Genomic DNA, 288,358 nt, shown 5'->3' with positions numbered 1-288,358 from the left:
ATCGCATTCGGCTTTCCAGGAACTTTAACTGGCTCAACTCCCTTTATTAGACCTATTTCTTTACCTGTCAGATCCCACACTTTCTCCAAATCAGGAGGAAGTCCCTTCACTGTGAATTCTGGAAAGAAATGAATCAAGGGGTATTCCTCATTTATGGTCTCACATTCGGTCTCTGGAACTAGGTCATCTTCATCATCACTATTTGTCTGTATCTCAATTCCATCATTTGAACAAGTAATTGAGCACCTGGTTTTATACAGCAAGTCTCTTCCCAGTAGGGATACCAGACTTGAATCACAGACTACAAATTTGTGCAATCCTCTAAAATTGCCAATTTTAACCAGAATTTGTTCTGTAATCGGGTTGGTCAAATACTGATTTGCTACTCCTACAATCTGGACTGTCCTTCCTGAAAGGGGCAAATTCTGAACTTCTGCAGATCTTACTGTAGAGCGTGTAGCTCCTGTGTCAACCAAGAATGAAACCTTCTATCCTATTACCTTTCCCTTCACATATGGGCCTTTCTGATCTACTTCTAGAGAAGCTGCAAGCACACATTCCTCCTCATCCGAACTCTCACTCACCCAATCATTGTTTATTCCAATCTCACTTTGTAACGGGAATTGGTGAACTGTGTTATTACTTTGGTTGGAACTGTGACCTGTTGAGGAAGCATCACCTGCTACTTTTATTTTGGGGCTTGAGGTTTTTGGATTTGCTGCCTAGATACCATTTGAACCTGCTGTTGCATTGGCTGCAACTGTGTCATTTGTACACATGGCATTTACACCTGCTGCATGGGTTGAAATTCTGCATTTGATTCACATTATTCTGAAAATTCGGATTATGACCTCTCATTCTCGGTCCTCTCATATTTTGGAACGAGTTGATGTCACTTGTTTGCTGAACGACACCTTCCTGCACCATCAACGGACACTCCCGCTTCCAATGTCTAACCGCTCCACAAGCATGACAAGGCAATACTCTCTTCATTCTCTGCACATCATTCTGAACCACTACAGTATTTAAATCAGGACTACGGTTTCCATTACCTCCGTGACCTCTACTTCTCATCTGATTTTGAAATACCATATTTCCCTGCTGCGGCTGCAGCTGTGGAAAATTTCCCTGCATCCCTGTTTGTGCCGCTTTAATCTGCATCACCATTTTCCTTCATCTTTCTCTGTTTCAACTCAATCTCATCACTGCGGTACTTTACATACTGCAACACCTCATCAAACGGCTTTGCTTGCCAGCAAATCACATGACTCTCAATCATCTGGCTAATCTCAGGCCTCAGTCCTTCCACAAATCTGAACAGAAAATGGATCATGTCTCTCGGCTCTATTGTCTCTGTACCACTGTAATGCTTAAACGCCTGCAACAATCTCTCATAATTCCCATGTATGGACTCATTTGCTTCCTGAGCTGTCCTGTCTATTCTCTGCCAGTCAATATTTTTAGGCGAAATTCTCGACTGCGGGAATTCAATCACTTTGTAGTAATATTTCATTACTTCAGGAGACGGCGCACCTGTAACCTGATCTCTCTCTGGTTCTTTTGTCGGCCAATCTATACTCCTCTTAGACTCTATCCATAGATCAGCTGGAACTACTATCTCTAAAAGAGTGTTCAAGTCTGCCCACAGGCATTTTGCGAGTTTCACAAACCTGTCTGTGTGCTGGTACCATTCTACTGGCGTCTCTCTCTCTCAATCTGGGATAATTATTTGTAAAGGACAGAATATCACTTCTACTCCAAGGGACATGAACAAAATTCCCTCCTGGAATCTCTCTCATTGGTAAAATTTTCACCGGATCCTTGTCCTGCTGCACATTTGCAGTCAGTTCCGCAGAATACCTTTTCCTCTTATCTCTTTTCTTCGCTCATCTTCCCATTTGTCTAAGGCTCCCCATGTCTGGACACTTTGGAGTAACTCCCTAAAGTGTGCCTTCATCCCCACAGAACTCATGTGTTCCAAGTCTTTAGTGTCAAAATCTATTCTGTAACTCCTTTTCAAATGTTTTGTCTTCTCTATTTCCGTGCCATACTTCTCTGCCAGGTCTGCTAACTTTCGATGCACATTGCTCACTTCCCTCATACTTTTCAGGCACAGATATCTCAACTCTGCTTCTGTGTAAGACTCTAATCTGTTCACACCCTTAGTTCCCTCAATGAGCTTGCCGCTTCCATTCCTAGTCTCGTACAGTTCAAGTACTCCTCTCCCATGGGAGCACTCTGTGGGGTATTCAGCTTGTTCAACCATTCAGTAAATTTGTTGAACAGTCAAACCTTGCACTGAAATGTTATTGGGCTGAACATTAGGCAACGGTTGTACAACTGCATTCGGAGACTGTGGTGTCAGTAACTTCAGGCACTGACTAACGTTTGACCCTATCATAGTATCCGGAGGAACTCTGAATGGACAAAGGTCTCGCAATGATCTTGGTCCGTCAAATGTCTGCCCCACAGGAGAGGCTACTCAGATATTCTCATTAAGTCCTCCCCTCATTGCATTCTGACTCAGGACCCCCTGTACATCTGCACTGTTTTTCCCTTGTGTGAACAAAGGTACAATTGGACCAATAGTAACAAGTACAGATAGAGCATCTGGATTGAGTCTAATATTCAAGTTCTGTGGTTGCGTAGTTCCCATATTCTGGCTCATCAGTACAGACATATCTGTCGGAGTCCATGTTATCGGAGTGTATCTTGTCATTACTTGTGGCTGCATTTGAGGCAGTAAAAGTGGAGTTGGCTCTGTCTGAACCAACGTCGGTTTCAGGAAAACCTGTCCTGTAGATACTATTAGGTTTGTGGCTGTTTCCACAATAGGTACATCAGGGTAAATTCTCTAAACACTCGACTGTGGCACCTGGTTTTGTGCTGCCGGAGTAATAGGTATATTAAGACTACTCTGCATCAGGCTCTGTGTAATATCAGGATTCATCTGCACTGGACTCAATGTTGCGTTAACCTGGGTTGGAGCCGAAGGATCTGCACTGGTGCTCGGACCACTCTTGTGTGCTGCATATGGTGGGGGACGATTTCTCAATAACTTTAAGATAAACTCATCATTGTCTGACTCTTCTTCATATGTCAAAGATCTCCTAGTCTCCCCTGATTTCTGCTCTCCACTCTTGGAAGGGCTCCTACTTGATTTTCTAGTGGCTTTCCTTCCTTCTCTCTTATTGTCTTGTGTAATTGCTGGAAACATCGTAATCCCCTGTAAAGTCTTGGTTTTCCATAATTTCTGACCAACGTCACATCTAGCCTCCGCTAGTGTCTTCTCTGTCTTTCTCATCCTCCTCTCAAATTTCTGTTGCTATCTGGCTACTAACTCCCAAATCGCTAATGCCTCGAACTGTGCTGGCCTCCTCAAATTCTCTAAGCTCCTCAAATTAAATGTTCCATGGGCAGGAAACGCTAAACTCATCTCTTTCTCTGTCACTTTGCACCACTGTTTCAACCAAAGACATGGCGCTACGCCCTTTTCTTCTATTACAATGTAAGCTGATGTAGCTTCTGGTGGTGCAATATTCCCTATACTCATTGTAATGTACATATCTCCCCTTAAAACACTCTTTAAAGTTTTGAAATTGTTCATTTTTGCAACCTTTATGTTATTCTAAATCCAATCAGAAAGTGACTTTTAATCCCAGAATTCTCTTTACCCACCTTCTCAACCAATTGCGCTTCATGGATTGCTGCCAATCCATGCGCGACCCTTCTCATTAACGAACCTATCCCAGCGCGACTCCAATCACGTCACACTCACACGTACTGCGGCTGACAAAGTCTTGCGGCTTGTCCTCCCAAACTCTGATTCACACAAAATTAATGCAATTTATTGTGAGCACTGAACAAAATCAAAACCCAATTTGTCCATTTACTAAGGTAACACAATTGCTTCAGAAATTTTACGGATTTTTCACTGACAGCGTTTTACTCTAACAGCTACTCCTTCTTTCTCAGTTTCCCTGATTCGGAAGCAAAATTTGACCCGCAAATTTCACTCTCAACTGATCAGTGGGTCTGTACTGGTGCACATAGGACTCGCCAGATCTCAGTCGAAATATTCTTTCACTCACTTTGAATCACACTCTGACTGTTGACCACACCCAATCGACCTATTAAACCACACAAATTACAACAAAAAACAAGTATCTCATACACCTTTCAACATACTCCGGAGTTATAGACCACGCAGGGTCCGTATACCAACAACCAAGTGGACAATTTTTTAGCACAAAGGGCCACACACATGTGAAGTTCGACGACTGCCCTACTCTTACACTTTGGAGTCCGCAACCTCCTTCTTCAACTTCATTTGGAGTACGCAAACTCCCTAAACCCTCACAAACATCACTTTACCTGCAATTTGCCGAAGCTGTGCAAGCACAAAACCTACTCCAGTCACACCATCACTAGAATGCAGAGAACATCCTCAAACCATCATGGCAAGCTCAAAGATTCTGGGAAAGTCATTTCAGGTATTTAGGGGCACATTTTCTCTCTGATTTGTATAATTGGAAAAATAAATCCAAATTTTCACCAATTTTACCAAATCTGTGAATTATAGTACTCTGCTACCTCTCTGTCTGGACTGTATAATGGGTTCTTGAGGAGACACACCATCAAGCTGCTACCATCTCTGTTAGCGCGCCTGACCTTGATAAGTAAACTTACAAGGGGACGTGCTAGGTTGATGAATCTTTTGACTACGCTTAAGATGTTCCACCATATAAACCCTGTGCCAATACCAACCAATTACAAATAATCAATCATTAACATTAATAATCAATAGAAGTCAGTAAAAGTCACACACCATCACCTTGCAGTCATGAATAACCACACCTTTCTGTAAAAGTTAGAATTTTATTTCCCTATAGTAACAATGGTAATGTAACATACATTAATCTCAAAATCAATTCATAAACATACAGAAACAATACTGGCTGTCCAAAATGACAAAAGAATCACAATCTAATCAAAGCTTAAGATACTACACATTCCAAACATACAGTGCAAATTAATAGCAAGAATAACTGCACAAATGATATTACATACATTTAGATTCAGCAAAGAAAAAACATCAGCTGTTATTTCATGTAGCGATCGGCATCAGTGAGAAACCGTAACTAACACCAGATTAGAATAGCATGTTTGGACTTCATGCAACACAATTTAGCCAACACAAACTTGGAAAACATCTAACAATGGCTCTATCAAAATAGCAGTTGGTACCTAGAAACAAAAGCAAATTGATGTAGCAAACAACAACAGTGATAGTTTATGTTAGAAATGGGGTCTTTGGTTGGCAGTCAGGTTACCACCTGCACAAGCAAGGACCCTCACTCTAGTCAGGGTAAGTCACACACAATCCAAATTATCCTGTGCCCACTCTCTGGTAGCTTGGCACTGAGCAGTCAGGCTTAACTTAGAAGGCAATGTGTAAAGTATATGTGCAATAAATCATACAATACCACCATATAACAACACAAAAATACACCACATAGTGTTTAGAAAAATATATAATATTTATCTTAATAAATGCAGGTCAAAAACGATTAAAGATGAAATAAGCAAATGTAGGTATCTCACTGAAAGTGACATCAAGTGTCTTTAGAGTTAAAAGATTACTGTAAAAGCAATAAAAAGTGTCTTAAGTTCTCCTAGAAAAAACAAGTGTCTCTTGCAGGGCAAAGTACCTGATTTGCGTTGAAAAATCCTCGCAAGGGACCGCAGAGGAGGAGATGCGTGGAAAACGGTGAATGTGCGTCGTTATTTTCCACGCTGGGAAGACGTTGCGTCGATTTCTGGCGCGCAGACTTGGATCCTCTTCAGGTTGCGGGGTTTTCAGACGCCCCGGGGACAATGAGTGAAATCCTGGGCTTACAGAGCGAAGTCACAGCGGCTGTGTTGATTCCGGTAGGCGATGGGTGGAATTTTCTTCCGCATGGCAGGTGCTGCGTCGATTCCTCTCAGGAAGTCGGGTGGCGCCGTTCTGAGTCGGCTTGTGTTGATCCAGTAGGGCTGTGCGTTGACGTTCCGGTTGCGTCACTGGTGCTGCGTTGATCTTCTGTTTGCGAAGTCGGGCTGCGTCGTTCCGTACTTTCACTGCGAGCAGGCTGTGCGTCATTCTTGGCAGGCGGTGCGTCGAATTTTCGCTGCACGGGGATTTCACCTGCAGGAGAGAAGTCTTTTTGGTCCTGAGACTTCAGGGAACAGGAGGCAAGCTCTATCCAAGCCCTTGGAGAGCACTTCTGCAGCAAGGCAAGAGAGCAGCAAGATAGCAGGGCAACAGCAAGGCAGCAATCCTCTTCAGAAAGCAATCAGGTGAGTCCTTTAGGCAGCCAGCAGTTCTTCTTGTCAGGGTGCAAGTTCTGGTTCAGGTTTCTTCTCCAGGAAGTGTCTGAGGTGGTAGGGCAGAGGCCATGTTTTTATACCCAAATGTGCCTTTGAGGTAGGGGAGACTTCAACAATTGGCTTAAAAGTGCACCAGGTCCCCTTTCAGTTCAATCCTGTCTGCCAGGGTCCCAGTTGGGGATGTGGCAGTCCTTTGTGTGAGAGCAGGCCCTCCAGCCTCCCAGCCCAGGAAGACCCATTCAAAATGCAGATGTATGCAAGTGAGGCTGAGTATCCTGTGTTTGGGGTGTGTCTGAGTGAATGCACAAGGAGCTGTCAACTAAACCCAGACAGACATGGATTGTAAGGCACAGAAATATTTAAGTGCAGAGAAGTGCTCACTTTCTAAAAGTGGCATTTCTAAAATAGTAATATTAAATCCAACTTCACCAGTCAGCAGGATTTTGTATTACCATTCTGGCCATACTAAATATGACCTTCCTACTCCTTTTTGATCAGCAGCTACCACTCAAAACAATGTTTGAGGGCAGCCCCAATGTTAGCCTATGAAGGGAGCAGGCCTCACAGTAGCATAAAAATTAATTTAGGAGTTTTACACTACCAGGACATGTAAACTACACAGGTACATGTCCTGCCTTTTACCCACACAGCACCCTGCCCTAGGGGTTACCTAGGGCACACCTTAGGGGTGACTTATATGTAGAAAAAGGGGTGTTTTAGGCTTGGCCAGTACTTTTAAATGCCAAGTTGAACTGGCAGTGAAACTGCACACACAGGCCTTTCAATGGCAGGCCTGAGACAAGTTTAAGGGGCTACTGAAGTGGGTGGCACAATCAGTGCTGCAGGCCCACTAGTATCTTTTAATCTATAGGCCCGGACACATATAGTGAACTCTACTAGGGACTTATAAGTAAATCAAATAGCCTAATTGGGTGTGATCCAATGTTACCATGTTTAAAGGGAGAAAGAATATGCACTTTTGCACTGGTTAGCAGTGGTAAAGTGCGCACAGTCCAAAAACCAGCAAAAACAGTATCTCAAAAGTGGACGGAGGCAGGCAAAAAGTTAGGGGTGACCACCCTAAGGCTGTCAGGTCTAACAGTATACCTCTCCTTAAATGGATTGGCAAGCTAAGATTGACTTTGTCATCAGAACATCAGTCTGGTCAGCAATGAATCAGGATTCAGCATCAAAGTTCAAAATAAGGCATAGTATAAGTTATTACATTTCCTACGCAAATTCAACACTCAAAATACATGAATATTAATTAGTAAAAATAGTGTTAACAGAAGAAAACATGAAAGAGAAAGAAACCAAAGCTAACTGTAAACATTCCAAACAATCCCCACCTAATACTGAGTTTCCGGTGAAAGATAAACCATACGTTTCCTCCACACTGGATAGAATCCTGAAAACACTGAACACAGTGCATTACGTATCCCAAAGCACCAAAACGAAAACTGATCTTCTACAGATTGAAGTCGCTGGAATCTCTGGAAGTCGCACCTCGCTGCCAAGATGTGGAACACTCTTCCCACCCACCTGCGCCAGACCAAAGACCTCCTTACCATTAGGAAACTTCTCAAGACCTGGCTGTTCGAGCAGTAGCAGCACCCCCCCCCTGACCCCCACTTCAGCACCTTGAGACCCTCACGGGTGAATAGTGCGCTTTACAAATTCCTGATTGATTTATTGAATCTGCAAAGGACTTAATAATAAGAACATCAAATGCTGAAACATGAATCAGCTCAGTGGGAGACTATAATGATACACAATCCAAACATATAGAGGAACTAGAATTTTTATGTCATATCTTTTTTTATAAATATTTTATTTGCATTTTAATCAAACACAACAACACGCCCAATTGGGCCGGGAGGCAGCAATAGCAATGGCATGAAGAATCATTACATAGGTAAGTCATATGTATAACACATCCGTATGACAAACAAACTGGATGCCTTGTCACCCGGGGAGCTATGTCATCATCCCTACCAGCATGGTGGCAGCATAGACAGTACAAAGTGTTCCACTGTCCCTGTCCCCTACCCCTTATATGCCCTGGTATGTCCTCCAGGAACCCCAAATCTTTAGAACTTCTTTTGAACAGCCTCTGGCTTGGTATGTTACTTTTTCTGCCATCATATAGATATCCATCCCTTTCCCCCATTTCCTCAGTGTGGGTGTCTCAGAGCTGCCCCAGTGTTTTGCCATGTTTCTCTTGGCCAACGCTAGACCCAGGTTGCTAAAGAGAAGCTTGGGACGCGGTATGTCCACATCCGTGGGTATGCCTAATAATACATAGTGAGGATCTTCCTGAATCTGTACTTAAAGTATCAAGATACTGGACCAATAAGATTGAATGTGTGGACATGTCCAGAGAGTATGACGGTAGGTGCCCCTGTGTGACACACCTTAGACAATTCGGTGACGGGGCCCTCCCAATTCTATTAAGGCGTGCCCTATCATAGTAGATCCTATGTAGGATTTTGAATTGTATGAGCCTCAGTCAGATTCTTATGGCCACTTCATGCAGGTGCATCAGGGCAGCCTTCCAATCAGTGTCATCCAAGGTTCCCAGTTCCCCTCCCATTTTCCTCTCAACTGTCTTAATGTTCAGGCATGTGGTTGTTCAAAGTTTTATAGGTCCATGAAATTGATTTCTCGTGTATCCATCCTGTTAGATGTCTTCCCTCCAAGGGGGCATAGTAAGGGAGTTCTGTTAAGTCTAGTTTTTCTTCCTCCCAGGCACACGCAAGCTGTGTGTATTGGTATTGTAGTATAAATGAAAGGCTATATTCCTTCTGTATGGTGGCAAACGTCTTGAGTTTCCTATCGTTTATCATGTCTCCCAAACTGGAGATTCCTATAGTGTCCCATGTTCCAAATCCCCAGAGTTTCCCCACTTCTTTCAGGTGGGTTCCCTCCCGTAGGGGGGTTTCCCGCTTGAGTTTTGTGTGCCAGCCCATCTTGTTCCCTGCTTTCCTCCAGACCTCTATTGTCAGTTGCATGGGCAGAAGGAGTTTCTGCATCCCCTTTTCTCTGTAGAGGTAGTGTATGTGTGATTTACTAACATACTGGCTTCTCTCCAAAAAGGTATGTGGGATGCTCCCCCGGTGCATGTTCCCAGTTGTTCATGGCATTAAGATGTGCCACCCAATAAGATTGTCTTATGTTGGGGAGTGCAATCCCGTCATTATAGGGGTTGCGTTGAAGCATTTGCAGGGATACCCTGAGATGTTTCCCGTTCCATATTAGCTTTCAGGCTTACCCCTCTATTCTATTGAAGATTTCGTTGGGTACCCGCACATACGTATTTTGGAGGAAGCATAGCAATTTCGGGTGAGAAATCATTTTGTACATCACTTCTCTGCCTAACAGTGTTAATGGAAATTTCCCCCATCTTTCTACATCTTTACAGAACTCTTCCACGACCTTCAGGACATTCTGCTATACTATGCAACTCCCCTGGTCTAGTGTCATGTATATCCCCAGATACGCGATTCCCTTTTGGTCTATTCTATGTCATAACTTTAACGTGAAAAAACTGAACTTGAAGACCAAATTCAAAGAAGCAATCTGCTTATGTTTGGACTGCCTGAAGGAATAGAGTACTCACATGAGACAGCAGCAGAATTCTTAATTTTGTGGATTCCTGAAGCGTTTTGAATTTCTTTCACCAAGGACTTTGCGATCAAAAAAGTCCACAGAGTCCCATCTTCCAAAACCCAAAAACATGTCAGCCCTGCTACCTATGATCCTGAAACCACTGTGATATCAACACACTCTACAGATCTTAGCCAACATGAGGAAAGATAGAGTGATAAACTGGCAAGACAACAAAATATTAATATCGCAGGACTACGCAAGATAAACTGTCATCCAAGATAAAGGATTCCTAGCCCTACGGAAAAAACCTAGAGAAATGGAGATCCCATACTTATTTGTTGGTCCATCAAAATTCACAATCTCCTTTAAAAGTCAGATGAGAATCTTCACAGATCCAACTGAGTTATTTACATTCTTGGACAATAAATCTGAAACACGATTGGAATCAGGCATTCCCTGGTACCCTCATCGAAATATGGACTGGGGTTAATTCATTTACTCATCTCATTCAACCCACACCTAACCTCTAAGGTCATCCTTTCCAGAGGATAGTCTGGCTTTACCGTGATCACTGTCAGTATGTACCTGCCCATGAGGTCGTCAGTATCGATACTTGCAGAATATCTTCAATGACAGGCCCCTTGGCTTGATACAGAGATTTTGCAATGACCTCCCTACATGTGTCTCTCTAGTGCCCATTCTTAAGTGTCTTGGAATTGCTCAGGTCCTCTTGTAATGATTAACAATGTGAAATACACCTGAGTATCTACCACTCTCACTGGTACAGCAGTGACATCATCCCTCTTCATCCTCATGTAGGCCCTCTATAAGTTACTGAATACCATGTTCCCTAGCTGATGCATATGGGCTACAATTATCGAACAATGAGATATTTGAATGACATTAATGTGTACACTGATTGCTAAAGCATAGGTCTGCCATGTACATACTTGAGGTCATACTTCCTACTGCAGGCTCATGTACAGTTGTGAAGATTATCACCAATTTTACTACATCCGTTCTTTTGGCTTGCAAATGGATACACGGTTGAATATGAGAGTCAGATCACACTCCTAAATATGCTTGAGAACGAAGAATGCATGTCCACACTCTTGTTTGTTCTTCCAGTTTGTTACACACTACATGAGTAGAGTTCCTTGTCTTACAAATAACACTGTTACCTGTAAGACAACACGTTCATAACCATTTATTTGCACAGACTTATTTAGATTATACCAATATATATATATAGACAGATGTGTGGGAAATTAATGGTATATAGAACGTATGTTAATATGTTCATGTCAATCAAGCAATCAATCAATCATGGATTTGTAAAGCGTGGCTACTCACCGTGAGGGTCTCAAGGCGCTGGTGTAGGTGGGGGGGTGCTGAAGATCAGTCGAAGAGCCAGGTCTTCAGGTCCTCCTTGAACTGTGACAGGGTGGGAGATTGCCTTGAGGTGGATGGGGAGGGTGTTCCAGATCTTGGCGGCGATGTGGGAGAAGGATCTTCCTCTGCCTGTGGTTTTATGGATGCGGGGGACGTTGGCGAGAGCCTGGTCGGCGGAGCGGAGTTGTTTGGCAGGAGTGTAGAGGTGGTTGAGGTAGGCTTGTCTGGCATTGTGTAGGGCCTTGTAGGCGGAGGTGTGGCTATGTTGTGGGGCATTCTTGATGAGACGGGCGGAGGCGTTCTGGATGCATTGCAGTCTTTTCTGGGTCTTGGCGGAGGTTCCAGGTAGAGAGCATTGTCGTAGTCGAGGCAGCTGCTAGCAAGGGCCTGGGTGATTGTCCTTCTGACTTCGGTGGGGATCCACATGTATATTTTTTAAAGCATGCACAGGGTGTGGAAGCAACCCGATGAGACTGCGCTCCCATGTTGGTCCATTGAGAGTGATGATTCTAAGATGACTCTGAGGTTGCGGGCGTGGTCGGTGGGGGCGTTTGAGGGCGGTGGGCTACCAGGACTCGTTCCAGGCGGAGGGTGTGGAGCCGAGGACTTCTGTTTTGTCCGAGTTCAGTTTGAGGCAACTATCTTTCATCCAGGTGGCGACTGCTTTCATTCCTTTGTGGAAATTGTTCTTGGCGGTGGTCGGGTTGTTGTTGAGGGAGATTATCAGTTGGGTGTCGTCGTCATAGGAGACGATGTTGAGTGCGTGGCTTCTGATGATGGCGGCCAGTGGGGTCATGTAGAGGTTGAAGAGGGTGGGACTCAGCGAGGGTCAATGGAGGATGCTGCAGCTGATCTTGGTGGCTTCTGAGAGACAGGGGGGAGTCGGACCTTCTGTGTTCTGCCGGTGAGGAACGAGGAAAGCCATTGCAGTGCTGTGTCTCAGATGCCGGCGTCGTGGAGATGGGTGCGTAATGTGTCGTGTGAGACTGTGTCGAAGGCGGCAGAAAGGTCCAGGAGGATGAGGGTGATGGTCTTGCCTTAGTCGAGGAGGATGCGGATGTCGTCTGTGGCGGCGAGGAGGGCGGCCTCGGTGCTATGGTTGCTTCTGAATCCTGACTGAGCAGGGTCCCGGATGTTGTTGGCTTCCAGGAAGGCGGTGAGTTGTTTGTTTACTGCCTTCTCAGTGATGGGCCGGTAGTTCTTGAGGTCTGTTGAGTCAGCAGTGGGTTTCTTCAGTAGAGGTTTGATCTCGGCGTCTTTCCAACTCTCTGGGAAGGTGGCAGTTTCAAAGGAGCAGTTTATGGTATGCCGGAGTTTGGATGCAATGATGTCGCTGGCTTTGTTAAAGATGTGTTGAGGTCAGGGGTCAGTGGGTGCCCCTGAGTGGATGGTTTCCATGATGTTGCGGGTCTCGTTGTCTGTGATGTTGTTCTAGCAGAGGAGGGTGGGGGGGACATGGTGACGCTTCGGTCAAGGGGCTGGTGGTGAGACTCTTGGGGAGGCCCTGGGTGGTGAAGCTGTCGTAAATGTCTGCGATCTTGCGATGGAAGTAGTTGGCCAAGTTTTTGCAGAGTTCTTGCAACGGGGGGATGTTGGTGAACTCTTTGATGGCGGTGAAAAGTTCCTTGCTGTAGTGGGCATTCTTATTGATGCGTTGTTGCAGGGCGAGTTTTTTGGTGGTCCTAATGAGCTGGTGGTGATGTTTGACAGCGTTTTTGAAGGTTTCGTGATTATCGGGGGTCTTGTCGGTGCACCATTTCCTCTCTAGACATCTGCAGACCTGCTTTGATTCTTTGAGTGCGGGGGTGAACCAGTTTGCTTTCTTGGCTGTGCTTCTGTAGTGGGGTGTCTTGAGGGGGGTGAGGGTGTTTGTGCAGTCGGTGATCCATTCGTGGACGTTGTGTGCAGCAGTGTTGACATCGTCATCGGCTTGGGGGGGTATTGCGTTTGGGCTGGCAGTGAGCTGGGCTTCAGTGACCTTGTTCCAATTTCTGCAGGGAAATTGGGGAGCGTTGTGGTGACCAATGGGTTTGTTGAAGGTGAAGTGAATGCAGCGGTGGTCGGTCCATTGGAGTTCGTCAATATGTTAAACTTTTGTAAGAATACTACTGCTTGCTGTAGACCTTCTCTACATGATGGAGTAGCTCCTGATGTTTTAATAATTTTAATAATGTCTATGTTTGAATATTTTCATCCATGGTCATCAAGGCAGAAAGATCAGAACTAAGTCAATACTACTGATCACACAACTGACCAAAACATGACAAATATCAGGCATAGCAACTAAATTTGGGCCCTGCATGCTGGTGGAAGCCCATTTGACTGTCCACCACTACAAGCCCCCCAAATGCACCATGACTCCTACAGACCCCCGATGGTGGGATGGGTGGCAAACTCACCAGATGGTAATCCTAAGGCCCCCCCTAGGGTTCATTATTTTATAGTGTTATCTCGCTTCATTTATGAACCCCTTTTCATTCTCTCTTACCAATCCACAGAAAAACCTGGTTCTATGATGTCAAAATGTCCAGAGGCCCCTTCAACCTCAATCATCACCCGGTAGTCACTACCACCTACAATGACATCGCTGAACATATTCTCCCTGAACACCAAAGGGCTGGATCACCCAGTCAAAAGGACTAAAATATCATACTTGTAAAGACATGATAGAAGACATAGGCCCTCATTCTAACATTGGCGGTAATAACCGCCCACCGCCGTGGTGACTGCCTCCAACATACCCCTGCAGCTGCGACCATCCGGGCTCTGGATTATGAGGACTGCCTGACTTCCGCCACAATAAGGGCGGAAATCTGGCAGTGTTCATACTGGCGTACGGTGGTGACCTGGTGCTGCTAACACCAGCACCGCCCCACCAGTAGAATGCCACCAGCCTTATTTTTAACAGAAATACAGCCTGGCGGTGTTCTGCTGGCGGGGCACTGCTTGTGGTAGCAGTGCCCCTTCCTGTTCCCTGCTGAACGACCTCCTCGCCAGACAAGGTAAGTCGGTGTCTGACAGGGGAGGGGGGTGGGAGGATGGGGGGTGTTGTGTTTGTGTGTCTGAGAGTGTGAGTGCCTGTGTGAATGCATCTGTGTGTTGTGTTGTATGCGTGTGAGTGAATGCATGTAAGAATGGTGAAGTGAGTGCATGTCTGCATGTCAGTGTGTCTGTTTGTAAGAATGTGTGTGAGTATGTCTGGGCGTATGCGTATATGAATGCGTGTATGCCAGTGAATGAGTGAATGTGTGTATGCCAGTGTACGTGAATGGGTGTATGTGTGGTGCGTGTATGCGGGGAGGGGGTGTGGGGTGAGGGGCGCTGTGACTGTAGTGGGGGAGGGGGATGATGGGTGCATGTGCAAGCATTTATGGGGTGAGGGGGTGAATGCGTTTATCGGAGGGGGTGGGGGTGTTTGAATGGGAGGCGGGGTGTTTGGATGGAGGGGGTGAGGGTGTCAGGTGAGTGTTGGGGGTGGGGTGGGGGAGCCACCTACCGGGATTCCCTGTCACCGGTAGGGCCTACCGCCATGGTTTTTGTGGCATTGCTAATGGTGATAGGCCGGCTCATAGTGCTGCCGGCAGTACTCTGTCGGCCGCCGGGTTGGAGATTGACATCTCCGGCTGGCGGCTCATACCGCCATGGCGGTATGAGTGGAGAAATGGTGGGTTGGCTGCAGTCAACCCACCACACTCATAATGTGGTGGTACATGTAAGACAACACGTTTATACCGCCACATTAATCCTGGTGGTCAAAAGAAAACTAGGGTTAAAATGAGGCCATAGTCTTCCTACAAGAAACAAAAATAGGGTTCAAAGAGGCATTGTCTGTGAGGAAGGGATGACTTACAAAAGCAACCTGCTTGGAAGCTTGGAAGTAAAATATGGTGTGCTCACCTTAATCATCTAAAGATCCGGACTATCTGCCGCCTTAGAACATGACCCGAATGATAGGTGGCTGCTTACCTGACTGACCAACAGTGACAGTGAACTCTACACAATGAACATCTATGCTCCTTATGGGGTAGACCAACGATTCTGGCTCACACTGAACAGTAAGCTAGCTGATATGCCAGATGATTCCAGACTTATTGTTTTGGGTCAACTTCACCTCCCAATGGATCCCATTCTAGACCGAAACTCAGCATTCAAATTCGGCCCCCCTAAAGTACATAAACAAATGAGCAACTTATGCAAAGCGCCTGGTCTCAGATGTCTAGAGGATACACAACTCTTATGGAAGTGACTTTACAATCTTCTCCCCACCCGACCCCAGCTCTTCTTGTATTGACTATCTCCTAGTTGATTCCACCCTACTATGCACCTCTGCCAATGTCACAACCCCTCTGATTGTCATATCAGTTCATGCTGCAATACTGATATCTCTCCTGAATCGACCCACCAAAGAAACAAACTCAATTTGGTGTATGAATGCATAAATTCTAGACAAAGACTCAGACCTACAAGAGTTAGGGAAATAGAACTATACCTTGGTGACAACAAGTGTTCTCTCACCTCCCCTGAAACCTTATGGACCACGTTTAATTGCAACATAAAATGGCAAATTATCAAACTAATTTCCCCCAAAAATAGAGACATAAAAGTAACACTACAAAAACTAGCCATCAAAATAAAAATGATAGGAGGTGACTTTTCGACCTTCCAAAGACGATCACCTCTTAAAAGAAATCAAACAACTAAAATATAACTACAGCACCATAATCAGCAAATTAGCTAATTTATGGGTCACTGCACAAAAATCCAAAAGACTTTTTTTTGTGAACACAGCTGGGAAAGCCCTAGCAGTCAAATTCAAAAAGCGTAAAACTTAAAAACCAAATCCTACACATGAAAGCGTCAGACAGCTCACAAAAAACAGAAATTTAGAAATATTAAAAGTGTTCAAAAGGTTCTATGAGGGCCTTTGCAGTCCTCAGATGACCACCAAAAAGGAAGACTGCTTAACGTACCTCCAGAACCTTTTCACAAAATCAATCTCAGAGGGCAACATTGCCTTAATAAACCTCTAGAAACCAAAAAAATTGTGAAGGCAATAAACTCAATCCGTTCTGGTAACATCCCAGGCCCAAATAGTCTCCCTATAATATTTTAAATAAAACTGACAAGAGTTATAATTAAAACCCTAAAAGATATTCTTGACCATTTTGCACTATGGGGCAGGGTTTTGGGATTTGCTGCAGTAGCCATGATTTTAGTGATACCTAAGGAACGCAAGGATTACTCTGATCTGAACAACAACCTCTTCAATATGGAGGCCAAAATATTCATTACAATCCTAGCCAAGAGACTGGAACCTTGCATCTCTAAACTGACTCACGACTTGCAAGAGACAATCTACAAACATTTTGCCACATGGTAGAAAAGGCCCAATGATCTATGCTCCTAGCTGCGGCAATTACCATTGACACAGAAAAGGCCTTTGATAAGGTCTCATGGGCATTCTGACAGTCAGTTTTGGAGACACACGACTTTGGCACACCATTCATAAAAATGGCTATGGCCCTGTGTGCCAACTTGATTGCGAAAATTAGAATCAACAGCACATTATCTGCTCTCTTTGATCTGCACCAACCCACACAACAGGGATGCCCTCTTTCTCTCTTACTCGTCCTCCTTTTCATTAGTCCATTACTGTAAATGATTAATATCTCCCCAAAGATGAAAGGATTCCAGTGTGGGACAACATCAGATAAAACTGTTGAGTACGTAGACGATATTCAAATATTTTCCAATGATATTGGGAAAACCATCCCGGAGATCACTAACACAATCATCTAATTCTCCAAGATACCTGGTAATACCTTAAACGAGGACAAAATGGAGGAGTTCCCCCTCAACCCACACTATTCACTTGGAAGAATTAGGACTTAAATGGCAACCCAAGTTCATCAAATATCTAGGTATCTGGTTTACCAACGATCTAACTGAATCACTAAGATACAATGAAACCCAAACGATAACTAAAGTCAAAGACCTTCTCTCCTCTTGGTCACCTAAACACAAATCTTGGTGGGACAGACTTCAGTCACATAAAATGATGATTACCTCAGTGTAAGGAAATGCCTTCCTTGGCACGGTTACCTCCTGACTTTTTGCCTTTTGTTGATGCCAGTTATGACTGAAAGTGTGCTGGGACCCTGCTAACCAGGCCCCAGCACCAGTGTTCTTTCCCTAAAATGTACCTTTGTTCCCACAATTGGCACAGCCCTGACACATAGATAAGTCCCTTGTAAATGATACCCCTGGAACCAAAGGCCCTGTGGCCAGGGAAGGTCTCTAAGGGTTGCAGCATGTGTCATGCCACCCTGGGGACCCCTCACTCAGCACATGCACACTGCCTCACAGCTTGTGTGTGCTGGTGGGGAGAAAATGACTAAGTCGACATGGCACTCCCCTCAGGGTGCCATGCCCACCTCTCACTGCCTTTGGCATAGGTAAGTCACCCCTCTAGCAGGCCTTACAGCCTTAAGGCAGGGTGCACTATACCACAGGTGAGGGCATAGTTGCATGAGCACTATGCCCCTACAGTGTCTTAGCAAAACCTTAGACATTGTAAGTACAGGGTAGCCATAAAGAGTATATGGTCTGGGAGTCTGTCAATTACGAACTCCACAGTTCCATAATGGCTACACTGAAATCTGGGAAGTTTGGTATCAAACTTCTCAGCACAATAAATGCACACTGATGCCAGTGTGGGATTTATTGTAAAATACACCCAGAGGGCATCTTAGATATGCCTCCTGAATACCCCTCCGACTCCTAGTGCTAAGCTGACCAGTTTCTGCCAGCCTGCCACAACCAGATGAGTTTCTTGCCACATGGGTTGAGTGCCTTTGTCACTCTGTGACCAGGAACAAAGCCTGTACTGGGTGGAGATGCTTCTCACCTCCCCCAGCAGGAACTGTAACACCTGGCGGTGAGCCTCAAAGGCTCATGCCTTTTGTTACAGCACCCCAGGGCATCCCAGCTAGTGTAGATGCCAGCCCCTCTGGCCACTGACCCCACTTTTGGCAGTAAGGCTGGAGAAGATAATGAGGAAAACAAGGAGGAGTCACTCACCAGTCAGGTCAGCCCCTAAGGTGTCATGAGCTGAGGTGACCCCTGCCTTTAGAAATCCTCCATCTTGAGTTTGGAGGATTCCCCCAATAGGAATAGGTATGTGTCCCCCTCCCCTCAGGGAGGAGGCACAAAGAGGGTGTCGCCACCCTCCAGGACAGTAGCCATTGGCTACTGCCCCCAGACCTAAACACACTCCTAAAATGTTGTATTTAGGGGCAACTCTGACCCCAGGAAATCAGATTCCTGCAACCTACAACAAGAAGAAGGACTGCTGACCTGAAAGCCCCGCAGAGACGACAGAGACACCAACTGACTTGGCCCCAGCCCTACCGGCCTGTCTCCAGACTCCAAGAACCTGCACAGCGACGCATCCGACAGGGACCAGTGACCTCTGTGGACTCAGAGGACTGCCCTGAACCCGAAGGACCAAGAAACTCCTGAGAACAGTGGCACTGTTCAAAAACTGCAACAACTTTGCAACTTTAAAGCAACTTTCAAAGAACTCTCTCTTCCCGCCCGGAAGCGTGAGACTTCACACTCTGCACCTGACACCCCTGGCTCGAGTTCAGGAGAACCAACACACAGGGAGGACTACCAGGTGACTACGATGATGTGGGCACCCTGAGTTGACCCCCCCATGCAACCCCACAGCGACACCTGCAGGGAGGATCCAGAGGCCCCCCCCGACCGCAACTGATTGGTAACAAGAAACCCGACGCCTGGACCAAGCACTGCCAGGACCCAGAGAAACCACCCACCAGTGCAGGAGTGACCAGCAGGCGGCACTCATCCTAACCCAGTTGGTGGCTGGCCCGAGAAGCCCCCCTGTGCCCTGTCTGCATCGCCTAAGTGACCCCCGGGTCCCTCCATTGCTTTCAAAAGCAAAACCGCACGCCTACTTTGTCCACTGCACCTGGCCGCCCCTGTGCTGCTGAGGGTGCGCTTTGTGGGCTTGTGTGTGTCCCCCTCAGTGCTCTACACACCCCTCCTGGTCTGCTCCCCGAGGACGCAGGTACTTACCTGTAAGCAGACTAAAACCAAAGCACCCCTGTTGTTCATAGGCACCTATGTATTTTGGGCCCTCCTTTGAACTATGCACCTGACCGGCCCTGTGTTGCTGGTGCAGTGGCTTTGGGGTTTCCTTGAACCCCCAACGGTGGGCTGCCTATGCCCAGGAGACTGAATGTGTAAGTGCTTTACTTACCTGAGAAACTTAACCAAACTTACCTCCCTCTGGAACTGTTGATTTTTGCAGTGTCCACTTTTAAAATAGCTTATTACCATTTTAACCTAAACTGTGTGTACTACTGTTTTAAATCAAAGTTTTATACTTACCTGTGTGAAGTATCTTGCATTTAATATAGTTACCTCAAATCTTGAATCTTGTGGTTCTAAATTAAATTAAGAAAAGATATTTTTCTATATAAAAACTATTGGCCTGGAGGTAAGACTTTGGGGGTCATTATGACCCTGGCGGTCTTTGACCGCTAGGGCCAAAACGACGGGAGCACCGCCAACAGGCTGGTGGTGCCTCCCGGCGTATTTTGACCGCTGCGGTAGCGCCACGGTCGCACCGCCGGGGCCGGCGGTATACCGCCATTTTAGCCCCGGCGGTGATAATCCGCCAGGGCAGCGCTGCAAGCAGCGCTGCCCTGGGGATTATGACTCCCCTACCGCCAGCCTGTTTCTGGCGGTTTGCACCGCCAGGAAGAGGCTGGCGGTAAGGGGACTCAGGGGGACCCCTGCACTGCCCATGCACTTGGCATGGGCAGTGCAGGGGCCCCCAGGCAGAGCCCCGTCACGCATTTCACTGCCCGAATTTCGGGCAGTGAAATGCGCGACGGGTGCTATTGCACCCGCTGCACATCAGCATTGCCGCCGGCTCAATTACGAGCCGGCGGCAATGTTGATGTGACTTTTCCGCTGGGCCAGCGGAAATGTCAAAATAGGGAGCCAGCCATACCGCCAGCAATGGCGGTATTCTGGTGCCCGCAACCTCGGCGGTCTGCCATGCAGACCGCCGAGGTTGTAATGACCCCCTTTGTGTGTTCCTCATTCATTGCCTGTGTGTGTACAACAAATGCTTAACAATACCCTCTGATAAGCCTACTGCTGGACCACACTACCACAAAAATAGAGCATTAGTATTATCTAATTTTGCCACTATCAACCTCGAAGGGGAAACCTTGGACTCTGTGCACACTATCTCTCACTTTGAGATAGTATATACAGAGCCAACTTCCTCCACCCAGTAGTAAATTGTGTCACATCCATGCTCCCCCTGAAGCTATCACCCATTTTCTATAATCCATTGATAAGCTGATGTCAAACTTTCTCTGAAAAGTCACATTTAAAACTCTGAGTAAACTTTGCAACTGGGGGGGTGTAACCTACCAAACTGTAACCTATATCAGTCGGCCTTCTTGGAAACACAGGCAGTTCATTTGTTTTAGCCAGATACAACTGACCACCCCCGCTGGTTAGAAAGAGAACGTGCATTATGCGAGCCACTTCCATTCCTACAATTCTGAAATATAAGTTTACGCAATCTCAGCAAATATTTACTGACACTACAAATGAGCTTAGACTATTTGACAATCAAATGCCAAAATCTATCTCTAACTCATTGCTTTCCTCCATATGGCACAACCCGAAAATAAAAACTGAAACAATCACCAACCTCTGCTCCTCTTGGGCACCCAAAGGCATAAGACTAATTCATGACCTACATGATGAGAACAACAACCTGCGCTCCTTCACAGAACTCCAATCAATATTCAACTTGTCCAATTTAGATGTTTATGCCTTCTTAAAGGTTAAAGTAAAGTTGCCACTGACACGATTACTAAAATCCCCAAGACGTAGTAGCCCTCGGAATACACTGAGATAAAAGAGCACGCTAACAGTAAATGGAATTGAATTAACCTCTGAATGAATAAAACAACAATATAGCAGTTTCTCAGTTCTCTAAAGCTTGCTGCTGCTAAAATACAGGACATCCCCCAGACCTGCCAGGGTTACACCATCAAGTATAACTCATTTTAATTCCGCCAAATAAAAATCCTTCCGCGCGCTCATAGTGATATACAGGGTGGAATAAAACTCCACAAGACGGAATGAATATAAATGACACCGAGATACAGCGGCCTTGAAGTGCATTCCGCATTACCCTAAAGAGGGACAAACGCAAGAGGCTGCCGCGTGTCATATTCCCATCCATCGTTCACCGGCCGCAGCTCTTCTCTCATTAGGAGTACATTTGATGGTTCCTCTCCCCGTCAGTGGCTTCGTGCTGTAAATATGCACGAAACAGCCAGCAGTTTCTCGCGCATTTATGAGTGTTTTATTTCCTTTTTTCAAACACTCACAATTTTAAAATAAAGAATATATCATTGATCTGAATTCTCTGGCACTCGGCACTAGGGCGCAAAAACTGAAGTTTATCAATTCCGATATTATTCCTGTTTTTGACAGAATGTGCGGGAATAGGATGTTCCTCATTATGTCCCTCGAGCATCTTATTAACAGTGGAAGGAAACAGATTCTTCTTTGCTACAAACTTGTTAAAAGGATCAAAAATAAAATCCACTGCATGTCCACTATAAACTTCGCTTGGTTTATAACTGGTATACAGATAATTCTAATAACGTGGCAGGGGTGCTCTCTAGCGGTACATTGCCAGTAGTGCACAGTTTATAATATATGACACCTCATATTTTACTACACAAGTACGTAAAATTCCTTCCACTAAACAGTACATCATTACACAATTAAAAGGGAATACGGATCTTATTTGCTGGTATTCTCAAACTATTCCCAACTTTATTGCTTCATGGGGACAGATTGTCTCTCTGATGTCGAAAATGTTACTCACAGGTCGCCAGTACTTAAGTCGATGTGCATCAGGCCACACCTGTTGCCTTTTTTATTTCCACATGCAACCTAGAAGGTTCCGTGGACCTGGAATTGAGGCTGGGGCTTCTAGAGCAACTCCGGCATGTCTTCTCGATTGTTGTGACTGCATACATGCCAAGATTTCAGAGCAGACCAGTGGGAGATTTTTTAAAAATAGTCAGGAGAATGTATTTTTCTCACTGACGTTTATTGAAGCAGAAGCAGTCTGCCTAAATTGGGTCAATTGGTATGCCTGGTGACAGACAATCAGCATTCTTTTTTAGCAGTTTAATAACATAGCGCAAATGTTCTTTCTCTTTTTGCCGTGTGCAATTACTCCAGGAAACACAGGAAAAAATGAAGTATTGCTGGGGTGTTTAGGTGCATATTCATTGCCAGTGGAGTAAAACTATGGGTTGCAGTCACAAGAGAAATATTTTTGACTAAACAGAAACCTTTATTGACAAGGAAAGTGGTGATAGACCTTGCCATGCAGATTAATGAGTTACACATATTTATGATAGCAATTTTCTCATAAATGCAGGACACTTAAGGGGAGCACTGGAAAGTTACTTTTGAGTTATCCTTGATAATGAGGCTACTGGATTTGGGCAGCAGAATTGCATAGATGTGGGGTACTAAGTACAATTCCGCACCATGTGACGCATGTCGGCCTAATCCGGGTTTTCCAGCTAACTAGCAGCGCCTCATCTCTGTCCAAGAGCAGGGATGATTGTAACAACTGGGTGCATGACGAGAAAGACTTGCTCTGGGGTATCGTGGTCGATCAGATCTAACTCATTTCTCTCAGTTACATTAGTATCATACAGGCAAAGACAACAGAGACAGAATATAGTTCAATAAGGATATATTGAAGTAACTGCATCTTAGATAAAATGGCATGTATTGCAATATCTAGGATGATAAAAAACACTGAAAGCAAAAAGGTCACAAGGAGGGTGAAACACAAAACAGTCCCACCACACTGTCACTAGGAGTGACACTTATTTTTCCTACTTAGGACATGTTTGAACACAGCATATTAAGCCTAACCTGCCCTTTAGGTTTCCCCCCTGGGAAGGCAACATCCCCCATACCCGAGCAAGGAAGCCTGTTGTCTAAAAAGACACCATCCCCCTGGGTTCGGCAGTCCAAGCAAGCAGCTGTAATGAAGACAATCAGCAATCAGCATACAGTCGTGGTCATCTGGCTGGAATCTCCCTCTAACGTGCATGGGACAAAGAAGTTTTTTATAATAAAACCGTTGGCATTCTAAGAAAGGGTCCTCACGCAGGATATTCTGTTTCTGTGAATGTTGGAGAGACAGTGTACCCATTCTGACAGGAGGTTTGAGGAAAGAACAAAGTGAAATGAATGTCCTGCTAAGAACGTAATGCTTTCCTAGGCGAAAGACCAACTAGATAGGGAAAAATAAAACAACACCACAAATGTAGCCAATGCTAGAAAATTAAAGCAGTGCTGAATAAAATGTAACTGGGCTAAAGTAATGTGTCTAAAATATGGCTAAAATAGCTATTCAACAATGGTATTTTGCACAGATCTCACAGGGTCTTCTTTATGCTGTTTTGATTGGCACACAACACTTTTGCTTGGGCTACCGTAATGATGCTAAAGAAAGATCCTAGTCCTTAGAATTGTAAAACCTTTTGGCAAATTGCGGGGCTGTTTTTTAATTGGAACATACTGCACAAGAAGCGCATATTGGTCTGTTGACGTTAAAAAAAGGAAGTCAGGGAGGGATTACCTATTTTTTAATTCAATACCTCTGTTTTGAAGCTGTATGGATGGGAGAAGCAGCTACTGCAGATATATATCAGGGCCCTAAGAAGGCATTGAAAGAAGTTGCAGGGAGTGGTGAAACAAAGGGTTAAGATTAGTGGGGGAATATTGATAGGATAGGCCTATGTCACATCACCAAGCAATAGCCAGAGACTACTTTAAGGAAACCTCTAATCTAGGGACTTCAGAACACAACTGGACTGGAAAGACGCAAGAAGAAGGACAAACCTGTGGCTCCCTGCCTGGGAAAGGACTGAGACCATAGATATTGTTTTTCTTTGTACTCAAGAATTGAAGTACCTCCCAGACTGAGAGGGTGATAAAGGACAAAGAAAGGTGCCTTTTGGGACTTAGGCGTGGCTCTTGTTAAAGTGAGTATTTAAGCCTATCTCCTGTTACTATCTATATCTTGGTATTCCAGAAGATGTCTCTAGCTTCTGGGAGCTTTAGAAGTGACCAGGATGAGGATATCCAACATCCTGAGTAGTTTGGACTTAGAAGATTTTCCATTCTCTGGAGGACTGATACAAAGCACCAACACTACCCAAGAAAGGCACAAGCTCCATAGGTAAGATTTACTGGTGTGTCCAACTCAGAGCTTTTTTGATGCAATACCCAAAGCTTCAGAAGGTATCTGGACTGTTGTGTGGGTAAGCCAATCAGCCTAACCTTGTTGGAGCAATTCAAGCTACAGAAAAGTGACTAAGTCCAAAGGAAGAGAAGTAGAGTGTGTGAGAGTGCAAGCTGACCCAATTGATGTGAGTAACTGGTAGTTAAAATTTTCAAGTTTATCCTGTCTAGAGCCTTTTGCAGCAAAACCCAGGCTTGGCTAAGAAGTCAGATCTGACATAACTGACCCCATGGAACTATACTCATACACCATGTCCTGCCTTGCCCTGTTGGAAGATTTTAGAGTTCAGGAATAAAACGTAAAGATGTTATTTACTAATGATTTCCACTGAGGAGTGTGTTGTGCAAAGTGGCCCAAAGCAGCACGAGACCTTCAGCTGATTTACTTGTGAGGAACCTTTGACTCATGCTAAGTAGAAATGAGCAACAATTTCACCTTAAGTACTTTAGATTGTGTCCAAAAGAGGTCCTGAAGAAGTGAGACTAACCTGTCTGTTTTTATGTCTTCAATTACCAGTTCTCTTTAGATAAACACACATATCCAGCATGTGTGCTTATGTAGAAAAAATGCTTTGTATTTAGGTAGTTGGCTTTGTACAGTGAAAAAAAGTATGTGTGCTTTATCACATTGAGTTTAATACAATGTAAATGTGCACAGGTTATGATGTATTTTTTATAACATATAGAAATTAAAGTCAGTAGAGGCCTTAGGCCTAGTTCCATAAAATGTAAATTATGAAACATTCCACATGCAGAGCCTGTAGTTGAGCTGGTGAGGAATACACACAGAATTGTGTTGTATCTAAAGGGGAAACTGAGTACAAAATTCATTTCTCAGCTGCAGAATTCTGATGCAGAAGTTCCCATAGTATTTGCAAAGTAAATAATTTTCTTTTCAACATGGGGTCACTAGAGCGTGGGTGTCTACTGGAGACCTTGGAGTTGCAGCCATGGGGATATTGAGTTGAGGTAACCCACATTATAATGTGAGATAAGGAAACCGCAGGACGAGCGGTAGATGTGTTAATGCTGCAGGTATTTCCAATGAATATAGGGCTCTGTTGTAAATTCATCTATGGATCACATTGTCACCTCAGGCAGACAAAATCTCTGGTTCCCTATAGGATGGACGGTGCTAGAAATTGAGTCTCCAGTTTGCAGAGGTATGCACCCTGTCCAGGTAGGGAACACAATTCTAGTCAGGGTAAGTCACAGCTCAACCTAAATTATCCTGTACTCACCCTCGGATAGCTTGGCACAGAGCAGGCAGGCTTAACTTAGAAGGCAATGTGTAAAGTGTTCATGCAATAACTACAGTAACAAAGTGAAAACACTACAGAAAGTACAGTTTAGAATAATAGATAATATTTATCTGGATAAAATAAGATCAAAACGAAAAAAAGAAAGTCAAGATATCACTTTTTAAAGGTTTAGATGAGGTTGTATCCTTTTAACACACAGTACCTGGAATACGTCACAAATAATGACGCAGGGGGCCGCAGAGGAGGAGATGCGTTGAAAAGTAAAACAATGCGTTAGTTTTTCCTGTGCAGTTAAGGTTATGTGTTGTTTCTTTTCATGCAGCAAGGTGATGTGTCGATTTCTGGGAGGACTGCCTTGGTTCCGCACTGTGATGCAGGGATATTTTGATGCCCGGGGACAATGCACTGAAAATCTAAATCATGTTGTGAAGAGGCAACAGGTGCTGCAGCAATTTTTCACCTGCGAGACAGGCGCTGGGTCGATTCGCAGGCATTGTTTTGAACATTTCAGGTGTTGCATCGTTTTTTCCGGTGCTATGGATTTTCACCTTCAGATAAGTCTTTGATGGCCCTGAGACTTCAGAACAGAGGCAAGCTCAGTCCAAACCCTTGGAGAGCACTTGGGGAAGGCAGAGTCCTTTCAGCAGAGTCAGGGGCCAGCCGTCAGCAGGGCAGCAAGCAGGAGAACAGTCCTTCCCGAAAAGCAGTCCAGATGAGTCCTTTGGGCAGTACGGCAGTCCCTCTGACAAAGCCCAGTTGTAGGTCCATAAGTGTTTGATTTTAGGGGGGGTCACAGACCCAATATACATACCCTAATGTGCCTTTGAAGTGGAGGAAAACTTTAAAGAGTGATTTTGATGTGCACCAGTTCCCCTTTCAACCCAGTCCTGTCTGCCAGGAGATCTGTGGGGGGTTATCAGTCCTTTGTGTGAGGTCAGGCCACAAGTCTTTGAAGTGTAATGGAGAGCCCTTCCACCCTTCCTGCCCAAGTAGACCAAACAGTATGCAGATGAATGCAGATGCCCTGAATGTCCTGTGTTTATGGCTGCCTGGGTGGAATGAACAAGGGGAGCTGTCAACCAGCATTACCAGACATGGTTTGGAGATAGGCTGTGAGGCACTGAGAGCAGTAAGTGTGCAGAAACACCTACTTTCTAAAAGTGGCATTTCTAAAATAGTAATGTCCAACTTCACCAGTAAGCAGGATTTCTCACTACCATTCCAACCATATCAAACATGACAATGCCAATCCTTTCAGATACGAAATTACCACTCAAAAGCATATAAGGGAATCTCTAATGCTGGCCTATGAGTGGAGCAGGCTTCACAGTAGTGAAAAACGATTTTGGAAGTTTTTCACTGTCAGGGCATGTAAAGCTTACAAGTACATGTCCTGCCTTTTACTTACTTAGCACACTGCCCTGTGGGATGCCCAGGGCTTACCTTAGAGGTGACTTGTATGTCATAAAAGGCCAGTTTAAGGCTTGTCAAGTAGTTTTAAATGCCACGATGAAATGGTAGTGAAACTAAACTCACAGGCCTTGCAATGGCAGGCCTGAGACATGGCTAAGGTGCTACTTATGTGGGTGGAACAATCAGTGCTGCAGCCCACTAGCAGCATTTAATTTATAGGCCCTGGGCACATGTGCTTCACTCTACTAGGGACTTACAAGTAAATTAAATATGCCAATTTGGTATGAGCCAAGGTTACCATGTTAGGGGAGAGAGCAGAAGCACTTTAGCACTGGTCAGCAGTGATAAAGTTCACAGAGACATAAAACCAACAAAAATGATATCAGAAAAAAATGAGGGAGGCAGGCAAAAAGCTGGAGGAAGACCACCCTAAAGCTGTCAGGTCTAACAGATGGGTTAAAGTGGCCAAGAGACAGAGGCTGGGTCAATTCAGAGAAGAAGTTAGTGAAGTTAGGGCAGGATTGTACAAGAGAGTTGGAGTGCTAAGAGAGCTCGGGGCTGACTGAAGGAGAGTAGCTTGTTCCTGAAATCCACAGAGAGAGAGACTTTACCTGAAACTTTTCACACAATTTAGTGGGCCTAGGAAGCTGGTCAAATGAAGAACCTCCATACAATACAGGTTAGGTAATTAACAATCAGACCAAAGTAAGGGAAAAATAATTGCACTGTGTAGGTTTGTAGTGCATGGTTTCTGTGAGGAAGGATTAGAATGAAGTTGGATCCAATAAATTGGTCACAGAATGAAAATAGTTAATGATCTTTAACTTATGTTCTGAAACTATGTACAATTAGAATCTAGTTATAGAAAGCTCATATTACCCAATAACTATGGGACAGATGCCTCAGAAAGTAGCAGGTGTATTACTATGGTGTCAGATAGAGCCAGCAAAGCACACCGGTTGTACTTTATAATCTATGAAAACCCGCTACAGTTTAGCAGGACAACGAGTTACACTGAAACACGGGCTTTCAAAAAAATACTGTAAATATGCTCAAAGTTTCCTTCGAAAGACAGAGTTATGTTAGAGTGGTTCAAAGTTGAAGAAGGCTTTGTGTAGGAGTGAATACCTGACTGGTTCACATTCCTGAGGTGACTTGTAAATGGGGGAGGTTTTGTTCCTGATGACATTGTTCTGTCTATGGCACTTGTATTTCGAAAGGTTTAATATTGCGATGAAAAGAAATGATGACAAACGTTTCCTTGTTCGCTGGCTTGCTTTTCAGCTTCTTGTCGTAAAGGTACAAAATTAAATTGAAGTCATTGCTAATTTTCCGTACAGTCCGTTTGGTTTTGAATACTTTTCATGTGTTTGAAACATTGACTACTGTGCAGTAGTATAATTTAAAGTAGACCAGTTTATTGTGATCGTTGGGCATGCAAAATTTAATTGAGGAGAGTGTTTTGCATTTCTGTTTATTTGTTTATGAATAAACCTGATTCTAATTTGAAACAGTGTTTGGTTTTACTGGGTTGTGTGTTTGGTTCCTATGTTGCACCGAACAAAATGCCCAGCGCTACAATATGTAAGTAAAGATGAGGCAAAAGGGCCGTAAGACTTCGCCGTAGGACACTTCAGGCTACATTAAGAGTACAATATAATTAACCCTCCACCCAGAAAAGTAGTGCTCATATAGAGGGATAGCCCCGGACAGGATAGGTGCACAGAGATAGCTTTAGCAAGGAACATGTGGGATAGCTTGTAAGCGCCCACAGTGCATTAGTCACCATGGCACCTATATTTAGATGCTCGTACTTCAGAAATTATCAAATGTTTTTGGTGTTTCTGGATCAAAGGCCTTCATTTTTTACCAGTCTAGGTGTTTTCCTTTTACATTCTGGGACTTGTATTCCTGTTTTCTAATGGAATAAATAAACTACAAGTCCCAGAATTCCAAGGGAAAACCTGGACTGGAGCGGAAGGAAGGCGGAGGTGGGTTAATGCGAGATTTGGACCTTAACGGATACTGTATGTGCCAGTTTTCAATTTGCAGTGCAATGGGGAATTTGAGTCGAGGGGAAATGGGGAGTGAGTTCTTAAGTTGTACTGAGATCTTATAGGTCTTACAAATTTTATTTGCGTTGCAGTCTTTGCAGTGCTAATGCCCTTCCCCCCAATATGTCAACAATCACTACCATCCATGGAGTAGACATCTACGTTGGTCGTGGCACAATAAGTGGGAGTGACAGAACTCGTTTTGGCCACAGAAACTGCTCCCTCCGGCCCCAGTTGACCTCTCGGCACCCAGCCCGATGGACCGCCGGTTCGCTAGTTAGATTAGCGTCGGACCCAGAGAGCTCCGACCCCCTTTGATTTAAGGACTGCACTGTTAGCGTCACAGCGTCATGTTCACTCCTTAAAGAAGAAATTAGTGAATCTGTGTGCGCTACATTTTTTCTACTAAGCGGGCATTAGAACATATTATTATACTGGGCATAACAGATGGAACAGCGGTCGACGATTCTGCCATTGGAGCTTGACTATTAGCTGCGTTGTGTAAATCGGTGGGGGTAACTGATGGACAACGTGCGTTTGTTTCAGCAGGAATTGCGGGTCTCAAAGTGACATCCAGATGATGAGCTTTCAAGTTAGGGGTACTTTTTTGTTGTTCTGTTGAAAAAATAAGTGATTTTTGGCTTGGGGCCTGGACCCTCGGTCTGTTTTTCCCTTTATTTAATTTGTCCTCAACTTCCTCTATAAAGTTATCAACGGCATCTAAGTACAGTTTTCTGCTGCATGTCTTCTTGCAGATTTTTCCTCTAACCCGGTACCTACTACATTGTCCACAGCCTTCCTTTTGCCCATGGAATATTAATAGTAAAACACAGACTTGAGTACTCACTGTTGCAGCTAGATGCATCTCCTCCGCAACACCTTCAAAAATAACAGAGCCGGCGGGGGGGGCTTGCCCTGCCTCTTCCTCTTCCTCTTCCTGTTGCTGCCGGGCACAAGGATGGATCTGCCCTTGGCCCTGGCATGGTTCACGTATGTTAAGCGCAGAAGGGCCGTGTCGGCGCTTTGTAGCACTAAGGGAGGGTGTCATCTGGTTATTTCCCCTGCTGCTGCAGTACCTGGTGGGACACCTAGTCCCCTACGGCTCCAAACAGTGGTTTCTGCCCCCAGGACAGCAGGGCTGCTTCAGCGCTTTATAGTGCCAATGGAGGGCGTTCGGTGGCTTCTCCCCTGCTGCTGTGGTGTCTGGTGGGCCTTATAGTCTCCTACGACTCCAAACAGGGATTGCAAAGTTAGTAATTCACTAGCTTAATTTAAAAAGAGCTTTACGCTTTGGGGGAAATGCTGACTGGTTTGGGGTCGCACTAATTACAGTGTCCCTCTTTCCCGCAACAATGTATCTGAATTTCACTTGGAAATTAGAGTCAAAGAAGTGGATAAATTCCAGCAGTACCTCTGGATGTCTTCCCGTTGCAGAACCAAGATATGCAGTGTATAGTATTGAGAATGGAGCATGATTGCAATGGCACCAACAACTTGCCAGTGAAATTGCCATGTTGCAACTTGCTAATTGACGGTGTACATGGTTGATTCTTGCCCTTGGGATATCCTAATGGGTAAAGCTTTATTTTACAGATTATGGCCTGATAGAAAAATAGAACAAAATTATTGCAGCCTGATGTGGATTCTGGTAATTACTCTGGGCAAAATATTGATGGTGGAGTTTGTAAGAATTGATTTAAAATGTAACTCTATGTTCCAAAGTATAATGAATGTGGCAGGAAAAGGGGAAAGGATTTTTTGGATGGCCACATCAAGCTGAATTGGGAATTAAACTGGATTCCAACGACAATCCACAGTCTATGTAGGTCAAGAGATGAGCGGTGAATGACTATAAAGCATTCCAAATTAGTTTGCAAACATATTTAGTACATACTTAGGCTGATGATTTTAAACATAACATTGTACTTAGAAGGATGTTACTATGAGACATATAATGTGAAATGTTCTCATGAATTATAAACATAAACTAAAGGGCATGCTTGAAGATTTCTGTAACAAGGCGATTATAGAAGCATCTGAAAGTTCTCATGTTGTGATTTCATTGAAGGCCAGTGGGTTTTAGGATAATGTGTTGATTTGAGGTGTTTGAACTGAACTATCTTGGTGGATAGCTTCCCATTCCCGAACTCGCAAGAACTAATGTTATCAGTGTGTCATACCACAGTATTTTCCACTATTGATCTTACTAATACTTACCATCCAATAGAACTGGAAGATAATTCAAGGTATTTTACAGCGTTCATAACTCTGGAAGCATCTTTTCTGTATAAAAGTATGTCATTTGGAGTAGAATGTTATGGGGGTTCTGTTTGTGGCAGCTACAGCTGGTGGTTTCTCTTGAGACTTCAGACTGGTAACGCTCTGTTGTACCATCTAGATCTATACATAGATGGATTAAACATACCTGGATGTGTTGCCTTTCTATTCATCTTAACAGGTGGCCCAATCCAGCCTTCTCCAGGCCTTGATGGGCACAGACTGGCCCCACTTTGGCCCAGGCTTTGCCTGGGTAGAGGTTAGGAGTGCCTGTGTCCATTCAAGTTGCAGAAATCTCCAGCATTCTATGTAGAGGCTCAGGCGCAAGTAGACAGAGCTTAGTTGGCCCAGGGCAGGCTGATTGTGGTCACCTCAGATTGTCCTTTCAAGTAAAGAATGTGAAACTGTTTCCTGCGCTAGGGGAGTCTTCAACGTCCTTTCTAGAGGTGTGGGTAAGAGTGGGCAGAACTTGTTTGTTCTGAGGGGCACTGGTAATGGCTGATCAAGCAAGGGACTGGAAGACAATATCAGTGTAATGTTTATATGATACACAGCAGGTAATCAGCAATTTATGGCTTAATAACTGCAGCAGGCTAGTCTGGTTTGTAGTGGGTACCAAAGGTGCTTACACCTTATACCAGGTCCAGTTATCCCTTATTAGTGAAATGTAGTCAGTGTCTAGAAGCCAGGCTGTCTAGGGGTGGCTGTAGCTGAGCAGCCAAGGCTGATCTAGGAAACATACAAAGCTCTTGCAATACCACTGTAGTCGCACAGTACTCACACATATGAAAGAAAATACTGTGTTACAAAAATAAAGGTACTTTATTTTTAGTGATACAATGCCAAAAATACCTTAGAGACCATACCTCCTTAGGATATAAGTAATATACACAGTATATACACTACAATGCAGAAATAGCTGTAAAAACAGTTAGAAAACAGTGCAAATAGTGAAAATCACAATAGGTTCCAATGGGCCTAAGGGGAACACAAGCCATATACTAAAATAGTCGAATGCGAAAGTCGGTTTCCCACGTAGGCAAGTGTAGTGTGTAGAGGGGCGCTGGGAGTGTAAGAAAACACCAAATGTAAGTAATAGAACCCACCCTAGAGCCCAGGAAAACAGGAGTAAATCACAGTAAATTTCATAGAACACACAAGAACTCGTGATAGAAGATTATGCAAGAACTAGAAGAGACTACAAGACACCAATGATGGATTCCTGGGCCTAAAGACCTGTGGAAGAAGGGGACCAAGTCCAAGAAGTACTGAAGAGTCCAGGGAAAACAGGATCCCCTGCTAAATTGGATGAAGGTGCACAAGAAGAACCACAGGTGAAGAAGAACAGTCAGTACTGCACCCAAAAAGACAAATGTGGGTTCCTGGTTGGTGCAGATGTTGTCCCACGCCGAATGGAAGATTGCATTCTGGTTTGCATTGCTGGATTCCACCAACAAGCCTTGGCACATGCAAAGCTCGCGGTTAGTGGAAAATGGCGCTGCCCAGGACCAGGAGGGACCTGGTGGCCTCTACATGGGAGGGGACGAAGAGGAGGCTTTCAGCATTTCAGAGAGCCCTCAGAAGTCCAGACAGCGCACACAGGAGTCCCACAGCACAGGGACAAAAAAGGTGCAAATGGAGGCCCACACAGCATGACACAAAGTGATCCCACGCCGCCTGGAGAACCACTCGGGAAGCTGTGCATTGCAGGAAGGAGTGCTGGGGGCTGGAGCTGTGCACAAAGAACTTTGTGGAAGGTTACACACAAGCCTTTGCAACTGCGAAGCCCGTGATGCACGGGGGTAGTGTCTTGCGTGGGGAGGCAAGATCTTACCTCCACCAAAGTTGGACAGCTGGACCTTAGGACTGTCGGGGCAACTTCAGTCCACCACTCGTGTTGCTGGATTCACGCACTTCATCAGGAGAGGGGACCCACGCCACCGATCGTCACTGCAGAGGGATGCCTGCTGAAGCAGGGAAGTGACTGCTTCACTTCAAGGGAGATTCCTTCGTTCTTCTGGTGCAGGCTGAAGACAGGCAGTCCTCGGAGGATGCACGACATGGAGACAGTTGCAGGAGCTGAAGATACAATGTTGGAGAACTCATCTTTGCTTCTTTGTTGCAGTTTGTAGAGTTCCTGGAGGGTCCAGATGCAGTTTCGTCAGTAGAAGGTGAAGTAAGGTATGCAGAGGATTCCTGCTGGAGTCTTGCAATCCGTATCTCAGGAAACACCCAGAGGAGAGATCGTAAATAGCCATGAAAGGGGGATTGGTCAGCTATGCAGGTAAACACCTATCAGGGGAGGGCTCTGACATCACCTGTTAGAACTGGTCACTAAGATGCTCCCAGAGTAGTGCCCCACCACCTTGGAATCCAAGATGGCAAAGCCCAGGGACACTCTGGAGGAGCTCTGGGCACCTCCCCTTGAGTGGTGATGGACAGGGGAGTGGCCACTCCCCTTTCCTTTGTCTTTGAACTGGTGTAGACTGGATTATGCAAGGAGGGCACCTTCTGTGCCCTTCAAAGCATTTCCAGAGGCTCTGGGAGGCAACCCCTCCCATGCCGGTAACACCTATTTCCAAAGGGAGAGGGTGTAACACCTCTCTCCCAAAAGAAATGCTTTGTTCTGCTTTCCTGGGCTTGAGCTGCTCAAGCAACAGGAGGGCAGAAACCTGTCTGTGAGGTGGCAGCAGCTGGGGATGCCTGGAAAACCTCAGAAGGATGGTATTGCAGAACTGGCGGTCCAATGTAGAGTCCCCAGAGTGCATGGAATTGTAAAATCAATATTAGAATCAGTATTGGGGTACAATTCCCAGATGTTAGACACCTTACATGGCCCTATTCAAAGTTACCATTGTGAAGGACATAGGTATTGACCTATGTCCAGTGCACTCATAAAATGGCGTCCCCTCACTCACGAAATCCAGGAAAATAGACCTGGACCATGTGGGGGCACTTCTGCTAGTGCAGGGGTGCCCTCACACACAGGTACTTTGCACCCAGCCTTCAGGGTTGGAAGGCCTGACACAATAGGTGACTTATAAGTGACCTGGTGCTGTGTAAATGGCTGTGAAATGGTGCATGCGCCATTTCACACAGGCTGCAATGGCGGTCCTGTAGAAGCCTTTGCATGGGCTCCCTATTGGTGGCAAAAGTAATTTTGCAGGCCATAGGGATCGCCTGGAACCCCAATGCCCTGGGTAACTAAGTACCATATAATAGGGACTTATAAGGGGGCACCAGTATGCCAATTTGGGATGAAATACTGGGAACCAGTATGTAGTGACAAATTTGAGAGGAGAGAGAGCATAAGCACTGGGGTCCTGGTTAGCAGGATCCCATTGACACAGTCATACACACTGACATCAGACAGAAATTGGGGTAACATCCCAAAAAGAGGGTACTTTCCTACAATGACACACTCACAAACCAACCTCTTAGCAAACATAAAGACGCAGCAGATCCTGACAAATGTTTTGAATCTATTTTTCATCGATTTCCAAACACATTCTAACAACATGAACAGCTGAGTCCTTCTATAACTTCACACCATGGAGCTGGAGGATAGAAATGTGTACTTTTATTAGTCCTTCATTACAGCCTCCAAATGTTCCTGTGTGGTTACAGAAAAAGAGCAGCCTTTAAACCCATGGGAACCTGGGCAATTTGTATTACTACACTAGAAGATCCGTGTTAAACCATATTGTAACAAAAAACGACCGCATGCTCCGTCAACTCGGGCAAAATGACATTGAATAAAATGAAATTTAAAAAATGACTGTGTGCCATGAGCACCTGCACTTGATTGAATCAGTGGGAAAACATCAGGCAAAATCTATGCCCACATGTTCGCCAGTAAATTCAGAATCACCCAGTGTGCCAGACCTCGTCGCTAACGTATTTCACTTACTGTTAGTAATTAACGAACTGAGTCAAAATTCTTCCGTGCTAATGAAAAGCAGCGTACAACACCGCTGCCCGATCAGCGTGCTCCTGTTTTCGTCATGCGACCGCATGCTCCCAGAAGTAAAATATACCAGCCAAGGAGGAGGCCCTTTCATTGGCCAGTGAACATTAAAGGGACCCCATCCGGGATGATGATCTCGGAGGACACATTGGATGCTTGATGTGACAATGAACCGATGCCCGCATGCTTGCCTCAGAAGATAAAATAACTTTTTCATTAGAAATGTCAATCAATGCCTGTGCGGAATATGGGGTAAATGTAAGACATGTGAGCCACCCTGATGTTTGTCTAACGTTTCCACAACATTTTTCACAAAGAAAAGCACATGATGTTAACAATCTACTCATGAAAAAAATGAAAACATTTAAAAAATCAAATGTGTAAACGGCACCCTTTGTAAAGAGACAAAATGTGTGGTTCTAAAGAAAAAAATACAAATATAGTATTTATTTATCCTGATGAGCGCATGTGTACATTCTAAAAAACAAATAAAAAAATAAAAACTGACACTATTGCAAAGACATCAATGTTTTGAAGAAAACACATATATTCTAACTCGTAATTCATCCTTTTTGTTTACATGCTGTCCAGATTTTTAATCCAGTAGATTTCCTTTTGTGAAAACTTTTTTTAATGATTACTATCTGCCCTCACAGGTACAACTTCCAAAACCTTGATTCTTAATTAAGAGGAGTTGTGTCCATCTTCCGGCAAATGTAAGGCTACACTGGATGTCTTAGTTTTATTGCGTATGTTACTCTTGTGCTCAGTGATGCACACTTTAATCTTTCTTTCAGTTTTTCTCACTCATATTTTCCACATAGGCATTTTAAAGAATATACAACATTTTTACTGTTGCAGTCTGCTGAGTGTTTTAGCGAAAGCTAAAACTCTCAGCAGACTGCAACAGTAAAAATCAGAAATGCTATTTTGTCTAAACATGAACGAAGCTCTGTTGGTATAAATGTTTCGCATTTGAAAAATCAATTAATATTAAAAAAAGCAATAAAGGAAATTAAATGTAATCTCGAGGACATATATTTAATGAACAAATTGGAATGGAAGACACCAATGGGTTGGAAGTGAAGGGTGCCTGGGCACTGACAAGAGGAGTGCTCACTGCCACCGTACGAGTTGTTTTGGGCATGGGTGCATCAGGAGGCTTCGCACCCACCTGGGGAGCACAAAGAGATTAAACTGAGTAGATACTTGAAAAGGTACATAGAAGAGCAACTGAGTGAGTGATTGGAACATTGATCGCTAATTACGGCATGTCACAGCCATAATAGAAACTAAACAGGATGCCTGGGATTCTCAAAAGAAATTGATCTGCAGCATCCTTCCTGCATTGTTAAGACATCTCCGGATTATTTTGGAAGAAGGGATGCAGCTTCCTCCATTCTGTTACTGCTACAGCTTGGCACCCGGAGACAATGACAGCGAGGACGCGAAGTGCCACCAGCACCACTGCAGCACCCTCAACCACTACATCAGCCGCCCCAAAGGCAGCGCAGAAGGAGGGAGAGAATATTTCTCAGGCTTCATGGAACAAGATGTCATCAGACTCTACCGTCTTAAGGGGGAGTTCAATGTACGGCTACTCCACCACATTGCTTCTGACATCACAGTAAGAGTGGAAAGTCCCACAACCATACCACCCATGACCAAGCTCCCGGCCATTTCAGATCACTGCAGTACAAGTGGGTGGTTGAAATCTCAACCACCTTTTCTGCCTTCCTCCCTATGGTAGTGGATGCCACTATCCACCTCACTCACCACCGCACCCTGTTCTGCTACATCCAGCAACTACAGCAGGAGACCAAACAAGGATTCTACCAAATCACTGTGTTCCAGCATCTACTGGGTGCAATTGATTGCACACATGATCAAATTGTCCCTCTTGCTGCAATGGAACACATTTTTAGGAACAGGAAACACACACACACACACACACACACTCAATAAACGTGCAGGCCAGTGTGGACCATTGCGGGCAGTGCTTAATTTGTATATAAAAACGTGCTGGTGCCCAAACCCCTGCTCTTAAGCATGCGGCTGATGCAATTAAATGTGCGAACACGGAATACCGAGGCAACGTAATCCTGAAGCCATGTCGGGCCTCTTCATTCCATTTAAAGCCACTCTCTGCTCCTTCAGCTCACTCTTGCGGCTTTCTGCTTTCTCCCATTGTGACACTTTTTCGTTTTTCTCTCCCTCCGTCTTTCCCATATGTGTCTTTTGCTTCCAGTAAAAGCTTGAGGCAGAAAAATAAGCGCCAGCACTCACAAATAAGTGCTGGAGCTCCACACCGCAAACAACAAGCATAAATTAAGCACTGATCAAGGGATATTCACCAACATCCTTGCTAAATATCCGGTCAGCGTGCATGAGCCTACATCTTCCGATACTCAATAATAAACCAACGTTTTCAGAATGGACAATATGTCAATGGCCTACTCGTAGGTAAGCAAGCATATGCAACATGGCACATACAACATACTAAACATGTGGGACAAATAATACATTCACCACACTCCACACATATGGACAGGGAAGCACAGACGACCATAGAACAACACGTATGCAACATGCATCACTCCACACACTCAATGCACATCACCATCACATATGTCCACATGTACAGTCCTTTGTACCACTGGACTGTCAAGTTTAATGATGTTATGGTAGAGCAATGCCCTCTCTGCATTTAAAAGGTGGTGTCAAGCCACTACTTGTGTTCTGACGCTGCATCGAAAATATGGCCCCTTCACACCTATCACTTAGAGTGGAAGTGGTCAGCAATGGGTTTTTCATTGAGCTTGCCACCTTCAAACAACTTGCATATTGGCACTGTCCCACATTCACTACAAACTTGAAACCTGAAGCAGCACCCTCAAATAATGCCACCCTAGGGGTACTATCACCATTGTCCTATCAAGCCAAATACCTGATACCCCCATTGTGTATACCTTTCCCAGGTGTGATGCATAGTGCAACACACAATACATTAGGAAATTGCCATCATTGATTGATCATGTGTAGGAAGGGACACCTTACTGCACTGAAACAATCAAACCCACAAACTGTCATCTTTCAACCATGCAATGAGGGTGCCTCCAGTGGACTTTGGCAGCTGAACTACTGCCAGCACACTGATAGAGGTCAGAAATTCACCATATCAAGGAGACATGGCACATTGTTGGCTTTTACTGGTGATGCAGGGCACTGCAGAAAAGCACCTCATGGCCTGTCCTGTGCCACAGGTGTTTGCTAACTTGTCACATTCATGGCAATACAGCTCAAGCTGCTATGCCACACTTTGCACGATCTCTACATACATACACACATGCATGCTACCCAGGAAACTGCGACAACAGCTTGGATTGTAAGGGAGGTGTACCATGTCCAAGGGTGGGATTCACATGCAATACACAGTGCACATCACCTGTCTCTTGGCACACAACACAGTAAATAGGTACATATGTTCCCAACATGTATCTATTGCAAGTCAAAAGTTATGGACAATGATTTTCAACATCACACAGATACCGTGTGTGCGAACTGTCATTCTAGACAAATTCCACATTCACCATGTCCCTGAGGCACAATCCGTGACTGGAAAGTGTGCCACCACACACCAATACAACCATGAATGCAAACAGAAACATACACAGTGCCAGATGCAAGTCAGAATCTCCACTCCAGTGACAAATACTTTGCCAGGCCAGTTAGAAAAATGCAAGTCTGACACTGTTTCCCATCTTCCTTTGCAGCAGACCAAGGTTATGGCATCTAGCCATGGGTCATGACCCCATATGGAAACCCACATACAGATGCCGAAAAGGCTTACAATGGCTCACATAAAAGGACCAGAAATGTGGTGGAGGGGACATTTGGCATCCTGAAATCCAGGTTTAGGTGCCTAGATCTATCTGGAGGAAGACTGGGTCCTACCACTTGTGTGCAAAATAATAATATTTTGTGCAATTTTGCTCAAAATCTATGTTTGCACCAATGTCCCCTCGGAGGAACGGCTTGAGATCCCTTGTGTGTAAAATAATACTGGTTTATGCAATGTTGTACAACATCTGTGTTTACACCAATGTCCCCTGGGAAAAACAGGTCGACATCCCCAGGTAGGAGGATGAGGACAGTGATGCATAGCTGGGGGGTGGAGGATGGGGAAGAACAATATTCTGCTGCTCGAGCACGCAGAAGGAACAATATTGTGCACAACTTCCTCCAGAATGTACTTTAATCATCACTGAGAACACATTTTTTGATAAATCACTTGAACACAGATTTGTTTTGGAGTATTTCATTTCACCTTCACAAACCTTATCAGCTCACCCACATCTTGGAATGCACGACTAGGCCACAACAGTTGGAAAACAAATAGGAACACACGCAGGAACAACAAACAACTATACACAAAGCACCTCTAAATTAATGTGTGGGTGAAATGTCTGCATAGCCTCTTGTACAAATAGTTTACATTGCAACACTGTATTATACAAGTGTGTCTGGTTGACATTTGACAGCAGCCACACAAAACAAAACAACACATGAAGACTGATGTTCAGATGTATGGCCTAGATAGGACAACTGTAGTCAGTACCAACAACAGTAGGTTAGTGCCTGCTATGTACCAAATCAATGTCTGAATGTCATATTCACAGGTGACAAGTTACAACATACCCCTTAGTGGCACTCACATGTATGACTAATAGAGAGTTAACTACAGAGGACAAAACATCTGAATGTCTTGGTCTGTCGGACTATATCCATTTGGTATATTGCATGCATGTCAAGCACTGTCAAAACAAGTCACAAACCCTTGATAAAGTGTACACGTGAATAAGGACATAGACATGTAAAAAAATGAATGTTCTACACATAGCTGTCGGGAGTATTCACACAATCCAAACACAATTATAGAGCATGCATCAAAGAATGTTGAATGAAGCTGTGTGTGAGTGCTCACATCAGACAAACAAGTGTGGAAGGATAGCTGACACACTCCTCTACTTTACTTTGCCAGCCAATATGTGCGGTGCCTCAGACACTACATAAGTGCTGTGGATGTGTTGAGAGATGTGTAAGGGTCAGTAATCTCATCTTGCAAACAATGGAAATGGTATGGCAAATATGGCTTAGCCTGTAGAAGAAGCAATATCCATTAGCAAAGTTCACATGTATGAATTCTTATGAAGGACGGGACAGTGAGGATAAGGAATATGAGTAACAAGAAAGATCTGCAGAAACTGTGCCAGCAACGTTGACCTAGAAGTCTACATCACACAATCTGGCTTCATTGTGTGTGAATAATCACACAATGTCAAATACTCAATGTCCAAAACAGCATTGTATCTATGTAAGTCCAGACACATTTTCACGTACGTGTGGGACAGTAAATATCCCAGTCACATTGCCATCAACTACAACTGTGCTTGGCCAGCACAAACAAGTGTGAGTGATGAAAGTGGCAACTGATACTATCTGTACCCTTGGTCTGCAGACATGACCCTGTTCCACTATTTACTAATGACCTAGCAATCCCCAAGAGAAACAAATATCAATTAAACATAGTCATGTCAATCCAAAATAAATGATAAGATAAGTCCAACACAACCAAGCTGTAAGTCCCTAGTACATAATAGGGCAAGGTTGACATCAACAACCTGTAAGTCCCTAGTACATAATAGGGCAAAGCCCACATTAACAACCTATAAGTCCCTAGTACATATTAGGGCAAGGCCAACACCAACAAGTCATAAGTCCCTAGTGCATAATAGGCCAAGGCCAACATCAACAACCTGTAAATCCCTAGTACAAAATAGGGCAAGGTTAACACCAACAACCTTTAAGTCCCTAGTACATATTAAGCCAAGGCCAACACCAGCAACCTGTAAGTCCCTAGTACATAATAGGGCAAGTCTGACATCAACAACCTATAAGTCCCCAGTACATAATTGGGCAGGTACTTCAGTTGTGCAGTAGGATTTCTGTACCTGACTGAGCACTGCAGTGCCGTAATGAAACTTGAGGAAGCCACGCCCCCACCAAAATCCCCAGAGGGGGCTGCTTCCACTCTGTACACAGTCAGGGGCCTGCCGCCCATGCACAGGGAGCTGTGCTGAGGAGGCCACCTTGATGTCAGGCCCACACCAGCACCAATGGGGCTGTGGGGGTGTTTACAATGCCACTGATGAGTGGGCTGCTAGCCCTGTCTGACAGCAGCCCTGCCATGCAGATTGTGTGCTAGAAGGGAAGTTTTTGCAAAATGATATGGTGAGGAATTGTGCTGTCAAAGTCTGTGTGCGAACTATTTTGTCACTAAATTAATTTCCACATGTCCTCGTAGGTGGCCCAGGCTTGGTGTGGCCTGTAACTTTGCCCATGTTCAGAGGAAAACATGCAACATACAGCATGGTGTTTGAGAAAAAAAATGATGAACATTTAGATACAGTACACGTGTATCTACATAGGGGAATATGTTAAATACAGATATGAGCAGAGAGTTTTTCTGCAATGGTGCTCAGTTACCCATGGAGGATTCCAAAGTATGTAGAAGTTACATCCCTGAACACGCCACTGTAGTAGGCATTACTGATCACACAGGAAGAACACATTCCATTCATTAGCATTTCACATACATACCAACCATGACACGTCAGTCCTTCATATGCAAATACTTGCATGAATGGGGAACTGTAATTTACATGTGTTGCATTACAAAATGATGTCAGGCCCTTGGTACACACCATAGGTTGTCACACACATGCACTCACATAGTTCTGGTTAAGTGGATAATATACCAGGCAAATTCACCAGCATCCCTAGGTATACAGTTGTCAAGGGTATCATGTGCACGAACCTGTCTCACACATGGGCCAGCTATCAAAAGCTGTGTGGTGAAAAAATAGTGGAAATGTAAGAACTGTGTTCTGTGTAAGACCAACAATGCAAGTTTACCCACATATGTACACTTACAGTACACATTGTACACATGTGAAGACATGCATGTGGGAAATTGTATAATACACATGCAAACTTGCACCAAATATCACTCCCCATGCATCACACAGACCAACATACATAAAGTAACACATTTCACCAATTGCATAAAAAGACAAACCATGCAGTCATTTTCAGCCACTGCGTATTCCAAAAAAGACGCATCACACCTCCGCGTCAAAATTTAAACATTATGCCCTGTCAGCCATCCCTAAAAAAGCATGCAGGGCCATCATGCTTAAAAAAAACCACACATAACATCAAAATGTGAAACATATGTCCAGGAACTGATGCAATTGAACTTCCTTGCTGCACACATGGAAAAGTGAAGTTACTTTCACTTTCCCTTTACAGTCTTTTGTCTGTGCTTGGGAGAGGTTGTGTGGTGATTGTGTGAGGAATGGTCTTTTGTGAGTATTCTGTGCTGTCTGCTGTTTGTGTTGTGTCCCTAAAGCCTTTGTAGTGTTTGTTTGTTATTTTGTGCTGCCATGTACTGTGTATTGTTGGGTGTAGCCATGGGTGGGTGTGTCAATCTGGGGTACAAGTCAGAGGCACGGAAACTGCGGTGGGGCAAGGTGATAACTCAGTTGACATACATCTTTGGTGTGGAGTGCACAAACCACCAGTTGAAGCACTGGTGGGCAGACCTAATTTCTCATGAACAGGACCTCCTGGATCACCAGGAAATAGAAGTTGGTGGAACTATCGGTAACTACACCTTATATAGTTCATTCCTAGTTAGCAATTACATGACTGAACACCATAGGGGTTACTTTACCATGTCATGACAAAGGTCAGGACTGCGAGTAGTGTGTCTGGGACAAGCTGCATCCATGAGAAGGGCAGCAATGGTCCTTCAGTAAAACAAAAGTCATATTGCTGACTTTGTGCCCTGTGCTTAGCCAGAAGATTTTGAAGTGCACCAAACCCAACACACGTGTAATGGTGCAAGGGTACATGGTTACCAGGCACAATTGTCCATGTCCATCTAAGGCCTGGCCACTGTGGTATGCAGGATGGTCACATACATGTGTTGACAAACATGACGCAGGAGTGAAGGTAGTCATGGATGAGTGTGCTCCATGAGTCATGTATGTTTAGAGTGACAGAACAATGTGCTATGCTTGTGAAAAATGTCAGTGGACTGTCCTCTGCAAAAGGTTACCAATGTAGCTTAGACATGTACGTATGGTTCAAGTGCATATCTGTACATGTTAGCCTGGCCTAGCAATGGCTGTCAAATAGAAATGTTGGAGGGCTCACTTGAGTATTCCCTAAAATAACTCTTCTATGTCCCGCCGTAAAACATGTGTGATGTGTAACATTTGTCCATAGTGTACATTGTTCAATATTTATAGTGCTATGTCTCATGTCATGTCTTGTAGGTAGACCCGCCCCCTACACCACTGTTGAGGTTGCAAGGTTTGTGGACCCCGATGCTACCATTAAGTATCATCCTGTTAGTCTAATGTGTAGTGCAAGGGTTGTGTGTGATGTTCTATGTTATGTTCAATGCCATAAAAAATTGCATGTGTGGCAATTTGGACAACATTATTCTTCCTTGGATATTGCCAGTATGCCAGATGTTATGATGAGGATGTGGAGTTCAACAAAGTGATGCAGTTATGGCAAAGTGTGTTGCAAGGGCCTTGTGATTGTAGGAAAAGGTATATCCACGGAGAAAACCCGTGATGATAGCCAAGACATGCCAGAAGTGCTGGGTTGAAAACATGTATGGAGGGTGGCAACATGTTGGTCACAGTAGATGTTACTGTTTTGTGTGCCCCACATAGTACATGGTAACTCAGGCCATGTTAGGATTAAGGAACATATGAATACATCATTAAGGGGCTTATCACTAAGCCCCTTGCACCACCAGTGCTTCACTTTTTCCCTATGAATAGTGAGACACCAGTGGTGTCAGTGGCTTATAAATAAGCACCTCAGATAGTCGGGACAAAGCTCATCATACCACATGTGAACAATGAATTTGATTCACACACACACCAACATGTTGTTTATAACACATACTCCAACATGTTGTTTCTAACACATACTCTATGTTGGATGTGGCAAAATTGTCAACCCATGTCATCCTCATAGATCTTGACATGTGCGTATGACACGAGTCATGTCCATACAACATTGTCATATGACATGACATTACTCAGTACATCTTCATAAAGTTCAGGTCCTGAGAATGTCCAATGATGCAATGCAAATAGCTCCACACAATGAACAGTATCTGCCAGTGCTTTTACTAGATCATTGTGCAGTTAAGATGTGTGGTATGCATGCACTGACATATGAGATGGCGGTGCTGAGTGTTGTTGTGCAACACGCTGACCTGAACTTATTGCCACATATACAGGGATTGGACAGCATAGTGTGACACATTGAGTTGCATTAGGACTCTGCATGTTGTCATGGCACAGACCGTCATGTAGTGAGCTGAGTGGATATTGGATAGTGGATTTATACATCTCTGTATCACACGAGTGAGTAATCCTCCCTACATTCCACGTACAATACATGTCACATGTAGTTTCAATGTAGAAGTTTATCCAGACATATGTCCTTGTCATATCAGGTATATAGGTTTTTTTTTACAAGTCCCTTGCGTGGCCAGTACGTCACTTTTTATATGTAAAAAAAAGTGATGCTCCTGTGGCACAAGGGGCTTGTAGAGTAGCCCCGTAGTTTGTCGAGTCCACATTTAAGTTGCAGTTCTTGTACAGATGAGTGTGGTACATGTCAACGGATCTCAGGTAAATGACATATGCAGAGGGCCATTCATGAGCTACCCACCATGCTGAGTGCGATCAACCATAATCACATACCTGTATAGGATAAGCATAGTCATAGTGAATGTTTACCTGGTAGCTAGGGGATGTAACAAGCTTGTGCACTGGTAGTGTGCAAGATTGGTTAGCGTTGCCACCTTGGATATGAACAATATCTAGATGATAGTTGTGATGCAGATGTGTTTTCACCTTGGCCTTGATGATGGTATTGTGAGTTGTGGTGGCCAACATGTGTGATATGAAGATGCTGTTACTATTGCATGCTTGTTTTTCCTCTGCCCAACGCACAATTTGATGGCATGTTATCTTCATGTTTCATTAGCCACCATGAATTCAGCACAGAAGTGTGCTTTCAAGAAGCGTGCTGAAAGGTATCAGCACATCAGTGCTATTGCAAACAGATACCGGTGGATGGGCTGCCGTTACAACAGTAAGAAAGCATTGGGGTCCTGGCAGGCATTTCTTCATGGAGGCCCTCCAAAACAGCCAGCAACCAGCACCCACACACCAGGAAAGTCAACACAAAAGGCCAGGGGTGGCTCTGCAGGCTCTGCACCCTCTACCTCAAAAGGCCCACTCCAGAACCATCATGCCCCCCCGGCCAGGACCTCACTCATGGCTCCATCATTTGAGCAGGAAATGTGGAAGGATATGGCAGACCTCAAGTTGAGGATGGACAAATAGCAGGAAAAAATTGAGAACATGTACAAAATGCTCTGCTACATTCGAAAGTAAAGAGGCACTGGATTTGGACTCTCCTTGCTTTTGTTACTTCTTTTCCCCTTGCTTTAAATGTTCTTGTTAGTATAGGTATTCGATATTTAGTCTTAGTTTAGTTAGTGTGGGGTAGGTTAGTGTTAGAACATAGTTTTCATTCTTAGGGGGTGGGACTTTGGGTTTTAACTATTCTTGGGTGTTTTTAAGGGGGTGGGTTAGGTTTTGAGTATATGTTTAAAAATAAATAAATAAATGGAAAAAAAATAAAAATAAATATATCTTTATTTAGACTATATATTTACTTAGTCAATGTTTAGCTGTAGTTTCTGTTGTCCTTGTATACTGATGTTTATCATGTGGCATTGCATGTATAGTATAAGTTAAGATTAGATAAGTTAACTGAAGGGAAAGTCATGATAAGATAGTATAGGTTAGGTTAGTGTAGGTGAGTTTGTAGCTTAGGATTTCTTTCTGTACACATTTTTTGGTATTATTAAATCTTGTTGTTTACTACAGTATGGTCTCCATCATGATTTACTATCTGGGTGGTATCATGTCTGCACAGTTCAGGTTAGGCATATGCCTTTGAGTTTGCATCCAGTAGTATTTTACATTTGTTACTGTTAGAAATGGGGTTTTTGGTTGGCAGTCAGGTTGCCCTCTGTCCAAGCAAGAACCCTCACTCTAGTCAGGGTAAGTCACACACAATCCGAAATCAGCCTGTGCTCACCCTCCGGTAGCTTGGCACGAGCAGTCAGGCTTAACTTGGAAGGCAATGTGTAAAGCATTTGTGCAATAAATCATACAACACCATAGCATAACACCACAAAAATACACCACACAGTGTTTAGAAAAATATATAATATTTATCTGGGTATCTTCAGGTCAAAACGATCAAAGTTGCAATAAGAATTTGTAAAGATATCACTGAAAAGTGATATAAAGCGTCTTAAGTCTTTAGAAAGTAAACAGAGTCTCTTTCAAACACAAAGTACCTGGTTTCTGGTGGAAAATCTCCTCAGAGGGCCACAAAGGAAGAGGTGCGTGGAAAAAGGGTGTGTGCGTCGATTTCTCCCCAGCACACACGGACTTGCGTCGTTATTTCCCACGCGGGGAAGTCCGCGTCGTTTTCCGGCGCGCGGACAGTCTCTTTCTGTGGATCGTGGGGATTACCAGATGTCCCGGGTCTGTGCGTGGATTTTCCTGCTTGTTCTCCGGCTGCGCGTCGGTCTGCGGGGCTGTGCGTCGAAATTACGATCTCACGGCAGGCGTCGCGTCGATTTCTCCTCTAGACTTCGATCTGCGGGGCTGCGCGTTGAAATTACGATCTCACGGCAGGCGTCGCGTCGATTTCTCCTCTAGAGGTCGGGCGGCGTTGTCCTTGCGAGGCCGTGCGTCGGATCTTCGATCGTCCCAAGAGCGTCGCGTCGATCAGCGTCGGAGTGCGGCGTTTTTCTCGCCGCGAAACAAGCTGTGCGTCGAAATTTTCGGCGCACGGAGCGTCCAAGTAAAAGAGAGAAGTCTTTTTGGTCCTGAGACTTCAAGGAACAGGAGGCAAGCTCTATCCAAGCCCTTGGAGAGCACTTTCACAGCCAGACAAGAGTTCAGCAAGGCAGCAGGGCAACAGCAAGGCAGCAGTCCTTTGTAGAAAGCAGACAGGTGAGTCCTTCGAGCAGCCAGGCAGTTCTTCTTGGCAGGATGTAGTTTCTGGTTCAGGTTTCTTCTCCAGCAAGTGTCTGATGAGGTAGGGCAGAGGCCCTGTTTTATACTAAGTTGTGCCTTTGAAGTGGGGGTGACTTCAAAGAGTCTCTAAGAAATGCACCAAGCCCCCTTTCAGCTCAATCCTGTCTGCCAGAGTCCCAGTAGGGGGTGTGGCAGTCCTTTGTGTGAGGGCAAGCCCTCCACCCTCCCAGCCCAGGAAGACCCATTCAAAATGCAGATGTATGCAAGTGAGGCTGAGTACCCTGTGTTTGGGGTGTGTCTGAGTGAATGCACAAGGAGCTGTCAACTAAACCTAGCCAGACGTGGATTGAAGGGCACAACAAGATTTTAGTGCAAAGAAATGCTCACTTTCTAAAAGTGGCATTTCTAGAATAGTAATATTAAATCCGACTTCACCAGTCAGCAGGATTTTGTATTACCATTCTGGCCATACTAAATATGACCTTCCTGCTCCTTTCAGATCAGCAGCTGCCACTTCAACAGTGTATGAGGGCAGCCCCAATGTTAACCTATGAAGGGAGCAGGCCTTACAGTAGTGTAAAAACGAATTTAGGAGTTTTACACTACTAGGACATATAACTACCCAGGTACATGTCCTGCCTTTTACCTACACAGCACCCTGCTCTAGGGGTTACCTAGGGCACACATTAGGGATGACTTACATGTAGTAAAAGGGGAGTTCTAGGCTTGGCAAGTACTTTTAAATGCCAAGTCGAAGTGGCAGTGAAACTGCACACACAGGCCTTGCAATGGCAGGCCTGAGACAGGGTTAAGGGGCTACTGAGGTGGGTGGCACAACCAGTGCTGCAGGCCCACTAGTAGCATTTAATCTACCAGCCCTAGGCACATGTAGTGCACTCTACCAGGGACTTACAAGTAAATTAAATAGTCAATCATGGATAAACCAATCAGTAGTACAATTTACACAGAGAGCATATGCACTTTAGCACTGGTTAGCAGTGGTAAAGTGCCCAGAGGTCAAAAGCCAACAACAACAGGTCAGAAAAAATAGGAGGAAGGAGGCAAAAAGTTTGGGGATGTCCCTGTCAAAAAGCCAGGTCCAACAGTTACTACATGTATTCCCAATGGCCAAGTACCTGTCAGGTTGGCAACAGTATTACACCTGCCACTCAAGACATTCTTCAGCACTGTACGTGACACTCTGCTTGTTTTTGGATACACATCCCAAAACAGGTTATCTTACACCACTCATTTCTGTTGGTAAGTAATGAGACTTTCATTGTTTAGAAGTTGTAGTCATTGCATTCCCCCTAAATTGGGAAAGTGATACTGGCGCACTCATGGCTGCTCCTCACAATCTTACACATGTCTAATTTTGTTGGCACATCAATGTTGTACTGGTGCTACTATCTTAGCTTTTCCCAGATATATGTGTAGTATATTATACAAGCCATCGCAAAACTTGCATGCTACCTGTTGCATTACATGCTTGGGATAGTGAGAAATTACTTGCCAGTCTACTTTGCTATCAGTCACCTTAATCGTGTTTCAGTTATTGTGTGCAGCTTGGTGTCTGACACAAAACCACATATTTCCTTTTGTTTAGTGCTTAGTGTATTGGCTTTACACATTGCACACAGTTCAAACAGTTACTGCATCAGACATAAAATCAACACAAATGCAACTTTGGTAACTGTATTTACATGTGCATGTTTTGATTCTGATGATGTACATTGTACACAAGATTGACCCCATGAGAGATGCCAAGCCATTTGATGTCCAGTCAGAGTCTAAGTGGGGGGTATGTCATGAGACGTGTAGGAGAGGAGTGCATCAGTGAGGAGGTGTTCAAATTGCCAATAGGTGGGACTTGTCATCATGACAATCCATGCGTGATAAGTCAACAGTGGGAACGTAACGAGGGGACATTGCCAGTTGCTACAACACCGGCATTTTCTTAAGTGCAGAACTAAGGATATGCTGTCCATTTGCCACAGATTGTAGCTACTTGGTGTTTTTTCTGGTGAATGATGTTCCTTTCACATCTTCATCCTCTGATGTGTGCCGTGCCTCCTGTGCCAAGGGTAGGTCTGTTGTTAAAGTTGAGGGGGCACACCCACATCAGGGGCTAGAGATGTGGTTTCAAAGTTCCCAGCAGCTGTCATCTATGGAAAGATGAAAGGCATCACTGCAGGAAGGAGTAACTGCTGGTTTCCTAACACAGCAGTAATATCACAGTGGTATTCAGCCAGGTTGTCAGTCTGGGAGCCCAGCATCTGCTGCATGAACTCCAGGACAGTTTGGATATCCCCCAGCCTGTTGACATTTACATTAGTGCAACTTTGGGAGGGAGTTTGTTCGACTCTCTGCCTCAGGACACCAGCTATTTCAGCCAAGGACTGCTGGAGTTCACATAGTGGAGAGTGGGTGCCTCGGATGGCAAAAGAGTTTGTCCTTATTCAGACTGAGGCACCTATGGACTCCCTCAAGGCTGCCCGCCATGGTCTCCATCCCCACCCGCACCTGCTGTGTCAGCTCCCCCGGACTCTTATCGCTGTTTTTTGGCAGATAATGTCTTTGTCCTGGGAGTCCAGGACTGTGGGTGAGCTGGCCGGCGGTGTGTGTTGGGTGTTTGGTGGGGCATGTGGAGACCCGCCATGCTGTGTGTCCTCCCTGTGACTGGAGATGGTGTCTGGATGGCACCCAGGATGTCCTGGAGAGTGTCTGCATTGATGGTCTGCAGCTGGTCGTCCAAATAATCAGAGAAATCCAGGACAGACCGCTAAGTAGGAGGGTAGGCATCATCCTCTGCAATGGGATAGAGAAATGTCAATCTTGGACTGTAGTAGCTGTTGTCATAAGTTATCAGGTTCTAGATCCTGGTGCATTAGTAACATGGTGCAGAGCCATACATCAAGGCCCTCCTTTAAGGACCCCCTAGTGGCACACTGTGCCACAAGAGTATCATTTTTAGTTACACTCCTTTGGCACAATCTTCCAGGTCCCAATTCCCAGACTGTTACACCCACTTTGCAAGCCTTCTCATGGCCTGGTAATTATATGTCTCTCTCACACATGACAATGCATATAGTTAGCATACCATGTGTATTGCTAGGCTTGTTCCCTCTCAACACATGTCTAACCCTCACAGCTTCTGATGCCTTCCAAATTTGACACATCTGGGCTTGCTTCTGTTTTGTCCAACAATTCAAGGGTGGTGTAGAAGTGACAAGAGGGTGTCTGAGATCTTTGTATGCCCTGTCAATTTAGTTATTCAATGTGTGTTACATTGTGCATCATGCATAAGGCACAATGTACATGACACTGGTGAATCGATCCTGATGCACCACTTTTCTTGCGCCCCCTTGCCTCACCTAACAACACCACGGTAGCACCAAATTTAAAATATTGTGCACAATGGTTGACATTTTCACCGTAGCCTCATGAGTTGTAGCACTATTATGGTGCTTTACTGCATTAGCATCATAGATTATGGCACTAGTGCAGCAAAACACAGGGAAAAGCATTGATTACAATGGGTGTCACTAAAACATCTGCCTTTGGCAGGCCTTACAATTGACATGAAAAGATGGCACAGTGAAATATTTAGGAATCAACTGCCCCATTGTTTCTGCTCCCCCTTGCGTAGGAACGTCCCCCTTGCATACATCATCTCTGGCACAGGCATATTGTGGTGCAAGGATTTAGAAAGTGGTGCTATACATGCATTGTGCAACGTTGTTCAAATGGCAAAAGGGTAATGATAATGGGGACCTTTAGGCCAGATTGTCATCAATCTAACTGATGATAGTGTTGTGCTAAGGCCTTGTAAATATGGCCCTACTGAGACAGTAAGCCGACTTGTAGCTTATGTTATGCAGTAAGGTGTCCCTTAGTGCACAGCCCCAACCATCCCCACTACACAGGCACCCTTGCAGCATGGTGACATGGTAGCTACTTGTACGGCAGTGCAAATGAAGATGGTGTTCACAGATATGCCCCACATATGGTGTATTATCACATTTGTGGCCATTCTCAATGGTGCTGGGAGGCTTTTCCCAGTACTTGTTGGCCCACCCTGTGCAACAGACCTTGTACATGTTGTCCAATGAGAGATACACATGAGCAGATGGTGCAGTTACCACAGTGAAGGGAGTGATGTGAGGGATGAGAAATGATCTGTGCACATAGGGGGGGGGGGGGTGAGTGCCCATTACATGTGTTTAGCCATTATTGTTCCCCCAAGTAACCCTTTTGCATGCATACAGTGCCCACCATTGCAACTTACCCTGCATTTTTTTGTAGTTCTTGAAATGCTGCACTGTCCTGTCCTGGGACTCCGATGACCAACTCCTCTGGGATGACCACTGCCACCATCTCCTCCAGCTGCTCCTGGGGTGCCGGACTTCCTCCTCTAGTCTGCAGTGCTGCCTTTCGGTTGCTGGCCAGTTTCTCGTTAATTCTGCACTTGAAATCATGCCAGCTCTTCCTACAATTGGTCAAAGTCCTCCTCACCTCTGCCACACTGTTGACTTTATCGACTATTGACTGCCATATGGCCTCCTTCATACCTATTAGCAATTTAGAGGTGACAAAGAGCTGGTGTTGGCGCTCTGTCACCTCTCTAACCAAGACTGTCCATCCTGGCTTGTACAGAGCTAATTGGAATCTCACTGGGGGTCTCACCTGTCCTGCATTCTCCATCTTGGTTCCTTGTGGCTTGTGTTTGGCATTTTCGCTGGCTTTTTTTTAACTCTTTTAATGAAAAATGGAGCTAGCACGATCAGCGTTAGAAACTGTGCCGCAAATCAAGCTAGCACCCATTTTACAGCTTTAGAGTAATTTTTCTTTACAACCTGTCCCGAAGGTTAGCTTCATTTCTTTTTACACTAACCTTTTCTTAGCGCCATTGTAGGCTTTTTTATAAATATGGAGCATGCATAGCACGAAGAAAAGTCATTATGCAGCGTTAAAAATGTTGATGCACAACTGCACTAGTGCTATTGTGGGTCGTTTTTCACAAATGCCCCTTAAGGTCTTAATATATTTTACACAGAGAGGGAGTATGCCCTGGAGCACCACCTGCTATAACACATGTATTCTAATATTTCATGCTATGTTGTAGGAATAGATGGAGAAATATTTGCTTCGCTCCTGCTCCCAATATCTCTACTGTGTGCAATTGTGCAGGAGTTCTGTGCTCAGTTCTGTGGGTGTTCTTTCAAACAGAACACGGCTAGGCCCATTTAACAGATGTCAGCCATCAAAAAGGTCAAAACAAAAAAAGGTCCACCAAAAAATGGGGTGGGGACAGGAACCAGAAAAAATGATGGATTTGTATCAGGCCTCGTCCCTGTTGGCGCCACCTTTTGCTTCTCCTGTCTCTGAGGAACTGACCTGCTGGTGCCTACCGACAAGGAAGGAACACACAATGGGTCAACACAAAGGACAAAGAATCTGCTGACTTGCCAAATTTTCTGGAAACTCTCATAAGAACTGGCAAGTCTCTGTGGCCATCTTTGGTGCAGACTCATAAATACCATACTCAAGCAACAACCAGCTGCCAGTTCTACCGTATTCTCACACTGGCAGCATTGCGTTTGAGCTCCAGAGACCCAAGCACCATGGTGCTTTACTGGCACTTACTTGAGCATCATACTGAAACCGTTGGCACCTGGCCATTGCTCTTGGAAGGTTCGATGCATAATTACAGAAAACCCAAGTACTTATGAAGGAAAAAACACAAACGAAGGACAAAATTACAAAAAGATTCTAAGTCCAGGTAGGAACTGTAGGAAAGTACCATCTTTCTTGGCATGTTACCCCCAATTTTACATGTATGTTTTTGCCTGTCTCACTAGGATCCTGCTAGCCAGGACCACAGTGCCCATAGTTTGTGGCCTAAATGTGTATTGCCTAACTGTGTCACTGAGGCTCTGCTAATCAAAAGCTCAGTGTTCATGCTCTCTCTGCCTTTAAATTTGTCACTATAGGCTAGTGACTACATTTACCAATTTCAATTGGCATACTGGACCCCCCTTATAAGTCCCTGGTATATGGTACCTAGGTACCCAGGGCATTGGGGTTCCAGGAGATCCATATGGGCTGCAGCATTTCTTTTGCCACTCATAGGGAACTTAGACAAACCCTTACACGGGACTGCCACTGCAGCCTGTGTGAAATAGTGCACACACTATTTCACAGCCATTTTCACTGCACTTAAGTAACTTATAAGTCACCTATATGTCTAACCTTCACTTGCTGAAGGTTAGGTGCAAAGTTAGTAAGTGTGAGGGCACCCTTGCACTAGGAAAGGTGCCCCCACATAGTTCAGGACCATTTCCCCGGGCTTTGTGAGTGAGGGGACACCATTACACATGTACACTACATATAGGCCAATACCTATATGTAGCTTCACAATGGTAACTCCGAATATGGCCATGTAACATGTCTAAGATCATGGAATTGTACCCCCATTCCAAATCTGGTATTGGGGAGCCAATTCCATGCATCATGGGGGCTCCAATATGGACCCCTGGTACTGCCAAACCAGCTCTCCGGGGTTTTCTCTCCAGCTACAGTGGCTGCCACCCCACAAACAGGGTTCTGCCCTTCTGGGGTCTGGGCAGCCCAGTCCCAGGAAGGCAGAACAAAGCATTTCCTCTGAGAGCAGGGTAGTACACCCTCTCCCTTTGGAAATAGGCTTCACAGGCTGAGGAGGGGTAGCCTCTCCCAGCCTCTGGAAATGCTTTGAAGGGCACAGATGGTGCCCTTCTTGCATAAGCCAGTCTACACCGGTTTAGGGAACCCCCAGTCCCTGCTCTTGTGCGAAACTGGACAAAGGAAAGGGGAGTGACCACTCCCCTGTCCATCACTACCCCAGAGGTGGTGCCCAGAGCTCCTCCAGTGTGTCTCAGACCTCTGCCATCTTGTTTCCAGAGGTGTGGGGGCACTCTGGAGGCCTCTGGGTTGCCAGTGCCAGCAGGTGACATCAGACACCCCTCCTGATAGGTGCATACCTGACTAGGTAGCCAATCCTCCTCTGAGTGCTATTTAGGGTATTTCCTGTGGGCTTTTCCTCAGATTATGACTTGCAAGAGTGCAGCAGGACTCCTCTGCACTTCTCTCTTCTACGTCTGCCAAGGATCGACCGCTGACTTCTCCAGGACGCCTGTAAAACTGCAACAAAGTAGCCAGAGGACTACCAGCGACATTGTAGTGCCTAATCCTGCCAGCTTTCTCGACTGTTTCCTGGTGGTGCATGCTCTGGGGGCTGCCTGCCTTCACCCTGCACTGGAAGCCACAAAGAAATCTCTAGTGGGTCGACGGAATCTTCCCCCTGCTCCAGCAGGCACCAAACTTAAGCTTCACCGGTACTCTAGGTCCCCTCTCATCCTGACGAGCGTGGCCCCTGGAACACAGGTGGTGGACCCAAGTGACCCAGACTGTCCAGTGGTCCAACTGTCCGAATTTGGAGCAGCATAGTCCTTGTCTCCCCTCCCCAGACAGTAATCCTGTGCACGGTGTGATCTGCAGTTACAAGGGCTTCTGTGCACATTTCCAAGAAATCCTGCATGCACAGCCGAACCTAGGTCCCCAGCACTCCATCCTGCTCAGTTCAGCTCCCTGAGTTGGCGTCCGCTGTCGTCGGACCTCTCTTTGTAGTGCTGAGATGACTGCTGTGTTCAGTCTTCTTGAACCCGTGTTAAAGGACTTCTGCGGGTGCTTCTTTCCTTTCAGTGGGCTCTCTACGTTGCTGAGGGTCCCCTCTGTCTCCTCACCTGGGTGGCGGTATCCTGGTCCTTCCTGGGCCCGGGCAGCACCTTTTTTCTCCAACCGCGACTCTTGCAGATAGCAAGTCTTGTTTGCAAGGTAACAACTCTGCATCTTCCATCATGCTGTGGGACATCTTCTGCACAAAGCATAACTTCCTATCTCCTTTCGTTTTTGCAAAACCTGCATCTTCTTCCAACTGGAGGCAGCCACTCTGCACCTTCATCAGGGGTTTAGTATACTCCTGCCCCCCCGGACACTTTAGAGACTCTTGGACTTGGTCCCCTTCCTTAGCAGGACTTCAGGTCCAGGAATCTGTCTTCAGTGCTTTGCAGTCTGTTGTGGTCCTGTCAAATTCCTTTATCACAACTTTAGTGTGTTTTGGGGGAAATAGTAGTACTTTACTTCTACTTTCCAGGGTCTTAGGGTGGGGTCTCCTTTACACCCTTGGTGTTTTCCCACACTCCCAGTGACCCTCTAAACACTACACTTGCCTAGGGGTGCATTCGTGGTTAGCATTCCACTTTCTTAGTATATGGTTTGTGATGCCCCTAGGCCTATTGCATCCTATTGTGTTTTACAGTGTTTGCACTACTTTCTGACTGTTTTACTTACCTGATTTGGTTAGTTGTGTACATTTTGTGTATGTTACTTACCTCCTAAGGGAATATATCCTCTGAGATATTTTTGGCACATTGTCACTAAAATAAAGTACCTTTATTTTTAGTAACTATGAGTACTGTCTTTCTTATTATATAGTACCCACATGATATAAGTGGTATTGCATGAGATTTGCATGTCACCTAGTTCAGCCTTGGATGCTCTGCTATAGCTAGCTCTATCAGCCTAAACTGCTAGATCACTACTACACTCTACTAATAAGGGATAGCTGTACTGGGAATAAGGTGTAAGTACCATTGGTACCCACTACAAGCCAGGCCAGCCTCCTACATTGGAATAATATAAATGTATGCAACACTTGCAATAAAATAATACTTACTTGATCATAGAAGCCTGTTTAGTGAGTACACAGAAAGTCTTCTAGTAGCACTCAAGGTACCAGGAATCTGCAAGGCAAGGCACACATTTGAGTTAGATAAAGTTCAGTGACTCACTGTGTAAACATTCTCTATAGGAAAAGACAACATAAAGCTTTTTACACTATGTGTGATGTAATACACAAACTACTAATTCTAAGGGAGAGAGGAAGTAAAAACTCTTTTTAAGGTTTCATCAGGACATAATACGCATGGCCACTGGAATTATGCAGTTCTGCGGGTGCTGCTTTTTTTGCATAATTATTGATTTGCCGCGTTTGTCACACAGTCGATCATCTACTGCAAAATGTATAGATTTTTAAAAAAACTATTCTAGCTCAAATGGATCAAAAGTTACTAAATAAGAGGTGACATGTTTGTGTGCAACTGAAAGCCATTCGCAGAGGTTAACTAGTCATCTTTCATTACCTTATTTTTGTATTTGGTTGTTAAACTGGTGCTAATGACATGAAATCTTTGTCTAGACACTATTACCATGTGTAAAAATGACAAAATATTTAAGTAATGCTATCAAAAAATGTGCTGCATTATGCCACATTGTTTGCTTTTTCTTGCAGCATAATTTAGTCAACCATGCCGCATAATTTGGTGCTCCCCTGCCGCTTGATTCCAGCGGTCCTGATTGTAAAGTACAAATGTAATAATAAAGCCTTAGGAAGCTTTCGAAAAGGTCATAATTGTGATTGATTAGCAAGTACTCGGTGTGGTAACAGTAGTTGTGTCTTTAATCCAGGTGATTCAGGGTTATGATTGAACTATCCAAGTCCCATTCACCAGCCTGTCTTCCTAGCCAAGTAAGCTGATCCCACAGATGACTGCTGAGAGCATGTTGTCCATTGTATCTTTACTCTCTTATTCAAGCTCCCTATCCCCTGTCTGACAGATATGGTTTTCAGATGACTTATTGGGAAGGTTGTTAAACAAAGGTTAGGTGGGATTTCATGGTGCTCCGCCAGAAGCCAAGTATAAGGTTAGTGATTTTAAATTCTGACACTGTCTCCTTCTACCTTTTTCCTTCAATATGTCTGATAGCTATACATGTGCCAGTATTAGAACATTATAGGAAAAAGAAATGAAACAGAAGGTAAAGCTTTCAGTGTTCTATACTTGAGTTTTCACAGCAGAAATAGTCATAAATCAATGCTAGCCAATGGTTCACTCAGATATTCCTGTTTCTCCTTTTTTGAAGAGTGGCTGACTCATGACTTAACCTCACAAGAGGTGAAGTGGGGTTTCAGCAACATCCCACTTAAAGTAAAACTCTGCAATAGATGAATGATTTACTAATCAGAAAGTATTATTAATTAAAATGAAGCAGTAATGACAAAATGGGAATCTGCTCAGTAAAGACACCAGGACAGGATCTAACTTCTCCTGCCTCAATGCACTTTATGTTTGCCTCTAAAAACCAGAATGCCTGACAGCCAGACTAATGACTTTATCACCAAATGACAATGTTGTGAATTGGGATTTTCAACATCGCTTGTTGACACATTGATACCCTTTTGGAATTACTAGTGAACAATTGAAGCTAGTAAGTCGAGGTGAATGAACATGTAAAAAGGGCATTTTTGCTCCCTAATGAGTAAAGGCAAATATGTTTAGGGAACTTAAGTTGTTTATGTGTTACTTCTTGGCACCACTGCAGAGAGACACATCCATTACAAGAAAAAAGCTGTAGGTACATGTAGATATCTTTATTAATTTGGTTAAAAAATATGCCTGTGAAAATTTGGATTATTCTGAGTCCTGAGAAGGGCTCTTGGCGAGCTCTCTTGTAAGTGAGTATGACTTCAATAGCTATACGTTTATTGAGAGACCTATTAAAAAGAACCAAAGTATTTCTGAGTGAATTTAAAATGATTAAATTAATTAGTTGTAACCGTTTCCCATAAAGTTCTCAACGTTGGCACAGATTTACACCCCTTTGATTGCTGAATATAACTTCAGGGACTGTTTGGCATGACTGGGTTCTGTAGTTGTTGGCCTTGCTTTGGTATTAATGACTGTGAGAAATTGGGTTTTAGTTAACTGAGGCGTGAGCCCTGGTAAAGCAACAGGCACAAACCCTGGCAGGGTGAACCATAAAAAGTCACTAAATTAAATTATGCCTAACCCTGGGTAGCTTGGCAGAAAAAGCAGTCATGCTTATCTCAGAGGCAAGGTGTGCAGTAGATATGCAGTACATGAACAGTAATATAATGAGAACACAACACAAGAAAACTCCCACAACAATCTAGAAAAAATAGATTTTAATATATTGACACAAAAATGACAAAAAAATCAGTACCTTTGGAGTTATGATTTTTTTAATTGTTTAGTAAAAGCTAGCACCTAAAAGAGCAAGGCGCCAGCCACTGATATGTAGTTGCATGAAACCAGGTCAAGATTGAAAAATAAACCTGATCACAATGGAGTGCAGTTGGATACAAAAAGTGTATTGGGCCCGGCCAGCACTTACCTTCAGACTTAGAAGACATTTTGAGAAAAATGTTCAGAGAAGGTAAAGTACAGCAGGGCAAGGCTGAAGGCAGTGTCTGAGGAGGGAGTGTTGTCATTGGGGAGCCTTGGGTTAAAGCTGTGGTGAAGAAATGACCTATTTCCTCACTTGACTCTTCAGCCAAAATCTTTGGGTCAAAGATTAGAGGCCTAGGCAGAGGATATTAACATTTTATCACAAGTACAGTATAGATTTAGAAGGAGCTTAGGGACTATTGAACAATTCTGCAACTTAAATTGCCTAATGGGGAAGTATACAAAGGCCGGAGCAGGCTACTTGTGCATGTGTTTCACGGACCTAAGCAATGCTTTCGATATGGTGAATCACAATAAACTATAGGAATGTACGGCAGCATTAAGGGCCCCAAAAGACATCAACTCACTTCTTGCCTATATGTACAGCAACCTAACCACAAGAGTAAGGTATGAAACACAGGGTGAATAACCAGATCATTAAAGATTTGCAGAAGAGTATGACAGGGGTGCAGTTTAGCACTCTTCATCTTCTAAATATACATTAATGGAAGATATGAGTGCCTGCAGTCATTTGGTGTTGATTCTCCTAGGGTAGCATCTCGACCAGTACTGATTCTGTTATATGCAAACTGCACTGTTCTTCTGGCTTTAACCCCAGTGAGCCTTCAAGTTGCTATTAATTCTTTTAATGATTTTATGGATAGTATTGATTTAAAGATTAGCCAGGGGAAAACATTTACAATGGCATGTCAAAGTAAAAAAGGAAAAGTATAACTCTTTTTTTTAAAAGGTAACAAGATTGCAAGCACAAAGCAACTAATTTATCGGCCCTGCGTATATGGTATACCATACTACATGGGACATAGAGAGTAAATTAAATATGCCAATCAGATGTAAGCCAATGAAATCATGTTTAGAGGAGTGAGCACAAGCACTTTAGCACTGGTTAGCAGTGGTAAAGTGTGCAAAGTCGTAAGGCCAACATGAAAGAATTCAGCAAATAGATTGAGGGAAAAAGGCAAAATGTTTGGAGATTACCCTGCAGAGAGGGCTAGATCCAACAATGACCTTACTCCACAATGACAGAAAGGACCATATACAATCTTTTTTAGACTATGGCACCATTTGTATACAGAATTGTACCTCTTGAAATTCTATATATCTTAACCACCTGTTCAAAAGCTGAGCAATGGGATGCCAGTTTCATCAGAATTAGCGTGACACCTGTGAGCGGACTATCGCTTAGATAAACTGCATGCCAGGAGCGTGCCCAGTTTACAGGGGTCAGAGATGGTGTTTACCACAAACTCTATGAGGTAATGCATCCCTTGAGACAAGATTCAAACAGCATTTAAAAAATATGGTCAATACAGTCAATAAGGAAGGTATGATTAATAAAAAAGGTAGTTTGATATCAGAGACTTAGAAAATAACATGAATGTTTTTTACATTTTTTTTTTAAAAATTAGGAAAAATTTAACTGCACCAGTAATCTCATTTAAACACTTGATAGTAATTTGCCACAAAGTCTATCAATAATTGGAACAATACTACAATATGCTAAATCGGGATAACTGGCTAAGGGCCTGATTTAGAACTCAGTGGACGGGTTACTCTGTCATAACGATGACGGGTACCCGTCCATCGAAATCTAAATCCCATAGAACATAATGGGATTTAGATTTCAGCGGACAGGGTAGCCATCACCATTGTGATGGAGTAACCCGTCTGCCATGTTCCCAACCAGATGCTAAGTATCAAATGTCCTGCAAATCAATAGAAAAATCGGTAAGCATCCCTAGTAGCGACCCAAAAGATCTGGCTTACCCCCAGTTTTAATGGTTTATATAGCAATTGTCAGCATAGGAAATCATGGGAACTACAAGTGCAGCATTGTATGACCATTAATAAAACATAAAACAAATCAAATTTCATAATTTTATAATGTCACATGACCCTACTATCTTAGCACACACCACTACATGAATATTGATTTACCCCTTATGACCTAATGTCATCTGGTATCAAAACAAACTAGATACATAAATAATAAAAAACAATTGTGAATGAATGCAATACAGTGGGCTAGCATGAAGAGCCGCAGAGAACAGCAGAAGACTTTCTCCAGCGAGGTCTTCAAGAACAATCTATCATTCAAAATACACAGTGCACATCTTGCTGCATGTGGCTTGGGCAGCGAGTAACATAAACACAGAATGAACATCATGATTTAAGAGTCATTTTCACCAAGATTGATATAAGGCCTATCTGGTGCCAAAGCTAGAAAATCACACTACAACACATGATAATAATTTTGATTGAATTGTAAAGCTCATGTTATACATATGTGTCAGTTCAAACACAGAGCAACTAATATTAATTCAAATGTTGAAAACCTCCACACACTGCTATATCCCTGCAAACCCTGAAAAACTATTAAGAAATGCCTGGATTTTGAACACCCAAACTAGACATCCACAGTAAAATGTGTTTCTTCCTTTGTAATAGTCTTTACCTATAGCTGCTTTCACACCCACAGCAGCATCAACAGCTGAAGATACTGCAGTCACCACAGAAAACAACAAGATAGGCCATAGAAGTGAGTATAGCTTCCCCATGTCAGGACCAAAATCAGTGACCATAGCTGTAAACACAGCAGAACCCAGAGCTACCATCACATCAGGGAGAATGACAGCAATGGTATCTGTCACTACACCAGAGACAACAGCTGCAACCACAGCAGTAACCACAGCAGTAACCACAACAATGACCACAGCTTGAACCACAGTGGCTACAACAGCAATTACTGAAACTGCAACCTGAGCAGAAACAACAGTGGCAATAATAGCTTTTACAACAGAAACCTCATCAAAAGCAAGAGAAGTCCCAACAGCAGGAAAACAAATGTTGGAACCACAACCACTACCACAGTTGGCACCATGGCAGCAACAATAGGAGTGACAATAGCTTCTTCCACATTTGTGAACAGCCACCACCAACGCAGCAACGACAGTTGATATTGTTGTGTCAGAAGTAACACATCAAGATGCTTTTTCAGAAGAATTAGGTTATTAGATGACACATACAAACATACACACACACGTTCACTGGTATTCAACAATACTGGGGAATAATTTCTTACAAGCATCCTCAGAGACCATTAACACATCCATCTTGTTCTTTCTTTAAAATAAAATAGGATAAATTCTAGCTAAGGCTGATACTTCCCCTTTCATAATTCTCACAAAGGGATCTCATTGAAAGCAGCTCTTGATTTGCAATGGTTAAAAGAATACAGTGGTGAAGTATTCCAATGTTATTGACTAATTGGGATGGGGTGGTGAATTAATGACTGTAATAGGGAAGACTAGGTCTTAGAGTAATGAAGATGACAATAAGTAATCAGAGGAATAGTGTGGCCTTTGCTAAACCGCCAACAGATTTACACCATTGCTGATGTGAGCTATTCACCTGCTTAGTATATATAAATAGATCTGTGATTTTTTTCAATCATGCACTAATAGGTGCAGGATTGTAATTAATAGTTTTTCGATCTTGGATCTTTGAAAAGTGTTATTAAGTCCATCTGAAAGTAAACATAACAATTAGTTACTACGTTATTTGATGTTTCTTAAAACGAGACACCTTTGCAAATGGTAGGGCATGGCCTGGAAACATAGCTGACAGAACGTGAGCTTCCAGGCTCCCAGTCAGCCAGATTGTAAATCTCTTAAATCCTGCATTATCCTGCTCAATCCTGTTCACCAGAGGCTGCTGTGAATTTATAACACCCTCTACCACACTGGGGTCGATGATAGCTTGAGCCTGCAGAGAAGAAGGAGAGCCCTCGACTGTGGCCTGCCCAGGCCTATAGCAGTGAGGAGTAGAGGGCCAGTGCGGCCGCCGGACAATGGAGATGGTAGCTGACCCTTTGGCCCCCCCTAAGGCCCGAAGAGGCAGAGATGGCCTGCGGCCCTCCTGGAGATGCCTGAGTGACCCCCGGTGGGCGACAGTGAGTAGAGTATTTTTAGAGGCTCCAGCTGCTCCTATTGACAGCCTGAGGTGAGTGCTGTGTTGTGGTACAGAGGACCATGAGGATCCAGAGAGGAGTGTTGGGGTGAGCTGTGTGACCCGGTAGGGTCCCCTGGCATCTTCACACAACCTGTGGTGTTTGCCTGAAGCAGCCCCGCCCCCCCTAGCTGAATACCATTGAGACGCAGTGAGGCCGTGCCCGGTGGATTGTGAAGTGTGATTTCGTCTGCCCGCGGGTGCACAGGAGATCCTGAGTGGAGGATGGGGGTGAGTGAGGTGGCCCCTTGGAGGTGCCCTCGGGGCATGAGTGAGCCCTGAAAGGGTGCACTAGGTTCCTCCTACATATGCAAAGACATTAGGCTCATTGTGCGACTACTTGCAGCAGCTTGCAAAGAGTGCCCGGGTAGGTCTATGGGCGCAAGACCAGCCAAAGACTAGCAGCTACGCAGGAGTGGATAGCGGGGCACAGAGGCCCTAAGTGTGTGTTGATACATCTTCTGCGTGCTCTATGACTTACACCAACTGGGTACTCCGTTGCTCCCCTGATGTGGTGCAAACATTTCAACATCTCCAGCGAGTATATACAGCAGATCTGGGCATAGACGCACAGCAGTATATTCCCTTTCTGGCAAATCTGGGTATGCCAAACCTAAGCTGAGAGGTTGGTGATGCTCTGGACGGCTCTCTAGAATTGAAGAGCACAGGGCAGCACTGTGGGTGCTTCTGCAGTCAAAGGCGCCTGGAAGTGATGGTTTTCCATCTGAGCTTTACTAAGCCTTCTATGAAATTCTTAGACAGAGACTCCTGGAGGTCTTGCTTGAGGTCCTAGACACTGAAATTCTACTGCAGTCCCTCAGCGAAGGGAAAATATGTATTCTCCTCAAACCGGGTGGAGATGAGGCGGATATGGCCGTGTACAGGCCTCTTACTATGATAAATTCGGACATGAAGATCCTTTGTAAGGCACTTACTGCTTGGTTGACAGCACATATGCCTCGCCTCAAGCATGAAGACCAAGGAGGATTATACCGGGACGAAGCACTGGTATGAATTTGAGATGATTGGCCCATGTCCTTCATGAAGTAAAACACCGGGATTAGGCAATGTCGCTGGCATCCATTGATTTGGCAAAGGCGTTTGATAAGGTGGACTGGGGCTACCTGCTAGAAGTCATGCATTTCCTGGATTGCAGTGCTCGGTTGTGCAGGTGGGGGCGTCTGCTCTATATTAAACCTAGAGCCAGGGTACGTGTGGCACATTCTCGATCAGAGGCATGGACTCTCGGTCAAGGAACCCGCTAGGGTTACCCACTCTCTCCACTCGTATTCATGCTTTCGATAGAGCAGTTGGTGAAATAGGTACGTTAAAAATTGCATAAGTGGGGCATACGATCGGGAGATGTTTGTCACATTGCCTCCCTGTATGCTGATGACGCTCTGTTTTATGTATCCTCCCCTGTGCTGCAGTCCCGGCACTGCTCTGACTCTTGGAGGGGTTCAGGAATATATATTGACTTTGGGTCAACCGTGCCAAATCTTTGTTGTTCTCTCTCGCCTCTCTGCCCGGAACTCCATCAAAGCAATAGCCAAAAACAGGTTTGCACTGGGTAACGTCCCAGTTTCGCTACCTGGGGATTACAGTAGTGCACACCCAGAAACTACAACTTAGCCTTAGGTTCTTTTTTGGAACACTTTACACCTATCACTGAAGGGCATCTTGGCCATTAGTAAATTTACTGACCCCTATCTTGGCAAGGACGTTTCGGCTGATAGACTCCATCCTTACAACTCTTCTGTGAGCGGGTGGGCAGAACAAGGTAGCCCTGTTGACTCTGACAAGACAGTATGAGAAAGGACAGCTAGAGGTACAGTGACTCAATTTATACTATTTTACAGCTCAATTGTAGCATGAGGCCCGTTGGCTCGATTCAGATGAAAACTGGGAGAAGTGCTTACTGATTGGCAGAGTGGCTGCTGAACACCTGCCTGAACTATTAATGGAGGGTACGGGTGTTAGACCTGGCATCCCCGGTGTGGTTTCTCCTGTCTTTTTGCCTGTGCTTCCTGTATTTTTGACTGCGTGCTGGACTTTGTTTTTGCTGGTTTTATTACTCTACCTCTGCTGACCAGTGCTAAAGTGCAAGTGCCCTCTGCGTAAATTGTAAATCTAATTGGCTTTAAATGACTGGCATACTTGATTTACTAGTAAGTCCCTAGTAAAGTGCACTAGAGGTGCCCAGGGCCTGTAAATCAAATGCTACTAGTGGGCCTGCAACACTGATTGTGCCACCCACATAAGTAGCCCTGTAAACGTGGCTCAGACCTGCCACTGCAGTGTCTGTGGATGCAGTTTCAAACTTCCAATTCAACCTGGCAAGTGTACCTACTTGCCAGGCCCAAACCTTCTCTTTTACTACATAATAGACACCCTAAGGTAGTCCCTACACAGCCCCATGGGCAGGGTTCAGTGTATTTAAAAGTTAGGACATGTACTGGTGTGTTTTACATGTCCTGATTGTGAAATACTGGCAAATTCGGTTTTTACTACTGCGAGGCCTATCTGCCCCATAGGTTAGCATGGGGACTGCCTTTAAATATCTTTTAAGTGCAGTTTCCCATTGGGAGATGTGGAGTTTGGGGTCTCACAATTTACAAATTCATCTTTTAGTAAAGTTGTTTTTTAGATTGTCAGTTTGAAAATATCACTTTTAGAAAGTGGGCATTTTCTTGCTTAACCATTCTGTGCCTCTGCTTGCCTGCGGTATCCATGTCAGACTGACAGTTGGGCTGTTTGTGAATTCCCTCTAGACAGTGACACAAAGGGAGCTGATGAGCGTCGAGCATATACTAATGAGTCTCCTCAGTTAGAGTGGGGAGGGAGGAGATGACACTTACACCTGAAAGGGCTGTGCCTGTCCTCACTCAATGCAGTCTTCAACCCCCTTGTGTGTGTCTGGTGCCAGGCCTGAGCAAGGCAGGATCTTGTGAACAGCAGATACTTTCCTTTGAAGTTTGCCTACTTCAAAGGCAGAAATCAGTATAAGTAGTGGACCCAAAACTCCAGACTTTTCGATTCCTTCTGAATGAAGAGGAACCTCTGCCAAGGAGAAGAGCTGGAGGAGGAGTACTGCCCCTTTGACTGTAAGTGTGCTGTGCTGTGCTGGGTTGGCCTGAAGCTGCTGCTTCTACCTGAGAGAGGTCAAAGACTCTACTGTGCTGTGTTTTCCTGCCTGTGAAGTGTCTCCAAGAGCTTGCCCCCTGTTCTGAAGTCTCAGGGCCGTCAAAGACTTCCTCTGCTAGCACCTGGACTCTCCTGTTGAGACTCCTACCCTGACAAGTGGGGCCCAATCCAGTCCCTGGGCCCTTGAAAAGAGAAGCTAATGGAACCAAGACTGAAATCCAAGCACAGGAGCTGAAAGGGAGAATAATCGACACAGCACCTGCCTCGCGGCTGAAAAACTGACGCACCACCTGCATTGCGCCTGGAAACAGAACAGAACATTCGCTTGCAGTTGCCAAAACCAACGCAGCACCCACGAAGCATGGATCTTCATTACTGTGCGCCAGGATTTTGCACACATCGTCGCTTGAGTGTCAAAACAACAGTGAACCTGCGCAGACCCCAGGTTGTCTGTCTGGAAATGAATGCATCGCTCTTCTGCAGGAGAGAAAAACAACGCATCACATACCCAACCGGAGAAGAAATGACGCATTACCTCACTTGCGAGTCATGAGTCAACACATTGTTGACTTTTATGATGCACGCTCGCCCGTGCGTCTTTATTTTTGACGCAAACCAGATACTTTGTGTAAAAACTATGCGTCCATTGATTTCTCCATTGAGACTCTTTTTAACTTTAAAAAATCATAACTTTGCTTGTGTATGGTGGATTTTTTTTGTTTTGGTCTTGTTTGATTTAGATTAATATTGGCTACTTTTCTAAACTAGTGTGGTGTCCTGTTTGTAGTGTTTTCACTGTATTACTCTGTGTGATGGTGCAAAGACTTTACACATTGCCTTTGAGATAGGTCTGACTGCTTGTGCCAAGCTTACCAAGGGGGTGAGCAGGGGTTGTCTGAGGAGTGTAACGCCCTTACCCTGACTAGAGTGGGGGGGGTCTCTGCTTGAACAGAGTGCAAACTGACTGCCAACCAGAGACCTCATTTCTAACAGCGGGGCTTCCAATTGATTCCTCCAAATATTCAGACACACGGCTATACTCTGGCACAAGTTTCTTCAGAGCATGCTGAAGTGGGCCACTTTTCATTGAGAACTCTCTATCTGGATTTGGAAACCTGTCTGACAGTTGATGGAGAATATGTCCTTTCAGCAATGGAGTGGCGGTGGGTGTAACCTCCTTGCGGATTTGTACTCATGCGAGACCTTTATATCATCGAGGAGGCCCGACTTACTTTTTCACTTGGGCCCAGCCATTTTTTTACATCACGCACAACTGGCAGACATAGCTAGGGAAGCCTGGCCCTCTTACTTTGTGGCTCCCTAACACACACTCTTGGGGCGCTCTTGATTTGCAGTGTAGGCTGTCAGTTTATCTCACTGTTATATAAGGACGTGTGTTCCAATGCTGTGGGTCCTTCGCTGTGGTCATAGTCAGCCTGGGACACTGATATGGGTAATCCACTTGATGAGGGGGATTGGACCTCAGTTAATGACCTTGCCTTACCCCAAAAGGGTTGCATAATATGTCCTCTTCTCGACCAGACACATGTCCCAGGTGCAGCACTGCTGGGGTGGATTTTTTGCACTTAGCCTGGCAGTGTCTGGAGGTTCAGAACTACTGGACCTGGGTGATAGCAGAGACATCGAGGACTATGTTTACATCTAGAACTCTTACCACAGGGCTGTCTGCTGGGAAATGTAAACCAACATAAGGGTAGGAAGATGCCATACACATTTTTACATTTGACTCCAGTCCTGCCCAGATATAGGATTGCTATAACATGGATGGGACAGAGGGCACCTGATTTTAGACATTGGCGTAGAAATGTATTAGAATGGTCTGTGTCTGAGGAGGCTCATATGAGGCTCAGGAGGTGAGACGATAAAGCAGCAGAGGACCTTACTGTCTGGAAGGATTTGTGTGACGTACTTTTAGATCCAGATACGGTTATGGACTCCTCGGGGGTGGGGTGCTTATGATGTGGAGAGCGGAGCAGTAAAAGAAAATGGGATGGTGAACCCGCAGAAAGAGTCACTGGGTCATAACAGTTGTATATGCCATTTGAGGGGGGATATGTCTGCGGTCGCAGTAAATGTTTATGTCTTGATCGGATGGCAGTTTGTTCCCTCAATCCAGTCGCGCTGCACTGTACAATCACGTTCCTAACTAACACTGCTGAGTTTCTGATAAAATTAAGATTTTAAAAATACGCTTTCCAAATGGTAGTAGTGGATCAGCCAACCGCACATCAAAAAGCAAAGTATATTTTCAGTGTAGTGATGAACTAAAGTAAACTCAATGATACTGTATAGTGAAGTTAACTCAGTGACACTGTCTAGCGTATAATAAGGGTGCTGCGCAGAATGCACTATTGCTACCAAATATGTGAAAACAGAGAGTTTAGAAGGTCACACTCGAATAAGTGATTTAAAGAATCCGCTGTACATCTTGATAAAGAGGTCTTGAAAAAATAATATTTTCTTTCAACACAATAAAATGTATGTGAATAACGATCAATTTTTAATGAGTATTTCACAAAAAAGCAATTGAAAGATATTTCAAACAAGGTGATCAAAAACACATAATAGCTTGAAACAGAAAGCAGGTGGAAACTCGTAACTGAATTGATGAAGATGTGCGGTGAGGCACAAAATGTGCTGCGGTGGACACAGCAAACTATGGTATGGCGTATTTTGTACGGCTGAAGAGATAGCCAACATGTGTTTCGAAAACGACTTTTTCAAGACTGTAAAGTATTGGTAAATGACAACAAAGGCCATCATAAGATAAGATAAAATAAGATGGCTGAAACAGATACAAGATGATACAAATGATTGAAGAACACTCTGAATCTAGTGTGGATTTAAACGTCAGCATAAAAACTAAGTTGAAAGAATTGTAGCTATTTTGTGTTATTGGTCACATTATGCTGAATTACCTTTCAAGTTCTTTTTGTGGAATACTGATTAAAATTGTTTTTTTACATACGGATAATTGTGTTAAAAGGATACATTATTTTTTCAAGACTTCTTTGTGAAGGTGTGTTAAAAGAGACATCACAGGTTGCAAAACGTTTCCAGTTGTTGAATACAGATCGTGTTTTTGAAACGTACACGCTTGATTCTCTGTTGCCTGCAGTTTCCGTGTAAGTGAAATTTTGTTTCCGTCATTTCTATAAAAAAAAAAAAAAACATTTTAAGTACCACAGGGTGGCGCTGTTAAACCACCATTCCCTATTCAATTTTTTTCCAGCCTCTGCACTGGAATCGGAAGCCGGTCAAATGACAAAAATCCCTTCTTCAGCCTTGTCGGAACCAAAGCATTAGATCTAAAAACCACGCAAGCCTTCAATAGCATTAGTTACCCTTCTGTACTGTATCTGCGGCTGCAATGTACTCCGCTCTGGGTATGTCTTCTTTTTACAATGCTTATTTTAAAGTTGAGATAGCATTTTTATTCAAAACATTTACAACTGTGCGAAGTAGGTGCACATTTTTAAGGAATGACAATTGCCGTAAATGGGCCGGTTCACAAACGTTTTTGGGAAGTTGTACTACAGGAGTACTCTGACTTTGATCAGCGTTTGTGCCCAACCCCTTCTCCCCCTGCAGCACCACCTGTTCCTGCTGCCCTGTTTGTGTGAGCCTGCATGGCTTCTGTTTAAGGCCCTCCTCCAACCCCAGGCACCCGCCTGAGCCTCATATCTGGTGGCCTAGTCGTGGCCTCCTGTCTGTATCTGCTGCCCTTGTCTGCCTTTTCTGCCCTTTTTTACTCTTCTCTCTTTTGTCTCTTTTCCGTTCTTTTTTGTTCGTTTCCTGTGCCTGTTCCCTGCTGCCCCTGTGGCCCCACCCACATTCATGCGACACGCTTTCCCACCCTCCTACTGCCCAGCTGACTGACTCCTCCCACACCCTCCCCTTCTTAATGGCGGGCGCCGTTCGGTGAAAGGGCAACTTACATTGACCATGGTTAGCATTTGTGTCACTCCCCTCACGCAGCATTACCTGTTGCTGCTGCCCTGCCTGTGAGGGCCTGGCTGACTCCTAGTTCGGGGCCCTTCTCCACTCGCAGGCACCCGCCAGCCCCTCCTCCCTGGTGGCCTAGCGGTGGCCTCCTGTCTATCTTTGCTGCCTTTCTGCTTCTCTCTGCTTTTTTCTGTCTTTTAAAAAAAAAAAACTTTTGTCTCTTCTCCCTTCTTTTTTGTTCATTTCCCATGACTGTTCCCTGCGGTCTGCCACCACCATGCAACAGACTCTGCCACTCTCCCACCGCCCAGCTGACTGACCCTTCCCACAAACCTCCCCTTCTTAATGGCAGCCGATGTGCAGTGAGGGGGGTGACTTACACTGATCTTGGTCAGCGTTTGTGCCACCCCCGCGCAGCACCACATGTTGCTGCTCCTGCCCTGTGTGTGTGAGCCTGCCTGGTTCCTAGTTTGAGGCCCTCCTCCACCCGCAGTCATCCACCTGTGCCTTATCCCTGGTGGCCTAGTGGTAGCCTTCTGTCTAGCTCTGCTGCCTTTCTGCCTCTCTCTGCTCTTTTCTGCCTTTTTTACTCTTCTTTCTTTGGTCTGTTTTCCCTTCTTTTTTGTTAGTTTCCCATACCTGTTCCCTTCTGCCCCTGTAGCCCCACCCCCTCCTTGAGATGCACTTTCCCACACTCCGGCTGCCCAGCTGACCAATCCCTCCTACCTCCCTCCCCTTCTTAATGGCGCCCACTACGCGGTGAAAGGGACGATTTAAATTGACCTTGGTCAGTGTTTGTGGCACCCCCCCGCGCAGCGCCACCTGTTGCTGCTGCTGCTACCCTGCATGTGTGAGTGTTAGAAATGGGGTTTCTGGCTTGCAGTCAGTTTGCATTCTGTCCAAGCAGTGATCCTCAATCTAGTCAGGGCAATGAAGTTACACACGTAAGATAACCCCGGCTCACCTCCTTGGTAGCTTGGTACAAGCAGTCAGGCTTATCTCAAAGGCAATGTGTAAAGTATTTGTACCAACACACACAGTAATACAGCGAAAACACTACAAAATGGACACCACAACAGTCTAGAAAAATAGATATTTATCTAAATCAAACAAGACCAAAACAACAAAAATCAACATACACAAATCAAGATATGAATTTTCAAAGTAAAAAGAGTCTTACTTCATTGAAAGCAATGGAAACGTTGATTTTACACAAAGTACCTGGTTTGTGTAAAAAAAAAAGCAACACGGGCGAGCATGTGTCGGAAATGTCAGCGATGCGTTGATTCCTTACTCACAAGTGAGGCCTTGTAGTGTTCCTTCTCTGGTCGGGTAGGCGATGTGTCATTTTTCTCCCTCGCAAAAGAGCGATGCGTCAATTTCCAGACAGGACATCTCGGATCCATGCAGGTCCACAATGACTTTGATGCCCAGCGATGATGCTTGTGAAATCTGGTTGCATGGTGTTGGAAAACCACACTGCATGGGGTTTGCATCATTAGCAGCCATAAGCAGGCATTGCATCGTTTCTCCCAGCCGCGATGCAGGTGGAGAGTTGATTTTATCCGCGAAGCAGGTGGTACATCGCTTATCAGCCGCATTGCAGGCGGTGCATCGAAAATGTCCCTGCACTGTGTTCTGTGTGTGGATTTCAGTCCTTGTTCTGCCAACTTCACCTTTCAAGTGCCCAGGGACTGGCTGGGGCACCACTTGACAGGGCAGCAGAGAGTCCAGATGTTGGCAAAGGAAATCTTTTATGGCCCTGAGACTTAAAAACAGGAGGCAAGTTCAATCCAAGCCCTTGGAGATTCGTCAAAAGCAGGAATATACCACAAAGTCCAGTCTTTGTCCTCTTTCAGGCAGAAGCAGCCACTGCAGGCCAACCCAGTAAAGCACAGTCACAGGCAAAGGGGCAGTACCCCTCCTCCAACTCTTCAGATCTTCTCTTTGGCAGAGGTTCCTCTTGATTCCAGAAGTAATCTAAAAATCTGGGGGTTTGGGTCCAGTACTTATACTTGGTCTTGAGTTATTCATTGAGTGTGTGTGGTGCATGATTGGATTTGTGAGTACAACAAATGCTTAGCACACCTCTTGGATTAGCCTAACTGCTTGACCAGCTACATTTTAATGTTGGAGCATTCAGTGGTCTAATTTTCACTTCCAGAAACCAAAGTTTGGTTGCCTGGACCCCCTGCACAGTGTGCCTAGTTTTGCCCACTACATAGTGGGCCAGCTTCCTACAGCCTTAGTGTATTTTTCCACCATTGCTCCTGCCAAAAGTAGGGGTTTGCAGAGGTGGTGGGGAGGAGGGGTGACCATCTGCTGCTAGCAGCAGGCCTGGGGGTTGAGTTTCAAAGGCGGTAAGCCCTTTGAAGCACACCGCCAGGGAAGTGTACATTCCTGAGGGAGAGGGTGTGAGCACCTCCACCCAGGAAGGGCATTGTTCTACAATCCAGAGAGACGGATCTTTCCCCCAAGGCTGTATATTGGACATCTGTCCTGCAGGCTGGATAGTACCAGTCAACAACCATGCCAGTTACGTCAGTTTTTGCAGGGGCCACCTCTAAGGTGACCCCCAGGTACATTTAGGGGTAAATCCAATACTGGTACCAGTTTGAATTTATAATCCTGGGTTGTTTGACACCAAACAACCCCGGGAGTAGAGCGGCCATCATGTAGCTGGGGAACTTGTGTTTGACCAGTGTCCAGTACACGTACTTAAAATGGCTGCTCTGTTCACTCACTATGTCCCAGGTTTGGCAAGGACACAGTGGGGGCATATTGCTCATGCACCTATGCTCTCACATATAGGGGGTCATTCTGACCCTGGCGGTCGGTGGTGAAGCGGCGGTAAGACCGCCAACAGGCTGGCGGTCTTTTTTCATGTATTCTGACCATGGGCGTTACCGCCATGGTCAGCCGCCGCTTCACCGTTCCGACCGCCACGGCGGGAACGACCGCCGGGCTGGAGACCTGGGTCTCCAGCCCGGCGGTCGTCACATACCGCCGGCGGTATTCCAACCCGCCTGACCCCGGCTTACCACCATGGATTTCATGCGGTTGGGGACCGCCATGCGATCCATGGCGGTAAGCACTATCAGTGCCAGGGAATCCCTTCCCTGGCACTGATAGGGGTCTCCCCCACCCCCAACCCCCACCCAACTCCCTCCCCTACCCCCCCACCACCCCTGCCACCCCCAAAAGGTTGCAGAACCCCCGTCCCCCACCCCGATCCCCAACATATACACACACATACACACATACAGGCACGCATTCATGCACATACACACACCCCCCCGCATTCATGCACGCATTCATGCACATACACCCCCCCGCATTCATGCACGCATTCATGCACATACACACACCCCCCGCATTCATGCACGCATTCACACGCCCCCTCAATAAACACACACGCACACCCCCATGCACGCACACAACTCACAACACCCCCCCACCCCCCTTCCCTAGCGGACAAACACCTTACCTGTTCCTGGTGATCCTCCAGGAGGGAACGGGCAGCTCCGCCGACACCGACACGCCAACAGAACACCGCCACAGCGAATCACAGGTCGTGATTCGCTGGGCGGTGTTCTGTTGGCGTGGCGGTGGAGGTGGAGCTACCTCCACTTCCCCGCCTGCCGCCAGTATGGCTGTTGGCGGCTCTTCCTCCGGAAACGGGCGGAGCGCTGCCAACAGTCAGAATGGCCCATGCGGAAGACCGCCAGCACTGGCGGTCTTCCGTACGGCGGTCCCTCGGCGGTCTATTGAAAAGACCGCCGAGGTCGTAATGACCCCCATAGTATGGTGCACCCTGCCTTAGGACTGGAAGGCCTGCTAGAGGGGTGACTTTCCCATAACATATGCAGTGTAGGTTGGACAGGGCACACAGGGAGTGTGCAATGTCGAATTTGTCTTTTTAGGTTTGTCCCAGTACACTCAGCCTTCAATGGCAGATCTGGGTGCAGGGCCCTAGAGGATGACACAATCAGTACTGCTGCCCTCAGGGGTCTACCCTTTCTATCCCATGCTCTGGGTACTGGTGTACTCACTTACTAGGGACTTACAATGATATGTAAGAGTGTATCCAATTGTGCCAAGCATCACAACAGATTTAGGGAAAGAGCTCTGGCCCAGGGAATCTGGTTAGCAGGGGCCCTGTGCACGGCAACTTCTAAGACACATCAACATCAGTCAACAAGTGTGTAGGAAAATACCATCTTGCCTGGCATGTTACCCCCATTTTTACTTGTATGTATGTTTGTTTTTGCCTATGTCACTGGGATCCTGCTAGCCAGGACCCCAGTGCTCATAAAGTGTGCACTGTATGTGTTCCCTGTGTGATGCCTAACTGTATTGCTGAGGCTCTGCTAACCAGAACCTCAGTGTTTATGCTCTCTCTGCTTTTACAATTGTCACTGCAGGTAGTGACTAATTTTACCAATTCTGATTGGCACACTGGAACACCCTTATAATTCCCTAGTATATGGTACCTAGGTACCCAGTGTATTGGGGTTCCAGGAGATCCCTATGGGCTGAAGCTTTTCTTTTGCCACCCATAGGGAGCTCAGGCACTTCTTACACAGGACTGCCACTGCAGCCTGAGTGAAATAACGTCCACGTTATTTCACAGCCATTTTACACTACACTTAAGTAACTTATAAGTCAACTATATGTCTAACCCTCACTTACTGAAGGTTAGGTGCAAAGTTACTTAGTGTGAGGACATCCTGCCACTAGCCAAGGTGCCCCCACATTGTTCAGGGCAAATTCCCCGGACTTTGTGAGTGCAGGAACACCATTACACGCGTGCACTACATATAGGTCAATACCTATATGTAGCATCACAATGGTAACTCCGAACATGGCCATGTAACATGTCTAGGATCATGGAATTGTCCCCCCAATACCATTCTGGTATTGGGGGACAATTCCATGCATCCCCGGGTCCCCAGCATAGAGCCCGGATACTGCCAAACTAACTCTCCGGGGTTTTCTCTGCAGCCACCGCTGCTGCCAACCCTCGGACAGGTTTCTGCCCCCCTGGGTCCTGGGCAGCCCAGTCCCAGGAAGGCAGAACAAAGGAGTTCCTCTGAGATAGGGTGTTACACCCTCTCCCTTCGGACATAGGTGTTAAGGTCCTGAGAGGAGTAGCCTCTCCTGGCCTCTGGAAATGCTTTGAAGGGCACAGATGGTGCCCTCCTTGCATAAGCCAGTCTACACTGGTTCAGGGATCTCCCCAGCCCTGTTCTGGTGTGAAACTGGACAAAGGAAAGGGGAGTGACCTCTCCCCTGACCAGCACCTCCCAAGGGGCGGTGCCCAGAGCTCCTCCAGTGTGTCCCAGACCTCTGCCACTTGGAGGGCACAATGGACATCTCTGAGTGGCCAGTGCCAGCAGGTGATGTCAGAGACCCCTCCTGATAGGTGCTTACCTTTCTCTGTAGCCAATCCTCCTCTGAGGGCTATTTAGGGTCTCTCTTGTGGGTTTCTCTTCAGATAACGAATGCAAGAGCTCACCAGGGTTCCTCTGCACTTCCCTCTTCGACTTCTCCTCTGTCTCCTCCTCCAAGGGGCGACCTCCTGGTCCTTCCTGGGCCCTGGCAGCGCCCAAAACCTTCAGCTGCATCTCTTGCAGCTAGAAAGGCTTGTTTGCAGTCTTTCTGCGAGGAAACAACTCTGCCTCCTCCAGCACGCCGTGGGACATCTTCTGACCAAGAGAGAAGTTCCTGGCACCTTCCGTTGTTGCAGAATCTTTGGCTTCTTCCACCCAGAGGTAGCCCTTTTGCACCTTCATCTGGGGTTTAGTGGGCTCCTGCCCCCCCCGGACACTTGCGTGACTCTTGGACTTGGTCCCCTTCCTTTGCAGGTCCTCAGGTCCAGGAATCCGTCTTCAGTGCTTTGCAGTCGGTTGTTGTCTTTGCAGAATCCCCTATCTCGAATTTACTGTCTTTCTGGGGTAGTAGGGTAACTTTACTCCTACTTTTCAGGGTCCTGGGGTGGGGTATCTTGGACACCCTTAGTGTTTTCTTACACTCCCAGTGACCCTCTACACACTACACTAGGCCTGGGGTCCATTCGTGGTTCGCATTCTACTTTTGGAGTATATGGTTTGTATTGCCCCTAGGCCTATTGTCTCCTATTGCATTCTATTGTGTTCTACAGTGTTTGCACTACTTTTCTAACTGTTTACTTACCTGATTTTGGCTTGTGTGTATATTTTGTGTATATTACTTACCTCCTAAGGGAGTATATCCTCTGAGATACTTTTGGCATATTGTCACTAAAATAAAGTACCTTTATTTTTGGTAACTCTGAGTATTGTGTTTTCTTATGATATAATGCTAAGTGATATAAATGGTATGGTAGGAGCTCTGCAAGTCTCCTAGTTCAGCCTATGCTGCTCTGCTACAGCTACCTCTATCAGCCTGAGCTGCTAGAACACTACTAATCTACTAATAAGGGATAACTGGACCTGGCACAAGGTGTAAGTACCACAACGTACCCACTATAAGCCAGGCCAGCCTCCCACAAAGTGCGGGCTGAAAAGGGACCAGAAGGAAGCCCCCATTGAGAGACTTCAGGGACACTCTAGACCTCCCGCCAGAGTGCCCCCGTTGTCCTGCAAATGACCCTTGAACAAACTTACCTCTTGCATCCTTGCGCACAGCTCCTGGCTCACCAATTCGCTCTGCACCCTGTGCCCTGCACCATTGACCCTGCTGTGCCTTAAGGGTCCCCCACCACTTGCAACCTCAACACTCCAAGGAGACTCCAAAGAACCATCTTTAAACTTACCTGTACAATGCTTTTCCAAGTGGTCCCCCGCAGTGGCCCTCCACCAGCTCCTGCCAGGAGCTGCCGAAAACTCTCCTTCTGGCACAGTGTGCCCACCAATGATCTTGACCAACCTACAAAAATAAGAACTTGGTAAACCAACTGTACAATTTTATATGTATTTTTAAAGGTGGGCTTCCATTGATTCCTATGGTGCTTAAGTATGCACAAAAAGACATTTTTTATTAAACTTCAGAAATTCATATCTCTAAAGGTACTTAACCAATTTTGATCATTGTGGTCTTAAAAATTCCATACAAATCTAAAGTAGTTTTATAAATTGATTTTGAGTTATTCCTTTTAGTGTGTGAGTTGCAAGATTGATGCTCTGCTTAGCACTTCTCCAAGATTGACCTAACTGCTTGACCCCAGGGCTCCTCCTTGAGCCCCACCCTCTTCATCGTCTCATGACCCCGCATGCCGAGATTGTCAGACACCACGGACTCAACATCGTCTCATCCACCCACGACACTCAGCTCATCCTCTATCTCACCGACAATTCATCAACAGCCAAAAATAACTTTCACAACGGAATGAAGGCCGTCGCTGACTGGATGAGAGACAGCTGCCTCAAGCTCAACCTCTACAAGATGGAGATGCTCATCCTGGACCCCATGCCTGGGATGACTTCTGGTGGCTCAGTGCCCTTGGACCTGCTCCATCTCCTACCGACAACGCACACAACCTCTGCATCATTCTCGACTGGTCACTGTTAATGGCCCGCCAAGTCAACACCGTCTCATCCTTGTGCTTCCACACACTCTACCTGCTCTGGAAGATCTTCAAGTGGATAGCCATCAACACAAAAAGGACAGTCGCCCGGGCACTTGTCAGCAGTAATCTTGACTACACCAACGCACTCTATGCTGGAATCAACAAGAAACTCTAAACTAGATTTCAGAGAACACAGAATGCCGCGGCCAGACTTATCCTGGACATCCCCCACCACAGCCACATCTCCGCCCAACTGAGAGACCTACACTGGCTCCCCATCAACAAACAGATCACTTTCACACTCCTGACACACGCATACAAGGCCCTTCGCAACATTGAACCTGCCTACCTCAACCACTGCCTCTCCATCTGCACACTCTTCTGGCAACTCCACTCTGCTCAACTGGCCTTTGCCACAAGCCTGGGATCCAGAAGAACACGGCTGGAGGAAGATCCTTCTCCCACCTTGCTGCCCAGACCTTGAACACAATGCCAGTCCACCTCAGGCAGTCCACCTCGCTGACTCAGTTCAGGAAGGACCTCAAGAGATGGCTCTTTTATGGATCCGCGTCCCCCAGCTAGCGCCTTGAGACCCCCTAGATGATAAGTCACGCTTTATAAATGTTGATCGATTGATTGATTGATTGATTGTTAGCTATTCTCACAGGCTTTGATACATCTGCCTCAAAACATTCTTCCCTATTAGCAAAAGTGAAAAAAGGGCTCCGTTTTTTTTTCTAGTGTGCTAATTATATTTGAATCGTCCCTGAATGCTTCCATTTCAAAAGTTTTAGGCCCCATTCACAAATGTGTGTACAATAGGTGGAGCACACGTTTATGAACTCCTAAGGCACATAAGAGTATGTAGACGATAACTATAGGGGTTAACATGAGTACTACTTTACAGTCTCCAAAATGCCTTTGTGAATAGGTCCGACAAAGTTTGCAGGGTGAACTTGTGACATTTCAGTGGCCTATCAAAATGACCTGAAAGGAGTCTGAAGGGGCAAAAGACTCATAAAGTAGCTGCACTGATATGCTTTGTAGCAAATGGACAAGGTAGTGAAGAATCTGAATTATAAATACACTAAGGATAAAGAATCTAAATTTGTTTACTTGGCTTTGAGAATGTTGTTTGTGTTTATACGTGTGCTGCAGTGTAAGTGGTACATGAGGAGAACAAGTTTATCTGTTGTTGTATTAACCAACTTATGTAGCTTCTTCATAAAAATGTCTGTGCTGGCCTGTACGCATGGGTGGGCAATTGCAGTGCAGAGTATATTAGTAACATTATGTGGCCCATAATTACAAGTGGCCTGCGCCACTGATGCGCCACTGATGCATCACTTTTTGTGATGCACCGGTGGTGCAGGCTGCACACACATATCTACAAGGCCTCCCAAAGCCACTTTGTGTGGCTTTATATGGTAGATATGAAGTAAGAAAACACAGCGTAAGTCGCTGCGTTGCCTTAATTTGCGCCATGGAGGCTTTTCCATGGGTGTTGCGTGGGTGTTCCTACACAACACCCATGGATTTTGAGGCATTCCCAGATTTACAAGATTTTGTAAGCCTGGGAATGCATCAAAAGCCTACGCCTCCCCAGGGTTAGCATAAAAATAGCACAATGGGGAGAAAAAACATTATTTCTCCTAGTTTTTTTCCTCTCATAGAGCAAAGTACATGTGAACATTTTATCCATATACACCTTCTAATCAGTTCATGAATATAGGCATGTAAGAACGTGGCTTATTAGTTGTGAAGGATGTGGGTCCATCACAAGTATTAATTCAGCAACCTTCTGTCTACTGAATATCAATTTCCCTGTTGTAGCACTTGACCGTCTCAGGGTAGCGAAGCAGACTTGTCCAAGGCCTCCTCAGGGCAGATGGTGTAGGACAGCATCTCAGTCCACAGGCACAGAACAAACAACACCTGTTAAATCGTTGAACAGTCATTGATTTTAGTAAGAGTACTTATACACACACTTCTCAATTTCTGTGCATTAATTTACAAACATACATAGTGGCAGGTGAAAATACCTATGGTGAAGCACTGCTAACAGTTCACACGTGATTCCTGAACCCTAAACCACAATGCCCGACAAAAACCAGATACAACACAATATGGTGCCTACTGGCTTTGTCAGGGTGTTTCCACACTATATAAAAACAGAAATATGTCATAATAAACCAATGCAACAACATTAAAACACTACGGATGACATCATCTTATAACGACATTCTTTAGAGCATGTAATTGCTCACTGTTAACTTTGTGATTGCCAATATAGCATTTCTATTATCTTCCGTAATGCATATAGTGATCCACTATTAACTTTGTCATTGTCAATAAAGTATTTGGAGGACTTTAAATAAGACAGTGTAATGATTCAGTGTTAATTTTACCATTGTCAATAAAGAATTTACATGCCCATGGGCCACAATGCCTATCTTTTTCATTAAAATGTTTTATTATCTGGGGATCCTGAGTAGGGCCCTGTTGGGAGCTGCAGGGGAACCCCTCAGCCCCCCTGCTGGCTCTCTGCATGCCCAGCACTGCTCCCGGGTACAGGTGTAGGATCAGCTTCTTTCCCTGCTCCCCACCTGCCTGCAAGCACCTGTGCAAGAATCTTCCTCTCTTCCTGCCTATGGTGTGAGAGGGTCAGAGGTTCGGTGTCAGGTGTATTTTATTCAACTTGAGGCACCTCCAGCTGCACACCATAGCCCTCAAGACAATTCACTCCACACCTCCACTCTCCAAGTTCCTTAACTTCCGCCTATTGAAAGGCACATAATTAATAGCAGAGCAAGGGCCAGTCCTCTAATTGGTGGTTACATCTCTGCTGTACCAGTCCTCAGAAGTTCCGGGGGAACCCTTCTCCATCAGGGTCCTCCAGAAGGCCCATCCCTCTATTGTCAGTCAAAGGCGGGTGTAAGAGGGCCAGCACCAATGGCCTTGGAAAGATAAATCCAGAGAGCCCCATCAAGCCTAAGTCCAGGGTGCTCCAGAGCCCTAAACAGAAGTCTTCTCCTTTTTAGGGCACTGCAAAATTAATCTCCCCTTTTTCTTTTTCTCCATTGTGCAGAGGGGTTCAAGTGGGGGTTCCAGAAGGGAGTCACCTAGGTTGATTTCTGAGATGACACATCATCACTCATCCCCTGTCCTAACGCTGCTGCACAGTATTTGGGGACATTGTAAGATAGCGGCTTGAATTGTCCATTGAACAACCTCTCAGAGAGACAAGAACCACACCACGAACTGTCACAGCTGCTTCCTTGTCCCTTTCTTCCAGAACATCAAAAGGGAATTCCCATGTGATTGGCTCAAGCGGTCTTGCCTTCTCCCCTTTCCCTCCTTGGCATTCCATCCCCACCCTTTCCTTTCCTGGGCACAGGCCCAAGCACTGATTAATGACCCTGTTTTGTGGTATGGTCTTTGATTTTCCAGAAGGCCAGCTGAATAATTAATTTAGCCAAGCGTAGGGATCAAATGGCAGTAATCTAATTAGGAGCTGGCTAAGCGAAATATGACAAATCCTCAAGTGCCAGAGGATGTGTAGCTATGACAAAAGTGGCATTGACACTGCACTCTGGATCCAACAGTGCATCATGTTAGTCCATAGGCCATAGAAAAGCCTTGTTTTGGTGCAGATTTCACCCATAATGTACAATGCAGTAAACCACACACCCTTTTCAGTTAAGTAGTACAATCATACACGATGAATGCTCTCTCACTGGTCTACCCCAGGTTAGCACTAATCCCTGAAGGCTACCTATATGCAGGTATCAGGCTAAGCTGGACACGTGTGCACATGTTCATGTGCAGCCAGCCTAGGGCTTCCTACCCCAGTTGAGCGGCAGTGGACCTTGTTTTAAAAGGTGAACACTTGCTGCCAGCACTACCAATCCATTTTAACAGAGTTTACAGTTGAGTGAGACTCAGTTAGTGATACTCACTCCCAATAAAAATCCAAAACTGCGTAGTCTAAAAGCAAAAAATCAATGGAATTAGATAGATCAGAACTCATTTTCCTTCAAGGTAAATTTAAAGTTTTTTTTTCGGAAAAATTAACTCAACTCACACAAACAAAACCTTATCATTTTTATGAAAAAAACCAATTTTGTGTACTCAAATACCAGTTTTTCATTTTAAGTAATTACATATTTGCATTTTGGAACTCACATATATGTGGGTTGCAGAGTGTATTTACAGCACCACATATATGACAAAGATAAGTATGGCTGCAAGAAGCACCACTGGGCACTGACTGGACTGACATTTAAGAGCACTGCTGTAACATATGGCCAAAAAGCATACCTTTGCCATGTAAGGAAATCTATATTTATATATTAATAGCCACCCCTAAAGTATGCCTGTTAAGCCCAATGACAGGGTGTCTAATATATAAAAAGTGGCACACTATATATTTGAACTAACAGTCCTCACAGTGATTGAAAGGATAAAAGCTATTTCCACAGTGGGGTTTGGACTAGATTTTCCATAGAGAGGCCTAGCTGTGATTAACATACTTATTTCAAACCTCTGCTTGTAAACTTGCTAGAAAAATAATTCAGATACATTTTCTACTTTTTCAAAATCCAATTTAATGATGAAATCAGATTTTAATAATTATAGTGGAAAAGTAAGATTTCAAAATGTACCTTGGGCGGCCTGACCCTGAACTGGCTTGAAACTAGTTCTGCCTCTTATCATACACCAGAGGTCAATACTCATTCCTGGCTGGAGTTAACAATTCTGCCTGGATGAGGACAATGGTTGTTCCACTGCACCTAGGAAAGCAGGACTGTTGTCAAATAATTAGCAGGGTTTAGCCATCTGGGAGGGGTATTCGACAGTTGGTCGAACAAAAGGCAGCCTTACCACTTCTTCCTTGGATTGCTAATCCCAAAGAGGGCTGACAGAATCTGTTTCCATTCATTTGAAGAGTCCTTCTAGACCCTTTGTCTCCCTCCCCAGCCAGAGGTAGAAACACTTTGGATCCTCACAAAGGGAATGTGACCTCATCTGAATAAGGGAGTGGATAGTCTCCTGCCTGGGGTTCTTTTAGAGGAAAAAGGGGTTCAGCTATCTTGAATTTAGAGATTCTGAAACTTTTTATAGTAAAGCGACGAGGAAGATGTACAAAAGAATGTGGGAGTACTGCAAGAAAGTAAACAGAAGTGGGTCAGGAAAATACCCCAGTCACTGGCTAGTATACAGGAAAAGGATCCTCAAAGCATTCCTGGACCTGGGAAGACTGCACCTAAAGGAGAATGCCCTGTTGGACGAAAGAAAGTACTTGGATTCTGACTTCTGGCTATCACCCAGGGGCTGGACCTGCTCTCCAAAGGTCAGGTGGCCGGCCTCTTGTTTGCCCTTTTCAGGGGTATTAAAAGCAGAAAATCTCCTGACCGCAACAAGACCCAGCAGAGCAAGGAGGACTTGCCCATGGTCAAAAGTTTCAGAGGGAGCTCAATGATGATGTATCTGACTTCAAGAGACCCTTGCTGATGTCAGTCTAGGACCTTGCCCCGCTCAATAATTTTAATGTCAGTTTTAAAGGCTAAAGGAGTTATTTAGGATTTGGTAGGCTGTACTACGTTCCAGCAGGGCAGAGGAGACATGTACTCCACTGCTTTGGTGGACCTGTACATGTAGTACCATTTACTAAGGATCAATTAGGTGTATGCTAATTTTACCATGTTTAAAGGGGGAACAAAAGCACATCATCACTGGTTAGCAGGAGTACAGCATGTCCTACAAAAGAGGTTCAGTTAAAGAAGGCAAAAATCTGAGGGAATACCATGCAAAGTTCGCCATTTCCATCAATGAGAAATTAAGATATTTAGAATGACAAGTCACCGGTTTTCTTAGATTATTTTTCATACAAATATAATTTAAAAACCTCAGAAAATGTATAAATTCTTGAATTCGGGACACGGATAAAAAGGTCAGTGCGTTGTTTTATGGGATTTAATTCAATACAGAATATAGGGTATTTTAAGAATTAACTGACTACTCACATAGACATTCTTGTTCTGCAATGAATTCAGTGCTGGACAGAACTACGCACTTAGGACCAGGAAGACTTGGTGAGATAATTTGAGAATTGATTTGTCAGACACAATGAAAAATACTATCTGGAAGGTGTTTGCCTCAAATAAGCAGGATCGACATTTACATTATATGCATCCAAAATGTTACATAGGCTAACCGGACTCGTACATTTTGAAAATATTTGTCAAATCGATAGTCATTCTTGCCTGGCTTACAATTAGGAAATAGTTAATGACAGGGAATTAATTGTATTATTCCTTTAGTATCCTGTACTATTTCTGTAAAAATATAGCATGTTTTATTTTGTAACCATATCTGCTACGCTGTGTGTCTGTGCTTTACCTTTACGCCTCTTACATCTGTGTTTTTTATTTAGAATAATTATTCTTAAAAATGTAATTGTAGTCATAAGCATATATTTTCTGTTTTCTTTTTTCAGCCTGTCGCATGCATTTCATCTGTAGATTTGTTTCAATTGAATACAATTTGACAGAAGCTCCTGGGTCTCTGGCTGTAGTTTCGTAGGGGTACATAGGGCTAGCAGCTTACTGTGGCCAAAGAGGATGATATGTTGAGTCAAACCTTGTCTGTACAACAAAATTTGATAACATCCCTATCAAACACTTGTTCTCTAATTCTCCTTAATCTTTCACAATAAAAACATGCTACTGGGGAACAGTGTGTTACAAGAACCAAAGACGCAAAAAATTATAAAACGTAATGGGTGAAGTGGCCCATGAAACATTCTTTACTGTTTGTTGAGTATGACATCTCTAGACACCTGTAATTACAAAATTGCATAAATGCTCAACTGTAATACATTATTACAAGTCAGGTCTTATGGCATGATACCTGGTACCTTAGCCAGCAGTCACGTCATAGAGATCACATTACAGCTGCAGCTTAAAGAAACAAAAATGTGTACTGGCGTTTTGTTCTCATCCGTTTTTCTAAAATAAATGAACATTATTGTCAGAAAGGAAATGCTTATGACAAAATGTTTAATTTTTGCAGCTATAGATCATTACAGGATGGACAGAATCTCTCCGCATGTTTCTAGACATTCGGTGGTTCAGCACTCTTTTAAATATGAGTTGCTTTAAACTGATTGGAGTGTGTTTTTTGCAACAAGTTCCTAAATGCATTTGGTGTGTTTAATTTCACACCATAGATTCAGCTTTTATTCTTCAAGCCTGCAACCATTCTGCCTCTTTCATACGAAAGACCAAAGCACCAAGTATTTGAATTGGTTTGTGGGGATATGTGAGGAGTTGACCATGTATTAAATGTTATAAAATAATCTCTGCTGTATGTGCAAAGGATATTGCAAATTACCTCCGGGTTACATGACCTTATAAAGAAACTCAGCTTTAGCCTTTAATCCTTTGAGTGGACACGGACTACCTCAGATTGTAATATCCTTATGGTGTACGGCAGGTGGTATATTATCCCATATATAAAATGGTAAACTAGCAATGAAGCATTGCACACGTTTTGGGGACACAGTGGATCTCCTTTTAATGAGTTTTTACTCCATCTTGCAGTTTCAAGGACACCCTAGCATTATGAAAGATGAGCTTAAAGTTGTTTCACTATAACCAATACTGGGGACTCAGGATATGATGGTAGTTTGCCTTTTACTGAAAAGATATTACAAATTGAAATATACTGACACATAGGACACCTGGGTTACCCTGACTATATAATGTTTATGATTGCTAAATAATTGCAAAACCAGAAATGTTGTTGTTACAAATACAGTCTATCACTATACAATTATAGTAACCAATTTTAAACACTGGGCTCTCTATAAAACAGTGCATCACAATTTTTATTAATTAGTAGGCATGGTTTATAAAAATGCCAACTTAATAAAAGTGGTATTTTCAGAAAAGCAACTTCGAATCTGACTTTACCATTTAAGAGGATTTTAAATTACAATTCATTTGAGTGGAAACAGCATTTCCTTGTCTGGCCCCAAACTGAAGTATCACTCATTATGTGAAATAAGGTAACCCAACCTATCAGAGAGATATCCTTAGAACAATGAAAAACAACTTAAGGAGTATATCACTGTCAGGACATGAATAACTTAAACACACACGTCCTAACTTTAAAATACCAGGCACCCTGCCCTATGAAGTGTAGGGCCTACCACAGAGGTGACTTATACGTATTAAAAAGGAAGTTTTATGCCTAGGAAAAGGTTTATTTTGCCAGATTCAAATAGCGGGGTAAAACTGTACTACATACTTCAGTGGCAGGTCTGAGACATGCTTTAATAGGTAACTTTAGTGGATGGCACAATGAGTGGTGCAGACCACTAGTAGATTTGGTACGGGTAGTATCCTTTACTAGGGATTTATACATATTCTACCAATCGGGTGTATACCACTTCGACCATGTTTAAAAAGGAGACCAGAATCATTTTACCACTGATAAGCAGGGAAAACGTGAACAACAAAAACCTCAGGAGAGGAAGGCAAACATCTGAGGTGACCCTGCAGAGAGGGCCAGGACCATGATGAAATCATGTTCACCAGGATGTCTTTCAGTTTGAGAATTGCAGCTCATCAGGTGGGCGGAACCTCAATTCAATTCCTCATTGGCTCCAAGTATGGAATGCTTATACATGCTCTCAGGTTTAGGGCCATCACACAGTGAACCCAGTGATGATTCTCACCCACCCTGAGTACCTAACCTAGCAGGAAACTGATAAACTGAACTGCTACTGGATGAAGCAACTCATAGAAAATGGGATTAGGGAAGAGAGAGAGAAAACAGTGTTATCTTGTTCCTTTGATGGTCACAAGTGTCTCTTGCAGTTAAAAGTTTAAATAGGATACAGGCCTTCTCATTAAATGAGGCAGAATAGATGAATAAGGTACCAGTGTTTTGGAGAAACAATAATAAGAATTTGAAATGCCCCTTACTAGTCTCTAAAGGAATCAGGCAGCTGACAAACATATAAGGAGCCTTTCCAGTGTCCGTGGAACTGTGGGAGACCAACAGCAACTGGAGAAGAGGATACACATCAGGGCGGACCCCAGGCTCCAAAGAGCAATAAATGTAAGGAACGTTAACACTGGTAGCTTGGACAAAGGGAAGGAACTGGCAAGAACAAAAACAAAACAAATGTGCAGGGTATGGAGGTCAGGTGTGAACTGTAGTGAGAGTGGAACACCAGAGCAACTCTGCAAGAGTGGAATGTATCTGTGCGCCATACTGCCTGGCAATGGACGCATGTTGCAGGTGTCGGGAAGTGTATAGCTCACTCGGTTAGTTTATCCTCGCCATGTGGAGGTTAGTGGCCTGGATTCTGGTAGGTTTGTTTATCTTCCATCAGTCCTTCTTCCATGCCCTCTATTATCTCCTCTTATCGGTGTATTGCTACCTCTTTGGGGTACTAGGTGAGACTACCCGAATGTGTGCAGCTTTCGTACCAGAAAATCTAGCCCAATTACTCACACAGGAATATCCTTGAAATTGAGACTTATTTTTTACCATCATTAACTCATTTCACCACAACGGGCTCTTGTGGCAAAGTTAGATTGATAATGTTCTGGTTATTTGGAGAGGAAGCGAGAAGAAGCATGCGCTTCCACAATATGGATAAGCCAGTAAGATTCCCATCTACCCTATTCCAGTAAGCAGGAGATGTCTTTGGTGGACCTGCTAGTGAGAGCAAGGGGTGACAGACTCAGCAGTGAAATCCTTAGAAAACAACAGATAGGACCCCCTGCTCCTCTCTGGTAGTCAACATCCCTCGCACTCACCACTTGAACAGCATCTGTCTATCCGAAACAAGTGTTCTGAACCTGATACATATGCTGGACATTTGTAATATCGCACTACAAAACTCAGAGTGAGGAATTCTCCAAAGGTATATATTGAAAAGAAAAGGCAGAGAAATTAGGTTTTTGTTTAAATCAGTCCAGTCGAAAAGACAGACACAATTGCTCGTGCCAATGCATGTTTTCCATGCTACTCTATGTCGCACAAGCTGAAACAAACATCAGCAAGAACTGGGCAGCCTAGAATGTGCGTGCTGCACTGTATGGAAAACCCTTATTTGCGATTAAAAGGGCCTGAGGCTGCAGGATTATTTGGAGCAGACCAGCCCGCAGTCTCCGAAAGAATCATGCGGCCAGACGCTTGACGTGCGGCTTTTCAATCGAGAAAGGGAAATTGTTTGCGGCAGGAGCACAATTCGCAGAAATTTCAAGATAAGCCACACATTTCTTTACAAACCCTGCCGTGTAACTGCACAGATGTACTTCATTTTACTGAGCTTCGCCACGGGGCAGGCAGTTTATAAACGTACATCCGAGCAAAAGTAAACAACTTGGAGAGTGCATGAATCAGACAGAAGCGGACATTGTGTGGTGTAAAAGCGAATTAAAGAAATGTCTGTTCCCCACACATACGCTGCACAACGGGAACTGTTTATTCCCCACACATGCTCTGTACAATGGCAGCATTTTACTGTCTACCATGAATATATTTAACCAGCTGTGGGGACATGGTTTAAATAGAAGGAAATAGTGTGGCGTCCAACCAAACCTTTTCCTCCTATTTCCCACATGCATCTCGCATTTCCCTGAGCATAAATGAGGCTGTAAGAGTTTTTTCGACCTCGCTAGGCAGCAAATAAAAATGTAATCAATCACTAGTGAGAACGGGTTATATGCATAGTTGTATGGTGTGCAGTGACATGGGAGATGGGTTGTGTGACGTGTGTGTGACAATATGACAGAGACCACTCAGCAACCAGATGTTGCTTCTCTTCTGTATTAATATATTTGGAATGAAGCATTTTTTAAACAATGGGGAGAACACAGGATACAACCATGCCAGTGTAAGAGAGGGATCTGGCCATAAGTGCCTGGAATTGTCCCTGTGTGATCCATGTTTGATTTGTGAAACCTACAGACTAAACCCAGAGCAGCAGGGACATATTTAATTGTAGGTGCACCATATAAGCTAAGGTTTAACATTTCTTTATTTCTTACCAAACTCTCATTTTCTATGGGCATCTGGCAGGGAATGAATAGTTAGAGACCTGTTCTGACAAATGCCTGCAACATAGAGAGGGCAGATATATGCTGACGAGACCTTGAGGGCTCACAAAGAAACATCTATTAGACCCCGTTTTTAAACCATGTGAAATGGAGGCAACAATACAGAGAAAAATGTAATAACCGTCTCTTACACGTTTTGTTAACCAGTTGTTCATGCTAGATTATTTTCACTTGTTAGAAGCAGAGGGAAAAGTAGATACACAGCATGACAGGGTCAATTCTCAGCCCTGTGAAATTTATAATCCAAAAACTTAGGAACACCTATGCCTCACCAATAAAAGATCCCGCAAGAGCCCATCGATTACCAGGGATTTGGCCGAGGCTTATCATACTTTTCTAACAATACGTTGGAGTTGAAGTTTAGGAAACAGGCAAAACAGATAACATTTTTGGTTTTCTCTGTCCTCAGTGTGACAGGCCATTTCATAACCCTGTTTGGCCTCTGGTACTTATGATGTCAGAGGCATCTGTTCGGGGGACATACTAGAGCTTTTGTAAGATTTGATTAATCTTTCTATCACCTTAGTGTGGATAACAAAAAAAACTAAAGACAGGGACAATCTGTAAAGAAACAATTGTGTAGCTCAGCACAAAGGCAACAACATGTTACAGAGTTCAGTGACTGCAATATGAGTGCTGGGATCATAGACGTGTCTCCTGGCTTATGGTTAGTATTCCACAGTTGCTCAGAATGCAGAAATCGCACGGCTGTGAGGTTCTAGTGACTTCAGGTCACTTGCTTCACAATCTTGAAGCATCAACGTTAGTGAACACGGACACACACACTCGGACCACTCCTGTCTATCTCTTGGCCTATCGATCTTGCTGTAGAGCAGGGTAACTGAATGCTGCAAATTGTACAAAATGTCAGGGTCAAGGAAGCACCAAAGAAATAGAAACTCAAGCATGGAATTAGTGTGCACACCATACCACGCCACCACTCACCTCACTTTCACATGTAATTGATGGTTCTTGGTGGAGCAGCCCTCTGGTACTGAATGAGGGGTAGATAGGGTTAGGAGATGCTGTTTGTGTAGCTTTGGATTTTTTTACCCTACTTGGTGTTTCCTCAAAGACAAAGTCAGCGCCTGGGCATCAGAGTCGATGTGTGCATATGTTTGACATGCCATCAAACGTGGTTGGTGCAGAGTTTCCATCCTCAGATGGGTCTCTAGGAATGAACCCTCGAATCTGCTGCATATGTGACCCGCTAAAAAGGTCTCTAGGGGTCTCCTCTGGAAGGAAAATTTAATATTCTCATCAGACCAGACCAAGATAAAGGGTTGATGGATGGGCTGTACCTGCCATCCTCTCTGGATCGCAGCCATCCTGAATCTTGCACACATCATTTGTACTTGTAAAAAGACATTTGGCACAAACTAAGGGTAGCCCTAATGAAATTTGTGCCAAAGTTGATTATGATCAAGCTTTTGCCAGTGCATGTTTTGATGTTTACAGTCATTATTGGAAAACCATGCACGCAATGTTAACAACCATCGTAGTTAATAAAAAACATGAAGATAAAGAGGCCCTTTTGTATTCATGCCATTCAACTTAATTTAGAAGATCGGTGCAGCAGGCATCCTCTAGGTTGCAGCCACGTTACCCAAAAAGAGAATAAATGCTGCATAGTGCCAGGGCTTGGGCAATGAGTTAAGGATGACTCCCACTTGACATTGCGAAGTGAGGAGACCAATTGGGGGTCCTCCGTTCTCAGGACATATTAATGATACATCAAAAGAGAACAACATAATCTGACCTGTGTAAACTATACCATGAGGTTAGGGAAGAAACAAACTGTCCCAAAAATGGAAAAAATGCAGCGAAATCTTAGGAAAAAAGTAGAAATTGGAGGAAATGGAACCGATAAATAGATTGGTAAAAATGTGAGTCTTTCAAATGGGCATCTTGTATCTAGCACTCGGATATTCCCAAAATATTTTGCAGATTAATGGAATGCGTGTTCTTGTGAACATAGAAAATAATATGTGCCGCAGATCTAATCTAGATTTAAAGCAACAGAACTAAGTAAATGTTAGAGAAAGTGTTCAAAATATGGACATATTACTGTATGTACTGTATGCTGGTGTACATTCTAGTTCGGCACAAGGAACAATTAGAGCGTGGATGTTCTTTAATGCTGGACAAGATGTTCCTTGGAGAGATACATTTTAAACTCCTTTCTGAAATAGTGGCAGGAAGGAGCTAATCCGTTGTAGGATAGTATTCCAGATCTCTGGTGTAGAAGTAAAAAATTCTTTTGTTTTAGTGTTTTCCTCTTCTTTACTCCCTATTTTCAGTCTATGTCCATGCTTTGTGCATTGCCTTAACTACCTTAGCATGGGGATTTGTTCAGGCAGGGAGGGTGGTGTGATGGTTGAAGGTATGAAGGATGTAGCCTTTTAAGCTAGCCAATGTACTTCTCTCAGGCTGAGGGTGGTGTGATTTTGCTTATTTAAACCTTTTATCAGTTGGGTTGAGGCATGCAAAATGCTCTTCACGTAGGCAAGGTGGAAGTTGTCGTCAAATAAGTGGGCTCTGTTGTCCAGGTGGAAGATGCCAAAGTCTTGAACAGTGGTTCTGAAATCTGCTTATGGAGAGGAAATGTTTAGGCTACCACCCACTACACCTGCGCAACATATGATAAGTTCAGCTCAAACTACAGTATCACAGTTCTAAGGTGGGCCCACTCTATCAACTCCCCAGTATCGACCACCATTTTGTCAATGTACGCAGATGAAGAGTTAATAATAGAAAATCTATACTTTCGCAGAGATACTTATATAGACTATGGCCCTCATTACAACCCTGGCGGTCGGTGTTAAAGCGGCGGTAATACCGCCAACAGGCCGGCGGAAAAAAAATGGAATCACGACTGTGGCGGAAACCGCCAACATAGACAGCCACTTTAACACTCTGACTGCCACGGCGGTACAAACAAACAGCTTGGCGGTCACCGCCAACAGACAGGCGGAAGACAATGTACCGCCCACACTATTATGAGAGGCCAATCTGCCACCTTTTCCGGGGCGGAACCACCACGGACAAAAACAGGGCGGAAACAGGACTTGGAAGGGAAAACACTCACCTCTCCAAACCCCACGAGGAACCAGGGCGCCATGGAGCCAGAACTCCAAATACTCCCTGCAATGGTATTCCTGCTCCTCTATCAGGAGCAACAAAGACATCGTCGACGACCACGGTGAGTACTGCACCTACAACACAGAGGAGGGGGGAGGAAAAAGAGAGTGACACACACACACGCAACACCCCCACCCCCACACTCACCCACAACAACATACACAAAAATACATGCTGCAACCTTACATATACAGCCCCCCCCGGAAGAAAGCAAGGAGAAAAGGAAATGAGTTGAACGATTGTAATCATGAAAAAAAACAGTAGTCAAAACTCGAAATACAGTACATGCAATTATGTACACCAACTACACAAGTCTGTATAGTGCACCAATTATTGTCCGTGGACCACTGGGTCCAAAATGCATGGGTGAGGCCCACACTCGATACCAGACTTCAAACGGAGAGAACACTGCAGGGACATCAGATCGAAATGAAACAGGCACCTCAGGGGGAAGGGAAAGGTGGCACCTCAGCCGGATGAGTGCACAATGCCACTGCTCCATGAAGGGGCTCCATGCCCATTGATGTATTCTGGGGAGTGCAAAGCCACATTCTCTCAAGTCTTTCCAGTCGGTGGTTTGCCCACTGCTTTATCCTGGGGAGTGCAAAGCCACATTCTCTCAAGTCTTTCCAGTGGGTGGTTTGCCCACTGCTTTGTCCTGGGGAGTGCAAAGCCACAGTCTCTTAAGTCTCTCCAGTGGGTGGTTTGCCCACTGCTTTGTCCTGGGGAGTGCAAAGCCACAGTCTCTCAAGTCTCTCCAGTGGGTGGTTTTCCCACTGCTTTGTCCTGGGGAGTGCAAAGCCACAGTCTCTCAAGTCTTTCCAGTGGGTGGTTTGCCCACTGCTTTATCCTGGGGAGTGCAAAGCCACAGTCTCTCAGGTGGATGCCTTTCTCCACTGGTTCTGGAGGGGGCTTTGTGCCCAGAGTGCTTCATCCTGCCAAAGACTGAGGTAGTGGATGCCTTTCTCCACTGGTTCTGGAGGGGGCTTTGTGCCCAGAGTGCTTCATCCTGCCAAGGACTGAGGTAGTGGATGCCTTTCTCCAGTGAAGGTGTTGCATCATGGAAGCTGCCCAGGCTCCTGGAACTAACCACCAGGCTCGGCCGACTGACCACTGGGGATGGCAGCCATGTCTGTGGTGGTGCCACTGGCTCAGGATGTCGCAGGGCCACTGGCGGTGCATGCGACGGTGTAAGTAGAGGCGGTGCTGGCGGTGGCCTCTGTGGAAGCGGCCTCTGTGGCAGCGGTGCTGGCGGCGGCCTCTGTGGCATCGGTGCTGGCAGCGGACTCAGTGGCATCGGTGCTTGTGGCGGCCTCCGTGGCATCGGTGCTGGCGGCTGGCTCTGTGGTGGCGGTGCTGGTGGTGGACTCTGTGGCGGCGGTGCTGGTGGCAGGCACTGTGGTGGCGGTGCTGGGCTCTGTGGCAGCGGTGCTGGTGGCAGGCTCAGTGACTGCGGTGCTGGTGGCGGGCTCAGTGACTGCGGTGCTGGTGGCGGGCTCAGTGACTGTGGTGCTGGTGGTGGTGCATGTGGCGGTGCAGGTGGCGGTGCAGGTGACGGTTTTCTCCGCCGTACTGGTTGCCGTCGACATGGACAGAAGGTGTGACACTGGTCCCATAGTCTGTGCCACCATGCCCTCTCCTGATTTTCATGGCCCTTCCCCACCTTGGATGGTGACGCAGCTGTCTTGCCACTATCCCCTTTTGTTTTCCCTTAGCCCTTGGTGGCAGGTGTTTTCGCCTTCTCCCTCCGGGAAGTGGGCAACTATTTTACTTTTGCAGGATGCGGAATGTCCTTGCCCTCGCTCCGTGGCACACTGGCTGCCCTGATGCTTGGCGCACTCCAAAAGCCCGCTGTTGCTGGGACCACTGTGCCCGGTGATGTGGTGGCTGAGGTGCTGGGTTGGGACCTGGAAAGCCTGGCCCTAGGAGACGGACGGGGGGGAGGTGTAGGGAAGAGGTCAATGTTAGACAGGAAAAGTTTTTTAGACACACTGGGACGGGTAGATGGAGTGGGTTTGGGAGTGGAGGAAGAGGTAGTGGTTGTAGGAGGTGTACGATTGCTGAATTTGGGTCAAGGTGCATTGGCTGGAGGCTGTTGTAAGGTAGATGGCTGTTGGGTGGGTGTGTGCCAGCGTTTGTGTACTTTGGGAGGAGGACTCACAGACACACTGGGAGAGGACACAGGGGATATGTAAATGGTAGAGGGGGGGTGAGTGCACGTGAGCGGTGTGTGGTGATAGGCGTGCTGGTGATGGAGGCAGTGGCTGAAGATGTAGTGCATGAAGGTGTGAGTGGAGATGAGACAGGGAGGAAGGAGGACGACGTGGAGGAAGGGGACACAATGGAGGCAGTGGATGTTGGTATGTCTGCATGGGAATGATGCTTGTGTGAGTGCCTGTGGGATGTGTGGTGCTTATGTTTGCCTGAGCCACCCTTTTGTGATGAGGTGTGTGCATGCTGATCCGATGGTGTGCTTGGGATAGGCTGAGGTACAGGGGATTGGGTCTGGGTGGAGGAAGTTGGAGGGGGGAGGCTGGACACAGGGACAATGGCTGCCATCAGTGCTGAGGCCAGAGCCTGAAATGCTCTCTGTTGGGCTGCCTGCCCAGAATGAATGCCCTCCTGGTATACATTTGTTTGTTGCAAATGCCTCTCGACACCCTGGATGGCATTCAGAATGGTAGATTGCCCAACAGTGAGGGATCTCAGGAGGTCAATAGCCTCCTCACTGAGGGCAGCAGGGCTGACTGGGGCAGGGCCTGAGGTGCCTGGGGCAAAGGAGATGCCCACCCTCCTGGGTGAGCGGCCACGGGACACACGCTGAGGGGCTGCTGGGAGGGCGGTGCTGGTAGGGGGGTGGCGGCTGTACCTGTTGATGCGAGGGGCAGAGAGGGGCCCGCCACCGCAAGGGAGCTCCCATCAGAGGAGGAGTTGCTGTCGCTGATGTCACCTCCTGTCCCTGCCATGGAGCTCCCCTCGCCCTCCTTCCCACTGGTGGCTTCAGACTCCGTTGTCTCGCCCTCCAGGGCCAAGTGGGATGCAGCTCCATCCTGCTCCGGTGCCACTGCTCCTCCGCCTGATGATGCTATTGCACACAAGAACAGGGAGACCACAAAAAGGGTGGGGGAAAGACAGAAGAAAGACATGTTCAGTGCATGCAATACCACTACCGTTGGCGGACACTACAGACACAGCAGCCCTCTGCTCTATGCCATGCACTTAGAGTTCCTAGATTAATCACATGCCCATGGGGTACTAGGCCTATGCCGGATTGCTGCACACATGGAAGTCAGAGGAGCCTGACTAGGTGTAGATGGCTCTTACCACTGGTGGGGTTGGGGTTCCACATAGCCTGCCTCACAAAGGGTCCTTGCCTACAAAGCTCGCCCTGGCCTAGGGTAACCCACTGCCCACCTCCCCCACCCAGTCACCTCGTAATGCGCACAGAGTCAGATGGATGTGACGGTACTCACCTCCTTGTGGCTGCTGTGATGCCCTCAAGCACCCATCCAACTCTGGATACGCCACCACCAGGATCCGGAACATCAGGGGGGGTCATGGTGCAACGGGCACCCCTCCCACGTTGGGAGGCCATCCCTAGCTGGGCCTCGGCCGTCTTCTTGCTCCAGCGGCGAATGTCCTCTCATCTTTTCCGGCAGTGGGTGCTCCGTCTGTGGTGTCACACCAAATATCCTTCTTCTGGTGGGCGCTGACCTAGAGGAATAGTACAGGGGAAAAGGAAAAACTTTAACCGTCCGGACCGTCACAGTCATTGGCCCACGTTCCCACCCTTGCCCTGACGCACATACACTCACCGTCCGCACATGCAGGCCTCAGTCCTCTCCCCCCATGTATATTCCATCCACACCACTCAAAACAGGCATTGCCTATGCAGCATGCTCACAGTGTACTCACCTGTTTGTCTGGAGGACCGTAGAGTAGCGTGTACTGGGGGAGGACCCCATTCACTAACTTCTCCAACTCCTCCGAAGTGAAGGCAGGGGCCCTGTCCCCAGGCACATGAGCCATCGTCGCTTCCAGACTGAAGTCACAGCAGCACTTGCAGTGTAGGTCCTCTTCTGTCGAAGGTCAGGTATCAAATGAGTGAACACACAGAAAATGGCAGTCACGTCCGCGGCAGTGCGTACCGTCACAGCCGGCGTACATCGTCATTGGCTCCTGGGACCCATAGGGTCCAATGTTAACCAATGCAGGATTGTGCTGCGGTCTTCGACCGCCTACCGCGACGGTGTAGAACGCCAGCGCAGTTACCTCATATCCCCTTGTCCCACCTTACAGGTCAGGCAGCCGCCATTTCAGGGGGCCACATGGCATTAATATTAACTGCATCACACCTATCTAGGCCTTGCATACATGCAGTAACAGGGACATTGCAGAGTTACAAATGTTTGCCAATGACATTTAGTTATACCTCAGTGTTGGCTGACTCTCTGCTCGCTGTTCTCCTTAGGGCACGTCTGCGGGGGCAGGTGGTGAGATGACGGCATCCTCTGGTGTACAGACCGCTGGTGGACCTGTCGACAATGGAAGAGAGACACGTAATAGTCACCTACAGACTTGATCGTGCAACAATTCATGAACTGTGTGCCCAAATGGAGCCAGACCTGATGTCAGCAATCCGCCATCCCACAGGAATCCCCCCTCTAGTGCTGGTCCTGTCGGTACTCGATTTCCTGGCAAGTGGGTCTTTTCAAACAACAGTGGCCATTGCATCAGGGATGTCCCAGCCTGTGTTCTCAAACGTGTTGTCCAGAGTGTTGTCTGCCCTGCTTAAACACATGCGCAGCTACATCGTTTTCCCTCAGGTGAAGGATTTGCCTACAGTGAAAGGTGACTTCTATGCCCTGGGACATATCCCCAACATCATAGGTGCCATTAATGGGACACAGGTGGCCTTGGTAACCCGACGCAGGAGTGAACAGGTGTACAGAAACCGGAAGAGCTACCATTCAATGAATGTGCAGATGGTGTGTTTGGCCGACCAGTACATCTCCCATGTGAATGCCAAGTTTCCTGGCTCAGTGCATGACGCTTACATTCTGAGGAATAGCAGCATCCCTTGTGTGATGGGGCAACTCCAGAGGCGCCGTGTGTGGCTAATAGTTGAGGACAAGGACCCTATACCCTGTGAATAGTTGTCTGGGTCTGGGGTTGTCCCTAAGGATCAGTGTGTGTCTAACAGTTGTCCCTCGACATTTGCAGGTGACTCTGGTTACCCCAACCTGTCATGGCTACTGACCCCAGTGAGAAATCCCAGGACAAGGGGCAGAGGAACGCTACAATGAGGCACATGGGCGAAATAGGAGAGTGATCGAAAGGACCTTCGACCTCCTGAAGGCCAGGTTCCGGTGCCTCCATATGACAGGTGGTTCTCTCTACTACTCATCAAAGAAGGTGTGCCAGATCATCGTGGCCTGCTGTATGCTGCACAACCTGGCTTTGGAACAACAGGTGCCTTTTCTGCAGGAGGATGGTCCAGAAGGAGGTCTTGTGGCAGCTGTGGAGCCTGTGGACAGTGAAGAAGAGGAGGCAGAAGAGGATATCGACAACAGAAACAACGTAATCCAGCAATACTTCCAGTGAGCCACAGGTAAGAAGATGTCACTGCCTCACACCTCTCATACAATTGTTAGACCTATCATATGTCTGTCACTTTCACCCAGTGTATGGACCTTGACTTGTCACTTTGCCTTTCCTTTTCACAGATGTGGGTCCCACTGTGTGACCTCTGCTATATTACCCCATGGACTAGAGCTGTGTTACATCAGTATGTTGACGATACAATCGACATTGCTATATTCTATAATTATTGCAATTACACATTTGTGAAAGCACAGACTGACTCCAGCTTGTTTTGTGATTCAAGGGTGTTTATTTCAGTGCAAAATAGTGGAGGGGGTTGTAAAATGGGCAGGGGTGATGGTGGGGGATTGTCCATGGCAGAGTCCAGTCTATTTGTTTCACAGGTGCATTGTCCAAAGGGGCATAGGAAGTGTAGTTAGGGCCGTTGATGGATGGACAGGGTGACGAAGTGGGACAGAAGGATGACATTCGGGGGGTCTCATTTCCTGGCGGGGTCTTCGCATTGTTCTCTGTCTTTGTCCTGGATCTCAGGGACCGTTTGCGGGGTGGTTCTCCTTCTGCAGGGGGTGGGGTGCTGGTGTTGTGGTCCTGTGGCGGTGCCTCCTGTCCACTAGCGCTGGCAGAGGTGGTGGGCTGGTCATCATCCAGGCTAGTGTCAGAGGCCCCTTGTTGTGCCACAGTGTCCCTCTTGGTGTTCACAAGGTCCTTCAGCACCCCTACTATGGTGACCAGGGTGGTGTTGATGGACTTGAGTTCCTCCCTGATCCCCAGATACTGTTCCTCCTGCAGCCGCTGGGTCTCCTGAAACTTGGCCAGTACCGTTGCCATCGTCTCCTGGGAATGATGGTACGCTCCCATGATGTTGGAGAGGGCCTCGTGGAAAGTGGGTTCCCTGGGCCTGTCCTCCCCCTGTTGCACAGTTATCCTCCCAGTTCCCCTGTTTTCCTGTGCCTCTGTCCCCTGAACCATGTGCCCACTGCCACTGTCCCCAGGTCCCCTGATTTTCTTGGGGTGGTGGGTTTGCCGGGTTTCCCTGTAATGGTGGACACACTGCTGCTTGACGTGTCCTGGGGGATGGGCCCGCTGGGTGGGTGCTGTGCTGGTGTTTCCGGAGGGGGGAGGCTCTGTGGTGGCTTGTGCCAGTGTGAGGGGAACCGTCTGTCCCGAGGTCCCAGATGGGCCGGGCTGGTCATCTTGATCCAGTTGGACAGAGCTGCTGTCATCACTGTGGGCCTCTTCTGTGGGGGGAGTGGACATGTCTGGAACCTCCTGTCCGGTGACGTTGGGTAGGGGTCCTGCAGGGGTGTAAAGGCATGATTATTGCATCTCTGTGTACTCCAGTGCTTGCATTCTTGTGTAGGACCTTGTGTGATAATTGGTTTGGGGTCTGTGTGGTTATCTGTAGTGGACATGCTTTGGTGATGGGTGTCCCTGCTTTGGTGTTGCATGCAGGGCTTGGTGTTGGGATGTGTGGGTTGTGATTGTGGGACCTTTGTGAGGTGTTGGAGTGATGGGGGTGAGCGTTAGGGTGGTGTATGTGTTAGCATGCAGGTAGGGTGGGGGATGTAATAGTTAAGATTTGACTTACCAGAGTCCATTCCTCTTGCTACTCCTGCCAGGCCCTCAGGATGCAGTATAGCCAAGACCTGCTCCTCCCATGTTGTTAGTTATGCGGGAGGAGATGGGGGTCCGCCGCCAGTCCTCTGTACTGCAATCTGGTGTCTTGAGACCACGGAACGCACCTTCCCCCATAGGTCATTCTACCTCTTCCTGATATCAGTTCTTGGATGCTGTCCCACTGCGTTGACCCTGTCTACGATTCTGCGCCATAGCTCCATCTTCCTAGCTATGGAGGTGTGCTTCACCTGTGATCCGAATAGCTGTGGCTCTACCTGGACGATTTCCTCCACCATGACCTGAGCTCCTCCTCAGAGAACCTGGGGTGTCTTTGCGGTGCCATGGTGTGGTGTGGGTGATGTGTGAGGTGGTGTGTGTTGTGATGTGTGAGGGGATGTGTTTGTGTGTGTTGTCTGAGGAGTGTGGATGTTATGTGAGTGATGGTGTTGTGTGCCTGTGGATGCTATTGTTGTTTCTGGTGGTGTCCCTCCCTGGGCTTCTTTCTCAATTTTTGTCGTAGGGGTTGGTGGGTGAAGTGGGTGTGAGTTTTATATTGTATTGAGTGTGTGGGGGTGGTGTGTGTATGTGTGTCAGGTGTATATATTTTGAATTGTCCAATGTGGTTGTGTTTTGTAAGTGTGTGTGTATTTTGAGCGCGGCGGTGTGTACCGCCAATGGAATACCCCGGTTGAAAGACCGCCGTGTGGATTCGTGGGTCGTGATAGTGTGGACGTATTCCTGTTTGCGTGACGGTGAAGGTTTTTTTATCGCCAGTTTATCATTGAACTTTGGTGTGGCGGACTTGTGTGGGTGTCTAGTTTTTGGCAGATTCCGGCCTGTGGGTCGTAATAGCTGTAGCGGTGTTCTGCCGCCGCTGCGGTGTGTTGGCGGTCTTCTGCACGGCAGTAAGCGGGATTTACCGCCAATGTTGTAATGAGGGCTAATATGTTGGTTGTCAATATTGCAGTTGATATATGTGCTTATCAATATTTGTGTCCTCAATATTGTGACGCACAAGAGATAAATCCACAAAACTATTAGACGTGTGGAATCTCAGCCCTTTACTGTGGTTAACTTGTGAATGTAACTGCAGGCTTTGTCAAAAAGAATATCTTTTGAGGAAGGTAATTAGTGTCTTCGCTTCCCGACTCTAAGACTGTTAATAAGAAAGTGGAACTAATGATTAAAGTAGAATTAATTTGTCAAAAGCAAAGATATTTGCACTCATATGACAAATCTGTGGCATAAATTGTCTCATTACGAGAACCGAATGTTCAAGCAGTTCATCATTTAACAACAATAAACATTGAGGACCAGTTATCAAATTATTTTCCCTTTCCACAGCAAGTCTGGTTCATAATTTAATTAGTCTAAGACATGAGAAGTAGGTTATTTTGATTATAAACGATCAAAGCAAATTTGCTCACTTTAGCTTTCATTAGTAAGAGACGTTGTAAACTAAATCTAAACACTCACACAATTCAAACTCACAATAATAAAAAATAGCTATCAATGCTGAATCATTTTAGCTAGAAATTACAGGCATATTTATGAATGGTTTCGTCATGCTTGCATCACACGTGTGACGTATGTGTGGCGCAAACCTTAAGTCATATTTTTGAAGTCATGCAAAGATACTTTGTGTGGCTTTGAGTTGTGTCAAAAATATGGAGCAAGGCAGCTCAGCGCAAATAGCTGTGTTCCCTTACTCTGACCTGGGAAGGCGATCCGTGGGTGTTCCTATGCAACTCTCAAGGATTTAGATGCATTCCCAGATTTACAATATGTTGTAAACTGGTAATGTGCCAAAACCTTATGCTTTCCCAGGGGAGGCGTAACAAGAAAAAAAATCTTTATTTCTTCTTGTTTCTTCCTCCTTCTATGTGTGCTGTAATCTGCAGCACACTTAGAAAGAGAAATATGCCTCCCAGGATTGTTTCTGTGCAGGGAGGTGGCCACTTTCTGCAAAAAAATAATCCTGCATGCAATGCAGCCACACTTTGCACCACGATGCAAGGGTGCCTGCATTGGCGCAGGGCAGCCCATTGTGCACCCAGCGCAGGGGAAAAGGACAGGAATGTGCTGTATGCCTTAAATACAGAGCATTCCTGGTGTTTTTCAGTGATGCAGTGTAACGCAGTAAGGTGACTTCCTGCTCTGCACCATTGTGCCATAAAAATAATTACCCTTGTGGGCATATGTAGAGCCCCTAGTGCCATTCTAATGCCACATTAGCATCATTTTTTTACGCTAGGGTGGTGTTAGAAGGCCAAAAATGCTGCACATGTTTACAAAGTGTCGCAATGCATAATGAATGTAAAGGGGGCGTTAATCTAACAGATTTCCTTGAGTCAATTTTTTCGGCACTTTTAACGTCTGCTCAGAGCAGACATTAAAAGGGGGCATGCCATTGACTACAAAGGGCCCCTATGAACTCTGCAGGAGTAGTGCCAAAAAGTCGGTGCTACTCCTGCCGAGTACATCAATAGTGTAAAAAATAATGACGCTATTGCCCCCTACCATGTGCCATAGTGCACCCTATTTTAATTACAGCATGAACATGGCGGCTGTAGGGTGCAAGAAAAGTGATGCTGCACTATGTGCAGCACCACTTTTCTTAAATATGCCCCGAGGGGCCAGATGTAGCAACCCTTTTGCGAGTCGCAAACGGCGAAAATCGCCGTTTGCGACTCGCAAACGTGGGTTTGCAATTCACAAATGCATATTGCGAGTCGTTACCGACTCGCAATATGCATTTGCGACTCGCAAATAGGAAGGGGTGTTCCCTTCCGATTTGCGAGTCGGAGTGGTATGCAACTCCATTTGCGACCGCGTACGCGGTCGCAAATGGAGTCGCAGTTACCATCCACTTGAAGTGGATGGTAACCCACTCGCAAACGGGAAGGGGTCCCCATGGGACCCCTTCCCCTTTGTGACTGGACCCCATATTATTTTTTCAGGGCAGGGAGTGGTCCAAGGGACCACTCCCTGCCCTGAAAAATCCGAAACTAAAGGTTTCGTTTTTTTTTGTAGTGCAGATTGTTTTACCTTAGGGAAAACGGGCTACACTTCAAAAAAACCTGCTTTATTTAAAAGCAGGTCGCTAACATGGAGGCCTACTGACGTCAGCAGGCCTCCATGTTAGCGAGTGCCTATACTCGCAATGGGGCCGCAATTTGCGACCCACCTCATGAATATTCATGAGGTGGGTCATTGCGACCCCATTGCGAGTTGCAGTCGGTGTCTGAGACACCGTACTGCATAGCAATTTGCGACTTGCAAATTGCGAGTCGCAGGGACTCGCAATTTGCAAGTCGCAAATTGCATTTTTGCTACATCTGGCCCTTAGTTTTTACATTCTTCTAAACCCACTGTTCCAACTGAGCTGAAGGGTATCAAGCTCAGTACATAGGATTTCCTTTGACAATGTCTCATGTTCTTCTGCAAATACAACTGAAATTCTGATTTTCGTCTTGCTGGATTGCCTAAATGTTTCTTAGAAATGTCCTCAATGATGGTCTGCCTCTAGAAATGTGTATGTAATAAATATATTTAAGAACATAGACATGCCACTTGTTCTGCAGTAGTTTTAGTGCTTTCTTCTTAGTACTGATATTAATAACATATTGCTACTCAAAATGTGAGCACAGGGTCACATAGAGCTTGATTCACAACATAATCATTTTCTGCACATTTACGCATGCAGTTAGAGCTTTCTTCTTTGGGAAATCCGCTCCACAGTCATAAGGGTAGGGTTCAAAACATGGGAGTTCCAAGGGAAGGGCATGAGTTGGCCATATACCCTATTTGCTAAAGCAGTTATCAAAGATGAGCATGAAAAACATAACAACGTGAATATGTAAAGGAAGTGCAGGAAGATATTTCTCTATTTGGAAACATATTTTAAGGGAAGCAAAAAAAATAATTGGACTTGCTAATACAGTTTTCTGCACAAGGCGTTTGTCTGGACTTAGGTTAATAACTTGGGAGGAGTGACCTGTACCAACTTCATAAACACAATCTGGTTAGGCCAAACTTGAGCTGAGATTTACTAAGGTTTTGCGTCGGGTTGCTCACTTTTCTGTCGCAGCCACAATGCAAAATCCTTTTTGCATTTACTAAGCCACAAAAAGCCACCTAGCACAGGCAGAAAGAGAAAATAGCTTCCAATGATTAGGTTTGTGCAGGATGGTGTACTTTCCTGAACAAAATACAATCTTTCCTGTACCGCAGACACCCTACCACCATGGTGCAAAGGTGCCTGCCTTGGCACTAGGTCGCATTAGGAGACAGCAGAAATGCGCCATATTTTATTAGATATGGCACATTTCTACTGTCTCCCTTTCATGTATTATATTGCAGCAACTTTGCTTGCTGCCCTGCATTATGTGGAATGCTAGTAAATATGCCGCATAGTTCTTAGAGAATCTGTCCTCAACCCCTAGTAGCTATGACAAAATTAGAAGACAATCTAAATGCATGTTAAGTTCAAGCAGTACAAACAATTTAAAGTCAAGAAAATAACACAATAAAATCCTGAAACCAATTTAGAAATATAGAAAATGATATAATAAGAAAAAAGGCACCAACATTATTAGAGTTTTAAAGCATACAGTGTGTAGAAAAAGTAAAGTACACTTGAAAAATATCAGTTTTCTGCTGACTAGGATCTAGGTTTGAGTTCAGGCCAAAGTGAGTCATGCTCATCAAAGTGATTTCTTTCTGTTGTAGCGTATTTTTTGAAGGTCATATTCTTTCAACAGCCAAAGGTCCCAGTGTGAAGCCAGAGAGGGTCCACTGATGTCAGATACATCATTGTTGAGCTCCTGCTGAAGTCGTAGTTTTAGGCATAAAAAAGCAATGAGCATGACAAACCTGGATTTTGTCGTTGCAAAGGTTAGGAAGGCTGAGGCCATAGATTTGCCACTTCACCCTGATCTAAAGGTTTTCTTTTTCAAGCAGCACATGAGTAGAGAATGTAGGTTGTCTAGGCTGTAAAAGGATGGATACTTTTACTGCAAGCTGATCCCTTTTTATTTGTTGTGCCCTTCCTGAGGAAGACTCACCCCTTTCTCTGGGTCCTCCAGATGTTGAAATAATAGCTAACTTCCATTTTTCTCCAACTGCTGCAAAAATTCTTTCTAGTCCTTCCAAACGCCCCCAACTCCAGAGACAATTATCTTGTCACCAGGTATCTCTCTAACCTATGCTTATGAAGCCTCCAGACCTCAGGGGATCAGCTGCGTCATCTTGGGGTTGGGAGTTTTTTTGCATTTAGGGGCATATTTATACCCCATTTGCACCAAATGTGCGTCATTTTTTTAATGCACATTCGGTGCAAAACTAACTCCATATTTATATTTTGACGTTAGACACGTCTAATGTCAAAATATTAAAGTTTGCTCCATTTGTTAGATGCATGAAACTACCTTGCATCAATGACATGCAAGGTAGGTGTTTCCATCTAAAAAAATGGTGCTAACCCCATAGACCCATATTTAACCCCCATGCTAAAATGATGCACGGGTGGGAGGAGGGTATAAATAATGGTGCAAATCTTGCTTTGCACAATTATTTAATGCCTGGGTCAGACCAGGTTTTACGGGACCTGTGGACCCATTTCCATGGTTTAACACCATGGAATGGCTCCACAGGTGCCCTCCTCAAGCCCCAGGAACACCCCCACCCATACCAGAGGTACACTGTAGGATGGGTGACCCAATCCCAAGTAAGTAGGGTAAGTATAGGTAAGTATTTTTTTTTTTTTTAATTACAGTGCCATTGGGGGCCCAACTTGGACCCCCTACATGGCACAGGGTGCAATGGCCATGCCCAGGGGACACTGGGGTGGTGGGCATGACTCCTGTCTTTTCTAAGACAGGAGTCATGTGGTATGGATGGTTTTGCGTCAGAAAATGATGCTAGGCTGGTTAGAGTCATCTTTTTTTTACTCTAACCAGCCTAATGTCATTTTTTGGTGCAAAACCCCCTTCTTCCATACCGCCAACCCCACCCGGCCAATGTTATTTTTTTTACGTTAGCCCACCCTTTGCACCCGCTTGCGCCATTCCATAAATATGGCACTTGGCTGGTGCTCAGGAATGACGCACGCTGCTGCTAAGCTTTTTGGTGCAAAACTGCGTTAGTGCAGTTTTGCAACAAAAAGTATAAATATGACCCTTAGTTTCTCAGGCAAGGCAAACAAGATGTCACACTACACACTTGGAGAGCAGTTACAATTTCTGGATGCCCGCAGGACTCTGGAATCCCTTAGTCCTTTCCTTCCAGTGGGGTCCTCTTTCCCAGGTGTTGTTTTGCAAGGCCCAGAAATGTTCTGCAGAGGTAGTGCTGAGGTGCCAGTCTTATCAAGTGCACTAGTCAGAGACTAGAACATCTCCTCACCAGATACTGTATACTTTCATGTCCAATGACCATGCCTTTGTACAGTAGTTCCTCATCCCTTAACTGTACAAATTTCCCTGAAGCCCTAAGTCCAAAACAGTTAGCCTCTTCTTCCATGACAAAGATCTCTGATTCTCACTAAATAGATCCCCAATTAGATGAGGTCTCCATCCTCTGTCAGTGTCAAGAACAGGTTTTCCTTCTGCTAGACTGGAGCCAGATAGTTTATGAGGGCCATGGGAATTATTGCTACATCATTCATTCTGTCAACCCTATTTGGCATTTCCAAGTCAAAGCTAATTGCTATTAAGTGCACTGTTGTTGATAACAACTCTGACTTCTTGGACCCAGGAGCCAGGCCATTATCCTCTTGACTGCAGGGTTCTGAACTCTAATCAAGATTATGTACTGGCCTCAGGAAGTGAAACAAGTGGCAACATTATTTTGATTGTGTTTTGGCTCAGGAAACGCAAAGAACATTTTTATAAAGTTACTTTTACACAAATGTGATCCAGAATCTACTTTGTCCATGAAATTAGATCTTAAACACTTAGTGGAAAATAAATGTGAACCATTGTGCTATAATTTTCCAAGCCAATGATATGAATTAAGGTTTTAAATTATACTTAGGTCTATTCGTCGAGAATCTAGTTTGCCAGCAGAGAGAAAGCAGATTATAGATATAGAGGGTCAGATTTACTAATATTTGGTGCAATGCAGAGCAGCAAGATAACTTGCTGCACTGCGTCAAATGGATAGGCCAGGAATGCGCAGTATCTATTAGGATATGGCACATTCCTGCTTTCCCTCTGTGCTTGCACACTTATGGCTGCCAAGTGCCAATGCAGACACTCTTGCACCATCATGCAAGCGTGCCTGCATTACAGCCAGGAATGTTTTTGTGCTGGAAAGGACACCTTCCTGCACAAACAACATCCTCTGAGGTGATTTCCTCTTCATTTGTGATCTTTAGAATACAGCACATGTGGGAATAGGAATAAATGAGGAGAAATAAATAAAACTCCTTGTTAGGCCTCCTCAGGAAGGTGTGCCATTTTGATGCACTCCTAGGTTTACTAATGTTAGTAAATCTGGGAATGCGTCAAAAACAATGGATGGATGCGTGGGAACACTCATGCTCCACCCATGGAACGCCTTACAGGGCAGAGCAATGATTTGCACTGACTTACGTTACTCCAGATTTACTGTCCTAGGCAGGCCACGCAAGGTGGCTCTGCCTGTTGTAGTAAATCTCACTTAAATGCTTGCATTGCATCTTGCTTGGCACAAGGGCAACACGAGCCCTTATGAAATCTGGTCCCAAGTCACTATTTTCAATATGTAGTATACGTATATACTAAGCACTCAAACATGTGGGCTCACAAGACATACTTTAGTTTTGACCTATTCATATATAAAATGAGTTTTCTCACATGTCAAATAAATATTTCCTTTCCACATGCCACTGCTTAGCTTTTAACCTTCCCTCAAGCAGAAAATGTTGGTGCCCCTTACAACCATATATTTTGTAATATATGTCTATGGTTTAACTATATACTATATCCACATGTAGCAATTAACTTCCAAGACATTGTTGCCTTTTCTGCGCCATTTGAATATAGCGTTAATGGAAAGTTAAATAAGCCAATTAGTAATCTATTTGTACAGTAAATGTTTTAATAGAAAAGCACAGTGTCCTTATTGCTGTTTAGCAGTGGTATAGAGCACAGAGTCCTTAAGTTGGCAAATCGATAGGGAAAAAATGAAGGTACCACTACAAAAATGCTGCATTTTCCTAATGCAATCCAGTGGATGCATTAGGAGTGTCCCTTAAAATCTATGATTTGAGTTGATTTTCGTTGGTGCAACTATGGATTTTTGTGAGACCCGGTAGATGTTGGAAATCTGTGGAGACCATAGGAGGAAGCATATGATGCATACATTTCTACTTTTCACCAGGATATTTGGAATGAGATCCATTGTGCATTTCACGACTCGTGGTTTAGGGTTAGAGATTTCCTTGACCTAACAGGCCAGGTATCTAGTGATACAATCAGGTTGGTTGCAGCATACAAATGGTAATGATTTCTGTAGGGCTAGATCTTGCAGGTGCAGTGAATCAGCCTTGTCTTTGGTTTTGCATCCCCACAGACAAAGAAAAACACAATAATTACCACTAATATTTTAGGACCTAAATTATATTTGGGAATGGGTACCAGCATACCATGGATGTACATAAAATGCAAAGAATTAACACAATAATGCTTTAATCAATCAATCAGCGTTTGTTAAGTGCAACTACTCACATGTGAGGGTCTCAAGGTGCTGAGTGTGTGTGTGTGGGGGGGGCGTGGAGCGTCCATCAGTGCGGTGGTTCCTCAAATATCCATGTCTTCAAATTGTCATGTCCTCAGCTCTTTCGTGAAGTTGAGGAGGGGTGTAGTCTGTCTGAGGTGAGGTGGTAGGGCATTCCAGGCTGTGGTGGCGAGGTAGGAGAATGAACATCCCCCTGCTCTTGTTTTTCTGATGCGGGGTACTTCGGCAAGAAAGAGCTGGGCTGAACGTAGGGTCCTGTGGGGTACATGGAAATTGAGTTGCCTGTTCCGGTAGGCTGGTCCGGTATCGTGGAGGGCTTTGTGTGCGTGGATGAGGATCTTGAAGGTGATTCTTTTCTCTATGGGGAACCAGTGTAGTGTGTGCAGGTGCTTGGAGATGTGACAGTGTTGGAGTAGGTCAAGGAGCAGTCTGGCGGCAGCGTTCTGGATGTTTTGTAGTTTGCGGGTGAGTTTCTTGTTGATTCTGGCGTAGAGCACGTTGCAGTAGTCCAGTCTGCTGGTAACGAGGGCATGTGTGGCGGTCTTTCGGTGTTCAAGGGGGATCCATTTGAATGTCTTGCATAGGAGGTGGAGGGTGCGGAACCAGGTGGATGCGACTGAGTTGATTTGGTGGTCCATGTTGAGTTTGGAGTCCAGAATGATTCTGAGGTTGCGCTCTTAGTTGGTGGGGGCGAGGGGGCTTCCGCGGGTGGAGGGCCACCAGGAGTCGCTTAGCTTAACATTACGTTACGGGTGGCTACCGGTATGCCATAAGTCATGGATATATACAATATGGCAAAACTTACCACCACTAACCCAAGGCAGGACTACATTAGGGTTGGGTACCACCGATCTATGCATGCCCACAATAGAACAAGAATTGTGCCATGGCCAGCATTACATCAAGTGCAGGCACCACCATGCATGATTGTATAAAATATGCTAAAAATTGGCACTAATATGGGAGACCAGTATTATACCGGGGGTGAATATCACCACCATCTCACACATACACACTCCGATGCACACCCACACATATGCACACTCACACAAATGCTCCCACACACGCACAAATACAAACACATACACACATACAAACACACACTGGACAAACAAAAAGACAAGGTCATGTAATATTTGCCCAATGATGAGTCCCACTCTGCCTCCACCTCACATGCCTCACCTAGATAGCTTTCTCTTTTCTCTTGCATGGCTCCTGGATTAATTGTGAGTTCCTGCCACATGGCAAGCCCGATGCTGCCAGGGTTGGCAACCCTCATTGTGTTGGTTGGAGGGCCAAGTCTCTGTATATGCCTGGGGTTGGCCAACCCCTACAACCTTCTGGCAGTCCCTGTGACTAACCCTCAACAAGGTTCTACAACCAGCTCACCACTGGCAACCAGTCACAGCTGCGGAAGGCCTTGGATAATCCCCCAATATCGAAGGCCAGCACTTATTTGGTCTATGGCATGTGAAAGTAGTGAGTCCACCAGTTCTCTCTTATAGGACTAGGGGCTAAAATCTCAACTCACAGCTCGGTGCAGGTGGCCTTCAGGCCCTAGTGATTTATAAAGACCAGCTTTTTTCATGTTTATTGTTGGCTTTGGAAATAATTGTTTTTTTTTAGAGGGTTGTATTTTATGGGTGAGAAGTTTCTGTTTTTGTGGTTTTTACTGTGGTACTGTGAGGAGCAGTATCACCTCTTCTTGTCTCTTGTCGTGTAGAAATATGTGACTCTGAGTCCTGTTGACACATAAAAGCTATTTTTAATGTGGTGGAAAAGTTCATGAGCCTTCAGCTAATGAGAAACTTGAACACTCTTTAAAATGCAAAGTAGTCTGCAGATTTTACAGGAAGACTGCAGAGTATAGATAAAGTCTAGCTTGAGAGTCCATGGACTTGCTGCATTAGGAAGGAGATTCAGTTCACTATATTAGCCTCCTCTCCAGAAAAAAAAAATAATGATCTGATGTCAATCCACATCTAAATAGATGAGAAAAGCATTTTCAATTTCAAACTTTCAATACTGGCAAGAAGTTTATGGACTTTTTTTCGAGCCTGCGGACTTTGAAAGGGAACTCATTATGGGTCCATGGGTATCATAGTACACAGTCCTGCTGCAGAGGCTGTAGCCATAGGCGCCATTTTATGCGTTGTTGAGTCTGTGGCCTTACAAAAAAATCTGAGATCCACCCGACAAGTTTACATTTTTCTTTCTTTTTTTCATATGGGAGACTTAGTACCTGATCTCATAAATGCACATGGATGAAAGTAAAACTTTTCTTGCAGCCCACCAACCAGATCTTTTGGCTCAAGTATGTCTGTGGACTCTAAATGAGCGATAGGAGCAAAAAGCTCCCACATGCAATGAGGGGTCTTCATTTTTATAATTTTAGGCCCATATTTATACTTCATGATGCAAAACGCCACAAAACGCAGTTTTGCGTCACAAAGTTTAGCCCTGGCTTGCGCCATACCTCAAAGCCATCTGTACCCCATATTTATACTATGGCGCACGATGACCCTAAGAAAAGGCTAGTGTAAAAAACATGACGTTAACCCTTGCGCCCTTTCGTAAGGCAAAATGACGTTAATGCTGCAAAAGTGACTCAATCCCGTTTTGCGGCACGTTAACATGTTGCAAATGGATTTGCCCCATTTTAACACCGCATTTGCATCAACTTTAAATGCACAAGCAGGAATGGGTGCAATTTAAAGGGAAGATGGAAGCAGCAGGCTAGGAGAGACCCCAGGGTGACCCCATACACCCAGGCACCAGCTAGGAGGATACACAGAAGTCCCAGGAGAAAGACAAGAAAAAGAGAAAGTGTTGGTTCAGTGAGGAGGAGCACAGCATCCTTGTCAAAGAGGTGACAGAGCACCAACACCAGCTCTTCATCACCTCCAAATTGCCAGTTGGTAAGAGAGAGGCGATATGGCAGAGGTGATGCGAACTTTCACTGAGTACAAGAAGCGCTGGCATGATTGCAAGCGTAGAACTAAGGAGAAAATGGCCAGGATGAGATGGAGAAGATGGTTGCAGTGGTCATCCAGGAAGATCTGGTCACAGGAATACAAGGACAGGACAGCGCAGACTTCCAACAACCAGCACAAATGCAGGGTAAGTTGCATGGGGGAAATAACTGCTAATTTTACAAATGCCAGAAGGGGTAGGTACATAGGACACACTCAATGCATGCTAAAGGATTGCAGGGGGACACATTGCCCATGAATCAAGATGCGCTATCCACTAATAAGCAACACATGTACACACGCCTTAGTTGTGCTATGTATTATAACACATTCACAACCTGGACATACGTCAATCACTAGGGCTATACACCAACATTTACATAAGCAGCACATTAGATGGAAGGCACGTCTAATTACTGTGCCTGTGGCTGTGTCATCACAACACCCCTGGCATAAAGTGAAAACTACTCTACCTACAAAACTTAGACATCAGAGACTAGGAAGAAAGTCAATACCATTTCTGGGGTCAGGTCATGGTGGTGTCTCTTGTAGAAATGCTTTCTTTACCGCCATGTCCCATTGCCGAAACACATGTGTGCTGCATCTTAGAGCACACATTAAAATGGCACCCTAGCTAACATTACTTGTACATGCGCAGGAAGGGACACCACCTTGCACATATACAATACATCCCCTCCTGGGATCCCTCCAGACACCACCTCCAGTTGCAAGGAGGGCACCCACCATTGCGGGGTCCCCAGAGGGCCCACCCAAAACCCAAAATATACCACCTTCCAGTTCAAACACAGCTCAGGACTCTGAGGATCCAGTGACAAGCTTCCAGAGGATAGTGGTAGGAGTTCAGCGGGAGCTGGCCGAGCAGGTGCTGGTGGGAATGGAGACCATGGCAGGCAGCCTAGAGGAAGTTCGCATGTGCCTCGTGACAGCTAATGAAAACTCAGCTGCCATCTGAGGCACACACTCCCCACTGCCCGGAGTCCAGCAGTCTCTGGCGGACATAGCATGACAGACAACAGGCTTGAGTCCATTCAGCATGAAGTGGCCTCCCTCAGGGAAGACACAGCTGCCTACCACATGGATGTTGCAGCTATATTGAAAAATCAGAAGTTCATCCTTGCTGCAGTAATGCCTTATGTCTTATCACAAATGGCAGCTGCAGGGAGCTTAGACTCTACATGTTTAACCCTGAGGTGTGTATGACCCCCTCTATCTCTCCACCACCACCACCAATGGCACAGGAGGCACCACACACATCAGAGGATGAAGATGTGGAAGAAATTACTTTCACTCTGAAAAGTACCCGGTAGCCCAAGTCTGTGCCACATGGCCAGTTTTCTCCTCAGATCTGGGCTTAAGATCATGCCAGTGTGTTGTCACAGTAGGATATGTGCAATCTTCACCCACTCACTGTTGACTTGTCTGCTATGGACTATCATTGTCTCTCACTTACCAATTGGCAATTTTTGTTCATCCACACTTATAGACACTACTCTGAAGCATGTCTCATGACATGTCCCTCAACCCTGGACTTGTATTGTGACACAAATACTGGATTTCACAAATGGGGTCTCTGACCTGGACACTGTAAATATCTCACCTTCAAACTTCCACCTGTAAATAAACATCTTGTACACATTTAGCGTGTCTACGTCTTCTGTGATCCATCTACTCAGCTAAATGATTGTAGTGTGTGAATCCATGTAATTGGTCACAGAATATCAGTACATGAGTGCAGGACTGTGGGGGCACAAAGCTGCACACAAGGATCCTAACATGACAAATGTGTATGATGGTGTTATCTCCTAGAAGCAATTCACTGAGCATCCTCATCATCTACGGCAGGCATGGCTGAAAAGCAAGTCAAGGGCAATGTAATCAGCTGGGACTACCTGAAGAACTAATTGGTGTGGTACAGAGGTAGCTAACCTTATCAGTGATGGCCACCAGTCAGTGTTGCGAGATAGAGTTCCAGTTGTGGCTGTTGTCAGATGTGTCACAGTTCCCAACATCGTCACTACAGGACTCCAACAATGACAGCCAAAGTACTAGACTTACCTGTCCAATACAAAGTATAGATAGACATTATGAATGTTGGGTACGATGGATGGCAGATGCATGGACTACTAGATGTGATGTTGTAGCCAACGTGACAGCTCTGTTGTCAATAGGGGTAGCACACGGTAAATGAGGGTTTTGAAGGCAGGACTTATTCCCTAGGCCATTCCCCCAATTTGCCCAGTGCACTCATGGGAAGACCCTAAGACTCAAACTAATTACACAATATGTATGCAATTATAACAAGATATTTATTCTAAAACAAAGTTACTTGAAAACAACTAAAACCTACCCTATCTTAAACTAAACTATACTAACTATACTTATCATACAACTACATCTATCTAACCTAAACTTAACTTACACATGAAACACCTCACTCTAAACATTGCCCCCCCAGCCCCTTTAAGAAACAAGATACAAGTAGGGCAACAATTACTACAACTACACTGACCTAACACTAACTACATAAAACCCAAACTAAAATGTATTACAACTTTAAAAGGGAGGGGAAGGAACTGTGAGGTAATCCATAACTGTACAAGTTAATTTTTTGGACTTCTTCACCTTCTTCTTTATATATTTCAATATTTTGCGGTCCTCTGTCAATTCCTCCTCCAACTTATCCAAACGACTGAGGATTAGGTTCTGGTATATACACAGATCCAGGTCAAACTGGGATGGCCTATCAGCTGGTGGTGGCACGACTGGTGCCTGTGTTGCGACTAGTGCAGCAGATGTGGATGGAGTGGGTGCATCTGGGAGCCCCTGTATTGTTGAGGAGCTTGCTCCATGCTTTGTCTTGGGTGGCTGTGTGGGTCCACCATGTGGGAATGCCCCCCATTCCCTTTAAGCTTTTTCGGCTCTAAAACGGCATGCCATGCAGCTGTATCCTGAATGCACTTATAGGAGGTGGTGGTACCGTTCGACACTTCGTGTGAACTGGTGTCTCTCATCATTTGCCATGTTGGCAGCTGTAAAAGGAGGACAAACAACCATCAGTATCAGCATTAGGTGGAGTATGTACAGATTTGTAACTTACACTGCTACAGCTGATTACACATACAGTCCTGCACACATTCCTCAAAAAACTGAATTGCTCCTCATCTGCGTCTATATCCAACCATACATCATAAGTATCTTGTACATGTCAGTGGGATGACAGCAATCCATTGTAAATCAAAAGGGGCCACAGCTGATAGGAACTAATAAAGTCCTGCTCAACATCACTCTCATCTACACTGTGAGCATCACATGTCTCAACAAGTTTGGATTTCCTGTCTCCCTGAGCATAAGGGGGTTGGGCATGCAATCCATCAGCTCAGCACCCCTGCTGATACACCAAGACCTGAGCACTCATCATGGAGTGAAGGTGTGACCCATTTGTTAGGGGGGGGTGCTAACTACAAAGCTGGTATTCTATGTTTTATTACATCTACATTTATGTGTCCAGGTGTAAAACCTGGCCTGAGCCTACTTTACAAGGGTCCAGCAGCATTTTCCATGCTGTAGCCACATGTACAACTGATACTATCTTGCCATGAGAAATGTTGGGCAAAGCCTGAGCTGCACATCACTGTTGTCAAGACATAACAGCACTGAAGCCCCCTACCCTGTGCTTTGTAGTCCTACATGTGTTTAGTAGCACACACATCGTGGTTGTATGGATGCCCATAAGCCCACAGTTATTGTGGCACAGCTTTGGGTCTTGCAACTATATCCAGGAGAATTTTACATCATTAGCAGATGCATGTCAGACATCCTCACAGCACCAGCTACCCACAAAGCATTGCCTTCTTATGCATATGTGATGTGACCTACACATCTGGTGTTAGGAGATCAATACACTTTTTCCAGAAACACTTGGAGTGGAGTTGTCCACACATTGTGTACACTAATAACTGCAGTTCTGCACATTATGGCTCCTTTCTGTACCACTACCTCATTATCTCCGGAGGGCACTGAGGCACCTGTGGTCTGTGTCTGTCTCCTACATAATCCCCCTAGAGACTACTGCAGATAGAACCCTACATCTGTGCCATCTTGTCAAGAAGTGTAAGCTATGTGTGGCACACATTGCTGATAATGGTGCTGTGACAAGGTGGTTTTCAACAGGCATGCTATGTACATATACAGCTGGCCTGTTACCTTTAATGGTAGACATCAATGAATATGTGATCAGCCATTACTATTCCTTTTACACAAAATTCCATGCCAGCACACATTGGCCCTAGAACTACATGCAAGCCAATTTCATTGCACAACTCCACAACATACTTGAAGGGAATTTGATGGAGCACCATGCTGCCGGACAATTGGCAGTGCAGCACTCCACCATTTTCACAATGCATGGATGCGCCGTATTGAATAGAATATGGGGCATCACTGTGTTGTCATCGTCATCTATGCCGGTGCTAATTTGACTTCCAAACTTTAACCCAGCCACTCTTGCCCCATGGTACATAGCTGGCTGCGTTGAGGGGGAGATTGTTTTTGTGCATGGAGGGACACCTTCCTACACAAACATAATCTTCAAAGGGTCATTGCACTTTTGATGTGTGCTGCCAAATGTAGCACCCATCGAAAGAGCAAAAATGGAGTGTACAACAACATATATTTTACCTCGTTGTGCCCTGCTAATGCCACCCCTGTGTGCGTTTTCAGAATTTGGTACAGCCTCTAGTGTAAGAGAATGTGTCAATCAGGGACAGCATCTAATTGCTATGGGAGTTGCTGTGGCACAGCCACAGTAACACCCATTGCACGCTCCTTCCACGCAAAGTTCTGCGTGTGAAGGGGCCGTATTGACAAGGTAATGTGAAGCCACAAAATGTTTCTTAAGCCCACCTTGTATACACGGTGCAGGGCATAACGTCCCCGGAGCCTTACAAAAATTGAAGCTCCGGTGGCACTTGGGCCTCTTACATATGCCCCATGATGTCACCATCCATCCTCCTATGATTTCAGTGCATTGGTCCAGAAAAAACATCACTCATTGCATTCCACACTTCTGATTGACTCACGCCAAACCCTGGATTAGCCAACAGGACCCACAATATGACACTTACTGGATGCATCGGGTCTTCGAATCTCTCCACCTCTCCTATGGTGAATGGGGCTGGTCCACCAAAAGGCATGAATGGTAAACATTGCTCAGTGTTAGTGCAAAGTTTATACAAATGGTCAACATAGTTCAGTGTAAACTTGTTAGGCTGTGTGAGGAAGTCATCCTAGTGGAAGATCAGTGAAAATGACAAACAACTATGATCAATCAATCACACGTACTTGCTGATGAGGTAGACCCACACATCTACAAACCATCACTGTCTATGACACTCCTGTGTTGCATTTCACTGCACCATTTGTACATGTTATTGTCATGCAGCTGTCTGTTAGCACAACACCTCCATTACCATATGGGACAGCTTGATCATGTATATTCCACCTGAGGGCCATGCTATGGTTGTTGCAGTGGCTGGCCCATTATCATAACCATAGCATTTCAGCCTGCATCAGAAGTAGTATACATCTATATTATTATCATAGCTAACTGGCAAACTTCTACCGTGGGGTTGTGTGGGTATTCCAAAGTGTTGTTGAATAACATTATACATCCTTCAGTGAAGTAAGTGAAATGTTTGTGCCATCACAAGGCAGACACACTTTAAAAATTGCAATGGCAGTGGACTCATGTGAAGATAGTTTTACCTACCTGCGCATTGACTGATTTTAAACATGGATGTATTGCCAATAGTGTTCACTCTGCCATTGTTGCCATGGTATACCATTGTTGATCCAGTAAGGGATAAGTACATGGGCATCGGAATATGGCTCATCACAAACATACTTGCTTAGTGGTCAGAGGATGCATCTGGTGTTGAAGGTTAGTGAGTCATGTGCTAGTGATGGAGCTGAAGCAGTGCAGCCCCATACTGTCAATGAGGAGCAGCAGGCCAGTGGAAAAGACTCAGCACGTGTGTGTGGTCATGGAGATCGTATAGGCTTACTCTGATACACAATGCACAGGACAAATAGAACTGCCAGTAGTCTGGACCCAGTGCATGGTCAAGCTCCCTTACATGGCCTTGCATAATGACACCAAGAGGCCTATAGGACTACAGTATTGCAGCACCAATTGCATATATATTGTCCTTAGTGCACTCCTTACTCACAGCCATGTCTGTGCGTAGTCATATATAAGTCACAGCATGATGGCGGTGTGGCCCAACATCATGTATTCATGTGAAGGTCAATGATGCACTCAGCAGGAGATGCTACAGATCACGGAAAAGTCTGCTGAGTACACCGGGGCCCTTCTCATACTTATATATGCCTAAATATCACACCTTCTCTCAGCAGCCCTACAGAGTGTTTGGAATTCATACATAGGAAAATATGTTGTGACTGAGGTTTGGAGTGTAGGTGTCATTCCTATCTGTTTATTTAAAAGTTTAACTATGCATGCATCACTACACTTTGGGTCAAATATATGTGAAAGTGGCGCAGCACCTAGTGCAGCGCCTGTTTAAGTGCAGGCCATAGCGCACAGCTAACCCCACCAGGTGTGCACCATATCCAATAGACTACGCACCATGGTGGTAGCTAGGGGGAGTGGTGTCAAAATTGTTTGCCAGTAATGTGGTGCTTTGCAGGACTAGTGTCAAACGTTTTGTCGCTAGTCCTGCAAAGCACTCAGAGGCCCATTGATTATAATGGGAGCATATTTGTAACGCCTGCAAAGAGAAGGTGTTAAGAATTCTGCCAAAAATGGGGTGCAGCAATCTCATCAAATCCTTTGTGCAAATTTGGAGCCCCCCTTTGCACAAGAACAGCCTCCTTGCATACATTGTGCATGGCACAGCCATAATGTGTGGCAAGCCTTTCCAAAGAGGTGCAATGCATGCATTGCGCCACTTTGTAAAGACAACGAGGGGTAAATGGCAGGTTTGCGCCGCCTTACTGTCAATAACTTAACACTATGGCAAAACAAAGGCTGAGCTAGGGACTCTTAAATATGCCCCTTTATGATGGTTATGCAGGGTTCATCATACATGCGTCCTGCATTGGCTGAATTGTTGTATATTTGAACTGCAGGCCTCAAGTAGTGCAGAGACTCTTCATACAAGCTGGATACAACATGTTCATAACCATTACATTCACACTTATCTGCAACTGTCAGTCAAATGCTAAATGCAGGTGATTGTATGGCAATGGGAGACTTACCAACAGTTCCACAGATCCTGCTCCCTTGCCACCAGATCTGTCCGCCAATGCTTCAGCTGGTGCTTGTTGCATCCCGTCTTAAATATGCGTATGAGGTTGTGGACCACCTTGCCCCACCACAGCCGTCTTGCCTCAGTGGGGTAGCCGAGGATCACCCAGCCACCCAGTTGCAGCATAAGAGGCAGGTAGTGGGCCACCAACCAGATAAACCCCACCAGTTCATCAGCAGACATCCTTCCCATCCTACCCTTCCCAGACATTCCCAGCGGGGAAAGGACGTCACCCAAAACAAAATAGGAAAAGAACACTTAAGTCTAACAACAACCCCAAACTCCCAAACTACCCCAACAACTAAACTACCCCAGACAAACACCCCACAACAGAATGACAAAAACAGTACACTTTCTATACAAAATACAAGTAAATAGACAAATTAGACACCAAAAACACAGGACACAGCACAAGGGGCACAACAAAACCTGCAAACACACCACAAATCCACCAGCACTTCCAAAACACAACTACGGACAGTCACAGGTGAACAGACTATGAAGTGAAAGTGAACCAACACTCACTGTACCATGCTTGCAGGCAGGATGTCCTGGTACATCACTTCCTGGGCGTGTGGGTCACATTTTTTGCATCATGCATGGTTTTTTTTTACGCATGAGAGTAACGTGTCGATTTTTCGGCATGGTGCACTGAGAGTAGTAGTAACGTTGATTTGGCGCTCAGGGCCCAGGTGCCATTTTCTCCACGTTTCAGTGTGGGGTTGATCCATTTGCTTACATTTTTTGGACACACATCGAAATTGTGTAATTATTGCATTGTACCCCTTGAATGCACCCTGGTTCAATTAACATATTACATGGGCTGTACTACTATGTAGTATATGTTTTTTGGCTACATGTGCAAGTCTATGCAGTAATGTCATTACGGTGTCATGGTATATTCAAACAATACGTGTATTCATGAGTCAGCTGCAGTCACTCTTTCATACTTTGTGCATATGTGCATGTGTACCTACACTGTGTCCACATAATTGATGGCGCATGTGTGCTATGTGTGTACATATTGTATGAATAGTAGCAGGTGGACTACGTAGTTATGTCTGTGGGTAATATATGTATACATACCTACAAACAAATTTGCATTTACGCCCTGTCTCAAACACATGCTAAGGCATGTGTCAGCCATTACATTTTGCACTCTGAGTATGCAGTGGACTCGGACTGCATTGACATTGCGTATCTCCAGTCAAGTTAAGTGTGCATGTGTGTCTACTCACTGATTAATTATCATATTTTAATTGTTGTAGTTCAGCTACACATGTGCCATGTGGTTTCCCATGCATCTTAGTTGCTGCAGATGTTATGGACAAGTGTGTTGGTGAACAAGCGCTATATGCAATGTGTCTGTACAGACATGTGTTGTGTCATTTGTGTAATTTTTCTAAAGTGTCACTTAGTACAGTACATGTATGGCCAGTCATGTCCTCCACACTCCTGCAGGGGTCTACTATGGCATCCATGTTCATAACAGTTTAGCAGTGTCTCAGCACCATGGTGAACAATTGTTAGTCTACTGAACAGGCATGATGGTGTTAGGGGGTGCTAAGTGGGGCATGTGAGGTATCAGTAGAGTAGTTGTAGCACCATTTCTCATGATCCTGCCCCATAGTCTTTAATTGTAGGGACATTAGTCTTCCTATATGTGCATTACAATGCATTAGATAGATGTATGTACAGACTACAGGCATGTTAGGTATGTGTAGATGAAATATGTTTGTTTTGGCACCACTTGGGTGGCATTTGATGTAGATTATGCCTGAGTCTTTCACACCATGAATAAGGTGGGGATGTGCGTAGGTGTGATTTTCTTTACATGGCCATGTCATTTGCCATTGACATAGCAGAGCTATTGTTGGTTTGGTCTAATGTGTGTGAAATATATTTAGTAGTCAACCAGTGGACACTTGTAGTGGTTTGTGGTCTTCTTCTGTATGCAAAGGGGACATAGCTCCACCTGTCCTTCACATGGGGTGGCTGTCAGTTTGTGGCTGTGTTAGGCACATGTTGGTGTCTGCGTTTGTGATGTCCAATCATTGCGGTGTACTGCGGCATGTTGCATATGTGTTGTTGCCAGTACATCTGTGGTCCCATGCCCATGTATCTTTGTTGTGGTGTATATCTTGTTTGTGCTACAGGGTTGGTGTGTTGTGTGTGTTTTGATTGGCTGGTTGACTTACCGACAAGTATGCCATTACCATATTGTCCATCCTGAAACTGCTCGTTGATGATGGAGTACCAGAATATGAATGCTTCATGGATGCTGCAAGGATACTTGGCTGAGATGTTCATAAAGAGCCCACGGTGGTTCACAATGGCCTGCACATTAATCAAATGGGTGAGCCTGCGGTTCCTGTAGAGATGTTCTGTGTCAGCAGGTGGCAGCAGTTGTTCATGGATGCAGTCCATTGCACCCAGCACATGCGGAAACCCAGCAATTAGATAAAAACCTTGCTTGGTCTCCTGCTGCAGTTGCTGGCTGTTTAGGAAGCAGATGTGTTGGGTTGTGAAGCGGATGATGGCATCTAGCACCTTAGGCAGGAAGAATGATATTGATGGCTGGGAGACACCAGCCACTAGTGCCCCTGTTATCTGGAAAGATCCAGAAGCCAGCATGTGCAGAACAGTGAAGAGCTTTGTGATGGATGATATGTTATTGGGAGTTTGTAGTCTGGCTGTGATGTCTGGTTCAGCAGGTGTAGAATGGACTCCTGGTTGGGACAGTAAGTCCTGATGATGACTTGCTCCCTGAGGCCAAGGAGAGTTGTCCTCAGCTGAAATAGCCTCTCCAGCCTTCTTCGTTGCCTTTGTGGGTATTGTGGTGGTGTTTGGGGTTGCTGTAGTGGTGGTGGAGGGAGCTGCTGTCATTTCGGACATCTGCGGAGTGTACCTAGCTGGAGGAGTATGACTTCCATGTTGTCCTGGAGGTAGCAAATGTTCCTCCTGTGAGTTTTCCTTTACTAGTGGTGTATGGGCCTCATTTTAACGCCTGTTCAGACCCAGGCATTAAAATATGACGCAAAACAGGATTAATGTCATTTTTTGGGTCCGCCTCCCACCCATGCGTCATTTTAGCACAGGGGATAAATATGGCGCAATGGGGATAGCATAATTTTTTGGGATGGGGATGCCTACCTTGCATCTCATTGACGCAAGGTGGGTTCATGCATCAAAAAATAACATTAACTCCTATATTTTGACGCTAGATGGGTCTAACTTAAAAATATAAAACTGGTATGTTTCCACCATTTTTGCATCAAACGGCACATGCAGAGTATAAATATCCTCCTTAGGCCCTCATTATGAACCTGGCGGTAAACACCGTCGACCACCGTGGCGACGGTGAAGAGAAGACCGCCATTGGCGGTGAACAGAAACTTGCAATATAATGATGCCAAAATCTGAATCCGACAAAAATCACCCTGCCACCAGTCACTGCCAGGACCTTGTCAGCAGAAATGCTGGACCTCCCACCCCGCCACCGCCGAGCACACCAACACCCCGCCCATCAAATAATGAAGCACAAATCACCACGGGCGGCAAGTGGACCCAACAGTAAGAAGTGCACACATTGGATAAGTTAGAAACCCACACACCTGACACACATCCACAACACTATAAAACACTCACAAACACACCCCACAATCCTTTGCAATGAAAGTAGGCCAACAAAGACAGAGAACACCAGAAGCAGACACCGAACCCCACAATCCACGTTACTTACACCCAACCACACAAGAGCACCCTCACCTAGATCCATACAAGACACCATTCACAACACTCACCATGGCACCCCCAAAACACCCACGCTTCACAGAAAGGGAGCTAAGGACCATGGTGGACAAGATCCTGAAGGTCGAGCCACAACTATTTGGGGCACAGGTGCAGCACACACCCATCGCCAGGAAGATGGAGCTATGACAGACAATAGTCAACAGGGTCAATGCAGTGGGGCACCATCCACGCACCAGGGACGACATCCGCAAGAGATGGAACAACCTGCGGGCGAAGGTCAAGCCCATGGCATCCAGGCACCACATTGCAGTCCAGAAGACTGGGGGAGGACCGCCACCAACACCACCGACTACACTAACTGGGAGGAAAAGGTACTGGCCATGCTGCACCCTTGGGGCCTCACTGGACTCACTGGAGGAATGAACTCGGGTAAGTCGTCTACAATTACCCCATATCCATCACACCTGTAATGGATGCACCTACCTCTCCAACACCCGCCAGGACTACTACCCCACCCAGCCCACAAGCACTTAATCCACTCCCCCTGCATGCCCACTAACAGGCCCACATCCCTCCCCCTGTGCACAGCCACCCTCCCCTGCAAGGAAACACAATGGCCTACAGCACCCACAATGCACCCCCCATCCCAAGCTAAAAGCAATGCTAACCTCACCAAAGCATCCTGCATGGCCCCAAAGTGTATAACCGGCACAAACCCGCCCAGGCCTGTGCACCCTATCCGACCAGGCTAATGTAACAGACATGTACATTCCTCCCAACAGGCACCACCACACATGCCACCCTGACGGACAGGACAAGGAGTGGCAGTGCCCCACATGGAGACAGAGGCACCCTCCAGGACACTGGGGATGGAACCCTGGACATTGACGATCAACCTGGACCCTCACACAGTCCTGGACTGTCACCATCCAGCAGCCCCACCCAGGTTACCACTGACACCCTTACCACCCAGGCAATAACATCAGCCCAGGGCAACCGTCCACACACCTGTGTATCCAGGCCACAGACTGGTGGAACACAAGTACAGAGGCCACAGTCACCCCCTACCAACAGGCAGGAAGACGATGGCCCCAGTACTAGTGGTACCGCCAGACCTGTGCAGGGGACACAGGCACAGGGGGCTAGGCCCAGTGAGAGGGCATCAGTGGCCCAGGGGGGAGGCCACAGGATGAATGCTGCAGCCCATGACGTGATTTCGGAGGACCTGGGGGCATATCACCATACCCAGGACAGATTGGCCCAGATAGTATCCACCCTGGAGCATAGTCAGAGGATGCAGCAAGCACACCACCAAGAGGCCATAGAGCAGTGGAAACTGCACAATGCCACAAAGGCCAGCATAGCAGGTGCGCTGCTGCAGCTTGTCCAAACACAGCCTGAGGCCCACACAGAACAGGAAGCCCCTACTGCAGCACAAGATACAGACCGGACAACATGAGCATCAGCAGCAACTTCACATGAACCACCCTTTGAGGACACACAGGGGACATTCATCTCAACCCCTACAGGCCAACAACAGGCACCCAAACGGACCCTCAGGCCAAGATATGGCACAGGAACACTTGTCAAGAAAAAGGCCCCCTCTAAGAAGTGACTCTGCCAAAAACTGTCCTCCAAGTGTCCCACTTAATCTACCACCAAACAGTGCTACAAATACTACAAACTCATGTCAGCCTGCATGGACCTACCACTACTGCCAACAATGCTGCAACTATGTTGCCATATTGGACAACCACCATTAGCCCACTCCCATCACTCTAATCTGCACGATTTAATCCCTGCACCAAATAAAACACCTTTTCACCTGTTACAATGTCCCCTGCCATTAAGTTTGAACATAGTGAAGTATGGATGCAACTGGGTGATAACTCCTTTATTGGTATCTGAGTAGCATGAAAAGCACCACACGCCTTACATGTTGTTGTGCCGACATATGTGTTGAAATATTAGACTAAATTGTAATCTCTCCTATGCAGACCTGGTCACAGTGGCAATTAGTATTGACCCAACACCCCCCTAGATGACAAGGCACTCTGACAGTATGATGCTCATACACCAATCTCATCCAATTGTCAAACATAGTTACTGTAAGTAGAGTTGTATCAGTTGGGCCCTGGAATTTACATCTCTCCCTTCCTCATCGTCGCCATCACTCTCATCCCCTCTCTGAGGAAGCTGGTCTGGATATACAGCACTCTCTTCCTCCAAGAGGGGGATAGAATTTCTCAGAGCCATGTTGTGTAGCATGCAGCAGGCCACCACTATTCTACACACCTTTTCAGGCCCATAGGCCAGGGAACCGCCAGAGATATGTAGACAACAAAATCTAGCCTTCAGGAGAACTATTGTGCACTCTATCATCCTCCTAGTACGTCCATGGGCCTCATTGTAATTCCTCTCTGCATCTGTTCCAGGATTCCTCACTGGTGTCAGGAGCCAACACAAGTTGGGATAGCCAGAATCACCTAGAAAAAGGTGCAAAACAGAACTTTGATTGACAAGCCTCAGGTCACTTATTGCTAGGTGGCAAAAGTGACAGAAACACCTACCTATGATCCACCCTCTGTCCTCTTGTAGTTGTTCCATCTTGTGTGGCACACTACTGTTCCTCAGTACAAATGAATCATGGACTGAACCAGGGAACATGGCATTCACATGTGTGATGTACTGGTCTACAGTACACACCAATTGAATGTTCATGGAATTAAAGTTCTTCCTGTTTCTGTACACCTGTTCACTGACTCTTGGGGGGATGATAGCTATGTGGGTGCCATTGATGGCACCTATCACATGGGTTATGTTGACAAAGGCATAGAAGTCCGACTTGATGGCAGGGAGGTCAGCACTTTGGGGAAACCTCACATAGGACTGCAGGTGTCGTACAAATACATTCAGGAATCTTGACAGTATAATGCTAAACATTGGCTGTGAAAAACCTGCACCCATGCCCACTGTCACTTGAAATGAGCCCGTGGCCAGGAAAAGGAGTGCAGAGGGCACCTGCACTTCAGTAGTGATGGCATGCTGATTACGATTTGCCGGTACCAGTGTAGGATCCAGTAATGAACAAAGTGAATGAATATTTGCACAAGTGAGTCTGTAATTGATAATGATGTGACGCTCCACCATGGTCCAAAAATCAATAAGTGGTCTGTACACCGATGGGGCCCTTACTCGTCACAAGGGACTGTACCTAGGAGGAGTAGAAAACATGTGTGAGGAACACACATACATCTGCACACATTGTTATTCATTTAGCACTGCTGGCATGATTGTCGTCGACACTAACGCATAGTGTGTGTGACATTACAGCAACATGACCACAATGATAGATCAGAGCTGGTCAGGTGAGATAATGTTATTTGTCACATGCCTATGGGTGTTTGGGGAACAATAGGGCCTGCATTGTGCAGATGAGAGTTTTACAAATGCGTAGTTTTGGCCAAAATGTCTGCCCCCTGTAATCCAGAACTGTCGTTGTGGAAGTGACCTCATACTGCTAGCGGTTGACATAACAGCGTAAGGTGGTGTTTACCGCCGTGCACAAATTAATTGGTTTACATGGATGTCAGTGGGGAATCCTACCATATCATGATCGCCGCCGGCACTGATGGTGCACACCGCCGCGGTGCGTACGCAAACTTGTCACCCCAACTTCACTTGACTCCCTGATCCCGTGCAAGCAGGTACTACACTGAGGCCCTCATTCTGACCTTGGCGGTCGGCGGAGAGGCGGCGGTCGGACCGCGAACAGACCGGCGGTATTAAAAATGGCATTCTGACCGCGGCGGTCACCGCCGCGACCGACCGCCACTTCCCCACTCCGACAGCCACGGCGGTCATGACCGACGGGCTGGAGTCTGCGCACTCCGGTCCGGCGGTCGACCCAAGACCGCCAACGGTATCATGACCCTGCTTACCGCCGCGGTTTCTGGCGTTCGGGAACCGCCATGCGAACCATGGCGGTAGGCACTATCGGGGCCAGGGAATTCCTTCCCTGGCACTGATAGGGGTCTCCCCCACCCCCCACTGCCCCCCCGAGTCCTCCCCCCACACCCTCCACCCCCCTGCCACCCCCCAGAGGTGGTACGAACCCCCTCCCCACCCCCACCCCGACATGCACATACACGCACCCCGACATGCACACACCCCCAACATGCACATATACACACCCCCTACACACACACATACACAACGGGGACACATAGCCGCACACATACATGCCGACATGCGCACCCGCCGAACTACACACTTTGCCCATAGGCACAGCAGCACTCCCCGCCCGCATGCACGCACTCACACACCCCCTCTACACACTCACACGCACACCCCCATGCACGCACACATCACACAACACCCCCCCACCCCCTCCCCTCACGGACGATCAACTTACCTTGTGCGTTGGTCCTCCGGGAGGTGACAGGAGCCATGGGGAGGTGACCGCCAACAGAAGACCGCCAACAGAAGACCGCCACACAGAAATGTGGGTCGTAATTCTGTGGGCGGTGTTCTGCTGGCGTGGCGGTGGAGGTTGACCAGTCTCCACTTTCCCGCCGACCGCCAGTGTGGCTGCTGGCGGTTTTCCGGCGGAACGCTCCCAGCAGTCAGAATGCGCACAGCGGCATACCGCCGCGGTCGGCGGTCTTCACCGCGGCGGTAACTCGGCGGTCTTGCGAAAAGACCGCCAAGGTCAGAATGAGGGCCTGAGTGTACTGCTGTGTCCTGCCTCTGGTCATGGAAGTGGCACGTGTTGCAGGGGAAAGGGCCCCGGCCTTCATCCAAGAGGAATTGGAGAGGCTCGTGGACGGTGTCCTGCCCCTGTACGCCAAGCTCTCCGGATGGCCGGAGGTACAGGTGAGTAGGAGGATTGGGGGCCATGGATGTGCGTAGTGGTTGGTGTTGGTTGCATACATTTGTGCACCTCTGACACTGAATGGTCCAGGGTTCCTGACATGCTGCATCTGTGTGTGCTGTTAGTCGGTTTGAACTGTCCGTCCCATAGTGGACGTATAGCCAGCTGTATATGATAGGCCAGTGTCTGACCTCTGTGTTACATTTCTGTGTATCCCTTATAGGTAAGCGCCCACCAGAAAAGGGGACTTTGGCATGCCATCGCCAAGGAGGTGCGGACCCTGGGGGTCTACAACCAGCAGAGCACCCACTGCAGGAAGAAGTGGGAGGACCTGCGGCGCTGGGCGTGAAAGATTTGTGAGGCCCAACTGGGGAAGTCCTCCCAACGGGGAAGGGGTGCCTGGCGGGCACTGACCCCCCTTATGCAATGCATCCTGGCAGTAGCGTGCCCAGACCTGGATGGGCGCGTGAAGGCTGCACAGCAGTCACAAGGGGGTGAGTACACATATCATCATTTTTTGCCCTTGATGGATGTGTGTGTGTGCATTCGGATTTATGCTGCCTAGTTGCAGGGACTATGACTGATGTCCATCTACATCATGGCCCCAGTTGGGAGTAGGGGTGGTTTGGTCAGGTCTACTACACGTCAGGTCCTTAAGTTATTAGGGGAATGGCTGTAGAGCAGGGTTCCGGCCACTAGTCAGGGGCATAGCCATTAGTATAGTGGTAGGTGCTGCCTGTTGGAGGGTTTTCTGGGTGGGTGTATATGTGAACCACCTTTGTACCTCCATTCAGCTATTTACAAAATCTCTCCTGTTTCGTCCCCCATCCCTGTTCTCTTGTGTTGTCTGTGTACATCAGCATCATCTGGCGAGGGAGCTGAGGCACCGGCGAGTGGGGATGCAGCGGCCCACGGATCCTTGGAGGCAGAGTCGTCTGACGCCAAGGGGACCAGTGGGTTGGAGGGTGAGGGGAGTACCACGGGGGAGGCAACTACCATTGGAGGTAGTGACTCCGATACCTCCTCCGATGGGAGCTCCCTGGTGGTGGCAGACCCTAGTGGGCCCACCCCTACTGTGTCATCTTCCACCACCCCCATACCATCACCGCCCTCCCATTTGCTCCCCACTGAGTTGCCCGTGCCTGCTCACCCAGAATGGTGGGTGTCTCCTTCGCCCCAGGCACCTCCCTCCCTGCCCCAGTCAGCCTTGCTGCCCTTACGGAGGAGGCTATTGACCTCTCGAGAACCATCTCTGTAGGGCAGACAACCATCGTCAATGCCATCCAGAGGCTAGCATCAGAGATGCAGCAGACCAATGCCTATCTGGATGGCATTCAGAGATCTCTTCAGGCTCTGGCCTCCTCTTGGACGGCAGCCAGTGTCCTTGGTCATTCCGTTCCCCCCTCCAACCTCCTCTACCCCTTCCAGCACCCCACTCCCTTCACTCATCCCAAGCACACATTCTGACACGCAGGCACACACCTCAACACACAAGAAGCACACTTCAAAACACAAGCACCACACCCCCCACCACAAGCATACACACAGCCAACATACACATGCACACACAACAACATCCACTTCCCCCGGTGTGTCCACCTCTTCCGCCTCCCTGTCTGTCCACCAGCTGTAGCTGCAGTGCAAGCCTCAGAGAGCTGGTTTTGCAGTACTGGGGGGTACATGGTGGAGCTCCCAGGATGCATGGAATTGGCTCCCCAATACCAGATTTGGAATGGGGGGACAATTCCATGATCTTAGACACCTTACATGGCCATATTCGGAGTTACCATTGTGAAGCTACATATAGGAATTGGCCTACATGTAGTGCACGCGTGTAATGGCGTCCCTGCACTCACAAAGTCCCGGGAAATGGCCCTGAACTATGTGGGGGCACCTTTGCTAGTGCAAGGGTGACCTCACACTCAGTAACTTTGCACCTAACCTTCAGCAAGGGAAGGTTAGACATATAGCTGACTTATAAGTTACTTAAGTGCAGTGAAAATGGCTGTGAAATAATGTGTGCATTATTTCACGCAGGCTGCAGTGGCAGTCCTGTGAAAGGGCTTGTCTGAGCTCCTTATGGATGGCAAAAGAAATGCTACAGCCCATAAGGATCTCCTGGAACCCCTATGCCTTGGGTACCTACGTACCATATACTAGGGACTTATAAGGGGGTTCAGTGTGCCAATTGAAATTGGTAAATGACGTCACTACCCTACAGTGACAAATTTAAAAGCAGAGAGAGCATAAGCAATGAAGTTCTGGTTAGCAGAGCTTCAGTGACACAGTCAAGCACTACTGACAACACACACATTAGGCCACAAACTATGAGCACTGGGGTCCTGGCTAGCAGGATCCCAGTGACACAGTAAAAACACACTGACACACACTCACAAACAGGCCAAAAGTGGGGGTAACCATGCTAGAAAGAGGCTACTTTCTCACAGGGTCCAGTATGTCAATTTGGAGTGGAATACTGGGTTACCAGTATGTAAGTACAAATTTGGAATCAGAGAGAGCATAAGCACTGGAGTTCTGGTTAGCAGGACTCCAGTGAAACAGTGAAGCATACTGACAAAACAGTAAAACAGACTGACATGTAGGCCACAATCTATGAGCACTGGGGTCTTGACTAGCAGGATCCCAGTGAGACAGTAAAAACACACTGACAAACATGCCATACATGTGAGTAATCATGCTAGAAAGAGGCTACTTTCTCACATCTGGTATCCCCATAAACCGCAGGTTACAGCGGCGATACCTATTCTCCACCTCATCCAATTTCATTTGCAGTTCAGTCAGTTCAAATGGAAGTTTGGTAATTGCACATTGCAGAAAGTGTTTGGAGTCATCTAGATCACACACTCTTTGTTCAACTTCAGCAACTCTTGATGTAAGCAGTTGAATATTAGCTTTGATCTGGCTCAACTGCTCATCCTTTTTTTTGTGGGTGTCCTCTTGGGAAATTTCATCACCCTCAGTTCTTCCAATATTTGCTGTAGCATCACCTCCACAGGATTCATCAGAAGTCCTGAAGTCCTTGGTACCATCATCATCATCACTGTTTGTGTTTGCCCTTTCCAGTGCCATTCCAAAGCTGGAGCGCATTGCCTGGACACTTTCCAAACTCATCTGCAGCGTGCAGATGAGACAGGAACTCCTGAAAGCATCAAAGTGTCCTGTGTGACTCCCACATTTGTATTATTTACACTGTCGATCTTGGTTTTATTTTGCACATTGACCCCACCAGAAGACTCCTTCTGCTGTCCCTTGGAACTCCAGACTAAAAACATACAATATGTTGGCCGGTTTTTGCTCACTGTGATACCTAATAGAGTGCTTGTCGAGTCTAGGTTTGCTATTAAGGTGTTATCAAGGGTCTTCCCTTGTTGACTTCCCTCAATAAAGACACCTTCCTCAATTGGCTCTAGTTTAGCAAAGTCAGCAATGTCTGACACACTTTCATTGACTAATGCTGTAGGCGTTGCACAAATCAACGGTGATGTCAATGTCTGTCCCTGTATTCCAATTTCCTTAGACAGTTGATCAAACTGCTGTTCAGACGTCAGCTCCACAAGGGCACTCTGCTGTTCGTTTTCTGAAGCCCTACCACACTGTCCCACACTAGCTGCAAGATTGCTGCGATGTTTCTTACTTCTTAAATTCTTACCCAGGGCATTTAAGCAGAGTTGTACTTTTACCCCTTGCAATATTTCATGCAGTTACTTGTCGGACTGTCTCCCAGACCACATCTAAGGGCATCAGTTGTTATTTACTGTAGCCATTTCTAACCCCTCCCTTCTTACTGCACCTATTTGGTTTTACTTCCTGTGGTCTGTGTCCCTGCCTTAATCCGAGGTGCACGAGACCCCTTAGCCTCACTTCTCGACTGCCACGCCTGCAAATAGCAACTCAGGGCCTCCACTTCTAATCTTGCCTTAGGCATGAGGAAAATTTCAGGGCTCTTTATGAGGGACTTCACTTCTTGTGCCAGTGCCCCATCAGCCAAACTGAACCCACCTCCATACCTCTTGGGGCATGTCCATTCCAGTGCATCATGTTAATGTGCTGAATATGCCAGCCGCTCTGTAGAGTAGTCTCCCACATCCTGAGCTGCATTTGCATTCCTACAGACCACTGGAAGAGACTGATGCGTCTTTAGGTGCAGCTTACTCCATAAAGCTTTTGCAGGTTCCAACACATAGGTGAGTAAAGAGGAGGAGAAAAACTGCCTCTGATCTCTGAGGCCATTGAGCACAGTAGGGAGCAGTGAGATGCAGCACGATACGTGTGCTGGATGCCCGACATCTTGGCAGATGCTTTGGCCGACCGGGAAGCAGTTGGGGTCATGGAGCATGGTGGGTGCTCTATGTGGCACCAAACGTATTAGCTATACATGAAGACTCCACTGTGTAATATTAGGTACAGGTGCTCTATCCATCTTCTAATTGAGAAGGAATTCTTAGTTTGCCATTACCTTTGGGTGGATTGGCGCTAAATTTGGTACTCAGCATACACATCTTAAATCCAGCTTATCATTATATTACAGACATTGCTATCCAGGGCAAATAATTGAAGGCGGCATCAAAAAAGTTGTGTTTTCTCATTTTAGTTCTCATAGAAATGTTGCCTACAGCTACAGCGAATACGCTGAACAGATTTAAAACCAAACTAGGCTTGAAAGTACAATTTTACTCAAAACGTGCATATTTAATAGGTTGGTGTAAATCTGTTACATAGATTTTGAGGTATTTAAAAATGAAAGATGCCGGGTGGGCTTGAAAGGGTCAATGCTTTTGCATATCTTGGCCATTTAAGCCTGTGGGCATCTGCAGACACAGTATGCGGATCATCTGCAGACTAAGGCTCTCATTATGAACACGGCGGTAAACACCGCACTGCTGGAGGTGGCGATACGAACCGCTAACAGACGCGCGGTCCGTACTGCCAAATGATGAACCAACTGAAACACAGGCACCCTGAAAACCACTCACGGGCAGCAAAGGAGTGCCGACAACGACGGCAGAGCCCGACCACAGGCCGACAGAAAGGCCCTACCCACCCATCAAATAATGAAGCACAAGACCTCCATCAGTTACGGGGCAAAATAAACCAAATATAAGGAAACACTCACCGGAGGCTTACACAACACGCCGAAGCAGCCATGGATAGAGAGCTGCAGATCATGCCAGCCCTGCACCTTGCCATATACCTCCACGACCGAGACTGCTGACGAAGACGGCGAGGGTAAGTACCGCAACCTACTAAACAAGGGAAGAAAGTGCACAGTTACATACCCACCCACTCCACCCACCCTGCAACGCTCCCCCAACCCTTCACAGCAGCACAAGCCATACACCCCACAGCAAGAGGTACTTAACCGACAAAAGGCAAATCTAACCTGACCAAAGTACATACATGTGCCCCACACCCACAAACAATGAAACGAGAGACCACGGCCCCAGAGCGTGCCTCCATAAACACACAGGCCACACATTAACCTATATTGTGCTCACTGCGCAACCAAAGTGCATATAAGGCCAATGGCCAGTCCTGCATAAAACAAGTCAGATGGGCCACAATGGCCCCAACCTGACTCCCACAAGTGCTACGGTACTCCACCTCAGAGGGGCAACAATGGGGAATCCAGGTACCTCAGTGGCAGGAGGTGGTGGGGATTTACAATGGGGGTGGGGCTTAGATTTGCGTTCGGAAGGTGGAGGGGGTTTGGGTTTGCCCTTGGAAGGTGAGGGAGTGGGCTTGGCAGATGGAACAGGTTTAGCACAGGGCTTCTTCCTCTCTGGGGAAGGAGCACAGGAATGTGAAGGGCGGACAGGGGCGGGCTGTGACGTGGAAGGAGTGGACAGGGCAAGGAGGTGAGCACGTTTAGGGATGAGACGGGGTGGGCCAGTGGGTTAGAAGAGGTCAACACGGGAGAGGAAAAGTTTCTTAGGTGCAATTGGGGTGGACCTGGAGGAAGGCGTGGGAGTGGAGGTAGAGGGAGTGGTCGTAAGTGGTGTAGGTATGTGTGATGTGGGTGCAGGTGACTGGACAGTATGCTGAGGTGTGGTGGATGTGTGATGGGTGTGTGTTTTGGGTCATTTGAGTGTCTTGGGAGAAGGGGGGACACAGAGGGACAAGTCAAGCTGCCAGTGTGAATGTATGTTGTCTGGGTGTCTGCAAGTCTGGTGAGTGTGCTGCATGTGTCAACTAAAGTAGTTATGGTGAGTGCAGGTGTGGTGTCTGGGGTGCATGAATGGATGTGTGCTATTGTGGTGACACAATTGTGGTGCTATTGTGGTGACTGCAGGACAGCGAATGAAGGTGCAGTGCCTGGGGGTGTGCATGTGCCAGGAAGGCAGAACAAAGCATTTCCTCTGAGAGCAGGGTGTTACACTCTCTCCCTTTGGAAATAGGTGTTACAGGCTGGGGAGGTGGAGCCTGCCCCAGCCTCTGGAAATGCTTTGTTGGGCACAGATAGTGCGCTCCTTGCATAAGCCAGTCTACACCGGTTGAGGGACCCCTTTTCCCCTGCTCTGGCGTGAAACTGGACAAAGGAAAGGGGAGTGACCACTCCTCTGTCCATCACCACCCTAGGGGTGGTGCCCAGAGCTCCTCCAGTGTGTCCCAGACTTCAGCCCTCTTGCTTTGCAAGGTGTGGGGGCACTCTGGAGGGCTCTGAGTGGCCAGTGCCAGCAGGTGATGTCAGAGACCCTTCCTGATAGGCCCTTACCTGATAAGGTAGCCAATCCCCCTCTCAGGGCTATTTAGGGTCTCTCCTGTGGGTTCTCTTCATATTCTACTTGCATATTTACAGCAGGAATGTTCTGCAACTACTACTTCATCCTCTGACCTCGAATCAACCGCAGCCTGCTCCAGGTACTGCTGTAACAGCATTGAAGTATCCACAAGGGACACTTTTCTTCTGCAACTTCAGCTCCAGCCAGCAACTGTAACGGTTTCCATGGTGTGCACGCTCTGAGGACTCCCTCTCTTCCCCCTGCACCAGAAGGACCGAAGAAATATTCTGTGGGGTGTCAGAGTTACTCCCCTGCTCACGCAGGCACCTTCCAAGTCAATGACCGGTACTCCTGGACTCCTCTCACAGCGACAAGTGTGCTCCTAGAAACACAGAGGGTGTACCCCATTGACACAGACTGTCCTGAGGTCCTGCTGACGCAATTTGGAGGAGGAAGACCTTGCCTTCCCTGAGAGCGACAGTACCCCTGTGCACCACGTCTTCTTCACCTCCTGAGGCCTTTTCTGCACTATTTGCAAAATTCCTTCATGCACAGCCTGCCCCAGGTCCCCAGCACTCTATTCTGCAACGCCCAACTCGCTGAGTTGACCTCTGGCGGCATGGGACCCTTCTTTGTAGTGCTGCACCAACTGCATTTTGCACCTCCTTTGTCCCCGTGTCCTGGGACTCCTGTGGGTGCTGTCTGGCATCCAGAGGGCTCTCTAAAGTGCTGAGAGGCCCCGCTTCCTCCTCACACAATGTTGAGGCCCCCAGGTCCCTCCTGGGTCCAGGCAGCACCATTTTGACACAAAACACATTTTTGTCGTAGCCAAACCTTGTTTCCGACTTCCAACACGAAATCACATCTGCATCCATCTTCACGTCATGGGACATCCTTTGCATCACACAGGAACCTGCAGATATCTTCCTAGGGTGCGTTCCTGTAGTCTTCGTCCAACCGGGGACTCTTGTTTTGCACCCTCATCTGGGTTGGCAGAGGCTCTTGTCCTTCCTGTAACTTCTTTCAACTTCTGGACTTGGTCCCCTTCTTTTGCAGGTCTTCGGGTCCAGGAATCCAGCAGTTGTTGTTTGCAGACTTGGTTGGTTACTGCAATAATCCATATTACAAGGTGTAGTCTGTCCTGAGGAAACTTGCAGTACTTTACTCCTGCTTTGCTGGGCCCTGGTGTGGGGTAATTTACTCACCTTTACTGTATTCTTACTCTCCCAGCGATTCTGCACACACTACACTTGTCTAGGGGGGAATTTGTGATTCGCATTCCACTTTCTTAGTATATGGTTTGTGTTGCCCCTAACCAATTTTCTCCCATTGCATTCTATACCATTTCCTAGTGTTTGCACTATCCTATGTCTAATTACTTGCCTTATTGTGGTGTCTAGTGTATATATTGTGTATAATACTTACCTCCAGAAGGAGTATTGCCTCTAAGATATTTTTGGTACTGTGTCACCCAAATAAACTACCTTTATTTTTGGTAACACTGAGTATTGTCTTTACTAGTGTATAAGCACTGTGTAACTATAAGTGGTATTGCCTGAGCTTTGCATGTCTCCTAGTTCAGCCTAAGCTGCTCTGCTATAGCTACCTCTATCAGCCTAATCTGCTAGAACACTACTACTTCACTAATAAGAGATAACTGGACCTGGTATAAGGTGTAAGTACCCAAGGTACCCACTACAAACCAGGCCAGCCTCCTGCAGACCCCCCTTATAAGTCCCTAGTGTATGGTATCTAGGTACCCAGGGCATTGGGGTTCCAGGAGCTCCTTATGGGCTGCAGCATTTCTTTTGACACCCATAAGCAGCTCAGACAAACCTTTCTTCTGGACTGCCACTGCAGCCTGAGTGAAATAGTGCACACACTATTTCACAACCATTTTCACTGCACTTAAGTAACTTATAAGTCACCTATATGTCTAACCTTCAGTTACTGAAGGCTAGGTGCAATGTTACTGTGTGTGAAGGCACCCTTGCACTAGCAAGGGTGCCCCCACATTGTCCAGGGTCAATTCCCCGGACTTTGTGAGTGCAAGGATACCATTACACATGTGCACTACATATATGTCAATACATAAATGTAGCTTCACAATGGTAACTCCGAATATGGCCATGTGAGGTGTCTAAGATCATGGAATTTTTCCCCATTCCAAATCTGGCATTGAGGGGCCAATTCCATGCATCCTGGGGGCTCCACCATGTACCCCTAGTACTGCCAAACCACATCTCTGAGGTCTCCACTGCAGCTCCAGCTGCTGACACCTCACAGACAGGTTTCTGCCTTCCTGGGGACTGAGCAGCTGAATCCCAGGAAGGCAGAACAATGCATTTCCTTTGGGAGGAGGGTGTTACATCCTCTCCCTTTGGAAATAGGAGTTACAGGTTTGGAAGGGGTAGCATCCCAGAGCCTCTGGAAATGCTTTGAAGGGCACAGATGGTGCCCTCCTTGTATAAGCCAGTCTACACCAGTTCAGGGACCGCCAGTCCCTGCTCTGGCATGAAAGTGGACAACGGAAAGGGAAGTGACCACTCCCCTGTCCATCTCTACCCCAGGGGTGGTGCCCAGAGCTCCTTTAGAGTGTCTCTGGCATTAGCCATCTTGGATTCCAAAGTGTGGGGACCGTCTGGAGACCTCTGAGTGGCCAGTGCCAGCATGTGACATCAGAGACCCCTCCTGATAGGTGCATACCGGGGTAGGTAACCAATCCCCCCCTCTCAGGGCTATTTAGGGTCTCTCCTCTGGATGTTTCCTCAAATTCAGCTTGCAGGACTCCTCCAGAAATCCTCTGCATGCTCTGCTTCAGCTTCTGATCGTCAGATCAACCACAGTCTGCTCCAGGAACCGCTGTAACTACAACAACGTATCCAGGACGACTCCGGTGACCTGCAACTTTAGCTCCAGCCAGCATTTGCAACAGTTTCCAAGGTGTACACGCTTTGAAGACTGCCTGTCTTCACCCTGCACCAGAAGAACCAAAGGAATATCCCGTGGAGTGACGGAGTCACTTCCCTGCTTCTGCAGGCACCCTTCTGCGACGACGACCGGTACTCTGGGACTCCTCCCCTGACAATGAGTGTGCTCCTTATAACACAGGTTGTGGAATAAAGTGACCCAGACTGTCCAAAGATCCAGCTGTCCCAATTTGGTGGAGGTAAGAGCTTGCCTCCCTGTGCTATGATAGTACCCTGTGCACTTTGTCTTCTCCAGCTCCTTGGGCTTCTGTGCACCTCTTCAAAGAATCCTTCATGCACAGTGTAGCCCAGGTCCCCAGCACCCCATCCTGCGATGCACAGATTCCTGAGTTGTTCTCCGACAGCGCGGGACCTTCCTGTGTAGTGCTGCGACGACCGCACTTTGCATCTTCTTTGTCCACGTGTTCTGGGGCTCCTGTGGGTGCTACCTGGTGTTCTGAGAGCTCTCTGAAGTGCTGAGAGCCTCCTCTGTCTCCTCAGTCTGAGTTGAGACCCCCAGGTCCCTCCTGGGTCCGGGCAGCTCCTTTTTGACGCAAACCTCATACTTGCTTGAACCAAGGCTTGTTGACAGAATCCAGTGACAGAAACAGCCTGCATCCAACAACTCGACGTGGGACATCACCTGCAGAAAGCAGGAACCCACAGCCATCTTCTTTGGTGCTCTTCTGTACTGTTCTTCTTACCAGAGAATCCACTTTTGCACCATCTTCTAGGTTGTCAGGGGCTCCTGTCCTTCCTGGACTCTTCTTCAACTTCTAGACTTGGTCACCTCTCTCCAAAGGTGTTCAGGTCCAGGAATCCATTGGTTGTTGCTTGCAGTCTTGCTTGGTTCTTGCAAAATCTCTTATCTAAACTTGTAGTGTGTCCCGAGGAAACTTGCTGTACTTTACTCCTACTTTCCTGGGCAGTGCGGTGGGGTACTTTACTTACCTTTGGTGTTTTCCTACACTCCCAGTGTCCCTCTACACACTACACTTGCCTAGGGGGGAATTTCTGATTCACATTCCACTGTTCTAGTATATGGTTTGGGTTGCCCCCTAGGCCCATTGCAATCTATTGTATTTTCTACTGTTTGCACTATTCAATGACTGTTTACTTACCTGATTTTGGTTATGTAGGAAAGTACCATCTTGCCTTGTATGTTACCCCCATTTTTACTTGTGTGTCAATTTGTTTTTGCCTGCCTCACTAGGATCCTGCTAGCCAGGACAACAGTGCTCATAGTTGTGACCTGAATGTGTGCTCCCTGTGTGGTGCCTAACTGTGTCACTGAGGCTCTGCTAATCAGAACCTCAGTGCTTATGCTCTTTCTTCCTTTAAAATTGTCACTGCAGGCTAGTGATCATTTTTACCAATTCTAATTGGCACACTGGAACACCCTTATAATTCCCTAGTATATGGTACCTAGGTACCCAGGGTATTGGGGTTCCAGGAGATCCCTATGGGCTGCAGCATTTCTTTTGCCACCCATAGAGAGCTCAGACAATTGTTACACAGGACTGCCACTGCAGCCTGAGTGAAATAACGTCCACATTATTTCACAGCCATTTTACACTGCACTTAAGTAACGTATAAGTCACCTATATGTCTAACCCTCACTTGGTGAAGGTTAGGTGCAAAGTTACTAAGTGTGAGGGCACCCTGGCACTAGCCAAGGTGCCTCCACATAGTTCAGGGCAATTTCCCTGCACTTTGTGAGTGCGGGACACCATTACATGCGTGCACTACATATAGGTCAATACCTATATGTAGCTTCACAATGGTAACTCAGAATATGGCCATGTAACATGTCTAAGGTCATGGAATCATCCCCCCAGGCCAAATCTGGTATTGGGGTGCCAATCCCATGCATCCCCGGGGCTCCAGCATGGACGCCGGGTACTGCCAAACCAGCTCTCTGGGGTTTTCACTGCAGCTACCGCTGCTGCCAACCCATAGACAGGTTTCTGCCCTCCTGGGGTCTGGGCAGCCCAGTCCCAGGAAGGCAGAACAAAGAATTTCCTCTGTGAGAGGGTTTTACACCCTCTCCCTTTGGAAATAGGTGTTAAGGTCTGGGGAGGAGTAGCCTCCCCCAGCCTCTGGAAATGCTTTGAAGGGCACAGATGGTGCCCTCCTTGCATAAGCCAGTCTACACCAGTTCAGGGATCCCTCAGTCCCTGCTCTGGCACGAAAGTGGACAAAGGAAAGGGGAGTGACCACTCCCCTGTCCATCACCACCCCAGGGGTGGTGGCCAGAGCTCCTCCAGTGTGTCCCAGACCTCTGCCATTTTGAATGCAGAGGTGTGCGGGCACAATGGAGTCACATCAGAGACCCCTCCTGATAGGTGCTTACCTGACGAGGTAGCCAATCCTCCTCTGAGGGCTATTTAAGGTCTCTCCTGTGGGCTTCTCATCAGATAACAAATGCAAGAGCTCACCAGAGTTCCTCTGCATCTCCCTCTTCGACTTCTTCGACTTCTCCCTCTTCGACTTCTGCCAAGGATCGACTGCTGACTACTCCAGGACACCTGCAAAACGGCAACAAAGTAGCAAGAAGACTACCAGCGACATTGTAGCGCCTAATCCTGCCGGCTTTCTCAACTGTTTCCTGGTGGTGCATGCTCTGGGGGCTGTCTGCCTTCACCCTGCACTGGAAGCCAAGAAGAAATCTCCTGTGGATCGATGGAATCTTCCCCCTGCTAACGCAGGCACCAAACTTCTGCTTCACCGGTCCTCTGGGTCCCCTCTCATCGTGACGAGTGTGGTCCCTGGAACACAGGTGCTGGATCCAAGTGACCCTGACAGCCCAGTGGTCCATCTGTTCAAATTTGGTGGAGGTAAGTCCTTGCCTCCCCATTCCAGACAGTAATCTTGTGTACTGTGTGAACTGCAGCTGCTAGGGCGTCTGTGCACTTTTGCAAGGAATCCTTTGTGCACAGCATAGCCCAGGTCCCCTGCACTCCGTCCTGCATTGCTCAACTCGCTGAGTTGACCACCAGCTTCATGGGACCCTCTTTTGTAGTGTTGAGATGACCGCCATGCTCTGTTTTCTTGAACCCGTGTTCGTGTACTTCTGTGGGTGCTGCCTTCTTCTGCATGGGCTCTCTGTGTTGCTGAGTGCCCCCCCTGTCTCCTCTCCCAAGGGACAACCTCCTGGTCCTTCCTGGGCCCGGGCAGCACCCATTTTCTTCAACCACAACCTTTGAAGCTAGCAAGGCTTGTTTGCAGTATTTCTGCGTGGAAACAAATCTACATCCTCCAGCACGCCATGGGACATCTTCTGTGCAAAGGAGAAGTTCCTGGCATCTTCCGTTCTTGCAGATTCAGCTTCTTCCACCCGGAGGCAGCCATTTTGCACCTTCATCCGGGGTTTAGTGGGCTCCTGCCCCCCTGGACACTTTTGTGACTCTTGGACTTGGTCCCCTTCCTTTACAGGTCCTCAGGTCCAGGAATCCGTCTTCAGTGCTTTGCAGTCAGTTGTGGTCTTTGCAGAATCTCCTATCACGACTTTAGTGTGTTTCTGGGGAAGTAGGGAAACTTTACTCCTACTTTTCAGGGACTTGTGGTGGGGTATCTTGGACACCCTTTGGGGGTCATTCCGACCCCGGCGGGCGGCGGAAGCCGCCCGCCTGATGGGAACCGCCAGAAGACCGTACCACGGTCAAATGACCGCGGCGGTCATTCTGACTTTCCCGCTGGGCCGGCGGGCGACCGCCAGAAGGCCGCCCGCCGGCCCAGCGGGAAAGCCCCTTCAACAATGAAGCCGGCTCCGAATGGAGCCGGCGGAGTTGAAGGGGTGCGACGGGTGCAGTGGCACCCGTCGCGATTTTCAATGTCTGCAAAGCAGACACTGAAAATCTTTATGGGGCCCTGTTAGGGGGCCCCTGCACTGCCCATGCCAGTGGCATGGGCAGTGCAGGGGCCCCCAGGGGCCCCACGACACCCGTTCCCGCCATCCTGTTCCTGGCGGTAAGAACCGCCAGGAACAGGATGGCGAGAAGGGGGTCGGAATCCCAGCGCCGCCATGGAGGATTCCTATGGCCAGGGGAAAACCGGCGGGAAACCGCCGGTTTCCCTTTTCTGACCGCGGCTTTACCGCTGCGGTCAGAATTGGCCAGGAAGCACCGCCAGCCTGTTGGCGGCGCTTCCGCGGTCGTTGGCCCTGGTGGTCGATGACCGCCAGGGTCAGAATGACTTCCTTTGTGTTTTCTTACACTCCCAGCGACCCTCTACACATTACACTAGGCCTGGGGTCGCTAAGTGGTCCGCATTCCACTTTCTTAGTATGTGGTTTGTGTTGCCCCTAGGCCTAATGCATCCTATTGTATTCTACAGTGTTTGCACTACTTTTCTAACTGTTTACTTACCTGATTTTGGTTTGTGTGTATATTTTGTGCATTTTACTTACCTCCTAAGGGAGTATATCCTCTGAGATATTTTTGGCACATTGTCACTAAAATAAAGTACCTTTATTTTTAGTAACTCTTGAGTATTGTGATTCTTATGATATAGTGCTATATGACATAAGTGGTATAGTAGGAGCTTTGCATGTCTCCTAGTTCAGCCTACGCTGCTCTGCTATAGCTACCTCTATCAACCTAAGCTGATAGAACACTACAAATCTACTAATAAGGGATAACTGGACCTGACACAAGGTGTAAGGGCCATCAGGTACCCACTATAAGCCAGGCCAGCCTCCTACAGGTTACTAGTGTATATATTGTGTATAATACTTACCTCCAGAAGGAGTATTGCCTCTAAGATATTTTTGGCCTTGTGTCACTAAAATAAAGTACCTTTATTTTTGGTAACACTGAGTATTGTCTTTTATTGTGTATAGGTACTGTGTAACTATAGTGGTATTGCAGGAGCTTTGCATATCTCCTAGTTCAGCCTAAGCTGCTCTGCTACATCTACCGCTAGGCAGCCTAAGCTGCTAGAACACTGCCTACATTTCACTAATAAGGGATAACTTGACCTGGTATAAGGTGTAAGTACCTAGGGTACCCACTACAAACCAGACCAGCCTCCAACAGTACATCAGCCCCCACCTCCCATACAAAGGTTTTCACTCTGAAAACTTCAGATCCGAAGATTCTGTCTTCCAGAGAATCCAGTCATTCCTCAGAAGCAGCTTCAGTAGTGGAGCCAATCCTCTAAATAATGCTCCCTGCAAAGCTCGTGCCTCAGACACCCAGGTGAGGGAATGTGAACTGCCACACCCCAAGTGCTGCATCACTGGGCACAAGGCCCCCTCCAGAACCAGAGGAAGAAGCCATCCATTCACCCTTTCCTTGGCAGGATGAAGCACACTGGGCACAAAGCCCCCTCCAGAACCAGTGGAGATATGCATCTCCTCACCCTATCCTTGGCAGGATGAAGCACACTGGGCACAAAGTCCCCTCCAGAACCAGTGGAGATATGCATCCTCTCACCCTATCCTTGGCAGGATGAAGCACACTGGGCACAAAGCCCCCTCCAGAACCAGTGGAGAAGCCACCCACTTGAGAGACTGTGGCTTTGCACTCCCTAGGACCAAGCAGTGGGCACCCCACCCACTTGAGAGACTGTGGCTTTGCACTCCCCAGGACATCGCTGTGGGCATGGAGCCCCCTCCAGGAGCAGTGGCGTTATTCCATGTTCCGGCTGAGGTGCCCCGCCCTTCCCCATCCCCCTGAGGTGCCTGTGTGTTTACGACCTGATGCCCCTGCAGTGTTCTCTCCGTATTGAGGCAGGAGTCAAGTGTGGGCTTGGCCCATGATTTTTGGCCCAGTGGACCACGGACATTTGCAAAGGACAATGTACGGCCTTCTGTACATATTGTAAATATTTGTAAATACTGTTTTTATATTTGTTATATATATCTGCCTATTTCTAACATATCACTGATTGGACTCTATTCCTTTTGTCCTTGCGTTCTTCCAGGGGGTTACGGGGTATAAATGTACTGTTGCTGCATGTATTTGTGTGTATGGTGTTGTGGGTGAGGGTGAGGGTGGGGGTGTTGCGTGTTGCATGTGTGTGTCACTCTCTTTTTCCTCCCCCCTCCCCTGTGTGCTAGATGCAGAAAGTCACCGTGGTCATCACCGCCACCTTTGTTATTCCTGGTGTATGAGGAGGTAGACCAGCATATGGGCAGGACCTGTAAATCGGGCTCCATGGCGTCCTGGTTCTTCGTTGAGTGTCAAGAAGTGAGTGGTTTCCCTTCCAAACACTGTTTCTGCCGTGCTTTTGATGGTGTTGGTACCACCCTGGAAAAGCTGGTGGATTGGAGGGTTGTAATGGGGTGGGCAGTACATTGTCTTCCGCCTGTCTGTTGGTGGTGACCGCTGCGGTGTTTGTTGCTACCACCATGGCGGTCGGTGTGTTAAAGTGGCTGTCTGTGTTGGCAGTTTCCGCCGTGGTTGTGATCCCATTTTTTTTACCGCCAGCCTGTTATCGGTATTACTGCCACTTTATCACCTACCACCAGGGTTGTAATGAGGACTAAAATGTCTAGCGGCAGTTGCGGCATTCCTCAGAAGACAAAACATCTATGTCTTCCCCTACTTGGGCGTCACACTCAGCACACAGTAGACCTTCTCCACACCTTGGGATTCACACTCAACTTTCTCAAATCCCACCTCCAACCTTTGCTGATATAGCCCTAACTGTAGGGATTTCTCAATGCTCATTCAGCGTTGGCATATCCAAGCCCACCTCAAATTCAAGATTTTCAAACTTTTTTTTCCCAACTACCAGAAACCCCACTTACACAGTGAGAACAATGATGCAGTTACTAGGGATGATGGCGCCCTGCACTGCCATTGTTCCCCATGCCAGACTACACATGTGTACCTAACAGCAATTTCTTGTCAGTGGTCTCATTCACAGGGTCATCTCCAAGATCTAATGTTGTTGGACCGCCAGATTCACTGCTCTCTGCAATGGTGAAATCCGACCAACCTTTCCAAGGGGTGACCCTTTCAGTACCGTGTGCCCCAAGTCACTCTGACTATGGATGCATCATAGACAGGTTGGGGAGCTCACCTCAACAACCTCACAATACAAGGTATATGGGATCCCATTCAACAAACTTCTCACATGAACTACTTAGTACCACAACTCGCCCACAAAGTGGTTTTAGTCTGTAAAGACAACATGACAGCCATGTATTACCTGCAGAAATGGAGGGGAGGGGACAAGTTCTTCTTAGTTGTTCTTTCTTGCTCAGACAATTTGGAAATGGGTAATTCACCATCACATTCACTTACTGGCAGAATATCTTCCAGGAATGGACAACCAGTTTTCAGACCTCCTCAGCAGGATACATCAACAAGTCCACGAATGGGAACTTTACCCACAAGTACTTTGCCAATACTTTCAAAGGTGGGGAACACCACAAATAGACCTTTTCACCACCGCAGACAATTGAAAATGCCAAAACTTTGTGTCCAGATACCCACACCCTCCGTCCAAGGAAAATGTTCTTTTGATAAATTAGTCATTTGCTTACACTTTTCCACCTCTCCCACTCATTCTGTCTCTAGTCCGCAAAAAAGACAAGCATCACTCACCATGACCCTTGTGGCTCACACATGGGCACATCAACCTTTTTCACAACACTGTTGAATCTGTCTGTAGTTCATCATTAGAAACACTCTAACAGGCTGGACCTTCTCACCCAAAATCAAGGTCAAATCAGACATCCAGACCCCAAAACACGCAATCTTGGTTATTGAATCTCTCTCAGAATGTATGGAAATTCTTAGAGAGGCACGTAAACCCATGACTAGACAGTGTTATGCTGCAAAAAAGAAATGCTTTGTCTGCTAATGTCAACCTAAACACATTGACCCACTTAAAGCCTCCATTCAAGGGATTGTTTGTCATCTGCTACATTTACAAAAGGCAAACAACATACTCATCTATTAGGAATGATTTAGCAGCTATAGCTGCTTACTTCCAAAATAGATAACATATCTCTTTATTCAGGATTCCAGTTATCAAAGCCTTCATGGAAGTCCTCAAAAGAGTCATTCCACCCAGGGTTCCCCCAGACCCAACATGGAACTTACTAGACTCATGGGTCCACCTTTGGAGCCTATACATTCCTCTCCTTTACAATTTCTTTCATGGAAGGTAGCCTTTTTATTAGCTATCACTTCTCTAAGACGTGTAAGCGAAATATAGACTCTAACTTTAGAAGAACCATTCTTCCAGTTACACAAAGGTATGGTGGTTCTTAGGACAAACACGAAATCCCTTCCAAACGTTTTTTCACCATTTCACATTAATCAATCAATCGAGTTACCTGTCTTTTTCCCCACAACCAGACTTAGTTACAGAGAGAGCTCTTCACATACTAGATGTTAAAAGGGCTCTTATATATTACATTGATAGGACTAAGCAGTTTAAGAAATCTAAACAGCTTTTTGTAGCATTTTCCATGCCTCATAAAGGCAATCCAATTTCGAAAAATGACATGGCCAGATGGATAGTCAAGTGTATTCAAACTTGATCTCTTAAAGCCAAAAGGCAGTTACTTATTACTCCCAAAGCACATTCCACTAGACAGAATGGTGCTTCAATAGCTGTATTAGGTAACATTCCAATACCGGGCATTTGTAAAGCTGCTACCCGGTCTACACCACATACATTTACTAAACTATTGTGTAGATGTTTTAGCACGGCAACAAGCTAATGCTGGCCAAGGGGTGCTCAGGACACTTTTTCAAGTAACTCAAATGTCTACAGGCTAGCCACTGATTACTTGGAGGGGACTGCAGCGTATTTACATATATACAATATTTATATAAGCATGCCACTACAGCGACCACAGGCGTCCAGGGAAGAGGGAAGGCACATGTGAATCTACAGCCCCACATGCCATGGAACGGAAAATGTTACTTACCCAGTAGAAATCTGTTTGTGGCATGTAGTGCTGTAGATTCACATGTGCCTTCCCTCTTCCCTGGACGCCTGTGGTCGCTGTAGTGGCATGCTTATATAAATATTGTATATATGTAAATACACTGCATGGACATCTCTTTTTCTTTCTCTCTATGTATACTCCTTACCTCACCTGCCTGCGGGGAAACAATCTAACAAAGGACTCCATGCCCATGTGCAATATCACTGAGAGGAGGAGTCACTCAATCTTGTGACTCAAAAACATTCTTTGAACAAAAACAGATTGCAACACTCCGCACCCAACACTAGATGGCAGACTTATGCAAAGCATTTGAATCTATAGCACTACATGCCATTAACAGATGTCTACTGAGTAAGTAACGTTTTCCTTCCACCACAACTAATAATGTTACTATCCTTGTTAGGTCTAGTAAAGGTGTCATTAAGAAAATGCATGAAGCGTTTACAAAAGCCATAATAGTTACAAAGTCAACAACACAACACAATAAAAATCTCACTCCTATTTATAAAGATAGAGAGTATTGTAATGAATCCAATCAACCCAGCAATTAGGGCTCGTGGGATTCTCTCTCTCTTGACTCAGACACTTTGAGCTCTTTATACAGACAGACACCTTCTGCCTTGATTATTTCCTTATTATATTCTAAATAAAGTGTTCTTTAGAAAGCTTGTTTTTCTGTTTTATTTAACTCAATGTTTTATTGATTTAGAATATTAGAATAGGGATAGAATTTGGGACATGCTTTATGCAATGTTCTGTAACCATTGATTGATTAATAAAACATAACTTATGAGAAAAATACATCTTTTACAACTTAAATCATCTCTCATTATTGACTCCGAAATACAGTAAATTTGATTATTTATTGTTAACTGATTTCATGATAAATTGCAGCTTGCTTATACCTATCCCCACTTCCAAGATCACCTCTTGTGGCCCAGAGATGCAGAGCATTTTATAAATTGTAGCATTCTTAGTTCTCCAAATGGCAACCCCAGATACCGTCAGTTTTCCAGGTAGAAAATTGTCAAAAAGTACCTAAGGCCAACTTCTTGCAGGTTGGGGACACAGGGAGTACACTATAACACCAGCCAAGGGTCTAGGACCTGGTGGGGTACCACTTGGGGGTTAGGACTCACTTCAACAGAAGTTATTAGCAGGTCCAGAGCAGGTCTAGTTGGAACTGGTCAGTTGGGCTCTTCCAGGAATGTGGGGTTCTTGCAGCTTGTGTGTCCCTGTAGTCTAACAGGTTGTCAGCCAATTGACTCTTACAGTGTACAGCTTTGACCTGAGGGCAAGTAGGAGCTGGTCTAGCATTTAGAATTCTCCTCACAGGTCTCAACAGCAGGCGCAGTCCTTTTTTTGTCTTACACAAGTCCAGTATTGCTCTGAAGAAGGTGCCAGGAATGCCACATTTAAGCTTAGCACTTGCCTGTGGGTGGGGGTGACTCCTGGCTCCTCCTTAACTAAAAGGGTAAAAAGTTCCCAAGGGTAATCCTACCCAGTTTTGCAACAGTCCCTGAGTGCTGTACTGCAAACAATCCTACAGCGCCCCTCACCCATTATGAGAAACCCTTCTCCCCTTGCGCAGAGCCTGTGTGCCCATCCTCACCATTCCCCATAGGGGATAATCCATTTGGGGGGATTAGGGCAGCTGCTCTGAACATGCAATATGTGGGCATTGTGATGGATAGACTTGGTTTCACTAGTCATTGTGAATAGAAATATATACACACCATTTGATGATCACATAGCCGTTCTATGATTACACATAAAGTGGTTCATAATGGAATAAATATGCACTAAGGCATTATGCATTTCGAAACTGTGATAAGATAATTAGTATGAACTGTGATAAGATACATAGTATGACATGAATTAATGTGCAATAATTTCACCTGTTATTACCTGATGGGCAAACATGAGTTAAAAAAAAAAAGCATATATAACTACACCATTCCAAGATGGCGCTCATTATATACTCCCTTCTGCAATAGTCCTATGTCTGTGTTTGTTATGGAGCACATATATTGTTCTGGTGAAAATACGCTGTGTGTTGGAAGAGAGCATGGCCAAAATGATTCAGTAAGCTGCTATGGAGATTTGCTTCAAACAAACTGCGGCCCGTATTTATACTCCGTTTGCGCCGAATTAGCGTCGTTTTTTTCGACGCAAATTCGGCGCAAAACTAACGCCATATTTATACTTTGGCGCTAGACGCGTCTAGCGCCAAAGTATGGGCAAATAGCGTCATTTTTTTGCGTGAACGCCTTCCTTGCGTTAATGAAATGCAAGGAAGGCGTTCCCGTCTAAAAAAATGACGGCGACGCAAATGCGTCGTATTTATACTCCCGGGCAAAAGTCACGCCCGGGAGGTGGCGGGTCAAAAAACCCCGCATTTGCGCCACTATTTAACGCCTGGGTCAGGGTAGGCGTTAAGGGGCCTGTGGGCTCAAAATGAGCCCACAGGTGCCCTCCCCTGCCCCCAGGGACCCCCCCTGCCACCCCTGCCCACCCCAGGAGGACACCCAAGGATGGAGGGACCCACCCCAGGGACATTCAGGTAAGTTCAGGTAAGTATAATTTTTTATATTTTTTAATTTTTTTGGGGTGGCATAGGGGGGCCTTATTTGTGCCCCCCTACATGCCACTATGCCCAATGACCATGCCCAGGGGACATAAGTCCCCTGGGCATGGCCATTGGGCAAGGGGGCATGACTCCTGTCTTTACTAAGACAGGAGTCATTTAAATGGCGTCTGGGCGGCGAAAATAATGGCGCAAATCGGGTTGAGGCGATTTTTTTGCCTCAACCTGACTTGCCCCATTTTAAGACGCCCTAACGCCATTTTCCCCCTACGCCGGCGCTGCCTGGTCTACGTGGTTTTTTTCCACGCACACCAGGCAGCGCCGGTCTGCTAGCGCCGGCTAACGCCATTCCATAAATACGGCGCCCGCATGGCGCTTCAGAATGGCGTTAGACGGTGCTAAATTTTTTGACGCTAAACTGCGTTAGCGCAGTTTAGCGTCAAAAAGTATAAATATGGGCCTGCATGTTTTAATGGCACCCAAGTGAGGGCATTATTGTTATTTGAAAAGCAGGATATTGATCCATTTGGAAATTAGTTTTTCCAAAAGTGTGCTCTGTCTGTGGGCTATGGTGATATCAAAGTAGAGAAACCTAGGCTAGAACAGAATATGTAGAAAGACACATAGTTAGGTACAGCTTTTACATGCCCAAAACCATGGAAATTCAACAGTTATAGTTATACTTATCTCAAGACACTATGGGCCTCATTATGACCCTGTCGGTCACCAAACCGCCAGGGTCACGGTCGTGGTAGGACCCCCACCAAAGTGGCGGTTCGACCACAAAATTATAACCCTGGCGGAACCGCCACGGTCCAACCGCCGATACCGCCAGGCTGCCACCAGCCTGCAGCCTGGCGGTCCCGGCAGTTGTAATTCACCAGGGCAGTGCCACAAGCAGCGCTGGCCTGGGGATTACGAGCCCCCATCCGCCAGCCTGTCCATGGCAGTTCACACCGCCATGGAAAGGCTGTCAGAATGAGGGACTCAGGAGGCCCCGGGGGCCCCTGCACTGCCCATGCACTTGGCATGGGCAGTGCAGGGGCCCCCATGCACAACCCCATCGCGCATTCCACTGCCCGAATTATGGGCAGTGGAATGCGTGACGAGTGCTGCTGCACCCGCTGCACTGCCACATTGCCACAGGCTCCATTAGGAGCTGGCTGCAATGTTGAGGCATTGTGCCCCGCTGGGCTGGCAGGGAACTCAAAATAGGGCTGATGGGGTTCAGGCCACACAGGTGGCCTGATGGCGGGAAGAGTTTGGCGGGCGGCCTCCGAGACATAGGGAGCCGGCCCTTGGGAGTGGCGGTCCCCATGGCCATGAACGGCTCCAGTACGAGGCTATGCGACCCCCTTCTTTGTTTTTTAGGGCCAACTCTGGATAGGTGGTGGCCCCCGAGGCCGAAAATGACCCAGGAGGGGGGCTGCGCAGCCCCGTCCATTTTAACAAGAAGGCCAAGGCCGGGGAGGTGGTGATACCCAGGGCGGACTGTGGCCTTTGTTAATTATGGCCCCAGGATATTGGTGGGCCCTGGTACCCCAAAAGGCAAAGGAGGGGGGTCAATGCAGCCCCTCCCCAATTTTCTCATGAAGCCCCAGGGAGTAGGTGGTCCCTGGGGCTCCTATGGGCCTCAGAAGGGGGGCCCTCTCCAATAAAATCTACAATCGACCTGCCCTGGCGAAGTGGCTGTCCCTGGGGCCAAGATAGTCCATGGGAAAGGGGGCAACATGACTGCCCTCCTCAAAATATTTACTTTTAAATGCTTTTTGGCCCAGGCGGGCTCCTCTGGGGACCTCAGCACCAGGCCTAGGAGGTTAGGTTATTCCTACCCTGTCCCTTTTCTTTATTTTTAAATTTTCTTTTGGGACTGGGCAGAGTCTGAGTCCCAAAATGACTGCCAGCACTTCCTGGCTGAAGTGTTGGCAGCCAATCAGATCTCAGCTTGACATATGTTGGATCTGTGGAGGATCTGCTCCCCTAGATATCTATATTTTTCTTACTTTCTGCTAGCTTTGTGCCAAATTTGGTGAAATTCCATCCAGCGGTTGGGGCTGTAGTCGTGTCTAAAATCCCTATGAGAAATGGCTAGTGGAAAAAGCGTTTTGGGATTCCCTTTTTCTTGACTCCCACTTGAACAATCACTCCCTAAAATTTAAAGAGAGCAGCTGAAGTGAGTAGCGTACTAGTTTTGAATTGTTTTTTAAGAATTGTCAAACTGCGCTAAGATTATCAGCAAAACAAAAATGGTTTTCCTATGTCCTATGGGAAGGTAATATATGTATATATGTATGTATATATATATATATATATATATATATATATATATATATATATATATATATATACAGTATAGGGAAATGCCTGTTTTTGGATGGGCAACCCCATTTCTTCTTAACTGATGCTGTTGGTTTTTTTTGTCTGTGCACTGAGGCAGCACTACTAACCATGTCCCAGTGCATGCACTCTTGTCTCTAAAGTGTTTTGAAAATGGCTACACTGCTGATTAGCATATTTATTGTACCTATAATTACCTAGTATATGGTACAAAGCTGTAAGTTAAATGGCACTAGTGGACTGCAGCGCATATTGTACTATCAATAAAGTGACTATGCAACACATGTCCCCAAGCCTGCCCCTACAGTCTGGGTAGGAAGTTTTAATGCTTATAAGTCACCCATAAAATAGGCCCTACAGTCCCAGAGGGCATGTGCATGGTATTTACAAAGTAGGGCATGTATATATATTTTACAAATCCTGGCCAATACTGGACCAGTGGAAAACTGAATAAGGACTGCACTTGCTGTTCAAGACCTATTGGGAGAACTGAAGGGATGGACCTGCTCCAACTTGTACCCAGGTGTTGGACCTGGCCCTTTCTACAGGGCTTTTTGCCTTCTCTTCCTAATTTTCAGACCCTTTTTGGCTGACATTTGACTCTGGGCACTTTATCACTGCTAATCAGCGATAAAGTGCATGTGATCTCCCCTGTGAACTTGGTATGATTGGCTTATACCTGATAGACACATTTAATTTACCTGTAAGTCCCTTGTACAGTGATATCCCTATACCCAGGGCCTGTAGTGGGCCTGCAGCGCTGCTTGCGCCACCCACTGAAGTAGCCTTTCCAACCTGTCTCAGGCCTGCTAGCGCAGGACCTGCATGTGCAGTTTGCTGACACAGGGACCTTACATCTAAATCTACTTGCCAGGCCCAGACCTCCCCTTTTACTACATGTAAGTCACCCCTAAGGTAGGCCATAGCTAGCCCTATGGGCAGGGTACTATATATGTAGAAGGCAGGGCATGCACCTAGTAGCATGGCCTGTCCTTGTAGTGACAAACAGCCTATTTGGTTTTTCATTGCTGTGAGTGCTGCCTTTTCATAGGATTGCATTGGAAATTCCCTGCCTTATGTCTAGGGGGTATTGTCTGATTTATGAGGGGTAGCGTAGGCATGTTTGGTATGGTTGTAATGGTAGTGAGAAATGCTGATTACTGGTACAAGTGGATTTTTTTAATTACTATTACAGAAATGCAGCTTCTAGAAAGTGAGCATTTCTCTGTGCTTATGACTCTGGTCTTTGCAGCTTGACTCCAATCCATGTCTGGGCAGAGTGACAGTTGGGCTTTGTGCATACATCTGAGACAGCCTGTACACAGGGAGGGTGGAGGTGTCACAGAGGTGCATCTACATTTTGAAAGGTCTTCCTGGTCTGAGAGAAGGGGGAGGTGGGGCACACAAGCATCTGTAAAGGCTGTGACGTAGCCTCACACAAAAGGATTGTTTACCCCCAACTGACGTTTGGAGCCTATGCTAGAGGAGAGAGGGGGCACTCCCAGAACCAGTTGTAACTTGTTGGAACCTCCTCTCCCCTTCTTTGTGAAACCATTGTAAAACTGAATATAAGTATAGGGGTTTTTTCCCCACAATTTAGAGACACTTTGGAACTTAACTCACTTGTAACTGGACACAGAACGCTGCTGGAGGGACTCACCAGGAACTGCATTGGACTGCTGCTGCTGTGTTGACCTGTGACCTGCTTGGTCACTTGGAGGAACTGCCAACTGCCTGCAATCCTTTGTGCTGGCCTGCTTCTGGGCCCTATTGCCCTGTGCTCAATCTGCTGTGCCCCCCAGGGTGCTGTGTCCCCTGCAACTGCCTGCATAGAGCCTCATGAGCGCTGTCCCCTGTTGCTTACGCGCATGCAGAGCACTTCCTCTGGTAAAATATCACACTTTGGAAGTGCTTTGTTTGCTTGCCTGCTGCACTTGTAAGCACTTGTCTGGAATCCCGAAATCACTGCTGCGACCCGGGCTCTTTAAAATTGCCCCCAGCGCTCGTAAGCACGTTGCAAAGAAGGGATTCACCGCCCGACCCGGGCACCTTTGGAAAACTGAGCTCTTCGGAATTTCGGTCCATCCTGTGCCCAGGGCACAAAGAAAAGGGAATCAGAGCATGCACGCTCCTGTCAGTGCCCCTGGGGTGAGGTACGCTCCGTGGAGCACCCTTGGGGCACCAGAAGGCCCTCACTTAGGGCTGATCACCACTGCGTCCCGGGTGATTCAGCTGTGGAGATCGGGAGGGGAAGGAAGCTTCATCTGAGGCTCCCTGCCCCAATTGAGCCCCTTGTTAGTTCTTAGTCGGGCGGGGAAGGAACCCTCACCAGAGGCCCCTGCCTCAACAGAGCCTCTTGTTTGTTCTGCATAGACAGGTGGGGAAGGAAGCCTCATCGGAGGCCCCCACCACACCGGAGCCTCTCATTATTGTTTTGGCTTTGCCTCCCTCTTTTTGGAGGGCCAGTTGTGGTCTGGGGGGGGGCAGAGATCGTGGGCCCCAGGAGGGGCCCGACATAAAAACGGGAGGGAGTGTGTGCTGCCCCCTCCCCCTCAACATCACCACAAGGCCCCTGTTGTGCGCAGAGGAGCGCTGGGGCCCCCCTTGTTGTGCTTTGTGGCACTAGAGGTGCCCGCATCATCCCAAAGCAGGTACTTTCAGTGGACATATGTTTTCTAATGTTTCTAGTATTAACATGCTGATATGTTTTTATGACTTGCCATATGTTCTCTAATGTTCCTGGTATGGGCATTTATGATATTTTTATGGCAAGTGCATTTCTTTAGTACTGTGATTCCTGAATACTGCTTATGTTGCAGAATAATCAGTAACTTATGTGTAATGTGTGACTACTGCTGGTTTCTGCAGAATAACTATTGTGTATAGTTCTGACAACTGCTTGGGTAGCAGGGTACTACTAACATGTTGTGTTTGGTCTAATTATGTTGTGAACAATACAGTTTATTTTTATATAACCTGGTTTTGTGTTTTCTTTGCGGTGGGGATAGTGCATCACGTGTGTTGTGTGTGTTGTGCAAACGCTTTACACATTGCCTCTAGGATAGGTCTGACTGCTCGTGCCAAGCTACCAAGGGAGTTAGAAGGGGTGATCTTGTACGTGTAATTCCCTTGCCCTTGCTAGAGTGGGTGGGTTCTGCCTGGCTTATGTGCATACCCTAGCCAACCAGCAACCCCATTTCTAACACCAGGACAAAAAAGTGGATTCCAAAGTTGGCTGACCTCCTGTGTCTGCTAAAAGGCCACAGTAAGCTTCAAGAGGCCTTTTCCTAAAGAGCCTAGCCGACCAGTACCAACTGGACCTGGCTTTGATCCTACTGGTGTCCTATGCTGCACTGAGTATTGACCCCCAAGTGTTGTTCCTGATGGCCAAGACACCTAGCAGTGTTTAATTAGACATCTCCTAGACTTTGATCTTGGCGGTAACAGTCGTGCTGTCAATTTTCTGTTGGATTTCCCTTTTTGCTGCCTTGGAGGTCCACATTAATTTTAGAAGTTGGCGGTCTCATAGACAAAAGACTTATGATGAGCTGTGGTCACCACCATAAATCTTCAACCAGGTCGACGGCACCATAGGCAAAGGCGGCTGCTGGCTTTCCGCAACTGTGGTGGCCAAACCTGAAGTGGTGGGTTAGAAGGGATAAAAGCACAAAACTTACATTATGTTTGAGTTTTCTAATTTCCTGCTACCAAGAACCCAATAAAGCAAGTCCTGCCATTGCTGCTGCTCCTGGACCAGCACAGCAGATTGTGTGCATGTGGATGTGATGGTATGTGTGGTGTCTGTGGGTATGCTTGTGGTGAAGAGTGTGGTGTCTTTATATTTGTGTGTGTGTCTGTGTTTTTGATGTGTATGTGAGGATGTGGTGCTTGTGTGTGTTGGAGGGGGTGCGTGCAGAGGAGTGTGTGTGCTTTGGATGGCGCTGGGAATAGGGATTATGATGAGGAAGGGTAGAAGCTTGGGAGTGAGGTTGGGAAAGGTGAGAGGCTGTGGTCAGTGAGGAGGCCAAATTTTGAAATTACATGTGTAGGGCAGACATGGCATTGTGAATGCTGTTGAGGCAAGCTAGCATTTGTGTTATCTGCCCACTAAGCCCCTGGATGGCATTAAGTAGTGCCAACTGGCCTACAGAGATAGTCTGCAAAAAGCAAATAGCCTTGTCTTTGAGCGTGCCCTGTGAGACAGTGGCAGGGGGGAGGTTTATACATTGAAGGTGTCGCCACCCCTTTTAAAGGGGCAGGTGCGGCCAACTGGGGGGGCAAAAGGGAAAGTGGAGATGGGAATGTGGGTGGTGGACAACAATGCAGGTAGTAACGTTGCAGTACAATCTGCCACCACTAGGGACTGCTCTTCGATAGATGCCTCCAAAAATGATGACGTATTACTGGTAGCCTCTGTGTCAGTCCCCTCGCCCTCCATGCCACTGTGTCTCTCGGTGTCTCTGGTGTCTGCACCGGAATCACAGTGGCCAGCGTCTTCCCCACTGACGTGGTCAATATCACTTTCCTCTTGCCAGATGATTCTGAAAACACAAATACAACATTGTGAGTGTATCTGTGCAAATAGAATATAACATAAACTTTGCTCACTAAACATTTGCCAAGTCTACATATGTAACCAGCTTCAAAGCTTCCAAACTTGGCTTCTTTATCATCAGTATCACATGCAAATAGGGAAGAATTCCACACACCATTTGCTCACAATCTAGAAATTCTCCATGCTAGCTCCTATATCATGAAAGCACTTGTCTCTTATCCACATTTATTTCTCTGCATGAACTATGTCATGCCTCTGATTGCGAGGGCTTTGTTGTTTAGAATGCTGAACTTATGTCCCCAAAAATCACAGTAACCAGAAATACATCTGTACAGTGTATTTACCAGGTCAAATAATCTGCATTCTGTGCCTTCACCAAACATTGCATAGGTATCAACGTGTGTCCACAAATTTGTGTGTCCACAAATACAGCAATGTTGTAGCAAAATGTGTGTGAAATGAAAGCCTGTTTCCTCTGTCTGGACATTTCACAATGGTAACACTTACTTCCAGTAACCAAAGTATATTTCAGTTATACCACATATCATATGGAATCTGTACTGAACTAGCTTAGCAATGTATTATGCACTAAGTACACACCTATGCTGTTGCAGATATTTACTAAACTATTTTTGTATATTTTTTTTGTAAATATTTTTGGTGACAAATGACTTCAACAGCATGAATAAGTACATAGGCCTTGATACATTACTAACCCAATTCAGTACAGAGCAAAAACATATTCATATTTCTAAAAGAGTCATGTTTTAGGCCTGATATTGACTTTTCAAGATGGGATACTCCAACATCTATGCAATGGAACCTTCCTTCTGCAAATATCCCTTAAGTATCACATTTCTCACCATCACTGAGTTCTCATCTGGACATTACTAAGGACACTAAAATGTTGTTTGTGGTACATGCAACTCTGTCATTAATGTGGGCACGTTCTTGTTGGTTTCAGTCAATGCAGTTTGCCTTAATAATTCATGTTGGTTGACACAGACTGGCTTAAGTGCACATTTGTGAAGGACTAAGTCTTCATGCCAATCTGCTACTGTCTACATGAGCTGACTTGAATCTTGCTGTGAAAACTTATTTCTAACAAGTTTCAGATAGGGAATGATGCCATTGTACTCATGTACTGAGTCCCTTTGGACCAGATGCTCATTCTCATGTAGTTATTGTACCAATTTACCCATGTAAAGACTGAAACTGAATCATCAGTGCTTAATATGTCATGTCACCAGTAATAGTACCTACATTACCTACTCACATGGAGCATCGGACCTGACCGAATCCTCAAATGGGGCATGTTTGATACAACTGTCCCTCATAACATAGAACAAATGCAGGTACCTCTTTTTCCGCATGCAGCCATGTGTCTGCTCAAAACAGTTCTTGGCTTGTTTTGCGGAAACTAGTGGCAACCTTTAGCACAAATCAATACACCAAACATAGGCGCTCATTACAACCCTGGTGGTCGGTATTAAAGCAGCGGTAATAACGCCAACAGGCCGGCAGTAAAAAAAATGGGATCACGACCACGGCAGAAACCGCCAAAACATACAGCCACTTTAACACTCCGACCGCCATGGTGGTAGCAACAAACACCGCGGCGGTAACTGCCAACAGACAGGCGGAAGTCAATGTATTGCCCACCCCATCACAACCCACTCATCCGCCAGCTTTTCCTGGTGGTACCAACACCATCAAAAGCACGGCAGAAACAGTACTTGGAAGGGAAACCACTCACCTCTCGACACTCAACGAAGAACCAGGACACCATGGAGCCCGAGCTGCAGGTCCTCCCCATGCTGGTCTACCTCCTCATCTACCAAGAGTACCAACGGCGGTGGCGACGACCACGGTGAGTACTGCACCTAGTACACAGGAGAGGGGGGGAGGAAAAAGAGAGTGACATACACATGCAACACGCCACCCCCCACCCTCACCCTCAACACCATGCACACAAACACATGCATCAACATTACAGTTACACCCCGTAACCCCCTGGAAGAACGCAAAGGACAAAAGGAATAGAGTCAAAACAGTAATATATTAGAAATAGTCAGATATACATAAGAATTTTAAAAACAGTATTTACAAAAATATACAATATGTACATAAGGCAGTACACTGTCCACACAAAATGTCCGTGGGCCACTAGGCCAAAACTCATAGGCCAAGCCCACACTTGACTCCTGCCTCAATACAGAGAGAACACTGCAGGGGCATCAGGTCGAAAACACAGGCACCTCAGGGGGAGGGTGAAGGGGGGTGCACCTCAGCCAGAAGATGGTAAAACGCCACTGCTCCTGGAGGGGGCTTGTAGGAGGCTGGCCTGGCTTATAGTGGGTACCTTGTGGACCTTACACCTTGTGCCAGGTCCAGTTATCCCTTATTAGTAGAATAGAGGTGTTTCTAGCAGCTTAGGCTGTTAGAGGTAGCTATGGCAAAGCAGCTTAGGCTGAACTAGGAGACATGCAAAGCTCCTACTATACCATTTATATCATATAGCACAATATCACAAGAAAACACAATACTCAGAGTTACTAAAAATAAAGGTACTTTATTTTAGTGACAATATGCCAAAAGTATATCAGAGGATATCCTCACTTAGGAGGTAAGTAATATACACAAATTATATGTACACAAACCAAAATCAGGTAAGTAACAGTAAGAAAAGTAGTGCAAACAATGTAGAATCACAATAGGATGCAATAGGTAGACATAGGCCTAGGGGCAACACAAATCATGTACTCCAAAAGTCGAATGCGAATCACGAATGGACCCCAGGCCTACGGGAGGTTGTAGAGGGTCGCTAGGACTGTGAGAAAACAGTAAGGGTGTCCAAAATACTCCACCCCAAGACCCTGAAAAGTAGGAGTAAAGTTACCCTACTATCCCAGAAAGATAGTATAGTCGAGATAGGGGATTCTGCAAGAACCACAACTGCCACCAAAGCACTGAAGACGGATTCCTGGACCTGAGGACCTGTAAAGGAAGGACACCAAGTCCAAGAGTCACGCAAGTCTCCAGGGGGAGCAGGAGCCCACTAAACCCCGGATGAAGGTGCAAAAGGGCTGCCTCCGGGTGGAAGAAGCCAAAGATTCTGCAACAAAGGAAGGTGCCAGGAACTTGTCCTTTGGCCAGAAAATGTCCCACGGCGTGCTGGAGGATGCAGAAGTGTTTCCACGCAGAAATACCACAAACAAGCCTTGCTAGCTTCAAGAGTCGCAGTTGAGGATTTTGAGTGCTGCTGGGGCCCAGGAAGGACCAGGATGTCACCCCTTGGAGGAGGAGACAGAGGGGGCACTCAGCAACTCAGAGAGCCCCGGCAGAAGCAGGCAGCACCCGCAGAAGTACCGGAACATGGCACTTAGAAGACCTGAGGACAGTGGTCAACTCAGAGTCACAAAGGAGGTTCCCATGACGTCGGAGTCCAACTCAGCGAGTTGGGAAATGCAGGACGGAGTGCTGGGGACCCAGGCTAGGCTGTGCACAAAGGAAGTCTTCGAAAAGTGCACAAAAGCCAGAGCATCTGCAGATCACGCAGTACACAGGTTTGCTGTCTGGCGTGGGGCGGCAAGGACTTACCTCCCCCAAATTTGGACAGAAGGGCCACTGGACTGTGGAAGACACTTGGACCCAGCTCCTGTGTTTCAGGGACCACGCTCGTCAGGATGAGCGGGGACCCAGAGGACCGGTGATGCGGAAGTTTGGTGCCTGCGTTAGCAGGGGGAAGATTCTGTCGACCCACGGGAGATTTCTTCTTGGCTTCCAGTGCAGGGTGAAGGCAGACAGCCCCCAGAGCATGCACCACCAGGAAACAGTCGAGAAAGCCAGCAGGATGAGGCGCTACAATGTTGCTGGTAGTCATCTTGTTACTTTGTTGCGGTTTTGCAGGCGTCCTGGAGCAGTCAGCGGTCGTTCCTTGGCAGAAGTTGAAGAGGGAAGGGCAGAGGAACTCTGGTGAGCTCTTGCATTTGTTATCTGAGGAATAACCCAGATGAGAGACCCTAAATAGCCCAGAAAGGAGGATTGGCTACTGAGAAAGGTAAGCACCTATCAGGAGGGGTCTCTGACGTCACCTGCTGGCACTGGTCACTCAGAGCTGTCCATTGTGCCCCAAAACCTCTGAATCCAAGATGGCAGAGGTCTGGGACACACTGGAGGAGCTCTGGGCACCTCCCCTGGGAGGTGCTGGTCAGGGGAGTGGTTACTCCCCTTTCCTTTGTCCAGTTTCGCGCCAGAGCAGGGCTGGGGGATCCCTGAACCGGTATAGACTGGCTTATGCAGAGAAGGCACCATCTGGGCCCATCAAAGCATTTCCAGAGGCTGGGGGAGGCTACTCCTCCCCAGCCCTTCACACCTATTTCCAAAGGGAGAGGGTGTAACACCCTCTCTCAGAGGACATTCTTTGTTCTGCCTTCCTGGGACCCGGCTGCCCAGGCCCCAGGGGGGGCAGAAACCTGTCTGAGGGGTTGGCAGCAGCAGCAGCTGCAGTGGAGACCCCGGAAAGCAAGTTTGGCAGTACCCGGGTTCTGTGCTAGAGACCCGGGGATGTATGGAATTGTCCCCCCAATACCAGAATGGTATTGGGGTGACAATTCCATCATCCTACACATGTTACATGGCCATGTTCGGAGTTACCATGGTGATGCTACATATAGGTATTGACCTATATGTAGTGCACACGTGTAATGGTGTCCCCGCACTCACAAAGTCCGGGTAATGTGCCCTGAACAATGTGGGGGCACCTTGGCTAGTGCCAGGGTGCCCACACACTAAGTAACTTAGCACCTAACCTTCACCAAGTGAGGGTTAGACATATAGGTGACTTATAAGTTACTTATGTGCAGTGAAAATGGCTGTGAAATAACGTGGACGTTATTTCACTTAGGCTGCAGTGGCAGTCCTGTGTAAGAATTGTCTGAGCTCCCTATGGGTGTCAAAAGAAATGGTGCAGCCCATAGGGATCTCCTGGAACCCCAATACCTTGGGTACCTAGGTACCATATACAAGGGAATTATATGAGTGTTCCAGTGTGCCAATGAGAATTGGTAAAATTAGTCAGTGGCCTGTAGTGACAATTTTGAAACCAGAGAGAGCATAAGCACTGAGGTTCTGGTTAGCAGAGCCTCAGTGATACAGTTAGGCACCACACAGGGAACACATATAGGCTACAAACGTGTGAGCACTGGGGTCCTGGCTAGCAGGGTCCCAGTGACACATATCAAACACACTGACAACATAGGGTTTTCACTATGAGCACTGGGCCCTGGCTAGCAGGATCCCAGTGAGACAGTGAAAACACCCTGACATACACTCACAAACAGGCCAAAAGTGGGGGTAACAAGGCTAGAAAGAGGCTACCTTCCTACAGGGCTCCATGCCCACAGTGATGTCCTGGGGAGAGCAAAGCAATAGTCTCTCAAGTGGGTAGGTTGCCCACTGCTTGGTCCTGGGGAGTGCAAAGCCACAGTCTCTCAAGTGGGTGGGTTGCCCACAGCGATGTCCTGGGGAGTGCAAAGCCACAGTCTCTCAAGTGGGTGGGTTGCCCATAGCTTGGTCTTGGGAAGTGCAGAGCCACAGTCTCTCAAGTGGGTGGGTTGCCCACGGCGATGTCCTGGGGAGTGCAAAGCTACAGTCTCTCAAGTGGGTGGGTTGCCCACAGCGATGTCCTGGGGAGTGCAAAGCCACAGTCTCTCAAGTGGGTGGGTTGCCCACTGCTTGGTCCTGGGAGCTCAAGGCCACAGTCTCTCGAGTGGATGCCTTCTTCCACTGGTTCTGGAAGGGACTTTGGGCCCAGTGTGCTTCATCCTGCCAAGGATTGGGTGAGTGGATGCATATCTCCACTGGTTCTGGAGGGGGCTTTGTGCCCAGTGTGTTTCATCCTTCCAAGGATAGGTTGAGTGGATGCCTTCTTTCACTGGTTCTGGAGGGGGCTTTGTGCCCAGTGTACTTCATTCTGCCAAGGATTGGGTGAGTGGATGCATATCTCCACTGGTTCTGAAGGGGGCTTTGTGCCCAGTGTGCTTCATCCTGCCAAGGATAGGGTGAGTGGATGCCTTCTTCCACTGGTTCTGGAAGGGGCATTCTGCCCAGTGTGCCTCATCCTGCCAAGGATTGGGTGAGTGGATGCCTTCTTCCACTGGTTCTGGAGGGAGCTTTGTGCCCAGTGTGCGTCATCCTGCCAAGGATAGGGTGAGTGGATGCCTTCTTCCACTGGTTCTGGAGGGGGCTTTCTGCCCAGTGTGCTTCATCCTGCCAAGAATTGGGCGAGTAGATGCCTTCTTCCACTGGTTCCGGAGGGGGCTTTGTGCCCAGTGTGCTTCATCCTGCCAAGGATAGGGTGAGTGGATGCCTTCTTCCATTGGCTCTGGAGGGGGATTTCTGCCCAGTGTGCTTCATCATGCCAAGGATAGGGTGAGTGGATGCCTTCTTCCACTGGTTCTGGAGGTGGCTTTGTGCCCATTGTGCTTCATCCTGCCAAGGATTTGGTGAGTGGATGCATATCGGCACTGGTTCTGGAGGGGGCTTTGTGCCCAGTGATGCAACACTTGGGGTGTGGCAGTTCACAGTCCCTCACCTGGGTGTCTGAGGCACGAGATTTGCAGGGACCAAGTTGCATGATAGTCCATGGAGATAGGGCTAGACTCCATCCGGGGACGGCTACAGCTGCAAACTGGTGGTAGTGCCGGGGCTAGTGGGGGTGCTGCCAGTGGTGGAGGGAGTCTCCAGCCCTTCTCCTGCAGCCTCGGACGGATGCCTACTGGGGCTGCTGCTGCTGGTAGTGGTGCTACTGTCAGCGGTGCAGGTGGTGGTGCTTGTGGCGGTGCAGGTGGCGGTGCTGCCAGTGGTGGAGGGAGGCTCCAGCTCTTCTCCTGCAGCCTCGGACGGCTGTCCACTGGGGCTGCTGCTGCTGGTAGTGGTGCTACTGTCAGCTGTACAGGTGGTGGTGCTAGCGGCGGTGCAGGTGGCGGTGCTGGCCGTGGTGCAGGTGCCGGTGCAGCCAGTGGTGGAGAGAGGCTCCAGCCCTTCTCCTGCAGCCTCGGACAGCTGCCCACTGGGGCTGCTGCTGCTGACAGTAGTGGTGCTTGCGGCGGTGCTTGCGGCGGTGCAGGTGACGGTGCAGGTGGCGGGGCTTGCGGCGGGGCTGCTGGCGGTGCTGGCCGCGGTGCAGGTGGCGGTTCAGGTGGCGGTGCTGGCGGTTGTGCTGGTACCCACCAGGCCTTCACCTGCAGCCTTGGACGCCTGAAGTGCCTTGGCTGGTGTTTTCTGACCCTTCCTCACCTTGGCAGATGGTGGTGTGAACTTGGGTCTGACAGCTGGAGTCTTCGAGGTGGCCTTGCTGGGTGGTTGTGGCTCCTTCCCCCTTGCTAGATCCTGTCCCCCTCTTCACCTTGCCTGGTGGTGGAATGGTTTTGGCCTTGGCAGGGGTTGGTGGCACACTGGCTGGGCTGACGGGTGCCCCCTTTGAGCCTTTGAGAGCTGCAGGACCACAGCGGACGACGATTTGGTGGCTGAGGTGCTGGGCTGGTTTCTGGCCACCCTGGCCCAATGGGAAGGAAGGAGGGGGGGAGGGGTAGGGAACAGGTCAAAGTTGGCCAGGAAAAGCTTCTTAGGGACACTGGGGCAAGGAAGAGGGAGAGGATTTGAGAGTGGAGGAAGAGGGAGTGGTTGTAGGAGGTGTCTGCTGAGTTTGGGTGCAGGTGCATGGGCTGGATGCTGTTGTGAGGTGGATGGCTGTTGGGTGGGTGCTTGCCTTTCTGTACTTTGGGAGGAGGGGTCACAGACACACTGGGAGAGGACACAGGGGATGTGTGCATGGATGTGGGGGTGGTGACTGCCATTGAGGGGTGTGTTGTGATGGGCGGGCTGGTGATGGAGGTAGTGGATGAAGATGTAGTGCATGCAGGTGTGAGTGGAGATGCTACTGGGAGGGGGTGGACGAGGAGGAGGAGAAGGGGGACATAGTAGAGGCAGTGGATGTTGGTGTGTCTGCATGAGGATGGTGCTTGTGTGAGTGCCTGTGAGATGAAGTGTGGTGATTGTGTTTGCCTGAGCCACTTTTGTGTGGTGATTTGGGTGAATGCTGGTCTGAAGGTGTGCTTGGGATAGGTTGAGGTTGAGGGGATTGGGAATGGGTAGAGGAAGTTGGAGGAGGGAGGCTAGAGACAGGGACAATAGCTGCCATCAGAGCTGAGGCTAGAGCCTGAAATGCTCTCTGTTGGGCCGCCACGCCAGAGTGAATGCCCTCCAGGTATGCATTTGTTTGTTGCAAATGCCTCTCGACACCCTGGATGACATTCAGTATGGTTGACTGCCCAACAGTGAGGGATCTCAGGAGGTCACTAGCCTCCTCACTGAGGGCTGCAGGGCTGACTGGGGCAGGGCCTGAGGTGCCTGGGGCATAGGAAATGCCCACCCTCCTTGGTGAGCGGGCACGGGAAACATGCTGAGGGGCTGCTGGGAGGGTGGTGATGGTAGGGGGGGTGGCGGCTGTTGGGGTGGGCACAGAGGTCTGTGGTGTCCCCTCCTGTCCCCGTTGTGGTGCTCCCCTCATCCTCTGTCCCACTGGTGCCCTCACCGTCGGTGGATTTGGCCTCTAGGCCCATATGGGATGCAGCTCCCACTGTCGCCGGTGCCTCTGCTCCTCCGCCAGATGATGCTTATTAACACAAGGACAGGGTGACAAAACAAAAAGGGGGGGAGAGACAGAGGTTACACTTGGTCAGTGCCAGCAACAACACTAACGTTGGTGTACATAACTCACAGGGAGCAGCCCTATGCATTAGGCCAGGCACTACCAGTTACTAAGATAGTCACCAGCCCATGGGGTACAATGCCTAACGCCATTAGCTGCACACCACTAACACTATTGGGGGTGGAGTGCTTCAGAGCCTGCCTAACAAGAGTCCTATCCTGGCATGTTCACCCTGGCCTATGGGCACCCACAGCCCACATCCCCCACCCAGGTAAACCTTAACGCGTGCACAGTCATGAATCTGAATCTGTACTCACCCCCTTGTGGCTGCTGTGATGCCTTCAAGCGCCCATCAACTCCAGATAGGCCACCGCGAGGATGTGGAACTTCAGAGGGGTCAGGGTACGACGGGCACTCCTTCCTCATTGGGAGGCCAGCCCCAGCTGGGCCTCTGCCATCTTCCTTGCCCAGCAGCTCAGGTCCTCCCACTGTTTGCGGCAGTGGGTGCTCCGCCTGTCAAAGACCTCCAGGGTCCGCACCTCCTTGGCGATGGCACGCCAAATACCCTTTTTCTGATGGGCGCTGACCTGCATGGAAAAGACATCAGAAAAGGGAATTAGTTAACCGTCCAGACTGTCACACTCATGGCCCACCAGATCCCTCCAATCCCCTGACGCACATCCATTGACCACCATACATGCAGCACCCTGGCCAGGACGCCTCAGCCCCCCCCTACATGTGGCTTACACACACAGCAATCCATACATTCATGGCCACGCATCCTGCTCACAGTGCACTCACCTGTTTGTCTGGAGGACCGTAGAGTAATGTGTACTGGGGTTGGACCCCATCCACCAGTTTCTCCAACTCCTCTGCAGTGAAGGCAGCGGCCCTTTCCCCAGACACATGAGCCATTGTCGCTTCCAGACACAGGTCACAGCAGCACTTGCAGTGTAGGTCCTCTCCTGTTGAAGGTCAGGTAGCAAGTGAGTGCACAGATAGAAAATGTCGGTCACGTCTGCGGCGGTGCGTACCCTCACCGCCGGTGTACGTCTCCATTGGCTCCTGGAACACATAGGGCCGAATGATAACCAATGCGAAGTTGCGCTGTGGTCGTCGACCGCCTACCGCAACGGCATACAACCCCAGCGGAATTACCTCATTTCCACTTGTCCCTCCTCACAGGTCAGGCAGCCACCATTTCAGGGGGGCACAGGCCATGGCACCTAACTGCGTGACAGCAGACATTGGCACAACAACTGACTCTCAGATTCACATACAGGCTTTGTAAAGGAAAAGATGCATAATTATTTCAATTGTGTGTGAATATGACCCTCTGCTCACCGTTCTCCTCCATAGGCTTCTGCCGCTGAGGATGAATATGAGATGGCGACATCCTCCGGTGTACAGACCCCTGGTGGACCTTGCGACTATGGAGGACAGACACATTACCCTAACCTACAGTCTTGATCGGTCCACAATCCAAGAACTGTGCGCCCAATTGGAGCCAGACCTGATGTCAGCTATCCGCCAGCCCACAGGTATCCCCCATCTAGTGCAGGTCCTGCCAGTGCTCCATTTCCTGACAAGTGGTTCCTTCCAAACAACAGTGGCCATGGCATCAGGGATATCTCAGACAATGTTCTCTAACGTGTTGACAAGGGTGTTGTCAGCCCTGCTGAAACACATGCGCAGCTACATCGTATTCCCCCAGGTGGAGGATTTGGCCCCAGTGAAAGCTGACTTTTATGCCCTGCGACATATCCCTGACATCATTGGTGCCACTGATGGTACACTTGTAGCATTTGTCCCCCCCCCCGGAGAAAGGAACAAGTGTTCAGGAATAGAAAAAGCTATCACTCTATGAATGTGCAGATGGTGTGTTTGGCGGACCAGTACATCTCCCATGTAAATGCCAAATTTACTGGCTCTGTGCATGACACCTTTATCTTGAGGAATAGCAGCATCCCAAATGTGATGGGCCAACTCCAGAGGCACCGGGTGTAGCTAATAGGTGAGTCCAAGGTCCCCACCCAGTATAAGTTGGTGTCTGGCTAGGGGGTTGTCCCTAAAGGGTTAGTGTGTGTCTAACAGGTATCCCTTGATATTTGCAGGTGACTCTGGTTACCCCAACCTCTCATGGCTACTGACCCCAGTGAGGAATGCCAGGACAAGGGCAGAGGAAAGTTACAATGAGGCACATGGGCGAACAAGGAGGATAATTGAAAGAACCTTTGGTCTCCTGAAGGCCAGGTTCTGGTGCCTCCATCTGACTGGTGGATCCCTGTACTACTCACCCAAGAAGGTGTGCCAGATCATCGTTGCATGTTGCACAACCTGGCCTTGAGATGCCAGGTGCCTTTTCTGCAGGAGGATGAGCCTGGAGATGGTCTTGTGGCAGCGGTGGAGCCTGTGGACAGTGAGGAAGAGGAGGTAGAGGAATAAGATGTGGTAGAAGTAATATAATACAGCAGTACTTCCAGTGACACACAGGTAAGACACTGTAACTTCACTTTACATTTCAGTTTTCTGTTGGACATTGTACATGGCAGCCTGATTTCCCAATGTCTATGGCCACTTACTGTACCCTTTGGCATCTCTATTTTCAGATCTCTGTGGCCCACTTTGCCTCCTGGTATGTTTACTGCTGCCCACTAAAGGTCATACCAATGTATAAATGACTGTATATATGACTTGCAATGTTTTCAGAATGTTGTACTAATACATAATTCAATCATTTGACAGACTCAAGATTTGTATTTGTTCCAAGGGTGTTTATTTAAGGGCTCATACGTAGAGGGGGATGTGCAATGGGCTGAGGTGATGGTGGAGGAATGTCCAGTTAGAGTCCAGTCTCTTGGTATCACAGGTGCATTGTCCAATGGGGCATAGGAAGGGGAGTAATGGCAGTTCAAGGTGGACAGGGTAACAGAGTGGGACAGAAGGGTGACAATCAGGAGAGTCTTATTTCCTGGCGAGGTCTTGGCAATGTTCTCTGGCTTATGCCTGGATCGCAGGGACCGTTTGCGGGGTGGTTCTCCTTCTGCAGGGTTTGGGGTGCTGGTGGCCTGTTGGTCCTGTGGCAGGGCCTCCTGTCCACTAGTGCCGGTGGAGGGCTGTTCTTCAGTGTGGCTAGGGTCAGGGGCCCGTTGTTGTGCCACTGCCTCCCTCATGGTCTTGCACATGTATGCAAGCATCCCTGCAAAGGTGACCAGGAGGGTGTAGATGTTTTTGAGGTCCTCCCTGATCCCATGGTACTGTCTCTCCTGCAGCCGCTTGGGTCTCCTGCAACTTGTACAATATCTGGCCCATGGTCTCCTGGGAATGGTATTATGCTCCCAGGATGTTGGAGAGTGCCTCGTGAGAGTGAGTTCTCTGGGCCTGTCCTCCCCCTTTCACACAGCAGTCCTCCCAGCTTCCCTGTTTTCCTGTGCCTCTGTCCCCTGAACCATGTGCCCACTGCCACTGACCCCAGGTCCCTGATCGTCCTGTGTTTTTGGGTTTCCCTGGTGTCCCTGTAGTGGTGGACACACTGCTGATTGACGTGTCCTGGGGTCAGTGCCATGGGCCTGCTGGTCGGGTGCTGTGCTGGTGTTTCCTGAGGGGGGAGGCTCTGTGGTGGTTTGGGACTGTGGCAGGGTAACTGACTATGGGCCAGGTTGGTTATCGTGATCCAGGCGTGCAGAGCTGCTGTCATCACTGTGGGCCACCTCTGGGGGGGACTGGATGTTGGTGGCAACTCCTCTCTGGTGACGTTGAGTAGGGGTCCTGTGGTTATGAAAATGCAGTGTTATTGTATCTGCGTGTGCAATCTTGTGCATGGGTTTGTTTCCCTGTATGGTTGGGATAGCCCTGGCAGCTTAGGCTTGTGTGTGTGGTGATTTTGTGGGCTAGGTGATTCTCTCTAATGGGCATGCTGTGGTGATGGGTGTCCATGCAGGTCTGAGATGGGCGTCCATGGATTGTTGTAACGTGCAGGGCATGGTTTTGGGATGGGTGGGTTGTGATAGTGGGGTATATGTGAGGTGGTGGAGTGATTGGGGTGAGGGTAGGGGTAGGAGTTTGTGATGGCATGCAGGTAGGGTGGGGGGTATAGTAGTAAAGATTTGACTTACCAGAGTCCAGTCCTCCTGCTACTCCTGATAGGGCCCTCAGGATGCATTATTGCCAAGACTTGCTCCTCCCATGTTGTTAGTTGTGGGGGAGGAGGTGGGGGTCCACCGCCAGTCCTGTGTACAGCTACATGGTGTCTTGCAACCATGGAATGCACCTTCTCCCATAGGTTGTTCCACCTCTTCCTGATGTCATCCCTTGTTCTTGGATGCTGTCCCACGGAGTTGACCCTGTCCACGATCCTCCGCCATAGCTCCATCTTCCTTGCAATGGACGTCTGCTGACCCTTAGCTCCTCCTCTGAAAACCTGGGGTGTCTTTGGGGTGCCATGGATGTGGTGTGAGTGATATGTGTGAGGATGTGTGGGGTGATGTGTGGGGTGATGTGGTGTGGTGTGTGCTGTGAGGTGCGTGAATCGTGTATGGGTGATGGTGTTCTGTGGCACAGATTGAGTGGGTGCTCCTGGCTTGTGTCTCTCTGTGTTGGCAATCTTTTTTTTCATTGAAAGGGTTGTGGGAAATGTGGGTGCATGTTTTATAGTGGTCTGAGTGTTGTTTGTGTATGTGTGTCAGGTGTGTGTAGTTTGAATTGTCCAATGTGGTGTAGTTTTGTAAGTGTGTGTGTATTTTGAGCGCGGCGGTGTGTACCGCCAATGGTTTACTGCAGATGAAAGACCACCGCAGTGATTCGTGGGTCCTGATACTATGGGCGTATTCCTGTTGGCATAACGGTGTGGGTTTTGGTACTGCCATTTTATCACTGACCTTTGGTCTGGCAGACTTGTGTGGGTGTCTGTATTGTGGCGGATTTCTCAGTGTGGGTCATAATACCCGTAGTGGAATACCGCCGCGGTCACGGTCTGTTGGTGGCCGTCAGCACGGCGGTAGGCGCATTTACCGCCATGGTTGTAATGAGGGCCATAGTATCAGACACCATCTGAAAAACTTTCACCTCCAGAAGTCCTTGTGTGCGTTGAATGTGTGTCAACCATCATGTTGATGCCATACAACACTTCTGTAAATAATAAAGTTTAAACAAGAATAGCTGCAAACACCTCACCTCCTTGATGCTGCTGCTGGGCCCTCAACTGCCCATCAGGCTTCGGGAGACCACCCCAAGGATGCAGGCCATTAGTGGGGTCAGGGTGTGCAACACATGCTTGCCTCGTTGGGAGATCTGGCCGAGATGGACTTGGTCCAGTGTTGGAGGCCTTCCCACCTCTTCCAGCAATTCAGGCTCTGCCACTTATTGACCTCCAGGGTCGCACATTCTTTGCGATGGCCTTGCAGATGTTGTGCTTTTGATGGCCATTGACCTGTATGGATGAGTAAAATTACAACAAAAGAGGTTTTGATTGATTTTGTTTGTCTGTAGTGGTGCGACACAATTTTGTTGCATCTCTCATATGCATTCCAAAACAAGTCAGTACAGATTAGTTTCAAAAGTTTACAAATTCCTAGGATATACTCATTTGCACTGATCTGTTGAGTACCCTCAGCACTTTCATTCTCCTCATGTTACCAATCCAAGCCACAAACAACATCTAGGCCAGTGCTGTGAAAGAGACCCACTCCTGATTAGTCTAAATCATTGTGCGCTACTAAGGCCAAGCAGCCTGTACATTATTTACACATAACCACATTTACAGCTTTTTTTGGCTTCATGCCTAATCTTCTAAGTGCCAGATATTTTGATTTGCACCACATACAGTGACTGAGGGCAGTATAGAAGTGCTGCCATGTTTCATTGAGAGCACAGTTTTGGGTGGTCTATGAAAAGAAGTGTGTAGTAATGAGACATACTTATATGGGGGAATGAGAGCCTGTGTAATTTAGACTTGTAGCACAGGAAATATCTTTCACCTTATGTGGTACCATAACGTTTAAAACATACAGATATTCTCATTTCGAAATATGGGCTGTAATTTCACTTGACATAACAGCATTATACAACTCCATAACTTTAAAGATTTGTCTTGCACTTTACATTTCACTCATCTTAATATGGGCTGTATGTCTTTCAGAGGTACAGTGTCTACTGGCCCCTGGAAATAAGGAGCCTGCAGTTTGTCCAATGAAACCTGGGATTCGGGTGACTTTTTTATTTCAATGTACAAACATTTCCAACATTGGCAAACAACATCCTGCACCTAGCTAAATCATTCAATTTGCTACACTCCAATCACAACACTTCACTAATGAACAAAAAGGGACAAATTAGCCTGTGTACAAAGGAGGAACAAATGGCTTTGACAACTATTTTCCACTCAAACATTCACCTGTTCCTCTGGGTTCTAACAGAACTGGCTGTATAGGGACAGGATCCCCTGGTAAGAAGCTCCAATTCCTCAGGGGAGAAGACAGGGGCCCTGTTACCTGCTTTGCCCGGCATCCTGGCTTTCAGAGGTTGGTAACAGCAGCAAAAGTGGAGGAGATGTTGATGGCTGCAGTGTTAGGAGGCAAATTAGCTTTTTTGATATGCTGCATACAAGTACACAGCGTAAGCAATCCAGGACAGATATGGACACAGTCATTGGCTTTCATGCATAACCATGACACAAGTTAGCCTATGGCTCTGTCCATCGTGGAGTGTTACACTTACTATGCTTTCAACTTGTGCCAATGGCCGTCAGAGACCCAATATCCTGACATCGTCAGACACCTGCCATTTTAGGATGTGAAGCTGTGTATTTTTAAATTGTTTGTGCGACACCAACACTTAAAATGGTGGCTAGTTTGTATTCCAATGTCAGATAAAAACAATGCTATTTTTGGCAAAATATGACACATTAACCCCTTCGCTGCCAGACCTTTTCCTCCTCAGGTACCAGGCCTTTTTTTGGCTATTTGGGACAGTTTGTGCTTAGGCCCTCATAACTTTTTGTCCACATAAGCTACCCACGCCAAATTTATGTCCTTCTTTTGAAACATCCTAGGGATTCAGCGGTACCCAGAGTTTGTGGGTTTCCCTGGAGGAGACTAAGAATTTAGCCAAAATACAGCAGAAAGTTAGTTTTCTTTTTTTAAATGTGAAGAAAAGGTCTGCAGAAGAAGGCTTGTGTTTTTTCCCCTGAAAATGGCATCAACAAGGGGTTTATGGTGCTAAAATCACCATCTCCCCAGCTTTCAGGAACAGGCCGACTTGAATCAGAAAACCTCATTTTTCAACACACTTTTGACATTTTACTGGGACACACCCCATTTTTACTCTTTTTTGTGCTTTTAGCCTTTTAGATTCCTCTCAGGAAGTCGGGCTGCGTTGTTCCAGCTCAGCTTGCGTTGATTCCATGGGCCACGCGTCAAAGTTCCAGTCGCAAAGCTGGCGCTGCATCAATCTCCACTTCGAGGAGCCAGGCTGCAGCATTCCGGTTCAGCGTGCGGTAATTTTCTCACCGCGATGCAGGCTGTGCGTCGTTCCTTGCAAGCTGTGCATCAAATTTGCGCCGCATAAGAAGTTCTTTTGCAGGGTGAAGTCTTTTTGGTCCTGAGACTTCAAGGAACAGGAGGCAAGCTCTAGCCAAGCCCTTAGAGAACACTTCTCAGTAGACCAGAGGACAGCAAGGCAGCAGGGCAAGAGCAGGGCAGCAGTCCTTTGCAGAAAAGTAGTCAGGTGAATCCTTTGGGAAGCCAGGCAGTTCCTCTTGGCAGGTTGCAGGTTCTGGTTCAGGGATTCTTCTCCAGTGGTATCTTGTCCAGAAGTGCCCGAGTTGGTATTATCAGAGACCCTGCTTAAATACCCAAATGTGCCTTTGAAGTGGGGGAGGCTTCAAAGAGTGACTTAGAAGTACACAAGGTTCCCTTTCAGTTCCATCCTGTCTGCCAGGGTCCCAGTAGGGGGTGTGGCAGTCCTTTGTGTGAGGGCAGATTACTGTCCTTTGACATGTGTCAGGCCCTCCACCCTCCCAGCCGAGGAAGACCCATTCAATATGCAGATGTGTGCAAGTGTGACTGAGCATCCTGTGTTTGGGGTTGTCTGAGTGAATGCACAAGGGAGCTGTCAACTAAACCTAGCCAGACGTGGATTGTAAGGCACAGAAGGATTTAAGTGTGGAGAAATGCTCACTTTCTAAAAGTGGCATTTCTAAAATAGTAATATTAGATCCAACTTCACCAGTCAGCAGGAGGTTGTATTACCATTCTGGCCAAACTAAAAATGACCTTGTTACTGCTTTCAGATCAGAATGTGCCTCTCAAACAGTATATGAGGGTAGCCCTAATATTAGCCTATGAAAGGAGCAGGCCTCACAGCAGTGTAAAAACAAACTTAGGAGTTTTACACTACCAGGACACATAAACTGCACAGGTGCATGTCCTGCCTTTTATCTACATAGCACCCTGCCCTATGGGTTACCCAGGGCCTACATTAGGGGTGACTTATATGTAGAAAAAGGGCCGTTTAAGGCTTGGCAAGTACTTTTAAATGCTAAGTCGAAGTAGCAGTGAAACTGCACACAAAGGCCTTGCAATGGCAGGCCTGAGGCATGGTTAAGTGGCTACCTATGTGGGTGGCACAATCAGTGCTGCAGGCCCACTAGTAGCATTTAATCTACAGGCCCTGGGCACATGTAGTGCACTTTACTGGGGTCTTACAAGTATATTAAATAAGCTAATTGGGTATAAACCAATGTCAACATGTTTTAAGGGAGAGATCATATGCACTTTAGCACTGGTTAGCAATGGTAAAGTGCATAGAGACCTAAAACCAGAAAAATCAGTGTCCAAAAAGTGGGGGGAAGCAGGCAAAAAGTTAGGGGTGACCACCCTAAGGCTGTCAGGTCTAACACCTGGGATGGGGTCCCCATCCTCAAGTGTCCCTCTGGTGTGGGTGGATGTGTTCCTGGGGCTTGAGGAGGGCACCTGTGGACCCATTCCATGGTGTTTACCCATGAAAATGGGTCCACAGGTCCCTTAACACCTGGTCTGACCCAGGTGTTAAAAAAGCAAGCTTTGCACCATTATGTAGCCCCTCCTCCCACCCGTGTGTCATTTTAGCACACGGGGATAAATATGGGGCTATGGGTTAGCACCCTTTTGTAGATGGGAACGCCTACCTCGCATCTCATTGGCACAAGGTAGTTTCACGCATCTAAAAAATGGTGCAAACTCCAATATTTTGAAGTCATCAAAATATAAATATGGAGTTAGTTTTGCGGAAAATTTGCTTCATAAAAAATGACGCAAATTCAGTGCAAATGGGGTATAAATATGCCCGGGTGTATCCTAACTGACCATGGTTGTTGGCACTGCTGAGGAACCCAACAACACCAGGGGAAGTCCACTTTAAATGAGGCCCATGGAAGAACATCAAGGCCAGTTGAGTGGGCTTTTGGACTCCTGAAGGCCATATTTTGGTTGTCTGGACAAGACCACTGGAGCCCTCCTCTTCTCGCCCAATAAGGTGTGCCAAATCACAGTTGCTTTTTGCATGCTGCACAACATCGACATGTGACAGAACATTCTAATCATCGCTGAGGATGGAGACTGTGAAGAGCCACCGGGTGAGGATGTTGAAATGCCCACTGAAGATGACAATGGTGAACAGGAAGGAATTGACATACGTGAAGATGTGATTGACCATTTCTTCACCTGAGTGTAAGTGTACCTTTGCATATTGTAACACTCAATGTCAGAATAACTTGTGACATATTGAACATATCAGTCTGTGACAGTGATTTAGTAGGACTGGTCAGTTCAGGAAAGTCCAAGGGAAAGATATTTGTAGGTCAAAGTTTCCCTACATTGACTACTGTGTGTATTGACAGATTATCTTTTCTTGTGCTAAGTATATGTGTCCTCCTAACGTACCATTTGAGTTACATTTCTTATGTGAAATAATTAATTTTCCCTTGTTATTCTGTTTTAGGATCCTTCACCATGTCATTGTCATTTGGGAATTTCAAAGTTGTGACATTTGCAGTGATATTTTGCTGTTGGAAAGTACAAAGGGAACATGGGTTGATCCTGGGACAGACACCCACTTTGGATGGACAAATCTTGTACAGAGATACGTTGCACTATGATTGAGTGGAAGGTCTTGAGATTGTATTAGACCTGGTTTCTGTTGGATGTTGCCAAGAAGGCAATATGTTCTGCTTAGCTTATTCTAGCCAAATGTATTAGTCAAACCATAGCATAGTGATCTCCCTTCATGTTAGCTAAATCTTCAATTTGTGTTCAGTGTATAAAGCTATTGATGTGTCTCCTCATAGTTGATAGAACGTTTTGTAGCACATCACTGAATGGTGGTTGGGACATTGCACTAGATACTGCCACAGTGCACTGAAATAGTCATGTGTCCTCAAAGTTTATTGCTGCCATGAAGTACACTATTCTTGTTATTGATGTAGGATTCCTATTGTGGGGGCAGGAAGTCTGGCTCCAGACAATGTCATGAATCAATTACAGTTTGCCTATTTAATTTGGTTTTATGACATATTCACTTTCTTCCACAGTGCCAAGGTTGTGGAGCATGGTTTGTGAAAGCCATCTTTGATTTTGTCAAAGACTTGTTACATACAAATATATGACACAAATACTTTGTGACTTCACGGTTTTTATCCAAGTGTTTTTATAATGGGAAACAGATAACCTAGTTGGTATCTATTATTTGTTTTCCAATCTTGTTGGTTGCCTGGTTTGAAAAATTGGTGTTCGTAAGACATAGGAAAGGAATTATCATACTACACCAGTCTTTGACTTTGTTTTATGTGCATTTATATGGAATAAATTACTGCAATAGTTTTGAAACCAGAATGAAAAGGAACAAGAATAATCGAAATCCATATTGTGGGATGAAGCTACATTGGGTGAACACAAATTGTTTGGAGTCCAATGTAAAAAATACAACTGTCCTCAAAAAAGGTAAATCTCTCTATGAAATAGTCCACACAGTGAATGGTAGAGACACACTGTAGGAAATTAGGTTTGGCATCTATTGTAGGTGGTGGTGGAGGTCTTGCCAGCCCCGTCTCTCCTGGTCCGGATGAATGTCCCCTCCTGGGGGTGGTCACAGGGGCAAGGACTGGGGTAGGTGGAACAGTTTCCTGTTGTGGCAGGACCTATCTGTATGTGGCTGAGGAATGTGTATTTTGTCCTAATGTTGAAGGACCAGAGACAGGGTAGATGGTACAGGAAAAGCCCTTTATATGTGATGATAAAGGTAAAATATTACCGCAGTAGTCAATGAGCACAAATTGGAGTTGTGATTCTGCATCTCAACAATGTGCTCCCTCTGCACCTGCTTTATGTCCTGTATCTCTGTTAGGACCTGGTCCATCACATCTTGGGTCTGTTGTAGTGCTACCAAGACTCGGTTAATGGTGGTCCGGGTGATGATAATGCCAGTGGCCTCACTTTGCTGGTCCACAGATTCCCTTCCATGAGCCATATCCCTAAAATCCCTCCCATGAGCCATATCCCTACTACCCTGTGCCTTTGCGGCAGTGTGGCCCATCCTACTGAGTCCTGGCACAATTGGAGGTGGTGGTTGCTCAACAGTAGCCAGGGTTGGGAGCACAAGAAGGGAGTTGTGTTCCTCCGGACATAGTAAGTGGAAGTATCCATAGGCTGAGTTATTGTAGCAGCTGGTGTAGGAGGTGTAGTTGTGGGCAGAGTGTGACTCACTGGGGCTGACTGCCCAGACAGACAAGATGGACCAGACAGCTCCTCATCTGGACTTGCAGGAGTGGTATCCTCACTGAAGGTTTGATCCTGGTCTGGAGTGGAGGTGTCTTCATTTGCAGAGGGTAGTCCACTGACCCTGGGTGTTGGACCTAATATGAATTACAAACAAAATGACATTAAGGGTCTGTATTGTACCTTAAATGTGTGTTCAGCTACTAATGAGCAACCTAAAAAATGCATTTCATGATTAATGGAATGTTTAGGCCTTTGTGTGATTTTTAGCCTTTTACTCATTGAGCCAAACTATGGTACAACTTATTGAACTTAATGCCATTGGTCATAATATGAACACTGCAAAGTAACTTGTCTATCAATACGACTTGTAATCAGCATGCCACAGAACATGATCAGAAACCTTTGAATCTACAAACTATGATTTATGCAAGCAAGTAGATCAATTTAATGTAGTGACAAGAAGGTGACAACATACTGGATCAACACAGCAGATGAAATTTTAATATATACCATGAAACGGTGAAAGACAACTACAAAGCTTTGACTTTTATGCATGTGGAAAGAAAAGGAGGTTGAGCTACATCACATTGCATTATCGTTTTGCTGAGACAAAAGCAGGGCATCATGGTAGTTGTAGTCATTTGTAAACACTATTGCCAATACTTGTGAAAAGTGATTAGCACATATCTATTTAAATTATTACAGTGAAAATGAACACACATTTACGATATGTACACACGTGTATAATGTGAATACATTAAGATACCACTTACAAGCACTATACCTTCATGTGCAGTGCATATGGATGGAGTTTCCCTAGTGTATGGCACCTGGGTACCAGTGCATGGGGGGTTCCAGGGGATCCTTATGGGCTGCAGCATTTCTTTTGCCACCCACAATGACCCCATACAAAGGCTTCTCCAGGACTGCCACTGCAGCCTGTGTGAAATAGTGCATGAACTTTTTAACAACCATTTTCACTGCACCAAGTCACTTATAATTCACCTAAATGTCAGACCTTCAGACCCTGAAGGATAGGTGCAGAGTACCTGTGTGTGAGGGCACCCCTGCACTAGCAGAGGTGCCCCCACATTGTCCAGGCCCATTATTCTGGACTTTGTTAGTGGGGGGGCGCCATTTTAAGTGTGCACTGTACATAGGTCAATACCTATGCACAGTTTCACAATGGTAACTCTGAATATGGCCATGTAAGGTGTCTAACAACTGGAAATTGTACCCCAATACTGATTCCAGTATTGCTTGCACAATTCCATGCCCTCTGGGGGCCCCACAGTGGACTCCCAGTACTGCCATACCAGCCTTCTGAGGTTTTCACTGCAGCCCCAGCTGATGCCACCTCACAGACAGACTTCTGCCCTCCTAGGGGTTGAGCAACTCAATCCCAGGAAGGCAGAATATTGCATTTTCTTTAGAAGAGGGGTGTTACACCCTCTCGAAATTGGAGTTACAGGCATGGGGGGTATCCTCCCAGAGCCTCTGGAAATGCTTTGAAGAGCAAGATGGTGCCCTCCTTGCATAATCCAGTCTAAACCAGTTCAGGGACCACCAGTCCCAACTCTAGCGTAACACTAGTAAAAGGAAAGGGGAGTGACCGCTCCCCTGTCCATCACCACCCCAGGAGTGGTGCCCGGAGTTCCTCCAGAGTGACCCTGGGTTTTGCCATTTTGGATTCCAAGTTGGTGGGGCACTCTGGGAGCATCAGAATGGCCAGTGCCAGCAGGTAATTTCAGAGACCCCTCCTGATAGGTGCTTACCTGGTTAGGTGACCAACCCCCCTCTCAGGGCTATTTAGGGTTTCTCCTCTGGGTGTTTCTTCAGATTCGGATTGCAAGACTCCAGCAGGAATCCTCTGCTTCATTTACTTCATCTTCTACCGATGGATCAATCGCTGACTGCTCCAGGAACTCTACAAAACTGCAACAAAGAAGCAAGGACGACTTCTGCAACATTGTATCTTCAGCACCTGCCAGCAACTGCAACCATTTCCAGGTCGTGCACCCTCCGAGGACTGCCTGTCTGCAGCCTGCACCAAAAGAACCAAAGGAATCTCACTTCAGCAGGCACCTCTCTGCTGCGACAACCGGTGGCTTGGACCCCCTCTCCAGACAACAGGCATGGATCCAGCAACATGGGCGGTGGATGTGAGAAAGTAGCCTCTTTCTAGCATGGTTACCCCTGCTTTTGGCCTGTTTGTGAGTGTGTGTCAGTGTGTTTTCACTGTGTCACTGGGATCCTCCTAGCCAGGACCCCAGTGCTCATTGTGAAAACCCTGTTTGTCAGTGTGTTTTGCTTGTCTCACTGGGATCCTGCTATTTGCAAGAATCCTTCATGCACAGCCTGGCCCAGGTCCCCAGCACTCTAACCTGCGACGCTCAACTCGCTGAGTTTTTTTCCGGCGGTGTGGGACCTTCTTTTGTAGTGCTGCAGCAACTGCAATTTGCACCTTCTTTGTCCCCGTGTCTTGGGACCTCTGTGGGTGCTGCCTGGTCATCTGTGGGTTCCCTCCAGTGTTGGGAGCCCCCTCTGCCTCCTCAGTCCAAGTTGAGACCAACAAGTTCCCCCTGGGTCCAGGCAGCGCCATTTTGGTGCAATCTGCGACATTGCTTGAACCAAGGCTTGTTGGATGAATCCAGGGCTGCAACTCGTCTGCATCCAACATCTCCACATGGGACATCCTTTGCATCATGCAGGAACCCGCAGCCATCTTCTTTGGTGCTCTTCTGCAGACTTCTTCCAACCGGAGAATCCTCTTTTGCACCATCTTCTAGGTTGGCAGGGGCTCCTGTACTTCCTGGAATCTTCTGCAACTTCTGGACTTGGTCTCCTCTCTTCACAGGTCTTCAGGTACAGGAATCCACCATTTGTTGTTTGCAGTCTTGCTTGGTTCTTGCAATAACTCAAATCACGACTTGTAGTGTTTCCTGAGGAAACTTGCAGTACTTTACTCCTACTTTCCTGGGCTTAGGCACCCAGTACTCCATGCTGCAATGCACAGCTTCCCGAGTGGTCACTGTGAGAATACTTTGTGCCGTGCTGCATGGGCCTCCACTTGCACCTTCTTTGTCCCCATGCTGTGGGACTCCAGTGTGCTCTGTCTGGTCTTCTGAGGGCTCTCTGAGTTGCTGAGAGCCCCCTCTGACTCCCCCTCCTGGGTAGAGGCCACGAGGTACCTCCTGGTCTTGGGCAGCGCGATTTTCCGCTAACCGCAAGCTTTGTGTGTGCCAGAGCTTGTTGGTGGAATCCAGTGACGCAAGCCAGACTGCATTCATCCATCCGGCATGGGACATCTTCTGCACCAACCAGGAACCCACATCTGTCTTCTTTGGTGCAATACTGACTTTGTCTTCTCACCGGTGGTTCTTCTTTTGCACCTTGATCTGGGTTAGCAGGGGCTCCTGTTCTCCCTGGACTGTTCAGTGCTTCTTGGACTTGGCCCCCTTCTTCCACAGGTCTTTAGGTCCAGGAATCAATTGTTGGTGTCTTGCAGTCTCTTCTATTTCTTGCATTATCTTCTATCACGTTTTCTAGTGTGTTTTAGGAAACTTGCTGTGTTCTATTTCTTACCTTTGGTGTTTTCTTACACTCCCAGTGCCCCTCTACACATTACACATGCCTAGGTGAGAAACCGACTTTCGCATTCCAATATTTTATTATATGGTTTGTGTTCCCCCTATGGCCATTGCAACTTATTATGATTTTCACTATTTCCTACTGTGTATGTACTTTTTCTGGTTACCATTGTATATATTGTGCAATTTTCTTACCTCCTAAAGGAGTATAGTCTCCAAAGTATTTTTGGCATTGTGTGACTAAAATAAAGTACCATTATTTTTGTAACACTGAGTATTGTCTTTCAGGTGTGTAAGTACGGTGTGACTACAGTGGTATTGCAAGAGCTTTGCATGTCTCCTAGTTCAGCCTTGGCTGCTCTGCCTACAGTTACCTCTAGGCAGCCTGGCTTCTAGACACTGACTACATTTCACTAATAAATGATAACTGGACTTGGTATAAGGTGTAAGTATCTTTAGTACCCACTACAAACCAGGCCAGTCTCCTACACAAGGCACTAGGCAAATGCAAGGGATGATTCATGGTGAACAACATACAATCTGACAATACATATTGTTTATTGTTAAACAGAGAGAAGCAACCAGGATGCTACTAATTTTGATAACACAAGATATTTTTGAAACTGAAGGTTTGATTGGTGTCTAGGACCATTCTGAACAGCTAGGTCAAGGACAATGACTCCATCTGTGATGAGTGAGACATATATAGCTGTAATTTAATAGTCTCCACTCCACCAGGGATTCCTGTCAAGCCTTCAGGATGTAGGATCTGCATGACCGTCTCTTCCCAAGGAAAACGTTGTAATGGGAACAGGGAGAACCACCACCAGTCATCTGGGTCTCCAGGTCACATTTGGAGGCCTGATAATGGACTCTCCCTCCGCAGGTCATTCCACCTCTTCCTAATTTCCTCCTATGTGTGCAGGTTTTTAGCTACAGCATTTACTCTGTTGACTATTCTGTCCCTCATTAGCCTTTTCTGACAAATGGTAGTATTTTTTACTTGTGCACCAAACAATTGTAGCTCTTCTCTAATCATTTCATCCAACATGACTGTCATTTCTTCTTCTGTAAAATGTGGGTTCCTGCTCCCTGCCATAGTGATAAAAAAATATATATCCTAGTGCCTCTAAAGTGATTTGAAGAATCATGAAAAAAACAAAAAAGTGAAGAATACAGAGGGAAATGGTAGGATCATCCTCAGATTGGTGGCAGCATGGAATAGCAAAGGATAATGGTCTGAAATGGATTATGTTTTATAGTGTGGTTTTCAGGTGTTCACAATTGTCCAATATACATTAGGTGTGGATTGCTAACATCCATCCAGTAGCCACAGCCAAATTTCAATGCTGAACGTGTCCCGCGACAGACTCCTGCTGTCATGGGACCTCCGCTGGTACGCCACCACCATGACTGTGCTATCTAAATATGATAGGCGGAGTGATACTCACCAGCAGTGGAGTCTGCCGCATCGGCTGCGGGACACAGCTAGGGCAACGGGGTGCACTCAGTGGACACAGACAGCAATTGAACAACCATAGATCTAAATACGGCAGTCAGAACACCGTCAGCTTGATGGAGTAATTGGGAGCACCACAGTGGGATGGCAGTATGACTGTCAAGATCTAAATCAGACCCTAAGTCGGAACATAGAAATCTTGACCCGTGAAGGTCAAAAGTATCTTGCTGGTAAGAGGACTTCCTGGGGCACAGCATTCAACATGTTTTCTGCTCTGAACGTTTCCCGTTCAAGTTCACCTGATCTGGTCTAATGCCTATCTGACATCAAGCATCTCTCCTCCATTACAGCCTGCTTGCCTTACCACACTGAAGGATTTTTACTTTCAGAAAAAAAAGAAAAAAGGTTACCCAAAGTAAAACCTTTGACTGGGCTGAACCTGGTTGGTGTTTCCTAATCATGCTCCATCACATTCAGCCTATAATCGTGCCCAGGCTGCAGTCTAAGATGTCCAGTTGACCCTCACTGGTGCTTAGTGCTTTTAGGTGCTGTTTTTACTTAAAACCTTTTTGTCCACTTGGTGTCATTTTGTTCATTAAATTATTCTCTGTTTTTATAAATTGGAGTGCGATTTTTTTTTTGCTGTATTTTTTTACTTTGTAACTGTTTTGGTACTTTTAAATACCTTGTCTGTTTTCTTGTGTTTCTTGAGTTAAGTTTGTCTGCCCTGTGTCATAGCTACTAGAGGCTGAGCTAAAGTTGCAGAAAACTTTAACAGGGCCTAACAAAATATTTGCCTTACTACTAGTGGTGGACTACATACAACCCCAATTAATAAAATACTTTCTCACAAGTATGATTTTAATGTATATTCTGTGTTTTAAAATGGTCTTATTATTTTTTTTTGCAGACAGTGAGGCAAGAGCTGGACTTACCCAAGTCGATATACCTCATGGAATGGAAAGAATCCCCTCTACTAGTATGGTTTGGCTTTGATTTTTGTTTTTTTATCTCCTTTAGTCTTCTTTAGTTGACCATGTTGGTACAGACACAGCGAATATACAGCCTAATATATGAAGATTTATTTTCCAGTAGCGCTGTTATAGACCCAGGGGACAGATCGGTATAACGCATTGTGAATAATAGGTTAGAACCCACTCATAAACGATGCCTAGAACATGTACAGTATAGCTTTACCTGCCAGGAGTACTAGAATGCACATGGGTTGTACATTAAATCTAGTGCAAAATGATGTTTATCTCACCTGATGTGCAAAACATTGAGGCAATCTTTGGGTGATCGTACTCCCCCTTGTATCCCATCACCACAGCTGTTGAGGCAGCTCAGAAAAACAGACTACACTTCACCAAACACATTAATTTGTTCCGACACCAGATACCTTACATTTCAAGCAGTGCTGTTTGCTTAAAATGTTTAAATCTGACTTTATTATATATATTCACAGAAAAAACAAAAGCTACAGGGACGTTATAGTTTGGTTCTGAATTTACTCACACAAAACCATAGAAATTCAGCAGTTATAGTCAGAGATCTTTCAAGTGACTAAAACTCGCGCTCTTGGGTAACTACAACTCACGCCCTCGCCATACACTGTTGTCTCATCAATAATTTAATTGCAAATGTTGGAGGGAGAATATGAAAGATGGCATAGAATATGTCATCAATGACATAACAAGTGGAGTAATTAGCTGTGCATGGCGAAGGCATGAGTTATAGTTACCTTAGAGTGCGAGTTTTAGTTACTTGAAAGAACTCTAACTGCTGAATTTCTATGTTTTTGTACGAGTTAATTCAGAACCTATCTATATAGTCCCTATAACCTTTGTTTTTTTTTAGTGAATTTCTATGGGTTTTTTTTAACATACAATAATTTTCATTGCTATACGTGAATCGAACTACCGCTGCGCACGACCTTAGGCCCTGCACGGCAGTGCTTGGCCACGGGCCATGTCTGCGACCATGCCCTGAAGCCAACCCCCTATAAGCACCCAAACTAGCACCGTGCACCGCCTTCTCCTGTGTGCGGTAGGGGTTCCATGCAAGAGCTGGCCTGTAGCCAGTCCCGGCCGTTAACCCCCCTGACCACCCAGCTTGATGCTGTGCACGGCCCTTTGCGCATGCACAGCAGAAGTTGTCTTTGGCCTCTCTGGGTGTGAGAATAGGTATACAAGGCTGTATAGGTGGATGAGTGGCTGTCAGAGTGTCTGCTTGAGTATGAGAGTGTATACATCAGTGTTTTAGTTCGTGCAGTGGGTGTGTGATGTCTGAGTGGGTGCGTTACTGTGTGAGTGGGTGCTTGAGGGTCTGACTGGGGCTGTTAGTGAGTGTATGAAGGTCTGAGTGGGTCTGTGAGTGGGTGGGTGAACATCTGAGTGGGTCTGTGAGACAGGGTAGAGTCACACGGTTCACAGGGCCATCAGTGGCTCCAATGTATACATAGTCCCGGGGGAGGGTGGTCCCCAGGGCTTGGGGGTCCCAAATGAACCCCCTTTCTTTTTTAAATTTTTTCCCTGGGGGGGGGGTTGTGGTCCTAGGGGGGGTGGGGCGTGCCCCCCTGCATATTTTAAAAGGAAAGCATTTCAGCACTTCATGAAAAAAAATCACAGCAAGCAACCGAATGCTGTCCTTCTTGATATTTGGCAAGGAGAAAGTGCAATTACGATAAACGCATTGGGGAGGCATCTTGACAGCACTTCCTGGGATATATATATATAGGTTTCCATAGACTGAATGTTTTTTGTTTTGCCTTTAACTTAGGCGCCACTTAACGAATCCTCAAGAAATTTTACAAACATATACTTTGGCTAGTTCAGCTTCTGTCTCGAAAGTTTTGGGGTGATCTGTTAAGCAGGGGTCGAGAAAGAGAGGAGCCCCAGAACACATTTTCCCCTTTCATTTTTTTTATAGGATGTTTAGACACGCCTACAGCCCGCACCAATGAACGGAATTACACCAAATTTGGAACAAAGCTAGATTATTTTCTACAGATTGTGCTTTTTGTGGTTTAGTGTGAATCCATTCAGTAGTTTTGGAGTAATTTAAGTGCAAAATATATAGATTTCTCGTGACGCGAATCCTCCGCGGATCCAACTGCCCCTGTGCTGATATATGATTGGCTGCCACCAACACTTCAACTAGGAAGTGTTAGTACACATCTTGGGGCTCTGCTTCAGCCTAGTCCCAGAAAAAAAATAAAAGGGGTCAAGGTAGAGTCACACTGACTCTTTAGCCCTAGTGCTGGGTTTCTTGAGGGACCCCACCAAGCTAAAACGCATTGAAAAATCTGTGGGTGGAGCCACTGATTTCTCTGAGATTTTAAAAAAAAAATGTAGTCCCTCGCGTTTTTCATTCTTTTTTGCCTCTGGGTAGATGGGTCCCAGAAGCCTTTGGGGCTTAATAGAGGGGTGTGGAACATGGGCCCCCCCTGCTTGGGCTTCAATAAGCCCAGGGACCACTACCTCCCAGGGCAAAATTATTTTTTAAAGTGGGGGAGGCCCGACGGCCTCCCCCACATCCCTGGGGACCACTACCTCTCTGGGGCTTTAAGTAATTAACACACGGGATCATGTGGCCCCCTGCTGCCAGGGGGGGATCACCACCCCCAGGGGGAAAAGATTAAAAAGAAGTGAAGGGGGTCTGTTTCAAACCCATGTAGCCCTGGGGACCACCACCTCCCCGGGACCATAGTTGTTGGAGGGCGGCCGCACAGATCCCCTCAAGGAGCCACTCATGGCCCTGGGGACCGCCACACTTAGGGTCCGCTCCTGCTATGTCCTGGGGTGCTTACACTTGGGACATAGCTGTTTGCTTTGGCTTGGCCGCAGCATGGAAGCTGCAGCCAAGCCACAATAAACACTCCAGCAGGTCCCGCTGTCAAACAGTGGAGCTTTCATCTCTGTTTCCTGCATGCAGGTATGCATCCAGGGAACAGAGATGAAAGGTTTGCTTCAACAACTAGGGAGCTGCTGCTTAAAGCAGTTCCTCAGTTGCTGAAGCAATGGGACCACGGGGGAGACCTCGGGGGAGGCCCTGAGGCTTCCCCTGCGGTCCCAGATAGCTCGCATGGGCACATTATAAAATATATAGAAAAGACATGTAGAGTCCCAGATAGCCCATAAAAGGCTAAAAAAACAAAGTAAAAAATAAATAGAATAGCTCAGTATAAATATCACAGACCTTCACGCTGAGCGTTGAGGGGGCGCGATTTCTAGTTACCTAAGTTATAGTTACTTGAGGTCACCCTAACTATAACTGGTGAATTTCTATGGTTTTGTACGTTTAAATGGGTGTCTCTAACTATAACGCCCCAGTGACCTTTGTTTTTTAAAATGAATATATATATATATATATGCACACACACATATATACACATATATATATGTATATGTGTGTGTGTCTGTATATATATGTAAATATATATCTATATATACATTCACTTACACACATATACATAATACCAAGCCCACCTATATAAGAAACGTGCCCAATGGCGGCTTTACAAAGGCAAAATACAAGAATCCAGTAGGGATAGATACAGAACCAAATAACTCAGTGAAAACATAAATTATTCACTGGTAAAATATATTTCTTTATTCAAAGTAATTCAATTAAATTAGATTATGCTTAGTGTCTACAGGTCACACTTTCACAACTGTGTGACAACTAACAAAACCCTATAATCACCAAATAAAATATACAACATTTTTTGTTAAATATCAAAAAGCAAAATAGAAGTGCTGTACAAAGACAAAGTAATATTAAAAAGAAATGAATCAATAGTTTCTTTGAGCACCGTTATATCTTAGCCTATAAGTTGCTTAGCCATTCAATGGCAAGCAGTATTATGGTGAGGTAATGCAAATAATGGAAAAGACGTATCGTCCATCAGCAAAGAGTCTATCGCTGGTAACAAATCTCCGATACGGTCCAATGTTTTTCACATCCAATTATTCAAAAATTTCAGCACGCATTCCTCCACTGTTATAGTCGATGCGTTTCGGCCTTTATAAATCTGGCCTCCTCAGGACATCAGGAACAGTGCCAAAAGTGATATATTTGAAGAAATTGCAAAAAGGAAAGTGTCAATGCATGTCGCCAGAGGGACTGACCTTAATGGTGTGTTATTTCTGAAAATAGCGGTCAAATATTAAATGCATCACTGGGATTGCAAACAACCTAATTTAATTTCCTCAAGTAGAGTCGAGCCGCGTTTGACCGGCATTATGAAATAAAGGCTTTACAACATGCAAATTGCTAAAACCACCTTTCAGGGTCCAAATATCGGCAAACTTTTATTCAGGGTCTGCACATGCAAGGTATTTACGTCAGTTTCAATGAGTGCTTTGAAATACCCATGCATAATGGTCAATGCTCAAAATGTGTATTTTATATCATGACCTTCAGTTTGACAAATACTAACAGTGTAGCCATTGGAATTCGAAACCAGGCAGGCAGTACTTGTAAGAAAGTGAGGAAAGTTACATTCTCTGCACATAACAAAGAATTAGTGATTAATGAGAAGAGCACCGGAGCACATCATCTCATCCTTAAAAGAATAGTGAGTTTAAAGGCTTCAGAGTATTTGTTCAGGAGGTGTGTGAGTGACCATTGCTACATTTGAAACAGCAGCCGAAGTGTAAAACCAATCATTTACATTGCTTGATTCTTCAGACTGACATGGAAAAATAATGAAACTCCCTATATGATTCTTCATAATTCACACGACCTGCTGGAGGATGATGGAATTCAGGCTTTTCCCCATCGACAGCCCTTACAAATGTCCTATGCAGTGGCAGTTGGTGATATATTAAAATGAAGGGTTGCAAAACAATACATATATAAGGTTTCTCTTACCTTACACTGCTGGCTGCACATCTCCGATGCATGTCCTCAATGTTGTTGGTTCTGGACTCCAGTCCGGGTATGAAGTCCCACAGCCAACTCCTTTATCCAATCAAGACGATGCTCTCATGCTGTTACGCACCATGAGTGAAGCATTTGGATTGGCTGGAGCGGTCTGTCGTGTGGGCCCTAAGAATGACACCGGAGGCAGACGGCATCTTGACAAGCCTTTTTATTCACACTCAAACTGTGTGATAAATAACTCTTCCCGCCGTTCCCCCTTTCACTTAAAACCTCGTACCCACATCATCACCAACACGACCACTACACCTCGCAGGGGAGGGATGTGTCCGTTTACTTCCTTTTCCAAATATATCAGATTTACAGGCAGGTACAGGCAAACACTACATTCCTCCCCAACTATGAAAAGTAAAAACCAAGAAACACAAGATTCAGTTTGAAAATGCAGAATCAGAACATTGCAAATACAAGTACAGACAGTCAGCTCCTGACCTCCCGGACAGCGCCCCTTGGGTCCCTTCAGTGGGCAGCGGCCTTCAGGCTGGAGGCTGGGTCCTTTTAATCACTGGCAGAGATTGGTGTGGAGGTGTAGATTGTTCAGATGCCACACTCCCTGCTGCGGAGAGCTTGACCCTTCCGGGGGGCGGCCGAATGGGTAGTGCCCTCCTGATCACTCTGGGGCCCGGTGGTCATGGAGTCATCCCCCACGTGATTTGAGGGGGGAGGAATGAAGAAACGCTTACACTGGGACACATTCTTTGTGACGCTCTAGCCATCTCTCATTGCAGTTACCATGGTCCCAAGGTCCACAGCTCAGCCTCGAAAGGTAGACAGAATTTCCCCCGTGGGTGGCGATCTTTTACCAGGACAGTGTCTGCTACCCAGACAGGGATCTTAAGGGCTCCTCGTTTCCATGATGTGTAGTCATTGTTGCGAGACCTCCATCTCATGGATTGGCTTTCGGGACTGGGCTGAGTGGCCCACAGAGGGTGATGAGGGATGGCGTCAGTCACGGCCCTCGAAAAACACAGCTAGCTAGAAGTGGCTCAAATAGTGGCATGAGGTGTGATCCTATACTCTCAGAGAAAGGTGTAGAGGGCACTCTCAATATTCTGCGATTCTGCTACAGCAATGCGGATTGTCTTTGATAGTGTCTTCACAAATCTTTTCACCTCTCCATTTGCCTGAGGCCACCTGGGCATGACCCGGCGGTACATGGTGTTCCTGGATCTCAAAAATTCAACCCACTCACGGCTGTTGAATGGGAACCCATTGTCTTTGTGTACCTCACCAAAAAGGCCAGGGGTGGCCATCAATTTCTCCATTTTCGGGATGACCATGTATTGACTTGGACGGCAAAAGTTCCACTTTGGGGTACTGAGAATAGTCATCTATTACTACTAATATGTGAGTCCTGTCGGGAAGACTCCCAAAGTCGGCACTGACTCTCTGCCAGGGGGCCATGGAGCTTTCTTCAGTGATGACTGGCACTGGGGGGTCAGGTGCTCTACTTGCCTGGCACGCAAGGCATCCTTTGACTACATCCTCCCCTGTTGGTCCAGCCCGGGGAACCAGACCTTGCTTCGGAGCCTGTTTTTTGGTTTGACAATACCCTGGTGTGCTGCGTGTGCTAGCAGAACGGCCCTTGGTCCCAGACAAGCAGGCACAACAAGGCGGGGTCCTCGCAGCAAACACCCTTCTTCGCTCACCAAAAGCTGGTGGCGGGCATGAAAGAGAGCTTGGTGTGTGGCTTTGGCTTCCAGGTTACTGAAACTGGCAGGATGCTGTAGAGGGTGCCAGTCGCCGGATCGTGTGGCTACCATGGCCATCAGCAAGCAGTCGTCTCAGAACGTGGCTTCCACCACTTCAGCAAGGAGTACGGACAATGGCCTAGCCTGGTCCACCACAAGCCTGACTTACTGTTCGGATTCGAGGGCCTCTTCGGATTCCTGGGGAGTAGCGTGGTGCACATGGCGCAACAAGAAATTGGCCAGGTTCCGAGTGCCCGTTGGTACTCCACATGGAAGTCAAACTCTTGTAGTTGCAGTATCCATTTCTCGATCTGGGGTGGCGGCTTTGACGACGACCCCTTGAAGAGGGGGAGGAGTGGCTTGTGGTCAGTAACCACCATGAAGGCCTTGCCACATAGGTAGAGGTTGAAGTGCCGGCACCCCCCAGTGGATGGCGATAGCCTCCAGGTCTATCTAGGAATACCACTGCTCTGTAGGTGCCAGTGTTCTGCTGGCAAGGGCAATGGGAGCCCACTCTCCACAGTCTTGCTTCTGGGCTAGGACAGCCCTCAAACCAGTGGGGCTAGCATCAACCGATAGATGGGATTCACGCTGGGGATCGAAATATACCAGCGTGATGTCAGCTGAAAGGGCTTTTTTAGTGTCCTCAAATGCGCGCCCTTGCTCTTCATCCCACACCCAGGGATGATTGGCCTTGGTAAGGTCTTGCAACGGGCTGGTGAGGTCTGATAGGTTCCTCATAAAAGGCCCACAGTAGGTGACCATACCTAGAAAGCTTCTGACCCCAGAGACAGAGGTCGGGCTGGGGCTTCTTGGATGTCTTTCACCTTGGTTGTGTCGGGCCAATCCCTTTCTCTGAGAACTGGTATCCGAAGAAGCAAATGTCCTTTTTCAAAAGCTCACACTTCTCATGGTGCAACGTCAGTCCTTGTTCCCGCAGCCTTGTGAACACCGCTCGTAGACAAACCATTTGGTCCTCCAGCATGGAGGCATGCACCAGGATGTTGTCACTCACGTTTAGAACCCCTGAGAGCCCTTGCAGGACTCCTTTGATAGTGTGCTGGGACACTTCGGTGGTGCTGGAGATGCCAAAGTTTAGACGTGTGTACCTCCAGAGGGCCATGTGTGTTGAGGATGTAGTTATCTGTCGTGAGTTTGGGTGCAATGAGCCACTTGGAGCCTGAGAGTTCCCCTATGATGTCATCTATTGTCATGGTCAGGTGCCTCTCCCGCTTGATGGCTTGATTGGGCAGGTACATGTCCATGAAGATGCGAACCACATCTGGCTGTTTGGGCTGCTTCATGACGACTATTGGGGAGACCCAGGGGCTGGCCCTGATACCTTCTCGATGATTCTTCCTGTTCTAAGAGTAGCAATTCCCGCTCTACCTTCGAGCGCAAGTGGAAGGCCACTCACCTGTGTCGGAGAGCAACAGGGGCTACAGAGTCATCGATGTGCAGCTTGAGGGGTGGTCCATTAAGGCACCCAATGCTGCTGAAGAGTGTGTCAAACTCCTTAGTGAGGTCTTCCAGACAGCTGGCATGGACACTGAATACAAAGTGTACTAGAGTTAGGTTCTGGGCTATCTGGCAACTGAGTAGGCTTCCTGATTCTTCTTGCGACACAGACCTTGGTTTGGAACTTTGCGCTTTCATGTGCGATGTCTGCTATGAAGACGCCCTCCATCTTTAGCGGTTGGGTGTTCCCAAAGGCATAAACGTGCCCCCTTGTGGCTTTGAGCAGAGGCGGGTCCAGTAAGCTGTGGTACATTTCGGCGGCCATAAGGTTAATTGAGGCCCCTGTATCGATTAGAGCTCGGATGAATTGACCCTGCACTGTGACTTGATACATGGGTAGTCGCCAGTTACTAACCACTCCTTTATCTACCACTCTCACCACATGAACCATCTGCTCATCATCCATGTCACTCTCTGACGAGGTGGTGGGGAGAGCAACTACCGCCCTGACTGCCTTCTTGGGAGTGGTTACCGCCGCCTTGGGCAGTGAACGGCATATCTTCGCGAAGTGGTTGAGCTTGCTGCATGCACTGCAGGTCTTTCCTCAGGCTTGGCAGCCATCAGGGTGTGGCAGGGGGCCACTGCACCATCTGCCAAGTCTGTCCCTTGGCTTTGCCCCAGTGCGTGCAGCCTTGGCCTTGGGGTTTTCTGTTATCCCGCTTTGACTGGTTAAGACTTTACTTGGACGGTTGGTGTCTGTTCCACGTGTGCATCCCTTGTTTTTGACAGTTCTTGAGAGGGCCCTAGGGTGAGGATGTCCCTCATCCTCATATTTGGTTCTTGCAAAATGCACTCACGGAGCTTTAAAAAAGCGCACCATTGGATAACCTGGGCTCTGACTTTGTCCTCTTCGTCTGACAACGTACATGTGCTGGTTAGCTCTCTTAGGCACGCATAGAAGATGTCCAATGATTTGTCAGACTTCTGGCACGCTTGGGGTGTAGGAAGCGCTCATAGTTGGGGTTTGCATAGGGTTCAAAATGTGCGGACATGGCGTCTCAGCGTGGTGTATGTCTGGGGGGTCGTCTCTGTCACAGACTTGGAGACTTTGTCAATGTCTGCCCCTCCCAAGTGTAGGAGTACTGGTTGTTTTCTTTCATCCTTCACTTCCAGGGTTTCGAACTAGGTTTCTAAGTATTGGATCCAAGCTGTCCACTGCTCAATCTGTGTGTGGGGGGGCACAGTGATTGCGAAAGGTTCAAGAGCTGGGATGCCAGCCATGTTGGAGAGGTTAGCGTGCTGTTGTTGGCTTCACAGTGATGTCCTGTGTTAGGTGCCCCAGAGGGGGGTCTCCTTGACAAGGTGTAGGCTGCCAGTGCAGTGGCCTGGTCTCTTCCTTTTCCCCCTTTTCCATAGGTGGTGCCTCTTGCCTGACCTACATACACCACTGTGTTACGTGCAGTTTGGGGCAAGTGGGTGCAGCACTGCAGGTCAGGGGTTGCTCTAGGGGATCTCACCGCTCTCACATGATTAAATGGGGTCCCAGGAGGCAGAGCGGTGAGCATACTGCAGACACCGTACCTATTGGACATTGTGGTGAGATCAGAAAACACTGCGGTGGACGTGCTGTGTGCTGGAGCACGCGGTGGGCGGCAGCAGCAGGCTGTCAAGCAGCTGAGGCTCGCAGCGTCAGCGAACGCTGTGCGAGACGTCTTGGAGGTGGGGTCCTCGGAAGCCAGCGGGCAGGGTGGCAGGGCACCTGGAGGTTGGCCGCTCTGTCAAAACAGTGCCCGTGTGCAGCTGGGGTAGACCCAGGTGGCAGGCGGAGTCTCATGTTGGTGTGTAGGTTGCCTCCGGTGGTATTGTGGCTGGAGGCCCAGTGCCGGTGTAGCACAGCAGCTCCACTGGAGGCAAATCCCTGCACAGAAGCAGGTAAGAGGTCGGCATGGCCCCATGGTCATCGCCAATGTTGTGTGGGGTCCCAAGAATGACACGAGAGCCGGAGGGCAACTTGACATGCCATTTTATTCACACTCAAACTTTGCGATAACTAACTCTTCCTGCTGTTCCCCTTTACACTTAAAACTCCTACCCACGTCATCCCCGACACGACCACTATGCCTCACAGAGCATGTCCGTTTATCCCCCTTTCCAAATATAACATATTGGGTTCGTCTGGGTACAGGCAAACACTACATGGGCTGCCTAAGTGCTCCGAAAAGCACTGGAGGCATATGCCTGCTCTCTAACTCAGCTAAGACAGCTGGGTTGGAGTATTTTGAATTGCGCATGTCGGTTTGGCCATAGCAAGGTAGCCAGCCAAACCAATATGAGCACTTCAAACTGAAGTGGCATCTCCTCACTGCTGCCAATTAGCAGCAGTGACGCACTGACTCTGCACTCACACTCTGTTTGCTTGCAGAGAGTAAAAAATAAAATGGCAATAAAATAATTTTATTACCATTTTATTTTTTACACTTTCTGCACAGCAGTGTGTGGGGGTGACGCTCCTCCACTCCTATGGAGGAACTGCCGATTTTCCCATGGTAGATACAGAGATACAAACATAAAACTGACAGCAGCTTTACTAATGGCAGAACAGCCAAGCATGCAGTACCATTTCGCTTTAATTAAAGCTCCATGAAATGTAACACGTGCGGAATTGTTTCACTATCTAATTTGCAAGCCTCTATACCTTGTTCTTCAGACATGTTGAACATGTTCTCCCATGTTCTTGTAAGGACGGTACAAACGGGCACATGCAGAAGCTCTGCAGCATGCAGCTTAGGGTTACACTCACGTGCAGATGAGTTACTATAGCAAAGCATAGACGGGGCTCAGAGGGAGATGGAGGGTGTACTGGGCCTTCATTGTCGTTAAAAGAACACGCACAGACAGTGTTTGCTGAGAGCACACGCATGGAACCGCGTCACCCGCAGTTCGCTCTTTATTTATACCCTCGTGCTCCGTGCCCCTCCCGGACACGCAGAGCACGTCAGGCGCACATGGAGAGCCCGCATGGCTCTTTATTAACTCTTTACATCCCCCCCATGTTTTACTCCACATGGAGGTTGGACTTAACAAATCCAACACCAAACTTAACACACAACGGTATAAAATAACTTAGGAATAGTTCGTACTACAAAACACACGTAAACAGTCCACCTCAATGAAAACACGGTCCTTATGAACCAACAGACCTTCCGTCTTCATCCTGTTATAGCCACCTGGCAACGGAACTCCAACTATGAGCAGCCTACATGACAGACAAAATCCTTCAACTGACTACTCGGTGCAGGATTGGGACGTAGATCATATCTTCGACTTCTTGTGCGCAAACTTGCATTCCCAGGGGCATAAACCGGTAAGGTTTGTTCAGTCAGCACCGGCCTCCTGTCACTCTCCACCTCATTGGTCACCACGGGTGACCCACCAGTAATGTCCTCCAACTCTCCTTCATCATCAATTGGTTCCCTCCGTCCAGCTTTCTTAAAATGTGACACATTCCGTGTCACTCTTTGCCTTCCTCTGGCCGCAGTGATCATGGACCCCTTCACGCCAATAACCTCCCATACCTCAGGTTCAAACGGAGTTATAAACTTTCCTCCCCCTCTCCGACATTTCACCACCACTTGGTCTCCTTCTTGAAACCCTCGGTACCTTGCTCGTCGTTGGGTACTCGCCCTCTGATTAGTAGCTCGCCGTCGTTTTTGAGTGGCCTTAACATCCAACACCGGAGGTCTCCACTTAGGACCTGATGGAATACAGTCACGTGGAGATACTTTGAACATCAAAGAGGAGGGAGCACAACCAGTAGTACTATGAGGCGTTTGACGATAGGCACTCAGGAATTGTTGTAGACACTGTTCGCTGTCTTCCCTTTTCTCTACTCCAATTCGAAGAGCCCGGTTCAAAGTTCGCATGAACCTTTCCACGTCCCCATTTGCCTGAGGCCAGTAAGGCGTTATCTTCCGATGATGAATTGCCAAACCCTCAAGGTATGACCGAAACTCTTGGCCTTGGAATGGGGGACCATTATCCGTTCGAATCTCATCAGGCAAACCAAACAATGCAAATGTCTTTTGTAGAACTGGTCGCACGTTCTCAAACGCCGTCGACGGTACCACCTCAACCACCGGGAATTTAGTATAAGAGTCAATCATAACAGCAGTTAATCTCCCATCTGGAAAACTTCCGAAGTCCATGCTTACCTTAGCCCATGGTTTCAGAGTAGCCGGCTCCGTTATCACTGGACAACTCGGAGGTTCCACGGACGTGATGATACAGGAGTGACACCGTCCTACCATCTCGTCAACCTGGCTGTCCATACCTGGGAACCATACCTTGGCACGTAATCTAGCCTTGGTTTTAGCAGCCCCTTGATGTCCTTGATGTGCCAGCTCAATCACTCTAGACCAGAGACTTTGTGGAAGTACAATCCTTCTTCCCCGTAGAACCAATCCTTCCTTATCAGTAGACAGTTCATCTCGCACTTTCCAGATACTTTGCATGGCCACTCTCTGTTCCGGGCGAGACTCATGTGTTTTTTCTAGAAAATATTTCCACTTTTTATGGCTCAACGCATCTTTGACGTGGCTCAATATGATGTCTTCCTGCGTGGCACTTACAATCTCTGGTATGAGAAGGGCGTTAGGACACGCCGACTGCACGACCATGCTTACAAAGACTTCCGTACTCTCCTCATCTTGTTCTTGTTGCGCATCCGACACCTGCGAACAAGGGTGGCGAGACAGATAATCTGCCGGATTGTTTGCCCCTGGCCGGTAAACGACAGTGAACCTATAAGGTTGAAGGAGAACGGTCCATCGCTCAATCCGCGGAGGTGCAAGACGCGGGCAACCAGCGAACAACGGAACTAAAGGTTTGTGGTCAGTCACCACTTGAAATTCGTGCCCGTACAAATACAAGTGAAAATGGCGGCACGCCCACCGGATGGCCAGAGCCTCACGCTCAATCTGCGCATACCTGGTTTCAACGGCCGACAACGCCCGGCTGGCATACGCGACCGGGACCCATTCCTGATGCCTCTGTTCTTGCAAGAGGACAGCTCCAAGCCCGACGGGGCTCGCATCTACCACTACTTCGGTCTTTCTGCTGGGGTTGAAATAGGCCATAGTTGCCTTGTCTAGCAACGCCTCCTTAATATCCATGAAGGCCTGTTGTGCTTCTGGAGTCCAGTCCCAACGATGTTGCCCTTTAGTTAGCTGCCGGAGAGGTTCAGACATGGTGGCTAGATGTGGTATAAACCTCCCGCAGTACGTGGCCATCCCTAGGAAGCTACGAACCTCCGTGGCACTTTGCGGAACCGCGGCCTGACGGATAGCCTCAGCCTTCCGTGGGTCCACCTGCAGGCCTTCTTTCGAAAATACATATCCAAAGAATTCTACCGAGTTTTGGTAAAAGGCACACTTTTTTTTATGAAGCGTTAGTCCCGCTTCGGATAGTCGTTTCAACGTCGCACGTAGATGACAATGATGATCCTCTCTCGTCTTGGAGTATATTAGAATGTCATCACTCAGGTTGATTACTCCTGGCAACCCCGACAGGGTTTCCCTAATCGCATTTTGAAACACCTCCGCCGCGGAGGACACTCCAAAGCTCAGCCTCTTGTATCTTCTCAGCCCCACATGCGTCGAGAACGTGGTAATGTTCCTGCTTTCCGGGTCTAGCTCTAGCTGATGATACCCCGCATTGAGATCCAACTTGGAGAACCACTGTGCCCCATTCAGATCTGCAATGATGTCGTCCATGGTGGGCGTTATGTGTCTTTCCCTTCGAATAGCCTTGTTTGGCAGTCGCATATCAACACAGAGGCGAATCGCTCCTGGCTGCTTGGGTTTTGGCGCAATCACCAGCGGCGACACCCACGGCGTAGGCCCATCCACCTTCTCTATGACCCCTTGGTCCTCCAACAACTGCAGCTCTTTCTCAACGACAGGTCTCAGATGAAAGGGTACACGACGATGCCTTAGCGCCACCGGAGCCACGTTGGGATCTATGTGCAATTTGATGCGTTTTCCTCTTAACCGACCCAACCCCTCAAATAGTTGTGGAAACTCGTTGAGAAGGCGTTCCACTTGAGTCTCATATACCTGTCGTGCAAAAAACACCAGTCCCAACTCTTCTGCTGTGCGACATCCTAGCAGAGTGCCACGATCCCCAGCCACCACATAGAACTTGGTTTTTGTTGATTTATCTCCACTACTTACAGCCACCTCCACTGTTCCCTTGAGGGGAAGAGGGTCTCGCCCTCCATAATGGTATATCTTAGTAGTTGTCTGGGTCAGTGGCGGGGCAGGTATTAGTTGGTGGAAAAGCGTTTCATCCATGACATTGACCGACGCCCCTGTGTCAATGAGTACGGAAACAAGCATGCCGTTGACATGAACGTCACTCATGGGCGGCGGTCTCCTTTTCCGTGCCTTGCCCCCCGTGAACGATATTACAAATATGTCCTCTTCTTCATCTTCCTCGAAGACCGGGCCACTCGCCATCGCCTGGTCTCTCACCTCCTCTGTGTCCTTGGATACAGCTTTAACACTTGTATCTCTTCCCTTCTGCTCTCCTGGCTTATTCCTCCTGGACCTACACACTTTGGCAAAATGATTTGGCTTGCCACAACAGTTGCAGGACTGTCCTTTAGCCGGGCATCCCATGTTCGGCCGGTGGTCATACCCGCAGCTTCCACAGGCCCTGTTGCCGGGCCTGGCAGCGCTTGTTTTCCGCTGCGCTGCTGGGCGTGTTCGGATCGCATCCACTTGTTCCTCCTTCACCTGGACTACACGAGACGATGACGCAGCCGCTAATGACTGACCTCTTACTGCCGCCATCGCATCCGCTCGTACTGCCGACAGTTCATGTGATCTTGCAAGAATTAGAATGTCATCGAGGGACATGCCCTGCTGTCTCAAAATCAACTTCCTCAAAGCATTCGACCGGCACCCTTGAATGATTTGCGCACGGATCTCCTCTTGCTGGTTGAGACCTGTGCACGAGCTCGCTAGCTTCCTCAACCTGGCATAAAACATATCCATCGACTCGATTTCGGTCTGCTGGGCCTGTCGTAGTTTAAAACGTTCGTAATCCGAGTTGAGTTGCGGGTCGAAGTGCCTGTTCAGAGCAGTTACTGCTGTATCAAAATCATCCTTATCCCCTGTGTCAGGAAGCGAGTCAAAGAGCTCCTGTAGTTCATCTCCACCCATCAACAGCATTACTGACCTCCGCACTTCCCCGTCCGTTTCCCTGGTTGCACGAAAGTAGTTTTCTAGCCTGTTTATCCACAAACGCCATCTGGGCGCAGCAGTAGCCGGGTCAATTAGTTGGCTAAACGGTGGTAGCGAAACGATCGAGGAGTGAGCCCTGTTGGTCAACTGTGCTGGGAGCTGGGGGTTCCCTGGTGGCGGTGGAGGATTGGCATCATCCTGTGGTAGGGCACTCATCTTTACCCCTTCTCACCCTTGCGCTGTACACACGGTGAAGCTGTCCTTTCGTTGTTTATTTTTTAATTTATTTTTTTTGACTCCGCCTTCCTTACTTCTTCTTGTTTTCTACTTCTGCCTCCCTTTTCTTGCCTTTTATTTTTCAGTGACCATCTCCTTTTGCTCACCGCTGCTTTTTTTTTCTTTTCTCTTCTTTTCTTTTCCCTTTTTTTTTCTTTTTTTTTTTTTTTTCTTTTTTTTTTTTTTTTAGCCCCTCCCGGGGGCGGCACACATCTGACGTGCACCACGCGTCTTTTCTTTTATTTTTGGGCTTCCTCCTCTCCGGCCTCGCAGGAGACGCACGGCGCGCCCGGCCAATGAAGCACGCGTCTCCTTCGGCTGCTCCGGGCAGCGAGGGACGCCCTGGGCGGGGCCTTGTATCCTCGCGTGGTGCTGCTCCTTGCGGGGGAGGGCGCGGGGCGCGGCTCACCGTCTTTGGGTTTCCCCGATCGGGAAACCGGTCAGCTTCCTCGTCGTCCGCTCCGCCAGTCGCGCGCCTGAGGTTCCCTCCGTGAACCCGGCTTTTTTTTTCGGCGACCGGCCCGGCACCACGATCGCGGCAGCCGACACTGCTCCGCTCTCCTCCCGGTACGTTTTCTCAGCCTGGCCTCAGTATTTAACTGCACTTTCTTCTACTGTCTCGCATTTCGATCCCGCTCGTCGCCAATGTACTGGGCCTTCATTGTCGTTAAAAGAACACGCACAGACAGTGTTTGCTGAGAGCACACGCATGGAACCGCGTCACCCGCAGTTCGCTCTTTATTTATACCCTCGTGCTCCGTGCCCCTCCCGGACACGCAGAGCACGTCAGGCGCACATGGAGAGCCCGCATGGCTCTTTATTAACTCTTTACAGAGGGGTGGAATGGAGAGTATGCTGTACATGTCTACGGCCACGAAGGGGGTGCTTCCGGGTTACTTATGACTGGAGAGACAATCAGTGATCTGCTTTAGGTGTAAAAAGATAGACAGGTAGGCAGAGGATAGGTGCTTCTGGATTACAATAATTAGCAGCAGCGAGGGGAAACAACACCTCACAACGTGCGTGAGTTTTAGGGTTCCTCCTCCATGTTCACTTTAATTTTCCTGTGTTTCCCCAGTGCTTGCTCAGGAGCCATTATATTTTCTCTCTGCATCAATAGCTTCCTCTCCATCTGGCAATTGGTTGCATTGTTGCATATACTGTTTGCTACTGTGTACAGATGCTCTCGAATTTGGATAGAGATTCTACGTACTCTCGCGTTCTACCCTCTGAAGCATCTGGTAAACAAATGTTACTGCTTAGGGGCCTAGGATTTAACCAAAGGTTGGTATCTTTATGGTGCAGAATACATGATAGATATTAAAACATTTGACCAATAGCTGACCACTCACTAGCAATTCCACCCCTGTGCATACACTGCTTGTTCATTACCTGTCACATCCTCACAGGAATCCTTGAAGCAGAAAGAACTTACTTGATGATCTTCTGAGACAAAGTGTAGGGGTGTATTTGTGTCATTGCATCCTACCCGATCTTCCCCATCAGAATCCTAACCAAGGTCACGTGAACTGAGTAGAGGGGTAGGAGGATTTTTCTTCAGAGTGCTGGTTTTCTGCCAAGGGACAGTTCTACAAATGTTTAGTGATTTTTCACATGGTACATGAATGACTTCAGGATTAATTTTTTCCCGTGAAAGTGGGCGTCCTCTCAGTATGGAAGTCCTTCATTTATGTTTAGCACAACTTTTCTCTTTTCAAGCCAGCAGATACCTTTTAACAAGGGATTTTACTAGTCTTCAAAGCTAAGATACCATTTAATCATTTACTTCGTTTTAGATAATCAAATATAAAGTTTTGTGCGTCATAAGTATTTCTTTTAATAGTGATTTCGGCGTGGCATGCACTTGAGATATTCTGCCTCAAGTTAGGATGTCATTGTAGTGCTAGTAGCACCCAGCCAGGAATGGAGATTCAAATGAGCTGCATTAGTCGATCAGCAGGCTTCATTTTGTTCAAGGCCTTCTTAGCTCCTACGTGCCATTTATGTGCCTCGGGTTACATGAAACAAGAATATCAGCAAGTTGTCCACATGGCCAAAACGTTAAAACTCTAGAGGCCTGTTCAGAAGATTGTATCCCATAACCCTAGAGCGAGTCCTTGGAAACAGATGTCCAGTCAAGAAGTTGGGGCAAATGCCTTAGCTTTCCTCCAAAATGCGAAGCAGGATTTCTTAAGTCAGTCACAGTAATTGAGCCTGGAACATAGAGTATTTCCTCATTCAAAATTGTTTAAAAAGGAATGTGCGTCTATACCTTGTTCAAATTATTCTGGGGCAGAAGGAATTCTCATTGTAAACAATCTCAAGCGTATATCAAACTCCAAAGCCATTTGAAAAATGTAATTTCTACATGACATCTGTTTGTCCCTCTTTGGTTTCAGACAGTTGGCTCTGCGAGACAGTGCTACGCAGTTGCAGACACTCGTTCCTTTATCGGCTTTTTTATCAGCATCAGACTCAGGTACAATTCATAGTCCAGCCAATCACCGTAATATCTTAGGGACGTCTCATGGATGGGAGCAGGCACTATCTTTGAACCCTCATGTTGGTACCCGAGAGAAAGAATGTGGTCTTAAGAGGTTGAGAGACTGCATGCTGTCGCACTGATCCTTTTGGCACAACACATGCATGTCCAATTAACTCTCAATAGGTTGTTCATGATTTTAAAAAAATGTACGTGCAAATTTACAAAGTTTGAAGCGTGGGTGCAGAGGTGAGGCTGGCTGAGGAGAGGGTTACAGGGGGGACAAGGGAAGGTAGTGGGGACTATTCAATAGTGCTCTATCATTTGAGGTGTGGGGTTACATGAAGTTGACATTTATTTAGAATGCTGAATAATATCATTCTTCAGGGCAAGACCTGCAGTGTGGCAGGGCCACAACATTGAGGGGAAACATCCTTTACCACGACGTCTGTGCAAAGCAATCTATTTACCACGTATATTTTCCCAGGCAAATGCTTATCCCATGCATGGTTCTACCAAGCATGCCTTTATCATGCATGTCTATGCCATGCATAATGATAAGCATATGTAAGTATTGGTAAGTTTATGCTTTATTTATATTTTTTAGTATATTTTTTAAAATAATTTAAGTTCAATTATAATTTAAATGCAGTTATATAAATAATTTAAATTCAGTTATATTTACAGTTTACATATAAATATATATTTTAAAAAGATCAAAATAAAGTCCTGGGGGGATGTAAGGGACATAGAGGTAATGGGTGGGGAAGTGTGATAGTACTTAGGTATTATTTAAGACATATGTTTATTAAATTTGTAATCTAATTTAAACACATTTAATAATTAATGTGAATTATGAATAGTCATTTAAAATAGGCAAATAATGTTCTAGGGGCGGGATGTAAGCGGTATAGAGGTAATGGATGAAGAAGTGTATTAATACTGTGGCATTAAATGAAATACCTGAGTATTGAATATGCAATCTGATTTAAAAGCATTTAACAATTGTTAAAATAAATTATACATATTATTTTAATATATGCAAATAACGTTCTAGGAGTGGGATGTAAGGCATATAGGGGTAATGGGCGGGGAAGTGTTTAATACTCAGTTATTAACAAAAATTTGTATTATGTATATAAAATATTTTGAACAAAAACAAAATGTAAAAATATTAAGTTTATCAAAAATCTAAAGACATTTTTAATACAACAATTAATAATATTTAAAATACAGACTGCTTAATTTGAAATCAAATTGTATTAAAAAAAAAACTACTTTTATAAAATTACAAAATGCTAATTATTAAATGCAAGAACATGGTCTTTATTTCTATAAAAATATAAAACATTTGTAAAAATAGAATACATTTTAAATTGCATTGTTAAAACATTTTCCCACGGTTTTCCATTAACCTCAGTGCAATTGCGTTGTGCAGCATAACGCAATTTTAATTCTTCAGTATTTAAGCTATACAAATAAATTTTCAAGAATTATTAAATGTTTATTTTTTTAGATATAATAGTCCTACATTGTACATTGATGATGCTTTTCCTTTAAAAAATGGTTTGTAAAGACAGCCATGGTATAGGTATGCTTTTTAAAGGTATGCATGTTAAGGGCACTTCCTATGAAGGGCCAGCTTTAGGGCGGTGCGACTGGTGCGGCCACACTGGGTGCTGACCTGGAGGAGAAGCACTGACCTCGGGGGTGCTATGTTTATTAAGAGCTTACAATTTAAAGGCACCTGCTGTGGTGATGGCTGGAGGCCACAACACTATGGGCATCAGTCTCCGCCGTGCTAGTAGAGTTGATTGGCAGCATGGATGTGTGCATGATGGAGGGCTCATTGCTGGGACTGTTTAGGCACTTGAAGACAGCTAAAACTGCAAACCAATTAATTATTTGGCATTGTTGATGGCTCACAGGCCAATAGCCATGTCTTGAAAAGCCCAGTTATAACCCACTGGTGTGTGGTGACACTTACGTGGGGGCAGGCAGAAACAGTGACGTTAAGGAGGGAAGAGGCTTGCGGATTGTGCAAATACCCCATAGTGGTGGATTGGGAAGGGCTATTACTCGACTTGCAAACATACAAAGAAGAGTTGGGCGGATAACGCTAACATCTATGCCTATAGAGACATGTCCCCCTATGTGAGCCCCCACCCCAATCCCTACTGTGCCCTATCATAACTCCCTCTACCTGTTAATGTGTAGGTGAGAACACCCTTCTCTTGTACACTCTGGCACACCCATGTAACTTTCTAGTAGTCTCTAGAGGTGTTTGAATGCCGATGCCGGACTCCAGCGAGAACAGTAAATGTCTGATATGGAGAGGCAGTATTGAAATGTTGCCGATAACACAAAATAAGTTAATATTACCACATGATCTGTTATCTGCTATTGTTGTTAGTTCTTGTTTGTAAGAACTGAACCAAGGGTTCCTGCTGATCTTGGTGTGATATCATGTTTCTAATGGCCATGTAGTGGGACTACTGTTACTGTGTATGTAACTCAACATAGATGGGACACATGTATATGTGATGTTAAGGAATGCAAGTAAAAATTGGTTACAAAAAAATAAAAGCACCTGCTGCCAGTTCCTTGTCCATCTAGATTCCACATGGCAAAAAAAAGTCAAGATAAGTCTTGTGATTAATGTTCCTGCTTGAGAGAGAGATCGTGGCATAAAGTAGCGCTGAGGGTTAATATGCCAGTTGAGAAGAACTAATCTGTATTTTATGCGGATAGCTAAGTGTATTAGGAAAGCCAGCCTTTACCAGCGCTTTAAAACAAATTAAATGTATGTGATAGAGGGGCTATGGAAAGATGAGGGGAACTTTTGCCAGGCGGTAGAGCGGAAATCCGCAGAGGACGAGGTCATGGGGGTGGAGCACGAAAAAAGATTGTTGCACCAGGCGCCACCAGCGCTAAGGCTGACCCTGTTCCTATGTTACCCTATGAGTATGTGTGGTAAAGGCAATTGTGGAAAAGCCTTATGTGTGGTAAAGACTGTGGTTTAAAAGCATGTGTGGTAAAGCCATGTATTTTAATGGCATATATCCACATGGAGTAATCCAAGAAATCAGGTGTCCAATTTTACATCATTGTAGGCGTTTCGGTGGACATTTGACAATGTAACATTTAGAATTTATATAAACTGGTCAGCCTAAATGTGTTGCAAATGTACTAAAATGATTGTATAATCCTCCCTTTCCATTTAGTATACATATCATATCCTTGCAGGTTTATAAAACTTCATTTGGACACATTTAGAAATACCAGTCGTGATGTGTGTGTGTGTGAAGAGGCTGGAGGGGTCTGTTAGGAAGGCTTCAGCGAATCTCCAATATTGAAGCTGGGTGTTGGAACAAGTTATATTGCAGACGTACAGAAAGTTAATAAACCTGTTGCCTGATGTGGTGACATTTAGCGTGTGGAAAAAGACAGATCAGCAGAACATTTTAGTGCAGGAGAAAGATATGAAAAGCTATTGGAACCAATGTGTTGCTTCACACATTTTAATTGCTTGTTTCCCCGGGCTCTGCCAGAACCTGCGCGCTGCAAAAACGTTATATGGTTTCAGATGACACTTTATACCTTTTGAACTGCATTAGTTGGTGAAGAAATTGAACTAATACCGTATTGTTCCCACTGGTCTCTCGTTTGTGACCATCCATGTGTGAGATGGAAGTACCTCACAAATGACCTCTCAGTTCCGATGGGGTTAGTAACAGCAGTTACTGGTCATACAGGAATTATGAAATCTGCGAAAACACTGCGGATCTCTTCACTTTCACCAAGAGATTTCAGCAACTAAAAGCCGCCGAAATTTAAGGGTGAAATTACAGTCAAAATGAGAAATTACCTGAGAATAAGATCCAGAATTGTCTCTTCTGGTGAATCCACAATTATTAGGCGACCTTCAGGGTTCAATCATTGTTGGGACAGATTTTCCTCACCCCTAGAGTTACCAGCAGGGCCAGCTTTAGCGCTGGTGGCGCCCTGTGCAACAGTCTTTGTTGGCAGGTGCTTTTCAATCGCAAGTTTCGAAAGTCATTGCTAAACACAGCGCCTCCCTTGAGGTCACCGCCCCCCAATTCAGGTCAGCACCCGGTGCGACAGCACCGCTTGCACCGCCTGCACTGGTTACCAGTTCTCTCGTCATTGGTAACTTCAGGTTGGGGAAAAACCACCCCACTTTCCGAGCATCTGATAATGAAGGACTACGTCGAAGACTATAGAAGTGTTCAGATTTAAAACATGCAGAAAGTTCAGAAGAATTAGGGCCTCATAGGACCATTATTTGAGAAGTAACAGAACACCTGTAAAGTTCTGATAAAACTAAATATTTAACCTTCCAAAAGTAAGAGACGTTCTCAAAATATAAAACCTGAAGCCACATAGTATGTGGAATCACCAGATTTTATATAAAGCGTGCGCTCCATCCAATTAAAGTCATAAGTGTTTGTTAACAAAAGAAAATTATATCTGTGAATCACAGGTTTGACCAGCAAAGATAACCCACCAACAGTTGTGAACAATGAGGAGTGCCCAGCAAAGGCAAGACACAAATATACAGGGCCTCATATATTAGGAAATGCCGCAGCGCTGTGCCGCAAGCAATATTACATCATTGCCCCGAGTTGCGTCATTTCCAAAACGCAGGACATCTCCATATTTTCAAGAATATAGCGCATCCCTGTGTTTACCCCTGCGCTGGTGCTAAATCGGCTGCCTAGCACCAATGCAGGCACCCTTACACCATGATGCAAGGATGCCTGCATTGCGGGGGGGATGATTAATGTTCAAGAAGGGACACCTTCCTGCCTATAAACAACCATTAATGGTGATTTGTTTCTTCTATGTGTGCTGCAGAATGCAGCACAAATTGAAAGAGCAAAAAACAAGGTGGTATAAAAGTATTTCTCCTCGTTGAGCCACTCTAATGCCACCCAGGGGGAGGCATTCATTTTTGGCGCTGCCTCAGGTTTACGATTTCTCATAAAGCTGGGGCAGCGTAAAAAGTAATGGGTGTTGGATGGGTATGCAGAAAACTGCGCGAGACAGCTCATATTTACAAGGCGGCTCTAAGCCAGGAAAAGTGGCTTAACAGCACCTTGTAAATATGGAGCAGGGCACAGCGCCACCGGAGTGTTGCTAAAAGTGAGGCGCCAGTGGCACAAGGGCCTCAAAAATTAGGCCCTCAGCATTTTACAAACAGGTTTTCAACAGGAGTTCCATGGTTTAAGGTAAACAAAGGTCGTACATGGGTACCAGAGACTAAGAGAGTGAGAATGAAATGAGGCAACTTTCAGTTGTCACTAGAAAGTAAATTTTTAAGCTGATCAACCTAATCAACACTTCCTCGTCTCATGAGCCAAGATATTAAAAAGGGACTCTAAATCTCATCACAAGCATTTCAATTAGGTAAAGTTATAATGAAGAATGAAGATGAAAACATGACTGCAGTAATCATAGTTACACTAAGCAATGGTTTAGATTGGCAGCTCCTCCCTCTTGGACTATTTGTTAGTGCAGTTAGGACACATCAACAATCATTAAACAATTCTCTTACAAGTTCATTTCGGGCTTCAAACATTATATGGAATCAAATTTAGATTTCAAATCCATGTCATCATTGTCATTAACTTTTTTTAATGGGTAAGATGGAGCGCTACCCTTGACATGGGTTTATATGGAGTCAATGTGAACTCAGAGAATAATGTAAATCAGTGTGAGTACTAAGAAGGTGTCAAATAAAATTTCAAATTCTTCTCCAAAAATATCCTAAGCCAAGATCAAATGCTCCACACTTCCCAACATGCCCATTCATCAATCAAGCATTAATTCTTAACGCTTTCACGTATTTGATCAACCTATTCGTGTGAGCCCAGAGAAACACTGGGTATAAAAGTACAGCATTCAGAACCTTTGATTGTACAAGCCACCATTTTTGGCAGCCACGACCAAATGTAGAGTCATTCAGTTCTGTAAGGGTGCCTGTGTTGTTGGAACAATTGCTTTTGTGCAGGAAAGGACACCTCCCTGCACATAATCAATGGAGGTGTTTTCCTATTTCTATGTTTCCCTCTTTCTATGTGTGCAGCACACATAGAAAGAGGAAAAACAAGGAGAAATAAACTTGTTTCTCCTTGTTACGCCTCCCTTGTGGAGGCGCACAGGTTTGCCACATTCCCAGGTTTACAGATCCTTGTAAATCTGGGAATGTGTCAAAACCCATGGGTGCTGCGTGGGGAAACCCACTGCAACATCCATGGAACATCTCCTTGACACCGAGTAAGGCAACACAGTGCTTTCTGCTGCCTTGCCTTACTCCATATCTATGAGGGCATGCAAAGCCACCCTGTGTGATTTTGCGTTGCCTCATTGTTATGATTGGGACACCTGCGCCACTGGAGCATCATAAAAAGCGATGCTCCAGCGGCACAGGCCTCTTGTAAATGATGTCCCCCATCCCATAAGCCCTGCCGGCGAGGTGAACAGTTAAGAATTGTGTGTTAGGAAAATGGAAACCTCCAGTTGGGAAAGGGAATATATTGATTTTATTGTCACACTTCAAGGGGCCCATGCTGGTATGTTTCAAGGCACTGGTCATCTTCATTGAAAGTGGGTACTTCTCTTTTGATGTGTTTCGGCAAATGGGCACAAATCTAGTATGAAGAAAGAATAAAGTTCTGCTTGCATTGCTCCCTGTAGCGCAGGAAAGTATTGATGCAATACAGCGATGGTCAGTTTCGGAAGTCGGTCTCAGGCTCTGTGCTGTGGATTTCTGAACACCTGCCACGTGGTCTTTCTACTCACAGTAACATGGTGAACCAATAAACAAGGCTCACAGCAAAGTGAACCATCAAAAATCATCAAAGAATTAGGTAGCTGGGAGGAGTTGCACTATTGTGGTCATAGACTATAGCCATTGGCAGCCGGATTGGCTGCATCACAATGTTATGTTGCGTTATTAGGATTTGTATAGCACGATTTATCACACAAAGGTATCCAGGCACTGGAACAGTTGTGTAGATTGTCTGTTGTGGCTTAGTTGAAGAGCCCGGTCTTCAGCCCCTTGTGGAATTTGAGAAGTGAGGAAGAGGCCTGATGTGTGGAGGGAGGTTGTTCAATGTTTTGGGTGTGATGTAGAAGAAGGTTAGGACTCTTATTCTGCTTTCATGGATACAATGGGGTGTGTGTGAGGGGGAGTGAGGTTTAGCATAGCAATCTGGTGAGTTGGTGGAAGTGGAGGCAGCAGTTGAGGTATGCTGGTCCTATGTTGGGCACTGCCTTGTATGCTTTCATGAGCAGTTTGATTTGTCAGAGTTTGTGTATCGGCAGCCAGGGGAGTTTTCTGAGGTGTGACATGATGCGCTGTGGGAGGTCCAAGATGAGTCTAACTGAGGCATTATAGATGACCTGAAATCTGTGGAAGAGGTGGTTGGAGATTCCGGCATAGAGTGCGCTGCTGTTGAGAGAGCAAAATGCGGTTATGCCACTGTGATTTTAATGTGAAATAAAGGAGTGGTCATTTTCCTATATAAACATGTGAAGTGTTTTCATACTAATGTGATGCCATGGAATGTATATGGGTAAAATGCACAATGGATATAACTTTATATAATTGCATGTATTCATCGTACTGCAAGTATATTTGTGCTGTAGCATTTTAGAAATGTTAATTCATAATTATTTTATATACATGGCATTTATGGGAAACGTGGAAAATCATTTAAACTGAAGTATATCCATGTTCGTTTTAAGCTTGACCAGAGTTAAGGCCAGAGTTCCTTGTGTTTTAACCTTCGATGTGAAAACTTGTTTGTTGCATATTTTCGGAAAGCTGCAGGTGTTAAGATCAGGGGCGGCTCCTCCATGTGGGCGGAGGAGAGTCGGCCCCCCACCAGCAGCAACCGCTACGAATCCTGTCACAAGGAAGGGATAATACACTGCGTTTATTATCCCTTCCTTGTTAAAGGGGCGGGGCCACTGGGGTGACAAGCAGAGGGGAGTGCACTCCCCTCGCTGCGCATCTATGTTTGGCCGGCCATCTCTGGCCAGCCAAACATACATGCGCAGTAGGCTGTCTCCAGCCTGCACAGGCTCCCAGTCTGCCTGGAAGCGCCCAGCCAGTGCTTTGAGTAGCGTCAGGACTGGCCGCAGGGCAGGCTGTGAGCCTCTGCCTGCAGCTTTCAGAGGAGCGAGGAGCAGTGCGATGCGGGAGCCGAGGTAAGATTTAAAAAAAAATATTTGTAATTATTATGCGACCCGTCCCCCTATACCCCCTTTCCCCCACCCCGTTTGTTGCCCTGCCCCGCCCCAAGGAATCCCCTCGAGCCGTGCATGTTTAGGGTACAAATTTGGATTAAGAGAGAGCCATTGTGAGGGCAAATAAGAAAGCCAAGAGAAGTGTTTTATCAAGGATGGAAGGAGTATCCTAAGTTGGAAGCTGTAACTCTTCTGAAATTCCAAAGCGCGAGGGTGCACCAAGGTCGAATGCTGAAGACGTCAGAAGGCTAAAGTATCAATTAAAACTTGTTTCTGATTTGGAAGTTTTTGGTAATGATGCCACCTTTGGAAGAATCAAGATTTAAGTGTAGTTTAGATAGTGATATTATTCAGATTCCCCTTGTCCTTTGTTGAGAGTGGACCTTTCAGAGGTACAGAAATCAGACTTTAATTTCTATGCAGCTTCATGCCGCCTCACTTTTCTTGACAGAAACATCTACAGAAGTTCTGTTTGCTGGCCTTTTCTCTGAAATCCCTTTAATATTAGAATAGCTAGGAATCTAGAATTAATGGTTAGGCAGGAAAATTTGGATTTACACTTGATGCATCAAATGTTTTTTCCTTATTTTCTGCATTGTAGCTATTAAATTGGTGGTATTATACATGCTGATTAAATTCAATATTGTGTGATGTTTTCATTCTCCTTTGATTATTCTGTACATCTATACCATGATTTTGAGACTCATATCTGTAAGTTTGATTTTGAGTCTGAAGTAAAGCCCTTTGAACTTTTTGTTGTTGTTGAGATTTAATGTGTGGCCACAGGTTGCACTGTAATTTGCAGAGGGAAATTTAACATATGTTTCCTCAGGGAAGAGAGAAAGGACATTTTTGTTGGACCTCAGATTTAGAAACAGAGTCCAGAACTGGATCACTGTTGTCTAGTCTGCTGGTGACTAAGGCCTGAGTGACATACATCTGGTGATCTCAGGGATCCATTTGGAGAATTTTTGGAGGATGTAAATATGGTATGTGGAGGCAGGAGGAGCTAACTACACTCACTTGTGAAGCTATGCTATGTTGAGTTTGTCATCTAAGATGATGCCTAGGTTTCTTGCGCGGTTTGTGGGCACAGATAGGGGGCCAGGCTCTGACAGACACCAAGTGCATTCCCCAGGGGAGTTTTTGTTCCTGAACATTAGCACTTCTGTCTTGCCCGAGTTTAGTTTCAGGCAGTTGGTTTTCATCTTTTTCAGCTACGCAAGATCATGCATTCGGTGAAGTTGGATCTGGTCATGGAGGACTTATGGGACACTGACAGGATGAGCTAGGTGTTATCGGCATAGGACATGATATGGATGTTGTGGGATCTGATGCCGTCGGCGAGAGGTGACATGTAAATATTGAACAGGGTGGGGCTGATAGATGATCCTTGAGGGACTCCACAGATCACATCATTGGGTTCTGATGTGTAGGATAGGAGTCTGCCTTTCTGTGTTCCTGTGAGGAAGGAACATATCCATTCAAGCCTTGTAGGCTGATCTGGTGTTGGAGCTGTGGTTGGCTCTCCATTTCCTTTCCAGCTGTTTCAAATATGTTTTGAAGTCCTGGAGTACTTCCATGTAGCAGGAGGCCAGTTTGTTGTTTATGCGTTGTTTATGGGACTTGATGGATGCAAGGGCAGCTGTGCAGGTAGAGATACACTGTTTGAAATTGTTGATGTCCTTGACTAGGTTCTTGATGGTGTTGGGTTGATTTGGTTAGAGTGCAATATGCAGGTCCACTTCCATATTTCTGTTCGAGTTTTGGCTGGTTAGGCTGATGCTGATTGGATCTTTGGCTTGTGGCTTGGTGATTTTGAAATGGATGATGGAATGATTAGTCCATGTGAGTGGGTAGGCAGGATGGTATCTGATGCTCATACTGGATGTGAGGATTGTGTCTAGAGTGTGTCCTGCGTTGTCTGTACAGAAGGCTAGCACTAAAAGGAGCACATCTGGACATGTAAGCTACATTAATGCAAGTTACTAAGGCAGTCAGTTGATGTAATAGGTACAAGCTGAAGCTGCAGCTTGGTTGACAGGTTTAGAGACTTTTGGTTTGGTGGTCCACTTATACAACGATGTGTGGATCCAAGTAGGTAGTCCTTTACACTTCACAGCAGTGTTCAAGGACTTGAACTTGATAGGAGCCTCACCCAAAAGGTTGGACTGCTGACTTTTTCTGATAGACATTCACATAGTCCCAGTTAACAGGGTTCAAGCACTGACTTCTACTGATGGATTTTCCCCTGGACCCAGTCACCGGGCTTCAGATGGGCAGTATAGAATATACCTGTAAATGGAAACTGTAGAGTCAGCGAATTGACTGCCTGCTGTGTTATATCCTAATTGAGGTGCAAATCAAATAAAGCTACAAACATTGGAGGGCTAGGTAGAAACCCCATGGGGCATCCCATGACAGTTGCAGATGGACCTAGCTTAGCTTTTTGGTTAAGAGTGGACTGAATTGACAAATCTTAGCTAGCTTTTCTTTCCTAAAGCCTCACAAAGTTCTGGGCCCACGGATGACATGACGTGGCTACCCTTGACACTCCGTATCCACAGGGGGACCCCAAACCTGGGAATTAGATCCTTTAACAGTTTCTTTGCTATAGTGACAGTATCAGTTATGGCACATGGGTAGGCTTCAATCCTTTGAGAGAACATATACATAGGAGCAGCATTTAGGCATTTGTTTGAAAACCTTTTTAAGTGGGACAAAAGGTCCCCAAGGAGGTGATGGGCACATTTTGAGTCCTTACCCATTACTTTGGGCTGGCAAATGACACAGAAATGCCAATAGTGTTGGACAATGGAGTGAGGTTTAGCATAGCGGTCTGGTGAGTTGGTGGAAGTGGAGCCGGCAGTTGCGGAATGCGGGTCCTATGTTGAGCACTGCCTTGTATGCTATCATGAGCGGTTTGATTTGGCAGAGTTTGTGAAGGTAGAGGGAAGACGAGTATTTGCAACATGGATCACACTATCTCTGCTCATATGGACAACACTGAGTTATAGTCAGACAAGATTTGGAAGTAGCATTTTTTGGGCAACCAGTCTCCCATGCTTTCTCTTCAGACTCCACATGAGTGCGTTTTCAGTCATGTTTTAACCAAACACTTTTTTTTATGTCAGATGCATATGTACTTCTGCAAGATTCTTTAAAGACGACACGAAGGGTTCAGTAACCTGATATACATACAAACTAACTACAGAATTGGGAGACAGAGCAACCTTTTGGTCCACTTTAGAAGCTTGGGGTTTCTCCTAGACATGTAGGCCCTCATTACAACCCTGGCGGTAAATGCCGCTTACTGCCGTGCAGAAGACTGCCAACATACCGCTGCGGCCGTGGAATTCCGCTACAGCTATTATGACCCACAGCTCGGAATCCGCTATAATACAGACACCCACACAAGTCTGCCACACCAAAGGTCAGTGATAAACTGGCGATAACAAAACCTCCACCGTCACGCCAACAGGAATGCGCCCACACTATCATGACTCACGAATCAATGCGGCGGTCTTTCAACCACGGTAATCCATTGGCGGTACACATCGTTGCGCTCAAAATACACACACATATACAAAACACAACCACATTGGACAATTCAAAATACACACACCTGATACACATACACACACCACACCCACACACTCACAACACTATAAAACACACACCCACATTACCCACAAACCCTTACTACCAGAAATTTGAAAGCAGGCCAGAGAGAGACACTACCTAAAACAACACCAGCATCCACAGACACACAGCACCATCACTTACACAACATCCACACACCTCAAACAACACACACCAACACATCCCCTCACACATCACAACACATACCACCTATAACATTACCCACACCACATCATGGCACCTCAACGACACCCCAGGTTCTCTGAGGAGGAGCTCAGGGTCATGGTGGAGGAAATCGTCCGGGTGGAGCCATAGCTATTCAGATCACAGGTGCAGCAGACCTCCATTGCAAGGAAGATGGAGCTATGGCGCAGATTTGTCGACAGGGTCAACGCAGTGGGACAGCATCCAAGAACACGGGATGACATCAGGAAGAAGTGGAACAACCTACAGGGGAAGGTGGTTTCCGTGGTCTCCAGACACCAGATTGCTGTACAGAGGACTGGCGGTGGACCCCCACCTCCTCCCCCACAACTAACAACATGGGAGGAGCAAGTCTTGGCAATACTGCATCCTGAGGGCCTAGCAGGAGGACTGGACTCTGGTAACGCAAATCTTTATTACCATATCCCCCACCCCACCTGCATGCCATCACATACCCACACCCTCACCCCCATCACTCCAACACCTCACTTATGCCCCACTATCACAACCCAGCCACCCCAATACCAAGCCCTGCATGCAACCCCAAAGCATGGGCACCCATCACCAAAGCATGTCCACTACAGATACCCACACAGAACTCAAACCAACTATCACACAAGGACCAAGGCAAGAATGCAAGCACTGGAGTACAGGGTCACTCACCCATTGCAAACTATGGCACACACAGATGCAATAATCATGCCTTTACACCCCTTCAGGACCCCTACCCAACATCACCAGACAGGAGGTGCCAGACATAGCCAGTCCCCCCACAGAAGAGACCCACAGTGATGACAGCAGCTCTGCACAACTGGATCAAGATGATCAGCCCAGCCCATCTGGGACCTCGGGACAGTCGGTTCCCCTGCCACAGTCCCAAACCTCCACTGAACCTCCCCCGCAGGAAACACCAGCACAGCACCCACCCAGCGGGCCAATCCCTCTGTCCCCAGGACACGTCAATCAGCAGTGTGTCCACCACTACAGGGAACCCAGGCAACCCCACTAACACAGGAGGATCAGGGGACAGAGGCACAGGAAAACAGGGAAGCTGGGAGGACTGCTGTGCGACAGGGGGAGGACAGGCCCAGGGAACCCACTCTCCACGAGGCACTCTCCAACATCATGGGAGCTTACCATCATTTCCAGGAGACGATGGCAATGGGACTGGCCAAGTTTCAGGAGACCCAGCGGCTGCAGGAGGAACACTACCTTGGGATCAGGGAGGACTTGAAGTCCATTAACAACACCCTGGTCACCATTGCAGGGGTGCTGCAAGACCTTGTCAACACCAGGAGGGACACAGTGGCACAACAAGGGGCCCTGACACTAGCCTGGACAATGAACAGCCTTCCACCTCTGCCGGCGCTAGTGGGCAGGAGGCACCGCCACAGGAACACGACACCAGCACCCCACCCCCTGCAGATGGAGAGCCACCCCCGCACACGGTCCCTGAGATCCAGGAACAAGACAGAGAACATTGCCAAGACCCCCGCCAGGAAATGAGACCCCCCTGAAAGTCACCCTTCTGTCCCACTATGTCACCCTGTCCATCCTTCAACTGCCATTGCTCCACTTCCTATGTCCCTTTGGACAATGCACCAGTGAAACAAATAGACTGGACTCTACCATGGACATTTCTCCACCATCCCCCTAGCCCATTTTACAACCCCCTCCACTTATTAGCACAGAAATAAACACACTTCAATCACAAAACAATCTGGAGTCAGTCTGTGCTTTCACAAACGTGTAATTGCAATAACCAGGGAATATAGCAATGTCAATTTACTTGTGCACATACCGATGTAACACAGCTGTAGGCCTGGAGGAAATATAGCACAGGGCACAAAGAGGGACCCACATCTGTGAAATGGAAAGGCAAAGTGAAAAGTCAGGGTCCATACACTGAGTGAAAATGACAGACTTATGCTAGCTCCAAAAATTGTATGAGATGTGGGAGGCAGTGACATCTTCTTGCTTGTGTCTCACTGGAAGTATTGCATGATTATGTTGTTTCAGTTGTCGATATCCTCTTCTTCTGCTTACTCTTCTTCACTGTCCACAGGCTCCACAGCTGCCACAAGGCCACCAGCTGGCCCATCCTCCTGCAGAAAAGGCACCTGCTGTCGCAAAGCCAGTTGTGCAGCATACAGCAGGCCACGATTATCTGGCACACCTTCTTTGGTGAGTAGCAGAGGGAACCATCTGTCATATGGAGGCACCGGAATCTGGCCTTCAGGAGGCCAAAGGTTCGTTCGATCACCCTCCTAATTCACCCATGTGCCTCATTGTAGTGTTCCTCTGCCCTTGTCCTGGCATTCCTCACTGGGGTCAGTAGCCATGACAGGTTGGGGTAACCAGAGTCACCTGCAAATATTGAGGGACAACTGTTAGACACACACTAACCCTCAGGGACAACCCCATACCCAGACACCTATTCACACTGTATTGGGTCCTTGGTCTCACCTATTAGCCACACACAGTGCCTCTGGAGTTGCCCCATCACATAAAGGATGCTGCTATTCCTCAAAATGTAAGCGTCATGCACTGAGCCAGGCAACTTGGCATTCACATGGGAGATGTACTGGTCTGCCAAACACACCATCTGCACATTCATAGAATGGTAGCTCTTCCGGTTTCTGTACACCTGTTCACTCCTGTGGGGGATACCAATGCCACATGTGTCCCATCATTGGCACCTATGATGTTGGGGATATGTCCCAGGGCATAGAAGTCACCTTTCACTGTAGGCAAATCCTCCACCTGAGGGAAAACGATGTAGCTGTGCATGTGCTTCAGCAGGGCAGACAACACTCTGGACAACACGTTAGAGAACATTGGCTGGGACATCCCTGATGCAATGTCCACTGTTGTTTGAAAGGAACCACTGGCCAGGAAATGGAGTACTGACAGAACCTGCACTAGAGGGGGTATCCCTGTGGTATGGCGGATAGCTGACATCAGGTTTGGCTCCAACTGGGCACACAGTTCCTGGATTGTTGCACGATCAAGTCTGTATGTGACTATGATGTGTCTCTCTTCCATTGTCGTCAGGTCCACCAGCGGTCTGTACACCGGAGGATGCCGCCATCTCATCACCTGCCCCAGCAGAAGTGCATTATGGAGGAGAACAGCGAGCAGAGAGTCAGCCACCACTGAGGTATCCCAAAATGTCATTTGCACAAATGTATTAATCCGCAGTGCACCTGTAACTGTGAGTATTCCAGACCTACATAGGTATGACGCAGTTATTATTAATGCCATGTGGCCCCCTGAAATGGCGGCTGCCTGACCTGTAATGTGGGAAAAGGGGATAGGAGGTAACTGCGCTGGCATTGTCCACCGTCGCGGTGGGCGGTCGAAGACTGCGGCACAATTCTGCATTGGTTAACATTGGGCCCTATTTGTCAGAGGAGCCAATGACGATGTACACCGGTGGTGACGGTACGCACTGCCGCGGACGTGACCGCCATTTTCTGTCTGTTCACTCACTTGATTCCTGGCCTTCAACAGGAGAGGACCTACACTGTGAGTGCTGCTGTGACCGCAGTCTGGAAGCGACGATGGCCCATGTGTCTGGGGATAGAGCCCCTGCCTTCACTTCGGAGGAGTTGGAGAAACTAGTGGATGGGATCCTCCCCCAGTACACGCAACTGTACGGTCCTCCAGACAAACAGGTGAGTACACTGTGAGCATGCTACACGGGCAATGCCTGTTTTTAATGGTGTGGATGGAAGATAAATGGGGGGGCTGAGGCCTGCATGTGCGGATGGGGAGTGTTTGTGCGTCAGGGCAAGGGTGGTAATGGGGGGCAATGAGTATGCTGGTCCGTACAGCTAAGTAATGTCCTTTCCCCCTGTACCATTCCTCTAGGTCAGCTCCCACCAGAAGAAGGGTATTTGGCGTGCCATCGCCAAGGACGTCCGGACCCTGGGGGTCCACCACAGACGGAGCACCCACTGCCGGAAAAGATGGGAGGACCTGAGCCGCTGGAGCAAGAAGACGGCGGAGGCCCAGCTGGGGATGGCCTCCCAACGTGGGAGGGGTGCCCATCGCACCATGACCCCCCTGATGTTCCGGATCCTGGCGGTGGCGTATCCGGAGTTGGATGGGCGCTTGAGGGCATCACAGTAGCCTCAAGGGGGTGAGTACACTCTCATTTAGCTGACTTTGCGCGCATTACGAGGTGTCTGGGTGGGGGAGGTGGGCAGCGGGTTCCCCTAGGCCAGGGCGATCTTGGTAGGCAAGGTCCCTTGTGAGGCAGGCTATGTGGCACCTCAACCCCACTAATGGTTAGAGCAATCTACACCTAGTCAGGCTCCTGTGACTTCCAGGTGTGCAGCAATTGGGCTTAGGCCTCGTACCCCATGGGCATGTGATTAATCTAGGAACTATAAGTGCATGGCGTAGTGCAGAGGGCTGCTCACTGTCTGTTGTGTCTGCCAACGGTAGTGGTGTTGCATGCACTGAACATGTCTTTCTTCTGTCTCCCCCCCTTTTTGTGGTCTCCCTGTTCTTGTGTGCAATAGCATCATCAGGCAGAGGAGCATTGGCACCGGAGCAGGAGGGAGCTGCATCCCTCTTGGCCCTGGAGGGTGAAGCAACGGAGTCTGAAACCACCATTGGGACGGAGGGCGAGAGGAGCTCCATGGCGGGGACAGGAGCAGAGACCAGCGACCGCGACTCCTCCTCTGATGGGAGCTCCCTTGCGGCAGCGGGCCCCTCTGTGCCCACCGCATCAACAGGTACAGCCGCCACCCCCCCTACCAGCACCGCCCTCCCAGCAGCCCCTCAGTGTGGGTCCCGTGCCCGCTCACCCAGGAGGGTGGGCATTTCCTTCGCCCCAGGTACCTCAGGCCCTGCCCCAGTCAGCCCTGCTGCCCTCAGTGAGTAGGCTATTGACCTCCTGAGATCCCTCACTGTTGGGCAGTCTATCAGTCTGAATGCCATCCAGGGTGTTGAGAGGCATTTGCAATAAACAAATGCATACCTGGAGGGCATTCATTCTGGGCAGGCAGCCCAACAGAGAGCATTTCAGGCTCTGGCCTCAGCACTGATGGCAGCCATTGTCCCTGTGTCCAGCCTCCCCCCTCCAACCACCTCCACCCAGACCCAATCCCCTGTACCTCAGCCTATCCCAAGCACACCATCAGACCAGCATGCACACACATCAACACACAAGAGTGGCTCAGGAAAACATAAGCACCACACATCCCACAGGCACTCACACAAGCATCATACCCATGCACACATACCAACATCCACTTCCTCCACTGTGCCCCATCCTCCACGTCTCCCTCCTCCCTCCCAGTCTCGTCTCCACTCACACCTGCATGCACTACATCCTCAGCCACTACCTCCATCACCAGCACGCCCATCACCACACACCGCTCATGCGCACTCACCACCCCCACTACCATTCACACATCCCCAGTGTCCTCTCCCAGTGTGTCAGTGAGCCCTCCTCCCAAAGTACACAAACGCAGGCACACCCCCACCCAACAGCCATCCACCTCACAAAAGCCTCCAGCCCATGCACCTTCACCCAAATTCAGCAGACGTACACATCCTACAACCACTACCTCTTCCTCCACTCCCAAACCCCCTCCATCTATCCGTCCGTTTCCTGGCTAACATTCACCTCTTCCCCCCGTCCTTCCCCTAGGGCCAGGCTTTTCAGGTCCCAGCCCAGCACCTCTGCCACCACATCCCCAGGCACAGTGGTGCCAGCAACTGCAGGGTCATGGAGTGCACCAACAATCAGGGCTGCCAGTGTGCCACGGAGCGAGGGAAAGGACATTCCGCCACATGCCAAGGTTAAAAAGGTGCACACATCCCGGAGGGAGAAGCCGAAAACACCTGCCACCAAAGGGTCAGCGAAAACGAAAGGGGATAGTGGCAAGACAACTGCGCCACCATCAAAGGTGGGGAACGGCCAAAAACTGAAGGGCTGGTCAGGAGAGGGCATGGTGGCACCGACTGAGGGACCAGTGTCACACCTTCTGTCCACGTCCATGCCAACCTGTATGGCGGCGAATACCGCCACCTGCACCGCCACCTGCACTGCCTCCGGCACGTCTACAGCTGCTGCAACAGTCTCCAGCCTCTTCCCCGGTGGGCAACCATCCGAGGCTGCAGGAGACATCCAGCTTTCTCCCTCAGCAGGTGCTGACACATGCCCCACCGCCACAGACCCCGCCGCCAGCACCGCCGCCAAAGACCCCGCCGCCAGCACCGTCGCCACAGACCCCCAGACAGCACCGCCGCCACAGACCCCGCAGCCAGCACCTCTGCCACAGACCCCGCAGCCAGCACCGCTGCCACAGATCCCGCAGCCAGCACCTCCATGACTGACACCGCCGCAAGCACCGCCACGACTGACACCACCACAAGCACCGCCAGCGGCCCCGCGACGTCCTCGGACAGTGGCACCACCGCAGACATGCCTTCCATCCCCAGTGGTCAGTCGTCTGAGGCAGGTGGTGAGTTCAAGGACCCTGGGCAGCTTCCATGAAGCATTGCTGTCATCACAGTTGTCACCTGCAGGTGGAATGCGAAGCCGCAGCAGTGTGTGGTATGTCACAGCCTCCATGGCTACTTGTACCTCGGCAATCTTGTGGCACACACACCCAGGCGAGGGAATTGTACCGGCACACTGCACGTAGAGCACTCTGGGCACCAAGCCCCCTCCAGAACCAGTGGAGAAAGGCATCCACTACCTCAGTCCCTGGCAGGATGAAGCACTCTGGGAACAAAGCCCCCTCCAGAACCTGTGGAGTATCACATCCACTACCTCAGTCCTTGGCAGGATGAAGCACTCTGGGCACCAAGCCCCCTCCAGAACCAGTGGAGAAAGGCATCCACTTGAGAGACTGTGGCTTTGCACTCCCCAGTATAAAGCAGTGGGCAAACCACCCACTTGAAAGACTTGAGAGACTGTGGCTTTGCACTCCCCAGGATAAAGCAGTGGGCAAACCACCCACTGGAAGGAGAGACTTGAGAGACTGTGGCTTTGCACTCCCCAGGATGCATCAATGGGCATGGAGCCCCCTTGTGCAGCAGTGATGTCGTGCGTTCATCTGCCTGAGGTGCCCCCCTCCCCCTGAGGTGCCTGTTTCATTTTGAGCTGATGCCCCTGCAGTGTTCTCTCCGTTTCCAGTCAGGTGTCATGTGTGGGCTTCGCCCATGCATTTTGGGCCCAGTGGTCCACGGACAATGATTGGTGCACTATCCGGACTTGTGTAGTTGGTGTACATAATTGCGTTTACTGGATTCTGAACTTTGATAATGAGATTTCACATGATTACATTCGTTCAAATCAATTCCTTTTGTCCTTGCGTTCTTCCAGGGAGTGGGGGGGTGTATGTGTACTGTTGCTTCGTGTATTTGTGTGTATGGTGTTGTGGGTGGGGGTGGGGGTGTTGCGTGTTGCGGGTGTGTGTCACACTCTTTTCCCTCCCTCTCCCCTGTGTTGTAGGTGCAATACTCACCGTAGTCGTCGCCGCCGTCGTTGGTGCTCCTGATATAAGAGAAGAAAAACCAGCATTGGCAGTACCTGCAATTCGGGCTCCATGGTGTCCTGGTTCCTCGTGGGGTGTGGAGAGGTGATTGTTTTCCCTTCTGTGTACTGTTTCCGCCGTGTTTTTGTTCGCGTTGGTTCCGCCCCGGAGAAGGAGGTGGATAGGCATCTTGTGATAGGGTGGGCGGTACATTGTCATCCGCCTGTCTATTGGCGGTGTCCGCCGCGCTGTTTGTTTGTACCACCGTGGCGGTCGGAGTGTTAAAGTGGCTGTCTATGTTGGCAGTTTCCACCACGGTCGTAATCCCATTTTTTTTTTCACCGGCCTGTTTGCGGTATTACCGCCGCTTTAACACCGTCCGCCAGGGTTGTAATGAGGGCCTTAATCTCACGCAAACCAGGGATTTTTTTTTTTTTTACTGATACTGACAAAAGGGAGCGACCCCTTGGGCAAGGGTCGCTCCCAAGGGGGGCATGTTTTCGGGAAGGCCTTTTCTGCCCCCAGTGGGGGCAGAAACCTCTAGGCACCAGGGATATATATATATATTATTTTTTGAACGTTTTATTTTTTTATTTTTTAGGTGGGCCTTTTCTGCCCCCGGGGGGGGCAGAACCCTCTAGGCGCCAGGGCAATTTTTTTTTGTTTGTTTTTTTGTTGTTTGTTTGTTTTTTTAGAGATGGGTAGCGACCCATCAGGCAAGGGTCGCTGCCCTGGGGGGCAAATTGTATTAAGGCCATTTCTGCCCCCCTTGGGGGCAGATTGGCCGATGGGGGCAGAAACCACTAGGCACCTGGGATTTGTTTTTTGCCGCCAATGTCACGCAGGGGGAGCGACCCTGTAGGCAAGGGTCGCTCCCGGGGGGGGGGGGGGGTCATTGGGTGTTGGGGGGCAAATTTATTTTAGGCCATTTCTGCCCCCCCCTGGGGGCAGATCGGCCTATTATTAGGCTGATCTGCCCCCAGGGGGGGCAGAACCCTCTAGGCGCCAGGGAAAAAGAAAATGTTGTGTTTTTTTTTTGTTTGTTTGTTTTTTTAGAGATGGGGAGCGACCCATCAGGCAAGGGTCGCTCCCCTGGGGGACAAATTGTATTTAGGCCATTTCTGCCCCCCTTGGGGGCAGATTGGCCGATTTTAGGTCAATCTGCCCCCAAGGGGGCAGAAACCACTAGGCACCTGGGATTTGTTTTTTGGCGCCAATGTCACGCAGGGGGAGCGACCCCGTAGGCAAGGGTCGCTCCCGGGGGGGGATGGGGGTTGGGTGGGCAAATTTATTTTAGGCCATTTCTGCCCCCCCCTGGAGGCAGAAACCTCTAGGCGGCAGGGGGGGTTGGGGGGAGGGGTCAAATTTATTTTAGGGCATTTCTGCCCCCCCCCCCTCCCGGGGCCGGCTGAGCTAGAGGCCAAACTCCACAGGTAGGCACTTTGCAAAAAAACACCTCTGTTTTCTGTGAAAAAATATGTTGTGTCCACGTTGTGTTTTGGGCCATTTCCTTTCGTGGGCGCTAGGCCTACCCACAGAAGTGAGGTACCATTTTTATCGATAGACTTAGGGGAACGCTGGGTGGAAGGAAATTTGTGGCTCCTCTCAGATTCTAGAACTTTCTGCCACAGAAATGTGAGGAACATGTGTTTTTTTAGCCAAATTTTGAGGTTTGCAAAGGATTCTGGGTAACAGAACCTGGTCCGAGCCCCACAAGTCACCCCATCTTGGATTCCCCTAGGTCTCTAGTTTTCAAAAATGCACAGGGTTGGTAGGTTTCCCTAGGTGCTGGCTGAGCTACAGGCCAAAATCCACAGGTAGGCACTGTTTTCTTTCAAAAATGTGGATGTGTCCACGTTGCGCTTTGGGGCGTTTCCTGTCGCGGGCGCTAGGCCTACCCACACAAGTGAGGTATCATTTTTATCAGGAGACTTGGGGGAACACTGGGAGGAAGGAAATTTGTGGCTCCTCTCAGATTCTAGAACTTTCTGCCACAGAAATGTGAGAAACATGTGTTTTTTTAGCCAAATTTTGATGTTTGCAAAGGATTCTGGGTTACCGGACCTGGTCCGAGCCCCGCAAGTCACCCCATCTTGGATTCCCCTAGGTCTCTAGTTTTCAGAAATACACAGGTTTGGTAGGTTCCCCTAGGTGCCGGCTGAGCTAGAGGCCAAAATCTACAGGTAGGCACTTCGCAAAAAACACCTCTGTTTTCTTCCAAAAATTTGGATGTGTCCACGTTGCGCTTTGGGGTGTTTCCTGTCGCGGGCGCTAGGCCTACCCACACAAGTGAGGTATCATTTTTATCGGAAGACTTGGGGGAACGCTGGGAGGAAGGAAATTTGTGGCTCCTCTCAGATTCCAGAACTTTCTGCCACAGAAATGTGAGGAACATGTGTTTTTTTAGCCAAATTTTGAGGTTTGCAAAGGATTCTGGGTAACAGAACCTGGTCCGAGCCCCGCAAGTCACCCCATCTTGGATTCCCCTAGGTCTCTAGTTTTCAGAAATGCACAGGTTTGGTAGGTTTCCCTTGGTGCCGGCTGAGCTAGAGGCCAAAATCTACAGGTAGGCACTTCGCAAAAAACACCTCTGTTTTCTTTCAAAAATTTGGATGTGTCCACGTTGCGCTTTGGGGCGTTTCCTGTCGTGGGCGCTAGGCCTACCCACACAAGTGAGGTATCATTTTTATCGGGAGACTTGGGGGAACATAGATCAGCAAAACAAGTGTTATTGCCCCTTGTCTTTCTCTACATTTTTTCCTTCCAAATATAGGAGAGTGTGTAAAAAAGCCATCTATTTGAGAAATACCCTGTAATTCACATGCTAGTATGGTCACCCCGGAATTCAGAGATGTGCAAATAACCACTGCTCCTCAACACCTTATCTTGTGCCCTTTTTGGAAATACAAAGGTTTTCTTGATAGCAATTTTTTACTCTTTATATTTCAGCAAATGAATTGCTGTATACCCGGTATAGAATGAAAACGCACTGCAGGGTGCAGCTCATTTATTGTCTCTGGGTTCCTCGGGTTCTTGAATAACCTACAAGCCCTATATATCCCCGCAACCAGAGGAGTCCAGCAGACGTAACGGTATATTGCTTTCTATAATCTGACATTGCAGGGAAAAGTTACAGAGTAAAACGTAGAGAAAAATGTATGTTTTTTTCACCTCAATTTCAATATTTTTCTTTTTCAGTTGTTGTTTTCTGTAGGAAACCCTTGTAGGATCTACACAAATGACCTCTTGCTGAATTCAGAATTTTATCTACTTTTCAGAAATGTTTAGGTTTCTGGGATCCAGCATTAGTTTCATGCCCATTTCTGTCACTAACTGGAAGGAGGCTGAAAGCACAAAAAATTGCAAAAATGGGGTACGTCCCAGTAAAATGCCAAAATTGTGTTGAAAAATTGGGTTTTCTGATTCAAGTCTGCCTGTTCCTGAAAGCTGGGAAGCTGCTGAGTTTAGCACCACAAACCCTTTGTTGATGCCATTTTCAGGGGAAAAACCACAAGCCTTCTTCTGCAGCCACTTTTGCCAATGTTTTTGAAAAAAACGAAATTTTCCCTGTATTTTGGCCAATTTCTTGGCCTCCTTCAGGGGAACCCACAAAGTCTGGGTACCTCTAGAATCCCTAGGATGTTGGAAAAAAAGGACGCAAATTTGGCTTTATTAGCTTATGTGGACAAAAAGTTATGAGGGCCTAAGCGCGAACTGCCCCAAATAGGCAAAAAAAGGCCTGGCACAGGAGGGGGAAAATGCCTGGCAGCGAAGGGGTTAAACCATTTGATGCCTTCTGCCTGTCTCTGGAATACACGTCTGTGTGGGTGACAGCTGGGCTCTTGTGCATTCCCTTCAGATAGCCAATCACAAAGGGAGCTTATGTGTGCACTTTGTGCTTTTAAGCTCTACATTTGCAGATATTCTTTAAAAATGTGTAACTCGACTTACTCATTTGGCCTTTGTCGTTTTGGCCTTGTTTTGTTAATTGAATTAAGCTCTATTTTTCTAACCAGGTGTGGTACCTTTTTGTGTGGAATTTCGATGGTTTACTGTGTTACGTGTTTCACAAATACTTTACATATTGCCTCTTATGTTAAGACTGCCTGCTCAGTGCCAAGCTACCAGATGGTGAGCCCAGGTAAATTTATGGTGTGTATCTAATTTACCCTGACTAGGTTTGTGGTTCCTACTTGGACAGGATGCATACCTCTGCCAACCAGAAACCTAATTTCTGACAACTTCTTTTCAGGTTAGGCTAATTACAGCCTGGTTGTTTTTCTTCCTATTACAATACAATTATATTCTAATGAAAAATGCTCCCCATAACTCCTGTATTGCATTGACAATTTCTCACTTGATGCAGATCAAAACCAAGCAAAATCATCTTCCTTAATACACTTTCAGCATTTTAATTAAGCATCCCATCATTAAACAGTTAGAGGCATATTTATGAGTGTGATGGCGCAGGGCAGCACATCAAGTCGCCTTACTGCGCTGTCCTGGATCAATGGGAAAGGGCAGGAATGTGCTGTATTTATCCAATACAGTGCATTCCTGTCCTTTCCCTCTGCACTGATGCCCCTTTGGCAGACTAGCGCCAACGCAGGCACCCTTGAACCGTGGTGAAAGGGTGCCTGTGTTGCATGCAGGATTAAATTTGTGCAGGAAGGGACACTGTCCTGCATAAAAACAATCCTGAGAGGCTCTTTCCTCCTTCTATGTGTGCTGCAAAATGCAGCACACATAGAGGAGTTAAAAAAGAAGAGAAATAAACATTCTTCTCCTTGTTATGCCTCTCCTGGGTAGGCATAAGATTTTGGTGCATTCACAGATTTACAAGTATTTGTAAATCTGGGAATGCATCAAAATCTATGGGAATTGTGTGGGAACACCCACCACAACTCCCATTGAACCCCTACCCAGAGCATAGTAAGACAACAAAGCTATTTGCGCTGTGTTGCCTTGCTCCACATTTTTGAAACTGTTTAAAGCCACGCAAAGTGGCTTTGTGTGGATTCAAAAATATGACTTAGTACTTTGTGCCATGTGTGTACCACATTGTGTAGTGCAAGCATGGTGAAACCCACTTATATATGTGCCCCTTAATTAGCATGCACAAGTTAAGCATACAGTTTTTCTGCCTCAGCCCCACTTTAGTTTCTACTGTGTAGTGGTAGATAACATAGGCAACCCAAATCCTTTAGCATTTCTGTGATGCATGTTATCTCCTACAACTTCAAATAAAAAAATGCAATGATGATTTCAAACACTTCACACTACAGAATGATCCTGATGCTCATTTCACTGACCCATTCTTTAGCACCAATTTAGTTAAGAGTAAACTAGACTTGTTCATTAGTTCTGACACCAAATATGACAGAACACATTCTCCAACTATTTGGACCACTGGTAGTTCTAAGATGTGACATGGATGCAAACTCTACATACAACCTAAAGAGCACCTTCAGTAGGAGAAATATGATGATTGAAACTAATGGTGAAAATCCAACTTCGGCTATACATTTAACTTTCTCAACAGTGAGGAGCTTCAGAGGGTAGGCAAGGACAAAACAATCATAGGAGATCTCTTCCCCAAGCCCCCAGCACCTCACGCTTGGTTCATCTCAATGAGCTGAACAAAAAACTCAGTCATTCACTGTCTTATCATACAAAGAGTCTAGCCTTCACCTAAAACTACCAGTATGTCCAAAACAAACCTGCTCTCTGGCACACCAAACTGACCACACCTAATAAGATCCATTTTAAAGACATGCTAGAAATGAAGTAGCAAGATAACACACAATTCCTGTTACTCCCAACAGTTAATGACTATACCTCCCCTTAGTCAAACCCTCCTTCAACACAATTATAACTGAAAAAGTTGAAAGATTCAAAATAGCGAGTGCTCTTGCTAAAAAAATACCTTAGGCCTCACTTCATCCTCACAATTAAAGATTCACTCTCAGCAGTGGAGCTAACCTTCATCAGTTCACAAGCATCTCACTGCTACCCAAAAGCCAGGTTAAGATGAGGGCCTATCAATCAACTGGGAGTCGAATCCAGCATTTTACTTTACATAATGGCATCCACCATATTGAAAGGAATACTGTCTGAATTCAATGAGGTATAATTTTAGTCGTGACAAATTATTCCCTTTCAGCCATACCTCTATCAGCTGAAAGAATTAAACACTTGACAGCAAGATCTTGAACACCTAAAAAACAGTTCTCATTTCAAAGAAACTAACAACTATGCCATTGCGTTATATGGCACAAGAAAAGTTCTCGCATCACACCACCTTTTCCCACCGCACTGCCATTTTACACCGCCAATTCATGAAGATCAGGTGTAAGTAGACCTACTAATTCTGAAACCAGGCATGGTCCAGTTCCATCTACTACCATGAAGTGTAGAATTACAATCTCTTTTTATCCAAGTTGCTGTTGCATATAGCAACATACACAATGTAGTGTTCTTACAGAAAGGTTTTGACAGGGGTGATCCCTATTCCTTCCTTGCAAATATGTGTTCATATCAGTGTCACAATTGGAAGCCGTCTATCTAATGACAGTTATCAAAAACAACTTCCAAACCACAGTTGTTGCAGTATTTTTTAATGCTGATGTGATAATATGCAATCACCAGTTTCACTTTCTCTAATGCGCAGTCACTAATAATTCAACCCTCGCAGTTAGAAAAGCGCAACAGGTGTGGCAAAAAAGATAACCTAAGAAAACACATTGCCATTGATGTTTTCTGCATGACTTACAATTTCTGCTTTAACGTATACTTAGAAAAATATGGTTTAATAACACATAATAAACCACAAACTCTGTTACAGCCTTTTGTCTGCAAAATTCGACTTGATTGAGAGAACAGAATTGTATAAGAGTTTGGTCTGATTCATAACAGTTTCATTCCCGCAAGCAAACAGCTTCTACCATGCTCCTAAAGATAATATGCTTTTTGTAGAAACATATTTTGTCAAAATTACAACCCAGTTAATTAATTGTTTTTTAGGGATCATCTGGGTGGGGTATGTTCAATAAGAGAACCGTGCACTATGGGAACTGGGCAATATCAACTTTATCTCTTAGTAGATCCCCTTCCTTAAATGTAAGGAGAATCTTTTGGTATAATGGCAATGCTTGAACAGATTTGCTTATGAATGATCCTCCTGACATTTTAGAGCACTAAGGACTGAGGTCACCTGCTGGTCAGAAATAGAACTCCAACCATCATAAGAATATGACTTGGAATCAATTGGGGGATGAGGGTTGCAGGAATTTGTTTTATTATATGTAATGATTTGAATTAACCAAACACTAATACATTATCATCATCAGTTGATTGATTACTATGACATCTTCTATGCAAATTTTAATATAAACTGTTAAGTCAAATCTGTAATCCTAGTAGAAATTTTAATTTTCACTGAGAGATGATGCCCTCATTCAAACTTGTATTAAATATACTCATGAGTGTACCTGACCATGGAAGCCCCTTTAGGGGAAACAGTGCTCCAAATGTTAAAAATAAATCTAAGTTATGATCGGTGAAATCAAGTCTCGCCAGCAGCCCATATATAAACTAATGGTATAAAAGGTCTGTGTCTGCCTTGTAATCTGCACCTATGTGTAAGTCTACACGTTTTCACTATTGTTAATTTCTGTGTGGACATTTACAACTAAGTGTAGACTTTCATGGCTCCAATAAGTTCCTCTAAGACTTAATTTATGGGGTTTAAGCTACTACTAGTAAATTTTCATCGGTAGGGAGAAAATGTATTGGTTGAAGATCTTCCTGTGGGTAAATATAGGAAAAATAAATAAAGTTTACTAATTTTAAACACAACTATTACAAACATTTTAATGAAAATGTACATGTAAAATGTTTTTAATTCCTATTTGTACTCCAAAATTATTAAAATATAATTTTAGCATGCATTCCCTTTTCACAACAAAGGTTTATTCAATAAATATATTAATATGTTTTCTAAATATTAATTTTTAAATAAAGTAAAACCACCTTCAGTAGCTTTTTATTATTTATAATTATTATTTAGTGAATATAATCAAATGTCCGGTTCAATGCATTTTTTATTTTTTTATTAAAATTTTAAAATGTAAGCTAGTGTTTTTTAAATAAGAAATAAGTTAACTATGAATTTGATATTAAAAAATTATCATTATGAATTTTGAATATTCTTAAGGCTAATAAATCTATCTATCTATCTATCTATCTATCTATCTATCTATATATCTATCTATCACTCGTGCCCCCGCCATTCATAGTTTTCTCAACAATAATGTTACTGCAAATGTTACAGTGATATTATCAATGATGATTTAAAATATGTCATGAGTGCTGTAATAACTGGGGTAATGAGTTATAGTTACCTTAGGGCACTAATTATAGTTATTTCAAATAACTCTAATTGTAACTGCTGAATTTCTATGGGTTTGTATGTTTAAGTTGTGACCCTAACTATAATGTCTCTATAACTTTTGTTTTTTTTAAGTGAATTTATATGTTTTTAAATTTTATTTCATAACTATAAGGTCACTGTAATGTTTGTTTTCTTCAGTGAATTTCTATGGTTTTTTAACGTACAGTAATTTTTATTAGCACACGTTAATTCTACCAGTGCTGCGCACCACCTCTGGCTGTGCACAGCAGAGGTTTGCCTGAGGTCCTGGCCTGTGGCCAGGCTCTGCACCGAACCCCCTATTACCACCCAAAACCACACCTTTGACCGTACATGGCTGGGGTTAGCCACAGGCCAGGCCCTTCAGCCAACCCCCTGTAACCACCCAACTCCATGTTCTGAGAAAATGAACAAAACATATATTTGAGAAGTACGAAGAGTGAGATCACCTTTCTGCGTGTACCTCAAATATTTGAAGTTGAAAAAAAATTAAAACTGATAAAATGACAACTGACACACCTAGACTGGAACCCTCAGCCTTTTGTGTGAGGGTCTATGAACTTAAACACTAGGCCGCAGGTGACTCCTTACTATGCAGTCACCAGTAATCTCTATGACATTCAATCCAACAATGGTGATGGGAAAAAGATGTAAATGTTCCATCACTAGGAATGTTTGACATTCAAAACAGGAGTAAATAAGCAGACACACTGGCATAATGTACTAGGATTTGAAACTTCAACCTACTGAGCGACAGTCCAAGAGCTTTACCAGTACACCATAGGTGAGTCTGTTCTGCTGTGAATCAAAACCTAACTATAGCATTTCAACTAAACATCTTGCTAGTGTGATACTTTGAAGGTATTTAATGGAGAGACCACAGCTAGCAATAATAACTATTCTCTCTCTCTCTCTCTCTTCTATCCCATTTTGGGATAGAAGAGAGAGAGAGTGACTGGACCACGGGATAAGCCTGAAGGCCCCAGCAGTCTAGGCATTGCTCCCGCAAGGAGAGAGCTGCCTTAAATAGCAGGTCACTGCTTGCGGTAGCAGTCTTTTCATCTCTTTCCCTGCATGCATATTTGTGTGCAGGGAAAGAGATGAAAACTCTGCTTTCTACAAGCGGGAGCTGTTTGACAGCTTTCCCTTGCTGAAAGCAGAGTTATGTTTGCTTTGCAACAGCAAACAGCTACCTCCCAAGGTTGGGAACTTCGAGAGGTAGCAGAAGCCACCCCTGGAGGGTCCCCAGGGCCATGCATGGCTTCATGAGGGGGGCACACAGCCCCCCCTCCTTCATTACGTTTTGCATCAGGGAGCCATGGGAAGCCCCTACATTAAGTTAATTGAGCCCCGGGGAGGTGGTAGTTCAAGTGGACACCTATGTGCCCAGGGCATGGGGTACTAGGTGTACGCGCCTGAGTTCAGCAGCACTGTTTGTGCTGCCCTCCAGGGCCATGCATCCAGATGCACCCAGCACTGCCATTGCAGGCTGAGTTTTTTGGTGCAAACCTAAAACTCAAACTCGACATGTCACTCTTTCTGTGTGCCTGTCCACCATACACTGAGTTTACTATGGGTAAGACACCCCTCTGGCAGGCCTTATAGCCCTAAGGCAGGGTTCTCCATCTTATATGTGAGGGCATAGCTGCAAGAGCATATGCAGGACACAGATCAACACCAGTTTCCCAGCACCATGATGGCCACTCTGAACTCTAGGTTGTTTGGTATCAAACAACTCAGAATGATAAACCCAAACTGGTGCCAGTCTTGGATTTATCCCTAAATGAACTCAGGGGCCACCTTAGAGATGCCCCCTGCAAAAGCTATCTATCCTGGCATGACTGCTGACTGGTCTTATCCAGGTGCCACCTCCAGACAGCCAATATACAAACCTTGGGGGGTAGACATGATTCTCCGTTTTGTATAATAATGCCCTTCATGGGTGGAGGAGCTAACATCTTTTCCCTCAGGAATGTGCACTGTCCTGGTGGTGAGCTTCAAAGGGCTTACCACCCTTGAAACTCAATGCCCCAAGCCTGCTGCTAGCAGCAGATGGCATCCCGCTTTGCAAACTCCAACTTTTGGTGGGAGAAAAGGCAGGTCAACTAACAAACAGTAGGAGAAGTGGCCTCACCTGGCATGCACCACCCATAGGATGTTGCCAATGCGAGGTACACCCTCTTTTTCAGTTTCCTCCATCTTGGGATTGAGGGAAATAGCCGAGGAGGTTTAGGGTAGTGACTCTTTCCACAGGAAGTGGTCACTATAGTGGGTGTAGCCACCCAAAGGTAAGTGTCCCATTAGACTCTACCAGGTTCCCCATAAAACGCCCAATAAGTTCAGTATTTAGTGGGCCCCCCAGGTCAAGATTTCTGATTCAAAAGGACAAAGAAGACCAGCACCATAGAAGATCCAAAGCAAGAGAACCGTGCACCTGCTGCATCAAGAAAAGGTGCCAACCCCTGCCTGTTGCACCCAGGACCCAAAAATTACTGCTGCGGAGGAGCTGGACCCTGGACTGACCCAAAAAAAACAGGAGACTTTCAGGCTTTACAAATCTCCCTAGATCTCCCTTCTGAGTGGAGGCACCACTCTGCAAACCAACAAAGACCAACAAGCCAGTGAGGGTCACTTCATTGACTGGCCAATATCTCCTGAACCAGAGGTTGCAGCTGGACCCAATGACACACCAACAATTGCCAGGAAACCCCCCACAAATGTGCCAAGTTTGGTGGCACTGTGCCCTCCAGTGCCCAAGTCGTGCCAATACCCTAGGTACTGGTCAGTGGACACCGGAAACCAAGTAAAACAGCTCCCCCTGAGCTGTAACTGGACCAGAAGGAAGCCCCAGTCAAGGGACTTCAGGAACACCCTAGACCTCCCACATTGTCCTTCAACCGACCCTAACTGCGACCTGCATTTGGACCAGAGAGGCACATTTGAGCATAGCCCTTGGATCATAAACTTTCCCTGCAACCGACGACCTGGCACCTTGCAATGAGGAACCAGTTGTGCCCCAAGGGTCCCTCAACCTTTGCAACGTCGACACCACAAGGGGACCCCAAGGCACCACATTTAAACTTGCTCCTGCATACCTTTTCCAAGTGGTCCCTCGTGGTGGCCCTGCACCAGCTCCAGGAGTCTTTCCAACGCTGCTACTGCCATAACCAGGAGCCATCCAAACTACTCCTGCTGGCACAGTGTGCCCACTGATGACTTCGACCAACCTACCAAATCTGAACTTGATAAAGCAAACGTATGATTTTATATGCATTTTTACATGTGGCCTAATTATGCACAGAAAGAAGTAAAACTTGAAAAATTCATAACTTAAAAAGTATTTAACCAATTTTGATAATCTTGGTCTCAAAAATTATATAAAAATCTGAAGTATTTCTATAAATAAATTGGTCTCGGGTTATTCCTTTGAGTGTGTGAGTCGCATGATTAAAACTGTGAGTACAACAAATGCTTTGCACTTTTCCAAGATTAGCCTAATTGCTCGACCAAGCTACCTCAAAAATTAGAGCATTAGGTGATCTAGTTTTTGCCCCTGGAAACCGCATATGGTTACCTGGACCCCCTACACAGTGTGCCTAGTTTGTACACTACATAGAGGGCCAGCCTCCTACATTTGGTGGCAGCGGTGGGATAAAGACTTTGCATTTTCTAATACCACTTTGTCAATTTTGTGAGCACATGGATAAATTGCCTTTAGTTAATTCTTTTTGATTTTTAATTGACTAAACTTTTTTTGCAAATTTTTTAAATAATTGTTATGGCCCTGGTTAGATCTGTACAAGGCTAGCAAAAAGTTTTAAAAGTCCTTACTTTAGTTGGCCTGTCTAAAAAGGGGATTCTAACTTTCCAAAAAGGTCCCAACTTTAGTAAAGTAAATATGTCTGATACATAGGTCAGGACCCGGGAGCTCTACCTGAAACCTTATGAGGCATATAGTTATGACCAATTAAGAAAACTCTGCAGACTATACAAAATTCAGACTGGAAAGAGCCCCAAAACAAAGAAACATAGGTTTCGGGTGGCCCATTATGAAAGAGATAACCCCCCAGATGAAAATGATGATGATGCATCTGTGGTGGGTGAAGATCCTGTGCAGAATGGTGATGATGGTAGCTCCTCTTCCCTCAGCAGCTCTACAGCACCCACAGAGACAGACCTGAAAAATGCCAGGCTGACCAAGAGATTGGCTTTAGAGAATCAGCTCTTGGAGATAGAGAAACAAAGAAAGGAATTGGGCTTAGAACCCTTCTCTTGTGGCAGCATTCAAGTGTTGAAAGAAAAAGCTTTCAACATCAAACTCCCAAAAGGAGTTGTCCCTCCCTTCACTGAAGGGGGTTATATAGTAAAATAGTTTTCTGCCTTTGAAAGAGCCTGCGTTGGGTGGGAAATTAAAAATAAACATTGGGGCACACTGATGTGGGAGTTTTTCTCAGGAAAGTGCAGCGATAGGCTCCTGACACTGAATGAGTCAGATTCTAAATCCTATCACCTCATGAAGTGTACCCTGATTGAGGGCTTTAGATTTATAACTGAAGAGTACAGGATAAAGTTCAGGGAGACTGGAAAACCCCAGACCAGACCTGGGTAGACTTTGTGCACTATTCAGTAAAAATGCAAAGGGGTTAGTTAGCTGGAAATATGGTACAAGATTATGATGGGCTGTATAAACTGTTCATGAAAGATAATCTGCTTAGTAATTGTTTCAATGATAGACTACATCATCATATGGATGGGCTGTATAAATTGTTCATGAAAGAACATCTGCTTAGTAATTGTTTCAATGATAGACTACATCAACATGTGGTAGATCTGGGTCCACTTTCCCCACAAGAATTGGTGAGGAAGGCAGACCACTGGGTCAAAACAAGGGTGACCAAAAATACCTCAGGTTGGGGAGACCAAAAGAAAGAGGTCAAAAAGCCCCCCAAGAGAAAGATGGAAGCCAGGATAAAAATCACAAAGTATCTTCTGAAGTCCCCCACAAATCTGCAAAGGAGGGTGGGCCCAGAGACTTCTCACAGTCCAGGGGAGGGTACAAAGGGAGACACTTTGATCCCAGCAAGGCTTGGTGCCAAGATTGCAAAACCAAAGAGCACCAAACTGGAGACTCTGGCTGTAAAAACAAGAACAATACCTCTAGTCAACCTGCAGTAAATGCAGTTGCCAATATCCAGATGGGTCAGAGGTGTGGCCTGCCCAAGTCAATGTCCCCACAGAGGCAACAATAGTCGCTGAGGGTGGGGTAGAATTATCTAGTACTGCCTAGCTAAGGAATATGCAAAAATACAGGAAGAACCCTTTGAATAATGGGGAAAAGATAGAAGCATTGAGGGACACAGGAGCTAGCAATCTGCTCAGGAGGAGCTAAGAAATATCAGTGGCACCCACAGGGTCTATTGGGAGAAGGGGCTCCTGTACACTGAGGCCAGAGACCTCATACTTGGTGCAAACAGGAGGATGGTAGTGCCCCAAAAGTTCAGGGAATTTCTTCTCACTCTAGCCCATGACATTCCCCTAGCAGAGCATCTGGGCCAAAATAAAACTTGGAGTCGGTTAGTTAACACTTTTATTGACCAGGAATTGTCCCAAAAAGTGAAGGACTTTTGTCTGTCCTGCTCCAGCTGCCAGGCTAGTGGCAAAGCGGGTGGTCACTTAAAGCCCCCCTTATTGCCACTTCCAGTGGTTGAGGTATCCTTTGAAGGGGTAGGGGTCAACATTGTTAACCCCCATGACTCTCAAACAGCATCAGGACACAGATATATACTAGTGGTAGTGGATCATGCCAGTAGGTATCCTGAGCCTATACCCCTTAGGTCTATTATTGCACCTGCAGTTGCCAAAGCCCTCCTGGGGATCTTCACCAGGTTAGGGTTCCCTAAGGAGGTAGTATCAGACAGAAGGTCAAACTTCCCGTCGGCATACTTAAAACACATGTGGCAGGAATGTGGAGTGACTTATAAATTCACCATTCCATACCATCCACAAACCAATGGGTTGGTAGAAAGATTCAGCCAGACCCTGAAAGGCATGATTGGAGGACTCCCTGAAAAACTCAGTAGGAGATGGGAAGTCCTGCTTTCTTGCCTGCTGTTTGCCTACATGGAAGTGCCACAAAAGGAAGTAGGTTTTTTCTCCATTTGAACTTTTGTTTGGGCACCCTGTTAGGGGACCACTAAGGGGTTCATTATGAACATGGTGGTAAACACCAGAATACTGCCATTGGCGGTGTCCAGAAACCCACCATACAAAGATGCCACAAACAGAAACCACCCACAATTTGTTTGCCACCAGCCATTGCCAGGGCCTTGTCGGCGAAAGAGCTGCACATCCCACCCCGCCACCGCCGAACACACAAATACCCCGCCCTCCAAATAATGATGCACAAATCACCGTGGCGGTCAGTGGATGCCGAACAACCAATGGCGGTACATACCGCCTCGGCAAGCAATGGGACCCAACAGGAAGAAATGCACACATTGCCAAGTTTGAAACCCAAACACCTGACACACATCCACAACACTATAAAACACACACAGACACACACCCCACAATCCTTTGCACCGCCAATAGGAGAAGCCAGACTGACAACACTACAAGCAGAAGCTGAATGCAACAGCACACAACTCACACACCCAACCACACAACAGCACCCGCACCAATATCCACACAACACACCACCCACAACACACACCATGGCACCCCATAAGCACCCACGCTTAACAGAAAGGGAGCTAAGAACAATGGTGGACGAGATACTCAAGGTCGAGCCACAAATATTCGGGGCACAGGTCCAGCACACACCCATTGCCAGGAAGATGGAGTTATGGCAGACAGTAGTCAACAAGGTCAATGCAGTGGGAAACCATCCATGCACAAGGGAAGATGGAACGACCTGGGTGGAAGGTGAGGTCCGTGGCATCGAGGCACAACATTGCAGTCCAGGAAACTGGGGGAGGACCTCCACCAACACCCCCGGCTACACTAACTGGGAGGAAAAGGTACTGGCCATCCTGCACCCTGTGGGCCTCACTGGACTCACTGGAGGAATGGACCTGGGTAAGTCATCTACAATTACCCCCAAATCCACCACACCTGTAATGCATGTACCACCTCACCCCTCCAACTACCACCAGGACCACTACCCCACCCAGGCCACAATCACTACATCCAGTCACCCTGCATGCCCACAAACCCACCAACAGGCCCACATCCCTCCCCTGTGCACAGCCACCTACCCCTGCAAGGAATCACAGTGGCACTACACCACCCACAATGCACCCCCACATTCCATGCCAAATGCAATGGCAAGCTCACAAAAGGACCCTGTAGGGCCCAACAGTGCAAAATCTGCACAAAATAGTCCTGCCCTGTGCACCCCATCTGATTCTGTAAATGTAACATACATGTCCATTCCCCCCACAGGTACCACCACCCATACCACACTGACGGAAAGGGCAAGGAGTGCCAGGGCCCCACATGGAGACAGAGGCACACTCAGGACACTTGTGAGGGTAGTATGGACAGTGAGGAATACCCTGGCCCGTCACACAGCTCTAGACCGCCACCATCCAGCAGCCCCACCCAGGACACCACTGACACCCCTACCACCCAGCCACCAACATCAGCTCTGGCCAAACAACCCCACACCAGTGTATCCAGGCCACAGACTGGTGGAACACAAGGACAGAGGCCATAGTCACCACCTTCCAACAGGCAGGATGACGATGTCCCCAGTTCAAGTGGTACTACCAGACCTGTGCAGGGGACACAAGCACGGGGGGCTAGGCCCACTGGGGGGCATCAGTGGCCCAGCAGGGAGGCCAAAGGATGGATGCTGCAGCCCAAGAGGTGATCTCTGAGGTCCTGGGAGCATACCACCATACCACGGACAAGATGGGCCAGATCGTGGCCACCCTGGAGCAGAATCAAAGGCTGCAGATAGCACACCACCAAGAGGTCATGGAGCAGGGGAAACAGCTCAATGCCACCATGGCCGCCACTGCAGGGGTGCTGCTGCACAACTTCCCAACCCAGCCTGAGACCCCCACAAACCAGAAAGCCCCTACCACAGACCACGATACAGACGAGCCATCAACATCAGCAGCAGCAACTGGACTGGTGCCACTATCTAAGGACACGCAGGAGACCAGCACCCCTACCCGTACAGTCCAACCACGGGCACTCAAACGTTCCCTCAGGCCCAGATATGGTACTGGTACACCTGCCAAGACTAAGGGATGGTCAAAGAAGTGACTCTGACATGAACTGTCTCCCAAGTGTGCCACTGAACCACCATCCTCATCGGCCAATAGCAACTCAACAACCTGCAAGGTACAGATGGACATATTACCACTGCCACCAATGGCTGAGACAATGTAGCCAGTATGGACATCCACCATCAGCCCACTGCCATCACTATAAAGAGCACAATGGCATCCCTGACACCTATTAAAACACATGTACACCAATGTCAATGTCTCCTGTCATTATGTTGAATCAAATCGAAGTGTGAATGAATTTGCCATTGAAATCCAATAATCAGACCTTTATTGCAGGAATGGCACCCCACGCACAACATGGTGTGGAGTAAACAGAAATGTCTAACTAGTTGTTCATCATGTCACATGGCACTTGAAAACCTTGTTACAGTGTAAATGTCTACAGACCCAACACCCCCATAGAGAATACGTCCGACCCACAGTATGCAGTACAGACAACAACATCAGCAAACAGTACCTCTTAGTCACTGGAAGTATAGTTGGATCAGTTGGCTCCTGGAGTGTACATCTTCCCTCTCTTCATCATCACCATCACTCCCATCCCTTCTCAGAGGAAGCTGGTCTGGATATACAGCACCCTCTCCCTCCAAGAGGGGAATAGATTTCCTTAGAGCCATGTTGTGCAACATGCAGCAGGTCACCACTATTCTACACATCTTCTCAGGGCCATAGCACAGGGATCCCCCAGAGAGATGGAGGCAACGGAATCTAGCCTTCAGGAGACCTATAGTGCGCTCAATCACCCTCCTAGTATGTCCATGGGCCTCATTGTAATTCCTCTCAGCATCTGTTCTAGGATTCCTCACTGGTGTCAGGAGCCAATGCATGTTGGGGTAGCCAGAATCACCTGCAAAAGTGGGAAAAACATGACTGTAACTAACTACCCTCAGTTGCAGACAGCTTGGCTGTCAACAATGTACAGTAATATTGTCAGCCACACTCACCTATGATCCATCCTCTGTCCCCTTGTAGTTGTTCCATCATGTGTAGCACACTGCCGTTCCTCAGCACAAATGAATTATGGACTGATCTAGGGAACATGGCATTCACATCATTTGAATGTTCATAGAGTGAAAGTTCTTCCTGTTTCTGTACACCTGTTCACTTACTCTTGGTAGGATGAGAGCTACGTGGGTACAATCAATGGCACCTATCACATGGGGAATGTTGGCAAAAGCAGAACAGTCTGACTTGATGGCAGGTAGTTCAGCACTTTTGGGAAACCTCACATATGACTGCAGGTGTTGCACAAATGCATCCAGGAATCTGGACAGGATGAGGCAAAATATTGGCTGTGAAAACCCTGCACCCATGCCCACAGTCACCTGAAATGAACCCGTGGCCAGGAAATGGAGTACAGAGAGCACTTGCACTTCAGTAGGGATGACATGCTGATTCCGATTAGCCGGTCTCAGTGCTGGATCCAGTTATGTACAAAGTTCATGAATAGTAGCACGAGTGAGTCTGTAATTGATAATGATGTGATGTCCTACCATGATCTCCAAATCAACAAGTGGTCTGTACACAGATGGGGCCCTCCCTCGCCACATGGGTCTGTACCTTGGAGGAGTGGAGAACACATGTGAGGGACACACATTCATTTGCACTACATGTTGTGTATATAATACTGCTGTAAAGCAAGTAGGTGACACATAAGCATTTTAGGATGTTAAACTGTAGTGACATGTCCTAACTGATACATCTGGACTGTTGTGGTGAGTGAATTGTCTTTTGGCCATGCATTTGAGGGCTGGGGTCCATAGGGCCAGCATGGGGCCAATGACCAAAAAATAACTGCACAGTTGTTCGAAAAATGTCAGCCCCCTGTCATCCAGATATGTAGCAGTGGAAGTGACCTCATACCGCTAGCGGTTGTCGTAATGGCGTAAGGCAGTTTTTTCCACCTTGCACCCATTCATTGGTTAACAAGGTTGTCAATGGGGAATATGGGCCTATCATGATCGCTGTGGGCTGTGACAGTGCACACCACAGCGGAGCATATGCTATTTCATCACCCCAGCTTCACTTGACTCCCGGATTCCCTGCATGCAAGTACTTGTGACGGATTTGTAACTGCACAGCCATTTAATGCATGACAATCTGCGTGAGTGAGGTGCGGTAATGCTGTTTTAAGTGTCTGCCCCATAGGGGATGTATGGCCAGTGGTATCACATGTGCTTTTTCTGACCTCAGTGTTTCTTTCCAGTGTGTCTACTACAGGTCAGTGCCCATCCGAAGAGGGGACTCTGGCATGCCATCGCCAGGGAGGTACCGACCCTGGGGGTCTACAACCGGGGGAGCACCCACTGCAGGAAACAGTGGGAGGACCTGTGGTGCTGAGCGAGGGAGACCTGCGAGGCCCAGCTGGGGAAGTCCTCCCAACGAGGAAGGGGTGCCTGTCGGGCCCTGACCCCCCCTAATGCGGCACATTCTGGCGGTGGTATATCCAGACTTGAATGGGTGCTTGAAGGCTGCACAGCGGACACAAGGGGTGAGTACCAAGACCATGTATGCATCCTTGATGGATGTCTGAGGGTGCTGTAGTACGTATGCTGTCTAGTGGCGGGGACTCTGACTGATGTCATTTAACATAATGGCTCCCATGGACAGTTAGATGATAATGGTCAGGTCTGCAGTTCTTCAGGTCCTTCTGTATGGTTGGAGATGGCTGTATACCAGGGTTGTGGCCACTAGTCAGGGGCATAGCCATGAGTATAGCTGTAGGTACTGCATGGTGGTATATTTGCTGGGTGGGAGTATGTTTGAACCCGATATGTACATCCATTCTGCTATTTACAGATTTCTCTCCTGTTTTGTCTCCCCACCCCTGTACTCTTGTGTCGTCTGTGTACATCAGCATCATCTGGAGAGGGAGCAGTGGCACCAGCGAGTGGGGATGCAGCAGCCCAAGGTTCCAAGGAGGCGAGGAACGCCAAGGGGACCAGTGGGTTGGGGAGCGAAGGGAGTACCATGGGGGAGGCAACTACCTCTGGAAGTAGTGATTCTGATACCTCCTCCGATGGGAGCTCCCTGGTGGTGGCGGACCCTAATGGGCCCACCCCTTCTTTGACATCTTCTGCAACCCCCCGTACCATCACCGCCCTCCCAGTTGCGCCCCACCCAGTTGCCCGTGCCCGCACACCCAGAAGGGTGGGCGTCTCTTTCACCCCAGGCTCCTCATCCCCTGCCCCAGTCAGCCCTGCTGCCCTCATGGAGGAGGCTAGTGACCTCCTAGGGCCATATCTGTAGGGCAGACAACCATTGTCAATGCCATACAGGGGCTAGCATCCCCGATGCATCAGTGCAATATGCCTGTGATCTCTGGCCTACAGAGATCTTTTCAGGCTTGTGTCTTGTCTTTGATGGCAGCCAGTGTTCCTGGTCTTTCCGTCCCTCCTCCAACCACCTCTACCCCTTCCAGAACCCCACTCCCTTCACCCATCCCAAGCACACGTTCAGGCAGCCATGCTCACACCTCAACACACAAGAAGCACACAGAGAAACACAAGCACCACACTTCCCACCACAGGCATACACACAGCCAACATACAAAGGCACAAACAATAACATCCACTTCCGCCAGTGTGTCTACCTCTACCGCCTCCCTGTCTATCACCTCTACATGCACACTCACAGGCACTGCACCTTCATTCACTGTTTCTGACCCCATTCTTGCAGTCACCACAACATCAGACATCCAGTCATGCACCCCAGACACTACACCTGCACTCACCACAACGACTCTCAATACCACTTGCAGCACACTCACCAAACTTGCAGACACCCAGACAACATCCATTTACACTGGAAGATTACTATTAGAGAGGCTGATAAGGGTGGGAATATTGTAATCATGAACACCCTCGACTACGATTTGGAGATCACTAAACAACTGGGTGATCCAGACTGTTATGAGAGGATTTATTCTAACCCTATACCGGGACTTTCCAATAAGATTAATAAATTCTTGAAATCCTGTTTTGATCAACAACTTCTGAGAGAGGATGAATACATGTACTTACGAGTATTTAGACCCAGATACCCTTGTCTTTACACCTTACCCAAGATCCACAAAGACTCTCGCTCACCACCAGGTAGACCTATAGTTTCAGGAATTGGAGGTCCAACCGAAAGACTATCGGAGTACGTCGACATTTTCTTACAGCCGTTTGTTGTCAACCTTCCTTCTTTTATAAAAGATACTAAGCATATTCTTAGTATCCTTACTGACATCACTTGGGAGCAAGGTATGATACTAGTGACTCTTGATGTTACTTCATTGTACACGAGTATTGATCATGACTTAGGCGTAATTGCCTTGCGTCATTTTCTATATAGTCAATCAGCTAGTCTATATGGACATACTAACTATTGGACATGGTCAGGTTAATTTTAGACAATAACTTTTTCTCTTCAAAAGGGAGTGGTATTGACAAAAAAGGGGTGTGGCAATGGGATCTCGTTTTTCACCAGCATATGCGAACCTCTTTATGGGGTTCCTAGAACATAGACTGATTTGGGGTCAGGAGGGGAAAACTTGGAATTCGAATATACTCTTTTGGGGTCGATACATCGACGATTGCATTATGATTTGGACAGGAAATACTATCAAATTAAATGAATTTGTTAGTTACTTGAATTCCAATGATTTTAACATCAGGTTCACTTGGGAATACAGTGAGACCAGTATCACCTTTTTGGATGTAGAACTCTTCATCCACAAAGATAAAATTGAGAGTCGCCTGTACAGAAAAAGCACATCTTGTAATTCGATCTTGCACGCAAGTAGTGCACATCCAAGACATCAAGTTCACTCTATCCCCTACGGTGAAATGGTTCGTGCTAGGAGAAACTGCAGTTTGGAGGTGGACTTTAGAAATAACATTGATGACATGATGTCCAGGTTCAAATCACGTGGTTATCCTACAACTATCCTGAATAAAGCATTCAATAGGATTGGACGCCTATCCAGGGATGATACTCTGAAACATAGAAATAGAGTCACTGATAACATTGTCAGATGTGTAGTGGACTATACTTCCACTTCAGCGGCTTTACGAAGGTGCATGAGAAAACATTGGCATATACTCAAGGCGGATGTAACTTTGAAAGGTCAGATACCAGACTCACCTACTTTCACTTACCGTAAAGGGAGAACCTTAAAAAATATCTTATGCCCTAGTTACTCTTCAACATCTCCACTGGATAACTGGCTCACAATTCGCAGCAAGGGGTTTTTCAAGTGTGGTCGTTGTGGGATGTGTAAATGGAGCAGATCAGGGATTTCCAGTTTCAACAGTTGGATGGGAGATAGTTTTCAGATTACTTCTAACATTACGTGTGACAGTAATTTCACTATATATATGATTGTATGTAGATGCGGTCAGTATTATATAGGCAGTACCATTAGATCCCTTAGAATGAGAATCAGCGAACACTATAGAGCTCTCATAGAACGGAATTTGATTTTGAAACTATATCTATGGAAGAGTTTTCTGTTAAATAAATAAATATGTCATTATTAGGTTTGGTCTGTAGGGGAGGACCAAAATACAAACGTGATTTGGATTTAGGTATGACTTCTTTTAATACATGATGTTGTCATTATATTTTTTGAACTATGTGGACATCAGTCTTTACAATTCATTATATATTTACTTTTTATTTAATTTTGTTTCTTTGTAATTTTATAATTATAGTATTAATAATAATACCTTTTTTTGATATCCCGAAATATTTTTTTTAAATTAGCTATTTGGGGTTATTATAAACGTGGTTTACACTCCTATAATATTTCAAAGATGGCGTTCGCGTGTATTGCCTGTTTTCCTTTTTTTATTTTGTTTGCCTGCGTTCTTTACACGCTCTAGGCAATAGAACACGGAAGTAGATTGTCTCGCTTCTCGCAAGGTTTGGCTATAGTTAATGTGGCTTTTAAAGATGGCGGGCTAATTCGAGTTTTGCTCGCCGTTTTCGGAGCGATGTACTCGTGCTCCGTATGCCCTATTAGATGAGTTAGGATGAAAGGTGAGTGGGGGCTACAGATGGTTTTTCGCGCTGTCAGCGCGATTAGATCTTTTGGCTGGCGGTCTCTATGGAAATCATTTAACTTTTTCCTAGTTTACAAACTTATGTTAATTTCCATTGTTTTTAGGGATTATTTATACATTATTACGTTGATTGGATCCACACACACTGGGCCAGTAATTGGTAGGTGTTTTGTGATTACTTTGGGCGGATTTACCGGGTCTTCACAATTTAATTCATTATTTCTTTCATGTGTCTGATTATTATGCTTTATTATTAATAGGAATACCTTATTGTGTCAGCGAAGTTGGCTTATGCTATACTGGATTTAGGTAGGGTTTATCTTATATGGGGTCACGGTGGCTAATTTTGGTGGTTTTGCGCACATTGGGTTTATATGGCTATAGTAATTCTATTAAGTGAAACATTTGAGCAGCACTGTAGTCCCTGTTCATTTAGGGTCATTTGTGGGTTTATACTGTGAGGTCCTTTGGGTAATTTTGGATTTTTATATATATTTAATAATATTTGCACCTTCTCATTTTCACGGGGTTTGTATCTTGGTTCCTCCCTTCCATTTCCAAACTGGATTTTTTTGACTCTACATTTATTATGATATCTAATTCACATTTTAAAATATATGAGTAATAATTTGATGTAAACTGACGATTATGCCAATTTTGGCACCATGGTTTATTTTGATTGCAATTTGAGATATATATGTAAGTTTTGTCTTTTACGTGTAACGTATGTTCTGTTCCATGTTTGTGCACTATATGTAGTTCTTATATATGTAATATTTTTTGCAGCCTTGAAAAAGTCACGGGGAGTAATCACTCCTATGACGAAACACGTGTTGGCTGTCTCTGTCTTTCATTAAAGATGAATTCTTCACTTCAAGGACTCCATCGAATCTCTACTTTCATATATGTTTTCATTTGAATTGGATCATTGGAAATTTTGAATATGAACATTAATAATCATTGATTATACAGATAGAAATTTATTTACGTGTGCCTCAGTCTTTGTGCTAGTATCACCTCTACATGCACACTCACAGGCGCTGCACCTTCATTCACTGTTTCTGACCCCATTCTTGCAGTCACCACAACATCAGACATCCAGTCATGCACCCCAGACACTACACCTGCACTCACCACAACGACTCTCAATACCACTTGCAGCACACTCACCAAACTTGCAGACACCCAGACAACATCCATTTACACTGGAAGCCTGTCTTGTCCCACTGTGTCCACCCCCCTCCTCCTATTACACTCAGACGTTCCCAGACACCCACCCAACACACACATCCACCACACCTCAGCATGCTGTACAGTCACCTGCATCCACGTGACGCACACCTACACCTGTTACGACCACTCTCTCTACCTCCACTCCCACACCTTTCTCCAGGTCCACCACGACTGCCCCTAAGAAACTTTTCCTATCCCATGTAGACCTTTTTGAACCCACTGGCCCACCTCGTCTCATCCCTAAACATGCACACCTCCATTCCCTGTCCACTCCTCCCACGTCCAAGTCCACCCCAGTCCACCCTTCCCATTGCCGTCCACCTTCCCGTGTGAGCAAGAGGCCCCCAGGACCATCTGCCTCCCGGTCCAAATCCACTCCCCCATCTTCCAAGGCTAAACCCAAACCCCCTCCACCTCCCAAACGTAAGCCCAAGCCCCCCTCCCAGACGTAAGTCCCCACCCCCACAACCCCCTGCCCCTGTTTCCTGAGGTTTCTGGCTGCCCCATTGATGCCCCTTTATGGTGGAGTCCCATGTGCACATGTGGGAGTCAAGTTCGGAACATTTGGGCCCATCCGCCTTTTTGATATGGACTGGCCAATGGCCTCATTTGGACAATCTGTTGCTCCTGGAGCATTAATAAAGTTTGTGTGCCCAGTGTTGGTGTTGGCACACTCTGGATCCGTGGTTCATCATTTCATTGTTGGGGGGTGTTGTGAACATGTGAGTACTTTGGGCAGATTGCCTTGGCTTGTGTCGGGTAAGTACCTCTTGCTCAGGTGTGTGTGGCTTGTGATGTTGTGAGGGGTCGTGGGTGTGTTGCGGGGTGGGTAGAGTGGGTGGGCTATGTAACTGTGCCCTTTCTTCCCTTGTTTAGTAGGTTGCGGTACTTACCGTCGTCGTCTTCGTCGGCGGTCACAGTGGTATATGGCAAGGAGCAGCACTGGCATGATTTGCAACTCTCTCTCCATGTCTGCTTCGGCGTGTTGTGTGAGCCTCCAGTGACTGTTTCCTTTTATTTGGTTTGTTTGGGCCAGGCTGTGTGTGGCGGTGGTTCCCGCCCCGGAACTGATGCCGGTCTAGTGCTTCATTATTTGTTGGCCGCCGCCATTGTCGACACTCCTCTTCTGGCAGTGGGTGTTTTTCAGGCTGCCTGTTTTTTATGTGCTTCATTATTTGGCGGCTCAGACCGCCTGACTATTGGCGGTAGTTACCGCCACTGCCGGCGGAGCGGTCTTTCCTGGCGTGTTCAAAATGAGGGCCTAAGGGTTGTGAGGGAAGGCTGGGAGAAGCCTCTAAAAGAGCCTAAACAGGATATTGTGGACTATATGCTTGGCCTATGTTCTAGAATGGCTGAATACATGGAAAAAGCCAGCAAAAATCTTCAGGCCTGCCAGGAGCTGGTATGACCAGAGGGCTGCTATAGTGGAATTCCAACCAGGGCAGAAAGTTTGGGTGTTGGAGTCAGTTGCTCCAAGGACCCTCCACAACAAATGGTCTGGCCCTATCCCTTACTTGAGAGGAAAGGGGGGGTCACTTATTTACCTGACCTAGGCAGTTGCCAAAACCCCAAAAGAATCATTTATGTCAACCATCTAAAACCCTTTTATGATAGAGCTGATGTGACCGTGCTCATGGTTACATATGAGGGACAAGGAGGATGAGAGTGAGCCTCTCCCTGATCTCCTCTCCAGCAACCCACAATATGGTTCTGTGGATGGAGTGTTCTTGTCACACACCCTCACAGGGCAACAGCAAACTGATTGCAGGCAAGTTCTCAACCAGTATGCTGAAATCTTCTCTCTGATCCCTGGAAAAACAAACTGGTGTACCCATGATGTGGACAGTGGTGACAGCTTGCCTGTCAAAAACAAATCTATAAATAGTCAGACCATGTCAGAGAGAGCATATAGGCAGAAGTGAAAAAGATGCTGTATTTGGGTATCATTGAACCCTCTGAGTGTCCCTGAGCTAGCCCAGTAGTTTTAGTCCCCAAGCCTCACTCCAAAGGAGAGAAAAAGGAAATGAGGTTCTATGTGGACTACAGGGGACTCCACTCTGTGACAAAGACAGATGCACACCCAATTCCAAGAGCTGATGAGCTCATAGACAGATTAGGGGCAGCCAAACATCTGAGTACCTTTGATTTAACATCTGGGTACCAGCAGATTGGTCTGACCCCAGGAGCAAAAGAGAGGTCAGCATTCTCTACTCCTAGTGGGCATTACCAGTTCACTGTTATGCCCTTTGGGCTAAAGAATGCACCTGCCACCTTCCAGAGGTTGGTGAACCAAGTCTTTGCTGGACTGGAGACTTTTAGTGCAGCTTACTTAGATGTCATAGCTGTCTATGTCTGGCAGGATCACCTGATCCACCTTGGAAAGGCCCTTGAGGCTCTACAAAAGGCAGGCCTCACTATCAAGGCCAGTAAGTGCCAGATAAGGCAGAGAAAAGTTGTTTACTTGGGCAACCTGGCTTGTGGAGGACAACTGCACCCCTCCAACCCAAGATTCAGACTATTCTGGCTTGGGAACTCCCACAACCCGGACACAAGTCAGGGCACTCCTTGGCTTGACTGGGTAGTATAGGAGCTTTGTGAAGGATTATGGCACTATAGTTGCCCCCCTCACAGAGCTCACCTCCAAGAAAATGCCCAAAAAGACCAACTGGACAGTGAGTTGTCAAAAGGCCTTTGACACTCTGAAGGAAGCTATGTGCACTGTTCCAGTTCCACAAGCACCAGTCTACTCCAAACTCCAGGGAATTTATAGTCCAAACAGATGCATTTGAAATGGGGATAGGAGTGGCCCTTTCCCAGAAAAATGATAATGGACATGACCACTGTAAAGAAATCGCTGCACCACAGATGCTTCTTTTTCTACTTTGTTCTTCAGATAAGAAATACACATCCAACCCTGGCAGGTCTTATCAACAACTGCCTGCCTTACAATCTAATCATAACATTCCAGTTTCCTCCCAGTTGCTAAGCAGCCCACTAAGATTCCTTTGAATAGAATACAACATATCTCCCTTCTTACAATAACAAAATTATCTAAAAACAACAAGAAAAAAACAATAAATAACATAAACTAACACAAGAAAACACGTAAACACAACTACTCTGTATAATAATCTTTCATATATTCTGGTTTCTTGAATACTCTCTGTGACCTTCTCACCCCTCTTGACTCCTCGACACCACGGCCACACCCAACCTGCTTCTTCCACTCAGCTACTTCCATTTCACTGCATCTGACAACATCAGCCATATTCCATCTTTTACCGTCGCTTAAAACCACACTATAACACTTCACTCCCCCAACCATTTTTGGTTCTGACCACTTTGACAAACCCTTCCTGCCACCATGCCATACTCTGGTTCGCACCCAGTCCCCAACTGCAACCACACATTCCTTCGGTTTTCCCAATACACTTTCGTCATACTTCTCTTGCACCCCCTCCACTCTAAATGCAAGATTCCTTACACTTACACGTTTTTTACCAGCTTTCCCCATCCAACCAGGAACAGCTTTGGTACACGGATTCCTTCCCTTCAACAAAACAAACGGGGTTTCTCGTGTCGTCGAATGCGGAGTCGTCCGATAATTCCATAGCATGTTTTTCACTTCAGTCCTCCAACACAAACCAGTCTGAATTGACAGTTGAATATTGTCACACAACACTCTGTTAAACCTTTCTACTAACCCATTCTCTCTTGGATGTGCCACAGCTGTCCTCACATGGTTTACTCCACACAATGTTAAATAGTCCTCAAACTCAAACAAAGTAAATTGTGTCCCATTGTCAGTCACCACCTCCTCGGGATAACCTTCCCTTTTCCAAATTTCCTCACAAAATTCAATCACCACTCCAGCTTTAGTGTCTTTGACGATACTAACTTCTGGCCATTTGGAGTGGTAATCTACCATAACCATGGCATAAAACTTTCCACCATCACCAAAATCAAACGGGCCACACACATCTATTGCTATCTTTTGCCATGGTTTAACAGGAAAAGGTACAGGAATGACAGGTGTCCTCTCACACACGTGTGTTTTGTCACTACAAGCACAGCTTACACAATTCCTAACAAATCTTTCAACCTCTTTGTCCATGCCTGGCCACCAAAAATCTTCCCTGGCTTTCCTCATCATACCCGACATACCACCATGTCCCTCATGTAGAATCTCTAAAACAGTCTGCCTCAACTTATGTGGCACTACCAACCTATCACCTCTCCTAAGTAAATTACTCTGTAATGACAACTCAGACCACACACTTTTGAAATTTGAAAACATACTGGTTTCATCACCCAATTCAGACCAACACTTATGCAAATTCCTTATTATTGCCTGAAGTTCAGTATCCTCCTGAACCGCCGCCTTCCAAACTTCCTCACTGATAGCCTTTGTCTTGATGTCTTGCAGGTCAGCCACAACCCATTCTTCCTCTTCTTCTCCACATACATTTTCTAATGGCAACCTCGACAAACAGTCCGCATTTACATTCATTATACCAGGCAAGTATTTTACTGTGAAAGTGTATTCCTGTAACCTATATAACCACTTGGCAATCCTAGAAGAAGCACGACTTGCACCTGCAGTAGTGAAAATGTCCACAAGCGGTTTGTGGTCTGTACGTAATTCAAAACGTCTACCCCACACATAGTTTTTAAAGTACGTGATGCCCCACCAACAAGCAAGAGCTTCTTTTTCTACAGCAGAGTATGTTGTTTCCGCTCCCTTCAATGTACGTGAAGCGAACGCTACCACACGTTCCTTTCCATTATGCACTTGCATTAGTACTGCACCCAACCCGTACATGCTTGCATCCGTTGTTATTATAGTGTGATAATGAGCCACAAAAGGGTTTAATTCAACTGCTTCTATAATGTTTTTCTTCAATTTATCAAACGCTTGTTGGCACTCATCCGACCAGATATATTTTTGATTTTTTTTCATTAACACTCTTAAAGGATATGCTATGTCAGCAAAATTCCTCACAAATTTAGCATAATATTCCGCTAATCCAAGAAATGATCTCAGTTGATCTTTGTTAACTGGACTAGGTGCCTGCTCAATTGCTTCCATAAGATTAACCTTGGGCGTTATACCCTTCCATGAAATAGTATGGCCCAAATACTCAACACTGTGACATGCAAATTTACATTTGCTAGCCTCAACAGTCAAACCTGCATTCTCAAGAATATGGCATACTTTCTCCAGAATGCTATCATGCTCTTGTAAATCCTTTGCCCATACTAGCACATCATCCTGAAAAAACCTCACACCCTTTACACCACCCAGTAGATTTTGCATAACCCTTTGGAAAACAGCTGAGGCAGACGCAAGCCCAAACGGCATGCGCACAAATCTGAAAGCTCCCTCAGGCGTTATAAACGACGTGAGATGCCTGGACTCTGGGTGCAACATTATTTGGTGGTACCCACTGGATAAATCTAGGGTTGAGTACACCTTTCCCCCTTGAATACCACTCAATAGTTCATTAATATTAGGAATAGGATGTCTGTCTACCCATATATTACTGTTAAGGTCCCTCAAATCTACACACATTCTAATCTTGACATTAGGTTTGCGGGCCAAAACCACTGGACTCAACCATTCCGACGCTTCAATTCTCTCAATCACACCCAAACTCAATAATCTAGATAATTCAATTTTTAATGCATCTCTCAGAACAACCGGCACACTCCTGACCTTATGTACACTGGGAACAGCCCCACTTTTCAGCACAATGCGATGTTGGAAGTTCTGCAAACAACCTAACTCGCTATTGAAAAGATTTGGAACTTCTTACTCCATTTTTCTGAACTCTCTTCCCCTACTGACAAAACCTGTCTTTCACTATTTGGATCTAACACAATCTTCAGCGTTCTTTGTTCATTCCATCCTAACAAAAATCGACCATTTTCAACCACATACACATCACATATTGCCTGTCTTTGATTAAATAACACCTCCCCTTGAAAATATCCCAACACAGAAATTTTGTTGCCTCCATAACCCACCAAATCCACTTCTGCTTTAGCCAATTCGCCCCCCTCCACTGCTTTCCACGTTGCTTTGTCAATTATGGTATAAGGTGAACATGTGTCAGCCCACACGTTTATCACCACACTATTTATGCTTATCGCACACTTAGGAGGTTTATAAGCAGTCTCCATGGATAAAACATTAAGCATTAAAATTTCAAAATGGTTATCCACTTCCTCACCGGAACACAACATCTGACCGTTAGAATACGATTGTTGTCCTTGATTACCATCTTGTAAACAATTTACATTTCTTCTGTTGTAAGTACTTTTTTTCTGATTACACATTTTCGAAAAATGTCCCCTTCTGTCGCACTTGAAACACTTAGCCTCTCTTGCAGGACAATTCATCGAGGATGCCAGATGTTTTATGCTTCCACATTTAAAACATTTCTTTCTTTCATCCATTACAGTCGTACTTTTGCTGATTTTCACAGAATTTACAGCTTGTACTAGTGCAGCCTCGGTATCATTTCTACTTAACTCCTTAACATACCTAGATGTGTTTTCAACACGTTTAGCCACTGCTATAGCCTCCTCCAAAGATGGATCTTTTAAATTTAACAATTTTTCCTGAATTTTCAAACAACATGTACGATTTATTAATTGATCTCTAATAATTTCTTCATGCAAGTCTTTAAATCTACACGATTTAGCCAGCGTACGTAACGCACACACAAATTGATCGACCGATTCATGAGACGCTTGGGTCCTAGAAAATAATTTGTGGCGTTCTACAACAATGCTTACTTTCTTGCTAAAATGCTCCTCCAACACCCCCAACGCCATCATATACACATCGTCCTCACTGTCATTCTCCTCATCCTCAGACCTTCCATCGTTATTCGTTACAAAATTTGCAAATGGCAACGTTTTCAACATCTTTCTACCTTCACACCCAAATTGTGTTTTAACAAAGCCAACTTCCTTTTGTCCGTAAAAATGGCACCTCCCAAAGCCTCTAAATATGTTTCAAATGCTTCCCTCCAATCTTCCCATGACATGGTTGGTTCGCCAGGCATGCTCAAAAATGTAGGTGGTGGTGCAATCGACTGCATGTCTGCTACGTAAGTTATTTAACTATTATGAGCATAAATAATCCCATAAATAATCTAAAAAACTAATGAAATATGATGAGAGAAGAGAAAAAAAAAATTAACATAAATAAAGTAGTCACCGTTGTCACCGTCCTCAGGCTGATTGTTTTCGTTGTCACCGTTGAGTAAACTAAAATACAGCACTGCAGAGTTGAGAGTTGAAAGTTGAAAGCGCTGCAAAGTTAAAAGTCGAAGGCAATATGTTACAGTTGTTATGTTTTTACTGTTGCTTCGACCTCTTTCTACAAGAGGTTTCCCTTGTTTTGCCGCAAATACCGCTGACGTCACATCCAACTGGGCACCGGTCTCTGGGCAGCATCCGCGAGACTCTTCAGGTAAGTGCCTCATTCAAAATGCCAACCCAACAGCACAAACTTTTTTCTTCTTTTTTTTTCTTTAAGAAAGAAAAAAAAAACGCGCTACCTCCACAACTCGGTCAACTTGACAAACCGAGTTCGGAATCCATCACAAAATCCACCATTCAATTTATGGTCATTAAGATCACCGCTTTCTCGCACCACCAGTCACAGTACACCGCTGCCAGGGTTGGTCCACGTCTTATTCCTTATGATTCACCTTCGTCGCCACTGTAAAGAAATCGCTGCACCACAGATGCTTCTTTTTCTTCTTTATTCTTCAGATAAGAAATACACATCCAACCCTGGCAGGTCTTATCAACAACTGCCTGCCTTACAATCTAATCATAACATTCCAGTTTCCTCCCAGTTGCTAAGCAGCCCACTAAGATTCCTTTGAATAGAATACAACAACCACCATGCCTTTATAAGCAAGAACCTACTCTCTAGGAAACATAAATTGAGTGTCATAGAGAGGGAAGCCTTTGCAGTGGGTTGGGCCCTGAAGAAGCTCAGGCCATACCGGTTTTGCTGTCACTTCATAGTTCAGACTGACAACAGACCTCTCAGATGGCAACAACAAATGAAAGGTGAAAAGCCCAAACTGCTTAGGTGGTCCATTTCCCTACAGGGGATGGCCTTTCAAGTGGAACACAGACCTAGGACTGCCCATGCCTATGCATATGGCCTCTCCAGGTTCTTCCACTGTGATGATGAAGACTCACTAGGGAAAGGGTAGTTTCATCCTCTTTCGTTTGGGGGTAGGAAGTAGTGTGAGAGAGAGCCTCTTTTTGACATGGTTATTCCCCCACTCTTTGCCTGATGTTGATGTGTCCTAGAAATTGTAGTGCCCAGGGCCCCAGCTAACCAGGTTCCCTGGGCCAGAGCTCTTTCCCTAAATCTGTTGTGATGCATTGGCACATTTGGATACACCCTTTGCTACCACTATATATCCCTTGTAAGTGGGCATCTATGTGCCCAGTACATGGTGTACTAGGGGTAGGTCCCTGAGCGCAGCAGCAATACTTGTGACACCCTCCAGGGCCATGCATCCAGATGCACCCAGCACTGCCATTGCAGGCTGATTGTTCTGGTGTAAACCTAAAACTCAAACTGAACATGCCACACTGTCTGTGTGCCTGTCCACCATACACTGCATTTAATATGGGCAAGACACCCGTCTGGCAGGCCTTATAGCCCTAAGGCAGGGTGCTCCATATTATACGTGAGGGCATAGCTGCATGAGCAATATGTCCCCACTGTGTCCTTGCCAAACCTGGGACATAGTGAGTGAGCAGAGCAGCCATTTTAATACATGTGCTGGACATTGGTCAACACAAGTTTCCCAGCGGCCCAACGGCCACTCTGAACCCTGGGTTGTTTGGTACCAAACAACTCAGAATGATAAATCCACACTGGTGCCAGTCTTGGATTTATCCCTAAAAGTACCCAGGGGCCACCTTAGAGGTGCCCCCTGCCAAAGATAACTATCCTGGCATGGTTGCTGACTGGTCTTATCCAGCTGCCACCTCCAGAAAGCCAATTTACAATTCTTGGTGGAGAGGCCTGCCTCTCCGGTTTGTAAGACAATGCCCTTCCTGGGTGGAGGAGCTAACACCCCCTCCCTCAGGAATGTGCTCTCTCCTGGCAGTGAGCTTCAAAGGGCTTACTGCCCTTGAAACTCAACCCCCAAGCCTGCTGCTAGCAGCAGATGGCACCCCCCTTTGCAAACTCCCACTTTTGGTGGGAGCAAAGGTGGGAAATCTAACAAAAGGTAGGAGGAGTGGCCTCACCTGGCATGCACGACCCCTAGGGTGTTGCCTGCGAAGTGGAAACTCTTTTTCAGTTTCCTCCATCCTGGGATAGAGGAAAATAGCCAATGAGGTTAAGGGTGGTGACTCTTCCCACAGGATGTGGTCACTATAGTGTGCACAGCCACCCAAAGGTAAGTGTCCTATTGGACACTTCCAGGTTCTCCCTAAAACGCTCACTAAATTCAGTATTTAGTGGGCACCCCTAGTCCAAGATTTCAGATTCAAAAGGACAAAGAAGACCAGCACCAAAGAAGATCAAAAGCAAGAGAACAGTGTAGGAGGCTGGCCTGGTTTGTAGTGGGTACCTAAGGTACTTACACCTTATAACAGGTCCAGTTATCCCTTATTAGTGAAATGTAGTCAGTGTCTAGAAGCCAGGCTGTCTAGAGGTAGCTGTATGCAGAGCAGCCAAGGCTGAACTAGGAGACATACAAAGCTCTTGCAATACCACTGTAGTCACACAGTACTCACACACATGAAAGACAATACTCAGTGTCACCAAAAATAAAGCTACTTTATTTTAGTGACACAATGCCAAATAGAACTTAGAGACTATACTCCCTTAGGAGGTAAGTATTATACATAAAATATACACTAGTAACTAAAATCAGGTAAGTAAACAGTCATAAAATAGTGCAAATAGTGCAAAACATCATGGGTTACAATGGGCCTAGGGGAAACACAAACCATATACTATATTAGTGGAATGCGAATTTTGGTTTCCCACCTAGGCAAGAGTAGTGTGTAGAGGGGCGCTGGGAGTGTAAGAAAACACCACAGGTAATTAAAGTACCCCACCTCAGAGCCCAAGAAAGCAGGAGTAAAGTACAGCAAGTTTTCTAAGAACACACTGTCGGAGGCTGGCCTGGCTTATAGTGGGTACCTTGTGGAACTTACACCTTGTGCAAGGTCCAGTTATCCCTTATTAGTAGATTCGAAGTGTTCTAGCAGCTTAGGCTGATAGAGGTAGCTATAGCAGAGCCGCTTAGGCTGAACTAGGAGACATGCAAAGCTACTACTATACCACTTATATCACTTAGCACTATATCATAAGAAAACACAATACTCAGAGTTACCAAAAATAAAGGTACTTTATTTTTGTGACAATATGCCAAAAGTATCTCAGAGGATATACTCCCTTAGGAGGTAAGTAAAATACACAAAACATGCACACAAACCAAAATCAGGTAAGTAAACAGTTAGAAAAGTAGTGCACACACTGTAGAACACAATATAATACAATAGGAGACAATAGGCCTAGGGGCAACACAAACCATATACTCCAAAAGTGGAATGCGAATCACGAATGGACCCCAGGTCTAGTGTAGTGTGTAGAGGGTCGCTGGGAGTGTAAGAAAACACTAAGGGTGTCCAAGATACCCCACCCCAAGACCCTGAAAAGTAGGAGTAAAGTTACCCTACTACCACAGAAAGACAGTAAAGTCGAGATAGGGGATTCTGCAAAGACAACAACTGACTGTAAAGCACTGAAGACGGATTCCTGGACCTGAGGACCTGGAAAGGAAGGGTACCAAGTCCAAGAGTCACGCAAGTGTCAGGGGGGGCACGGGCCCACTAAACCCCGGATGAAGGTGCAAAAGGGCTGCCTCCAGGTGGAAGAAACCAAAGATTCTGCAACAACGGAAGGTGCCAGAAACGTCTCCTTTGGTCAGAAGATGTCCCACGGCATGCTGGAGGATACAGAGTTGTTTTCACGCAGAAAGACAACAAACAAACCTTTCTAGCTGCAAGAGTCGCGGTTGAGGATTTTGGGAGCTGCCAGGGCCCAGGAAGGACCAGGAGGTCGCCCTTTGGAGGAGAAGACAGAGGAGGCGCTCAGCAACAAGAAGAGCCCACACAGAAGCAGCCAGTACCCGCAGAAGCACCTGAACAGGCATTCAGAAGATTTGAGCACGACGGTCAACTCGGCACAACAAAAGAGGGTCCCCCATTAGTCGGAGTCCAACTCAGTGAGTTGGTCAATGCAGGACAGAGTGCTGGGGACCTGGGCTAGACTGTGCACAAAGGAAGTCTTGCAAAAGTGCACAGAAGCCCTAGCAGCTGCAGTTCACACAGTGCACAGGATTACTGTCTGGCGTGGGGAGGCAAGGACTTACCTCCACCAAATTTGGCCAGAGGGGCCACTGGGCTGTTGGGGACACTTGGATCCAGCCCCTGTGTTCCAGGGACCATGCTCGTCAAGATGAGAGGGGATCCAGAGGACCGGTGATGCAGAGGTTTAGTGCCTGCATGGCAGGGGGAAGATTCCGTCAACCCACGGGGAATTTCTTCTAGGCTTCCAGTGCAGGGTGAAGGCAGACAGCCCTCAGAGCATGCACCACCAGGAAACAGTTGAGAAAGCCGTCAGGATGAGGCGCTACAATATTGCTGGTAGTCTTCTTGCTACTTTGTTGTGGTTTTGCAGGCGTCCTGAAGCAGTCAGCGGTCGATCCTTGGCAGAAGTCGAAGAGGGAAGTGCGGAGGAACTCTGGTGAGCTCTTGCATTCGTTATCTGAAGAGAAACCCACAGGAGAGACCCTATATAGCCCTCAGAGGAGGATTGGCTACAGAGAAAGGTAACCACCTATCAGGAGGGGTCTCTGATGTCACCTGCTGGCACTGGCCACTCAGAGATGTCCATTGTGCGCTCACACCTCTGCAGCCAAGATTGCAGAGGTCTGGGACACAATGGAGGAGCTCTGGGCACCTCCCCTTGGGAGGTGCTGGTCAGGGGAGTGGTCACTCCCCTTTCCTTTGTCCAGTTTCGTGCCAGAGCAGGGCTGGGGGGATCCCTGATCCGGTGTAGACTGGCTTTTGCAAGGAGGGCACCATCTGTGCCCTTCAAAGCATTTTCAGAGGCCAGGAGAGGCTACTCCTCTCAGGCCCTTCACACCTATTTCCAAAGGGAGACGGTGTAACACCCTCTCTCAGAGGAAATCCTTTGTTCTCCCTTCCTGGGACTGGGCTGCCCAGGTCCCAGGGGGGCAGAAACCTGTCTGAGGGTTGGCAGCAACAGTAGCTGCAGAGAAAACCCCAGAGAGTTAGTTTGGCAGTACCCAGGCTCTCTGCTGGAGCCCCAGGGATGCACTGAATTGTCCCTCCAATACCAGAATAGTATTGGGGTGAAAATTCCATGATCCTAGACATGTTACATGGCCATGTTCAGAGTTACCATTGTGACGCTACATATAGGTATTGACCTATATGTAGTGTACATGTGTAATGGTGTCCCCACACTCACAAATTCTGGGGAAATTGCCCTGAACAATGTGGGGCACCTTGGCTAGTGCCAGGGTGCCCTCTCACTAAGTAACTTTGCACCCAACCTTCACTAAGTGAGGGTTAGACATATAGGTGACTTATAAGTTACTTCAGTGCAGTGTAAAATGGCTGTGAAATAACGTGGACGTTATTTCACTCAGGCTGCAGTGGCAGTCCTGTGTAAGAATTGTCTGAGCTCCCTACGGGTGGCAAAAGAAATGCTGCAGCCCATAGGGATCTCCTGAAACCCCAATACCCTGGGTACCTGGGTAACATATACTAGGGAATTATATGGGTGTTCCAGTGTGCCAATCAGAATTGGTAATATTAGTCACTAGCCTGCAGCGACAATTTTAAAAGCAGAGAGAGCAGAAACACTGAGGTTCTGGTTAGCAGAGCCTCCGTGATACAGTTAGGCACCACACAGGGAACACATACAGGGCACACTTTATGAGCACTGGGGTCCTGGTTTGCAGGATCCCAGTGACACATAGTCAAAAACAAACATACATACAGTAATAATGGGGGTAACATGCCAGGCAAGATGGTACTTTCCTACACACACTAGAAGTTGTGATAAAGAATAATGCAAAAAGCAAGCAATACTGCAAGACACCTACAATGGATTCCTGGACCTGAAGACCTGTGTAGGGAGGAGACCAAGTCCAAGAACTGCTGAAGAGTCCAGGAAGAACAGGAGCCCCTGCTAACCCGGAAGAAGGTGAAAAAGTGAAACCTCTAGTTGGAAGAAAAAGTCAGAGATGCACCAAAGAGGACAGCTGCAGACTCCTGCTTGTTGCAAGAGATGTTCCACGTTGAGTAGATGAATGCAGGCTGGTTTTCGTCACTGCATTCCGTCAACAAGCCTTGGCTCACGCAAGAAACACGTTTGGAGGAAAAGGTGCTGCCCGGGCCCAGGACGGACCTGGGGGCCTAAACTCAGGATGAAGAGAGCATTCAGAGGACCAGGCAGCACCCACAGGAGTACCAGAACATGGGGACAAATGAGTAGCAAATGGCAGTCATTGTCATTGCAGCACTACACAAAGGGATCCTACGCCGCCTCCGAACTACTCAGGGAGCTGAGCGTCACAAGATGGAGTGCTGGGGACCCGGGCTAGGCTGTGCACAAAAGATTTCTTGGAGAAGTGCACAGAAGTCCTAGGAGCTGCAAGACACACAGTGCACAGGGGTACTGTCTGGCACGGGGAGGCAAGCTCTTACCTCCACTAAATTTGGACAGCTGGACCTTTGGAAAGTCAGGGTCACTTTGGTCCATGACCTGTGTTCGCGGATCCAAGCTCGTTGTCAGGAGAGGGGACCCAGAGTACAGGTTGTTGCGGCAGAGAGGAGCCTGCTGAAGCAGGGAAGTGACTCCGTCACTCCACAGGAGATTCCTTCTGTTTTTCTGGTGCAAGAGGAAGACAGGCATTACTCAGAGCATGCATGACTTGGAAACTGTTGCAGTTGCTGGCAGGAGTTACAGAGTTGCAGTAGCCACCTTGGACAGTTTGTTGCAAGTTGTAGAATTCCTGGACCAGTTCTGCGGTTGATCTCATGGTAGAAGGTGAAGCAAAGGATGCAGAGGAGTCCCACTGGAGTCTTGCAATCTGAATCTGAGGAAACACCCACAGGAGAGACCCTAAATAGCCTTCAGAGGGGGAGTGGTCACCTAATCAGGAGGGATCTCTGACATGACCTGCTGGCACTGGCCACTCACATGCTCCCAGAGTATCCCACCACCTTGGAATCCAAGATGGCAAAACCCAGGGACACTCATGAGGAGCTCTTGGCACCACCCTTGGGGTGGTGGTGGACAATGGAGTGGTCACTCCCCTTTCTTTTGTCCACTTTCGTGCCAGAGCAGGGACTGGGGGTCTCTGAACCGGTGTAGACTGGATTATGCAAGAAGGACACCATCTGTGCCCTTCAAAGCATCTCCAGAGGCTATGGGAGGATACCCCTCCCATGCCTTCAACACCTATTTCCCAAGGGAGAGGGTGTAACACCCCTCCCCTAAAGTAAATGCATTGTTCTGCCTTCCTGAGATTGAGCTGCTCAAACCACATGAGGACAGAAGCCTGTCTGTGAGGTGGCAGCAGCTGGGGCTGCAGTGAAATCCTCGGAAGACTGGTATGGCAGTATTAGTGGGCCATGGTGGAGCCCCCAGAGTGCATCGATTGTACAACCAATACTGGAATCAGTATTGGGGTAGGATTCTCAGTTGTTAGACACCTCATATGGCCATATTCGGGGTTATGATTGTGAAGGTACATATATGTATTGACTTATATGTTGTGCACACATATAATGGCGTCCCCGCACTCACGAAGTCTGGGAAAATGGGCCTGGACGACATGGGAGCACCTCTGCTAGTGCAGGGGTGCCATCACACACAATTACTTTGCACCCAGCCTTCAGGGTCTGTCAGCCTGACATATAGGTGACTTAAAAGTGACCTGGTGCAGTGAAAATGGCTGTGAATAGTGCTTACACTATTTCACTCAGGCTGCAATGCCAGTCCTGAAGAAGTGTTTGTTTGAGCTCCTTATGGGTGGCAAAAGAAATGCCGCAACCCATAAGGATCTCCTAGAACCCCACTGCCCTGGGTACCTAGGAAGCTTATACTGGGGACTTATAAGGAGGTTCCAGTATGCCAGTTTGGAGTAAAATATGGAGTCACTAGACTCTAGTGACAATTTTAAAAACAGAGAGAGCATGGGCACTGGAGTTCTAATTAGCAGGACTCCAGTGACAATTTAGAAAACAGTGAAACACACAGACAAACAGGCCTTAAACCATAAGCACTGGGGTCCTGGTTAGCAGGATCCAAGTGACACAGTCAAAAACACACTGACATCAGGCAGAAATGGGGGTAACATGCCAAGAAAGATGGTACTTTCCTACAAACAGTGGATCTGCTGCATCAAGAAAAGGCACCAAACCCTGCCTGCTGCACCCAGTACCGGAAAATCGCCACTGCGGAGGAGCCGGACAATGTACTGACCCCAAGAAAGACAAGGGGCCTCCAGGCTTCACAAATCACCCTAGATCTCCCTTCTGAGTGGAGACACCACTCTGCAAACCAACAAAGACCAACAAGCCTGTGAGGGTCACCTTACTGACCAGCAGATATCTCCTGAACCAGAAGTGTCAGCCAGACCTGACAACACACCAATCACCGGCAGGACAAAGCCCGCAAGTGTGCCAAATTTGATAGTACTGCGCCCTCCAGTGGCCGAGTCAGGCCAATACGCCAGGTACTAGTCAGTGAAAATCGGGATCCAAGTAAAACAGCTCCCCCTGGGTACCTGGGTGACCCCTGCACCAAGGCTAGGAGCTCAGGGTATCCCTACCCTGGCCCCTTCTCTTTTTTTAATGTATCTTTTTGAGACTTAGATGAAGCTGAACCTCAAAATGGCTGCCAAAACTTCCTGGTTGAAGTGTTGGCAGTCAATCAGGATCATTGCACGAGATCGGGGGTATTTGCAAAGCTTTTGTGCCTCAGATATACAAATATGTTTTCTTTCAATATTTTGAAAACTTCTGAACAGTTTTACCCCAAAGAGCAAAATATTATCTTTCTGGAACAAAAGCTACCTCTCTGCCAAATTTGGTGTAATTCCATCCAGCAGCTTGGGCTGTAGTCATGTTCAAGATCCCTATGGGAATTAAAATGGGCATTGCACTTTTTTGACCCCCTCCACCTTTTTCTCAGTCCCCGTTTGACGGATCACACCAAAGCTTCCCAAGCATGGCAAGATTCTTGGGCACACTTTTTTGGGAAAATGTTGTGAAGGTTTGTCAAACAGGGCCAACTCAGCTCCTTTATGAAATGTTTGCTGTGGCCCATCAAACAGTGACCATGAAAATGGGGGTGGATGTCCCAAAACATGTTTTCCCCATGACATTTCCCATAGAAAAAATGAACAGCACTACAGCTAGAACAGCTGAATAGAATTACACCAAATTAGGCAGAAAACTAGATTTTTACCCAGAAATGTGCTTTTTGTAGTTTAGGTTAAAGCTGTCCAGTAGTATTTGAGAAATTAAAGTTCAGAATGTATGCATATATAGCAAAGAGGCACCACCCCGGAACTACTACAAGGTACATCAGTACCACAAGATCAAAATGTGATCTCATTGGCTGGCCACACCATGAAGGGTATGTTGAGCCACCATTTTCTGACACAGGGAATCTGTACTGCCATAAAAAGTGTGGAGCCATGGTGCTCTGGAAGACCACAAGGGTGGAAACCATTACAACAGCAAGGGAAACCCTATCCAATAAGAACCAGGGCAAACATTTTTTATAAAAGTAAAACAGTGATTCTTATAGAGAATACATATGGATAAATCATGTACCAATTAATATACATAAGCACAATGGAAAAAAATGAAGAACTAACAAAATTGGAACTGTTCAAGGATGTCGCCAAAAACGAAAGGAGTAAAGCAGTCATTGTGTTAAAAAAAATCACTATGACCCTCATTACAACATTGGCGGCATTGACCGCCTACCGCCACGGCCTCCAACATACTATCATCGTGCTACCAGCCGCCCACCCGCATTATGACCGTAGACGGAATTCCACCAGAAGGCTGGCGGAATACCATCGACGGTCATGGCGGCGGACGGCGGTATGGTGGCTCTGCTGTCAGCAGCAGCGACACGCCAGCAAAACACCGCCGACCGAATCATGGGCAATGATACGGCCTGGCGGTGTTTTGCTGGCGGACGCTCCTGCTAACAGCAGGGCTGCGTCCAGTCTTCTGCCGGAGGACCCCCTGCAAGCAGGTAAGTCGAATTCTCTGACAGGAGAAGGGGGTGGGGGGTGGTCTGTGCGTGTGTGGGGGTGTTGTGTGTGGGGAGGGAGTGTCTGTTTTTGTATGCGTGCATGCGGGTGTGAGTTGCGTTGAATGAGTGCGTGAATGACTGAATGTGAGTGTACGTTTATGTTGTGTGTTGTGAATGCGCGTGTGCAACAATGTATGTTGGTGTGTGTTGCTGTGTGTAGGTATGTATGTGTGCATGAGTAGGTGGATGTGGGTATGTGTGTGTGTATGAGTGTGTATGTGTGCGCGTGTGAGTGTGTAAATGTGCGAGGGGCAGGAGAGGGAGGGGGAGGGTTGGGGAGGGCTTTGGAGAGGGGGATGGGCAGGGGAGACCCCTATCAGTGTCAGGGAAGGAATTCCCTGGCACTCATGGTGCCAACCACCATGGTTTTCATGGCAGTACGCTTGCAACGAAAACCATGGCAGTAAGTGGGATCATAATCCCGAGGGTGGGATTGTGACTGCTGCCTGGCTAGAGACCGAAGTCTCCAGCCCAGCAGCCGTTACCATGAGGAAATTCGATTTTTAATACGATCGTATCGACCCGCCATTTTGTGGCCCGCCGCCATTTTATGTTGCCTTCACTCAGGCAGCACAGCGAACGAAGTCCATTCTGCCTTTTCTGCTTATTCTGCAACATGGTGTTCAAAACAGCCTTCTGCCTCTATCTTTACAAGGCTGGTATTAAGGTCTGACCGAGTACACTAATCCCTGTCTGGTTTTCTAATCCTTGTTTCAACTATCTGTAGGCTCACACTATTCTCCGCCGATCTTATCTTATCGTCTGGCCTTCGCTGTCCTTTGCTAGTATTCTCTCATTTCACAACTGTCCTCCAAACGCACACAAACTTATCACACCACATGCAACTTCGTTGTGGATCGGTTAATGAATTAGTTCAAGGGAGGGGTGACAAACACAGCTGGAGGGGAGGCAACCTTAAGTCACTTGATACTTTGTTCTGTCTTGTTTTCCGACATTTCTATTGACTCTGTTCTATCTTTACGTTATTCTTACTGGCTCCTTTCTATGTGTTCTGGGAGTGTATGTAGTTAATAAATGTTTTTATACGGTATATAAGATTGTGCGCCACAAAGTAAAGTGGCAGTCTCCTGAGAACATACCTTGTGTACTTCTTGGACAACTGTACTAGCTGCAGCTAATAAAATCTGATCTTTTACGCCTGACAGAGTGTCCCGTGTCTCTGTTAGTTGAGGCAGGTGAATCCAAGGAGATTTCAGGCGTACCCTGCGCCGCCAGGCCCATAAGGTTCTGGTTCTTCAACTGGCGCCCAACTTGGGGCGGCTTCAGCGGTACCGGTTCTGCCTGAAGGTCGTGAGGAACCCCGCAAGAAAATTCTGGAGGAATCGCGAGCCACGTCAAGCGACCCCTGTATGTCGAAGTGGTCCGAAGGTCTTTTTCAGCGCGGTTACTCCTTCCTGACGGCTACTGACGACTGCTGCCCTGACTGCCGCCCTGCCTTGGCCCTTTCTTTGATGATGTATGGTAAAGCGAGACGATAGACGGGCCTCTGTTGGTGTAAGAAGACATCCTTAGTTAAGTATTTGGTGGGTCGCGCCCACAAATTTTGGACTTTGTTTTGTCCTTAGGTCCTTAGATTTGGCCATTGCAGTGGCCAAAGCCGAGGGGTAAGTGCATTTGTGCTGTGTAAACTGAAAGTTTTACCCCCTTGATGTTTGTGAACAGCCAGTAGAAATCGTGAGATGTCTGGTCTGACTAAGTTTGGAAAACTTTGTTGCTTTGGTTGTAATAGGGACTCCCAGCTTGAGGACTCCTGTCCGATTCCTTCGGTTGGAACTCCCACATATGAGCTCTATTCTAAACATGGTGTTGGTCCTATTGCCTTTAATAAGACATGGACCCGATATACAAAGAAAGATGGTGTTTTAAAATGGCCAGAAAATGGTAGTTTCGAAACTGATGTGCTAGATAATTTAGAAGCAACGTTATTTAAAAGAAAAGCCCGGCCGGCAATGTTTGACTCTTTTCGCCTTTGGCGTAAGGAAGCCAAACAGAGAGAAATTAAACAAGCGAAACGAGATAGGAAAACACAGGGAATGACGATTATACAGGCTGCTCAGCAATTCAAAGATGATGAAATAGATAATGCAATGGAAATTTCAGACAGACAGCATCGAATGGCAATAGATAAGTGCTATCCGACGTTGCCTATCTCTTCCCTTGATAAGAGAAAAGATTTTGAGGAAGATTCCTTAATGTCCCACTTATTGAAATTGCCTCCGCCCTATGTACAAGGTGCTAATGCACCCCCGATGTTACAGCCTGTTCAGCCGCCAGTTGTGCTTCCGCCTGCTCCAGCTTTTCCACATTTGCCTCCTCAAGTATTGCCTATGCCAGCTTTGCCTTTAACTCCTTTGCCTTCTGCTCCTTTGGCAATTCCTAATGCTCCTTTAGTTAATTCACCTAATACCTTGTCCCCTATCCTTATGTCAAATTCTCCATCTACGCGTAAGCGATTTACCGATACTGTCTCTGGTCTCTTATCACCTTTCTTTGAAGCTTTAAACGTGTCTCCAGCCTTTTCTCGAAGACAGTCTCGTAGTCAATTCCCAGACTCCGAAGAGCGAGAAAAATTGGACTCACTTGCTTGTAGATGGATCAAGAAGGGTCCCCAATATAGTACGTCTGATATTATGTCCACCTTTCTGCAATGGAATGCACCTACGCAGAGATATGTTTTTAAAGTTATGTGCGATACTCTCGCTAAAGAATGGGAGGATATGAATTTGGGTTCGGTCCCACAGGATCTGTTAGATGTTCAGGCTGACTTTGACAAAGGACTTATTGTGGGTCCTAAGGTTGAAAACGCTGTCAGAACACTTATTTCTTTCAGATCCCTATTGTTCTCACAGACTTTTTCTGATTCTGATCCTTCAGTTAGGATAGCACTGAAAAACTATCCCATGAGAGAGGTTTCTCCAATATGGAAGGAAGAAGTTGCAGCAGCAGGTGCTAATCCAGCTATTCCTGCGCATTTTCAGCGCATATGGATACATGTCCCCTGGAAAAGGTCTGAAGTTTTAGCACTTAAACAGTCACTACCAGATTCACGCAAAAATCCTGCTGGTTACTATAAAGAGTTGTCGCAAACAGTTGATGCATGTACTATGAATTTAGCAGATATTGACATGTTGATGGGAAATGTAGTTCCACAGACAATATGGGCTAAAATTCGTAGAGAGGATCACGCTCAAGAATTAGGCGGCGATTGGAACGCTATTATTGCCGCAGATAGAGGTCAAGTAGGTGGTGCAAAGCCCGACGCTTTGATCTCAGAACTCCCTGGTAGGATTATTACATTAATGAAAACAATGATGCCTGCTTTGAGAGTTAATTGGGATAAGCTAGCAGCATGTAAACAAAAGAAAGATGAAAGTGTTTCCGATTTCTTTACCCGATTTGAGGAGACATTCATTGATCACAGTGGTCAAGATATGGCTACAGAAGGGGGACAGCGATTATTTGTGGATAAGTTCGTATATAACTTGCTTCCTGAACTATCACACAAGCTAAAAGACTCCGAGAGTTCATGGGCAGTTTCTTCTTCCGCCCAGATATTGGCTACTGCACAATATTATGAAAATAGAGACAAAGAAGAAAGGGAAAAACAAGAGAAAAAGACGAAAGAATTAAAAACTAAAGTTCTCTTGCAACAGGCTTATCCTCCTCGTCATGTTCAGCCTCAGTTTCAACAGCCTCCGCAGTTTCAGAGGTTGTATCAAAAGCCTGAACCATTCATTCCAAGACCTTTGCTAGGTCCCAATCAATGTGCTTATTGTAGGGAGGAAGGTCATTTTAAGAACAATTGTCCGGCATTGTTGCAGCGTAATGGAGCAACATCTGCTTCACGAGGTCGTGGTGGTCTTCAGTCAGCAAATAGAGGTAGAGGTCGAGGTGTGTTAACCCAAGGGCAGCGTTCTTTTGTTCCTCCAAATTCCGGAAATTACTTTGACCAGCAAAATGTTAGGTCTACACAGTATTACAGTGAGGATCAGTATATTGAAGGAGGGAATGAAAGTCTTCATTTTGAATAGGACAGCCATGGACAAAGTAAGGGGGTTACGTCAATTCCAGTGGATCAGAATGGACCTTATGTTAATGTCACTACAATGGGTGTTTCAGAGCCATTTCTTTTAGATACTGGTGCCATGAGAAGCTCTATCATTCATTCTAAACTCCCTGCGCACCTTTGTCTGGCTTAACGAATGTATCTGTAGGATTTTCTGGCGCCCCTGTTCGCAATCCAGTTTCTTGCCCTTTGCCTGTTTCAATAGGCCCTTATGATTTAGAAGCTCCGCTTCTTCTGACGAATGGTTGTGGTGAAAATCTGTTGGGTTTAGATCTATTAAAAAGAATGCATGCTACGATATATTGTTCACCTTCTGGTGTATACCTCACTCTAGGACAGAAAATGACTAGTCCAATGTACTTATCAAAAGATCAATTCCCACCTGAATTGCTTTCTCTTCCCGAAACGCTTTGGGCTACGGGTCCGAATGACGTTGGTTGTCTTGAGATCCCACCTTATGTTGTTACTCTTAAGCCCAATGCTGAAATGCCACGTATTCCGCAATACAGAATCTCTACTGAAGGTGAGAAAGCACTTCTGGAAATTGTCCATGATTTGATTCAGAAGGGTGTGGTTGAGGAAACGAGAGGAAATACATGTAACAGTCCTGTTCTTCCGGTTCTTAAACGCATTGATCCTTCTCAGCCTCCTGTTTATCATTTTATAATTGATCTTCGGGAGGTAAACAAGATTGTCGTACCGCAGTTTCCTGTAGTCCCAGATATCACTGCTCTGTTGACGATGATACCTTCTACAGCGACTTGGTTTTCAGTTATCGATTTAAAGAATGCTTTCTTTAGTATTCCCATCGCCGAAGAGAGTAGAGATATTTTTGGTTTTTCCCTCGGAGGCCGAAGCTTCCGGTTTAAACGCGCACCTCAAGGTTATTGTGAAAGTCCCTCTGTTTACAGTCAAGCTCTAAAATGTCATCTTGATGCCTTTTCCTTACCGTCCGGTGCCGCTCTCATTCAGTACATGGATGACTTATTAGTTGCAGCTGATTCAGAGGAGATTTGCAAAAACGTGACCGTTGCACTGTTGCGTCATTTGTTTGATCTGAATCACAAGGTTTCTCCTTCTAAATTACAATATGTCTGTCGCGAGGTGACTTATTTGGGTCATCTCTTGTCAAAGGAGGGACGACGATTGACCCCCGAACGAATTCAGGCAATTGCACAAATGTCAGTGCCATCCACACAAAGAGAGGTACGTGCTTTTTTGGGCATTACTTCTTATTGTAGACAGTGGATTCCGAGTTTCTCTTTATTGGCTAAACCGCTGTTGGCGCTAACTTTAAAAGATACGCCTCAGCCTCTTCCGTGGACTGACGAGTGTCAGAAGAGTTTTACTGATTTGCGTATTGCTTTGTGTTCTGCTCCTGTATTGGGTACTCCTGATTACAGTAAGCCCTTTACGCTCTATGTCCACGAAAGAGAGGGTTGTGCATTGTCAGTCTTAACGCAGCGTTTTGGAGATCAACAGCGACCATGCGCATATTTCTCAGCTACGTTAGATCCAGTAGCTAAAGCATTGCCTAGTTGTCTTAAGGCGACAGCGGCAGCAGCAATTTCTATTCGACAGTCTGCTGGAGTAGTGCTAGATAATACTCTCATTGTTATGGTACCACATGCAGTGGATATTTTACTAAATAGGACAAAAACGCAGCATCTTACGAGTGCTCGGTTGTCCGGATATGAGCTGACGCTTTTGGCTAGTCACATACACATCAAACGATGTAATACCCTGAATCCAGCTACTTTGTTGCCTCTTCCAGAAGAGAGAGATGTCTCTGAACAGCATGATTGTTTTCTCCGTACTGAAGAAAAGACTAAGGGTAGAATTGACCTAAAAGACACGCCATTAGTGAATCCAGATGGAACACTATGGGTAGATGGTTCTTGTTTCAAGCTCCCGAATGGAGATACAGTTTCAGCCTACGCTATTACTACTTTGCATACGATTGTGGAGACAGCACGCATTAGACATAATTCAGCTCAGGCAGCTGAATTGATAGCTTTAACTAGAGCGTGTGTGTTATCCAAAGGAAAAAGAGTAAACGTGTACACTGATAGCCAATACGCTTTTGGTGTAGCGTTTAACTTTGGGCGCTTGTGGAAGGAAAGAGGATTCTTTACTTCCCATGGTACTAAGATACAACATGGTCAATTAGTGACTGAACTTCTTGAGTCACTTACAATGCCTACTCAGATAGCGATCGTGAAGTGTAGTGCACACAAAAAGATTGTGGACGATGTTGGTCGAGGAAATGCATTTGCAGATGAGGTAGCGAAAAAGACAGCCAGAGACAACACAAGTCGAATGTATGTTGCAGGTCCCGCAAACTGCGTAAGAGAAAAGGGAATGTGTGAAGATACAGTAGAGAGTGTGAAATCAATTCAAGGAGAGGCTACGGAGAATGAGTTGAGAAAGTGGAAGGAAAGTACAGGAATGTTAGATGAGATGGGATGTTGGGTTGAATTATCAGAACATCAACGTTGGCTGTTACCAGATGCTTATGTACTACCTGTAGTTACTATGGCACATGGTCCAGCTCACCTAAGTGCAAAAGGAATATGTAAACTTCTGGCTCCAGTGTGGCAAAATGAGGGGATCCCAAAGTGTGCAAATAATGTAGTAAAACATTGTATTGTTTGCTTGATGTACAATCCGGGAAAGGGAACCCCAACTCCAGCAGGTCATTTTGCTCCTCCAACATATCCATTTGAGGTGTTGCAGATCGATTATATTCACATGGAACGATGCAACAACCTCAAATATGTTCTGGTGGTAGTATGTGCTTTTTCTAGATGGGTAGAAGCCTACCCTCTGAAGGACAATACTGCTTTATCAACTGCCAAAATACTTTTGAAAGAATTCTTCCCTAGGTTTGGTTTGCCGCGCATTGTCTGGAGTGACAATGGGAGCGAATTTGTGGGTCAAGTCATGCAAAAAGTTTGTGCAGGTCTTGGCATAAAACAGAAGTTCCACGCGGCGAATCACCCACAGTCGGCTGGTTTAGTAGAATGCTACAATGGAACCTTGAAGCTTAAAATTGCTAAGGTGCAAGCTAGCACAGGACTTAATTGGCCTGATGCTTTACCATTGGCTCTTCTGTCCACCAGAACAGCAGTACACTCTCGTTTGGGGCTTAGCCCTTACGAAGTGATATTTGGTCGCCCAGCTAATGTATGGGGAGTTCCTCGCCCTAAAAAATACTCAGACTTGCCATACCCGATGTTGATTGACTACTTGCATGACCTTACAACTAAATTGCGTGTTCTTCATCAACAGGTTCAGAGTGCTCTACCAGAGGCTTCCACAGACCCAGGTCATTCCATCCGACCAGGTGACTGGGTCTGCACGAAAAATTTCCAACGACAGAGAAATTTGGAGCCCAGATGGAGAGAGCCATGCCTGGTTCTTTTGACCACAAGAACAGCAGTTAAAGTCGAAGGAAAGAAAAACTGGGTGCATGCCGTGCACTGCAAGAAAGTGCCTTTGCCTTTGCCTTTCGATCAGTGGGTCCGTAGAGGCATCAGTGACTCTGAAAGTGAGAAAGTTCCGCAATTTGTACCATTCAGTGATGCGCGTCTAATTGGAACACTTTCTGAGAAAGAGGACGACGACATCCTTCAAGAAGCAATACCATCGCATCGACGCTTGAACACGACAAATCCAGAAACATTGTTTCAAAACCAGACTGCCTCTGGACAGGAACGCTATAATTTGAGACCAAGACCAAAGAACTTGTAACTTTCTCTCCTATGTAGTACTCTATCCCGGTTGCAGGGTCACGGTAGGAGTCTTAGTTACGACCTGAGTAAGTGGCAATAGGCCTGCAGGACCTCACAGTGTCATAGGACGGTAGATAATCGTGACTACAGTGATTGAGGAAGATTGCCGTGAGCATCCACTTAGAAAGATGGAGGCTACATTAGATAAAAGAGAAAGTAAAAATGTAAAGAATAATTGTAAAGAAATATGTAGTCGTTGTAGTATTGCTCTATGCGTCATTATATTGTCGTGTATTCTTTTGGCATCTGTAAACTGGATCATTATTACTCTGCAGCAAAAAGTTGTCTCTTCTCCTACCTCTACATCTTCTCCTACTATCTCTCCGCACCTATTTCACACTCTTCCCCAGCATGAACTCATCAGAAGAACTGAATACTTTAACAATTCCTTCGTCCAGTTGTTACATCAACATCAGTTAGTGATCAATACAACTGACTGTTGGGTGTGTGGACTCATACCACATACGGTAGAAAAAGGAATGCCATATTTAGTTCTTCCATTCTCCTATGAAGGTTCCGCTTGGGCTTATTTTGTCATTTTCAATAATGCATATCAAAGTAAAATTAAACAACCTGTCAGTTCACATAGTGTTGGTTCAGATTTCAGTCATAGTTTATTGATAAAGGGAATGGTAGCTATGGCTAAAATCATGGAAAAAAGTGAAGCTTCCATAGATGAAAGAAAAGCATATACCAATTGGAACATAACTAATTACATTTCCAGCCTCAATGATAAGATTGAGCAAGGAAAATCTCCTCCGATACGGGTCATACCCCAACAAGGAAATTTCTGTCTGCAAATAAATGGTAGAACTCCAAACACCGGACAAAGAGAAAGTTTATGTTCCCATACATATGTTTATTCAGCCCTGAATTCACCGCCGTTAGTACCATCTCAAGGTACATACTTCGTTTGCCACGATAGGGCTTATACATGGTTGCCAGCTGATTTTTCTGGTACTTGTTATATAGCCTTTCTTCTTCCCCCTACATACACCGCTCCTGCGAACCATCATAAAAATAGATATGGCAGAGGGATTGTGGATTCGAAAGACACAGCAGGACAAGAGGGAGGAGATTTCCTCAAAGGATTTCTTCCCTTCTGGGGTCCAATGGCCAACAGCAGAAATATAAGGCAATTGGTTCGTGTCGTAGAAACCACCATAGACATCACTGTAGGAGCTTTAAGTAACATTACAGCTGAACTACAGGCTGATCGTCTTATGACCTTGCAGAACCGTGTTGCCTTAGACTTTGTTCTTGCGGATCGTGGTGGAGTATGCAAATTGATCGGATCAAGTTGCTGTATTTTCATACCTAATGACGCTCCGACAGTATACCAAGCTATCTCTAAGTTACACATAATCTCCGAGTCGATTCATCAGGACGAAGGAGATTGGTCCTTTTCAGAGTGGTTTTGGGGATTACTGTCCAAATGGGGTTGGAAGGTATTGACATTCTTTGGAGTAATTTTAGCTTTTATATTCTCTTGTTGTCTTTGTATGCACTGCGGTCCTGCCATCTGTGACCTATGTGCTACTGCATGTATTCCCGAACCCAAGTCACAAAGAGCAGAGAATATCAAAATGATGGTACAGCAACAGCTTGATGACCTCATGGCCATAGACATCGACTCAGATTAACATGAGTTTGTGTATCTTGCCTGAGTTCTGGCAAAAGGAGGGTCTGAGGAAATTCGATTTTTAATACGATCATATCGACCCGCCATTTTGTGGCCCGCCGCCATTTTATGTTGCCTTCACTCAGGCAGCACAGCGAACGAAGTCCATTCTGCCTTTTCTGCTTATTCTGCAACATGGTGTTCAAAACAGCCTTCTGCCTCTATCTTTACAAGGCTGGTATTAAGGTCTGACCGAGTACACTAATCCCTGTCTGGTTTTCTAATCCTTGTTTCAACTATCTGTAGGCTCACACTATTCTCCGCCGATCTTATCTTATCGTCTGGCCTTCGCTGTCCTTTGCTAGTATTCTCTCATTTCACAACTGTCCTCCAAACGCACACAAACTTATCACACCACATGCAACTTCGTTGTGGATCGGTTAATGAATTAGTTCAAGGGAGGGGTGACAAACACAGCTGGAGGGGAGGCAACCTTAAGTCACTTGATACTTTGTTCTGTCTTGTTTTCCGACATTTCTATTGACTCTGTTCTATCTTTACGTTATTCTTACTGGCTCCTTTCTATGTGTTCTGGGAGTGTATGTAGTTAATAAATGTTTTTATACGGTATATAAGATTGTGCGCCACAAAGTAAAGTGGCAGTCTCCTGAGAACATACCTTGTGTACTTCTTGGACAACTGTACTAGCTGCAGCTAATAAAATCTGATCTTTTACGCCTGACAGAGTGTCCCGTGTCTCTGTTAGTTGAGGCAGGTGAATCCAAGGAGATTTCAGGCGTACCCTGCGCCGCCAGGCCCATAAGGTTCTGGTTCTTCAACCATCCTGTCAGACGGAGTGGTACATTGGCAGTTAGCTTGAGCCAAACCGCCAATGTCATAATTTGGGAAAAGGTACTGCCAGCCTGTTGGCAGTACCTTTCCCCAAATTACCGCTGACCGCCAGGGTTGTAATGAGGACCAATATGTATACAAATACATAAATTATGATGTGCTCAGTTTCCCACATGAAAAAAGGAACAAAAGTTTAGTTTAGTTTAGTTTAAAAGATTTAAAAAGCGCATAGCTACCCAAAGGCCTCCCAGTGCTAAGAAAGGAAGTAACAGCTCTGATGCGAAAAATGTAGACTAAAAGGTGATGAGAAAGGACAGTTTTTAATTTTTTCCGGAACAGAAGTTCCAAGGGTTCTTGCCGGAGTTCTAGAGGTAGGGAATTCCAAAGGTGCGCTGCCTTGATTGAAAAGGACTTACCTCCCCATGAAGACCTCTTGAACCGTGATATGTGAACTAGCTGGGTGGTGGAGGATCTCAGCGTTCTTGTTGTGCACAACTTTATGTATCATGAATAGGGCTTTGAAGTGAATACGCTGTTTTATTGGTAACCAGTAAAGAGAAGCTAAGGCTGATTTGGCTGAATGATGTGTAGGTAAATTCATAAGTAGTCTTGCAGCCGCATTCTGTACAACCGGGAGTTTCTTCACTACATAGTCAGGAGAACTGAGAAACAGAGAGTTACTGTAGTCCAGTCGAGAGAGTATCATGGCCTGAATAAGAATTCTTCTGGCCAGAGGGGGTAGCAGCTTAAAGATTTTCCTTAGGGTTCTAAGGAGGCCAAAACAAGAGGAAGAAATCTTTTTAGATTGTTGTTCCATTGTAAGGCGACAGTTCCAGCCAGAAGCCAAGGCTCTTTAGATGATCCTTGGGAGGAGGAAAGTTGTTAAGAACCTCTGGGTACAGTGCCGAAAGATTAGAAGGGGCGACATTGCCTACAATCATCACCTCTGATTTTGTGTCATTAAGTTTCAGTTTGGACATATTCATCCATTTGCCGATGTCCGCTAAACAGAGGGAAAGATTTGTTAAAGAAGGATCCTTGGTATTGGAAAGAGATACTACTATTTGGGTATCGTCAGCATATGTGACCACTGAAAGGTCATATGGTTTGACAATTTTAGCTAAGGAGAAAAGATAGATATTAAAAAGAGTAGGGCTCAGAGAGGAGCCCTGTGGGACTCCACAGGTAAGGGGAAATATATTGGACAAGAAAGAACAGTCAAAGACTTGGAAGGTTCTTCCAGTAAGGAAAGAAGAAAACCAAGCTAATGCTGTACCATCTATCCCTATACTGGAGAGCCTATGATGGAGGGTGTTGTGATCCACAGTGTCAAAAGCGGCACTGGGATCCAGTAGAATGATGGCTGCGTGACCTCCCTGATCTAAAAGTTGACGGGTGGACTAAGTAACTGCCAGAAGAGCCGGTTCAGTACTATATTGGGGTCTAAATCCCATTTGAGAGGAGTCTAAGAGTTCATGGTCCTCAAGAAAGCATGTCAATTGCTTATTGACATGCTTTTCCATGCTTTTGGCTAAAATTGGAAGAAGTGCGATGGGCCTGTAATTACTGAGAAGAGTAGGGTTGAGTTTAGGCTTTTTCAAAAGTGGTTTAATGATAGCATGTTTAAGGGATTGCGGCAGAGATCCTGAAGTTAAAAGGTGATTAAGAATCCTTGTCAATGGCGGAACAATAATGCCAGAGACCAACGCCATAATAGTGGGAGGGGCGGGACCAATAGGGGATCCTGACTTGATATTATGGAGGAGGTCCACAACCGTAGCTTCTGTTAAGAGCTGGAAAGCTGAATGTGAAATCCCTGAGGGCTGGGGATTGGCACACTGCTCACTCATGAGTTCCTGGTTGGTTATAGTTGGAAAGGAAGAGTATATATCAGTAACCTTCACCTGAAAGTAGACTGCCAGCTCATTACTGCGCTCAATAGAACCTTATATTGGTGACTCGTCAGAGGATAAATGGGTAAATTCTTTACAAATATGAAAGATCTCTTTCTGGGAATTTGCCAATTGCTCTATTTTAGTGCTATAGAATAAGGATTGGGCTAATTTAATATTATCATGGTAGTTTCTGATGTCTTCTCTATAGATTGTTTTGGAGGGAATACTATAGTCTTTCCTCCAAATTCTTTCCAGCTTCTTACATTTTTTTGTTTGTTCTAACAAGTGAGGAGAAAACCAGGAATTAAGCTTGTGTATAGGCTTTTTTATTATCGTCTTAATTGGCAAAATGGAATCTAGAGAGGTGGAAATCCAATTGTTAAAGGGCTCTGCATTTATAAGATTGGATTCATTATAGTTGGGGAGTGAGGAACAAAGAATATTCTGCCATTCTTTGGAATCAAGTTTAGACTATTGACGACCAGTAGTTTTTGTAACAGTTTGATGGCAGTAGGAAGTTTCATAGAGAGGTGTAAATGACAGTAGATAGTGGTCTGTTCAAGTAAGAGGCAGAGGAGTGTAGAAAGAGAGATCTGAAAGATTACTAAAGATAAGGTAGATGGTGTGGCCTTTATAGTGAGTAGGCCCAATAGTATGCTGAGTAAGATCTAATGCTGCCAGCGAAGATAAGAGTGATTTTGCGGAGGGGCAGTACACATTGTCACTATGGATGTTAAAGTCTCCAAGTATGGTTAAGTTAGGAGTTTTACAGAGAAGACTTGCTACAGAATCGGGTAGAGCCTGTAAAAAGCTCCCTTTCGGGCCCGGGGGCGGTAAATAAGAATTCCGGAAAAAGTAAATGTAGCAGAAAGGTATAGCGAAAAAGCCATACATTCACATCCTGGAATATTAAGGGTGGTGGTGACGCATTTAATTGTTTTCTTATAGATGATGGCAATATCACCTCCTCTGGCCTGAGATCTATCTAGGTGAGCAATTTAATAGTTAGGAGGAAGTGCCTTGAGAGTTTCAAAAGAGGTGTCTTCATTGAGCCATGTTTCTGTCAGAAATAGGATGTCAGGGTGATGGTCTTCTAAAAGAGAAAAAATGTGCAGGCAGTGAGCGGGCAAGGAGCGACGGTTGAGCAAAAACAGTCTGCCTAGATGGCTAGGACTGCTCTCAGAGAGGGATGGCAGGACGGGCGATGGAGTCCAGGAACAGCTGTGGCAAGACCAATTTACAGGGTCTGGAAGAACAATTGAGTGTGCTGAACGTGTAGGAGTGTTATTGTAGGCTAGCAGTTGTTGAGGAGAGTAGACCAATCTTTCCATGGTAGGACCGGCAGCATTCCTGGGCTCTGGGCTCTCACGGGTGCAGCGGGCTTGCCTTTGGCACACCTTCATCTTAAAATGAGTAGATATTTAAATATTTTTTGTTCGGAAGCCGTCACATACCTTGTGCGGCTGGTGGGAGGGGAAGTTTAAATAGAGCATCTGATTAGATGCTTGCAGGTCTAACAACTCCAACAACTAGAGTGCTGACCCAAAATGGCAGCCGAAACCGGCCTAACGAGTAAAAATGGCAGAGTAGGAGAAGAGAAACTGCAGAGTGCCTCTGAACACGGGAACCGGCAGGCAGAAAATGGAAAGTTTAGAGCGTAAGCTACTAGCAATATCCAATAGTAAAATTTCAAATAGATAAAAAGGATTATTTTTAAAAGCAGTAAAATGAGTAGATATTTAAATATTTTTTGCTCGGAAGCTGTCACAACCGCCAAAATATAGACATTACCCAAAATAAAGAAGAATGTTTCCATAACAACATCTTTTGTCATGACAGTGTGGCACTAATTTACCAAGACTATAACATTTCAGTTAGGAAGGACTGAGATAGCTAATGTAAAAAATCATTTACGTATTTGTGGATTGAGTTTGACTAAGGTATGAAATGGAATCTCCTATTTAGATCATGTGCTCTCCAATATCAAAGATCTAATATCTCGTTGTTTAATTTTGTAAGGAAATTAGGCCACAAACCTATTAGGGAAATTATTGCAATCTATAATACTAATTGTGTTGTGATTGCTTCCTATGGATCTGAGATGTGGGGCTTTAAAAATGAGGACTCCTTTCAGATAGCAGAAAACCTGGTCCTGCACAGATTGATGGCTGCACGTCAATCTCTGTCCACCTTTGCATGCCATCTAGAGGTAGGGGTAAACTTCCTGCAGAACAGAATCAAACTTAGGCACATATTTACGAAAAGTTAGCGTGGTTTTAACATAATTTGTTTTACGCTAAAGCGGTGCTAACTTAACTCCATATTTATATTTTGACACTAGACCCGTCTAGCGTCAAAATATTGGAGTTAGCGCCATTTTTAGGATGTGCGAACCCACCTTGCGACAATGAGGTGCAAGGTAGGCGTTCCCGTCCTAAAAATGACGCTAGCCCCACAGCGCCATATTTAACTCCTGGTGCAGAAACAACGCACGGGTGGGCCTTAATGGCTCTAAGCCCACTTAGCACCACTATTTAACACCTGGTCAGACCAGGCATTAAAGTGCAGGCAGGGCCATTTCTATGGGGAAACACCATGGAATGGGTACAAAGATGCCCACCGCAAGCCCAGCAACATCAGCACCCACACCACAGGAACAGTACAGGAGGGGGGACCCCAACCCATGTAAGTTTAGGTAAGTATATTTTTTTTGTGAAGTGCCATTGTGGGCCCCCTAACATGGGTCCCCCTGCCTGGCACTGGGTATGTAGGGCTTGCCCAGGGGACACTGGTCCCCTGTGGTTGGCATTGGGGTGGTTGTAATGGTTCCTGTCTATACTCAGACTCCTATCTGTACTTAGACAGGAGTCATTTTTGAGATGCCTGTTCATCAAAAAATGATGTTAGTGGCAGAAATTTTGCCGCTAACCAGCCTAACACAATATCTGTTCCACTAAGGGCAATTCACCTAACGCCATCCCCCACCAGTTAGCATCTTTTTTTGTGACGCTAGCCATTCCTTAGCGCCATTGTGCGTCCTTTCTTAAATATGGCTGTAGGAAAGTACCAGCTTGCCTGGCATGTTATCCCCATTTTTACATGTATGTCAGTTTGTTTTTGCCTGTCTCACTAGGATCCTGCTGGCCAGGACCCCAGTGCTCATAGTTTGTGGCCTGAATGTGTGTACTTGTGTAGTGACTAACTGTGTCACTGAGGCTCTGCTAATCAGAACCTCAGTGCTTATGCTCTCTCTGCCTTTAAAAGTGTCACCATAGGCTAGTGACCATTTTCACCAATTCTAATTGGCACACTGGAACACCCTTATAATTCCCTAGTATGTGGTACCCAGGTACCCAGGGAATTGGGGTTCCAGGAGATCCCTATGAGCTGCAGCATTTCTTTTGCCACCCATAGGGAGCTCAGACAAATCTTACACAGGACTGCCACTACAGCCTGAGTGAAATAACGCACACGTTATTTCACAGCCATTTATACTGCACTTAAGCAACTTATAAGTCACCTATATGTTTAACCTTCACTTGCTGAAGGTTAGGTGCAAAGTTATTAAGTGTGAGGGCACCCTTGCACTAGCAAAGGTGCCCCCACATAGTTCAGGGCCATTTCCCCAGAAATGTGAGTGCAGGGACACCATTACATGCATGCACTACATATAGGTCAATACCTATATGTAGCTTCACAATGGTAACTCCGAATATGGCCATGTAACATGTCTAAGATCATGGAATTGTCCCCCCATGCCAAATCTGGTATTGGGGTGCCAATCCCATGCTTCCCCAGGGCTCCACTATGAACCCCGGGTGCTGCCATACCAGCTATCTGGGGTTTTCTCTGCAGCTACCGCTGCTGCCAACCCACAGACAGGGTTATGCCCTCCTGGGGTCTGGGCAGCCCAGTCCCAGGAAGGCAGAACAAAGAATTTCCTCTGAGAGAGGGTGTTACACCCTCTCCCTTTGGAAATTTGTGTTGAAGGCTGGGGAGGAGTAGCCTCCCCCAGCCTCTGGAAATGCTTTGAAGGGTACAGATGGTGCCCTCCTTGCATAAGCCAGTCTACACCGGTTTAGGGAACCCCCAGTCCCTCCTCTGGCATGAAACTGGACAAAGGAAAGGGGAGTGACCACTCCCCTGTCCATCACCACCCCAGGGGTGGTGCCCAGAGCTCCTCCAGTGTGTCTCAGACCTCTGCCATCTTGAATCCAGAGTTGTGAGGGTACACTGGAGGCCTCTGAGTGGCCAGTGCCAGCAGGTGATGTCAGAGACCCTCCTGATAGGTATTTACCTGACTAGGTGGCCAGTCCTCCTCTGAGGGCATTTAGGGTCTCACCTGTGGGCTTTTCCTCCGATAATGACTTGCAAGAATTCACTGGAGTTCCTCTGTATCTCTCACTTCGACTTCTGCCAAGGATCGATCGCTGACTGCTCCAGGACGCCTGGAAAACTGCAACAAAGTAGCAAGAAGACTACCAGCGACATTGTCGCGCCTAATCCTGCCGGCTTTCTCGACTGTTTCCTGGTGGTGCATGCTTTGGGGGCTGCCTGCCTTCATCCTGCACTGGAAACCACGAAGAAATCTCCCTTGGGTCAACAGAATCTTCCCCTGCTCCAGCAGGCACCAAACTTAGGCGTCACCGGTTCTCTGGGACCCCTCTCATCCTGACTAGCGTGGCCCCTGGAACACAGGTGGTGGACCCAAATGACCCAGACTGTCCCGTGGTCCAACTCTCCAAATTTGGAGGAGGTAAGTTCTTGCCTCCCCTCTCCAGACAGTAATCGTGTGCACTGCGTGAACTGCAGCTCTCGGGCTTCTGTGCACTTTTGCAAGGAATCCTTTGTGCACAGCCAAGCCCAGGTCCCCAGCACTCCGTCCTGCACTCACTGAGTTGACCTCCAGCTTCGTGGGACCCTCTTTTGTGGTGTTGCCATGTTCATTCTTCTTGAACCCATGTTCAAGGACTTCTGTGGGTGCTGCCTTCTTGTGCATGGGCTCTCTACATGGCTGGGGGCCACCTCTTTCTCCTCTCCCAAGTGGCGACATCCTGGTCCTTCCTGCCGGGCAGCACCCTTTTTCTTCATCTGCTACCTTTGCAGCTAGCAAGGCTTTTTTGCAGTCTTTTGCCAAAGAAATAACTCTGCATCCTCTAACACTCCGTGGGACATCTCCTGCACAAAGGAGAAGTTCCTACCACCTTTCGTTGTTGCAGAATCTTCAGCTTCTTCCATCCGGAGGCAGTCATTTAGCATCTTCATCCTGGGTTTAGTGGGCTCCTCCCCCCGGACACTTACACAACTCTTGGACTTGGTCCCCTTCCTTTGCAGGTCCAGGAATCCGTCTTCAGTGCTTTGCAGTCTGTTGTGGTCTTTGCAAAATTCTCTATCACAAGTTTAGTGTGTTTCTGGGGAAGTAGTAGCACTTTACTCCTACTTTTCAGGGTCTTGGGGTGGGGTATCTTGGACACCCTTAGTGTTTTCTTAAACTCCCAGAAACCCTCTACACACTACACTAGCCTAGGGGTCCATTCGTGGTTCGCATTCTACTTTCTTAGTATATGGTTTGTGTTGCCTCTAGGCCTATTGCATCCTATTGTATTCCACAGTGTTTGCACTACTTTATGACTGTTTCACTTACCTGATTTTGGTTTGTGTGTATATTTTGTGTATTTTACTTACCTCCTAAGGGAGTATATCCTCTGAGATATTTTTGGCATATTTTCACTAAAATAAAGTACCTTTATTTTTAGTAACCCTGAGTATTGTGTTTCTTGTGAAATAGTACCTATATGATATAAGTGGTATAGTAAGAGCTTTGCATGTCTCCTAGTTCAGCCTAAGCTGCTGTGCTATAGCTACCTCTATCAACCTAAGCTGCTAGAACACTACTAATCTACTAATAAGGGATAGCTGGACCTGGCACAAGGTGTAAGTACCATCAGGTACCCAATATAAGCCTGGCCGACCTCCTGCAATGGCGCACGGATGGCTTTAAGGAATGGCATTAGCTGTAGTTAAATAAAATGACACACAACTGCGTTAGCACAGTTGTGCGCCTTAGTGCTTTGCTCCTTTGGTTAAGGATCTGAGTGACACCTGTAGCCACTCTTACTAGGGAGGTGATTTGGAACTGCCTCTGCTTGGATAATGTTTGATCATTCCCGTGGCTGAGGTATGTTAAATCTGTTTTCTGCACTTTGGGAATTTCAGTTTTTTTTACAAATCCCAATAGTATTACGAGGGGCTCTGAAATAGTGGTAAAGGAACTCTTTCTTAGATGGCGGGAAAAGAGCCGCTTAAGGGATTTTTATCGATTACAAACAGCTTTTAATTATGTATCTATTAAATCTGTAGTAGAACCGGAGTTTTATATGTCTTTTATACAAAATCAGAAGTACAGGTTCTATCTTACAAGACTGCGATTTAATATCATGCTTTTTCTTATGGCTTTTTCTACGCAGGGAACCTGGATTAATAATCTTCCTAACTGTCCTTGTGATGTATAGCAAAGCACATTGCACTTTATGCTGTTTTGCACTATGTATACTTCGCATTGGAAGCGCTTCTTGGTTCCAGTATTTCAAGCTGTGAACATAAGATATTATAACACAGTTCCTATTTTTATGCAGGAGTTAGATACCAAATCTGTTATTCTGTGATAAAAGTAATTAAAAGTTATTTGGTCACTAGGAAGAGGTATGTTTTAGCAATATGAATATAAAGAACAGCAACTAAGCGGGAGCATTCTGGGTATACTCGAGGATAGCATTTATTCTCCCTTAACTGTATATTGTTTTCTTATTTATTTTCATTTGATCTTAAATAATTATTTCTTTTTTTAATAGGATTGTGTTTATTGTATGTTTAATGAACTCTGCTTGTATGGCATGATTACCAGCTTAATAAAGTCGAATTTGATTTGACTTGCCTTCCAAGTTCCAGGTTTCAGGATAAGTTGGGAGAGGTAAACTTTGACACCAGCCAAGGGTCTAGGACTTTGGAGGGGAGAATTTGGGGGTCAAGACTTACTCTAGCAGAGGCCAGCAAAAGGATCCAGGGCAGGTTCGGTTGGAACTAGTCAGCTGGGCATTCACAGGCAAGGCCCTTACAGCTTGTTTTGTCCCTGTAGCTTGAACAGGAGGTCATCCTGATGAACCTTGATGTCTATTTCTTTGTCCTGGATATAAGAGAGAGGGAGCAAATCCAGTCTTCTAGGCTCTTCTCAGGCCCCAGACAGCAAGTCAAGACCTATTCTTTTCTTCCACAGGTCCAGAAAGTGTTCTGAGGAGGATACTGTGGGTGTCACATGTATGCCTGGTGCTGCTTGTCAGTGCGGAGGGGGTTTACTCCTGGTACCCCCTTAGTCAGCAGGGTAAAAGTGTCCAGGGGAAACCCTACCAACTTTTGAGGCAAGTCATGTGTGCCTAACCACAAACATGCCCACAGTGCCCCTCTCTGCCTAAATCTAAGGAGGCCGTCCCAGAGATGTGGCCAAGGAAATTAGCAACTACGAGGATTAATACCTGCATGACTGGAAAAACAATTAAGGGCCCTGCCCAGGTGCCAGCTTACATTTGCCTCTTGCATGGTAGGCCTCTTTGAAGTTAATCACATTCCTGGCACATCCCAGATGGTCAACCTGCCAGAGGAACCAAACATCTCCTCAAACCAAAGGCATTTGTCTCAGCTCTGGAAGAAAGTTCACACTTCGTTCAGCTCCTGGGTGACAATTAGAATTCATGCAACTGGACCTCCAAAGGATTTAGGTCAGGAACAGGTAGCTTTCTAATAGTACCTTTTCCAAATGATTTATTACAAGTCCAACTTCACCAGTGAATTGGTCTTGTAATAAATATTTAAAAGAGTCCAAGAATGAAATCTGTGGCAGTTTCCTAGCCAGAGATATCATTAATACATTTAGGGGGTCATTACGACCCTGGCGGCCGGCGGTAAGTTGGCGGTAACACCGCCAACAGGCTGGCGGTGTTCCGCCAGCAATTATGACCGTGGCGGAAAAGCCACGGCCATACCGCCGGCCCCTCCACTTTCCCACCAGGTTTCCGCCTGGCGGTCATAATCCCCAGGGCAGCGGTGCAAGCACCGCTGCCCTGGGGATTATGAGTCCCCGACCGCCAGCCTGTCCGTGGCGGTAAACACCGCCATTGAAAGGCTGGCAGTAAGGGGACTTGGGGTGCCCCTGGGGGCCCCTGCACTGCCCTTGCACTTGGCATGGGCAGTGCAGGGGCCCCCAAGCATAGCCCGTCGTGCATTTCACTGCCCGAATTTTGGGCAGTGAAATGCGCGACGGGTGCTACTGCACCCGCTGTACATCAGCATTGCCGCCGGCTCTATTACGAGCCGGCTGCAATGTTGATGTGACATTTCCGCTGGGCCAGCGGACGGTAACACTGTTACCGTCCGCTGGCCCAGCGGAAATGTCATAATAGGGAGACAGGAATACTGCCGGCAATGGCGGTATTCTGTCTCCCGCGGCCTCGGCGGTCTTTTTCAAAGACCGACGAGGTCGTAATGACCCCCTTAATATGGTATCACATTGCTTTCCTGTGGAGTTGTCAAACCTGTGACAGTGAAAATAGCTTTTTGGACCTTTTCCATGTACCCTGCCTTGTGGGCAGAAAGACCTTTTTAGGGGTGACATTAATATTTAAAAGGAAGGTTTAAGCCTGTCAAAAGGGGTTATTTGGCAGGTACAATTTTCAGTTTAAAATTGCTCAGCCAGGCTACAGGAGCTAGGCCTGCAGACCTGTTTACACTGTCACTTTAGTGGATAGAACAATTGGTACTGCAGTCTACTTGTGACATTTAACTTACAGGCCCTGGGAACACTTTTCCACTATATCCTAGGGTATTGTGCGTAAGGTAAGTTCTGATACCACCAAAAACAGTCAAAGCAAAAATCTGGAGCAACACCACACAAAGAAGGTGTTTGCCAACACCCTCTCATTTACGAGTAAGTATTCCCCATTTTTCAATCACCTTTGCACGTCCCTATTTACATTGGGGGTCATGGGAGGGGGGGCATACAGCATAAATAAAAGTTTAAAAAAGGCACCTACCTGGCGAAGATCTTCGCGCTTCACACGCTGTCTCTCACAGCTCCGACGCACAACATCATGGGAACCAGGAAACTGCACAAGCCAATCCTGATGCTGGTTTCATGCTGGTAACCAGCATGAAACCAGCATCAGGATTGGTGGGAGCGGGCTCTCTCAGCGCTCACCAGAGCACTGGAGGCCTGTACCTGCTCTAACCCAGCTGTCTTAAGACAGCTGGGTTAGGGATGTTTAAAGTGTGCATGTGTGGCTGGCCGTCACAAGACGGCCGGCCAAAGGGACATGCGCACTTTAAACATGTGCACAGCTCCCTGCTGCCTCTCGGCAGCAATTGCCACTCCCGGTCCTGACACTCGGTTCAGGACTTGGCTTTGAAAAATAAAATGGTAATAAACAAAGTTTATTACCATTTTATTTTTCTGTTGGGGGCATTTTGTTGGCGGGCGATGCTCCTACGCCACCGTGGAATGGTTGCCCCGCTCCCTACGTAGGTTTGTGAATAGTATTTTGTAGCACACAAGAACTGGTTTATGTACCATAAAACATAGTTCTGAATAGGCCTCAGAAAGTTTTCTTAAACCAGTATATAAGACCGAAAGTTAATACTTAACATGGTGGTACCTTGAGAGCAAAAAAGTGCAGATGGCACAGTGAAAATTGCTAAAATAATAGATAACGAATTAAAAGCAGTACAGTAGGTATATATACAATGGTCTCATCGTTTTAAGAATACATGTATTTAGACAAAGGGGACTATGGCCCTCATTATAAACATGGCGGTCCGTTCTGCCGGCGGTGGCGGTAGAAACCGCCAACAGAGGAGCGGGCCAGACTGCCAAACAATGAACCAAACGAAACACAGGCATCCCGCGAACCACCGACAGCCAGGAGAGGAGTGCCGCCGACGAAGGCAGAGTCCGCCCACAGGCCGTCGGAAAGGCCCAACCCGCCCATCGAATTATGAACCAACCTTCCGCCGCCAGTTCCGGGGTGGGAACCACCGCCACACAAAGCCAGGTGGAAATGAACCAAATATAAGGAACCACGCACCAGAGTCCCATAGAACGTGCTGCGGCAGCCATGGATAGAGAGCTGCAGATCATGCCAGCCCTGCTCCTTACCATATACCTCCACGACCGAGACCGCCGCCGAAGACGATGACGGTAAGTACCGCAACCCACAAAACAAGGGAGGAAAGGGCACAGTTACATACCCACCCACGCCACCCACCCTGCAACGCCCCCCAACCCTTCACAGCAGCACAAGTCATACACTCCACAGCAAGAGTTACCTACTGACACAAGGACATTCCAACATGACCATAGTACATACAAATGCCCCACACTCATAACAAATGAAACAAAAGACCAGGGTGCAACGGCGTGCAGCCCAAACACAGGCCACACAGAAACTTTAATATGAAGCTCAACAAGCCAAACAGTCTAAACAGGGCCAATGGCCAGTCCGTACGTCGACAATTGCCATGGGCCACAATGGGCCCAACCTGACTCCCACAAGTGCATGGTACTCCACCTCATGGGGCACCATATGGGCATCCAGGCACCTCACGGAAGGGGGGCAGTGGGGGGTGGGGATTTTCGACGGGGTGGGCCTTGTACTTTCGTTTGGAAGGTGGAGGAGGGGTGGGCTTGTCCTTTGAAGGGGGTGGTGTCACAGTGCCCTTTCCTCGGGATCTGCACGCTGCTGAACAAAAGGCCCACCTCCCAGCGTCACCAACTCAGAGAGCTATTATAGCACAGAGTTATGATGAAGCCAGGCGGGGAAGGGAATTAGGGTAGGGAACTGCAGGGAGAGAGATCCGAAAAGAAACGGTTAGAACAAATATGCATACATTCATTCATAACAGTATAACTCACCAATAGACTCTTGAGTAAAGGCGTCTCCGTGATATCAGATTGAGACCCTTTGTGAATTGGGCGTAGCCCCTTCTTTGAATCATGGAACAAGAAAAACTGCAACCTCTAAACCTAGAGATGGCAAGAGCTTTGGACTATGGTCATTCTCTAAATATCAATCATGTAACAATTATGCATTCATCAGATAAATGTTTGATCTAAGCCTAGAAATTCTCAAAGACTTAAATATGTATCTCACATATTATGTTTCCCAAAAAACAATGAAAACTATAATTTGCTTATCTCTAAAACGTTTTCACATTTACTACCTAGGCCTGAAAGTTTACTCATTAAACTTGAAGCATTTTGTTCATTGGGCGTAATCGCCTTGCTTGTTGTTCATGAAGCGCTTTTAGAGTGCTTTTATTTGCTTTGTCTGAAGCGCTATGCTCGTTATGCCAAGGGGCGCTTTACTCATGTGGCCTGAAGCGTTTTGATACTCGTGCCCAGATCGTTTTGCTCATGTAGCCTGAAACGCTTTGATTGTCGTATCAAGGGCGCTTGACTCTTGTACCTTGAAGCACTTTGCTCGTTATGCTAAGGGGGCGCTTTTACTCATGTGGACTAAAGTGTTTTGATCCTCATGCCAAGACCGCTTTACTCATATGGCCTGAAACGCTTTGTCGTGCCATCAGCGCTTTATTTCCTGTGACTGAAACGCTTTGATTGTCATGCCAAGGGCGCTATACTCATGTGGACTGAAACGCTTTGATTATCGTGCCAAGGGCGCTTTACTCATGTGGACTGAAACGCTTTGATTGTCTTGCCAAGGGCGCTTTACCCATGTGGACTGAAACGCTTTGACTATTGTGCCAAGGGCACTTTACTCATGTGGACTGAAACGCTTTGATTATTGTGCCAAGGGCGCTTTACACGTGTGGCCTGAAGCACTTTGCTCGTTGTGCTAAGGGGCGCTTTACTCCTGTGATCCGAAGCTCTTTGATTGTCGTGCCAAGGCCGCTTTACTCTGAGAACTGGAAACACTTTGCTCTTTGTGCTAAGGGGCGCTGTACTTTTGGTAGTAACCACTTCCTTCAAGATTGAGCTCATCAAGACCTTACCGCTACGAGTACGATCTACTCGTATCTGAATTCACCATGGAAACAAGGATACTCTGACTTGCTGTCAATATGCCATGCAGGAAATCTGCTCTTCTTCAGAGAAACCCCCACGAGGTCTGACTGCATCGAAGTCTTCAAAATAGTGAGCAAGGTGCTTGGGTGTGGCTGGGCTTTATAGGCCTGCCAAATCCTAAAATGGCTGCTGCCTCTAAAAATCTGGGAATTGTAGTCCCTTCATAGAATAGCACTGATAAGTGCATCTTGTCCACCAATGTCCTGACCCTGCAGCTACGTGAGCTTTACTACAGGGCTGGCGATGCTGATGACCACTTTTAGAACAGGAAGGGATGACAAGTGGTGCGCATGAAGTGCTGCAAATATGCGCAGCGGAGTTTCAGGCGGGAACTGGACCGTGCATAGCCTTATTCCTGACAGGTGGGGGCTGTTTGGAACAGGTGGAGCTAGGTGGCCTAGGCTCAGTCCGGGCCTTTTTACTATCTGGGGAAGGGGCACGGGAATGTGAAGGGCGGACAGGGGAGGGCTGTGATGTGGAAGGAATGGAAAGGGCAAGGACAGCGGCACGTTTGGGGACAAGACGGGGTGGGCCAGTGGGGTGGAAGAGGTCAGCACAGGAGAAGAATAGTTTCTTTGGAGTAATTGGGGTGGGCATGGATGAGGGCGTGGAAGTGGAGGCAGAGGGAGTGGATGTATGTGGTGTAGGGGTGCGTGTAGTGGGTGCAGGTGACTGCTCAGTATGCTGTTGTGTGGTGGATGTCTGATGGGTGGGTGTCTTGGTGCGTTTGTGTGTTTTTGGAGTGGGGGTGGACACAGTGGGAGAAGACAGCAAGCTAGTGTGGATGTATGTTGTGTGGGTGTCTGCAAGTCTGGTGAGTTTGCTGCATGTGTCGACTACAGTAGTGGTGGTGAGTGCAGGTGTGGCGCAGGAGACGCCCACTTTTCTGGGTGGGCGGGCACGGGCAATTCGGTGGGGAGCAGAAGGGAGGGTGGTGATGGAATGGGGGGTGGCGGAAGATGTCACGGTAGTGTTGTGTGCACTAGGGTCCGCCACCGCCGGGGAGCCCCCATCGGAGGAGGTATCAGAGTCACTACCTCCTGTGGTAGTAGCCTCCCCTGTGGAACTCCCCTCGCCCTCCCACCCACTGGTCCCCTGGGCGTCCGTTGTCTCTGCCTCGGAGGATCTGTGGGCCGCTGCCTCCCCACTTGCCAGTGCCTCAGCTCCCTCGCCTGATGTTGATGCTGTACCAAACCAAGACAAGAGAACAGGGATGGGGAGACAAAACAGGAGAGACACTTGTAAATAGCTGAATGCAGATACATAATGGCCAGACTTAAACCCACCCAGAAGACACACCCAACAGGCAGCACCGTTCACTATGCCCCTGGTCATGCCCCTCACTACTGACCAGAATACTGCTCTACACCCATCCCCTGGACTACCTAAGAAGGTGACGTATGGGAGACCTGACAAAGACACCCCTACACCCCTTGAGGAGCATAAAGTAGATGGACACAGTGAAAGTCCCTGCCTCTAAGCAGCATGAACCCAAATGCACACCCAGACATCCTTCCAGACTGAAGTATGTGAAATGAAATACTCACCCCCTTGTGACTGATGTGCAGCCTTCAAGCGCCCATCCAGGTCTGGGTACGCCACCGCCAGGATCCGTCGCATGAGGGGGGTCAGTGCCCGACGGGCACCCCTTCCACGTTGGGAGGACTTCCCCAGCTGGGCTTCACTGATCTTTTGCGCCCAACACCGCAGGTCCTCCCACCTCTTTCTACAGTGGGTGCTCCGCCGGTTGTAGACCGCAATGTCCGCAACTTCTTGGCGATGGCATACCAATGTGCCCTCTTCTGGTGGCCGCTGACCTAAAAGGGCGACACAGAAATGGAACACAGAAGTCAGGCACTTGCACAATAGGAACAGCTGGCTAATCGTCCACTATGGGACGGGCAGTACTCCCAGACTTACAGGACAGTCGCACGCAGCATGCCATGCACCATGGGCCATGCAGGCTCAGAGGTGCACACATATGTCCAATCAACACCATCCATTACACACACACACACAGTGCCCCCCCAACCCAGACTCACCTGTACCTCTGGCCGTCCGTACAGTTTCGCGTACAGGGGCAGGACCCCATCAACTAGCTTCTCCAGTTCCTCCTGGGTGAAGGCCAGGGCCCTTTCCCCTGCAACACGAGGCACATCCATAGCCAGAGGCAGGCCACAGCAGTACACAGAGTGGAGTACCTGTCCGCACGAGATCAGGGAGTCAAGTGATCAAACGATGACGAATGCACGTACGTTCCGTGGCGGTATGCACCTTCACCGCCAGCGGCGATCATGATATGCCAGGATTCCCCATTGGCATCCATGTTAGCCAATGAGGGTGCAAACAGCGGTAAACACTGCCTTATGCAGTGATGTCAACCTCTAGCGGTATGAGGTCACTTCCACAACGAAAGGGCCGATCTACAGTGGGCAGACATTTTGCCATCACCTACGCATCTAGAATTAATTACTACTTACAATGCAGGCCCTACTAGCCACATGAAGCACCTAGGCCTCTGTCCATTCAGTATAGTAGCACGCATGAATTACTCTGTTCCCTCCTTGTGATGTACATGTATATCTGTTGGGTAGCAGTTACTGTCGAGACACTACAATGAACAATCCAGTGCACAAATGATGACAAGTGTGCCTATGTATGTGTGTTCATCACTCCTTTATGTAACCCCTCATAGGTACCGACCCTTGTGGCGAGGAAGGGCACCATCGGTGTACAGACCACTTGTGGATATGGGGACCATGGTGGAGAGGCAGATCATAATCACTTACAGACTCACACGTGCAACTATTCAGGACCTTTGTGCATTACTGTATCCTGCACTAACTCCAGGAAATCGTAATCAGCATGCCATTCCAACTGAAGTGCAGGTGCTCTCCGCACTCCATTTCCTGGCCACGGGCTCATTTCAAGTGACAGTGTGCATGGGTGCTGGTTTTTCACAGCCAATGTTCAGCATGGTACTGACAAGATTTCTGAATGCATTTGTCTGACATCTGCAGTCCTATGTG

The 288,358-nt window shown here is 46.5% G+C and overlaps 1 long non-coding RNA gene across 1 annotated transcript; it reads left to right on the top strand.

The window, feature by feature from the left end:
* Positions 1-69,710: 69,710 nt before the first annotated feature.
* On the top strand, positions 69,711-244,152 carry LOC138282400 (uncharacterized). The gene is made up of 3 exons (XR_011200947.1): positions 69,711-69,893; positions 181,694-181,762; positions 243,067-244,152. It is a non-coding gene; the product is annotated as an uncharacterized lncRNA (long non-coding RNA).
* Positions 244,153-288,358: the final 44,206 nt, after the last annotated feature.

Source organism: Pleurodeles waltl, chromosome 1_1 (assembly GCF_031143425.1).
Source record: "Pleurodeles waltl isolate 20211129_DDA chromosome 1_1, aPleWal1.hap1.20221129, whole genome shotgun sequence".
NCBI classification, from domain to species: Eukaryota; Metazoa; Chordata; class Amphibia; order Caudata; family Salamandridae; genus Pleurodeles; species Pleurodeles waltl.
Note: the sequence above shows the minus strand (reverse complement) of the source record. Positions and strands in the feature narration are given on the sequence as shown.